The 288358-nt window shown below is 44.1% G+C and overlaps 2 protein-coding genes and 2 long non-coding RNA genes across 16 annotated transcripts; 2 read left to right on the top strand and 2 right to left on the bottom strand.

The window, feature by feature from the left end:
- Window positions 1–72202: 72202 nt before the first annotated feature.
- Window positions 72203–77129, bottom strand: LOC119004776. The gene is made up of 2 exons (XR_005070306.1): window positions 75889–77129; window positions 72203–73557 (listed from the first exon to the last, which is right to left on the bottom strand). It is a non-coding gene; the product is annotated as an uncharacterized LOC119004776 (long non-coding RNA).
- Window positions 77130–77518: 389 nt separating this feature from the next.
- Window positions 77519–159917, top strand: meis2a (Meis homeobox 2a). Of its 7 annotated transcripts, none has more exons than XM_037071971.1 (14): window positions 77525–78239; window positions 78443–78551; window positions 78768–78994; window positions 80715–80856; window positions 81109–81159; window positions 81565–81615; window positions 82119–82268; window positions 91927–92041; window positions 112493–112638; window positions 134166–134242; window positions 152278–152336; window positions 154000–154110; window positions 154629–154727; window positions 157947–158085. In XM_037071971.1, the coding sequence occupies exons 2-13, from the start codon at window positions 78543–78545 to the stop codon at window positions 154685–154687; spliced, it is 1197 nt and encodes a 398-aa protein (XP_036927866.1). In that variant the 5' UTR covers window positions 77525–78239; window positions 78443–78542; the 3' UTR covers window positions 154688–154727; window positions 157947–158085. The 7 variants fall into 7 exon arrangements, with proteins under 7 accessions (XP_036927870.1, XP_036927871.1, XP_036927866.1 ...); XM_037071974.1 differs by having other exon boundaries at window positions 77526–78239; window positions 154021–154110; XM_037071972.1 differs by lacking the exon at window positions 78443–78551 and having other exon boundaries at window positions 112496–112638.
- Window positions 159918–174262: 14345 nt separating this feature from the next.
- Window positions 174263–232957, bottom strand: cdin1 (CDAN1 interacting nuclease 1). 6 transcript variants are annotated; one of them, XM_037072604.1, is made up of 12 exons: window positions 232823–232957; window positions 232435–232562; window positions 221726–221771; window positions 220129–220193; window positions 219226–219286; window positions 215246–215318; window positions 206770–206849; window positions 206333–206382; window positions 204718–204785; window positions 203038–203103; window positions 202209–202314; window positions 174263–175711 (listed from the first exon to the last, which is right to left on the bottom strand). In XM_037072604.1, exons 1-12 carry the CDS (start codon window positions 232823–232825, stop codon window positions 175555–175557), a joined length of 903 nt encoding a protein of 300 aa, XP_036928499.1. In that variant the 5' UTR covers window positions 232826–232957; the 3' UTR covers window positions 174263–175554. The 6 variants fall into 6 exon arrangements, with proteins under 6 accessions (XP_036928499.1, XP_036928500.1, XP_036928501.1 ...); XM_037072605.1 differs by lacking the exons at window positions 221726–221771; window positions 232823–232957 and having other exon boundaries at window positions 232435–232555; XM_037072606.1 differs by lacking the exons at window positions 220129–220193; window positions 232823–232957 and having other exon boundaries at window positions 232435–232498.
- A 38-nt stretch (window positions 232958–232995) lies between these two features.
- On the top strand, window positions 232996–247026 carry LOC119005113. 2 transcript variants are annotated; one of them, XR_005070387.1, is made up of 2 exons: window positions 232996–233190; window positions 246036–247026. It is a non-coding gene; the product is annotated as an uncharacterized LOC119005113 (long non-coding RNA). The 2 variants fall into 2 exon arrangements; XR_005070386.1 differs by having other exon boundaries at window positions 233013–233208.
- Window positions 247027–288358: the final 41332 nt, after the last annotated feature.

Below are 288358 nucleotides of genomic sequence, written 5' to 3'. Positions count from 1 at the left end.
TCAGAACAGCTTGCGACCCAGTGTTAAAAATGTGAAAATGCACTATTAGGCTGAGCACCAGCGTCAAAGTTTGTTGCTGTGCAAAGTATCTGACTAATGCCTGGGGCTCATGTTTATGTCATGCTCCTCACCATTTTACTGCCTGTCAATGTCATTATATCTCCATGTGCAGTTCATTCATGGTGTTTGACATGCCTTAGTCTATCAATCCGGTGAAATACATACTCCACGCTCCCCTGAAAGCTCAAAGCAGCCTTTTAATAGCGACGATGCCTTCTTGTTAGCCAGAAGAAGAAGGGGGGGTAAAAAGAAAAAAAAGGTCATGCAATTGGATTTCCGTGCTCTGGAAATCCCTAGATATTTACCTCAAACGTTGGCGTGCGCCTTGTCCTCTCGGCTCACCTCTCATTTTCTCTAACTGCTCTCGTGCTGATTTGTCAACCATAGATAAAATCAATTAATCTATTGAGTCTGAACAGCATGGAGGATTTAAATTGTCCGTGCACACACCCATGTGGCCATCAAGCCTATTTTGTCTATTTATAGTCCTTGTCAGTTAGCGCCGCGAGTGCTATAGACAAAAGCCTGTCAATTAAAAATAAATCTCCGTGTGGAAATGTGTAGCATTTACCTTCAGTCTCGCTGTAGATGTTTTGTACTCGGCAATACAATGAATGTTTCCTCTCACAAAAAAACAGTGATGTATCTTTTTTTTTTTTTTTTTTTAATCTTTCAAAGAAGCTAATTTAACAAGGCTTGTCTTTCAAAATTCATCCCGTTGTTCAAATCAGCAACAAACAAAGTTACATTGTACACTGTGACTGCTTTGAATATTCAGCACTGTTTTTCTTACATATATAAAAAGGCAGACTGTAAGGCTATGTTGTTTCTTCCAATCTTTGGAGAGGGAAAAAAAAAAAAGAAATCTGTGGCTCTCAACGTGTTCCTTTCTTCCGCCTAGAAACAGGCAGGTACTGCAGCGCGAGCTTCATGTAGAAGTTTCCCCTGCAGCCAGTAAGTGCCAGGCCGTGTCAAAAAATGACATGCATCTCCTGTTTCCATGTCATGCCATGCATGTGATGTGATGGGCGAATGAAGGCAGTTCCTGCGGAGAATGGTAGGGGGTCATTATTAAGCCTCTTAAATTAGCGCCCCCCCCCCTCCCTCACACAGCCCTTGCAATTTTCCAAGACCCACAACCCACACACACACACCCCATCCCCCCACCACTGAACTCAACATATTAGACTCGACAAAGAAAATCATTTCTAAAGTTTACTTGCAGCAAACTCATTTCATATGTGATTGAATTGTACCTGCACGGTATGACGCATTTAAACTCGGAGTCACACGTGGACGCTCTGAGAGCCCATTTGAGCAGAACCATGCTGTTAGTAAGCTCTAGACTGTGCCAATTGCGTGTCCTATGCGATGCAATTTACATGTCTCTCCATCACAATCACTTATATGGTTCAACTCACAAGAGCTACTATTTAGATCACTTTGTGGGGGAGGGGAGGTACATCCGCCGGTGTAATACCATATATATGTATTGCGGTGGTATGGAGTGGGTGGCAACGGCAGCAGAAAAAGCTTAACCTCCGCTGCCCCTGAACTCCATCCTCGGTGAAACACAAATGACACCATGACAGACCCGGCTCGTGCCGCAGCCGTGGAAATGGACTGCTGCCGGTGCTTCTCCTCCCATTTTTTGATGGGCAGGTCCGACCACTCTAGCATCCGCCTGGACCATCTAAAGGCTCTTAATATCCCCAGATTAAAGAGACCCCAGGCCCAAGGTCAGCGTTTTGAGGGAATGACCGCCTCTCCTCGAGCGCTGCACCCTTTGTCTCACTTTTATTCCACTCCCTTTCACTCGTTTTCTCCCTCTTCTGATTCCGTCCTCCGATCCATGCATCACAGTTTTTTTTTTTATTTCTTCCCCCTCTTCCTCCTCTCTTGCTATCCTTTATATGTATATTTACAAGAGTGCACATAACTGGTGTCTGGGGAAGAGTAAGGAGCAGTGGGGAAGGGAAGCCATTAGGGGAATAAAGAGAGGTGCTGCCTCACAGCCAAGCTTCACAGGCCAGTGGAGCAAATCAAATTGGGTCTTGTTCTGCGGCAGGACACACGTGCGCACACACACATGCACACACAGACACTACAGCACACATATACACTCAGTGACAGTGGTGGAGGCACATTGCTGTCAGGAGGGCCTTTGGGACACAGCAGGGCTGGGCATGTCTTGGGCTCGCCCACCAAGGGATGCATTCATGACCCCCAACTCCCCTGAGAAAACGCATTTTAGGATGAGTTTATGATTAGTTAGCATCACTATTATGTGCAGAAGAACAATGCTTTACAATATCTTTTCACAGTCGCAGTCAATTGAAAATGTAAGTGTTACTCTCTCTCTTTGACATCCATTGTTTTCCAGAAAGTGCTAATAACATATCAGTCAGACACACGGTTGCAAACCTACAAAGACTACAGTGCCCATGTTCCATCGCAACATTAAGCACGGACAATGTTACATATGCTGTTCTGCTGCCATAAATACTCACAAGCTCATCAAATCCTTGACTAAAAATACTTACAAAGACACTAGTTACTCCTGTTTGAGTTGCTTTAATCTCCAGTGACCAATGGCTTTTGAAAAGCCTTTTAAGTAATGAAAGTAATTACTCAAAGCTTTACATATTAAATAGCAATTAATGGGCTGGGGATTCAGAGCTACTGAAGAGGCAGGCAAACTTGGCGTTTGTCTTTTCATGGGATTTGTTGACAATAATAGGAGAAAAATAGAATATCTCAGGTCTTTAGGGTTGTTTCTGGGATAAAGTTCAGAGAGACAGGTAAACAAATAGGCTCTCAAAAAAATACGAACTGATATATCAGGAAAAAAAACACTGTCATATATTGTTAATAACATCCTCTGTGACAGTTTTTATGGCAAGTAGCAATATCCATCCACCCTCTCTGCACTAATACCTCATTTATAACTGCTCAAATCCTCTATTCCCATAATGTTCTGAATGAGATTTAAGTTATTAGCAAGGCTCATAGCAAAGCTGAGGAATTGGCAGAGGACTCCAGGTAAAGGGCACTAAAGCTAATGAAAAATGAGACGGCGAGTCATTCTTAAGGCTTAGTTTTATTAGAAATACATGATAATGGCGCCAAAGCCTTAGTCAACATAATGTTCTCTGCCATCTATACGATACCAATGCCTATGGGGCACCATTCATCCGCCGAGAAATAAAGGGAGATGGGTAAAAAATACATGCAATGCTTACACTTCATTCAGCTTCTCTAAAGGATTACCACCACAAATCACTTTTGCTCAATTCATTACATGCCGGCAGAGTGGGGGCAGATGTCTGATGGATGGTTGTCTGCAAATGGACTTGTCGGTAACAGAAAAATGCGCACGCTTTAATTAAAGAGGGGTGGACAAGTGGATCCAGAGTGGATTTGGGTGTTCTCCGCACATCTGCACGGGCAGGGTCATGTATCAGAGGGTTCCCCAGGCATGTGGCGGTAAGCACATGCTATGCATCATGCTAAAGTTCAGCGGTCGCGAAGACGGAAAGATACGGAATATGTAGAACAGAATGACCAATATGATGTGCAAATGTGTGTTCCTGTTGCCTCTGACAGTCTCATGTGATTGCTTTATACTGTGGTTGTGCTGGTTGTATAGCTTTATTAATTTTTACCTTTTCATACAAATAAGAACTTGGGTGTTGTAGAATAGCCCAGACTTGGTTGGGTTTATAGTGTGGTCTAGCTTTTGTGTAATGTTAAGTGTTTTGATGTTCAGTAAATGTTTGCTTTAAGTTCCCCTGCAGAATTTTAGTTTTATGATTGCCCCCATGAAGCAATGTTTTAATGCAAGTGCCACATTTTGTTTGTTTCTCATCCATGTGCATGAGCTGCTTATGCACGTGCATGGGATACCGACACTGAAGGTCTTTGTTACAGCCCAAATGTTTGGAACTTCAAACTAAAACCATATGATTGCCCTTTATGTTCTCACCGTGCTCTCTATTTTTGACTGCAGTCTTTTGCATTTCACTTTCGACATAAATCCCATGAAGCTACTTTTGTTTAAAGCGGGCCTTTTAATGAAGAGCTCTTCAGCTAAATACATCTTTATTCTGCGATTAACGGCGGTCCTTGAAGAAAGCACTGGTGTGAAAGGAGGCTGAGGCCCTTCAGCATCCCAAGCCTTTACAGCCTCTCTGCCATCAATCAGGCCTTGTGTCCAGTAAGTGCTGCTAACATTTATGAAATATTCATCAGCCATTCACTTTTGCTTTCCACTCACCCTAATCATTGCATTTAGGCAGCATTGTGTCACCTCTCCTCTTAAAAGAAAAGGCTACAATCATCTTGCTGAGGGGAGGTGAATTAGGGAATGCGTTCTTGCTTTTACGCCGAGCGTGCGGCGGCTGGACATTTTCTTTCTGGTATAAAAGTGTCAGTCAAAGGTCTTCCCCTCCCTCCTGGGACCAACCAGCCGTGTTATACGTTTAACTGACTCAAAATGCAGGACTTCTATGAAAATATAACTTGTGTTTTAGTACAAATCAATAGAGCGTTTAGAATGAATGCACATTGCAGCTCCGAAAAGCTGTGGCACTTATTTGCAGTGGTTGGAAGAAGTGTTCAGATGCATTACTTGATTGAAACTTAGCAATTTACTCAAGTTAAAGTACAAAAGTGTTTAGTGAGTGTACCTAAAGTAAATGTACAATGTCTAAATAAAGTAACTAAAGCTATCAGATAAATGTAAAGTGTATCAAGTATAAAAAACTTAATGTATAAAAAGTACAATATTTGCTTCCAAGAACTAGTGAAGTAGCATAAAATGATGTACAAGTACCTCAAAATTGTGCTGCATTTGAGTAAATGTGCAGTTGTGGATGGAAGACACTGTATGTGTGCATGCAATGTATGCTGCTAATACTCGGCTTAGTACAGACTTAGTACAGCAAGTATTACATAAAAAAAAGTTGCACACGCAGGAAGCCAGCTGAAATATCTGCTTTGACTCTTTTGCGCCTTTTAATCAGGTTTTAATATGACCCGCTAACACAAACTAATTTCAGATTTTGCTGTTAACCTCTGTCTCTTTTTCTTTCTATCTCTGCGGCTCACTTACCTACGACTGTGATTAATGTCATTATAATACAATGAGTATGATATTCCCATCAGTCATGTTCAAGCAGTCCGGGACCCAGCCGATGAAAGGTTGTGATATTCATCACCATCCAGCGACTGCAGTCAAACACGCGTCTCGGGCTCACAATAGCAAAGGGGAAATTCCACCTTATTCTTTCACCCATTTGCAATTCTTATTGCGGCAGGAAAGTTAATCTATCCCCTGCAATAACTCATTGGATGTTACAGCTTAAGCGAAGATGTCCTCAGTTGCCCATCTTGCATTTTAAGCAGGGGGCAAAGAGCCTTGGTACAATTTTCCAAACACAACTGAGCTAACACTGATTTATTGCTCCAGTTTATATAACTCATATTAGGAATTCATGGACCTGGCAAAAGGGATTAGAGCGTTTATTTCAGGCAGGGAGATGATCCTGTCATTAATGGTCGATACTTTCATCATCGTTTAAACCAGAGGAATTTGCCCGGTGACGAATCGCGGCGGACACAGCTATCAGAGTTGTGCAGCTGTACTCGTTATCTCGCCGACGACCCGCTCTGCTCGGTGAACGTGGACCCGCGCCCATCAAACTTGGATTAGGCTGTCAATCAAGCGTCGGCCGCGTATATTGTGTTACAATTTCTCCCAAATGTCACCAAGATCAGAGTAATTTCTTGGCTAATTGCATTTCGTCTCCCTTTAATGCTGCACGTTTAATGGTTTTGTTACGTTGCGTGACAAGATGGTGTTTCTCTCACACTGGCACGGTGATGAGCATAAAGAGGGCCGCGCTTTTGTTTAGAGAGGGGGGGAATGAAAGAATAAATGACTGCTAAAGTTCAGAGGGCGTATTTTCTGAAATGGCAGCAAATAAAGAGAAGAAAAAAACTGAGAAATGATCCCAATCATGCCATAGCGTGACATCAATTACACCGAATTCTCATTAGAAAAAAGGGTGGCTCCGTAAGTCAGCTGGCTTTGCTCGGGTTGTTTTATTCTGGAGGTTGGCAGCATGTTACGCTGAAGATCTGTGTCAGTCGGCTCAGAGGCAATACTGAGGATTTTCTCTCCCCTGACACCTACTTTTTTACATGCCGCCGACTTCGTTTAAACATGACAAATACAATTTCAAGCGCTTTACTGTGTCCGTGTGCTCTGCTGCGGCTAACAATGGTAGCCACAATGCACCCATTAACTCCCTCCTCTCGGAAAATCTCCGGCATGGGGAAATACTATTAACCATGTTCGATAAAATACTGAAATACTAATTCCACCTCCCATCATCGGAAGGATTACATTCACAATACGTGTCAAGTTAGACCGCAGGAAACCACACAAATAATTACAGGAACTCTGTTTCTCAAATTCCTCAAAGGCCAAACATGCAGAAGGGGAGGGGATTCATTACTTTGCCATTGTGATGGGGGCTCTGTGTTGCAATATGATATAAATGTATGCAATATTAAGGTGCCATGCACTAAATAAAGGACAATGACACACATTTTAGAAAGTCTAGTATATAAGCCAGTTAGCCTAAGAATATTTTAACATTATAGTTTCAGATATTTTGCCTACATAGATGCTACACTGTACTACCGTTAACTTTCTTCCTGTGTAAACTTGAATAGTTTGACTTTGCCATCTCAACACCACTTAAATGCTGTATCATCACACTAAAACCAAAGCGCTGCCAAGGACAAGGTAGCCGACGAGACAATGATGTGCACTTAACTCCAACACGCCGTTTATTATTGGACGGATGAATTAAAGAATTGCCATTAAGGCACCCACCCATCCCCCCACCCAAAAGGGAAAAAAAAAAATTTACATCCAGGAATACAAACTATAAATACAGAAGAGAAAAGAAATAACGGAGCAACAATAACAAACACTTAACTGCTTTCCATTAGTGCACTTAACCTCCTCTTCATGGTGAGCAATCCCACTTTACATTTCCTGTGGCTAAATGCGTGTCTCTAATTCACAAATGAGGGGACGTTTTGAGTGGCCCTCTGTCTCCCCAATGAGCAAATGCTGCAATTAACTTTTCCTCCTCTTTTTCTAGGGGGTGGTGGTGGTGGTGGCGGGGAGAGAAGGTGTTTTAAAGACATTAGCCTACAGTCAACAGCATCTTCTGGCTATTGCTAAATCAAAGCTGTTTTTTTTTTTTCTTCTTCCCGCCGTTTCTCTGCAGTACTTAATATTACAGTTGAAGATAATAGTCCTATTGTGCTGTATTATTCAAGGATGACTGAAAAAATCCAGAGGAAGATAGTCATTAGACATTCAGTTGAAATGCATATGCAACTTTCAACAAGTTTCTATCAAGAAGACCTTTTTTTAAATTTTTTTATTTCACATGCGCCATTACTACTTTTCTTTTACACAGGAAGCTATTTTAAAACAACCGCACTATGCTAAGAGTTAGTATTAATGACTATGTGAATGGTGAGAATCCTTTTCAGGTGCACACAAGGTGTATAGGGGAAGACCTTGATGGGGAGTAGTGGTCAAAACAGCAATAATAAGCGACATCATATCTACTGGGTGTTACTGCTGACATGACACTTCTGGTAAATAATAAGCATATGTCAGGATTAAACCTGATTTAGTCCTGTAATGATCACATTGCATCCATATGTGCATCATGTGTATGTGAGTATCTCAGTGTATGTGTGTGCCCGCGGATTTGTGTGTGTGTGTGTGTGTGTGTGTGTCATTACTACAGGAGCCGGTTGCATCCATGAGCAAAATGGCTGCATAATTGGCGATGTCCATGACACTCTGCTCTCTGTAGGTGTTTTTTTTCCTTTTTTTTTTTTTCTTTTTTCTGCATGTTGCCCAGACTCTAATTACTGGGGTTTCAGCAGGGGAGGTAAGGCAAGGCGATGAGGAGAAGGCGCCTGTACCGCCTGATTCTGTCAACTGACGGGTTGTTCTGTCTGCGGCACAGCCAGGCAGCCCAGAATCCCTGGAGTGCGTTTGGGAGAGACCCAGGGACTGGTCATATCAACAAATCTTAATCAAAAGCCTGAAATTGTCAGCTGTCATACACTTTTTGTGATCTTTGATACCTTGCCCCTCCTCTGACCCAGACCGCCGCATAATACATACCTGCACGCACACACATTTTGTCACTCACGTACACACAAAGATTCACACTGCACATGTGTTTTCACAGTGATGGCACATTATCAAGCTTGTGCACACTCATACACACTCACACACAGAAGAGCAACAACCTGCACTATCCTTTTGAAAAATGCAGACAGGCAGTCAGGTTCAACACATTAATATATTATATATAATTGCACTCATGGCTCAACTTATAACTTTGTATGTCTGGGCGTAATTCTGGTAGAAATCCAAAATATTTTCAATGCGGAACCAAATAAAAATGAGCTTTCCTAATTGTGCGTGGCCCAGTAACGCCTGTGCTCGGTTCACTGCAGTGCGCTCTCTGACTTTCCAGTGCAACACAATTACACAGCAGAGTTTTGGATGAGGTCCAACACTTGAAAACTCGGACCTTTTAGTATAATGAATGAAACCAGCACTTTTTAAGTTCCAGCTTGATGTGCTTCGGCTTAAGAAACGGCACACATTTTGGTTTACTGACTCAGGCCGGTGGCAAACAATGCCATTTTATTTTGCCCCCCTCCACCCGAGTCGTCTTTCAGACAATCTTAAACTTGTGCTTCAGTTCAGGAGAGGATGGAAAAGCTGTGGTGGCTTTGATCGGCCGACTGTTACTAAGAAGCTTTGAGGGGGTTTAAAGGGACCTAAAATGTATAAAATGGCCGGATCAAGAGCGAGCAGAAATTTGACGGTTCAGAGGCAGGTTAAAAAAGTCGGAGCATTCCCATACAATATATATCCAGTTAGTGCATATTAGGGGACAGCAGATGACAAAAGTGGAATCTGAGAGCCGATTAGCGCCGCGGTTAAACCTTCATGTGAGCAGGGGCTAAATACAGTTCCATACTTCTCCGTCTTTAAAGGGTGAGACAGAGGCCTTTTCATGAGCGAGGTCAAGATAAAAGTTAAGAAAATGTAACTCGCCACTTTTAACTAGCTGATGGAAGAAAGAAAAAGCTTTGTGTGCGATTGCCTAAGTGCAACTGAGATCCTTAACTAAACCGTAAAACAGCATGCAGCGCTGTGAGGAGGGACGTGTGAACGTGTGAAAGAGAATCCAGTGTAATAAGTGGAACAAACAAAGTAAACCCAAATCAGCAGGATTTACAGGCTGGCCCAGTCCTGAATAAGTGCACTGTGGCTAACCAGGCTCGCTAACGTTTTAATTGCCTTCTTTTTTTGAGGATCTGTCACCACGCCATGGCATGATTGAAAAAATACATTATTTCTTCTTTGTTGCACACGTGTGATTAATTAAATGTTAAACAAATATCAGGGACAGAATGTTATTGGTGCTGTCAGAAATACTGTCATTACTTCATGATGGCAAATTCATCGATAACGAAAGAGAAAAAACATTTCTCTTTTCTTAATAAGGACACATCAACAGAGGCCCTGCCCTCCCTAATAAAACAGGCTTGGACTGCTAATGATAACTGTTATTTATTCCACTGCTACCCAGGTTTATTTGGGCCAATGTGGCACCATGAACCTCTCTCACTTTGGTAATTAAGCGTGTTGATACTGCAGGATGCTTACCTGCAATTATGCCATTTTAATGAGCAGCAGCGGATGGAATGAGGGCAAGTCGAGGTCAGCCAGAAGCAGCAAAGCATTGGTGTTTTAATAGATACTTAAATGCTGTTAATTTAGCTTCCCCCGGTAATGGAGAAAGCCCGCTTGTAGAAAAATATCTACGGTTGCAGGCGTGGTAAGTCACAGGCAAGAGGCTGGAGGGGGCTTTTTTTGGGTGGGGGGGGGGGTAAGATGAAAATCCTTAAACTATTCAGAGACTTTCTGTTACTGCCCAGAGGAGGATCCGCACGTCTCCTGCTTGTTATCGGCAGGCAGCCTTGGCATGTTTTCAGCTCTCAGGACTGCTGATGGGTTTAGGCAAAGGTTTGGCAGGCCCTCACCTGTTCTCGCCAGCAGAATGTGTCAGTGTCGAGCTGTGCGCCGGATTTTTATAGAGCAGATCCGAGGGTCTAAGGAAAGAAGAGGGAAAAAAAGGAAGTTAAGAATGTATAACATAGTGTATAGTATTGTGTGTATGTACAGGAAAAATACGCAAGATAAGCCTCCCTATGTGTCTTTTTAATGTCTGGATATTTTTATCCGCGCATTAAAACAAGTTAATTTGAGTCTGATGTCCATTAAAATTTTCATAGCTCCTCTGCCGGTGAAACACACGGATCCTACTGGCTTCCCCCTCACCCCTTGCCATGGATCATGTATCACCTGTGCCACTGTGTAAGCACACACACACACACACACGCACACACACACAGCGGCGCTACAGTACGCAGGTTATTATAATTCCTGCGCTGGTTTTTCTGCGAAGGTGGTGTGATAACAGTCATTAGGGTAGCCGTGGGAGGAAACTGAGTCTTATTAGAGGAGCATGGAGATTCTTTGGAAAAACAAGCACTTTCATTAACAGGTGTGAAGCTATGCAAATACACAAACACACCCCGGTAGCCCACCGTCCTCACACCTGCACGTGAAAAACGGCTGCTTATTAACACAACAACCCTGCAATTAGTTTAGAAAAATCTGATTCAATTAAACTGGACCAGAATGGATGTGTAAATGTCCAGATGCATGTGTGCGTGGATGGATGTGATGGAAGGGGGAAATAAAGATGATAAATTGACAAGGTTTAAGGAAAAGCCGCATGATAAATGTTGTAAACAAGCCTTGCAGTAATGTTAATTTCACTGTTTTGGAACTTTTCCCCTTAATGTTCCTCCTTATTTTACACTTGGTGTAATGTTCAGTAAAGCATTTATTGAACATTTGTATTAGTTTCAGCTTTGGCAATGACGGATAATGTGTTTTAATTACAGTCCTCTAAATATGATACAGAAAAATGCCTTAATTTGCGATTGTCCTTGCCAAATGAACTGCTGATTATGTTAATAAGCAACATTTAATAATATTTAATGCTCTGAGTCATGATACTGCCATTTTCCCATCTTTGTTTACGCCACTGTTTGTTCTTTTGCTCATCTTTTTTAATGAAACCAGTACAGTGTGCGGCGGCGGCGGCAGCTGCAGCAACAGTAGCGGTGCGGTTTGGAAATCAAATGGATCAGAAGACACTTTCCTGTGTGACACATTTAATGCATAACATGCTTCCAGTGAGAGCCCTCGAATGGATAGATTTTTGAAATGTGCCAGAGTGGCTCCCCACTGAGCGGTAAGCTAGGTCTTTGATGTATCGCGCTGTAATGTGGTTGTTATCCATAATCGGCTTGAATTCAGGAGGGCCACAGCTGAAAGAGCGGTACAACGGTAGCATGTTCTTGTGGTAAATCAAAAATGTGACTGTCGTCCCATTAAAAAAAATAAAAAAAATCCTCCACCCTTGCCCACTGTGACCAGAACTAAACGCGCTGAAACCCCCCTATCGCCCGAGTGCCCAGAAATATGCATTCACAAGAGATTTACCAAAAGCCAGAATTCTAATGTTTTTATAGTTTACGACAGGATAAAGTACTATATTAGTAACAGAACATTGTATGTGATTTAAATCCTGTGAACCCGTGAGATGCTGCTTAAATGCAGTTTCTTGATGCTTATGCAAATGTCCCATTTCTGCACGTTCGTGATAGTTTAAACAAGAAATAATCCCGACGCTATCACATTAAGCCGAGATGTGAAAGGTGGGAGGCAGACAAGAGTTTGTGATACGCATCGGCGTCGGGCTGGCGAGGAACACGGAGATTGGTATTTTTGTGCTGCATGAATAACAATCAACAGTTGAGGGGAACGAAGAAGTGTTTTTGAAATATGCATCCTATCAGCACTAAAACAAGACCCCTTAGTGATGGAGTTTTAATGTTGTGGATTCCCTAGAAAACAAAGAGAGAAGCGACTCGGGCTGCTGAAATCTTATAACCCGTAATAATCCCGGGAAAATCACAAGGTTGTTTGTCGTCATGTCGTTTTCTGCCGCTTCACATTTGTGCTCATCCGCACGGTTCGACAGATCCTACTCTGCATTACCTGCAATGTGTGTGCTGTAATAAAGACACTCTGATGATGCCGGTGGAGCTCCTAAAACCGTCTGATGAGCCTGCCTAGTAAAAATTAAATAAAGTTAAGCACCAGGGTTGTGATTGTTGCTCCTGAGATCTACAGTATTATTACCATCTAGCCCGTGCTTAGGGTTTTAATTTTAAGCGGCGAATAATTTGCTTATGCAGGCCTCCTCTGATTAGAGTTCCGAGTTGTGCCGACTATTTTTTAATATAGTGCGAATTACCCACTGCGCTTGTTTGTGCCACCTGAACGGGACTGAAAAATCAGCAGAGAGCCCGTTTTTGAAAATTAAAGATGGTGGTGAGATGGAGAGCGAGAGAGGTCTGGCAGAGACAGACAGAGAAGACGGCCAGACAGACAGACAGACAGACAGACGGAGGGGAAATGGATGAGATTGTGGGCGTGGTTGGTGGGGGTTGAATGTTTGTAAGGGAGAGTAATCAAACTGCAAAAAAGACCAAAATATAATATTGAATGCCGCTGACTCTCTGACATTAGCGGGGACTATAATAGTTAGGTTTGAGGGGCCATCCTCATTGAGGCTCGCGGGAGTGAATGGAAGTGTACCAGTTATGCATCATTACAGGGGGAAGAGCTGTCCACTTCCTGCTGGGAAGAGATGCCCTCTGCTTTCACACTAAGCGGAGTAGTTCACAAAATAACAGCATACCAAGTGTCGGTCCCCCTCTCTCTTTGATGGAGGGGCTTATATGAAGAGCCCGCGGAAAAGGATACGCCTCCATTTAAACTTAAAAGCAGCCATCTAATTCACGGCTTACAAGGGAGAAGTCATAATAGCGCGCGGTTAAAAAGATGGCAGAGGAGGAAAGGTGTCAACAGTACATAAAAATGCACAATTACGATGGTAAAACATGCAAATTGGTGTTTCTTCCAACTGAAAAATGGCACATATTGCTGGATTTAAACACACAGATTGTAAAAAAAAAAAAAAAAAAAAAAGGGGGGGGAAGAGAGAGAATTTGGTTCTCTTTTGACTCTGTGTGAGCCGGCACAAGGTTGCCCCTACGCATCATCAATCTGTATTGTGAAGAGCTCCTGAGGTTTTTTCATCAAGGTCTTATCCACTTCAGAGGTTCAACAGATTAGCGATCCGCTGGGGTGCAATGGCTTTTCAGCGCCGTGCTTTACGTCCAATTTGAAGTGTCTAAGAGCATTCTTGTCATTAGTGTTTACTCGAGACTGTTTTTTGGAGAGCCCAGACTGAGTGTGACATTAAAGACAAATAAAACCACATCAGCCGCGCTGATCTCTTTTCGAAGGGGCTCTGGAGAAGCAGGCCCAACATTTTATCTTGGCAGACAGCAGTTTCAGAGGTTATAGATAGGCCAGCCTGCCGATGCTATTATTTACCAATGGAGCAGAATGTCAGCCCTCCTATATACCTCTTTGCTTTTCTCTCTGTATTGTTTGCTCCCCTGCCTTTGTGAAAGGGGGGCACTTTATGGAGGTGAGCGGCGAGAGAAAATATTTCTATCTTGCCATCAATGGATCAATGGAGATGTGTTTACCTGTCTAGGGGCACAATGTTCACTCCATAATAATGGATATTAAACAGTTTGTTGACTGAGTGCTTTTGTCCCGGTCACTTGTCAACGCCGCCAGCCAGTGCAGGGACACACACTGGTGCTGCGGGGCTTACAGGGGACACCTCCACCAACCGGCGTCAGTCAAAACCATTTTGTGGATGCCCCTCCCTCCCCCTTTGCTGGCCAAAAAAAAAAAAAGGGGGACATTTCGGGTCAATGAGATTCTCAGTAATTAAACTGAGAGGGGTCATTTTCAGTGCAAACTCTGAAGGCCTTCAGGTTTTTAAATGGTAGATTGGAAGGCGCTGGCCTCTGCACACACGGCCTCATCAGTCTGCAGACTTGCTCAAGTTTCTGAAAGGGAGAGAGAGTGATCGCCGCAGAAATGTAAATTTAAAACAATATATAATCCTCACTAGAGAAGACGGCTCGTCTCTTTGGATTAGAACTTTTTGATGAATGGCGCTAAATGGTGATCAAACCATTAAGATTTCAGTAGCCACCAATTATACCTCACATAAACTCAACTTTACGGATGTTAAGCTGTAGGGAAAGTATTAATATGTTGCCAGAATCATGATCAATGACAGATACCTGCTGAATATTAGCACAGTCAGCTAAATCCTGGACCCCCCTCCAGTTAGACAGAGCTCAGAATGAACCATCCCTTTGTTTTTAATCTTGACTCCTCGCCTTCCTCATCGTCCGGACTGTTCTTCACCGTGTAATAACTGTCTCTCATGTGGAGCCGACTTTTGGCTCATACCTCAATAAAACAGAAACCCACGGTCATTTTGTGGCTGTTGGGCTACTTCGGGGAATGCAGAGTCTGACTTTCTAGCCGCTGCAAAGTGGTGCAATGGGAGCAGCCGAATGAAAAGGCCGGGTTTGTTTTACATAAAGGCTGCAGCCATCAGGACTCAGCAGGACAGGCGGAGAGTGGCTCTCTGGGCCCGATAAATCATGACCTGCATTCATTCATTCAGCACATTCAGACCCAGACACACATTTCTCTCCCAGCCAGCTCTGCTGACTCCTCATTTCTGCTCCTGTTTAATATGTGACCTTATGCTGGGATTTTAGTTTCGCTGTTCAGGGGGAGAAAAAAAAGTGAGATGGCTGACAATAGAGCTGTTTGTGGATTTGCAGTACTCTGACAACGTAAACTGAGGGAAGATCTCTGCTTTTACTTAAGAAAAAAAAACAACGAAAGCCACACATTTAAATTTATAGTGTATCACAAATGCTCGTCAAATATATGGTGTATAGTTTTCCTTTCTTTCAGGTGAATGCGCTGCGCCCTTTAGGTTTAATGGAATTCATAGTGGTGAGTGACAGCGTTTGAATAGGCTGGAGAAAATGGGGAGGTAAAAGGGGCATTAGGAGTAGCTAAAGAGGTGGGGGTTGGCTTAAGACTGACACCATCTTCAGCCTGTGACACGAGCAAGCAAACCCACACACACACACACCGATATTCAATAAAGGGTCAAGGTACAATAATTTGAATACGCTTGCGGTGTGTGTGTGTGCTTGCGCGTGCGTGCATATGCATGTAATTTGCAAAAAAACCCCTTTTCACTCTTTGTTTCTTTGGCTGAAAAGGGCTGCAAGACTAAAGACGCAAAGCTATTTTAGCCACTGGTTACTCATACGAGACATCACCACAATTCGGTGTGACTACCGGGAAAAGGAGAAGGGAAAAAGAAAGGGAAAAATGAGAAACACTGCACTTAGAAAAGATGATAGTCTGAGTGGCTCGAGTAACGGCTCCAGAGCTCACTGCTTTCCTATCTCTGTGCTGATGGGACGTGGATAAGAAGGTCAGGGCAGAGGTTGGTAACGGTAATTGTTTGTTGGTCTAATGCTCAGTGAGCTGTGCTTACTTACCGTACAACATCGGTTAATTATATCCTCAGACCGAAAGCAAGAGCTGATTACCACATGGCAGCAAGACTTATACTTCCTCACCTGTCATTTGCATGATTTGATGGCAGAGAACATGCGAAGGTGCCGGCCTTTGTCTGACTTTAGCCGGCGATAATTGTGCCTCGTGCTGCAGGTATACCTCGTCAGCACACTCCTGGCAAATTAATGATGCCTACGAGACAAACTGAGGTAGAAATAAGAAAAAAAATCTGCAGTCAATAACTCATGACAGAGGCAACTTTATTTTTTTATAAGTGCTTGGAAAGAAACCAACATCTCCGTGGATGGCGCTAGTCACCATGGTTAGATCTTAAATAAACATGTTACACTGAATGTGCGAGTGTTTAGGACCAGCAGACGTCTGGATACCTCACACACTAAACAGACAGCAGTCTGTGATAAGCAAAAGGCTTCCATTGTTATTAATTTGTTATTTCTCCTCTGTTTGGTTCCTGGCTGGATTATCGTGTTGAACACACAGTCCAAATTCCACTGTAAACATTGGCAATTAATCTTCCCACCGGCTCTACCCCCTCAAATGACTGCTTAACATAAAGCTGATCAAATTAAGTTGTTTGCAGTGGCCAAATTTTGTTGTCATTTCGTCTGGAAATGCTTCAGCGTGCATTTGCTCATAGACGGCAGCACATTTCTTTGTTACAGTAACTAACCGTCATCAGAATGAGTGTGTGTTTTTTTTTTTTTTTTTCATCTTCTTCTCTTCTTGCATGTCTCGTGTGCAGGCGACACTCTCAGTGGGAGCTCTGAACCAGAATGGGGCGCGCACAACAGAAAACAGCCACCGCGATTTCTGTTCGAGTAATCCTTTAATTGCTCCATGGCAAAAATGTCTATACCATATTAAGTAATTCAATACAGCCAGTTAATGGAAAGGCTGCGAAGAGATATCATGTTTTGCATAAAACCTTTAAAGTCACTGCTACCCAGCGTGGTCCGCCCCTCTCATTTTGATCACATTGACATATTCACATCCGAGGTAATCCCCAATCTATTTTGGGGCTTGGACTGAAGATAATCAGACTTCTTTTGGGAAGGCTAGTGCTTGCTACTATATAAAACCACTTTTACAATCACATCATGTTTCATCAGAAATACCACTTTTGTTGGACTGGGTAGATCGACACAAATCATAAAATAATTCCCTGTTTAGAACGATGTAAACAACTAGTAAGCAATATACGTCACGTGTTTCTCAGTTCAGAAAATGTTGCAGATATGTAAATGTTTGCCAGTGTGACAGTCAAGTTCACACTTGGATTCATAATCAAGCACCTTTTGACATGAATCAGGTCAAAATATGCAAATAAATGCAAGTACATTTTCAAATATGATTCATCAAGTCAACAATTGCAGCTAGTTTTTGGATTATTGTTTCACCGGGGCCGTATACCAAAACAAAATAATTATGTTTTTGAAAAATCTGTCAAATTGTCATCTGCAGGCCCCTTGTGATGGCCTGAGGGACATTTAGAATACATGAAGACGCCTACTGACACCTAATGCTTGGAGTAGTATCTTTATCCGGCAGCCATTTTCCGAGGATGACTGACAAAAACAAAGAATCTATGGGCGGAGCGTCTGAAAAAGCATCTTGACCTGCATCTGCATAGCAAACCCTGTCATAGCATAATGAAAGTTTTGACAACATTCAAAGAGGACATGATGGAAAGCAGTAAACCACGAATGCTGTTTGAAGATGTGCACTGCTCTCCTGGGAGAAGGCTGTCTTAGTGGTGGACCTTTCTTTGCCAACATCATTCGGAGGGACCGGTGGGCCTGAATGTTTTGGAATCATCAGCTTTTTGAATGCATGTGTGTGGTGCATAATGAGCGCCAATTAAATTGTTCTTTTTTTTTTTTCACTTAATATAGAAATCTCAGCTTCTCTTGTTATGTCGTGGGAGGACGGGTTAAGAGTTTTGGAACGTCTATCTAGCATGGAGTGTATTTATAAACGTGTGCGTGCATTTATATGCTAAAGTGTCTGTCGGTCATATCAGATTTCAGCTGGAAGACATGCCAGTATTGTCTGAATTTGGAGGCGATCAATCAAACACAAGACAATGGCATGTTTGATCAGGGCTTTAAAGGAAACTAAAACAGAAAAGGCTGACAATGGACACTGTGACAGCGATGGCTTGTTGACACCATTTGACTGTTGGCACATAAACCGTCCATTGTCAAGGCCAACAGGCAGCCATTGGCTGAGCCGATCACCATGTGAAACAAGCTTAGAGTGCAGGTTCTGCCAAGCTTTTTCATCAATGGAACTCCACTGGTCTCCGCAGGACCCGGGGTCTCAGGGGTCGAGGCTTGAGACACCCTGGTCCAAAGCTAAGGTCAGGAGGGCCGATTCAGGTTTATAGTCCAACAAAAGGGTGGGGACGCAGAGAGTGGGACTTATGGGTGAGAGGGATTACTAAAGAGAGCGGCGTCCATTTGTTGTTTGTCGTCTAATCCTCTGGGAAGAGAAAATGGTCAGTATTGCCCTCTATAGAGAAAAGAAACAAGTAAGTATGCAGTGAAACCGAGTTGGGAGTGATTTATATGGGAATCACACCTGTCAAACTGTTTGCAGGAGGCAAGATACTTAAAGTAAGGGGTTAACAGCAGTTTATTTTAGTTCAGAGTCAGGTTTCGACTATCAATAGCGCCACCAACACCAACACTGAACAGGCACTTGATCAATCTCTGTCTTGTACTTTTTGTGCTTTAATTTTAGTCCCCAGACTATGTTTACACTCCTTCATTCACTTACTCTAATTAAAGATATAGGGTGACGATGAGTTACGCAACTGCTTATAGAGCTGGAGCAACATCTGAATTAGTCTGACTGTGTTTTTGCCTTTTTAACCAGATATGAGACACTACGGCAGTGTTGTGGCTGTGTTTATTGTCTACTCTTTTCGGCTCCCTCGTCATCAGAAATGTGATCAGAAAAACACAAGCAGCAGTTTTTGCTGTATTTACTCTCCACATCGTATTTCTGTAACTGCCACAGCTAACCTGTTAGCACACAAGTTTGACCTCTGATTATGTCAGCCATGTTTCTGGATGCAGACAACAAGCTATGTGTTTGGAGTCCAAAGTACAACGTGTTTCCCCTCATAGCAACAGTACTAAATGCTTACCCGCCAGCTTTTGAACCTACAGATTCTTCTGGCATGCACTTTTTTTTTTGTTGCTTAAAGGGAAAAGATCTCAATCTGCAGTGGATGAGTAAGGACAGGGAAGGCCAAGAAGACAATGGATACAGGCCAGGGGACAGGGATCTCATATTTAGCTCGTGATTGCACTCAGGGTAGACAATAAGTAAGATTCATTAGGTCATTTTTTACTTGCGTCTGCCAAGATCTGGAATGAAATGTTAAATGTTTCATGGGCTAAGAAAAGGGCAGAATTTGTCTTTGTGTTTGCCATCAGAGAGCGAGGGGGAGAGAGGGATAGAGAGCGAGTGAGGAGGGGAAAAGCGAAGAGAGGGGGACGTGATGGACGTATATAAAACAATGAAAATAAGGAACGATGGAATGAGAGAGAATTTCGAGGGTGATACTGCGAGAGCGAGCGTTTGGGAAGGGAGCAGGGAATGGGAGGGAGGACAAGAAAGAAGGGATGGAGTAAAGGGGGGGGGAAGGAAAGTGGGTAAGGGGAGTCAGGGGGAGCAAAGGGAAAGGAGGGAGCGTGGCTGGGTGTTTTGGGCTGTCTGATGGATGAGGGTGTAGTGGGGTTGGTGGGGGCGGTGTCTCCTGAATGATGATGGCCTAATATCATCATCCCCCTGTCAGGCCTAATAGGCTTTCCTTGGTAGAAATCACTCACACAGAGCCGCCATAATGCCCAGGCCCCCTGACAGCATCATCCATCCACTCAAGCCAAGCGAATGTCTCCAAACTAATAAGGAAATATATGGTTCAAGGAGATCTGAAAAATTAAACAGGTAGCTTATGAACAATTTGTTTCACAGGGATGTTTATTATATTTATCGAATGTTGCAGTCGTTTGGCGTGTCTCTCTAGCTCCGGCTCCATGTTTGAGATGCTGGCTCGGAGCATGATGTGCTGACAAGGCAGGCCCGTAAAGTACGAAATAAACACCTCCTCTACCTCAGGGTGGTGGTGGTGGTGGTGGGGGGCCTGGCCTTGTCCTCCAGTTTTGCCCAGACTTACTTTTGTCACTCCTAAACACGACGGAACAGATCCTTCATCTCAGTAAAGCTATGTTTTTTTCCCCCGCTGTTGTTGAATTAACAGTATGTGCGAGCGGGGAAGGTCATTATCAGACGGAATAAAAATACTTTTTTTTTTTTTGAATCCTTAATCCCCTGATCTAACGGTCCATTGTTCACATCTTCTAAAATATTCTAATTTTAGTGGCAGAGCTTCGGAGGAGTCACCCATTCTTGTTTTTTTTTCCTCGCAGCGCAGCCTATCTACAGTACACCTGTCATTGCTTTCCCTCATGCAATGGCTGATCACAGCACACTTTAAACATGGTTACTCTCCTCTTATCTCTTCCCATACCCTACCGATCCTGCTATCTCCAATCGTCGCTTTAATCATGTGGCACCTTCTCAGCCCGTCCCCCCCTCCCCTCCTCCTTCTGCATCCGAGAGAGAAAACCGCCGGCATCAATAACGATGAGAACTTTTTCAAAGTCCGCTCTTTAAAGCCGCTGTCCCATCAGAATGGTCAGATTTCATTATCCGTTGCTTGCTATGAAAAAGAAGCTCTCTCTCGTGCGTGTTTTTGCTTCACTTTGAGAAGCTATACATACATCCCTAACACGGCGATAATGCATTTACATCCCAAGTCCCTCCACCATCTTTCTTATGCATATAAACTAATTACCCGAATACTCTTCACGCTTTCTGACAGTCAATATTTGAAGTTGGAGGGGGATGAAGCGGCCCTCGCACAAGCATACTGTACACATTTAAGGCTATACTTTGCATATAAGTGTACTCTGCAGTGCCACCACTTACTCAAAGAGCAGGAGGAGATTTTGTGAACAGCCGTGTCTGTATTGTTTGATTCTGTAATTCTTAGCTTTTTCTTCTGCCATTTTCAGAAGTCTGGTCCTGTACGTTGTGTTTGCAGTCAAACATGGCGACTGATGCTCATGCAAATACACGACCGTCGATTCATTAGCAGCCAGATCGCTCCTTTTTGGTTAACATCTCATTCTAAATGAACCTCTGTGTGTTCAGCTGCATCTCAATTGTGGTCGGCTTTAACGCTGGCATACACTCATCTGCAGCCCGTGTTATCATTGTGCACGTGCCATACAGGCCACCCTCCGTACGCCCCTCTCCACTTGTAGGTTGAACCTGCGGTGCGAAGGGTGTGTGTGTTAATAAGAGAGGGCTTGGTGAGGTGCGTTCTGAGGCCATTGTGGTCTCCACGCTCGCTGGTTTTCTTTGTGCCATGAAAGCCCGGTGATACAGTAACAGCCAGAGGCAGAAAGGAGCTGTCTGTCGTCGCGACGGCTGGTAACACTTGTTTCACCCACCCTTCCAGGGGGCCGTGGAGAATAGAGGAGAGGCAGCTGGTAGGCTTAACAGGAAATGCAATGGTAACAGTGTCAACAGCTGCCCCCATGGCCACGCAAGCCAAACGGCCGGCAACAACAGGCCATATGAAAAGCTACGTGTTTGGATAGCTGGGGGGATTTGGTTCGTACAGTATTCCTGTGTAACGCTGCGACGCCAAATGAGCGCCTTTGTGTGTTTTCTCATTAGAGCTTTATGCTCGGAGCTTAGTCATTTCACAGGTGATGACAGCGCGGACGCCGGTGAATGTTGAGTAAACAAGACAAAAACAACAGCTGAAGGGGAGCAGACCTGCGCTGAAGGGAGAGAGGCCGCTGCTTTGTCACCTTTTTTATACACGATTACCAGTTTAATCCATTGTTTACCCGCGTTTTTTAAAAACTGTAAAATCATAAGATGTAGTAGGTATAAGTATACTACATATAATTATAGGGCATGAGTTATATTTGCATAAGGCACGCTGTACTGTTTGTGCTAATGTGAAGATAAGGGCAGGAAAATTCCCATTAGCTGTGGCTCTTACAGTGACCTCAAAGTCAGGTCAAGATGACCCCCCGAGGAGTCAATAAATCACAATGTCACCTCTGCTGCCCAATCCCCTCTCGCTATCACTAACTTTGAGTGTCCTTAGCATTCTTTCACTTCCCCCTGCTCCTTGCTTGACCCCCCCCGTCCAAACAAACCGCCTGTCAGCGCCGCAGCGACAGGTACGACAGCTCCGGCTCAACGTGAGGAGTGATCCCCGCACCCCCGCCACCGCCACCACCCGAAAAAAAAAGAAAGAAGTAACACTCTCCCTGTCCTCGACTTTCCGGCTCCAGTGCCCTATCTCTTCTCCCCGTTCCGTTCCTCCTCTATCTCTCCGGAACAACTCAGGCCCTCACGTCTGATGTCTTCTCCTCTCTCTAAATCGTAGTTGAGCTGTGAAAATATGTAATTATCACATGTACACGGGGCTATTTGAAGATGGAATTTGTTTTTAGTCTATCCAAATTCCATGTGAGAGTTTTCAAATAATGAACTGACGGGGGAAGGGGCGGCTGGCGGTGGTATAAATTTTCCATCTACAATATCGAAGTCTTTACTTAAGTCTTAGTTACATCCATTTTTGTCAGCAGCTTTAATTCACCCTTACACGATCATTGTTGGACATACATCTCTGAATCTTGTGGTATTATCTACCATTTGCTAACTTTAATACCTCTGCCTGGATCGCTCTGCACTGGAGCTTATTCTGCGTCTGACTTGAAGATTTAGAGCTCCTTTTATGTACAATTCATTACTTTAATATGAAAGACTCATTGGGGTCATCTCGGAATGAATGCAGCCATCAGTTTACATTCTTAGTCATCATTAGACGAATAAATATCAATGAGATTACCTCATAAGCCTTGGGAAGTCCCCCCCCGTGCCTCACGACCCAACGACTACCAAGTCTTTTCAGACATGCAGGAAGTATTAAAGGGCTATTTCAGTTACCGTGTAAAATCTTAGCTGTGGAATAGCCTCCATGTTTTTTTTTTTTGAGCCTTGGCTGAATTATCCAAGATCTTTCTCATGTTGGAAGAGAGACCGAGGCGCTTTTTCTCATTTGAAGCGAAACATGGCTCTGATAATACTAAAGAGGAAGGCCGACAGACAGTGGAATCTGCTTTCAATGACCTTAAATACCTTATCTGCACCTTTGAAGCCCGGGCGAGGTGATTGGCAGGTCAATTTGTGATAGTATCGGTCGATGTACTTGGCGTCCTTAATGCTCTTTGCCACAGATAAGTCTGCTTAATATGAAAACTGTCATAATTCATCGGCTTTTTTTTTCCCCAGCAATATACATTTTCTCTTGGAATCATCAATCCGGTCACCTGTCAGAAAAGACGTGTCAGGATTCCCATTCCACCGTCCGCCCCTATGTGATTTCACTTTATGGAGCTTATCCCGCACTACAAGGCAGTTAGGATTATTCCTCTGGTATGTTGAATCAAAGTTAGGTTTTCCCCTCCCTGAACACAGCGTGTAACAGAGATAGTGAGAGGCGAGAGAGGCGCCCGGCCCCACGCTGCGTGGATGTTTTCACCGTGTCCGCCCTTTGTCCAGTCCCCTTGTCAAAGCCATCACAGCCTCATCCCCTCTCGGTCGGTAGTTTCCTGTGTAAATTAACAAACTCAGTGGCAAAGTACATTCCAATTTTGAAGCAAAGTGGAGTGTGTAAATTAGCCATGTTTTCTAATTAAGCCCAGTGCACAGTGCGAAAGGCAGCGGGGCCATTGTTTCCGGATGGACCAGGTGCAAATTTATTCTCTGGGGAAGCGCTGCGATGTCCGTCCTCCAGCCGAGTCCCATCCTCGGCCTAATCAGTCCCCAGCTTGAAAGATGTCCACATTTTGGCACCCTCGTGCTGAGAGTGGTCAGAAATTATTCATTATTTGAGGGCCTCATTTGTAACATTTCCATTAAATGTCGCCACCACGCAGACAGACTCGACGTCTGATTTTTGTTAATTATAGTTTTCGGGACAAATTTATCATTCAGTCTTTTCAAGTCAATTGCCTCTTTGGTGCGTTTCTCTGTGGAGGCCCTCGAGGTGCGGCATCTTTTTAGGATTCCTCCATCCTGCCAGTTTCACACAGTTCCCTCAGGAACGCCGTCCTAGGACGCTGTCAGGGTCTCCCGGTGGATGCTGGAAATGTAAAAGACTGTCATTTATTTTAGTGTTTTATTTTACCATGAATATTTTCACAGTAGAGCTGACAGGTAATGTATTAGTCCATCAGGTAAGGAATCACCAACTGTTTTGATTTTTGAGTTTATAGTTTATCGTTTCAGCCATTTTCTAAGCAAAATAGAGAAAACACATTCTCTAACTTCTTAAATGAGAGGGTATTATTAATAATTTGCTGCCCTAATTACTTGAAAAATGTGTTTGTTTTGGTCCTTCATTAGAAACGAAACCGCTCAGAGTGAAAAATTCATGATGTAATTTTTTGATTTTTTGATTTAAGCTCAGAAAAGACGATCTTTAAACTAAAACGAGCAACAAAATTCTACGTTCCATCTCTGGAGTGGGTGGGACCTGAGACATGAAAACGGCAGATCCTCTTTTGGGTGACAATTGCGTCTTCTCTTTGGGTTGCACACATTGCTCTGTGGGGGCTTGAATCAGACAGAGACTAGCCACGGATAATGAGCTGTCTTTAATCATGGGAGACAGTACTTTGAGATGCTTTGCATCGCATTTGCCGAGAAGAGAAAGGGGGGGTCTAATTACTGTACTGCAGGAAAAAAATCACACAGCTTCCTGTCCTTCGGAGCTGATGCTGAGTCCTAACCAACCTTGACAGGAAGTGACAACAAAGACCGTCTCTGTTCCGAAACATCGCAAAAACAAAGAAAAGTAAAAAGACAACAAAACTGAAGACATTTCTGATTGGACGACGTAGATTAATGAACCTTTTCCTGTTTCAGAGGCACAGCGGTTCTCATTTGAGCTTTTCTTTGGACATACAGATACATATGCTGATGATAAGATACAATATACCGCTCATGGTTGACAGCGCACTGTATACCATATACTTTATTGATGTTTCAAAAATGCAATTTTTTTGACAGCTTGGAGTGGACGTTTTCAACGCATATCAGTGATACGCCCCTTCCTGCTGACAGGAACAAGATGAAACGGTATACATGAAAATAGAAAACGCATCAGAACATGAGCTGAAGTTGAACCAGGTTCTGCATGAAATTGGCAGGAGAGTATTTCTTGTCAAAATGCTCAAACGCTACAAGCAGTGACTACATTCTTGGATTGGTGACATAAAGAAAGAGCACACGTCCTGCACTCGCTCAGTGTCTCAAGCCCTAATTGCAAATGACACCTTAAAGTGTTCAGAAAAAAGAAGAAGACAACCTGACTCATATCATTCCAGTGAGGTTTTTCAGTCAGTTCATGAAATCCAAATTTTAAACGGGCCACGCTGATATACACGTTCACATAAGATAGCACAGTCCACCTTTCTGCCTCACCACCATGTACATTACATTAAACCAAAATAGCTGCCTGAGATAAGTCCTCCAATCCCGCCACTATTTCATCTTTGTCCATATCCATGAGCGGCAAAAAGGAGATTTGTCCCATAACCCTGTGTGATCATTTGCATCTAAAACGATATTCGACATTTGTTATTCCATCAATCAATACCATCTCTCCCATTCTCTGTGTGCATAATCTCGGAGCCCGCATGCAAAACGCTTAACAATAACATGTATGTTATACAAGAAGCCATATATCATCCCTGGACGCATTTACATCCTGTTAACAATTTCTCAGGGCAGATTAGAGGGCGCTGAGACAGCAGCCCAGATCCCATGAGAGGTGGGCTTTGGGAGCTGATAAGGCCAGCCATAGGAAGGCAGGATTAATACGTATGACCAGGACACATGGAGGCCCTCTGATTATTCCGGCAGAAAAACGACCCCATCCCGTCGGCCCCCGCGTGATTAAATACAGCCCCGGTGCGGACAGGGAGGCAAAGGGATGGGGAGATAACCGATTTTATTTATGCAAGCCGGTTAGCCTGGCAGATCACGTCTGAGGATTGTTCACGCTACAGGGGTGAGGGATCGCACCGGGGGAGCTCACCCCTGATCACACACTGGGCTGCTTTAGCTGTCACTTTTCCACCTCACCTTGTTCCCTCTGTAGAATATAGATCAAGCATTCCCAAAATATTTCATGCCAAGGGTTTACAAATAAGAATGTGCAATGTCACAGACCTCCACTTGTTTGTTGTACTTTTGTTGCTGCTGCATAAACAAAAGTGAGAAAATTTTCATATGAAGTGTTATTTAAAGAATGATTAAGTCAAACTTAATTATTATTTCTTATCATTTTGTCTCATCATATCTCATCATATAGACTTCAGACTTAACATGTACCATACACAGAATCATCTCCCATGTTGAGAACTGTTCAGACTCCATCCTTCACAAGAACTTCAGCAAGTTTTAGCGGTAATTGTAGTTCACATTAGATCCTGTACACAAGACTTTGTGGGAGCAGGGATTAGCTAATTAACTTCTTCAAAAACATGTACTCATTATAGATTGAATTCCTTTTGGTAGTTAGAGGGTGCTTAATTAATTAATTGTGTTAATGACCCATTAATGGCGGCGCACAAGAAATTCTAATGAGCCACCTTAATTAAATATTATCTCACTGTTTAATCAATGCGCTTAATTATTCACATGATATTTTCTGCGGAATCAATTTGGTCCTGGGTCGCAGGAGCAAAATGCTGATTGTGTGCTCCCTCACTGATTCATCACTGAATTGGTCATTCGGTTCAAAATCCCCTTTTAATCATGGGGGAATATAAGCCATTTGGCTCAGATCCATATGTTTCTGTGTAAGAGAGTAATTCTGATCATTTTGATATCAATTTTAATTGACCCCGAGTCACATTTTACATCTGTTTGAGAGACACGTTTTAATTAGAGATATGAGATGTTGCAATTACATTGCCATGGGCGCGCTGCGTTCGAGCCATTAGGGAAGATAAATGGCAGGATTTCATATATTTTCATGTATTAATGGACAATCTACCTGCAATTTTCTCTTTGTACAGCATACAATGCATCGTTAATGACACATTTCCCTCGGACGTTAACACAGTATGGCTCCACAATCTTATGCTCCTTGATAGATAAGTTTAAGCATGTTGTCTCGCTGGCTGCATACATACTCAGAACAATGCGTCATTTTTTTTTTTTTTTTTTAAAGGTGGAAACACATTTGTGAGAGAGAATGCACGCTCTCTAAATTGGGACTTGCCGCCGTGTCATCACCAAGTTCTCTCTCCATCTCGAGTCCGTGAACCTCTGCTCTTCCTCTCTCCTCCCTCCTCCTCTCCCCGCTTCTCCAGAGCAAACTGGAAGACCTCAGTCATCATCCTCGTTTTAGCTCAAATTTGGTGGGATCAAAGGTGGCCAGCTGGGCGTGGGCGGGGAGCAGATGGTTGCATGCTCAGGGGGACCAGGCAAAGGCCCTTCAGGTTTTAACACCTCCTCTCCCCTGGGTGCCCGGGTGGGGGGGATCCGGCTCGGGGAACCTACCTGAGCTCAGTGGCATGACCAGCAGGCTTCCACTGCACCACCCCCTGCTTTGCTCACATATGGCGCCAGCCACGGGGGCCTTGAGCTGGGGTTCTGACCTGAGGAAAATAAACTGTGCGAGGGCAGGGGAAGGTAAGCCTCACTCATTAGGGATGAGTGCACCAGAATGAATTCTTTCATTAACAAACCAAGAACGAACTTTGAGTTCAGGGAATTGTAGATTTGTCTTTGACATAAAAAGTAAATACTGCGGGCCTATATATACTTGAAACTAAAAATGTGAAAAGGTATGCAATGTTATGAAACAATTTGAAAGGGGATTAGATGGTAATTTAAAAAAAAAAAAGAGATTTCAGTAGTTTTACCTCTGGTAACCCGCTGTCTGTGGGTCGGGCAATGGCTGGTTACAGAAACTGCAGGTGCTCTGGCAGATTAATCCCTTGCCAAATCAGCTCCGCCTCAGCAATCTCAAAGTTCCAGGAAAGGAGCCTGCTGGGAACGTGAAGTGGTACTTGTGGTCTGGGATTATGACTTTCAGACTTGTTGGCCTTGAGAACACAAATGTAGCCTCTTGAATCGAATTTGCAGAGGGAATAAGTTCCGTGGAGGGGGCAGCGGGGTGGGGGGGGCTTGGATTCGTCCACCCACCAATGTTTTTTTGGGGATAGCTATTTTTCCATAAATCCATCTTAAGTAGTCACATTCTCCCTGTGGCTAATAGGATCATGATGGGAATAATCTTTACAAATCTGACAGAAAAAAAGAATGTCCCGGCCTTCAACTTCTTCCTCTCGGTAAATGAACAATTTCAAGAGTCTTTCCTGTGGGACAGAGGGGGGGTGTGGGGGGGATTTAGATTGGCAACGAGACAAAAAAGTAAGAGAAAAACAACATAATTTTCTCAGGAGAGGGTTTGGCTACTATTGCTGAAGCTACATAGCTGCATACTAGCTTTATATGGACGGTTGGTATGCAATTACAAAGAAATAAATAACTAAAAGATAAATAAATCAAATCATTCCTGCATTTTCATGTTTCATGACTGTGAACAGTGATACCTTTTGCTGAATTTTCTAGATTCATAGGAAATTATTCTTAGAAAATACACGCGACCTGTAGCTGTCCAGTGAAGACGCCTTTTAGAAATAGAGCCGGCATCCTGTTCATAGTGGGCTGTAATTTGAAATGGTGCCCGATTCAGACGTTTGCTCCCCGTTCTCACCTCGTCACTCACGCCCCGGTTCTTCATAGCCCTACAACAGCTCCGGACGCACACAATATGACCAAGCAAACCTCTTATTGTCATATCAAACTCTGACAGCGCCGGGATACGGAGCCGCTCTGTATTTACCCACCTGCTCCAGCGTACAAACACATATCATTTTGAGGCTTCGCTATCACAATCAACAAAAATGACAGCAGGGGGAAAAATCTGTAATGTATTACTGATATGTGGCCTTTTTCCTTTTCACTTTTCTGTTCAAGAAGCTGAATCATGCTGGAGCTCAAACTAAAAGCCAGTTAAGCACATTTTATGTAATTTCTCTTAGTCAAAACAATGAAAACAAAAGAGAGGTAGCAGTGTGGGATCCTGGGAGTCTTTATCTGCGTGACTCAGGGAGAAATGTTCATAGACGGGGAATTTTATGAGAATTTTAAATCATTATGGTTACTCACATTTGCTGAGTATCTTCCTCACTCTCTCACTTATCACATGATACATTTTTTTTCTGAAAATTATAACAACAGGTGACCAAATGAGACACACTGTTACCTCGATTAGAATTACAGAACTCTTTAGGTTATATCAGTACACAGTTCAACAAAATATGAAACAAAGTTCTAGATGTTCTAGGTTTTTTACTGCAGAAAACTTTTCTCAGTTTCATATCATTTGAAATCTGGCGTCCAACTAATATATATATTTTTTCTAATCGAATTATCTGATTTTTCTTTTTGTCAATACGCTACCTGGTTCATGAAATGTCAAAAAATAGTAAGGGAAAAGGCTCATCACACTTTTACAGAACCAAGTGTGACATCTTCAAATGTCTTGTACTGTCCAATCAACAGAGAATCAGAGTCTATTTGGCTTTTGTGGCTTGAAAAATGTACCATATTAATCATAAACTGAATAATTGCTGCAACTCTTTGGTCCGCCTTTTTTGTTTTGGTCTCCTGGTTGGACAAAACAAGCAATCTGATGACACCTTGGCCTGAACTTATTAAGCTACTTTCTGTCACTTTATTGCCTTAACCATTTATATTTACTATATTAGATCAAACATATTCAAGATAGCATAATCTTTAGTGATGAATTAAAAAAAGTGAAAATATCCCTCAACGTTCACCTGGTGTTCACGATGCTTACAGTGAAGGTATTGGCTGTGCTTAACAAAGAGCTTCGTGTGGCCGAGCCCATTGCATCATGGGACAAAGGTGCCGTCCAGGACCCATCTATCTAACAGGATCCCAATGAAAGCTGGTAGTTGATTTAGCTGGCATGTGTGTTTTCACTCTGTGCCTTTTGTTTGTGTGTGTGTGTGTGTGTGTGTGTGTGTGTGTGTGTGTGTGTGTGTGTGTGTATCTGTGAGTGACCCATTGTGGCCAGACACCTGCCCACAGGCTCCTTGTCTGACTGATGAATCAGTGTCTTCAAGGTGTCTTTGAAGGAGTCTATTGTATGCCTTTGTTCTACAGTCTTAAGCATCCTGTCCTGCTTCTCCCCCTGCACACTAAAGCGAAAATAAATCCACTGCTGACACTGCCACAATGAATGGCCCGGGCCACTGTCCCATCAGCCATCTCTTCCAGCTCAGAACAGAAGGAGAGAAGGATAATGGATGTTGGATGAGAGAAAAGAGAAATAAAAAAACAAGACTGTGCAGAGAATCTGACAGTAGACCTCCATCTCTTATCCATCCAACCATCTTTCTTTCTTTTTTTTAAATAAAGAATTAAAGAAATAATAATAAAAAAAAAACTCCCTCAAAACTTTTTCTCATTTTTATTCTGTTTTCTTTTTTCCCCCTCTCACTTCAGTTGATTTCTCTGTTATTTGTGATGTCACACCTGCTATCATTCATGTGCTGCATGGTCTGTCAGGGCAGATTAGAAGCAGGGGCTTGTGCCTCGACAGCCATCGTACAGTATCAATATTGTGACGGCTGAGGAGCCGCCCATCCTCACATCTCCTCGGAGTGCAAAGACAATTGAAAAGAGGAAGCGTCACAAACCTGACACCCGAGTCACTTCAAGGAATCCCTTTCAAGAAGAAATAAAACCTCACCTGACAAAGCAAAGCTAGCCCAGGACAAGAGTAAATAGCATCAAACAGCAAGGGTATTTCCACTTTTAACAAAAGGAAATGCACCCGCTGGAATCAATTAAGATTCAGGAAGCGAAATTGATTATGTTCTTTAAAAAGTTTTGTTTTGCTTAAGGAATTTTGATTAAGTGGCATGTGGCCTATTTTTTTATTTATTTATTTTTTCCCATTTTCATTTTTTAAATAAATGACAATAGACAAAAGGAATTCTGCCCGGCTCCAAACAGATGGGGAAGGGAGACGCTCTCATTGAAAAGTTGAGGTGATTTCAAAGGCAAACACGGCCTCATTGAAACAAAAAAAAAAAAAAAAAAAAAAGCCTTTGCCATAGGGGCTAATGCATGAATGTACATTTTTCAGATCTTGTATCATTAGGGAACAATCGCCTTGGATTCTTTTTTTTGTGTGTAATGTCTGCCACTGAAATCTTTCATAGTTTGAACAAATGTAATAATTTCCTCTTGTGCAGTACCACTCATTAACCCCAATTACTCTTCCAGGAGGCTATCAAAATTACTCTTTCTTTTTTCCAGTGTTCTCATAACTCCAGCTGCTCTCCTCATCAACCAGTTTAATCTGGGCGAGTTGGACTGGGATGTAAGCCAAATGAAAAAATGTAACATGAGGTTAATCACCCCGAATCCATTCTCGGAGTAGTGTAATTTGTCAATTTTCTGCCTTTTCTCTTAGTTTGTGTGCGCTCCCACCCCGCTGAATGTGTCATTAAAAGTTGGCCATTGCTGTCTTTGAAGCAGATTAGTGGAGTATGTGACCCAGTGACCCCTGGGAGTTACATTTTACTGTGACTAATAACACAGAGCGAAAGAAGTGTCTCTGATTATTATGCCTTTTTTCTTAGCTTCCTGCTTGTGACGGCCTACTTTTAACCAAAGTCCCTACTTTTTTTTTTCTTCCTGAGATGTTTAATTAACGTTTGGTTAAGACCCACAGTAGTTTTGACCCCCAGTCTGCAGAGCCCGGTGAGTGTTTCGAGCAGAGGAGCATTTGTAGCCTCCCACTTAAGATCTCTGCAGAAAGCAATAAAGACCCAGATTTAAAAAATAAATAAATAAAAACACTATTAAATAAATAAAGATAGAACATGGTTGAGAAAAAAGAAAGAATACCAAGACAAAAAAAAGAAAAAAAGAAAAAGAAAATCCCAGGGTGATTACAAGATCAGCATGCCACGGTACAATTACCATCACTTTGAATTTGAAATGGCCATTTAAAGGGCAGTAGAGCATCCTGGAAAATTAAACTGGAGCCTAATTAGCACACTCCAACCTGACAACGGAGCAGCTTTCAGCCTGGCTGAGCAGAGCAGTCAAGCAAAAGGAAGTGACTGACTGAAGGACTGAACGACCACGGAGGCCCTGCCGCTCCTGCTCTGAACCCATCACACACCCAACTGTGAGACACACTTATGCACAGAAATGCATGTTCAAACACACACACACACACGTACGCCGCGGTAGCCATACGCAAGAGTTTCACCCGTGTCCGCAGTCATACAAAGAACATCAACTTTACCCATCTGCCGTGTGTCCGAAGGCTGCGCGTTTTTCATCCGTGGTGTATACATGACACACGTGTTCTTGTACTTGTAGAACTGCGTCTTTAGTGCACTTTATTTCTCTAACAGAACGGTGGCGCTCGAGCACGTCTTCTATCTTACAGCCTGCCAGCAGCACTCGGGTCAGGCCTGTGACCCCTGACCCCTCACTGTGAAATTAACTCTGCCCCCAGTTGGGTGTTGTGCCAAATGTCAGGAGCGGCCTCTAATCCTGTCTTGCTGTCTGGTTGGCCACTCAGCACCAGACTGCCTTTCCTGTCCAGACCAATGTAGCTACATTCTGAGGTCGGCTCGACTCCGCTGCGGGCTCTACTGCTTAGCTGAGAGAGAACCCCTTTACTTACTCCACCTGCATGCTTAATTTGTCCAACTGAGATTTTATTTTTAATCGCTGGGCCAGAATGATGCAGCTGAAGAATATTTTTTTTTAGATTTGAGCTAAAACTTTTCACCGTCAAAGTGGGTGAAAAGTGGAATTGCAAAATCCTGCCGGAGGGATGGAAAAATGCTGAGGGGAGGCGAAACTAGACACTGTCAAGACAGCTCTGTGTGTGTGTGTGTGTGTGTGTGTGTGTGTGTGTGTGTGTGTGTGTGTGTGTGCATGTTTTCACCTCTGTCTTTCTTGAGCCCTGGGGTCTTTACCGCAGTCTGGTCAAAGAGAAGGAGAGCCCCTTGGCTATATCTGTCAAGGAGCACAACAGGTCAACTTTAACTCCCCCTGAAAAGTTTTCACAGTGAGACTGAGTTTGATAGTTGGTTGTTACCTTGACAAAACTACAAACACAACATGAAACAACTTTAAGGACCACCATGAATTTGATTGAATGGGAACACCAAAGGCTGAACGACGATGCATGTTGCCGTTGTGATTTACCTTTCGCCGTATTGATTGTGGCTCGAGCGGGAGATAATTTCCTCCGGACAGATCAATCCAAACCTGTTCTGGAGACCCACGCGACCTCGCCCGCACCGCATGGAGCAGGAGACATTGTCTGGAGGCACGGCTAATTTGATTTGAGTCAAATGTGGGGCTCAATCACTGCCTATTAGCTTAGATTTAATTAACCCAAATCGCGTTATTGTGTTTGATGACAAAGAGGTTTTTATGCGGGAACCTCATTGTCAGATCATTGTTCCGTTGTCTCATTCAGCTCAGTCAAAGGTTGACAATGAAGGACCAGCTGCCAATATGGACTATAGAGGGAAACAAAGGCCTTACATTATTGTTAATGGAGGGCGGGCGCTGGATACCTGCACAGAGCATTAACCATCCGCGAAAAGATGAAGAGCTGCTCGGTTGCATGTTAGAGATATAATTTACTTAAAAAAGGCAAATAAGGCATGAATTTTTAAGGTGAATGGAAGATGCCGTCACATCAGTATGTGAAACGGAGGATAAGCAAAGGCTGGATTGCTTCAGATCACTTCACTTGACTTCACTCCTACTAATGATGCTGTACTAAGGAGTTGGACATTATATGCAGCATTAATGCAGTTTCAACTTGGTCTTTGCTGGCTTGTCACGGAAGCGTCCTGTATTTGAAATCAAGTTTCTGTCAAAGTCAAATTAATAGGGAAAAAAAATCCCAACACGTGAAGACTGAAAAGTGCAAATCAATCACTTTCAACCGAAAATGACATAAATACCATAAGATCTTATTTTGCCTCCCTCCACTCTTAATGCCTTTCTCTCATCTGGAGTGACATGATATTTTTTTTTTTTCCCGGTGACACGCGCTGTAATTGACAAAGCCTGGCTGCACTTTGCCAAAAGCGCATTGAGCTGCTATCTGGCTGAAGAATACAAATTCATCCTGAACCGGAGGTGCTCAACAAAACTGCTGCCAATTATCTGAAGCGCCCGTAAATGATAACTCTGCGGCCACTCGAGCGTAAAACAAGGAGATGAAGATGAATCTCACTCTTCCCCATCATCTCGGCCCCATTTAATTGACAAGCTCTCACTCCGCCGTTAAATTTAGAAGATTACAAATATGAGCTGAATCTCGAGCACCCAATCCAGCCGCTCTAATCACATGCAGAACCGGTCGCAAATTAATCTACATATTTTAATAAGGTGCCAGTAGCAGGGAAGGTGTGTGCAGACATTTAACGGATTATCATCCGCCGTCCCCAGAGTTCAGAAATTGAATAAATATCTTTCACATAAATACACGGGGAAACCTCGGCTCAGATAGCGAGGAGCTTTTCTCGTTCCAACTTGCTTGTGTTCTCGTTCTCTCCTTCTCCTCTCCCTCTCGCAGATGAACATGTGGACTAGGGCTTTCAGAGGCTTTCACTCCACTTGTGGTCCGTAGTCTCATGCTTGGGCCGATTAACAGTCCAAGCACTTATTGAACAAAGAAGATGTAATTTCCCGGCCTTGCTAATACCAACAGCTCCTGGGTTTCTTACTCCCTGTGTAATCTTTACAAGCACAGGAGTGAAATATGCTTTTTTTCCCCCTAAGAATTAAACCTGCTTTTGGAGATGAAGAAGCCTTTGGGTATAAAAAGAATGGCCACGTGTAAAAGAAAAAAAAACACTACTATAACTTGCAGTTTTAAAACTTAATAGGCAAACTAGAAGCTTATTGGGGTTGACTCAAGCCAGTGTCGAGCAGAAGTAACAGCCTGATTAAGCTGAATCCAGTTATCTCTTTCCCTTCCAACTTCTTCTTTGGTCCAGATTATCCTGTTGGGACTGTTCTGAATATATTTCTCACAGATTTTTACCGTATATATTTTGCTCCTCCTGAATTATAGCAAAAGCATGTGCAAGAAAGCATTTTGTTAAAGGATAAGGCTCTGCAATATGACTACAATCTCACGATATAGAACATTTCCTATCCAAATAACGATGCATATCAGAATATTATATAACCACATGGAAATCCCAATTTCTTATTATCAATTTGAATTAAACACATGGTTAATAATCAATCATTTGTAATATTAATTTATTCATGGTAAGTATCCGCGCCCTACCCATGGACAGGAATTGTGCTAGTGTGATTTGTGACACAATATATCATGACATCACGTTGGCCTAGCTGGTAATTTTCTGAATAGGTGTTACTCTCATGAACACACGTCTTTCCAGCTCTCCTACCCTGATGTAGCTTGAAGCCTCAAGTCTACTGGTTCCTACTGAAGAAAATACTGTATAGTGTAAATATTTAAAAATTGGTCACAAATATACTGTAAACCATCCCGGGTGGCAGCCTGCGAGTGCTGCAATCTGTCATCTTATGTTCTTAGTTTCCTCTTGTACTAACTTTCTTACTTATATTGTTATTATATGAGGCGCTGTTTTTTTGCATTTGCTCTTTAAACACTTCATATTTTGTACATTTCACTAATATTTGATACTCTGTCGTCTTTATTTACACACAACCCCGGGGAACCCGCTAGTTGTTACTGGTCATACTATAAATATGAAAACACTGTAGCTAACTGTTTTTTGCCGATGAATTCGACAGTATTTTTTTTATTGAAATATCAATATAAAGGATATCATGTAACATCTGCAGTTAACAATTCTGCTTCGCTGACCGCTGCAGGTCACACGTAGTCATAATGTTGTTGCATGTTTTCACGGTGCCCATCTTTATCCTGTCCCTACACAAACACAAAAACATGTGCTCAGGAGCCGGCAAAACACCAACTCTGAACCTGCAGCTTAACCTGCTATTCACCCTCTTAAACATACCTATTTTCCTTGAGAAACAGTGAAAATTACAAGCTTCCTCATTCGCTGCAAATAAACCGGTGACGGGAGTCCTTAAGTGGCAGTACAAAGAGTTATAAATTGTTTTTTTTTTCTTCACCTTTCTCACAATGCCAGGAGGAATATAGCCCCATTACACTCTTGAGGGTCACTTTTAGTGTCTGAAGGTAGTGCTTACACAGACTTTACAACGTGTATCATTATCGCTCGCCATATAAGGAAGCGGCTGGGATGTGAGAGGGAACGAAAAAAAAAAGAGGAGGTCACCAAGGCTGTCAGCTTCAGAGGGAGAGGAGGACCAAAGATCAGCACTCAATTATCACCACTTAACTGAAGTGAATCCCGCTTCTTATTCACGCCACCTGTTTGTGAAATCAGGTGTTTGAACCTCGTACAGTGGCTTGTAGGTTTCCCTTTGTTTTCTCTCTCCGCACGCTAAGTCGTGCTTTAAAGTTCCCTTCTGTGGAGGCATTTTTCGACCCGACTATCACATGAATATCACTCCAAACCAAACACATATTTATCCTCAATCAGCGATAGACATATCTCAGCGCAGAGACAAAACGGTGATAAACCACCCCCACGACAGTGATTTGTCATTTAGAAGTGATTCGTCTGGTGCTGTCCCATCTCCTGGTTGAGTAAGACGTCACATGTCAGCGGTGATTGACAGTTCCCAGTTCTGTCAGTTAGCTGCGGGGGAGCTGCAGGGAAAGATAAGGACATCTATCTGTGTAGTCCCTAATGGCAGGTTGGGGTCACGTGAAGGTCCTCTCCAACCATGATGATATCTGTATCTAGTAGGCCTGGGTTTACTCCTTCTACAACACCTGTCCCCGGCTGACCTTTGGACCCTAACTGACCCCTTCTATACACCTGGATCAATCTATATGATCACTTATTGTTAAAAATAGAATGTGGATAGAAATGTTTTTTAGATGATGCCTATATGGACATTTTTAAGACTAAGTGTAAACTCAAAATCCATATGCAGAATTAACATCCTCTATTGAAAGGAGCATTTGTAATTTTTTTAGCCACATGTTTAATGTAAATCAAATAACGTGTTCTTGCACAACATCTGGGTGATACTGCCATGATAAATGAATGTACCTGCATATTTCTGTGTCCGTACCACAGTGAGGCATCCCTTTATCTTCACTCGACTATTCTAGATGAAACACCACACTATAAATCTTTGCAATCTTTTAACATTTTTTGGGGGGTTTAGTTTGGTTCGTACCATTGGTTATTCCGGTCCTGTCCCTGAAAATGGTACGACAGGAGAAATCCACTGATTCTACGCATGAAGTTCAGTTTGTGTGTCAGAGGGAGCACTGTGGAAATGTTAAATGTCATCTGTGGCTCTCTGGGGATCCACATCAGGATTACCCACGCTAGCCTCACTGGGGACTAAAAGTCAGGATGCATCAGCCTCTGCTGCTTCATTTTTCAGCGTTCTTTTAGAAATATGTCTCCTTTTGTTTCCCTTTACTAAATGGAAGCGCAATGCTAAATTGCTGGAGTGCCCCTTTTGAATAGTTACATTATCATAGCCTAGAATAGGTGATGTCTGTGGGACCAGGCAGCAGCGTCTCTTGAACTAGGTCATGTTCCTCTCGTTAATCTTTCAAAGCAGCGACATATGACTGATTTGAAGCCCTTGTTGCGCTGGACTGTACCAGACTGCACAATACTTTAAGTGTGTTAGCAGATTTAAGTGCCCTTTACTTTTATCTCTTCAAATCTCCTTATTTGGGGTTTATACAAAAGCAAATGAAGAATCGGGCATTGCGGGGGGTACTGCAGAGGGGGAGGGGTAAACCCCCCGCCACTTAACCTTAACGTACCTTGTATTCAAATCCCTCAACATATGTAGTCTGGACCTAAGATCTGTGTCAGAGTTAGTTTAAATGTACTTAACTAGCTCTGTTGTAATGTTATTATCTCAGCATTACCATGTTGACTGTTACAGTAAAGAGGTTTGTGTGCCCCGCTGTGCCTGGGTGCTGCAGTGCATGTGCTTTGCAGATCCATCTGAGCCGTCTGGGGTCAGAAGCGTTTACCAAGGCATTAGAAGATGGATGGGCTTAGAGGAAAACAGGACAAACACTAAACGGGAACACATTTTAATTACAGTATAGATTTCACTGTGCATCTGTCACAACAATATCAAGAAAACCCTCTTTGATGAGCTAATGGAGGCAAGCGCGTGCAAGTGCGCATCCGTGGCCATGTGTTGGCATGTTCGACTGTAGAGGAAAAACCCTCTGAGGTCATCTAGGGACTTACCCCCCTGCTTCCATTCTTAAATATCCCAAGTAATAAGAGCCAAAAGACCACAACTTCACCGCGAAGACACAGGATATTACGTCTTTAAAGATGATGAATTTTTATGAAATAGAAAATCAAGATTAAAAACTCACAGGCATGGTTTTGATTCATAGCGAAAAGAATAAAAGTGGACTGATAAGGATCAGTGCACGGGGAGGAAAAAAAAAAAAAAAAAAACTAAAAACAGCCAGCGCCAAATCCATAAATGACCTTGTCTGAGAAAGAAGAGAAGGAAAAATGCAAATAGCAACGGGAAATGACAGAGTGGAACAACAGGACATTTAAAGGAGAAACGAGACAGAAAGAGTCGGGGTGGGTGGGTGGATTGGGGGGGTTTAAAGGGTAAGAGAGAAAAGCCTTGCTTATTATCTCAATCATCGAGCGGAATAATGGGACAACAAAAAGCCTGAGTGTGCCTGAACCTACCAGCCTGCCTGCCTGCCTTGCCTGCCAGTCGGGCCTGATGTGGTTAAAAAAAGAGTTTGGGCTAATCGACTATGCTCTTGCCGTCCCCACCCCAGTGACCCAGAACAGCCATCTTCCTCTCCCCCGCGAGACCCCTACAGAGCAAACACTGCAGGCACATTAAACACTCATACACATTTTTAACCATTAACCTAAATGGCAAGGACTGTTCTTTTCTCCTTCCATAAGGTTTGAGCCATTGAATAAACTCAAATGATAATCCATCAATTTATTTCTACTTAGGTGGGTGAATAATGGCGCAATATCAGTCCTGGAAGGAGCATTGGGGAGTACAGATAAGTTCATGAAAAATTGACATCATTTGTTTCAGAGGGGATCTGGATTTTCCCTTTAAACCTTTTGCAAAAAAAAAAAAAAAGATTCCTAAATATGGTCTGCCAGTCGCTTCTTCTCACCGCTTGTCCGCTATTTTTGCCCTCCTACTAAACACGCACACACGGCCATGTGGCAGCAACATGGGCAGCTTGCCAGACCCTATTGTTACTGTAAATACTCAAGGGCTGGTGGTTCCCCCGGAGGAATATCGCTTGAATTGTAGCTATATCTTAACCACCTGTAACATGTGAACTAAGTTTGATCCCTTGAACGTTTCCTGTCCCAGAAGAGAACATAAGGCTCTGCGGTGAAAGGAGGGTAAAATCCCCGTGTGTGGATTTCCTTTAATTACAATAACATTGTGCGTTAATTATGTACAAAGTATTTTAACAGCAGAGGTTGCCTGACCTTCTGTGTCGCAAACTATTTGAGGATAAGCAATAAGACAAGTAAAGTAAAAGAAGTAAATTGCAATACAACTACAACAATCATTAATATATATACCAAAAAATAATCAGTGTGAAATTCACCCTTGCTTTTACTGTACAATACAAGGTAGTTACATTTTTACATATTACACTTAAAATCCACAACATTCCATTTGTAAAAACTGTGCTTATCACTTCACTGCATTTATTCTATAGCTTTAATTCATAATATCTAGTTACTTTACTTTTTTAAGTATTTCATTTTATACAAACAGGTGAAACTTCCAAACTATGTATACAGTTATCAAAATTAACCTTGCTTCAACCTGTTACAACATTAAAATGCAATAAGATAATAATAATGAATATAACAATAACAGAGTAATATGACATATGTAGTACTAAGTAACAATGGACATTCATCTGCATAAAGATGTATTTTTACCATGTGATATTATTTGCTTCTTCATAAATGTGCCCCGTTGAGTTTTTTGACCAGAAGTGTTGCTGTGGAGCGATGTTTCTGCCAGTGGATCCCTGTTTCTTTGTACAAAGCATGTGCATGTGATACACATTCCTGTGCATGTTTAACACGGCGCCACTGTTTGACAATTGGAGTCAAGGAGGCATAGCGACGTGCTAATGAAGGCAAGAAAGTAGAAGACCGCAAGCTAGCAAACGTAGATGTGAAAAGAGTCATGTTTTGAGCATTTTGGTGCAAAATAATTAATTCAAAAGCAAGAAAACGAAAACCGACGACCCATCACTAGCCGTCCGGTTAAGCAATTAGCTCGTTCTATGTTAGCGCTAACTTAAAAGGTCTACCACACAGCTAAGAAAACAATGGCCCCACTTTTGTCAGATGCTCCTCTAATTCCCTATTGGCTTGACGGAGGGAACAAGTTGGCGTGCCGACTTCCTGTGTGTGGGTGTGTGAGCCTGTGCGCGCGCGTACAAGTTTTGTAATAGCGAGGTGATTGTTAATTTACATCCGTTCATTGCCATCCCCTGTTTTTAATTCTGCCATTAGAGCATTTAAGGCGCTGCTGGCAGAGGCCCCATTACTCTGTTACTGGGGGATGTTGGAATGAAACAGTGTTATTATATAAATACCATTGCACTTTTGACTCCAGGAAGCTACTTCCTGAGGTGTAACCCTTAGTCATTCAGGGACCTGATTTACAGTAACTAGCCAGGGGTGGACGTGCTTCTCTAACACTTTATTTCACCCCTCTGCGCTCCTTCCCTCCTCTCTCTCTCCTTCTCCTTCCCACCCTTCACAGACACCCAGGTTTCTCATCTAATTTTAGGACTGGAAATCTCACTCTTTGACATGTCCTGGGGTTGATTTTCACCTCGACCACCGGCACAGCTGTCCGTCCATGTGACGTCCAGAGGCGAGATGTTCAGCTTTATTAAAAAGTGTGAATATATAAAAAAAAAAAAAAAATGGAGAGAGGGAGGGAAAGAGTGAGACACGCACGCACAAAAAAAAAGAAGGTACAATGGCAGAGACCGTTAACATACATCTGTCCAATTTGTACGTGGGGAGACGCAGCCTTGCACGAGCCGGGGGCCGAGGTGTGTTTGTTTGAATTATAGCCGGCCATCCCATGCGTTGTGTGGTGTACAAGTCCACGGAAGAAAGGGTGCCGCTGCGGATCCATTCATCTGACAAACTTCTCAGGCAATTTGAGGTAAAAGACAATAACAATTTACATGACAGAGAGAGAGAGAGGGGAGAGGAAAAAAAAAAGAAAGATGCAAACTCCCTGCCAATCAAACTTGCTTTTGTGTACACCACGGCAGATAAAAAAGAAACCTGACTTTGGAATCAAAAGATTAAAACAAAAGCTCCCTTGTCGGGTGTCTGTAATAGCACCAACTCTCCGGCGACTGATTATATACTGTAGAAAAACAACTGCAATTACATTTCTGAGGCTCGCACGAGAGAGGCGAAGAGGCAAAACCGGGCCCAGGAGAGATGATTAATAATTTAATTTTTTATTCACTCGCAGCCAATGTACTGACAGCCACACCGCTGTCTCGCCGGATCCCTCATCAGCCGAATGCAAAGCATGGCCACCAGGAGGAAGGAAAAAAAAAAACAAAAAAACAAACAAACTGGCTGCGTTTCTCTGGCACCGAATCCCAACACATAGAGGTCCCCGCTCCCTTTCTTCTGCTCTCACATTTGATGAGAGAGCAACAGTGGAGTTTTAATTTAAACGTGAAAATCCCAGCTCTCTGAAAGAGAATGATGCTATTTCCCCCCTAGTGAGCCTTTGGAGAAATCCTCAGCTCCCCTGTGCCTCCGTAACTCCTAATTTATTTCAAGAGTGTGTGTGATTAGAAAAACCCTCCTAAATTACTGTATCACACAAAACGGTATAATTAAATTAATATTGGATGTAATAATTACTTTGTGGATTCTCATTTTTCATACACACAGCTGCTTTGTTGCCTGAACCATTAGCATTTGTCTGCTGCAATTAACAAAGGCTCTAATGAGATTTCGGCGTACGTATGCGTGTGTATGTGAAGCATGACTTTACGGCGGGCGCCCCGCTTGAGTGTGTGCACGGGAGCCCACGTGCGCGCAAGGGACTGCTTATGCATGCAGATTTGACTGTACAGCGTGGGTTAGCAGGCATGCACCTCGCACTTACAAATATATAACAGCCTTGCATTTCCTGACACGTTAAAAGGATTTTGTCATCGTCTGGTTTTTTACGAGTACCTTTTGGACAGAGTAATTTAGCTTCAATGAGAACGTGAACTTTAAGGAAAAGGTGGAAAAGTTCCCACTTCTTAATGACTAAAGGTTGAAGAATCTCTGTGGTGCCAAGAAAGGTACATTACTCTCAATCCCAACTGTAATGTATTCCACTACTCGTGAAAAATAGCTACATTTGTCTAATGCATGTCAATGGAACTGACTTAAGTCTGAATGATGATCCTGTCCAACGATTTCATTCACATTCTCACGTTTCCCAAGGACATGAGTCATTCGCTTTCAACTTCCGTAGTTAGAATTTTATAGAGTTTAACACAGATGTTTAGGCTCGGCCGGGGGGAATCCAATTCGGGTCGGCAACAAATAAATTCCTCTGCATTAATAACGTGGCTAAATATGGCAGTTAGTCAATAACTGTCACATGCTGTTGGCAGGCCCGGACCTGCTCACCCTCCTCCAGTGGTCTTTGAGATAACCCCGTCCATTTGTAATGACTACAGTGCGTGTCACAGTTGCCTCTGTGTATTCTGACTGGCAGGTGAGCCTGTCTTTTCTTCAAACAGGACAACAGTCTCCTTCTCTCTCTCCCTCTCCCTCTGTCTGTCTCCCTCGCTTCTTCTGTCTACAGCAGACACACTTCTGTGCCAGTACTGTCACTGCGGATGAAAATGTCCCCTAGTTATCTGCCTGTGTAATTGCTGTCTTGTTTGGTTAGGAGATTAGAGGGATGAAACTCTTTGTGTGGTCTTGCAGATTGAACAAACAGGCACCAGTAGGAACCCTTGTCCAAAACCCACAAGACAGACTCTTGTCTGTGCGGCGATAGCGAGCCAGATGGACTGCTGCAGGTGATAATTGTGGTGGTTGGCGCGTTGATGGGCCATGTTAGGATTTGACGACGTAGCCTCATTTGAAAGCCATGCCGCTCCGTGCTGTTGCGTTTTCCAGATACGAGAGCTGAAGTTTTCTCCTGCAGAGTGGAGGAGAGCCTTTGGACGGCTCTGCTCATGAATAACCGCACGTTACACCTAATGGTTTTTCAGCAGCTCGGAAGCGATTACTGTGTAGCTGATGTGGATGTCGCCATTGATGAATAAACCTGACATTTAAACAGAAGTTCAGACTTGCTGACGAGTCTAAAAGAAAGGAAAACACCCAGAAAACAGTCAAAATGTAATTGATACGTTGAGCAATGTCAAAAAGTATTATACATTTTTTTTTAAAGTGTGGCACTTTCTGCCTAACATTGCAACTTGTCCCACAAAACACAACAACTACTGTAAGAACAAAAAAGTTTATTAAACGAAAACGACATTCAACATTAGTAACAAATGCTCGTTTTTTTATAAAGGACATTTTTATATAGGAACATCTGCAACACAATGGCAACGTATTTCCATATGAAGTGGACAAATGAAATAATAAAAGGTTTAACCAACAGTAGTATTTCAGGTACCAACTAGTGATGGTAGCAACATTTAACCGACTAGTCGACTAATTGGCCACGTCGCTGCGAGCTGAACTCTTTTGAGTTCTCACAGGGCCTCATTCTGCCCCTATTATGTGGCCCGCTCTCTTCAGTGTACTGTATACAACTGCTGCACCTCTCCGAGTGGTGAAGTCTGGTTTGGTCCTATGTGTACTGTCGCTAGTCAGATGTGACAGCCTTTATTTCAGCAGCCTGCACTTTTCCTCCCTGTCTCTGAGGGTGGTATCCCATCAACGGCGCAGCCTCAGCCTCAGACGCGTACAATGCAACACTCAGGTCCTCACTATTAAGGCAAATTTCCATCCCAAGCCCCTCCAATCTCCTTTGGCCCGCATGCTTTTATTTCTCGCTCGCTTTTTTTTTTTTCTTTCCTATTCGCTTTTCCATTCTGCTGTCCTCCCTCCTGTGAAAAGCGTAGAGAACGTCAGGCTCCTCTTGTCACGGTGGTTCCAATCAGCGGGGCAAAGCTCAGGGATCATGTTTGATACTGTCAGATGGCCTGGAAAATTAAAAACCCAATTAAAGTGGCAGTCCAGAGGTCAGCTCCTCTGCATATCAAAAGCTCTCCTCTGGCTATTCTACACAAATTATATCCGTTAACAGCTCACTTTGCTTAGGCTCCACCAGTGCAGCACTTAGGGAGTAATAAGTGCTTTCCCCTCTCTCCGTTCCATTTCAAATGTAAACCTCCGCGCCCGCTCAGCCAGAGGAAACAGAGATGAACAAATCATTACCAAATAATTTTTCCTTGTTTCTTTCTTTGAGCAAGACACAAGGCTCTGTCATTGGTTTATTAATGTGGCGAGAGGAAGAGAAATACAACCAGGAGTTTATTTTTAGATATGTTGCCACCTAACTCTTTTTCTCCTCTTTCCTCCTTTGTCCGCATGCGACATGCGACGTTTCTGCTCGTATTTATCTCCTGCTTTTTGAGAAATAGCCGCCGACCGAGCCCCCCATTTCTCTCTCACTTTCTCTATCGCTCTTGTTCTTTTGTGTTCCCCTGTTTTTACCCACGATTCATTAATTCCTGTACAGTGGTGTGGGGGGGGAAGGACGGAGAGAAATGGCCGACCAAGCTTAATGGCATGCGTCTCGGGCCTGGCCATTAATATTCAGCTTAATGTTTCTGATAACAGGGCTGGGGGCCGCGAGGAGCCGCTGGCCCAGACAGCCTTATTAAGCAGCTGAAGTGGAATGATGCTCGCTCACGTCAGGGATCAAATGCAAGAGTAAACACATATGCACGCACACACTCACACACACATGCACGCACACCCACTCACAGTCAAGACAATTGTGTTTGGGACTTCAGACAGCATCAGGATCTTCCCACTAAATCGCTCCCTCCGTCCGCCCTCTATTTATCTGTGTGCCAGTAGCAGCCTCAACACATTCGGTAGGTTGCCGTAGCTGCTTGTAAATGTATCACACTTGCCAGTGCCTCCAGATAATTGTCATAGGTTGGTAATCTTATTAAATGTTTACATTCCCACAAATGAACATAGCATCTGTAGACTTGACATTTAGTTTAGTTTAGTTTTTTTTTTAATTTTTTATATATATATCCCAGATTTCCTCCCACCCTCCCCGTCTCTTTCTTCTTCTGCAGAAAGCCAAAAGTCCTCTGCGTTGGGTCTTTTAGCTCCATCTCATTTACATTTAATGACATGATAATACACATTAGCAGACTATTTCAAATAATTACAGCCTTTCAATCGCTTTTTACCCTCACCTCTCTCCCCCAAATGTTCTTCCACATCCTACATGCGCTGCTCCTTTTCTTTTTTTTTTCTTTCTAAACTTTCATATTTCTAATGGCAATAATAGAAAATGCTTTTCCTCAGAAACAATGTATAATAATATGTCACGGGGACAGGGGAAAAAGAAAAGATTGAGCAATTTTCGAAATGGTGCCGGGGCGGAGGGGTGAATAGGACATTAAGTTCTTTTCTCTGGTAGAGGTGGTGGGTATGTTTTTTTCCTGTCACGCTGACGGGTCCCGGCGTTCAAGCTAACAGCAGCCGGGCAGACGGGATGGTGACAGCTCTCCTGTCAGGTCAGCCGTGGCCGACGCCGAACAAGAGCTGCTGTAATTCTCAAGTCCAAAAATTTCCATTCAGAAAACAGGCTGTGGATCTGTTGTTGTCTTGTACTTTTTCCTTGTTATGTGAGGAAAGAGGGCGAGAGAAGAGGAGCTGAGAGATGTATCTGATTAGACGTTGAGTTCCAAAAACGAACATTGCTCAACAGATTTTATGAATAAACAGCAGAGTAATATATGTAGGAACAGTTTTGGGAACATCGTCGGGAATGATTGTGGTGTATTTGGTCTTATTTTTGTATAGTTTTGACCATCATTTCTATCAACTACAATAACATTCAACCCTTCACAATACATTACAGAGATCTGGTAACGTGGCAACGAGTCTGACGGGTGAAGGAACAAGTGCTCAGATGATCAGACAAGTTGTAAACACGCCAACGGTTTAGTCAGATTTTCTAAAAGACTCTTTGGGAGTAGTGAAAGTGAGCACACGGCAACAGTAATCACAGAAAAGTTGAGCTAGGAGGTTGTTTACAACAAAGCCAGAGTCTGTGGGATCATTTTACCAATCGCCTTGGTTTTCGCTTGCAAGAAAAGTGTGGCTACTTTCAGAGTTTGATTGAAGTTGTAGTTGGACGCCACTTTGTCTTCTGTAATCGCTTTGTCTTCTGTAGTCTGTAATATTTCTTAATATTTATTTATGTGAATTGGAAATGATCACCAAAACTACCAAAATGAGAGCCAAGTTGTAGCAAGCAATCTTCAACGCCATCTACTCTTCCAAAAACGTGTTTTCAAGGATAAAGGCTAAATATCGTCATCCTTGGCACTAGAAATCCCATTAATGTTGAAAGGTCTTTTTCATCCTGGTGTCCATGAGAGCGCTGGTGAATCTTTTGCCAGCCATGTGTGTGAGGGGCCGTGTCAATGAGAGAACGGTGTTGGCACCCGGCGGTCCCTCCGGTCCTGTAAACTGGCTTCAAATTCCTTTTTATGGCACCCTGCAGAGTGATCGTCGGAGCAATTAACTCTGAAAAGTTGGCCGACTGTACTGTTCCGGTCCTACACCTTGTTTAACAGACGACAACAGACATTGTGTGCTTAAGCCTGAACGCATTTGAATTTAGACAAAAAGACGACTCATCGTCGAGCCATACTACTTCTACCATTGCTCCAGGTATCCGTCAATGCATGTAACGTACCGGATAACGGTTCAGATGCAGATGGTTTCAGGCCTCACATTTTATTTCTGTTTCGCATGTAGTGCCGTGGTTTTCTGACGCTGCGCTCCCGTCACGGTTGACTCATTTTTCAGCTCTGCAAACTGACAGATCAGCGATTTTAGGCCTCGTCTGTGTTCACCCTCGCGTTGCTTTGAAAACTTGTATATCAGAGTGATGACTGGCAGGCGTCCTCTGGAGATGACACATCACTAGCTGACATTTAACTTAATACGGGACACCTGTGACGCTGATTTTCTTTTTGGGCACTGAGGCTCACAGTAGGGGTGGGCAAACTGGCCCAAAAAATAATATCACGATCTATTTAATCACAATCACGCGCCGCCAACTAAACCACAAAAATCAATTTTCTCCATTTTAACAATGCCCCATAGACTATAGCTTAACATAGAGCCCATCATTTTCTCCATTTGCAGCTCTGTGTAACAATTTATAGCAATCCATGTGTGTCATCACTTCTTTTTTTTTCCCGGCCATATGTAAGAGGATTGTAACGTGATGTAAAAAAATGAGACCTTTCCGCGTCTCTCTCTCTCGGTTGCCAAGTCACAAGAGGACATTAAATACTGCAATCTCTGCACTTCGCCTGAAAAGTAGATCGTGGATGCCTTGAAGATCGATCATGAAAAAAAGAAATTGTCAGATCCCCCCCCCACCCCGAGCGTGACGTTTAATTGTCTGGAATGATTTTGTTTGCTTTTAACAGTACCGGCTCCGTAAGCGTTCACACTCCCGATCAAGACGTTTCAATGCACCTGGGCCTGCACATGAAGCACACGAGCGTTCGTATTATGATGATGCTACTTCGGAGCTCCTGTTGTAGATGTAAAACTATTCAGCCAATGAGGGATTTCTAAACTATGAAAGCCAAACAAAGGGGAAAAACATTGTAATTCTCCATTATGTGCTGAAGTAGCCTAATATGTACATTGTCTTATTAGCATATGACAAACACGGTCAATGTTATCTTTGCGTTGGCACGTGCTTACGTATGATTACATTTGCATGCATGTGCACATGCAGTGCATGTGCGTGTATCCTCATCTTTAATGGGTCTCGGTCGGGGGGGGAACAGGACTTGTAAATGAAATCAAGGTTTCTATAGTGTCTCCATTTTTTTCCATAATATTGTTTGAAAGAATAAGCCATGTGGAAGAGTAAGCAGAGCTCCCTCGTGGTGCCCATGCGAATCTATTCCTCGCAGTTGCACCGCACCGGTCAAACAAATTAAATTACTACACCAGTATGTAAGTAATTTTATGTAAATTATGGTGTTAATGTTCTGCGTCGCGCTGTTGATGATGTGCTGGTGTGTTCTTCCTCTGGTGGCTCTCGTTCTGCGGGCCCAGTAGTCACCGCCTCGATATGAATGCATACATTTGCCAAGGAACAGTCGACAGTCTGCCCTGATTTTTTTTTTTCTCTTTTCTGTCTGTACATTCAAAAAGGATTTAACATATCTTAGTTGGCTTGAGGCTAGAACAGTAGTGGGACTCTGTAAGAACAGTGGAAAGGATGGTTGGGATGAACAGGGCTATTGCTGTCAGCACAGATAATTCTACACTTGGGAACTTGTGCAGAGGCTTAAAGCGGGATGGTATCCATTACATTTCAGATCTCCTCGATCAATACATATTACATGTTATGCATTATAATATAAGGCAATTTATCTTAATTGAACAGGTTTCTGAGGCATCGTTTAGTTCAACTTACAAGCCAGTGATGTCACATTTATAGACTTACAGGCTCAGATACACCTAAGCACATGTCAACCTCCATCTTTTTTCTTTTTTCTTTTTTTTTTTTTTAAATCTCCGCTGGCACCCTCCCTCCCTAACACTTCCTCCTCTGGTGGCTACAATTTATACAGCCACAGAGGAGTGCAGGATTTACGCTGGATTTCTGTTTCAGCCATCTATGGAATTAAGAAGTCTATCCTTGCATTTCATTAAATCCTGCCTAATGAGATGACTGTCTCTCCCCAAAGAGCAGATGATAAAGTACCCTATGCCATGGTGCATAAATTAGTATGGTGAGGTTAAATGCTGGAACTGACTCATGTTTCACAAGAGGACCCTATCCGGCAGTTAAATCAACTTGCATAAATACTGTCTGCTGCGGGCTGAATTCACCTGCCTGCTTACTGCTTAAAGCTTGCGTCCAAACCAATGGGTCACTTGCTGGATCGTAATGAATTCAAGGAGGCAAAAGATCGGAGTTAAGTAGAAATTGACAACTTTGTGCGCTGCTTTTCTAAACCTGCGCACAGATTCACATGTGGAGTTTTTATTAAGATGCTGCATAGCTCTAATAAGTTTTGTAGATTATCTGGATAATATGGTGAATTGCAACTGTGTTATGTAAGGAGTAGTAAATGGCACAAATACATTAAATCCATTACAAGTAAAACTCCACTTGAAATGTAGTTTTGTTACCATAATGATCAGTTAAATATGGCAAAAGTAAAATACCCACTATCCTCAAACTTCCGTCCTCAAACATAATGCAAGAAATGGTTGCAAATCTACATGTGGCTCTGAGTCTAAATGCACAGTGATGGGCAAATATCAGTTCCTGTGTGTGTTTCAGGCCAAACGATATTACTGTAATAATGTGCCCCACATGGCTCGTGCACTTTGAAGGAGGCATTTCGGATGTATTAGTATAATTACCAGTGATGAGAAAACGAACCAGATTTCCTTTCATGAGTTCATCTGAGCTGCGCACGCACACAACACACACACAACACACACACACACACACACACACACTGACGGGGGGGAAAGAGAGAGAAATCGAGAGAGAGGGAGCGAATCAAGAACTCAACAGTGGGGTTCATGGCTGATTTGATCATCACTTCTAATTGGACGATAATTTTCATGAAGCCTTTCAAATAGCTGACAGCTTCTGTCCTCCGTTTCTGTCTGTCTCTACAACTCTTTCACCATATTTTCCCCCACTGCTTTAAAAGATGCCCTCGGCAGAAGGGGAGCGATCGGAGGGGATGCTGGGAGTTTGCTGATATTCCAGGTATTTTAAGCTTTTGGGTCCACATGGGTGTAATGGACTTATTCTCAAGCAGTTCCTGTCTCTCTAATTAGTGGTCCCCCCTCGAGCCGTAACAAGGGCACTGACGAGAGAGGCTTTTTCCCAATGATAATGTGAATGGATACCTGCAGGGGGAGATTTCTGCACTGTTCCTCATCCTGTCAGCCACTCTGGGTAACACTGGGGCTTAATGAACCTGAAAACAAGACACTGTGTGCGGTGAGAGGAGGAGTGTGTGTGTGTTACTGTGTGTGTATGTGTGTGTGTGTGTGTGTGTGTGCGTGAATCCAGATGGGTACTGTACAGCACCTTAGAGCTGGCTGTGGTATATTTATAAAAAGAAATACAGTACATTTCTGGTGGGAAGTAGTCACTCTGTGTTGCGATGATGAAGTCAATTATTCGTCCGTGCGTTTAGGATTTCATCTGAGCACATCAGCTGTAAAAAAAAAAGAAGTGGGTGAAGCAGGCGTCGGCACCGCGCCACATTCACACAGGCACAGTTTACCTTGTGTGAAAGTGCAAGAGTCCGAGTCAAACCGCACACCGCTGGAACACAAGAGCCCCCTGAACATGTAATGTGATATGTGTGTCCTGCCTGCGAGATGGTTTGACTGATAAGTTGACACCATGGAGATGCATATCTAGGATGCATGCAATGTCACAAATGTCACATGTGATCGATCGAACGCTGAGCTCTCCGAGTGAGAGGTCATTGCTCTCCATATACAGCCGGAGGGAGGAGGGGGGAGATGGGACAGAACGCCTGGTCAGCACATGGTCACATTTTGGACGCATCATTTTCCCCTCCCCTCCTGAGCGGGTAATGAGCTGAGTTGTTGTTGTCGGAGCACACGTCACTCCTTGTGACATTAGACCCACTCAGTGCCGCCAGAGCCTTACCCCGCGCTTTATCTCGGACACTGGGCCCTTCCAGTGAGCGGCTGCAACTTCCCTTCTCAAGCTTGTTGACATTGAATGATGTGTTTGTTTATTACGGCTGATAGGTGTCATGTTAGACATGCATTAAGTCCTTGCAAAGTGAGCCATGGATTTTTTTTTTTTTTTTTTACTCTGGTAATAGTGCTCTGGACCAAAGCAGGGGGGGCACTTGCTTGAGGACGAGGCGACAGGGAAAGTCTATGACTGACTAAACAAAGTGGGCAAAAAACAAAATAGATAACCAGGAAGGAATATGGACAGGTTGTGTGTGTGTTTGTGTGTGTGTGAGGGATGCAGAAAGACAAAGAGACAGAAAAAAAGAGATTGAAAGAAGGGAAAGACCGAGATGGAGGAAGGGAGTCACAGATGCGGCGGGGCCTCGGGCGATACAAGTCATTATGGTGTAAACTGCTCCAGTGGTGATGTTGCGGGGGGGAGAGCCGAGAGGTCACCGGCTCGTGGGTGTGTCAAGCAATACATGCACGCATACGCATAGGCGCTCACACACACACACACACACACAAACAGGAAATCGAGAGAACATCTGGATATGTGCCACCTGCCTAGAGGAAATCATCTAGTTTACACGCAGTACAGGAGGGGGGTTTGTCCCTTCCTGGATGTGCAACCTTCATGCTAGCCTGCACCACCGGGAGAGGATGGAGTACGTGGAAGTGGAGAGTGAGGAGCGTGCAAAACCGAATGACACACTTTACAGGGATTAAGTGTTAAAGTAAACACGGATATCGTGAGTTAGGACAGGAAATGGGGAGAAATACACACCCGGCGGGGCCTATCATGTCACCACAGTTGCTTGTTTTACTCAACTGTGCGGCCCTGGTCCGAGGTGGCGGGTGGATGCTTACTGACAAGGGCTGTATCCGTGGCGAACCAGTTCAGAGTTGAGGAAATAAAGAGTTTGGGGAATTTAACAGAAAGTATTGGAAAGCAGGTAAAAATGCTGAATTACAATCAGAATATGGGTTTGTTTTTTACGCTCCATATTTCTTTTTGCTTTCTTGAGTGCAAAAAGAAAGCGGGGAGGAAAAGAAGAGAGACAGGAGCCACAAAACTCAACGCTAAGTATTGACCATCTGGCTCCAGCCCAAGCTAGCGTGCCACAAAACAATTGCATTCATTAGGTTAATTTATCATGGTGGTAAGCTCAATTTACTTTTGCCTGTGCGAGCGTGGCTCATTAAGATTCAGCCTGCCGTTTCCCCGGGCCGTCTTGTGATCATTCACACAGGGTTAACGCATTTTGGACCAGATAGGAAGCACTCCGGGGTTATCTGCCAGACCTAAACTGTTTAAATAAAGGCAGCAAAAGAAGAGGTGGAGAGAGGGATTACGGTGGCAAATGAGAGAATGAGAAAGGGATGGGGGGGGAGTGTCGGCGGAGGAGTGATCTGAAGAAGAATGCCGTTGGAGAGGAGTGGGGAGAAAAGAAAAAGAAAAGGCTCGGCTCTCAGTTGACAGAATGGATGTTGCGGGGCCGCGGTGGAAGAGGAATGGAGAAAGAGCGAGGGAAGGGAGGCACGTGACTAAATGTATTCTGATAACTGAACAGCAGATGTCTCGCATGGAGCTCCTTTGTTGCCTGAACAGCAGGACCCTGCACTTCAGTGGGCTCACTTCACACCGCATTCATTTGCCTGCCAGCTGCCAATTTAGGGTAGAGAGAGTGAAAAAGAAGGAGAAAGAGAGGGAGAGAGAGAGAGAGAGAGAAGGGAGGGAGGCTCACACCAGTCCGTCCCTCCCCTCCCTCGGCATGTCTTGCAGAGAGGCTGCCATTCCCTTCTCTCTTCCCCCGGTGGCCTGTACAATTAGTGATCTGCATAACCACCCACACCTCCACGCACTGCTCTCGCCGAGCGGAGGGGGAGCTGCCTTTGTCTTTTGGCTGCTGTACAATGAGTCGCTTTAGACTTGGCTGGAAGCCAGGAACTGTGGCACAAAACTGCGTGTTCTTGATGGATGACGAATACTCCCGGAGTCTTGTTTCCTCGCGCAGCTGATTTGGCAGGTCAGAGATGAACTGCACGAGCACCCGTCAACGGCCCCCCCACACCCACCCCCCCTTTTTTTTTCTTCCGCTAAAATGCTTCCAAAACTGTGGAGAGGTAGACGTTTCTGAATCGCGGGGAAAAACTCTTACTATCCTCCCAGGTACCTTTAGCTCAATAGAAGCACGCTCTCATTAAGCCCACAAAGCCTACAGTTCATTAACGCCTGGGTGAAAACAAATTCACACCCCACTGCTAAGTGATGCGGGCTGAGGGGTGAAGGCATCGAGGCTTCTTAGCGAGGCTGGCTGTGCGAGGCGAGACTCAGGTGACTGCAGCCACGACTTCGCGGCTCACCTGATGCTTGTGACCTCGCCGAGAACCAAATCACATCTCACTTCCCGCCACACGTCCTCCGCCTCATGAGCAAAAAGAGGGAGAAGTGCTAAGTTCCTCTTTAGTCGATGTAATTGGCTTTTTGAGTTCACCTCTTATGTAATATCAGAAGTAAACTTGCTGCAGGAGGCTTTATTTTCCTCCTCCGTCATTCCCCCTCGTTGCACGGCAGCACCACGAACTTCTGCTCTGTCTGACTTTCACCATGTTATTATCTTAATTGTGAAGGCCATTCAGTGATGCGGGTGCTGCGAGTGCTTGTAGGGACTGCTAACCCCATCATTAAGGCCTGTGTGGCGCATCGTATGGGAGATAATACGCGTATTGATCGACGACCACCGGCTCATCTAAATTGTGCTCCCTTGTTACAGTACAAAAGGCAGCGAGAGCAGATCCCTCTCATCCGCCCTCCCCAATGTCAATTCACCGGACGAGCAATGGAACGAGCATTATCCCCACTTCCTGAGTTGGAGGGGGGGGGATGATAAAAACTTTTTGATTAAGGGAAGGGAATGTTCTATTTCATTCTGATTCGGGAAGCAGGAAAAGAGCGGAGGATTAATCTTAAGGCCGTCGTTTTACTGCCTATCCCCACTCCTGTCTCAGAGCTGTAGAAGCGCGAGTGAATAATGGGGTGTCCATCAGCCGTGGGCTCAAGCCCAGATTGGGATTTTCTCTGGGGATAATACAAAGCAGGGCGACAATTGATGATTCATAATGTACAGTTTTAGCCCGGCGATACCGCCAGCTATTGTGGCGGCGTTGGCATTAGTATTACAGTATCTCCCAACGAGGTGTTCCCGCCTGACAGCAATCTTTTTCGGAGTGTTCTTCTGCTGAGGACGGGAGAATCGCAAGTGTATAAATATGGATACAGAAAATCGTACACTCTGTAATTCAGATATGTGACAAATTGCACTTTTTAAGTCCTCTGAAGACACATCCTCATTCAGTCATACATGCACAATATTTAAGAAGCCTCTGAAAGGAAGGGAGGTTCCAGCTTTGGCAGGAAACCAGGGAGGAATAATGGCGCCTTGCTGCGTTCACTTAGTCGACTCCCTCATTTTGTACACCGCAGCTTTACACTGAACCGAGAACAATCCCGCTAACAAAGTTGTCTGGCTCTCCAGTCATGTGAGCAGCACCTGTCGTGTCAGAGAGTGGAGGCAGAGGCGGCGCCGGGGATCCATGGAAGGGACGCTATCCATCAGTGGTTCCATTTGATATTTAATTTAGACTTTTATGAGCCTTAGAGGATGGGCCATGTCATTTTTCTCTCCCGGGCTCTCTCTATAGGGATTGAGGATAAATTCCTTCCATCCGTGCAGCAGCCTAACCGAGGCTCCCTCAGATTTATAACTGTATGTGATAGTGGTGATGCCCGTGGTAGGCGATGAGTGGGCCCCACACACGGGTCATACCTGCTCGAACTTGGGGAAAACCTGCTCTGCACTTGCTAAAAGTTTGATAAAAAACTAAAGGACGCACTGATTCATTGCTGATTTTTAGTAGTGGCCGTAAAAGTTGACCATGGACATTATTACCTTGGCATTAGACTGTATGAGTAAGAAAGAACTGTTATGATGATGTCATATCTGGCATCTTTAGATGAACAATACTCTCAGTTAAAAGCAGCAGAACAAAAATCAATTAATTTGACATTAATCAACAGAATGTGATATTATGCATACATGTTTTTTATCTCCATGAATTATGGATGGGCTAAAATAGGGCGATATTCTGAGAGGGTAATTTTAGGGAGCAGCAACGAGTTTTATAAACTAATCCTCTCCTAATGGTCTGTTTTAACATAATTTATAGCTTCATTCATTACCCCTTTTGTATCAGTAATTATTTTTAAAATACCAAAGAGCCATCTTTTCTTTCCTGGTTCTTCTCAGGCTCTGATTTATCACCCCGGCTCTGGCCTGATGCTGTCTTCCCAAGGTGTGACATTTCAAAATATTTATAGCTCTGGCACATTAAAGGCCTTCCTTTGAAGGTGACCGACCGCTCTTCCACACCAGTGTAATTAATGGAATCTCGGCTTGTTCGCCGTGCGTTATTTATCCGCTGCATTCTGTTGAAACACTATGGAAAACAGCAAGGTGTTGGCTTAGCTACTGCAGCTCATAAACAGGAATTTTATACCCGTCGGTCCTAGGATGCATTGCATTGGGGACGACAGGGAGACCATTCCACATCAAGAGACCCAAAAGTTTAATATTTTATTGATTAGATCTAAACCCTCTGTCCAAAGTGGCAATTAAAATTCAATTAAACTGACTGAAAGCATCATATTAAATTTCATCTCTTTATGAGCTCCAAGATAATGCTGGAGGACAAGACGTGAATATAATCACAGCCTTTTTAGACTATATTATCCTGTTCATTCACTATAAAAGTGACACTTTTAGGTATACTTTCAATATTTCTTAACTATAACCTTCTAATGACCACATTTTATGGTCATTAAATCAACTATCATTGGGCATTGTAATAAAGAGGCAGCTTTTTGTTCTCTACGCGGCACTGAAAAAGAATTGGTTGCGCCCAGTTTTGTTCTCACAGGTAAATGAACGTCAACCAGCCGGTCAGATATAAATACACTGATTCAGAATATTTTGTAAACCTCCATGATGAATACTAACATTACACTCCATGGAAATTAAGTATTTCAGTCTTCGAATGTTGAATAACTACTGGGGCAAATTAATTCTTGCACACATCGGTGTTACAAATAAGGTTATGTGGTGAAAATGTGTAAGAAAACAGGAAACTGGACTAGACTATTGTTTACAGCTATGCTAGCAGCTCTGCGAGGCTGTACTTTGGGCACAGCGTTGCTTTGAATGTCAGCATGCCAACGTGTGCACTGAATGACCACGTTAACATGCTGATGTTAAGCAGTTATAATGCTTATCATGTTCATCATCAAGTGTTGATTGTTAGCGTGATAGGATTTGCAAATAAGTTTAAAAAGTAGTAAGGTACCACTGAAAGGAATGTCATTAGTTTACGGAGCCTGGACAAAATGTCTGGTAATTTCCAACGTTATGACAAGACATGAATTTCTCGGCTGAACCACCAAAGTCAAACTCAAGGAGGTGTTAGACAAGGTGTCAGATGATCCTTAGATAGTCATTTAGCTTCAACCTCTGGGAACATATGAACATACGAATTGTACATTCTGTACTAATCATTCCAGTAGATGTTGAGATATTTTGTGGAATGGGCGAAAACTTTGACCTGGTGGTGCCGCTTCTCGTGGCACCACAGATATTAATCACAATCCAGTTGGTGATTTATTCCACTAAAGCCAAAAAATGCCAACCTTAGTGGTGCTAAAGGAAATGTCAAAGATCACCAAAGTCTTGTTTTTCTCCTTGGTAACACAAGTGTGTGTGTGTGTGTAAGGCAATACATGTAATAGTTAATGAGTTATTTCAGTGTGGACCAGCCACATCTAAATTCCAACAAAAACATTTGCACTTATGCTCTATTTGTTGATCAAAAATAGTCCCAGAACTCATGTCGTAGCTCCATCGTAGCCTTTCATTTTGTTCCTACTGGCTCATCAAAGGTCAAAGGTCAGCACTAAGCCACAGCAAGCCCATTGATCCCACAGCATCCACTGCAGTAAGCAGGCTATTTAGATGTACACAGAGAGCAGTGTGGGAGACTGAGAGAGGTTGTTATTACTGAGTGCCTCTCTGTTTCCCAGAGACTGTTTGCTCTGTGTGATTATTCTCTCCAGCTCCCTGAGCATCCCGGCTCCTGCCTCTGTGATAAAGATATTCATTTACCTGATATGAAAAATCTTGTTCGCGCCAATCCCAAATGACTCGAGATAGAAGAGAAAGAGTGTGGGGAGGCGAAAAGACGGCCAAGGAAGGTGATGCGTTGGAAGTGCACAAGGGAGAAGGAGAGAGGGTGGCTGGAGAGAATGACATGAAATATTAATGTAATCCGAGCCAAGTTGACACCTAAAGTTTGCATGATATCAAAATAAAAATTTGGTTCAAATGTGGATCCAGGATTTTTAATGATTTGTGGAGAAACCATTGCGAGATGTAGAAGCCATGCGAACACTACTCCTAGGTGGCGTTCGAAAGCCACCAAAGAGGCTTTCAGTTTAGCAAGCTAGCGAGCAGTTAACATAATTCAGGAAATGCAAAGGTCGCTGGGAATATCAGCGTTTTCCTGTGACATGAAATTCCGTAGAAAAGCTCTGCACCGCGCACTGAAAAAAAGAGCTTCCATGAACTCTGCCATTTCCCCAAATTATCAGCAAACAAGTCAAAAGCTTGTGAACTCTGAGCTTTCTGTAACTTCCTCTGAGGTTGAGGGTTGAATCCCCCAAAATGGAGGGGACATTCATATGGACTCATAAGCACTGTGAACTCGACCCCTGTTTGAAGACAGCAGCAGTGATTCTGGGAAATGAATGACTGCATGTTGGCTGTGAGTGACCGACTGTGCACGTGGCCAAGAGTATATTGTAGTTGAGAATGTGTGTTCCTCCAGTGTTTTTTTGTGTGTGCGTTCTTGTCAAGGAGTGTCCCTCAGTACACATCCTCCCCTCGCCGCTAACGATGAGATTCATTTCATTTTAACTGCTTCCGAATGAGGCTTTGCATGTAGCGCTGGCACCCATCCACTAACTCGTCCACAGATAGGAAGCAGAGGGAGATGGATATTATGGCGGGGGGGTGGGAAAAAAAAAAACAAATGTGTCCTCTCAAATGCATCCTTGTGGTTAAAAGGGTAAAAATGAGATGCAGGGACAGTCACTCCTCCTCATTGTGGAGCCAGCCCATCTTCCTTTCCTTTATTTTGTTTGAGTATATGGCTCACTCATCTCAGGTTTTATTGTCTCTATCTCGGGGAGCGCCGCGTTTTCCCTATAACACGGTTGCCATGCGCGGCACATCAGGCAAGTTCTTGATTCTGTACTCAGTAATTTAAAGCCTTTATGGAATTGCAATTTCAGGGCTCAGTGCTTGTTTTTCTAAAATGTACTCAAGGAATTAGCTACTCCAGCCACAAATCAGTTGAATTTATGCACAGTTGTAATACACTTTATGGGCTCATGGTACATTGCTTCAAAAACAGCAGATGTGAAATTATGATAAATATAATGAGGGTTTTTTTCCCCCCCTCCTTTGCTTGCCTCTCTCTGTCCCTCACCCGCCTTCCCACACTCTCTCCCTCTCGGCTGCGAGAGAGAGAGAGGGATGTGAAGCGTGTTTACTTACCCCATACAATACATTTAATGTCTTAGTAAGGGCCGCCAACAAAACCTGATTAATGTCCTCATCTCTTTTATTAAAGATAAGAGTGGCACTGCAGTCAGGAGATAGAGAGAGTGCCATAAATCTCAGGCAAAATGAGCAGTCAAATAATCACTCATCAGAAATGAAATCTACATACATTAACACTCGCAGACATTCTGCTGAGAATATAAACACGGGGCCACGGGCGATGAAGCCAGCGCCATTTATTCACGTATTCACGGTTAGGGGGAGGTAAAGGTGTCTGGAAAGGGTAAGCTCTCAGCTGGTGATGATGTTTAAGGGAGCCCTGTCCTGCTAAGCCACAGTCCACCAGACTAACCATGTGTCCAAGGGAGCAGACGCACAATCATTAGGGCAATGGATGAGCTGGATGGCGGAGGCAATTAAGCATCACCCTGAATGGGACATAATGTTGATCCATCCCTACGATTAATCAAGGCATGCATTAGACAGTGATGGGCGACCCCGTGCCTTTGTGACAAAATGATTCTTCATCCCGTGTTTGGGGGATTGGGATCCTGAGGTCCCTAATGCGCCTTAGAGGCGCCCCAATGAAACCCTGTCATTTATTCTGTTTCCGTCCCTGACAGCCATCAACCTGTCTTCTGCCAGCCAAGGAACATTATCTGAACTCCCAGGGCGGTTAGCGACAGGGACGAAGCGTACGAGTGGTGGTAGCAGACAGGCAGATATGTAAAGCAATGATAATGCTACCTTTCTTTTCCACTATCGCCATCACTGTCAGCTCAGGTACATGGACGCTCCGTTGCCAGTTTATTAGGTACACCTTGCTAAAACCAATGCGGTCATACAACAGATCCTACCCTCATAGTTGAAACAGTTTTATAGAGGTGTTGATTCAATCACATGGTTACAGAGGGGAGCTACCCTCACTAGGATACATGGGTTGGGCAAAATAATAGAAACACCTGTCAGTATAATACAGTACAGTTCAACCGCACCACAAATGGCAGCTTTGTCAAAATGACTACAGTCGAATAACACATCTCTAAAACAGCATCAACAAATACTGAATATTGAAACCTTCATATAAGCAATATTTACTAATGCGCTGTTGTATCAGTCTGCTTAGTTCTAGGGCTGTCATGACTATCATGGCCAAACAAATTCCAGATAATGATTTCAGTATCTATAGAATTTCTGTGACCATCACTTTAAAAGAAAATTGTACAAAAATAAGAATTACTCTTATTGGCGCAACATCGGCACCAAATCGGATGATTATATGTGCGTTACTGATATATTATCGTAAATATCGCGATATTGCGACACCCCTAATATGTTCCGATATTTACCGTAGACACAACAAAATTCATATAAAGCTTTCTACAAGCATACAAACAGTATGCATGTGCAAGCAGTCATGTATGCACACACTCAGGAAGCCATATACAGACAGAATGTTATGCAAACACCACAAATAGAGCCACATGTGCTTTTTTTCCCCCATCTCACTCCCAGCAGAGGCCTCGCAGCAACAGATGTCACATGTTGTGATTAAAAACCTGCGGAAAATTAAAAACAAATGCACAATGCGACCGTGACTGCTCTTTGTTTTGGTGTCAGTCATATCTCAATAATCATCAAATTATTGTTATTATTATTTTTTTTCTTCACTTGTTCGCCCCCACTGTGGCATCTGGCAGGGGACAGGCTGACGAGGTGTCTCTGCAGCGGAAATGACAAGAAGTGGGGATATTTTTTTTTTTTTTTTTTTTTTTTTTTTAATGCTTGATGAGAGTGTCAGTCTGCTTCATATAGAGTTGTGCAAAGTACTGCAGCTCCACTCAAAATATTGACAGGGATGCGTCAGTGGTCTCACTGTGATAATGACTCACTTGGGAGCTGATACTGTACATGTGCCTCATCGACACGATGTCAGAGCACATTTATGGTTGTTAATCTTTCAGCATCTGTCACTCGTGTTATAAATATCGTGCTTTTTTCTTAAACTTTGTCGTTTTTTCTGTGCATTGACCCGGTGAACTTTTAAAAAAGATTAAACGGGGGATCATTTACTGTGATTTAGGATTATATCACCCCCATTATTTCTAATCTCAAGGTGATTTTACACATTATTTAAATGTGTAAGATGTCCAGTCGCTCGGCTCCACGGTTTTTCTCCCTCTCTTTGGTCTCCCCTTCTGTCCATATGGTTACAGATTCACCTGTATTGCTGGATCATGAGAATGTCATTACCTCCCATCATTGAGCGCAGGCATCTGAGAGCCTGTTAACCTGGAACAGACCTGGCTGTGCAGCTCTGTGCTGATGGTCCAATATGCTCCTTGTTATTCCAGGATCATTGACGCTAAAGCCCTGGCAATCAAGCCAGTTTTGTTGAAGCTCATTGGCTCAGTGGGGTCTCATCTCATCTGCTTGGAATGAGGAGAGGAGTGTTCGGGTTAGTTGGGTCGTTAGGTAGAAAGTCTTTTGATAATGGTGCATGTTACATTAGAGCCTTACAAACCAAGGATAAGTGTTTCAGAGTCTGTGTAATGTAATTTACGGAATGGTTATAGTAGATAAGAAATTCTCTTGAGGTGTGAAGTATGGAGCTGAATCGTTCCTTATTAATCCGGACCCATCACATGCCACATCACAAGACACACTGGTTACAACGCAAACAGATTCATACATATCCAAGATGCTTTTATTGCAGATATAGCTAAATGTATTTTTTGAAACTGCACGCCCAGCCTCGCCAGGTGAAAGACGTGACTTTTAAAGGTGCTAACATTTGACTTGTTTCAAACAGTTGTCCAAACAACAGCTAATTTCATGTAGCAGTAGCAAGACATTCACAAACGTCCATTAGTTGTGGGACATCTCTCAGCATTAACAGGAGCCTGATGAAATGTACAATCATGATGAAATGGAAACAGCTGAACAGCTGAGGCCAGGAGATACTGCATGTACACGTTCACATTGGTCCCCATATGCGACTCGTGCTTTATATAATGCTATCACAATCTTGAATGGGCAGGGCTAATTTTAACAGCCAGATTTATATCTTCAGATGGGACATATGATACTGCGCACCTCTACATTTGGATAACTAGTAATGTTCACCCCGAATCGCCAAAATTAAATGCATTTCTGCAAATTGTGGATACGTTCCAATTGGTTTGTTATACACGTATCATATCAACAGTCCCACAACACGTCATACCATGTTCAGGTTACATGTAGGCCTATCTGTATTTTTGTTGTACAACTTGCAGCTGTGTTTGTGGTGACAGAACCAGGTAAGCCAAAACATGATCTTTTCCTAAGCCTAGCCAAGTGTTTTTTGTGCCTAAACCTAAACCAGACCATCGGCTTTGGTCACAACATAAAACTGAAAATTGAACATTCAGATATGTGAAGTTGCAACATAAGGAGATATAAACTCTTGACATATCTTAGGTTCTTTGCCAACATTCATTCAGGCAGTGGAGTTGGATATGTTGCATGCCACAGCATTTTGCACTTTCACACCCAGTTCTGCACATACTACATAGAGAGGAGCTACTGCTTCCAGATGTATTTCTTCCCTGTTCTGTTTCCCATTTGTTTTTTTTATTGACACCCTCAAGTGTTGCTACTCCCATATGATGCCACCATTTTTCATTAATCTAATTTTGTTTCTGAGAAATCATTTTTTCATGTTTTTATCAAGTTTGTCACGGTGAACGGCTCGGAAAACTGCCATACGGCAAACATGAGAATAAGCCAGTCAGAGGTGCGGATCAGAGTGGCGGTGAAATCTGATTGAAAACACACCCGATGTTGACTTTCTGAATAAAATGGAACCGTGAATTCATCCAAAGCCGACCCAGAGTTCACAAGTGAACAGATTTGAGATGCAGACTGTAAATTCTGGTCTCTCAACACCTCTATTGTAAGATTTCAGCCACAGTTGTAGTTAAGTTAACACACTGTTATACCTTCAAATACTTAACAAAGAAGTCAGTTTCTTTTTTGTTTCTTTTTTCTATCTTTTGTACTGATATATCAACCAGGAGACTATCAGAGCCATCTAAGCCACTCACAGGGGTTTTCCTAATGGAACTTCAAATGAACTTCAAATAAATTACATTTTATTAAACTTAAGGTATGTTAAATGACTCCCAGTTATAACCTTTAACTGGCAAATTAGATTTTTTTAGGGTTCAGCCTGCTCCGTGGTTCATACCCACATATCTCAATTTTCAGAAATTGAAGGTAAGGATAAAATTTGACCATTATGATGGTTTTCGGTGATGAGTTGAGGTACAGTAGCCTATTTAATGTCCTCAGCAGATCCTCTGTGGCATCTCCACTATATCCCGTCTCCCTGTGGGATGCCAGCCTCTCAGAGGGAGAGGGGGCATCTTTGAGGAGGTGGCGTCACACAGCTGCCATGGCCCGGCAAAGCTCCTCGAGGAAAGACATGTTGTCAGTGCGCATTAATCATCGAGCCCACCATCGGAAACAGATTCCCCTCATAAGCAATTTCACTCATTAGAGTTACGGTGCTGATCTGCTGATTGGAGTTGCGCTGAGGCTACTGCGCTGTGAGGGAAGGAGAGAGGAGAGGAGAGGCGAGGAGAGGAGAGGGGGGAGGGAAGGAGGGAGGAGAAGGGGGAGAGAGAGAGAGAGAGGGCCTGACACATTTACAGTGATGTGAAAGCTGAGATGTTGATTAATGTGCATTGTTCCTGTCACATAAACTGAATAAATAAATATCAAACAAAAGCAGAGGGAGAGACTCATTTACAGACCAGGAAATGAAAGTTCCATTTAGTTAGGGAGTAAGACAGACCGGGATGACAGTCTACAGACACGACTGTAAACAAGAAAAAAAACAAAAAAAAAAACGCTGCGGTGTATGTCGAGGCTGCGTGCACACATGCACAAAGCACCTGGCATGGCTGTTTTCAAGCATTCCCTTAAAGTGACTCAGTTCAATTCTTGTGGCATAGACAAAACACAGAGCGCCGCTGCCCCTGCCAGCTCCTCTGAAGTCCACCACCGTGATAAGTGGCCTTCCTGGTTAGCACGACACGCTGCAATCAGCTCTTGAAAGCCCCTCGGGCTGTGATTGGTTTCAAAACAACCGCGCCGCTTACACTTCAAGCGCCGCATAAAATAAATACTTGCTAAAAAAAAAAAAAAAACAATATTCAAACCCATCTTACAATGCTTCGAGTGATGCATGGTGATAACGGCACGTTCCCGTCCCCGTTGTAGGTCGCGTTTAGGCTCGGCTGTTTATATTGATCTTCCCATCCCATTCACAAACAGCCTTGTTTACATAAATAAACAATATTGTGTTTGCTGCCATGGAAACAGTTTACACAGGCCACAAGAATCACCATTTAATGGCGTGAGATGTTTACATGCCTGAGAATGCTGCCTAATAATGGCATATCTCAGCTGTCATGCTCCGGTTTCTCATAAGTGTGATATGTGCGGGCTGTTCGGGAGTGCATGGTGGGGTTTATAAACTGTTAAAACACTTGTGTACGCTGAGTCCATTCAGAATATTAATGTGTATATTATTATTCTAATATTAAGGTGCTCTCGTGATTATCCTGTGAATAGTAATAGGTTAAAGTTTGTCGATCATTATTTTGTATTCAATTTCAATTCTCGTGCTTTCCGACGTGACATCTAAGCGGTTGCAGAACTTTAAGAGCTGACGTTACTCCGCAACAGACTGAATCCATTGTTTAACAGTGCCAACTTTGCGGCATGTTTTGGTTTGATCCTATCCATTACATCCTCCCAGTCCCTGTGTGACCCCCCCCCCCACACACACACACACACACCACCACCACCACCAGTCATTAGATCATTACTCTGTTTCAGGGTGCAGCAAACATCCGAGGCCGTCTGAACTTTCCCTGTGGAGTGGAGCCAACAACCACACGCCTTAATAAATGGTGACACACATAAGCCAGCACTCACATCAGCAACATTACATGGCAACAAAGACATGGAGCGAGCTCAACCAAACAAATGGTCACTCAGGGTTTTGTGTGTTTCAAGTGCGTGTGTGCGTGTGTGTGCGTGTGTGTGCGTGTGTGCGTGCGTGTGTGTGCTCTCCTCTTCTGTCATGCCAGCGTCACTCCTGTACTTTGATCATTTTCAAATGATCCTTGGCATGTGATTCTTCTCTGACTATGTGCAGATACACAGCGGTGCGCTAATTAGCCGTTATCTTGTCAGGTGAACGATGGCTACCGATACACCCCTCTGTCATTTTCTTCAAGAGAAAATGCACTCGTGCAGGAATCCCTCCATCTGCTTCCCTCAGCTCCTTTTTTTTTCTCCCTGGTTTTGCAGATTCCTCCGTCCGCCCCGGTGCAGCCCGGGAGAAGTCGTTTTACAGTTCAATCAGGAATTCTAATAAACTGACCTGTGCTTTAATGACTAATTCATTGTCTCCTTTACTACCTTCATGGGTATAAAGCGGATTAATGACTTGAGCAAGGTTAAAAACAGTACCACTGTGCTTTTCCTTCATCCATTATCAATCATCCTTTAGATTCTTAGGAGAGCAACGGAAATTGAAGGAAAATTAGTAATCCCTTTGATGGATGATAGCATAGGAAGGAGTGTATGCGTAAGATACAAGTGCGGCCATAGCATTAAATGGAAATTGCCTGATAAGTAGCGTCACGTGAGGAGCTTGCATTTGAAGACCTGGCACATGTATGGAACAAACTATAGTGCTGCATGACAGGAGAATTATCATCCTGAGACAAACAAAGCCACCAAAGTTTGAGACGGGCCGAGCGAGGAAAATAAGTCCAATTTTTGATTATCCTCTGAACGGTGGGCTCGCGTAGATACCTTTATCAAAATGGTCCACAGACATAATCTCATATGTGGCACAGAACAGTTCTTTTCCAGTGCATTTGCAACAAAGAGCTTTTAGGAAAAAACTCAGAGGTAAAAGGAGAAACTCCACGGCAGTTAAGAGAATGGAGGTAAAGAATTTTGCGAGAGTTGTTAAACTTCTTTGACAGTTTCTTTACTTTTCCTCGCACTGTACTTCTTCTTTTCTTGTTGTTCACAAATCCCATGGAAGAGGAGAGAAGTAGAAAAAAAAAAAAACACAACTAGAAAACCAAAGGGGAGGCAAAGGGGAACGCCGAGGTAAAAGGGAGGATCGGGGATAAGGCTACGTCTCTTTGTTTACCATCCTATATTCCCATCATACGTACGTACGCCTCGGCTGCATCTCTGGGCTCTCCCCGTTCTTGGCCCCAGTCATTTCTGACAATGTTAATGATTTAGTGGAGAGCCCTCCACAACGGATGATTTGTGACATGTAGGAAGGCTGGAAACGGGGGAGGACTAGGCAGGTTTCTGTGGGGAGTGTTTGGGATCCAGGGATGCCTTGAAGATAGTGATTCATTATATTTAAGACAAGTGTGACATCCTACTTCAAGGAAGCAGCACACACATGTACGGAGGGAGGGATTTTTTTTTTTTTTTTTTCGGGTGGCCAAAGTGGGGAGGGGTAGGTAAGTACAAAGGAATGCCTCAGTGTTTTTTGAGATGACATAGGAATAGGAGGCAGGCATATGGAGACGGCAGACTGGAAAATAATGGGTAATGGAGGAATTTAGCCTCGGGCTATATGCCTGCTTTGCCTACTTCTGTATAACTAGTATATTTATAATTCAAATACATACCTTTAATAATTAACAACCCGTGAATATTAAAGGAGAATGCAGGATATCTCTCCTAAAGATGGAGCCAGGTGAAAAATAGTATTACATTTCAAATTTGACAACAACAAAGAACAAAGGACCGAAGAGCGACAACAACAACAACAAAAAAAAGTTGGCTGCCATTTTGGGGCCAGTTTCTCATCTAGGGCTCGTGCAATAAACAAAAAGCGATGTTGTATGAGTGTGACATTAACACCCGACAGTCTCTTTGCAATGAAAATGACTCAATGCGCCTGGATTTTTAAGAAGCTGGTTAGATCCTTGTTGTTTGTCAAACTCTAAATCAAATGTCATCCGATCACCGGCGTCTTTTACAGTAGAGCCATTGTTGGTGGGTCGTACTGGAAGTCAGTGAAGGGCACCTCCCTGGAAACTGAAGTGTGCAGTTACACAAGCAAACGTCTCACCGTTTTTTCTCCTGGAGTGACTCGTTCAAGTGTTTGATTGTCGTCTGGAGTGAACTTTTGCCGCTCCGCTTCAGCCAACAGTGAAACATTGCACATCGCATTTGCATGTGACGAGAGCGATGCTGATCAAAAGAACAAAATTCGCTCTACATCAAATTATGTAATTTCAGACACATTTAGGCTGCGGCAATTTGGAAAACAAGAACTGTGTCGCCAAATGCGAAGAATCTCTGTGTATTTATGCGGCGCTGCGAGTGTGCCTTTTTAAAATGAAACATCCCAGAGGACAGTGTGTTTTGTAGTCTGTACACAAGTGGCACAGAAAAGCTCTCATAGACTGTGTCAACCAAAGTTATGCAAACACCAGAGTTCAACAGAAACCAACACATTTGCATATTCTGGATCTGAAATGTGTTCTTGCTTTTTTTTTTTTTTTTTTTTTGGTGCAGGCCTCATTTTCCATCTCTGTGCTTTGATGTGGCTCATACATATTGACGACCCCGCTGAAGGAAACTCAACCACGCTAACTAAGGCACGAGCTCCATTTGTGCATCCCCTCCTTTTTTTAAAAAAAATCGTGCATTAGTTTGTCCCATTTATATTTCCGGGGGTTAATTAGCAAGTGAGAGATTGGACAATTAGTTCATCCGTGCTAATTGATTATAATATTACAACTTGGTAATGATAGGATGAACATAGACTCCTCGTTCCATATTCCTCCGAGGGATTCGATAATATATACAATGCTTCTGTGTAATGAGGGTTTTTAAAAAGACCAAATCAGCTGGGGAAATTGTTAATTCAATTCCACTCAGATGATGCCGAGTGTTTCAGGGGGCCACAAATGAATTGGATCTGGATTGGAGGGATCTTGCAGAATGGCAGTGTCCTTTTTGATTTTGACTCGTGTCAACATAGATGATGGAGATCACTGGCTCATTTCTGTCAGAGGCACAATAGGACGTGAGCTTCGCAAAGATCCGATCGTATCTAGGTCATTTTTTTCCCCCTTTTCTCTGCTCGTGATTGAAAAAAGCCAGTTGTCTCATATAAGCCACTTTCAGAAAATGGGTGCTGCAACATACGCAACGTGTTTTTCCTTTAAATGTCTTTTAAACACGATGCAGGTTTGGCACTGTCAGTCACCAAACTGTATCCTAAGTATAGAGTTACACTATTCGGCTTATCTAACTTAACAGTCTTTTTCTGTCCTCGGTTGTCAAACGTCTGGAGTGTGAAGCTCAGGTATGGACCTCTAACCACCTCTCGCTGGTGGCCCCACTCGAGCTCCATCACACTGTGACAGTCTGTCAGGCTGGGCAGAAGGAGAGAGCCTTGTATGAGCGTGGATACAGTTCACCTGGGAAGTTACACAGGAAGTGCCCAAAGTTCCACTTCACATGTGAAAAATCAAAGGAAAATGACGTTTCGCACCACTTTTTTTTTTTACAAGTAGAGGACGGTTTTGGGGCTGCAAGGAATGATTACAGATACATCTGTAAAATCTACATCTTTTTTTTAACTAACAACAATCCAAACCCCAGGTACTCTTCATTTACTTTCATATATGACCAAGAAAAACCACAAATCCAAAGCTACAAATTAAGAAAAAAAAAAAAAAAACTTTTAGTACTTTAGATCAACTACTCCATTCAACAGTTAACAGTTGCAGCTCTAGAAAATAAAGTATATACTTGATGAATGCATCCGTGCCCCGTTGTGATCAGTTTAACTTTGCCTCGTAGCCCAGGTGTTATTCATGTATATTCTCATGTTCCGTTTCAGAATTATTGCTCCTCAAAAAGTCGTCATTACATCCAACTTTTTTTTTTCTTCTTTATTTTCAGCCCCACGACAAGAAACCATTTCATGAAAAATGTCTTGTATCACCTCGAAATGTTCGTCCTCCGGTGCAGCACATAAAAAAAAAAAAAAAAAGATTCATGCGTTAAATGTCGAAGTATTGCACTTCTTTACTGTGCTTAATAATTAATATCCCATCCCATCACCCTATGAATATTTACATGCAAAGCGTCCCTGGGAGCCCTCCATATGCCAGAGGGAGGGAAGTCTGTGTGTTTATAGCGTTAAACACTCAAACATCGCCGCCGAACCCCATTTTGCCTCCAACCATGAAAAAACAGCCACTAAAGCATTGTGAGCATTTTATTTGTTGTTGCACAATGTAACCTATTCAACTTCCATTTAGACGTGGCAAGTCAAATTACAGGTACTCTCTCCGTGCTTGACTGAAATCCCAGGACGACGCTTGTCTAGTTTCGAAGCGCGAGGGGAGGTTTTTTGTTTGCACGGCGGTTGTTTCCAGCGCGGTGACACTGTTCATTGGGATCACCTTCCACTTACTGTGTCAACGTGTCAAAGGTCTTGTTGTCAGCCCTTCCCCCGAATCAAGGCGTCATTGCGGAGGCAGGAGGAATCACACAGCAATATTAGATTATGCGTTGTACAGGCAGAATCGAGGCAAAAAGTTCATCGGAGCCTCGTGCAACTTTCAGCAAGAGGGGGGGTAAAAATAAAACACAAACTCCTGCAAATTATCAGTGATTGCTGCGGTTATATGAGCTAATTGGAGCCAAGGACTTTGGACTTTTGGATGTTAATGCACCGCTCAGTTCCAATCTCGCCGACTAGCTTCCCTCTTCAGCCCTCCCTTTGTGCCTGATCCAAAAAAAAAAAACAAAAAACGTTGAATAAACGCTGCAGGGTTCAGAAATCATCGTGTGTATGCTCAGATTCTGACGGCTTCAGAGCGCAACCGTGAATTTTTCGACCTTTTGACCTTTTTTCCGAGAGAGACTCAGCGGGGAGGCACGTCGCGGGAGAGATCGAAGCGAAGAATCCCTCTTGTTGAAGCCGCACTGCCGGCCACCGTAGAGGACAACCATGAGCTATTAAACGGACAAGTAGGATGTGTAGTACAAATACATACGCTGATGTTACCAGTGAACCTGGGCATGTTGGGCTCTGTTGCTTCCGTCGGTGATATTTATGTAGGGAAGAAGGGAACGGCTGAGTGTTGTTGTTGCTGCCTCCCTGCAGGTCCCCGAGCTCTCAGATCTCCTCTCTGTCTCCTGTGTGGATAAGTAGTGGCTGCAAAGGCAACGCTGCTCTTTGATATTTCACTCCTCATTTGAATCAGTGGCCGCTTTATTTGACAATGCCAGGTAATTACCTGGGTACCATGCTTGATCATGTGAACTCCTGCAGAACCAGAGTTGAGGGAGGGAGGAAAAAAAAGGCGGGGCGGGGGAGTGAAGGAGAGAGAGCTGGGTATCTGAGAGGAGATGGAAATGGGAGCACATAAACAAAACGGGGAAGGGGGGTGGGGAGGGGGGGTGAGGGGGGACGACAACAAAACGCACAAACACAAACAAACCATCTGCATTTGTTTAGCCGCATTGTTTGGTGCAGAGTGTCCTCGAACGTGTGGAGTCACGACCAAGCAAGTTGTGTGTGTGTGTGTGTGTGTGTGTGTGTGTGTGTGTGTGTGTGAGAGAGAGAGAGAGAGAGCCAGGCCTGTCCCATGCTGCGAAGAGTTGGGGGGGGGTCGAGCACGAGGTCAGACACCGGGTGAGAAGTTTATTATAACTCAAATGAATAGTTTTTGTCTCTCGGGTTCACTCGTTCTGATCAGCTGGAAGTCTCTGAGGTGTGTGTGTGCTGCTCGTGAGCCGGAGTGTGTTTCACATGTGAGAGCAACAAAGTAAAAAAAAAAGGAAAAAAAACACAACACATTCTGAAAAAATATATAAAAGAGAATAAACCCAAAGACATTTTTTTGGAAGATATTTTAATGGTGTTGCATTAAAAGGCATCAGGACATTTACAGAGGAGTAAAGCAAACAGTTTTACAGTATTATGCATAAAAGATGAGGAGAGGAGGAAAAAAATAACTGCAAACATTCATTTACAAATTTTTAAAAAAATAATGATACTCTGTGGGGTTAAGCTCGGTGCTTTTGCCAAATAGCTGGATGTGCAACCTTGTCGATGATGTTTATTGAACAGGAGAGCAGTGTTTACTCTGTTGTGTGACTAGAATATCAAAACCCGTCACTCCATGTGAGCGCAGCTGCGTTCAGGCTGACTGACTGAGCTCTCCTTGGAGGAAACCAGCAAGACAACTTAGGCCCCGGCCCCGAAGTTTAACTGAAACACTGTGCCAGCAACAAAAAACAGAAATGCAAAAAAGAAGAAAGAAAAAGAAATACCACTCCTGTTACCTAAATAGGAAATACGGAGTAAAAAATAAAACACTTTAATTTAAACTATGGGGTTGAATGTGCACAGAGCCTTTTTTTTTTCTTTTTTTTTCTTCTTCACATAATGGTCTCACTGTAAAGGAGGTGTAATTCATTAAGGCTATAAATAAGGTGTGATGTGATGACGGACAAGGCTAAACATATCCCAACTTTTCTCAGAGACGTTTCCTCTTCGTCCTCCGTTTTTTTCTTCACCTTTTCAAATTCATTCTAAAGCTTTAGGGTTTAGATATCTTATTCTGAGTGTGTGATAATATGTGCAAAAAAAGGGGGGGGGGGGGGGTGGGGGGGATCTATATAGTTAAAAACGTGTCTGATAATTCCGAGGTTTTCCAAACGCTCCATTTTTTTTGTTCTCCCGGATCTTGGTAAGTTTGCAGGCAGCGTGCTTCAAAACTCTCTGCCATTCCTCCTTCTTCTTTCTAATCATATTGAAACCGTGAACGCATCCGCACTTCCATACCCCCCACCCCCCTCATCACTTCCCGCACCGGACAAACAACACAAGAGGATGAGGAGGGGGGGATTTGTATTCATTTCAAAGCGGAGAGGGGAATTAAGACAATTTAATAAAGGCTTAAAGCGGTGGGGTTGTCTGCGCAGCGCCTAAAGCCATATTTCCTCTGATCAGCGGAGGAGGGCGATTTTATTGGACATGTTTCTATTTCCAAATCCGCATAACAGGCAACGATGCATGCGTTCCCCATAATGTAGATAAGGGTAAGAGAGAGGGGTTTGATATGTAATAAAAGGTGGGTCTGTGCTGCCTGTTTAAGCCCCCTTAAGCCTGATAAATGATGAGCGACAGAGGCACAGCGAGAGGGTCACCACTATTAACTCCTCGGGTTTTTTTTTTTTTTTTTTTTTTCTTCTTCTTCTTTCCCGGCCTCCACTTAAACTTCTCTCAATTACATGCGGTAATGTGGCTGGATACGGGCCTTATAGGGCTTCGACCTGTTTCAATCTAAAAAACTCGGAGTTTAAAAGGAGAGAGGGAAAAAAAAAGGTGGGGAGAAAATCGTACACAGATCTCCCGCATGTGAAACCCGCAAGGTCCTAATGAGAACTGTCCCCTAAGCCACGTGTTTAGCAGGGTGGAGGTGGAGGTGGTGGGGAAACACGGGGATTACAGTGCGCGGCGCTGGACACATTGCGCACCAGGTATTCTGGGACAAACACCCGATGCAAGCTCATTAAATCAGCATTTGGTGTGTCCGCACAGGCGTTAACGACGGGCTCTAATCTCGGCGGTGACCCGCTCAAAGTGTGTCACCGCCGAGCGGAGGCGAGGCTGCAGACAGCTCCAGAGGAGAGCTCTGCGTCTTCACAGGCTGGAGGGAAAGGACAGGGAGGGAAAACGCGTGAAACGAATTAATTTCTGTGAAAGTTATTTTCCAATATTAACACTCAGTTTTGGTGGCGTTCAGGACTTTTACGCGCAGTTTTTAGAGAACAGAATATATGTTTATTTTATTCCTTTTTCCATGTTTATCCTGAGCTTCTGTTCAGCTCTTTTATTTTAATTTGGTATCATGATATCAAACATGCAATAACGCGTTTAGTATCAGATAATAAAAAGAATCACCCGAGCTGTGTGAGTATTAAAATGTTAATACGAATATCAGTGATTGGATATTAAAACTGCGTGTTAGTTACTTATTATTATTATTATTATTATTATTTAATCGATCTGATTTGGATTTACACGAAGGCCGAATTTGATCCAAAATTAAATTGAAGAAAATCACCCGAATTCGCAAATTTAGAAATAATTCTTGCACACGCAATTAAAAGAAAAACCAAAGGCAGTGAAGGCCACATTTTTCTTCTATTTTTAATTTTGCTAATTTGCGCGACACAAAGTCCAAACCGTGAGACAAGTTCAGCCGAATTAAAGGTCAGAGATCTGCCTACGAACAAATCCAATATCACACGAAACGACTCAGACAAACTCGTGGAGAAAAAAAACAAGAAAATCAACATTTTGATATTTTCAAAATGACGTCCGTCGTCAGGAAATAATAATTTGATCTCTGTGCTTTTTAAATTTTAACTCGAATTCACGACTTTCTCGCGTCGATTTCGTGTAAATTTACCGAATCTCTGAATCATTTTTTTTTTTTTGGATTTATTAATTTAATTTTTTTTCAGGGGCCTTCTCTCATTTGTTGCAGAGCTCTTCGGCAGCTCGGCGGCCGCCAGGTGTCGCTCCACGGCCGCATATTCTCTCCTGAGTCCATGAAGAGGGGGAGAAAAAAAAAAAAGCCACAGTTACATTTGCTGCTGGCCTCATCTCTCTCCCTCCACCACCACCTCCTCTCTCCCTCCCCCCTCTCTCTCCCTCTCCCTCCTCCCTTTACTAACCCTTCTGACACCAGACTCTGAGAATCGGTGGAGGGGAAAATGAGGCTTTGGAGCTGAAGAATTTACAGTTAGTCGCGAAACTTTTACAAGTATTTGAGTTGCTCACTCCACTTTTTTTTTTTTTTTTCTGAAACCCTATAGTCACATTTCACTGCGGGAGGTCAGGGAGAGTTCAGGCCGGAGAGATGAGCGAGGTGAGGCGAGGGGGTGAGAAAACAAGGGGAGGGGAGAGAGTGGAGATGTTATAAACAATAAGGAATCATTAATAAAAAAATAAAATAAAAAATAAAAAAAAATTGTGTGTTCAAGCAAATAAGTGAAAAATTAAGATTGTGAAAATTATTGATAGGAATAATCTGCTCAGAATGGGGACAGTGAGGAACTCCATTACGCTTGTCAGTGTGTAAAATCAACGTTTAAATTCAATTCTGACCCAAAAGCTGCTTTTATTTTATTTTTATATATTTTTTAACAGTTTTTTTTTTCTTCTTCTTTTTACCTCCCAAGCCTCTCCACTAGTCAGTCTATGATCCAAGTCTTATCTCGGCGCCTCTATACATTAGCCGAGGCCTGATTTACATAATCTCGAACGCTGAAGAAGAGGGCCAGAGAAGAACAAAGTTACAAACAAGATTAGGGGCGATTTTATTTGTTCCTGCGGTTGAGCGCCGATTGTTTCTCCAGGAGTGTTTAAGGTCACTAAGAGGATTTGAAGCCCCACACCACCACCACCACCACCACCACCACCCCACCCACCGTTTCATATCACTGATCTTTTTGAGGGAATTAAAATCAACAATGCATTTTCTCTCCATATTTAGCAACAGGCTCGAGTGTGTGTGTGTGTGTGTGTGTGTGTGTGTGTGTGTGTGTGTGTGTGTGAGAGAGAGAGAGAGAGAGAGAGAGAGAGAGAGAGAGAGCAACCGAGCCCTGCAGGGAGAAGGAGAGTGGGAGAGAGGGAGAGGGGGAGAAGAGAGGGGATTGTAAGTCCTGCACAAGAGTAAACAGAGGAGTGGGGAAGTTCAGTGCTCAGCCCCTCGGTCGCGTTGCGTTGCATTTTCACGGCTGGGTTTTCCTGGGTGCACCTTTTCGGATGTGACATGCGGCGGATCTCTCTCTCCCTCTACCCCCTTGGTGATTGTCCCAGTAGTGTTTTCCTTGAAATGGATCCTCTGCCCCCCTAATGAATCCAAACGCAGCTGGCCATGTCCCACACGGACACCGAGAGCTTTAACCCTAAACTGACCTCAATTTGACACCACCAGATGAAATTTTACCGCCTGTTAATGCCAACCACTGATTTCTCCTCTTTTCCACACTGCGCACCTGGAAAGGTGGTCGCGACGTGAAAAAGGCCACTTGTAAGAAATGTGTAAAAATAAAAACTACATTTAACTGTAATTGTCTGCGAGAGGTGTCCTCCTGGAATCATCTGGCTTGTAAAACGCGCTCGGGGTTAGACGCAGGGGAGTTTGAGTTGGCACAGGTCTTGTTTATGGGGAAAATTAATTTTAATTAGCTATTGAGTGAGCGATGATTAAAATAAAATTAGAAAACGAAGCACCGACTTGTGTAATGTCGCGTCACACGCTGTTATCAGGCGAAATGAACCTATTCCACAGCCTAAAATATTTGTTCGCGCCGATGTCTCCGTGTTTATTGCCCCCCCTTCCATTAATTAGTCAAATAAATAGTTCCGCGTAATAAGAGACAGGAGTTTGAATTTTTGGGGGCGTCGTTAGGGAAAGTCGTCGCTGTGAAGTTTTCTAGGGAAGGATGTGTTTTTTTTTTGTTTTTTTTGTTTTGTTTTTTGTGCGGAGCCGCGCGTTGGACACGCATAATTAGCCCCCGCTATTTTTCACACGCTCTTCGGGTGTTTGCATCACTCTCCTCGGGGGCAAATCACATATTTCCACAATGAAATGCGCAAGGAAAAGAGAGAGAGAGAGAGGAAAAAAAAGATGCGGTAAAAAAAAAATAAAAAAAAAAGTTGCGAGATTTAGGCGTGTTGTGTTTAAAAGAAAGAAAAAATCCGCTCCGTGCGCTCGGATTCTTCGGACACGTCGCGCGTTTTAACGCCTCGGTTAAACATCTGCATTTTTCTCCAGCTTCAAAACTTTGCCCTTCAGCTGCGCCGCGGACGGACGCACCTCCCCAACAAAGCGGTAGATACAGTATAAGGTTTAATGCTACTTACCGTAGTTGTCCAAAGGAGGAGGAGGAGGAGGAGGATGGAGGAGATTAACCAAAAAAAGAAAAAAAAAAAAGTCAAGCGTTAGAGCACAAATCAATGTGAACGATAGTATTTAGCTTATGAAAATATCAGTCTTCAATAGCAGAGTCTGCCGGGCTGGTTGTGTTTACAGAGTGCAAAGAGAGAAAGAAGTCGAGAGAGCGAGAGAGAGAGAGAGAGAGACTTGGAGACGGTGGCTGCCTTGGCTCTCTGCGCACCGCTCTGCAGCTCCTTCCCGGGGTATTGCACGTTGAAATGTCCACACAGCCGTTTGTCAAACCCTGCAGTCCTACACTTCCCACCCCCCCTTTATGCCAACAAACATAACTGTTGTCACGCTTTCATTTATTAAATCTTTCTTTACAAAAAAAAACAACAAAAACCCACAATCTCCTGCCATTTACTGTAATCGACCCCTGAGCAACTCTGCCTGGTCTATTTTGTTTGTTGGGAGAGTTTATTGACCCCTCCAACGGTAGCCACAGCCCCGTCTCCCCGAGAGCGCGTGTGTCTACCTTAATCCTAAACCTGTGAATAATTAATTTCCACCATCAAAAAAAAAAAAAAAAAAAATGTCACGGAGCCATAAATGGAGCCTTTACGTGAGAGCCCTTGTCAATACAGCCAAATGATGCCATATTAGCATTGATGGAGCTAAATATTAAAGGGGATAGACGGCCTGCTTCTGTTTTTAGTGCGTAAAAAAAAAGAAAAGAAAAGAAAAGAAAGTGCTCCGGACTCCAAAAAGGGCTTCACTGCAATCGATGGCCGGAGCGTTGCTCCTCCTCTAAACTTCAATCTCCTCACATGATTGATGATCTTGGGGAGCTTTGATAATTGACTACTCTGGGGTAAGGCACGGATTTCTATCAAGAGAGGGGATTGGACGAAAGAAACATACAAAATTACTTTCTCCACAAAAGCTTTTTTTTGTTGGTTGTTTTTTGTTTTTCTTTCACCCCCTCTTGGAAAAGTTCATTCTGGGCTTAGAGGGGTGCTGTGTGTCGTTTAATTTGCTAAGAAAAAAAAAAAGAAGCGATAATTAGCTGTAAGATTAGGACGCATTACTGAGATATTAGGCACACCGGCTTATAACCACAAAACAGATAACAAGTAAGCGTCATGCTCATATATTAAAGTCAGCATTCACAAGATTTCCCGATACATTTTTTAGCTTTATAATCCTTTGTTTAACTCCTGTCAGGATGCAACAGTTCACGTGTTTGTTGTGTCCGTGCGTAAAAACTTTGGGCACGCCGTGCGTAATTCTGCATTAAAAATGAACTTCTCTGCTCTAAATCACGATTCGCGTGGTTGAATTCAGTCAGTGGTGTGCTTTTTTTATTCAACTCAGAGGAGTTTTTGCAGCCGAAGTATCCGCGCTGCGAAAACCTTCCTCATTCAACCTTTTCTTATTCTTCTTCTTCTCCAGGTCTCTTCTCTGCGAGGGGAAAAAAAAGAAGAAGAAGGAATTGGGTGGGAGTTGGAGCTGTGTTGGTTTGCCTTTTACCCCCAGTGTGGAGTTGAAGCCGTCCCTGCGCCTCGCATACACTCTGCATAACACAAGATTTGGTCTCTCCTCTCTCTTTTCTGGAGCTGCTGTAGGACTGGCTATGGCCACCACTACTTCCGGGATCCGTCATTTCATTCGCCCACCGCTCAGCGCTGCGAACTGACTCTGTTTCTATAAGCAAGCTAGCAGCCAACCTGCCAACACTCGCTGACACTCACTCATCTCAGTTTCGCCAGATAGACGAAATACCTACGGGGGGAAAGAAAGGAAAGATCCGAATCGCAATCTCTTAATTTCTACTGCTTTTTTTCGCTGTTTTTTTTCTTCTTCTCTTTTTTTCTTACAGTGATAATAAAACAAGATAGCGATCTGGAGGCATTAAAGGAGACGCGGACTCGCGGGATGAAAACGGACTAAAAAGATTCGTCCTTCTCTTGAACATCATCACCGACCGTCATTCATTCATTACCTTGACAACCTCTGGCTTTGATTGACAGCTGGAGTGGCAAAAAGCCATGAGACACGACAGTTTAGTTACATGCAGGTTGTTGATGGGCCGATTGTAACCTTCACTTTGGCGCATTTTCTTTTCTTTTTTTTCCGTGGAAAGAGGGAAAACAAGAAAAATTCCAAAACTCCCCGATGCTACGGTTTCAACTGAACCACACTGGCGAATAGGAGAAGTCGCAAAGTTGGTTCAAACAAGGAATCTTGCCACTAAATCACTTTCTAACCGGGACTGGGATATTAAATATACGACAGATTCAGGAGTTTATTGGAGCGCAGCCTGATGGCGCAAAGGGTAGGTTTTAAATCTCCTACACTTACCTGTTTCAAATCCACTGTAGGGTGGCCCCTCGTATCGATAACCTCTTGTCGGGGTGGTTGGCAAATTTTTCGCAAAGTATTCATATCAAAGCGGCTAGATTTGACATTTTTGCAGCGCCCCTTCTCCTCAAGCGAAGTGACAGCCTCTGCCTTTTTTTTCTTTCCTCTTACCGACAGCCTCCACGACAGTCGTGGAGCCAGTTTTCGCAGGAGACTCCAAACTAATTCGCTCTTTTTCATCCACCAAACTCTCCTTCGCGGAGCACCGAGCTAAAAAATGTTTTTGGTAATGACCAACCCTTTAGCAGATTTCACATGTATTGGCACTTTTGCAGCGCATTTTTCACAGCAACAGCTTATTTCAGTTTTCTCTTGTTTCTCAGCGTGTTATTCACAGTGAGACGGGCATGCCTTGTTTGGTTTCTTTTAAAAGCACTTTGTTTAGGAAAAGTAAACCGGGCTGACTTATTTTTTTTTTTTTTTGCTCTGATTTCATTCCCAGTACGATGAGCTGGCCCATTACGGTGGGATGGACGGAGTCACGGCGTCGATGTACGGGGACCCGCATGCTCCCCGGCCGCTTCCCCAGGTCCACCATCTGAACCACGGACCGCCGCTGCACGCCAGCCAGCACTACGGAACCCACGCTCCCCATCCGAACGTTATGCCCACCAGCATGGGCTCCGCTGTCAACGACGTTTTAAAGAGGGATAAAGATCAAATATATGGGTAAGGTTTGCATGAAAAACGCGTATTTTTTTAATATATTTTTTTATTGCAATTTTTTAATTTGTTTTTTTTGACTGACTTTTCAGCTTTTTCTCCAAGTTAGTTTTGCTGCTGGGAGCTTTTCTTTCTCCCCAACCGCTAAATTTAAATAAGCGTTTTTGTGTGTGTGTGTGTGTGTGCAGGATTGACCGCAGTTTTCTGGAGCTCCATTGTTGGTCAGGGGAGTTTTGTTGATGTGTAATTTTAGACGCATTGTAGAAGAGGCATCGTCAAGCCTTGCAGTGAGCGAGAGGGAGCCTTGAGCTTGAAATACAAGCTATAAAATAATATGGAAGGCGAGCCTTGTGCGCGGAGTCTCTCTCTCTCTCACACACACACACACACACTGCGTTCAAACGCAATGAAAACAAAATTCAGCGTCACAACAATTGCTCCACGTTACAGGGGTCTCTTTGAGATGACTCCCCTTATCATTTCTCGGCGTTTAAAACAGTTTCTCCCTTCTCTCCGAGACTTCACAAAAAAACTTCTCTGACGCTTTCCAAATATTGTTTGCAAGCAACGCAGACACAAAGAGCGCCGCCTCAACGCACCCGTGTGTCTTCTGTAATTCTACTTTGGTCAGGGTTATTCTGGAATAAAGCAAGAAAACCGCATTCAGACTCACCGTTCAGTGCAAAACTTTAAAAAAAAAAAAAAAAGAAAAGGAGAAAAAAATGTTTTCAGAAATTGCTCGCTCACACACACTCACAGAAAGTGCCATAATCCACGGTGTATCATTATAATCTGGGATGTAGGCGTAGAGTAAATCCTCCCCGGCTCCTTTACTCACGTTTTTCATACGCGGAGCAGAGTTCAGCTGTAAGGTTTTCATACTGACACACATATGAACGACGTGAAAGACGAAGCTGGTGGCAGTTTTTGTGAAGTTAAAAAAAAATGACTCTTATTCTGAAACTGGAATTGGGCTCTTAAAAATGATCTGTGACTGTTAGTCTCGTGAGTCAGTGGAAGTTAGACTTTACTCATTTGTATCCACTCGTCCACCGTTTCAACGCTTTAGACATAATAAAGGAGAAATAACAAACTCGTCTGTGTCTCGGCACGTCTGCGCCGTGAATCTGCAGAAAAATATCTTCTAACTTTTTTTTTTCTCCTGCAGACTCCATAATTCCCCTAAAATCCCTCCGACCACTCTGGAGTGTGTCTGCCTTGTTTTTGTTGCACTTTTTTGTTGACTTCTCAGCCCGTTTTTCTGCTTCGCACTGCAAGAAATGTCAGCCCCAGCAAGTCGATTAACATCACATTGAGTTTGAGAAAAAAAAAAAAAAAATCCTCAGACGCCACAAAAACTACAGGAGCAAAATGTCCCAGATGCGCTTTTACGCATGCACCAAACTCAAAACGGCTTCCAAAACACAGCGACCCTGACTCCAGACCTATTGTTATAGTTGTTGCCTGCCTTATTATTTTTTTTTCAAACCAAGCAACCATTTGATATGAAGAAAAAAGTGTGGAAAGTATTCAGCGAGGGAGAAAGTAAAAGTAGACTCATCTCTGTGTTTTATTTTCCAGCTGTTGTGATAAAAGTGAGGGGTTTTTTGGGGGGGGCGGCAGGGAGCCGACAGATATACGCAGGTTGACGGGACATTTTTTGCAGTGGGCTTTGTGGAGCCGGTGTGCTGCTTGTTACTCAGGCTGTGTTTCCCCCCTCTTGCAGTCACCCTTTATTCCCACTGCTCGCACTGGTTTTTGAGAAGTGCGAGTTGGCGACGTGTACTCCGAGGGAGCCCGGCGTAGCAGGCGGCGATGTCTGCTCCTCAGACTCCTTCAATGAGGACATTGCAGTGTTTGCCAAACAGGTCAATTTCCAAAACAAAATGTTTTATATTTTTAAAATAATTGATTTGGGATTGCTGTGGCTTGCACAGTTGTCTGCTTTTATTTGCAATAAAAAAAAAAATAAATAACACAAAACTTTTTTTTTTTTCTCTCTTGACAGTGTGTGTGTTCTGTGCAGTGTTATCAGGCTTAACGTTTTCAGGATGAAAATAGACGCGCATTCCGCACGTTTCACGCCAAACTAACTCTGACATTTTGGTGTGTTATTTTAGGTCCGAGCAGAAAAACCTTTATTTTCATCAAATCCAGAGTTGGACAATTTGGTAAGCGCACACTCTGACCTCTCTTGTCTCTGAAGTAATTGCCCGCTTGGCTGCGGTTTCACTGTGCCTTTTTTTTTTTTTTTTACACTCAAACATCACACACAGTTGAATATGTGAACCTATGATTTAAACTTCCGCACATGTCAGATCAGGTTTTTTGATGTGTGACCACACTGGCCGCTGTCATTGTTCGGGGTCCACCCTCACTGAGCTGACCCAGCTGACCAGCGTGCGTGATCACACAGTCACATTGTGAAATGCAGATTTGTTTAAAAAAAGGAAATATTGAGTAGTTGTTACCTGCCAGGGCACTCCAGAGTTTTATCACACAAGCATAAAAAACACAAATATCTCACTATTAAATTGTGTTGTGATTGTGTTTATTTGCTCTTTTCTCCCCTCCAGATGATACAAGCCATACAAGTATTACGGTTTCACCTCTTGGAATTAGAAAAGGTAAATACTCTAATTCTCATATGTTGTGGACAACTGATATTATTAAAGGTTTAGTGCTGCAGAGGTTTTTTTTGTTTTAAAGTACACCCTGCGTTTTGGAGAAAAGTTTAATTTTCATAAAAAATAATAATAATCTGCTCTCGCATTTTACCCAGCTCCCTCCATGTGACTATTGATACAACATGCTGCAGCTTCTTTTGCTCACATTGTTATCGATCCGGAGATATAGTTTCAACTGCTCATTATCCCCCACCACCTCCACCCCACCGCCCCCCCTCTCGTCTACAGGCTCACGGCATGCTGTTTATTTTTTTGTCGTTCGACTTGTTGCTGCAGTCTCAGGAGAATAATAAGCACCGCAACAATTTCACTATTGTTTCCTTCGCCGCCGATAATGCCCCCCTTAATTGGAGTTATTCTTGGACCAATCCCATCCTGGAGAAAAAAAAAGGTGTTTTCCTTTCTGACCCCCCCTATTTTTTTTCCTCTTTTCTTTACACCAGGTGCACGAGCTCTGCGACAATTTTTGCCACCGGTACATCAGTTGTTTGAAAGGAAAAATGCCAATAGATCTAGTTATTGACGAGCGGGATGGCAGCTCGAAATCAGATCACGAAGAACTCTCGGGATCGTCGACTAACCTTGCAGATCACGTAAGTTACGCAGACCTTTTCTTCTTATAGTTGCGATAGTGTGTGTGTGTGTGTGTGTGTGTGTGTGTGTGTGTGTGTACGACAGCAAACACTCGAGCCTGTCTGATTTTTTTTTGTTGTTGTTGCTGAACCGTGCAAATGAATAATCGGCTGTTTTTGAAACAATCCCATGCGTCTGATGTTTTCCTCGTAATGCCAACTCTTGTGCTGCTTAGCCTCTGCTCGTGAGTGTGTGTGTGTGTGTGTGTGTGTGTGTGTGTGTGTGTGTGTGTGTGTGCGTGTGACCCCGCTGTGCCATCAGTAAATAGAGCATGCTCTGTTCTGCAAGGGGAAAAAAAAAAGAAAGAAAATCTGCCGATCGATGTTCTAAGGTCAAAAGCTAGATGTGATACAATGGACTGAGTTATTGTTTTAGTCTTTTGATTAGGGGCAGTCATGTGTGCATAATGCGTCCGTGCGTCCTTTTTTTTTTGCTGCGTGTGTGTGAGTGCTGGAGATCTGTGTGTGTGCGCATTAGAGGCTGCGCGTGCGTGAATCGCTGCCGTGCGTAATGGAGAGTTGGAGGAGAGAGAGAGAGAGAGAGAGAGAGAAAACGTGAGGCAATTATCTGTTACGCAGGTTTTAACGTTAAAGCAGGGTATCAGCGGTAAGCTGTAGCTTTAGGCCAATATTTAAAAAGAAAAGGGCTTTACATTTGGGGGCTGTGGGAGCTGGATATGGCCTGCGCGTAAAGCTGTGGATTCTTTCTCTCTCTCTCTTTTTTTCTTGCTTCCTTGCTCGCTGCAGAGGTGGAGAAAGTGGTAGCCTATTGAAATAGATCTCAGAAGCTAAAGGCTTACCATCAATGTCAAGTTCACAAGGCATATGATGGTTCGTCTGGAGGCCTTCCATGGCTGTTGATGTTAATGTGTTTAATTGTTTCGTATTGATTGCCGTGCGGTCTTTGCTCTGCAGCAGTGGCTCCCTCTGCCCCCCCGCCCCCCATTTTTTTTTCCTTATGGCTGGAGGCTCCATAATGCTGAATTCAATTATAAGCACCTGAAGTACAGTAGGTTTAAATTTGAGGATCGATTCCCTGAGTTTTAAATCGTGCATTTTCGGTGTCATAAACACACACCACCACCACCTACCTACCAACCTACATCCTCCCCCCTCCCCCCTGCAATATGGATCGAGCTGACAGTGTATTATTGAGTTGATACCTGTGAATTATTGCGTCTTGCATGCCCTGTGATAAAGCTAATGTTTTGCTGGAGAGAGAGACAGAGAGGGGGGCGCGGGGGGGGGGGCTATTGCAACAAAGTGACTAGTTAATATCTGCGCAGCACCAAGGCCAAGCCTATTAGGAATTAAAGCAGATTTAAGTGTTATGCAAAGTCACCGCGCTGCATCTGTTGGCTCTGGCTATAGGCCTAATAGCGGTGGATTTCCCTGCGAGAAGCCCCGTCGCGCTTTCCCAGGTTCCACGCAGGCTCCCGCACCGCACCGCACCGCACAAGGTGAATTAGAAACACAATTAGAAAGCCGAAGATGAGAAAAACGGTCAAAAAAAACAAAAAAAAAACACCCGGCAATATTGTGGTCCTCCAGCACAAGTGTAGAAATGAGGCATGCTGTTGTTTATATTGTAGAGATTAGATAAACTAGCCTGTTTAGTTTCATGGCAGATGGTTGATACTCAAGCCAATTTCCAATGGTGTGCCTCCAGTGACGCAGACACACCGGCTCTGTCACGAATCCCACTGGTGAGAAATATTTTGATAATTAGTTAAAAAAAGAAAAAAAAATAGATATGCCAATAAAGCAAATCAGGGGCAGCAGTAAACAAGAGCTGCTGTGACAAGCCATTCATCTCGGAGTCATTTGGGCCAGTCACCTCATTAGGTATTTAAAGTTTGAGGGATTTATATCACTGTTGTGGCACCAGTGAACTTTTTATTGCAGCTAACTGCTGGGCTGAATTTGACTAAAGTGTTTTTTTTTCCTTTTTGTCTGAGCTGAGTGCTGCATGTTGTGGAAATATATACAGGCTGCAGCTTATAGTTAAAGGACCACTCGTCTTTAGGAGGAAATCTGAATCCTTCACTGAGCGATTTTTATGTCTAGACCAAGTAAATAAACAACTGAATAAACAAACTGACGTTACAGGACAACACAATTGTTGTATTTTGTTTAGATGTGGCGGACCCTGCCACCTTTCCAGCTTCTAACAGTGTCCTGGGGAACTTATTTTCCCCTCTGAGAGCAGCTTGTTTATTCAGCTATGGAAAAAAAGTTTGTATTATCACCTCATTAATATTATGAATATCGCCTGTATGTGTATGAATTTTTTATCTAAAAGCTACACAGTGCCCCTTTAATTTTTGGATCATAAAAAATAAAATGCATTTGTTTTGCTCGTGACGCTTCGAGTGCAGCTATTGCGGTGAGACGGTGCAGCTGTGATCTCAAAGCACTGTGGCAAACAGTTAACTTCTTTATTAGTAATTTCCGTGTCTAATTGAAGGGACTCCAGCTTTTCATGCCTTTAAAAATGTGCTTTGAATATTGGAAACAATGCATACACTCACACACACAAAAAAAGAAAGCATTTGGCTGCAAATCTGTGCCGCTGGATGGGAAGCAATTTCTGTCCTACTTGTCTTGATTTTTATTTATTTTTATTTATTCATTTGTATTTGGCTCTGTTTTATTATTCATTTCTGTCCTCGCTTTCCCATTGAGGAGAGGAAAGGCGGCCCGATAGTTAGATATGCTAATTTATTTAGTTAGAATCTCTCACGTCCATTTTTCTTTGCTTTGATATGCATTTTTAATATATAGCCCTGGGCTACATCTCATTTGGTGAAAGTTGGTTTTTCTGGAGATGATGAGGCTGTTCACCATGGAGGAGGCAGCCCGTTGAGCTTGTTTTTATGTATATGTGTGTGCATACAGTGTGTGTATGTGTGTGTGTTTTTCCTTCCTTCCTTTTTTTTTCTTTTACCTCTTTCTGTTTCCCCTCCTCTCCCCCTCCTCATACCTGACAGCCGAGCATAATAAGCGCAGTTTTTATTTACACTTGAATGCAGCATTGTCTTAGAGATGATTGGATTATGGTATAGTGAGAGCGGGATGAGTCCTCGCTGACACTGTTGATTTCCTTTTTTTATTTTCTATTCGCTCGCGGTGACTACCTCCACGGTGTAGCCCACCCAAGGCTTTCCCAACTCATCGCCCCTCCTCAGATCAACCCCATCCCAATTAAAAGAAAGGAGGGGGAAAAAAAAAGATGTTGTATTACACGTGAAGGGTGATGAGAGAGAGAGAGAGAGAGAGAGAGAGAGAGAAAGGGGGAGAAGAAAAAAAACCCCACAGAGCTGTGTAGATTTGTCCAACGGTTCATATAGCGTGTGTGCGTGTGTGCTTGTCAATGGTTTGCTCTCTTGTCTTTTAATTAATGAATAAAATTTCTGTCTCTTCTGTGCTACATCCAATTAGGGAGGCAAATAGAATTAACAGTGTCTGAATATTATCTGTTCTAATGAATTAGCCTTTGTGTCTTCTCGTGCTATTGTGCCGCTTCTCCAGTCAAGCTTACATATTAGCAGAAGGCTTTTCATTTCCTCCATGCATATGCATTACGCTTTTGAGAACTGCCTTTGAATTTTCTCGCATAGTTTCAGATTTTGTTCGACAGGAAAAAAAAAAGTGTGTAGGATTTGCAGGTCCCGGCGCTTTGTTTTGGAGAGCTTTCCTCAGGGAGTGATAGTAGTTCCCATAGAGGTTACGGCGTAGCTTATCTCCACTGTGCATGGCTGGAAAAGGGGGAGAAAAAAAAAAAGAGGGGGGGAAAGCTTTCTCTGTTTACATTTTGATCCTCTGGTACAGGCTGCGAGCGCTGTAGGCCATTGGTCAGACATGGTGATGTCACAGGTTCAGCCGAGTAATGTAATAGTTCATCTTATGGCCGTGCAGTGATTTACTGTGTGTATCAGCGGGGGGGTGGGGGGGTGGGCGAGAGCTGTTTTCTGTATGTCACTATGCACGCTGCGGCGCATGCACACTCCACTCTCCACCTGTGGACGGCGAGCCCTCGGGCCGAGTCGGCCTGCTGAACCGCGGAATTCTCTCAGTTTTGGAGGCGTTCTAATTCAACTAGCTTTGTCCTCCTCTGGGACTGACTACAGTACGTTTGGATCTCGCTGCCCCCTCCCTTCCCCTCCCCTCCCCTCCCCTCCTCGTGAAAAAAGTGCATCGTCGACCGCTCTGTCTGTTCCGCACAATTGTTTTGTGATGGTGGGATGTCTGGCCTAATGTTTCCTATTTGATTAGTGTTCAGAGGCAGGGCCCTGTTGGCAGGCATATCTAATCAGCGCTACCGAAGGCTGGAGCGAGGCTAGGCTAACTTGTTGCATGTCCCACAATCCCCTCTCCTTTAACTGCATGTGAGCGCTAAATGACTGCAATAAAAGCAGCTGCTGCTCCATCATCTTGGGATCATGACATGCACATGCATGTTGAATTGTATGTTGATACCGCGTACAGTTAAAGTTAGTGCAGACATATTATCAGCTGCCTCTTTAATAGTTAAACTCCACAACCAAGTGCAAATTCATTACAACAGTTTTTAATGCTCCATTTCAGTTGATATTGTCAGAGAGTTCATAGTTAAAGTTGCTGTGGGACTACAATAATTTACAGTGAGGGTGTTTCTATTTTTTTTTTTGTCCCTCCCCTTTACAAATGTGACAGAATATAACTTTTAACTAAGACCTCGACATCTTACTTAATAAGCACATCTATGACAGTGTCAATAAAACTGCACATTAAAGGGGCAGTGTGTAGCTTTGGAGAATAAATTCAGAATTTTGGTAAATTTATCTTTTCCAAAACTGAATAAACAAGCTGTTCTTAGAGGGAAAATAAGCTCCCCAGAACACTGTTTGAGGCTAGAAAGGTGGCAGGGTCCGCCAGATATAAACAAAGTAAAGCGGTATGAAATTGTGTTGTCCTTTTAAGGTCGGTTAGTTTATTCAGTTTAGTAAGACATGAAAACAAAGAGTCTGTTTATTTAGTTTGGTGAGGCATAACAAAATCAGTCAACAAAGATCTTTACTTCTGAATAAAATGTCTTCCTTGAAACTACACAGTGCACCTTTAAATACATTATAATAATACACTTTATTGCAGAGCTCGAATCGGGTAGCATTAGTTTGGGCAGTGTACAAGTAAAGTGGCCTCTGAGCCCAAAATTTTGCTGCTTTTTTGTGTTTCGAGGAATAATTGAGAGTAGAATTCTCTGTAATGACTTGTGTGTTTTTAAAATGTATGCCTCGTTTTCATCTGCCCCAAAGCCCACGAATCACAACAGCAATCACATTTTTTTTCTGTTTTTTAATCTCCTCTTTCTGTAGACATATTTGTACGTGTAATCTGTCATTTACCACGGTGAAAAAAAAAGTTGTTTCTGCCCCGGAGAAAGTTTCAAAAGCATAAATCCGACCAGTCAATCCCCCCTCGCGTCTGTTAAAACACGCTCGGGTGAATTATTAGCGGCTAAATTAAGGAGTCTTTATATTCTGGATAATTGAGGGTGTTGTAAATGCTCGGTTGTTCAATGGAGGTGCACCTACTCTTTTCTAAAAGAGGCCGTATATAATTACCTGCTCAGCCCAACAAGAAACGTGCAAGGAGTGTTTCTCTGTTTACACCATGTGGCGAGATGTGTCTCGAAATGTCAGCTCGCCTTTATGATTTACGGTCCTGTATGTTTTCTGGCGTGTCAGCGATTCTGTACATGTTCGGCACAGGATCCCCGAAGCTGCATGCGCACACACACACACACACACACACACACACACTCACACACTCACACCCTCACTCACTCACACACAAGGCAAGTCGCTCTCACACTCCTACTACGCCAACAGATTTCTTCCCTTTTTCCTCCAGCTTCCAGGGGAATTTGAGGGAAATTCAATGATGCCGCTAAATCAATTTTATTTGAAATTCCTAGGGATGTAGGCAGAGTGTAAGGGAGGGAAGTGAGATTGTGCCAGGCAGGTGTTTGTAAATGAGAAACAGGGGACAGGAGCTGAGCTGAGCAGCATACTCCCGCTCTCCTGTGGCCTGGCTCTCACTACAAGCCTTCCTCCCCATATTGTCTCCTGCTTTTATATTAATTACAACTTGTATTATCAGCTGCCAGTTGCTAACCCCAGCAAACAGAAAAGGCTGCCCCCAGAGACCACGCTTCTTTTGTATCTTATTCTCTATCTAGTCCTATTGTGTTTGTGTGTGTGTGTGTGTGTGTGTGAGTGTGTGCATGTGTTCTCGCCCGCACATGTATGTGTGTTTGCTCGCTGCCGTTCTCCTCCTCCTCCTCCTCCTCCTGGTAACACTGCTCTTTAACACAATTAGTGAAGAGCATGGAGTGAACCATGTTTGACTCCTAATTATGCCCAGCTTTAGGGAATAGTCACATGGGCTAGAGGGCGTTTTTTTTTTTTTCCTCTTTTCGCTTCTTCCTCTTATTTCTTGTGTAGGATGAAGAGGAAGACTGTTTGGCTGACATGATTTTTTTCCCTCTCAACTTGTTTGAACTTCATCAGACCCACGAGGGTTTGTGACAAAATGGTTGTGTGTGTTTGTGTTTTCTTTTTTTTCTGCGCGGCGTGTCTGTTGATGATGCGCCCTCCGTAGCTCAGAGAGGCGCGCTAAATAATTCATGGAGGCGGAAAGGCTGTTGCTTTTGTCGCCTTGTTGAGCTTGGAAAGTTAACGCTTTTGTTGTGGTATTTGTTGTCTTGTGTTGCAGACGGGGGTGGGGTGGGGGGGGGTGGAGGAGGTTATGAATGAGAAGTGACTCGCAGGTATTAAAAGGGGAGAGACTGTGCGCTTCATCAAAGATAGCTGCCCGGGCTGAGTATCCACTGTGTTGTTATTATTACTAGGTCATATAAAGTGCTGCGTTCTGCCTTTTTGCCTTGTAAGAAACAAACGAACAAAGCTCCATCCATATCCCCTGCATACGGGCCCATTAAACCCACAGGGTAGCAAATCACAGCAAAATATCATTCCCTTTAACACCATTAGCTGAGGTGTCTTTGAATTTAATTTAGTGCCAGTGCCATTAAAAATGACACATTACTCTGCAATGATGGCTAAATTAAGTCCTATCGATTCGGCTGTTGCATTAAAACCATGCTGTGGCCATAGCTGGCAAGTGATAGAGAGAGAGAGAAAGAGAGAGAACAAGAGAGCGAGGCCGTGCGAGAGCAGCGAGCATAGTTTTTCAGGTCTGTCTCGCATCTTGCCGGCAGTGGGTGTCTCATTGTGAGGAAGTGGAACCCAGTCATTTTCTTCTCTGGGAACAACAACAAGCCCGTTCGGGAGAGCAGCGAGCCCCAGCTCAAGCCTAAATACATTATGCACTCTGGGAGTCTGGGACTTTTACCTCTCTTTCTCCCTTTCCACCACGCGACGGAATTAGACTGTTTTCAAAGGGTTGATTGCCACATTAGTGATTTTACTCAGCTGTGTTGAGAGTAACAGAAAATGATTGTACCCAGCATAAGAAGCACACCATGTGTTGATCAGCGGCCCGGCGAGGGGAACACATCACAATCACGCATCCCTCTCAGAGCAGGGACATTCTCCCTCGGCTGACTGTGGAGGGCTACAACCCACGCATGGGCTATTGTTCACCCTGTCTTCTTGCCCCTCTTCTGGGTAATTCTCCGAGCTCTTTATCTGATTGCCATCCGGTGAACAGCTGACGCTGAGAGGGCCTTGAGTGGAGCGGAGGGTCTGAAGGGCCTTGTGTGTTTCTGTCTGCTGTTTTCAGCTCGGAGCTGTTTGAGAAAACAGCCCTCCTTCCCCAAAAAACTTAGCAGATAAAAGGGCCCCGCTCACAGGCATAGCAGCAGCCTTCGCCTCCGCAGCAGAACAAGCAGCAGCACATCAGGACTGAGCACCCGGGGGAGTTCAGCAGCCGCTTGTCTTATAGCCTCCGTTTCCCTGCGAACCTCCACTAGTCTCCAGGCTCTATCCTGTCTGTCCTCCACCAGTACAGCTCACTCTGACTGGGGCACCAGAGCAGGCGGGCAGGCTCCTCTCTGGGCGGGAGCTGAGGGGAAAGAAGTTCATCAGGAACTTCAACTGAAGTTAGACAAAATGGTAAAAAAAACCAACAAAAATGGTCTCTTTCTTGGAATATTCTGTGGCGTTTACATTTTCCCACTGCTTTCGTATGTATGTATATGTGTTTATGTGTTTCTGAGGGAGAAAAAAAAGAAACCCCATAGCGGGAACTGAGAAGTGGGTTGAGGTTTGTGGGAAGCCTTGGTGCAGGCCTGTGTTTGTTTGGCTTGGGCTCCGCTCAAGGGGGCTGCTTCTCTCGGGGCCCCCCCCCACCAGACAACATCGGGCTCTCGTTCGCGAGCATTTTGTCATCATGCTCAGGTGGCAGGTTAAATCAGGGAAAGGACTAGCTCCGGGTTTTTCGCGTCAAGGATGTTTGGAGTGCGCATTCGATTCGGCCTGTGTGTAGTAAATGACGTGATCAGGCTGTCCCTCTATCGCCTGAATGGCAGAGGAAATTCCACCTCTAGCCTGCCTTCATGTGGCACTGATAAAGCCTTTCCTGTACAGTAGAAAAATCCTGTTTCCCCCGTCTGCAGCGGCAGGGGCAGCGGGAATGACCAGGAAGGAGAGGAGGAGGAGAAGGAGCGAAAATGAGCTTGGGTGGTGGAGGTGGGGAGGGAAGGAAAAAAAAAAGAAAGACGCCTTAAAAGCTATGAATTTGTTTATGGACTTTTCTTTGAAGTTGTCCAGCAAAGATTTAACACTTTTTTTTCCAGCATGTGTTTGTATATATAAAAGTGAGTGTGTGCGCATGTGTGTTTATACTTCTTGCTCTATTATGTCATTAGCATGTGTGCGTAAGTGTGTTTCTGCGAGGCCTCTGTGGGCGTGTGTGTGTGTGTGTGTGTGTGTCGGCGTGGGTGTGTGCACATTTTTGGCAGATTAGCAGGAGAATCACTGTCATATCTTATTTTCATTTCTGACAGTGGAGATGATTAATGGCGGCTGTGGTGTGTTTGGACTTTTTACCTCTATATTTCTCACTTGACACGGAAGTCTCAATTGGTTATGGTATAAACGAACTCCGCTGGGCTCCGCCATATGTGTTTAGACAATTACTCACAAGTGCTCCACTTGCGATGTTCAAAATCAAATGCCACATTAACGGGGCTGCGTTTTGCTCTCATGCATTAATGAAACACTTTGATTACGGTGTTTTGACTTATTGCCAGCTGCTTTAGTGCATTAGTTTCTTTCTCTTCATCTGTGATTTTTAGCGGCGTCGCTGATTGTCTGCTAGCTGGGAAATAGGCAGCGGGGCTCTTGGCCCTGCCAGGAGAATGTAAGCAGGCGAAGGACCCTCACAGCGCCTGTGCACTCTTACAGATGTCACTCTCACTTTTCCACCGAACTCATACGGTCTCTCTCTCTCTCTCTCTCTCTGTGTCTCTCCCTCTCTACCTTCCCCTCCCCTCTCTCCCCCCTTCCTGCTCTCGCCGCTCCTGGTTTGCGGTTTGGACGGGGGAATGTGGATGGATGCACGGATGGATGGATGGATCCCACGCTCGCTTTCTCTCCTTTTCAAACCTCAGAACCCAGCTTCCTGGAGAGACCATGATGACGCCACCTCCACACACTCAGCCGGCACACCGGGACCCTCCAGCGGGGGACACGCTTCACAGAGCGGTGACAACAGCAGCGAACAAGGTGAGCCAGCGCCGAAATGGGCATGCATACGCATCACACACACACACACACACACATACATACATTTGCGCACTCAAGCACTAACACATAAACATACATAGATACAGGCAGGACATATTAATCATCATGCATGGGTAGAGTTGCCAACACCTTCTTTAACCCTGTCTAATGTGAGATCTACAGTGAATAGATGGCAACATCTCTCTGCACACATCCATCCCAGTCCTTGCTCCTGCACACTGGATTATCCCGCTTTTTGACTGGCGTCCATGTAAACACATAGTCACACCTAAAAATGAACACGCTTATCCACTGTTACACTCGCGCTTGCAAAACGCGAGCAAGCAGCCACTGTAATGCACCAACCCCGGTGAAGGGCTTTCCAAAACGTTGCTATTTAGAGCGCCAAACAAAAGCCGGTGATTAATAGTATATTTCTGCCAGTTCTTGTTTGCATTTAAACCATATTAACTTTGCGCTCACAACAGCCCCTAATTATGTCTCAGTGAGCCTTGTGTTATCTGCTACGTGACCTGCCAAACGGCAATAATGCATTTCAAAACAAACGTATTTGAATTTCGTACAGACAGCGTGTGCAAATCACAGCTATCTGCCTTGTATTTTTGTCACGGTCCGCATCAAATTTGACATGTAAATCCCCCCCCCCCCCAACAAAAAAAAAATCGTGTGCTGTTGGTTGAATTTAGAGGTGAGGACGAGCATCACTACACGGCGTTGGTTGAAACTGTTTATTGAATTCAACTGATGCCTGTGTGAAGAGAAGGCACGATGAGCTCTTGGCCTCTCCTTTCTTGTCTTCTCCTTGTTTTGAATGTACCAAGATCCCCTTTCACTGGCGGCACAGTGTGTGTGTATGTGTGTGTGTTTTTGTGAATCTGTGTGTGCCCTCTGGCTCCATGGTTTTGCATGAAATTTCATCACACCGTCTACACACACACACACACACACACACACCAGCCCTTTCAGCAGCACACTTTGTAGCAGCACGCTCACAGAGTGAAGCCGCTCGCCGCGTCCTTTTCAAGGCTATCGTTTCGCCGATAAGCGATCAAATGTATCGATGGGATGCGTGTCTGTGGTGGGACTGTTTAAATCATCTTCCCCCCTCGTCAGACAGAAGCAGCAGTTGTAGCCGTCTGAACCATTACCGACCACAGACCGAGGGCCGCAGCAGACCTCTGTGGTCGGCTGTGTCAGGACTAGTTGGATCACTGGCTGTTGTCAGGCTAGTTGATGATAGCTAGGCCTTGGCTAGGCAACAGGATACGTCTGTTTGGCAGTACAAACATAATGGGGTACAATAATATGACACTTGAACCTGATAGGGGTAACTCTCCTCCAGCGTGGCACATTTAATCCGTGTACATGACATTTGCTTTTTAAAGGACGGGCTTTGAGAGTGAATAAGAATCTAATTTCTTCAGAAAAATATAGAGCAAAATCACAATAACGGAGGTGTTGGATTTTACGGCGTGAGTGTTGAAAACGCTGCGTGATGGCAGGTCAGAGCAGATGAGTTTTGGCACTCATCTCTGCAATTGCAAGTAGCATGGGAGATGCAGACAGCAGCAACAACAGAGGGAGGAGGGGGTGGGATGAGAGAGAGAAATGCACTGCCTATTGATTATCTTACACACATAAGTACAAGTGACCTGTAATCCACAGAGCACTTATCGACTCCTCTCCCCACCGTATCCAGTAACAGCGGATCAATACAGGCCAAAGACAGTTACGGTACAGCACCATTGCGTTGGGCCAAGACGGACCTGGACTAGATCAGAGCCTGACCTGCGTTGAAGAGTGCCAAATGCTAGATCCGCGAGCTCAAAAACCCTTTTTTTGTGGTAGAACAGCAGTGCAGAACAGAGGCAGAGATTTAAAAAAAAAAAAAAAAAGAAAGTCACAGAGAGAAGGTGAAAAAGTAGGCAGAGTGAGAGAAAAAAAAACTGAGAAAAGAGAGAGAGGGCAGCTGATTTAATGGTCTAATGAGGCCGTCCTCCAGCCAGTTGTTTTGTGTGAGGCATGCTCTGACCTTTCGCTCCGCTCGGGAGCCCCGCCGCCTCATTTTTCACATTCTTGCAATTACGTTAACGCTTGAAGCGCTCGCTGACTCCCGACTCTGGCCCTTCCATTCTGACAGAGCCTTCCCTCCACCAGCCTCTCCCTTCCACCTTTTCTTCCCTCCTCCACTCCGCTTCCACGCCACGCATGAACTCGCCTCCTATCTCAATACATTTCCACATAAAACATTTGCAGTCCACATTTTCAAGTCCAGAGAGGAAACGTGAAATGTGTGCTTCACTTCAGTAATGGGGTCTTTAACAGCTTGGCCCCTGTTAAAAGGGGTGACGACGTGGATCAGGTGAGGAAGACAGAATGGATGGGGGCGAGCGTGAGAGCAAGGAGTGAGACACCATAGTGCTTTTTGGACTCAGATGCCAAGAAAAACACCAACTTCCGTCTGTCCTGAAAGGTGTGTTGTGTGTGTGTCCGCGTGGCTTGAAAAACATTCACCTCGAAAGTCGATCCAAAAGCGTCCCCGTGTTAAATTCGTGAGACCATTTCTGGTTTTGAAGGGTAAAAAGTTCTCCCCCTTTGGATGATATTACGGGATGTGTCGAAGAATACAGATCCAGGGTCGCTCACGTGTTGGTTTTCTTTTAAAAATACTGTTCGCACAGTACGTACACGACTCAAGATGGTCGCTGTGAGCAAAATTCACTTCCTCAATCTCCGGGTTACATCTCAGCGTCAGCAAGCATTGCTCTGAACCCGTGCCAAAAAACAATTTAACAAGTGCGCAAATATGTATTGCCCCTCTTGTGGAATAATTTATTGTCAAGCAGTAAACCAAGGTGAAGCATGCTCATAGCTGTCAGTGAAGATTGCCAGTTAAGGTTCTGACACATGCGAAAAAAGGGTTTCGGTACAACACTCAGATCTGCAACCTCTCTCCAACCCCCTGTTCCTAACAGACGCTTTCTCAGAATTTCCCTCCAAAAAAACAGAAAAATATGAATTATCACCCTCAGGGCAAATTCTGCACTCTCACTTACTGACTCTTAGCAAGTGACTCCCTATGTTCTGGCTGGATAAACAAATATGAGCAGTTAACGGGAGACGGTTCAGGAGGTAACACACAATAACTTCATTGGCTCCGCTCACACATCATTTTGATTAACAGTCCTTTGGAAGTCCTCCAAGCTTATCTAGAAACATCAGAGACATCAGATGCAGGGAGTTAAACTTGATGAACGAGCGTGCCTTAAGATAGCGTTCATTCCCAAGCCGCTGTCCGTAATATGTGAAACACCCAAGGTGTGATGGAGCAGCGTGATGAAATACCCTGCACATTTGCCCACACCAAACACTGTCGAACGCGCTCGGTCACGAACTGTAAATCCCCAACACTTGATTCAGCACGGTGGGCAACGTTTTCCCCCTCTTGGTCTGTATATGTGGGGCGTCTCGCTCCGTGTGTGAGTGTGTGCGCGTTGCCTCAGCTCCAGTCCACACTTGTAATTATTAGCTATGCATGAAGACCAAAATCCACGTTGACATCTTGAGTGGTGAGCAAAGGGGCTTTCTGTACAATTCCCCGATTCTACGCTAGATGGAAAAAGGCTCAACAGAAGAGAGGAGAAAGCATTTTGTACATTTTCTCAGCAATTGAACAATCCCCACGCTCAGCGGATAGACAGACTCCCCAGAGAGACCGAGAGAGGCTGAGATGGAGAGAAAGGGAGGAAGAGAGGGAGAGCTTGAGTGTTCAGCTCCAAGGGAGCATGCTGCGCTTGATGGTATTGTGGTACATTTGTGTGCGAGTGTGTATGCATGGGGAGTGTGGTGAGCTCCCTTGGCCCTGGCCGGGGGCCCCACTCAGCGAGGTCTTTGTGGTTGAGCTCACCAGAGGGGGGTCATTCCTGGCTGGGGACACGACTCCCTGTGTCTGCCCAGACAGTCCCAGCGTGAACAAGGCCTGTTGAATGTGGCATTTTCTGGACCTCTGGCCTCACTTCTTTTTTTTTTTTAAAAAAAGAACACTTAAAAAATGAGGCGGGAGAAAGAACGAAAACAAAACCACGACGGAGAGAACAGCAGAATCCGTGCTAAACGCAAGATGGAAGCCTTGTTGCGTTTTTTAGTGGCCTTATACTCCAGCTCTGGAGTGATCAGCGAGGTGGGCCTGTGTATATAGAATATACAGTGTCTGCGTGTATGTGTGTGTGTGTTAGCTGGTTCCCTCTAAGTGCCTGTTAGAGTTTAATTTAGTGTAGTAATTAAAGCTGAACACTGGCCCATAAACAACAGATAAACAATAAAGCAGACCCAAGCCCTGCTGTTTCATGGCTCTCACTCCCAGCTGTTGGAGCACTGATAATTTTTTTACACAGTGCCCCCACCTCACCGCAACACAATGCTGAGGCAACAAGGGTGTGTGTGTGTGTATGTGTTGTAAATGTGTTGCTTGGGTATATTTTAGTGTGTGATGGCAAAAGCTGGACAAAAAAAAAAACCAACAAAAACACACATAAATACACAGGATATGTCCACTTCCCTTCTCACAGTGAAGCAATCAGAAAGTGTGAGAGGAGCGGTCTCGCCGCTTACAAAAACCAGCTCGGCGGCGCTCGCATTAAACATAAAGATAAACAAAGTGTGGCCATGATGTGCACTCAACCTATAACTTCTCGACATCTGAACTGCACGTAAACGAGAAAACGAGCCCGAGACGCTCAACGAGGGGGACGACACCGCCGGCGTTTCCCAATGAGCCTTCTGTGTGCAATTCTAGCCTTGTCACTACATGTCAGCCGCGTGTTAGTCAGGTGTCTGTTGTGAAAACAGCGCAGTGTGTCTGTCTGATGGTTTGTTGGGAAGGGGCAGGGCCACGTCGCTGAAAGCCGAGAAGGAGTTGCTGCGGAGGGGGAGAAAACACGGCACGGAGGGGATACTTTCATGATCCCATTAGCATAAGAGAGGCTAAATTATTCATGTGGAGTGCTTAATCTATGGGGAAAAGTATAGTTAATGCACATAGTTTCAAAATGGATCCCTCCCCGCCTCTCGCTCTAACACCAGATTCTTGCTGGATTCAGCATTCGCGGGCATTTACGGGAACGGGCTGTCACTCTTCACCCCCCACCACCGCCGCGCCCGTGCACACACACACGCAACATGTGAGGGCATACGTGCACTCTCGCCTAAGCGCCGCTTGCACTCGAAGCCGTTTCAAGGGGCTCTGCGCTCAGGCTCATCCCCTCCTCTACCCTCTCTCCATAAGTCCCTTTCTCATCCTCTCTCTCTCTCTCTCCATTTATTCCTCTACCTCTCTTCCTCCCACCACCCCTCCCTCCTCCCCCTTTTACTGTCTCCCTCACACTCCTCTCCTCACTCACCCCTCTCTGTCTCGCTCTCGGTACCGCAGACTACCTGGCCCTCGTCCAAAATGTGATTAAAGAGAATGATCAGCTCCCTCAGCTCCCTCCTTCCTTCCTCCCTTCCGCTCTCTCTCTCTCTCTCTCTCTCTTCCCTTTTTTTTTTTTTTTAAATGTCTCTCTGTCTTTCTTCTGACCCTGTGTTATGTTCTTGGAGTCTATAGATCATGAGAGGAAAAAAAAACAAAAAAAACACGCGAAAGCAGCAAAATCAAAGGAACTGTAAAAGGATGAGGACTGCCAGTAGAGTCGGCTCCACTTCCAGTAACAAAGTCCCCGTACCCACAACACCACCACCACTCTGCGTCCACGCTGCAGCCCGAGCCTTCTCCCCTTTCCCACTCTTCCTCTTCCCTTCCCTTCCCCTCCACTCCTCTTTCTCCCCTCTTTTGGGCCTGGTCCCTCTGGTCCATAATCATGAACAGGCCCCCGGCACGACCTGGCCCAGCCCAGCCTGGTCTCAGCTCGGCCAAGAACTGGGTCCTACACAGCAGGAAAGGCACATTAACTGGGTCAGCCTAATGTGCAAACTAATGTTTGGAGAACATAGGGAAAAAATTACCCAGATTATTCTGACAGCAGCTGAGGAGAATGTCTGTGTTGCACCATTAAGGGGAAAGCTTGGGGGGAGACGTTTTTTCTTTTCTTTCTTTCGTTCTTTCGTTCTTTCGTTCTTTCTTTCTTTCTTTCTTTCTTTTCTTTTCTGTCTGTCCTTGTCTGAGAATCAGACGAAAGTCAGCTTATCTTGGAGTGAGCCGAGCATAATTAAGAAGCAGAGAGGAAAAGGTGTTGCGGGGAAGTAATCATGATTGAACTACAGCTAAAGGAGGGGAGTGACTTTCTCTCTCCCCGGCCAAAAAACAAAGACAGAGTGCAGCATTGTTGTATCGGTTCATTATACAGTGGGTTTACACACCCATGTTCCATTGCTGATTACTCCAGCGCATGTGGTGATGATGAGGAGTGCACAGGGGTCTGATGTAATATGGCTAAAAGGGATTTGAGCGCGTGCCCCAAAGGGCATTTCCATGTCCATTAATGCTGCCGCCGCTGTATTTTCGCAGGGATGACAGTGCTTCGATTCTTTAAAGGGAGAGTGTTTTCCCAGGAAATTTTCCGTCTTGTTTCAGCAGGCTAGCCTGAAGGGGGTCAGCCAAGAAGTCACCCTTAAGAGGTGATAATCCAATTGCTCTAGTCCTCACCAGATTTGTTTCCCCCCCCCGCCCTCGTCTGGCAGTGTGTTTGTGTGTCTGTGTGTGTGTGTTTACAGAGAGTGTATGCATGCGTGTGTGAGCGTAATAGACAGAGAATGGGGAGGCAGAGGCGGCGAGATGCCACCGGTTCCTTCTGTGTCCGACCCCGGGCCCCATTCTAGATCAGAGAGAGGTTACGGAGGCCAAGTCTGTCAAAGGCACACCTGCAGGGGAACTCCAAAAACCCTGACTGCCAGCTTACACAGGCCCGTTTAAGGTGTGCTTATTTGGAGTTTAACCCTGACATCAAATGTCCTTTCCCTCTCTCCCCCTTTGTGTTTGACCAATGGGCCTTGTGCTCTTTTACTTTCTTTCCTTTCTTCTGCCTCCCTTGGCTCTTTAATCTCTTCCACCACCCCCACCCTCCCAATTCTCCTCCCCCTAATATCCGAACCCCACATCACAGCGAAAGGTCCCTCCCAAAAGGCAGCGAGCGGTTGAGCAGAGTGACTTAGCAAGGCCAGCCGTAGCTTGTTCACTTGCTGTGTGGTTCTTTTTTTTTCCTCTTGTGTAAACCGGGGTTTACACACTGAAGCATCTTTGGAAGCGAGCGGAGCAGCTATACCCTACAGGTAGCGCTTTAACCATGCTGCCACCATCCAAGAGAGTGGGAGGATGATAAAGGAAGTGTGTTACAATCCGAGTTCTTCCTCTCTGCCGCTGATTTTCACGCGCACATCTTTCACGTTTATGCAAAGCTTTTGAGGGCATTATGCACGATAAGCTCATTTTCTAGTCTGATTCCTACTCTAGTACATGCTTTAATGACTCTTAAAGCCGAGGGCTGCTTTTTTAGGCATAATAGCAGTCCCGCGGTCTCTCAGTTTCCACGTAGCCAGAGTGCTTTTTCCACACCTGATCACTTTTGTTCACCCATTTTATGGCTATTGGGGAGCAGGCGGAGGTGAGCGATTTGACAGCGGTTAGTGCCATGAGCCCTAATGTTTATTGGAAGCAAGCGTCTAATAATTTTTGATTACCCCAGAGGAGGTATTAGCCATGTTAGTCAGCAAGGATAATTTCTTATTTACATGCCCCAAGCAGTGAGCACTCCGAAGGAACACTGGGGCTAAATGCGCAACAAAACGAATCAAACATGCCAAACGAGATGCTCCATCCTGGCTGGCTGCGGGGCTGAAGCTGAGAAAACCTTCATTATGCATTTACCATAATTCATTTAGAGGGTTATCAATTTGCAGAATACAGAGGAGATGTTTGGAGGGGGAAGCAAGAAGCACCATATCAAACGCAGGAAGAGAGAAAAGGGAACAAGGGAAGGCGAGATGAAAAGAAGTAAGATATTCAAGGATAGCTCAGTGCCTGGATTCTTTTTTTTTTTTTTTTTAAATGTTGTTCCAATTACACACTTTTCCATGTACTGAGGCAGAACTTGCATGTTAAATGCCGCAATCTCTTCCCATTTTACCGCTGTCACGCTCCGCCCCCTAAAAAAAGCAGAAGCTGATTTCCCTTTAATGAAAGCCATTTGGCCCAGGAATTTGCGTCTACACAATTTTTGTTGAGATTGAGGCTGCACAGAAACGTTTTTTTTTTTTTTTTCAAGCTCAAATATTGTCTCTCTGTTCATTTTGGGGGTCGCTCTTTGTCTGCCTCCTGCCCCTGCTTACTCAAGGGTTTCTTGTGTCTGTCTCTTAGTGTGGATTTCAGGACAGTTACTACATGTTTTCATTTTTTCTCCCCCTGGCAACACACACCGAGCGAAAGAAAAAAGACCTTTTAAAAGCATCTTTCCCTCCGCCACCAGGCAAGGATGACTAAGGCCCCATTAGAACAATTGGAGGAAACTTAGGGAGACGGGGAGTGTTTAAAAGAATGAAAGCGGCCAGAAAACAACACTATCTTGTGATAACCAGTGCTTTCTTTCATTATCTAAACATGTGAAAAAAAACTCCACCTTGGAAAAAATTGCGCTCGCCCTATAGCTTCATTCAAAAATAAAACAATGAAAAGAGAGAGGTAGAAACAAGCAAGACAAGGGAAGAGAAAAAAACAAAACAAAACATTTAACATTTTCCAAAGTGAGGGGGAAAACCTGCATTGTTTAGTACGAATGCTGACTCCAAGGGATGCAGTCCTTAGACAACTGAGTGTCTGCAGGAGACATCTGTGAAGCCTGACCTTGTGACCCCGGAAAGAATGCTCTTAAGGTGGGGGGAAAACTGCCTTTACCACTGCACCATGGCCTACAGGATAGCCCAGGAGCCGCACAACAAACGCAACCTCTACAGAAAAATAACAACAGACCAACAGTCGATGGAAAAAAAAAACAAAAAAAACACAAAAACACAAGAACGAGGGTGAAAAAAAAATGTGGAAAAAGTGTGGAGAGAAACCGCAACAGAGATAGAGGAAAAAAAGGAAAGGCGGAAAACATGTACAGAATACGCAGACGGACTTGATCTGAATTGTGCCTCACAGACCTGGCCGTCTCCTTTTGGCTGCCCCCCCACCCCCCATGAGATCATTTTCATCCTTTATGAGTCAAAAGGAAGCCCGGTTGAAAATGAAAGGTTACGCAAGCCAGAGCCCAAGCCCTCGCAGTGGAGAGAGGAGAAGATCCCTGCTGCAAGGGCCCTGCTGCTATTCAAAAGCACCTGCCATTGTGTGGGCGCCTATCCAGGCCTATTGTTGTGCAGAAATTAGTCGTGCTCCCTTTGGCTCCCTTCGGCTCCAGAGGCATGCGGCAGACCCCCTTGTTGTTTCGGGTTCAGATACGTGGTTGGATAGATGCGTGGCCCCGGCTACCATCACCACTGGCTGTGGCCCTTTGCCCTCTCTCCCAGAGCACAGTATCATTCTGGTTTCTGTTGTTCACGTCTCAAGAACACTTTCAGGCCAACATTCCTATAGTTTTCTCTCTCCTCCTTTTGTACTCCTACTCTCCTTTCTCCTTTGGTGTATATGCTTATTGTTCTTTGGAGCACCCTCATTATACCCATAGTTATATTTTAAGGGCCTCTCTCTTTGATTTTGGTCTCATGGGGAGTGAGTGGTGGGCTGGTGGGAGCTGTAGGGCTGGCCCAGCTCTCAGGGCTCCCCAGCCAGCGTCTCGGAGAGTGGGCTTGGGGGTATTGTCGGGGCTGGGCACCACCGGTGCTACCGCTAGTGCAGGGGGGTGCATGTGAGCGGAAAATTGAAAAGTCAATAACGAAGGCCGCACAAAAAAAAAAAAAAAAAAGGGAAAAGAGAGGGTGAAACAAAAGGAGATGGAGAGCTTCAAAAAGCTGAGAGCTATGGAGCACCGCTAATTAATAGCATCAGAGGAAGACCTCTTTTTTTCTCCCTTCTGGAACTTTAATGCTGCATATTAACTTGCAAGGCGAGGCAATTAAGAGCTCACATTGTGAGTCAGGTCCATCTCTGCTGCCAGACCAACACACAGTAGCCATGTTATATGAGGCAGAACTGTTAATGTCTCTTTTAGAAAAAAGAAAACAAACAGAAAATAGCTTTGTGTGGCCAGGAAAAATACAATCCGCTGTATGATCAATCGTAAATCACCGTGTTAGAGAGGTGTTGATTCATGCCTGCGGTCATTTTCAAGCTAATATTTAATTTTTCTACATGTAAACCAGATGATTTAGATATTAGAGACTACTCTAAATGTTATGCACCAGCACAAAGTACAGTTTCCATGCACCATAGAAGGGACTTAAACCAAAAATAAGTGAACTGGTTTTCAAAAAACTTGTTTCTTTAGTGTAGAATTGCTTTATCTTATATCTACATTCATTTGTTTCTCTGCATTTGTCAGACTGTACCCTTAATCCAAAACATGTATCGCTACATATTCTCACTTTTGTTATGCTGCTAATCAAGAGGGTAAAGTGATGGAACATGAATTTTGGTGAGCCATCGAGGCAGAGTGGCAGTAATATGAACCAAGGCTTTGCAATTTGTATTTTTCACTGCGGTAATAGGCTTCCTCTCTCACTGTTCCCTGCCATGGCAATTTCCACTGCCAACAGCTGTCAAGCCCCTAAAATCAAAATTAGTGCCATGGAATTGGGCCGTAATGAAATGACCTGCTGGATTTACCTTAAGGAGCAGGGGAGGACAGTCAATACTAGCCACGTCAAAACCCCCTTCCTCTGCATGCCGCGGTCCCATTAACGAAAGGAAATAGTCTCAAGTAAATGTATTAAGCACTACTTCCACCTTCTAATTATATTTTTTCCTCCTCTCCCTTCATAATTCATTCACTCTTTCATTAGTTCTTAATATTGGAAAAGGCTTTTAACTGGCCCTTCTGGTCTCGTGGGGTCACCAATTATTTGTCACTATGCATTACAGGAGTGTCAGAGGAGTTCATGTGTTGTATATAGGGATTAAATCTAGTGTCCCACCACAGCTGGGTCTGTTCAGAACACATTCATAGCAGAAACACGAGATTATTTCTATAATTTCACACATGAAAACAGGGATTCCTGTGGCCTCCCCCTCCTCGCCTCTGCTTCCTATAGAAAGAGGTGAATGTGTGCCAGGGCCCAGTGGAGGACACCAGACCCTGGTTATTGACTTGTAAAGGAGCTGGTAGGTGAGGGGTCTTGACAAGACATGAGCGGCTGACTCTCTTGTAAAGCTGTATCTGATTTCTCTGCTAGTTGGCTCCCCGGAGAGACCCGCACTACCCTTCTGTTGATCAGACTCTCACTCACAGCTGTATAGGAAAAACGCGGCGATAAAAAGAATGAAAGGGTAGTTTTGTGAAAGAAGACGCTCCCGTTTTCTGCGCGCCCTGATTCCGCGGTTAAGGTGAGAATGAAGAATGTGAGTGAGGAGGCAAGCGAAATGGATCAGCTGCTGGGTGAAAGAGCTGCATCCTAGAGTACATTACAGTATATATATATATATATATATATATATATATATATATATATATATATATATATATATATATATAAACCTCTTTAAATTAACGTTTTTGCGAGTTGTGTAACACGGACTCCTCGATATCTGCGCCTGTGGAGGCGTGACGGTATAAAAATAACAGAATTGCATCAGCAAGAGGGCAGACAAAGCAAGTATCAACTAAGCGTAAGCCTCGCTTCTCACTGATCTGACTAATTTATGAGGGTAAACTGCGCTGACAGAGAGAGAGAGAGAGAGAGAGAGAGAGGGAGAGATGCAGGTGGAGGGAGGAAGTTTTCATTGACTCTCCAGAGCAGGCCAAGCCAAAGCCCCGGAGGGATCTCTCTCAGTTTGAACTTTATCAGGGGCTACGCTTAATCAATACACTATTGGAAAAAGAATTAATTACTAAAGCAGAATAAAACAGCTGCATTTTAAACCAAGGATTCATCAATTCTGTAATCTCTTGGTTACAGCTCAGGTGTCAGGAGGATCATTTCAACTCCATGTAATGAGGAACTGTGGGAGTTTACCCCCAGCCCTCTGCCGTCCTCCTCCTCTCTGACCCCCACCCTTCCAACCAACACCCAGTTCCTCTCCTATGCTACCTTGCTAAGATATTCTCCTTCCCCTCATTTTCCTTTTCCACCTTCTCAGCTGTTTGTCATCTACCTACAGTATTCTCCCTTTTTTTTTTTCGTTTTCTCTCCTCCCTTGCCACATCCTTAATAGACCAACTGTATCCCACTCCCCCCAACCCACCCCCCAAACCCACTACATTCCCTTCCCACCAAATTCCTGTCTTTGCGGGGATGGGACGAAGGGGTATTAAACTTGAAATCTCTGGTGCGAATGCTGACTGGAACGGGACGTTCCCGCTGCTGCAGCCATCAAGCCGGACATTCCTCCGCTCTGGCTGGGACACCGCTGGTGTTGCGAAAGAGGGGGGGCTGTAGGGATTGGGGAGGTTGGTGTAAAAAAAAAAAAACAATCGGCTGGGCTCGAATTGTAAAAAATAAATATATTTTTTGTGTATATAATCAGCGGAGTGTGACAATCAATGGTTGGCAGGCAGTGCATGGCGCATGGTGAGCACATTTAGACACTGGAGGACAGACGAGGCACACAGGAAAGTATCCCTTGTGTCAAAATAACCTTGGCCGCAGCCACTGCCATCCACCCCTCACAGCCCTTGACCCCAGCCCAAAGCCTGTAAACGGACTGTCCTTGACTGCCCATAATGAGGGATTTCAAGGCAGGTTGAGAAGGGGTTATGGGTGATGAATTGGGTTTTTAGTGAGCTCATTAGGAAGCCAAACAGAGTTTAGACTGGCGGAGCGGGGCAGCAGCGCAGTAATCAGTTCTGCTCGCTTTGTTCCCTGCCTCCAGGACATTTGTGTGAAAAAAAAAAAAAAAAAGAAAAAGAGAAGCAGGGAGGAAAAAAAAAACTTCATGGCATTTGGCTGATGAGAGGGCTGCTGAGCAGAGGCTACAATCTGATGGTTGACTTGTTGATTTATAAACCTTTTAATCCATTTACTCTACCAAACTCCCCCCTCAGCTCTATGGAGAAACCCCCCCCCCCACCCCCGTCTCTGTTATACTCTACTTTGATGCCACTGTCCATCAGGTGTGGCAGAGACGTCCGAGTCATCCTCTTCTCTCTGTGTGTTTGTTTGCTTGGTTTTAGATTGTAATTGAGGGTAGAGAATCACCGCTGATGCCGCTATCAGACATCGCCGCGAACAGTGTAAGCTGTTCTGAATCACCAAACCACACTCCGTTCAAGCTGGTGAACAGCACACAGCTGCCTTTCCTGGCAGTTTAGGTCGAAGACTTTGATATACAATAGTTCCTGGCGGGGATTGTAAAGCCATTTGCAGATGGATCCTTGCGATGCGTTTGCGTGCTCTCCACCGCTTTGTTTTTCTTTTGCTCTGCCTCGTCTCTTTATTCCCCGCTTTCGCCTCTTATCTTTTCAAAGTAGAGCAACTTAGTCATTTTTTTTTTTTTTTTCGAGAGCAAAAAGTGTGGAAGCAGCTTGTTTTACTAATGATCACCCTTGTTTCAATTCAACATAGCCCCACTTGCTTTTGGGAAATACCTATTCTTTAATATTTAATGCAGCATCAAACCTTAGGATTTGGGCATGATTCTCTGTGGGCTCCCCAGCTCTGTTTTTCCATCCTAATAATTATAAATTATAGAGGGAGTCGTGTCAATATGTGCAATTTGAACAGCTAAGAATGAGAGTAGCTCCGTTGTACCACATTTGGCGAGGCGATAAAGGAGGACAAAGTCTGGGCAGACCGAAGCACGGATTGGACAGGTGCATTGGCAGGTTTGTACATTTGTTTATTAAGAAACAAGGGGTGCACCCGAGATTACCTGCGAGACCAATTAGCCCGGTTCGATTTGGAATCTAAAGGAAGAGCGGCGGCGGTGGTGTTGGAGTGCAGGGGGAGCAGGGTGGAGTTGTCAGGGAGGCAGAGAGTGTGAAATGTCTGGTGGAGACCCAAAGCCCTTCATTAGCCACTGATCCCTGTCTGCTGAGTGAGGAGCAGTCATGGGCATCACAGCTCCCTTTTAGTTCCCCCCCAAAAAAAAGAGTGGGGTGAGGGGTGGTGGTGGAGGGTAGCTCCCCCATCCCCTGCAATTTAGCCCTTTGCCATTCATGCAAATTGGGTCCTGACATCTGCAACAGCCTGCCTCCTTTCTTTTATACATCTTTATTCCATCTCTTTTCTCCGGGTCTTTTTTCCTCCTCCTAAATAAAGCCTCCCCCCGCTTAGATGGCAGAGTCTCAACGGACATGCATCCTTTTTACACATATTCCACATCTGTGTGTTCATATTGCATACACATATACGTATGGAGCGAGGGGAAAAGTGAGATCTCAGGAGGCATAAAGAGGCTTTTTTGCAACCCTTAAAGCCCCAATTTTATGATGTCATAAGAAAATAGTTGTTGCAGGTAGAAGGTTAATTGCACCAAAAGTGTGCTCGCTCTAAAGCCTTGGCTAATGTGCACACTTTGTCCAACCAGTGCTAAATTTTAGGTTCTTGGCAGATGATAATCTTATGAAAAGATCAAGAGAGTTCTAGGCAGTGACTCTGGAGGAAAGGCAATAACCAGGCAGCTTGCCCCCCCCCCCCCCCCCCCACCTCCCCTTCCTCCCTCTACCTTCTGGACGAACCACTCTTCTTCGGCTCCAGGGGAGAAGCTGAAAGGGGAGGGTGGCTTTGCTCCAGCCCTTTATTTTGGGTTAAAAGGTAAAATAGCCTAACTGGCTGTTAAAAAACAAGTTTTACCTCCAACCCTCCACCCTCACCCCTCCCCTTGTCTTTCTCTGTGCTCTCTCCGCTTCAACCTCGCCCTCTATGGTAGGGATGTGCACGGTGGGGTCAACGCTGCGACTGTGAGAGGAGAGAGGCCTTGTATCGGCGGAGAGGCGATAGTTATCTCCAGCATTCCAGGGATGACAGAGAGATATCTGCCCGATGGCAGGGTTAGAGGGGGCTTAGAGAAGGGGCGGAGAAGGGAGGGAGGAGAGGAGGTACAGGAGTTGTTGAGCAACTACCCCCCCCCCCCCACCAACTCCGCCACCTCCCTCTTCCCTTCCCTCCCTGCCTTTCTTACTGCCTGACTGCCTCGCTTCCCCACACGTAGAAAAAAAAACCCATCTAATTAGAAGCTCTTATTCCACTTCATTTAAGGGAACACTTAATGATGTGTTTTTGGGGGGAGACAACTACACATTACTTCTCATGCAAAAGGAACCACTCAGTCGTAGCACTCAGGATGCAGATACAGCTGTGTTTGAGATGGAGGTTTGTCCTCGTTTCTCTCGGGTGTCACGGCCGTTGGAGGGGAGAGAGAGAGCGAGAGAAAAACATGGTCGCCTTCTCTCCTTCACCTTTCGCCAGTGTCCTGGTGGTAACGGAGGGGGCGGTGAGAAGGGAGCGGGGTAGTGACATCTGAGTTTGGCAGGGAGACTTGCTGAAGGAGAGAGTTTGTTGTAATTGCTCTGACAGGTTTTAGGGCTGTTAATGACTCCGGCCTGAGCACTACCAATTTGTCAGCATGCTTGCTGTTTACTAAGCTGTTGTTTTATGGTCCAGTGCAAGGGGCTGCTGCTTGTTTAAGCACAGATCAGGAAATAATCAGCGTAAAACACTGGCTGCAGTGGTACAGCCACACTAAAACAGCTCTGTTTAAAGCCCTTCATCTACTGTATGGATCTGAATGAGCGCAGTAAACCATATGGTGCGGTTGCACAAGACACACAAACACACTGATGGGCTACTTGCTGTTAGAAATTGGACTCTCAAGTGTGTGTTTTATCATTAAAGGGATTATGCTCTACTCGTTAGCACTTGTCTGCGTTCTGTGTTATGTGAGCGCGTAGCATATTGCTAGCATGCGGTTCTAGCCAGAAGACCTGTAATCCCCCAGTCGGCGCGGAGGAACGGGGGGCCGGCCATTCCACTAGTGTGAATAGAGCCGGTACGTGTTTGTGTATGTATGTGTGTGTGGGAGAGAGATTTTTTTTGTGTGTGTGTGTGTGTGTGTGTGTCAAGAGCATGTGGTCCCAGAGCCGGCAAAGACCCCTTCGTAAATCCAGAGTAAATAAAAGGGGTAACCAGACGGACAAAAGAGGAGCCCCCACTGCTTCTCTCAATCGCTGCCATTTGGGGGGACTGAATGTGCTAAACGCCGCTTATGTTGGCTGAAAAGTTGTGGAGAAAAAGAGGGAAAAGGGAGGCTCTAAATCCCCCTCTCCTTTTCTCTTCATTCTCCGCGGCCAAGCCTGCATGGCTAGAGGTGCTGTAAAAGGAGGGATGGTTGGAGGGCCCGGTCACTATGGTGTGCTAAAGGTAAAGAAGGGCCAAAGGAGCGCCTGGCACAACAAACCCTCTTAGCTTCTGTTCTCCGTCTAACTTTTTCCCCATGAGTTTTTTTTCCTCCTCATTTGGGTGAGCTCGGGTGAACATGCCTGACTAGTTTGGGCTGACAGGGGGCTCGGGGGGTCTGTTGTAATTAGTCACTTTAACCACAGCTTCCATAAGCCACTGCCTCTACACTCTTGCTTCATTACCCTGAAACAAACGCTGGGGCCTCCCAGTGCAAAATCACTGCACTGCCTTCAGAGTCATACACACACACACACACACACACACACACACACATACACAAACATCTAAAGCTTGTCTGGAGGCTTTTCAGTAGGTGTAATAATAGTATAGGGACCAATAAGTCTGGAGTGTTATTTGATAACTAACCATGACTGGGTCTGAATGTTTTCCAACTATTGACAAGCCATTATTCATTCATGCATGGGTATATCGGAATGGTAGGGAGGGGAGGGTGCTCTTGGTGCTGTGATAGAGTCGTAATATGTGCTACTCACGGCCATATCCATAATGCTTCCAGGGCTGGCTAGACCTTAGTGGCTCCCTGAGGGGCAGGGTGCCTCCCTAGACATGAGGCATGATCTCCAGCATCATTAGGACTCCTCTGAATTTCGGCTTAACTCTCAGCAGAGACTGCAGGACACTTTGTGCTCAACCAGTTCTTTGTGCAAGAAATCCTGAAGCGACCCTGAATGTGCCAACATTAGATAAGCAGAGTGTGTTTACAGTCCTTTCCCAACCCGTTAATGAGCTCAGCCCTGAGACCAATTTACTCACAGGGAGATATATCTGAATGCATTTTTAATAACCACCCACTGGTGATGAGAGAGGGGAATGTATGTGAGCGTAATGTGCTCTTGGACTCGTGCTTGTTTGTTTGCTGGCGTTTTCACTCACTCGCTCGCCCTCATTGCGTCTGGTCATTGTCTTCCATCTTGCCTGATTACACCGTCTCGCCTCCTGTGCATATGAAAATATGCACAAAGTTTCATTGCGAGCACTTTAAGTCAAGATATTGATAGGGCGGGTGAGGGAGAAAGAGGAGAGAGGAGCAAAGAGTGAAGGAAGACAGAAAGAGAGTGGGGAGAGTCGAGGGGAGGGGGGGCTGTCTTTTTTTCCGTCTCCAAGGGCGCTGCTTTTCCAAAAGTGCCTGGGGCTACACTCCAGCACCTCGGCTCCCCTAGGCCTTTCGGCTGCCTCCTAATAGCCAACCCCCATCTGTGTCACATGGCCAGATGATGGGACGCTTCCCCCTGCTCTGCCCTGCACTTTTTTTTTTCTTTTCCTTTCCCCATTTTTTTCAGAGTGCACATCCACACAGGTTAGAATGGCAGAGTTGCCAGGGAACAGTCAGAAGCCATTAGCGTTTGGGACAATTTGCCCTGCAGCGTTCCTTCTCTCGCTCATAAGAAAGGAGTGGGGGTGGATGCAAAGCACCAGCTCTCCCTTAGATGTAATGAGGTTGTGCAAGTTGGTTCTTCTTTATTCTTTTTCTACCCCTTCTTTTCTTCCTTCTGCCTCTTCTTGTTCCTCCTCTTTCTTCCTTTGTTTCCGTTCTTTGCACCTTCTGTCCAAACTTGACTTTCCCCTCGTTCTGTCTGAGCGCGCTTATGTCCACATGTATGCATTAAATCAAAAACTACCATCAAAATCTCACGCAGAATACATGACTCGGATGCCACACGTCTGATCTGTGTACACATGACAGCGTCCATGTGCAGGTGAGAGAAAGACAGAGGGAGAGAGGAGCTGAAAGGCCTTGGAGTCTTGTTTCACCCTTGCGGGCGAGGGCAGGAGGCAGCAAGCATGCTGGGTAATGAAGTGACAGGTCAGTCTGTAAATACGCACGGGTCGCTCTGGCCCTGGCCAGGGGGGAGGCTATCGCATTGCAGTGAAAATGGAAACGTCAATAAAATTAATCTGCCAGCCTTTTGGCCACTGTGTGGTTCCATTGGATGAGCCTGACTGCTCACAGCAGGAGAGGGATTTGGAGACTTGCTCGAAAATCAACACAAAACCTGGCGGCACACAAACAAACAACCAAACTGTGTATCAACATTATTCAGTGGAGCTCAAAAGCGGAGAAACAAGAGGAGGGTAGTTAAAATTCACAGCTCACTAGTCGTGTTGTTATTGAAGTTTTGGAAGCAAACTGGGGGAGTTAGACTTGACTTCCGTCTGGGTCGCATTTCTCAGGAAACCCCTCACAGTCAGGGTAGGGCTACGGCCAGACCAAAGTTTATTGTTTTAGGCTTTCCTGAACAAGGATTCCTACTTAGCCTGGGATTTACGGCATTTGCCACTAATGAATGCCCATTCTACAATTACAACACCCCCTAGTCTGTGTCCCCGTTCCCATATGTCCTTCACGGGGGCTGTTGCTTCTCAAACTTCACACAGGGAGCGCAAAGTCGGCACTTCTCTGTTTTCCTCTCTCGTGTGGCTCTGCGCTAATGATGTGGAAGGAAAACACTGTGCACCGAAAAGAAAAGAAAGACAGGGAGAGAACAAAAAAAGAGAGGGAAAAACAAGGGGGAGGAAAGAGAAAAAGAAAGTGGGGAAAGTAGTTAGAAGTGAGGGCCCCTGCTGTCCTTGTATTCTTCATTTATTTTGCATTTGATTACACCACCAGTCGGATCCTTTTTCTTTCCCCCCCTTTTTAATGTTATTAGTTCAAATATTTATGCAAGATTTAGGCTTGTATAGGTGGTTGTGATTGATGCCTCCCCAAAAACAGGAGGACAAGCGAGTCTGAATTTTGAGAACGTCGGGGTCCTTCTCTGCCTTAGTGGAGGAGTTTTTCAGATACATAATTTAGATGCCCTCAAGGAAGGCTTTCAAGGCATTTGTGCCCGGGGGCAAGAAAAAATAACTATGACTGTTAAAAGTAAATCATTTTTGCTAATGCACAATTAATGCCGGGGGAAGAGGAACAAGAAAAAAGGCAAGGGACAAAGATGGAAACTTCGATTTGAAGGAGAAATCGTGTCCGGGTATGCGCATGTTTTCCTCTGGAAATCAAACGCTGATGGACATTAATGCAGGCAAAGCCGCCGCTGGCCTGTCATGCTAATCTTGTGGCGGAATGGGGAGGGGTTGCTGCGAGGGGAAGGGAGTGGGGAGAGTCGGGTGTTTGGGGTGGGGGGAGGCAGACGAGTCCATTATGTGCATCGAAGTGCAACAATGAACCACCCCAAATCACATCCCTACTTTAATACTCATGCGCCTCAACTGGATGCTGTGAATTATCAACGCCTTTGAGTTTTGTTTGCATGCTGAATGGATGAATGTCTGTGTATGACTGTATATGTCTGCATAACTCTTTCATGTCCCCTTTGGCTCCCTTTTTTAAAGAATGAAAAAAACTACATTATGTCAAGCATGCAAATTTAATTGAATTAATGACATGAGTCCGAGTCTCTACTGTACATGAAGGCTCCTTGTCCTCTTTTTTTTTTTTTTTTTTGTCATTTCGCTCCAGTTTTTTTTTCCCTCTCCTCCACCTCTTACTGTAGAACCGGAACGAGGAACCTAGTGTTTCAGCGTCCAACCATAACATTAGAGTCATTAACCCCTATTCCCCTCTCCCGTGCTCTGGGGTTTACAACAACTCAGCTAGGCCTCTGTGTAAAACCCTTCACTCTCTGCACAGGCCTTCATCTAAGGCCATCTAAATCCCCCCCCCCCCCCCCAACTTTCATATCTCCGATACACAACACTGGCTTTGCTGCAGCGATTCTCTCGGCCTCAGCACAGCGCTTACAAATTCCTTCCTAGGTATCCGTGGTATTTGTCCATTTATCCGTATTTCATAACCCTTAAACTCAGCTTTGACTGTATTTCTGTTTCAGCTTTGAGACATTTTTAGATCAGGATATTTTTTTTCTCCCTTGTATTCTGAGTCAGTGTTGTGCTCTGGGATGTTATTTAACCCTGGGTTTGGTTTCCATCCAGGAGATGGCTTAGACAACAGCGTTGCATCGCCTGGCACAGGGGATGACGATGATCCAGACAAGGATAAGAAGAGGCAGAAAAAGCGTGGCATTTTCCCCAAGGTGGCCACGAACATCATGAGGGCGTGGCTCTTCCAGCATCTCACGGTAAGCGAAAAGCCCTTAACTTTTTTGAGAGGTAGAAACACGCACACACAAAGTAAAAAAAAAATCATGCACACACACACACACACGCACCTGTCACACTGTCATTACTGAAGGGGGGGAGTAAGTGACGGCAGTGCTGTGATGCTCACCTGTCAGCCACCTGTCAGACGGACACAGTGACCAGGTCAATCTAATCAGTTTGGAGTGTTTACCCGGCTCAGCACTATATGAGTAAGAGAGACAATCCATGTCATTTACTCCCAATGAGAGGTGCACTGTTTGTTTGGCCTGAAGAAGAGTGTTTTGGGTTTTATTTTATTAAGTGAAGGGGTGGTAGTTACTGGCGAAAGACTGTGAGCGTGAGTGTAACGATTTCAGTTGAGTACAGTGTCAAAATCTGTCATTTTTGTGGGTGTGTAGATGTTTTATGGGCTTCAGATATGTAACTTTCCGGCTATGTCATGCAGTTTTGAATTGGAGGGAGCACACATCTTGATCAGTGTCTCTTTTCGCTTTATTTTCTTCTCATTGCCATGTTTAAGGAATATATTTGTTTGCCAGACGACTCCTTCAGTGAGCACAGTGATGCTGCATGGCTTGGATTAAATATTCAAATGCCACAGTAGTTCAAACGTACTCGATAAAATGATGAAATACTCTCTTTGCTTGGCTGTTCTATCTGTCCGTCAACCTGCTTTTCTGTCTGTCTGTCGGTTGTGTGAAGTATTTGGGAACGCGCCACATGTCCCCCCCATCCCTTGCTAATGTCAGGACATTATCAGAACATCAGGCTGTATTGATTTTGCGAAGCAGATCAGATTTCAGGAGGAGATGGCCACGCCAGGACACGTAAGCTGCTCTCCAAGCACATGGCTAGCTGTCCCTGAGATGGAGGGACAATGCAGAGGGAAAGTACAAGAGACTTAGTTTGGAGCTCATCCATACATTTATTTAGGAGGGTCGGGTGCACCCCCCTCCCCCATGCACCCCTGTACCCAACAACCCCGCCTTTACCAGTGCCCTCACCCTGCCTAAAGCCCCTGTACCCTGATTACCTAACCAAAAGCCCAAGTAATGTGTGGCCAGCAAATACGGCCTAATTGAAAGGGCTGTAAATCCATTACATATTGGTCAGGGATAATCAGGAGTGCTTTAATCACTTTTATCTATTCAGGAGCAGTGAAGCTGCAACAGCAAAGCCCTGAGCCTCGCAGGCCTTAGCGGCTCCACCACGCCAGTCTGCATGCTTATTATTCTCATCATTATCAAAATGACTTCACAGCTGTTCACAGCTCCATCGCTCCCTGACTGGAGACCTCTCACCCAAAAAAAAAAAAAAAAAAACACCATACAGGCCGAGCTCCATTCAGAGGCAGAGGGCAGGAGGGAGGCTGAACTTTTTTTTTTAATTATTAGAGCGTGTTTCGGCTCCCTGAGCTTAGAGTAATGCCACTCGTCTGTAAACGAAGGGGGACAAACAGAAAAGGGGCAAATTGCTGAATTGAAAGTCAGACGTACTATCGCAAGACTGGACTTAAAGTTTTCTTCACCGTTCAGAATCCGTCCTCACGTGGCTTCTGCAAAAGGGCGCAGTGAGAGATGGCAGAACGAGGCGTACAGCGCTTTTTTCAGAGGAGTCGCCGGCAATTTTCTTTAGAATTGTTTTAAAATCGAATTGAAAGAGTGGAAAGGAAAAGGATGGGGGGGGAAAGGGCCCGGTGGCGGGCACAGGCGCATTTTTTCAGCGAGCTGGTTAATTCAGACGGAGCAGAGCTTTCAAGGCCCTCTTTTTCTCTGTACCTCTCCCCCTTTATCACATCCCCTGCTTGTAGATGTTCTCTCCAATCTTTATTTGTTTCTTTTGTGCAAGGCCCTGGCCAGTCTTGTACAAATAATAATCCCTCCCTTTTAACCTGCCTTCATTTCTCTACTGAGGAAGAGGACTAATTGAATTATCCCCCTTCTCTTCTCACCATCCAATTCTCCCACCCATAAACTCTCCCTCTCTCTCTCCCTCTCTCTCTCTCACACACACACACACTCACACCCATTAGCCATTCTCCTTTCTTTAAATTTGTTAAGCAAATGTATTTGCCATTGCTGGATGCGTTTGTGCCGGCTTGAATTCTTGGAGACTTTGGCCCCTGAATGGCCTATAGCGGCATTCTGCCATTCATGCATTCATTAACTGAGGGGTGAGGAGTGAAAGGAGCGGCCTTGTATTTTCTCAAACCGCGGGGCCAGCATGGAGCTCCTCGTCCGTGAGCCGCAGGGGTCTCTCTACATATGTTCTCAACATCCAGCCATTGTCACGTCTTCTTAAAAGCTCAAAAGGACAGGGACCCCCCTCCACACACAGAAAAACAACACAGGCCAATAGTAACAACTGTTGGCTTTTGGATTCAGTATAACAAAATTGCCCCCTCGCCCCTCTTCCCTCCCGCCCTCCCTCGCTTCGCTCTGACCTCACTCTCTTTCGGGAGGAAGATCGCTCTCTCGATGACAGTCGTGTATAGAAAGTTACCTCATTATCGACAGCGTTTTTTTTTTTTTTTTTTGGTGCCATAAAAGTCTGGCAAAATATGCAAAGATTCCACAGTTCCTCATTGGAGTAGCTGTGATAACCCTGACCTCTTTTTTTTGTGTCGAGCCCAAACACACATGTACCGGAGAGCACGTGAGCTGGCAACCTTAAATGCCCCATATGTAATTGGCAAATGGCTGGACAGATCAGCTGGTGTTATCTGGCAGAAGAGGGTCAGACCGTCTCTCTCCGCTCCCTCCTTCTATCCTCCCTCCCACTCTCTAATACCCCACCTCCCCTCCCCTTACCATGAGTTTCTGGATGTCTTCCAGCCACATTAGGGGGAAGGAAAATCCCAGACTGTTGGTATAAGCTTTTCAATACTACAGGGAGATTATGTTATCAGAAAGGTAAACTTCACTGTTAGGGGTAAAATGTTCTACTGCACTTCAAAAGCATGGACTGCAAAATCCACTAGAGGAAGCCGGAGCGAGGCGGAACGATGGCTGGATAGAGGGAAGGGGAAGTGGAGAGAGAAGGTGGAAGACATAAAGGAATCAGTGATGGGAGTTTTGTCTTATTGTTGCGCAGGGTGATGCCCTTTTGTTTGGCAAAAGCAAACTCTAAAAGCTACAATTAGCCCCTCAGCGCCCCTGGCCTTCCTTCCCTCTCACCCCCCCGCTAGCCCCTGCTAGCCTTTACTCACCCCTGTAAAGACAAGGGTCGGCCTCGCAATGAAAACAGGAAGCACTCAAATCCAAAGATACCACTCTGGGACTCTGAGGGTTTACACTAGTCAAAAGACAAGGCCAAACACCTATGAAAATAAAAAAGGGACCTCAGGAGCAAACTGGCCCACATGAGAGTTTGGCACACGTGTGTGTGTTAGTTAGAGGGTGGGGGGCAGCAGGATCGAGTGTGAGAGGGGAGAGTGGTCAGTCAGATGAGTAAGTAGGTAGCCCTCTCAAGCATCAAGCGTCTCAGGTTTTGTGCCGGGGCCACCCTTTGGCCTGGGTGTTTGGGGGAAATTCTGTTAAGCTGCTAAGCCAGGTGTATTGGTCCCCTGGGCTCCTTGAAAGGGAAGTGATATATCCCCTGGTCCTTGGACTATGAGCACTGGAACTGTGTGTTCAGACAAGACATGTCCAATGCATGCATTAACTTTTTATCATCCTTAAGTGTAACACATTTTTTTTTAAATATGTGTCCTTCATTTTAGTCTTATTGACATTAAAATCTATTTTTCAAGAGCGAACTCGCCAAGACAGTTTGACAACAAATACAAACAGACCAACATTTATGTGAAATGCCAATGTTGAAATTTTGGCTACTGGACGAAAAATCTACTTGCCCCTAGTCAATTTGACTTGCCCCTGCACATATTTATTTAATGTATTAGCCTATATCACATAACAACATGGATTAAAGTCAATTGTCACATTTAATCTTTATATTCTTGCACTCAAACTTGTTCCAAACACCACAGTACAGTTTTGCTCACATTCCTCTTGCACTTCGGTTCATAAATGTCTTTATCTGCTGCCATTTTGTTTTTGTTTCTGCAAGTGCTCGATAGTTTTTTGTGCACATGAGCAACCTCCAACAGAGCTGAGAAGTCAGCGAGGTGGCTCACTCCCTAATTGCTTCCATCATCAGTTATGGAAATTATTCCGGGTTTTTTACCACCTGCCCACCTGGACAAGTTAGTTGCTAGATTTCACTGCTGGACGTTGCATTTCACTTTCCCCCGGGTAATCCTTTCATTGACCAAGAGTACTGTCTTCTTGTTCCCTTAAATTCCCCTGTAGTATTCAGCTCTGACAATGTCAGGTCCTTCTGTACATTTTTCCAGGAAGAAGAGGCGACTTATTTAAAAGCTTTTTATGCCTAGTTCTCTAAGGGACCAGCATCAGAAGAAGATTGTAAGAGTGCAGGCCATATTGATTTTTGTTTGAACACATGTATGTCTGCAGATAAGAAGGAATCAGCCCAAGGTGAGATTTATATATATATAAGCCAAACATGCCAAGGTAGGCAGAGATCCAGTGATGGCCATTTACCAGCAGCATACATAGTGCAGTGGTATATGATTCTTTATATTTTTTTAACTGAACTGATTCTTCTTGTCTGCACTTCTTGTAACCAGGAAGAACTCACAGCAGAGCTCAAAAGATGCCCCGTTAATACACAGGCATTAATCAGAGTGAGGACAGATCACACTTTGCGAGGAGATGAGCGCATTGTGCTGCAAACATCATTAGACACTAGTGACAGTGGCCACCCCCGCCCAATCCAAGCCCAGCATAGCATTAGTCTCCATGACAACAGGGTGTCATCGCCAGGTCGAGCCCTCCTAGCTGCTCTCTCGACCGGCCTTTATAGATGCACATAAAAGAGCCAGCTAGGGTCATTCACAAGACATGGGTGCAGGCAAGGCCGAACCCTGGCAACGGATGTTTGTCCCATACGATAAACAAGTGTACGAGTCCATCCCTCAAAAAGAGAGGGCATGTTGTTTGAGTAGACTAAACAAGTCCGCTCTGTAGTGTCCCCAGTTTTGTTTAAGCTCCTCTAGTCCTTCTAATCCTCGTGTGTTGTTCCAGTACAAGCAGCATTTAACTGGTGGAGCCACACATCTGCAAACAGTTTGAAACACCCAAGCCCTTTCTCCTTTTACATTAAACTGCTGAAAGCTGTTTATTCCATATTTGCCGGTTCTCACTTTGTCTTTCCAATACACAGGGCACGACACGTTTTTTTTTTTTTTCATCCATGGTGGAGTTTATGTACTTATCTTTGTGATTCAAGTGATTTGTTTGAATTTTGAGTAGATTTCTTTTTGCTTTGTAGCCCTCTCATATGATATAAATTAACCTTTTCCTGACAGAAATATTATAAAGAAGCAACTTATTTGTCAGACGTCGACAAATCTGTTTGCTTTTCACCTCTTTAGGTTATTTAGATGAAGAGAGGGTGGAGACAATGGAGGAAAAGAAAAGGGGGGGGGGGTTTAGGAGTAAGAGCAAAGGGTGAGGAGTGGGGGTAAAGAGGGGGTTCCTAAGGGTCACAGAGGTGGAGGCCTGGAGGAGGCCCACACACTAATCTGTCATGTGCTCGTTTGCCTCGGAGCCCAGAAGTCAACTCTCCAGTCACCCGTAGAAGCCCAGGCGACAGTTTGGTTCACTGCCGCTGCTCAGATGTGTGACTATCAGCAGGAAAAAGAGTCATCACATTACTACTGTGACAATACCCATTGCTTTAAGTGTTTACAAAACAGCCGTTAGTGACAATATGACAGCATAGTTTGGCGGTGTTTAGCGCGGGAGCCATTGAAAGTCATTGATAATGACTGTGGAGGAGCTCTTTAGGGTCGGGGGCGGTGGAGGCTCGGTGCCTAGCCATTGTCTAGTTGCTGTGTTCCTACGTCGGCTGCTCAGCGACCCTGGAAAAACAGAGACCCAAGCCGCCTCAGTCTGCCATCTGTTCCTCCACAGCCGGGCCGCCACGCCACAGACAGACCTCACAGGAAAAAACCCAGACACTCCGACGCTGTAATGAAAAGATACTGAGGAAATTCTTTAATTCTCACCTTCATCAGCAAATTGGTGTCAACAAGATGTTGTTTTATTTGTAAGAGGGAGCAGAGAGAAAAACCAGAGTGAAAGTTTAGAAGGGGGGATCCGGTGACTTCCCCTTTTCGCAGGCTGTATAATTATATGACGGGCCGCATCAACTTTGCCATTTCACTGCACAGCGGCTTTGCGGTAATTTCCCAGTGTTAGTGTGTCACAGCGCTGTTTACAGTGTGCTTTGGCATAGCTGCTAGCCGTTCCAGAGGTTTAGTGCTGCATTAGAATGTAATAAGCCCTAATTCGTTTCATGCTCCGACATCAGACCTTTACACTTTGCCCCCTAATCCAGATCTGCCGTAGTTCCACTTCAAAGCCAACTCACCCCACGTGGAATCCACTGACGTATAAAGCACGGCGTATTAACCTTGCATACACTATGCGCCGTGTGAAGAGAAAGAGCAGACGTGTTTGCTGTGTTTTTTTTTTTTTTTTACTTTTCATTCAAATGGGGTTGCGAGTCCGCAGCATGAGCATCGCGTCATGGTGCATGTGGAAATGCAGCAATTCCTGCGTAATTCCAATGCTTCCTCCTCCCTTTTCCCTCCCTCCCTGTTAATTTTCACTCCTGCTGTTTGCATCTTAATGCAGGTTGTTTAATGAAGTAGCAGAAATGAGTGCCTTCGCTGAGGGACTGTTTACGACACGTTCACGGAGGTGATTAAGCTGTGTGAAACTCAACAGTGTTTTGTACCGAAGGAAGAAAAAAAACAGAAAAGATAAGAGCATCCTGCAACTTATCCTCCAGCCAGACAACGGTTGAATTTGATGTATTTCTTTAGATGAGGTCTTTACAACAGGGGCATCCTCATTGAGGTAGAGGGGCACAGCATGAGCTTGACCGGCCCTTGCAGAGGTGACTGCACATGCCCTGACCGCAGCAGAATGCAAACAGGGACAGGCCTGTGGAGGGTAGTCAGATTTATAAACTCACAGCTCTTGAGCGGCCAAAGACTGCTGCAAATGCACAAAGCTGAGGAGACATCTTCAAGGCCCTGTGCTCCTCTGAGAATAAACCCCGAGCCGGCAACGTTTCCCTGCCTTCAGCACGGCAGTGCAAACCACTGCTGCTGTAGTCATAACACTGATCCGTTGGCTGGGACCTGGCTGAGCTGACTCTGTAAGAAGCAGGGCTGAATGACGTCATGTGTAATATGGGATCCCGTAAGGAAGTCTGTGATAGCGTACATGCCCCTGGTGGAAAAAGCAGGGTTATTAAGATGGTGGTAGCTGATTTTCTGCCGCTTTCCCTTTTCTACACTTCTGGGGTTATCTTACTCATAACAAAATGTATAAGAGGATTTTGGTTTCACATCTTAGAGCAAGTTTCCTTAAATTACCCCTTACCCTTCCAGGGGTACCGCCCTGCAGGCTACAGCCTCATCCCCCCACGGTTGATTGCGGGGTTGTGGCAAGAGCTGCGAGAAAACGGTGGCTGCTGCATGCTGGGGGACCATGGAGGCCAATGAGATTCTGCTGCAGGCCTCCAAGCTGCCCCAGCAGTGCTTTGATATTCATCTCACACCAAGAGAAGAAAAAATGCAAAAGGGGAAAAAAGGAGCAGCACAAGTGCGGAAACGGCAAACCAGGCTAAAAGAAGGGAGGGAGGCGAGGAAAGAGGAAGAGGTTGAGGGATGGAGGCACGGAGTAGAAATCAAAAACAGACCTTGTGTTGCACTGTTTGGTTTGTCATGGGACCCTGGCTGCACCAAATCCCACTCCTGCCATTTTGTGTGATTTTTCTCCCCTCCCTCTCCTGCTCCTCTCAAATGCATGCTTTTGTTTTGCCCGGCGCTCAGTCCAGGGGCAGGCAGTGGGATTCCAGCACAGTGGGGTCCTTATAACTGGGAGCGATGCCTCTTGTTCTCACCTCTTCCCCCCACTTCCTCACCTTTTCATTTTTCTCCCCACTGATATCCTCTCGCTTTCCCCTTCTGAACATATGGACCATTTTCTTTTTTTTTTTTTTTTAAGAGTGAGCCCAGTCCACATCAAAGACCGAGGCTGAGCGGGTCAATTTGTTGCTCCCTTCCCCAACACTCCCCCCCCCCCCCCCCCCTTTCCACCAGCCTCAGTGGACCCTCCCTGCACCGCAGCCATTTACCCAGAATGCTCTCATGCTCCAGCAGCTCTGCCTCAGCATATACACTGAGCCATGTGTTGTTGGCGTCTGCTCTCCACGCAGCGCAGACCTCGTTCCCTTTTCTGGATTTCTCTGCGGCCACCGCCCCCTCCTCTCCCCAAAGATCATGTAAGGCAACACAAATGAGCATGTGTGATAGATAGCAAACCCCTGTATCAAAAAATAGCTGCAGCACACGCTGATAAGAAAAAGCAGATGGATAGAGGAAGAAGAGAACAAAAGGAAAAAAAATCAAATAAAAAGAAGAAATAAATATATATAAATCCAAATCCAGGCAGAGCAGGCCTTGGCTCCAGATGTGAATCTCTCTGAATATTGATCACGGGGAAAGCTAGTCCCCTCCTGTATCCCCGGGGCTGCAGCGAATGACACACAAAGCACCTCTCTAAAGCCCATAAACCAGCTTGTACAATTATTTAGATAAAGAGGGCGACAACAGCAGTGTATGCCTCCCAACCCCAGAACCTCCTCCTTGGCTCTCATCCTCCTACCACCGGCTCCTGCTCCTCCTTTTTCCTCTTTCTCATCCAGCATGAAGACGGAGAAATTAAAAAAAAAAAGAGGGGGCAAATGTGTAATTAGCCACACATTTCTGAATCCTCCTTAATGTTCATTACTGAAACCAGGGGCAATTACAAGTTCAAAGGCGTTTTAGGGCACCAGCAGCACGCATAATCAGTCGCAAATTAAGCACAGCTCATTTGTCACAGCACAGCACAGCACGCGCACTTGTATGTGCACAGGGGAAACACACATGCATGCATGCTGTCAGAGTTGAGTCATAGACGGGCTGACAGGCATCAATTTCCATACAGGCACCAATCTCAGCTACCCCAAGGCACCGGGTTAGGTCTCCCAATCCTCTTATGCTGTGGCGCTTTGTTTTCACCAGACAACGGCAAACACCGCTGACACCTTCACCTCAGCTCGCTTGTCATTATACTGTATCCTACTTGCATTCATCCTCTTATAGGTGTCCTGTTTGCTCCTACAATCCCCACTGCCATCTGTCCCCGTCCTGTCTCCATTTTACAGCCCTTTTTTTTTTTTCTTTAAACCCCTATCTTCCTCTATGTGTCCGTCTTGTGTCCTCCCACCTGGCTGCGTCTCTGCAACACGTGACAGTGTGTGTTTCATGTCTGTCCCCGGAGGTGTATCTCGGTTACCTCTGGGGCCGGGTCACAATGGCTAATCCTGTCTTCAGGTGGCTGTTTAGCACAACTGAGAGGAGAGCTCGCAGAACCGGAGGTGAGCTCCTGTTACAGGACTCCCTGACCAGGGGTCACCTCCGACACTGTCGGAACACACACACACGCATGCACATGCAGAAACGTGCACACACGTCCCGACAGATAAGTTGCACATGCGTGCACACGCAGAGCAACGTTTTTCACACACAAACACTGTCGCTCACACACATTGAGCCTGCTTATCTGTCCCAGGTGGCTCAGCCTTCATCTCTGTCCTCTCCTTGTTCTTCTTTATCTGCCTACTGTACTACTCCTCTTCTAGTCTTTCTCTGTCCTCTCTCATTCCCAGATCAGTCAGACTCTTGTTCACATTAGGATTCCCCGATATGATCTCCATGAAGGCCTTGCTCCAGTGGCCATGCGTTGCCTGTCCTGCCCCGCACCCTCATTGTTTAAGCCGCTCTCACGCGGGGGACACAGTCAGGTCTCCAGTGAATAGAATGGAGCCCTATCGTGTGTGGCTCAGCATAGTGGGAGAGAGCGAACTCATTTTTCACTGGAGGAACGACATCCATCTCAGCAGCCAAACGCTGGCTGTTTCATTAAGTAGCCCATCCAGGCAGACAGATGTGTTCACCACACAGCCATGTTTGCCTATGCAAGAGCGTGTATTAACCCACAATCCTTTGGGGGAGATTAATAGGCTACCAGCCCCTTTCCATTGATTATCTCCATGCTATTTTCCCCTCCTTTCCTTGGCTAGATATTAAAAACTAATGAAGCCTATTGAAAACGGGAACCGCGAGGCTCTTCACGGATCATTTTAGGTTATTTGGACTCAAACAGAGAGGGATCTCTTTAAGGCACAGTTTGAGTCGAATTAAGAAAATAAATGTGGAGAGCGGTGTTGAAGAAGTGGGCGTAAAAAAGGAGGAGAGCGAGGAGAAGAGTGTGACTGTAAAAAGATGTGTGTTTAAGAAAAGACAACTCTGCTCTGACACATGGAGCGGAGACGCGGCAGATGTTAGCAATTCCAGAGCATAGCAAAGCATTCCTAGTGTTGGAACCACGTCCTAATTGCCATAATGGAGGTGGTAAGCGCTGACAGTAATGGAGTCGCGGGGATCCATCCCCAGCAACCTGAATTAGGGGCCACTTGGCAGATCCACTTCAAGATGGGCCGTGTTTTTCGGTCAAGACACCCTTATTTTCTCTGTTGTGCAAAACATGCTTTTTTTCTGACAGAAGTGTTCTGTCGCGTCCCACTGCCATGGTGTCGGATGTAGGGGGCTCGAAGGGTGGCGGCTGGTGCAGGGAAGGAGAAGGTGGTGCGCCGGAGAGACCTGGGCGGAGAGTGAGCAAAGAGTTAAAAGCGTCCGTGTGATGGGCTCACCTCTGCACCAGGCCTGGTGAAAGGCGGCGGGGTGCTGTCGGGGAAAATGACTTCCTGAGACATTACCATCAATCACCAGACAGGTCAGGCCCCCCGATCCCGCCATCAGGATGGAGGAGAGGAGAAGGGGGATGGGGCAAGAGGATTAGACTAGAGGGGCCGAAAACAGAGTGGGAAGACTGAGTTAGGGCTTGTTGGGGAACCGACCATTAACAATCTCTTTTTCTCACTGTCTGACTGTTTTATGTCTCTCTCTTCCTCTGCCTATCCGTCTCCCGGTGTCTTTCTCTCCTCCTATTTTTCCAGCCTTCCATAAAACGGCTACGCGGGGCATTCAGGAACGGCTCCTGCTGGTCAGAGTCTTCTGCTCGGCTCAATTGCATCATTAATTATTCCGCAGGCAGTGGGCTAGAAGCAAATCTAAAAGAGAGGAAGAGAAATAGAGAGGGAGCAAGAGTTAGATGGGTAGATGGGGGACAGCACCCCCAGTTGGTCTTGCTTTCACTCTCTTTTCTCTCTCTTTCTCTTTCTGTAAATGAAGGATGGGAGAGGGGAGGGGCTTGGGTTACCTCAGCGAGCGGTTGTGTTACATTCCTGAGAAGGGAAGGGGTGGAGGGGGGTGGCGGTGGTGGTGGTTCAACGAGTTGTTGAAAAGAATACAGACGCTTGTCAACAGCCTCCGAGCCGGGGAGCCATCGTGCCTTGCTTCAGGCCTGGAGGTCAATGACCCTCTGTTGCACCCAAGATAGAGAGAGGTAGAGGGGAAATGGAGAGAGAGGGAGAACAACAAATCACCGTACGGTACGTGTCACTGCTTGCCTGTGGCAGAGGTCAGTCAAAAGCCTCAAAAAATCTCTAAATCCTCCTCTTTCTCTCCTCACCCATAAAACACTGTACGTGAGCGGTGACTGAGTGACTGTGGATTAGCTCGCTCCGAAGCGGGAGTGGAGGGGAGAGAGACGGAGGGGTGGGGGGGACGGCGGAAACGGCAAGCGCTGGCAGTCATGGCAAAATGGCCCATTAGATTTAAGGAGTAAAAGTTCATCAGCTTTATTAATGGGAAGGTATATAAATGAAGTATGAATTACCTGACTTTTATGGAGTGGCGAGAGTGAAACTGGAGTGTCTTATGATATAATGTTTTAGTGAGCTGCTCTGAGCGCTCCGATGAACAGGCTGCGGAGAGGAGGAGGAGGAGGAGAGAGGGAGAAGAGAGAGAAGAGAGAGAGAGAGACCGAAGTGTGCTGGGGTCCCCTGAGTCCAGTGGCTGGAAGGTTGCCTGATTGTTGCTAACATGCGTAGCTGATCGGGTTAGCTTGGAGACAGGGACGTTTGTAGCTTCCAGGCTTATTCTTTGCGTGTCATTAGCCAGCGTAGTAAAAAAAAAAAAAAAAAAGAAAGAAATTGCCGGCACGAAAAAAAAAAAAGGTCAGCCGCACTTCTGATTCTGTCGCTCCTCTACACACAAATACAAGTACGCGGCTGCACTCCAGCATGCCTCGCGGCCGCACGCACACTTTTGCAAACAGGCATGCACGCACGCATACAGTATACGCAAGCACAAGGCTGCACACACACACACACACACACACAGCGGCGCGCAGTCAGACAGACACACACACGCAGACACACACATGCTCCCCACCATCCTGTAATAAGCGGTAAGCTGAGCTAGCTGATGGTCATCCTCCCATGGGGCTGCTGGGTGGCTGCCAACTTCCTGCCTGCTTTGTCAGTGGATAAAGCCCCTAACAAACGAGAGGGCTGTAGCTAGGCAGGCCAGCCAGGTCAAAGGTCACCTCGGCCCCCGGGCAGGATTGAGCCTAAGAGCACTACAAGGAGAGAGAGGGAGAGGATGGAAGAATGCACTTAAAGATCGGCTGCTATTAACCAAGCCTAAAAGCTATATCCCTGCCTCACCACTCCTTCTCTTCTCTTCTCTTCTCTTCTCTTCTCTTCTCTTCTCTTCTCTTCTCTTCTCTTCTCTTCTGTCGGCGGCACTTCACAAAAACGCATTTTAACTCCCATCACATGTCGACTGCGCTTTGAGGAGCATTAAGAAAGTGGAAGGTCCTGAGGGCATTCGTCAGTCCACACAGCGCCGTGCAGCCAGCCGCCTCTGGGTGTTGAGCAACGACGGGAGATATCTCCTTGACTCATACACCCCCAGATGAAAGGAGAGCTCAGACGACGTGCATTTCTGAAAGGCAAAAAAAAAAACCGGTATTCAGTAAAAGAGAGGAGACACAACAGGTAGGGACGGGGTGGTGACTGATCAGGGCTTGCCTGGCTTTGTTCCATGGAAGTACTTGTGATCTCAGATGAATGCACCTATGGTTACCATCAGCCATGCTCCTCCGTCTCACTGACAGGGACATGATCTGAAGGGTCTGTCTGTCATGGGCCTAAGAGCTTCTCTCACTGGCCAGAGGAAAACGGAGACAGTGGAGGAAAGAAGAGAAAAAAAAAAAAGCTCTTTTTTTTTTTCCACCCCAGCTGTCCATTCAGTGGGAGAGAAAATTTGACATGGCTGACTTGAACGCATTTAGCATCATTAGCAAACAGGAAGTGTCCCCTGCAGCTGTTTTTCGGCGGGGGAGGGGGGGTGTTCCTGCCTGCACTGTAATGGACAAATGTTACCCACCATGTTTGCCTTTGATTTTTGACCTGAAAACAAAAATTGACATTACAAATGTCCTATGAAATCTTCCAAATTGGCTTGACATTCCAGCGCCGGCCCCGGGGGTTTCTTGTTTGTCCTCTGTAAGTGGTTGTGCTCTTGTTGTCGTGTCCCGAGGCTCACTATTAGAATGTACTGGCCTTTTTCTCTTGAGAATGTGGAGTCTTAAAGAGACAGAGGGAGAGACAAGAAAGAGAGAGGGAGCAAGCTAAAAGAGGTCCTGGTTGTGTATTTGAATACTTACGCTCATTAAGTTAATGCACAATGAAAGGGAGAACCGTCAAGTGGAAACTCTCAGAAGCTTCTATTTGAAGAGCGAACACGCCTGCTTTTCTCCTTCCCTCGGTCTGTCCATCTCTCGGCAAATTAATCTGTTTCTATTTCAATTGAAGATCGGCCCCACTTTACTTTGACTTAGGGAGTTAAACAAAGTCCTAAAGAACACAGTGGAGAAAAGAGGATAAACTTAAAGAGACCCTGTATGTTAATATTAAGTCCTTTTCCCTACAGACTCTATCAACAGGCTCTGGGTTGTAAGTGCTTGTCACCGGCCCCCTGTGCTTTCCCAACATTTCTTTTTAAAGTGGCCTGTAAGCTGCGCCAAGCCTGAATAGTGTCTAACAACCCCGGACCTATTTAATGCAGAAAAATGCCTAATTATTAGCCTGAGGGAAAAAAAACATTTGTCAAGAGGCATTTATTGTAATTTTTTCTTTCAGCCAACATTGGAAATGGTAGGAGTCTGAACAAGAATTTCGGTGGGGGGGCAAAATAATTAGCAAACAAAAGATAAAGGAAGTTTCCTTAGGACAAGTCTCTCAGTAAGTCAGTTTAGAAAATCATTGCTTTTTTACAATGTGTACATATGTCATTAAACCAGTGCAGATGTTTATTCAGAGGCTTAGCCCCATTCAGTACACTTTCTCCGTAGCGTGTGCTCCCGATGACTTTATGACTGGTAACGGTGACAAGTGGTGTGGATGTGAGGCTGTCCAACGCGGGCAGAGTGGGTGGGTCTTCTGCTTTGACAGGCCCACCAGGCCTCTAATGATCTGCTTATAGGCCCTAAAAGTCCCTCGCAAAGGAAAGGAGGCCAATTACCTCACAGTCCCAACAAGCAAAATCGTACAGAAGAGACAGGGAGATTCACTTTTTAGAGAATTCTAATGAAAAAAAAACAACAACAAAAAATCTATTCGAGCAATGTAAGAGGATGACGCTTTGGCTCAGCTGCAACCACTGCAACGAGATGTTTTTAAGGATTCTTGAGAGCGAGTAGCGAGCGTGGCTGTGTGTTGACATCAGGCGAGCTGGAGAGCGGAGCAGAACAGAGCCCCTGAGCAGGCAGTTACCACAACAAAGCCAACAGACTGGTCTGAAAAACCAGGCCAAATTCCTGCCCTCTAGGACCTGGCTTAAAGCTCGAGCGGAAACTTTGAAAGAGGGGGGACGAGACGAGATGAGAGGAGAGGAGAGGAGAGGATAGGAGAGGAGGAGAGGTGGAGTGAAGAGGATACAAGACGAGGCCAGGCGGGTTAGCATGTAGCGAGGAAAGGGATAGCTGCTGGGGCCTATGGAGTACGGCAGGAGAAGGAGCGATCGACAGTGAGAGAGAGAGAGAGAGAGAGAGAGAGAGAGAGAGAGAGAGAGAGAGAGACCTAGAGGAGACCAGGCCCCAACTGTAAAGATGGAGGGATCGTATTCCTTCCCTTGAAAGCGGAGGGGCAGCCGTGTGGTGGAAAAAGAAGCCATGAACTCGATCTGACGATTAAATAGGCACATCTCTATAGCTGCAGGCCGCAAACGAGATCAGGTCCACAGCACACACACGGTTTGTGTATATAACTGCTGGCAAACTCCAATAGATCCATGGGATGAGCTCAGTTGATCCCTGTTTGGGAGTATTTTGCAGATTTCTGCACAGAGAATAAATACGTTTTTATTTTTTCTCCCCCCCCCAGTTTTTATTTTCCTTATTGGATAAAAGTGATACCTTATTATCATTATGCATGATAGCGTTTAGAAAAACAGCTCTGTCTTTTCTCCGCTCGATCCGTTAAGTCTGGAGGTGCATTGGGATTGTGTGGGAGTGATTGCTATTTAGCCTCATGGAGCTTTGGTACAATCAGATGCCTATATCTTGCATATCCTCCAGGGCTCCTTCCTCACCCTCTCTCCTCGGTTCGTTCCTCGCTCTTTTTTCCCGACTCCCCTCTCGCCCGCTCTCGCTGTTACTGTAGCTTGGCAGGCGAGCAGCGCAGTTATGCCGTAGAGCTTCTCTACAACCTTGCACCATCTCCAGTGAACATAAATTAATGGTGTAGAGCAAACAGGCTGCTGGCTATGGGCCAGGAGCTGGCTTCAGGAGCCCAGCCAGCGATTGTTGTGGCGGGCCATGGCAGCAACAGCAGTAGTAGTACTGATGCACTGCCAACCAACCAGCCAGCCAGCCAGTCAGAGAGGCAGACAGACAGACTGGGGGCCCTTTCGCTCTATAATAGATGCCGCGGGCCTCGCCAGTGCGCCTTGTATTTGCAATCATCACCGTTTTACTGTCAGAGGGCAGTCCGCTGAGAGCCCTTATACTTATTGTGGAAGCTGTGTTAGAGACAGAAGTGTAGTGGTATGTTCTGAATGCAGATCGTGTGAGGTGTAGATATGGATGTACTTTCATTTGCTGTTATCAGAGGTTGGCATGCAGTGCGTGCGGTTTGTAGGTTGGCATCATGTGAGTTCTGTTTATAAGTGGGCTGTAACCGTGTGTGTGTGTTTGTGTGTGCGCGCAGAGAGAGAAAGGAAGAGCAGCAGGGTTGGATCATTGAGTCATGTGGCATTCTTGCCTGTTTTCAGACTGTTGTCAGGAAGCGGTGTAGTTCCCAGTAAAATAAAACAAACACCCAAAACTCCCTCCCACATCCAACCGCCCCAAAACACACAAAGAGAGGGAGTGAGCGGGCGGGAGGGAGGGAAAGAGTGAGCAGTGGAGATAGAGAAGTTGAGCACGGAGATAAAAAAAAAAAATGGACATGGTTGTAATGCAACTTTGGTTTGCGCAAACTGTTCAAAAGAAACTTCAGCTCAGGCAGTTTTACTCCGTTTCTGAACCTTACTTTTGGCTTTGAGAATAAGCCAGACATTAATTCATAATTGATGATATAAATCAAATTGATCTTTCAAACTCATCATTATTTTAATTTGCCACAAATAATTCTTTGTAGTTTTTAGCGATCAATTTCTTTTCGCTGTCACAGAAATATGACGGTGTTCTGTTTTTTTTTTTTTTGTTTTTTGTTTTTTTTTCTAATTGTCAATCTATTTGATGTTTACAGACAGAAGCAATTAACTATATCCTTCAATTTGAGCCACAGAGTCTGTCAGAAAAAAAAAGATATTGCTCTGTGCGGAGTAAACACTCGTGACGGATTCAAAAACTCCAACTGGATTTATTTGTCATATCTGTTTGATCTCCCAGTAATGCCGATATGCATTCAATCTCATTGTCATTTGTCAAAAGGAGCCGATTGCGAACGTTATTAGCGACTTGATATTTAAAATGTGCCAATCTCACCCGAACTCAATGCATGAATCCATATTAAAATGTCATCCCTATATTTGATTGCGCTTATTTCTGACAGTGAATATTATTATCGTCCTCCAGTCACTTTGATTAAAAACAAATAAGATTCCAATCAATGCAAAGAAGGCATATATGAAAGGAAGCAGCGGGATGCAATATCGCTGTAAAACTAAGACACAAACTCACTATAAAGCCCATCAAAAGCACAGACACACAAAAGCATTATCATGAAAAAGTTATTATATAGATTTATGTCTGTTTTAGCGTTCGGCAGTTTTTTATTTACTCCGGTTTTACAGAATTAAAATATATATATATGTGGGGATTATCTAATAAGCCCGTCCAAGTAGCTGGGGGCTCAAGCACACCAATCATCATCAGCAACTCCTTTGTGTTGCCATGGCACTGGGGTAAACAGCCAATGGCCTGTGATTTCCTGGGAATCATTAGCATGGAATAGGTTTGCAAGCCACTGCAACCTCGTGACCTCACTCTATAACTCATGTCACACGCTGATGATGTCATTCATCAATGGGGTCCACCAGCTTTCTCAGGCGAAGGGGCTGCAGGTTCTTGGGGGGGGGGGGGAAGCGAGGTGGGGGTTGAACGGAGCGGCCGGGGATAATGATCGGGCTGTGGGATTTGACGACGGCAGCAAATGGGTGTCAGGAGAGTATGAATGTGATATATAGCGAGGGGCGAGCGGGATGTTGAAGGAGTAGGTAGGAGGCGGCGTGGGATGAAAGGTGTGGTGGTCCAGCGGTAGATGTGGTTATTGTATACAGTGGAAACGCCAAGCTGGGCTCACGCGGGGGGGTTGAGGACTGAACACAGCGGATGATGGAGCTACCTTGGCTTGTAATGTTCAGCAACCACAGGGGCCATTACATACAGCACTATCAGAGAGCACAGAGCACATCACACCCTGTAATTTAGCCAGCAGTCGATCTCATACACACACACACACACACACACACACACACAGAGGCACAAGCACACACAGTTTGATTCTCAATGACTGGCAGAACGTGATCTACCTGCACCTACGTTTGTATTCACGTGTTTACGTCGATGTTTTCGGGTCATATTTTGGACAGCATCAGGATAGTGCACATTCCTGCACAGTAACAAGCTTTAGCGTAATTAACGGAGCCGCTTCGATCGCGGACCGGCACTGCCCTAACAAACAAATTGAAGCTGCTCATTTTCTGGCTTATTTATAGTCGGGGCTGTTTTACATTTTGCGGTCAATCCTCTTTTAAGGATATTGGCCTTGGTGTTTGTAATTGAACATATTGAGCGAATCCAAAGCTAGTGGGGAGATTATCAATACCATCTTTGATCTCGCCGTGTGTTTGTGTTTCATCCATTAAATAACCATGTCATGCGGTCTCCTGAGGCAAGAGAAGGACATCTCCAGGAAGAAACACATTAGACCAGATTCAGCACTCTGACTGTTTGGTTAATCAATTGCAGATTCTCCTCACGTTTACACTTTTTAATATCATATATTTTTTTTTCGCCCTCATTGGGTGATTTACTAACACTTTTTTTTTTTTTTTACAAAAGCAATTAACATTAAGAGGTTACTCAGAGGTCTAAACAGCCGTTCTCCAATTTCACGGCTGCTGCAGCCTTGTAACCACTAGGCCCACCGTGGCGGCTTGCTTCTCATGTCCATATGTGTGTGTGTGTGTGTGTGTCACCATTGCCACCGCACACCATTTTCTGTAGCTGAGATTTCAGAGCACCATGCTTTAAGCAAAGCTGCCATGGCGTAAAGTGTGGGTGGCCTGCAGTCGCAGCCATAAAAAGTGCATGTGTGTGTCGCAGAAGTAGGGGCAGCAATAGAGGCAGAGAGAGAGAGAGAGAGAGAGAGAGAGAGAGAGAGAGAGAGAGAGAGTTGAGGACAGATGAAGGGAGGATGAGGAAAGGTCGTATGGGCATGTTGTGTATGTATTTGGGAATTTTCTTCTGTGTGTGCTTGTGCAAGTGCACAAGCAAGTGTCAAGGAGTGGGGGAATGAGCACGGACGAAATAGGATTTTTTTTTTTTCAAGTGTCGTGTCTATGTGGTCAGAGTAAATCTCCTTACTCAGGGGTTTTCATGTGCGATGGGGGCTTTAACGTCCCCACTCTCCTTGATGAGACATCTTTCTTGTTTGTTCAAACCATTCATTACGCGGTGGGTGCTGGACGAGCTACGCCGCTGGCCGGCGTATTTATCACCGAGCTAAAGCGCGCTCTGGCTGACAGTAGGCGATTGATGACCGGGTCTGGGCCTGAGAGGCTGAGGAAGCCTTAATACAATGTAGATGACCCACTCCCATTTCCAATTTAGGCTGCTCTTCTCCCCACACCTCCATACCACATCATCTTTAGCGCCGTCTCAATTTCTGTATGCGTCTGCGCATGGAGTGTGTGTATGTTTGTGTAGTGTGCGTCCATACAGAAGAGTGGGAGGGGGAGTGTGTGTTGTGTTGTATTTTCGGGCTTGTTTTGATGGTGACCGAGGTCATCGCTAATGTGAAAACACAAAGAAAGCCCAGAAGTCTAAGGGGGAGGGAGAGAGAGGCTGTGCTCTTATTACATGTTGTTGTACAGAGGGAACACACACAAACACACACACACACACACACACACACACACACACACACACACACACAGATATAGATATGTATATCTGCTCTTTGGACATTGTGCACACATACATACTGTATGGCATGCACACACACACACACACACACACACAGTAACCAAGTGGAATTGCTCCGTCTTCCCTAGCCAAGGAAATGTCAGCACCTGGCAATCAAAAAATGTATTTCTATGCAAGCATTATCATCTTTCCTTTGTTAATGATTTTAGCATATTAAAAGGAACTACGTACACAAGTACAAATCAGATTAATCCCTCTCCGCAGCCGGGACTCATTATTTGTCCAATCTCAGCCTTGTTTGTTATTAATTGAGCACATTCCTCGAACCATTTTTTTTCCATCCCTCCTTTAATTAAAACAGACCACATTTAGACAAGGCAGTACTAGCAGAACGGAGAAATCCTCCTCTCCGCTGATATGAGACCTCACTTACATCAATTATTTTGGCAGTAAATGAGGAAATAGTTCTCGTGCAACTGTTATCATTTCATGTTAAAACTGAATTCAATTAACGTGGGCCGGCAGATATTATGAAATTTGCCTTTCCCTCTGAGTGTGGCGGAGGGAATGAGCTGAAACCAAAAAAAAGAAGTCATGAGGCTAAAGGTGATTTTCCTCGAGGGGGGAAGGATGTGCGTTAATGGGGCTTAAAACCCAGCCCGAAAATTGAGGAGGATTTAAGTGTCACTCCTTGTCATTTGCAGGTGTCATGTCTCTGGATGTTTGCTTGTGTCTGCGTGCGTTTTCTTTTTGCACATGCTTGTCCGCGCGTGCTACTCCATCTGCATTGGCTGAATGAAACACATAGTGTCTCATTTGTTTCGTTTGCGTGCGCTCCGACTCCTAATCTGGCCCTTAAAGACATCTGTCACCAGCGATCACTGTTGTTTTGTCATGCTTCATAGCAGGCCCAGGGGGAGCACGGCAGCCCAAGGTCTGCCATTTATATCAGCCCATGTTCTCTAGATTGGACCTGACACAAATAGTATCATTGCAGCCCTGGTCGCAGAATTACATTTTCAGGTAAAAAAATCTTGGCGAAGGCTGCGTAGGGAGATTTCACAGCAGTTTTTGTTTCTTTCGGCGTTAGTCCGCATTCAGCCGCTCTCCCTGAAAAGAGCCACCACCAGGATACATGTCAGACATTCAAGGAAAGATAAATGTATTCACTGCAAATCTGCACCCACTCATTCTGTTGCCTGCTATTATGAAGGGATTCTCAGACGCCGCAGTATCTGCGCTGGGCCTCTGTGTGTGTGCTCCTAAGTGTGTGTTTTTTTCTGTATGTGGTGCATATGCTTAGTGTGTACACTATAAGTAGTTGGTGTGTGGGCGTGGCGTGGATAGGGAAGGGGGTTATCACGGTTGACAGTTTTGACAAACTTGTTCGGCCAGCTCTGACAGGTTTAGGACTGACTTGTGTATCTGTGTGTGTGTGTGTGTGTGTGTGCATTGATGTGTGGGTGGACACGTGTATGCTCTGAATGTCTATACTGTGCAACGGGGTGGGGAGGGGTAGGGTTGGTTGGAGGTCACGACAAGGTGCAGTCTTAGGTTACACAATACAACAAACAAGGGAACATATTGAATACATACAGTCAGAGGCGACCTGGCTCGGAGCATGTTGTTTATCCTCTGCCCGGCATCCTCACTGTACACGTGTGAATATTTATGTTAATCTGTATGTCAAAAGAGCTCATGTGCATGTGTGTTTTCTCTCTCTCTCTCTCCCGCAGCACCCATACCCGTCTGAAGAGCAGAAGAAGCAGCTAGCCCAAGACACAGGCCTCACCATCTTACAAGTAAACAACTGGTGAGTCAAGATTTCCGCGCGCCCTATCTCCGCCACCAGCATCGCTCTGCTTTTCATTCTCAAAAGCCTTCGCCTCCCCTCTCCCCGGCGAAGTGTGAAAACCGTTTATGTGCAGCCCCTTCCACGTCACACACATACACACACATACACACACACACACGCTGACAACCTTTGTAACATTATTACATGTAAGCTACCGGGATGTTCCGGTGTTATCGGTGCAAAGTGTTCTGCGGCTAAGTCAGTGGTCTTTGTGGTTTGATATGTATTCAGTTGGATATATTTAAGGGTGAAAGGCAGAGATCATAAGCTACCCCCCATACCCACCGCACCCCTTCATCCAAAAAAACCCATACCTAGCACCGGCACTGGTGCCCCCACAAAAGGCAAAACTGCCTTCCACCCCCTCCCCGTTTTTTTTTTTTTTCTTTTTTTTTTTACACAAGCTATATGGTGGATTAAGGTTTTGGTGGCCTGGCCAGCAGGGCCTTTGTAGATGGCTTAGCACATAACTGGGGGTGGTGGATTAAATAAAATGATCACAGAAGCAAAGAAATGATACAGGAATTACTTATCAAAATACTAGCCCAGGTTTTATCTGCAGCTTAATTTTGTTCAGTACATTCTCAGGGTGATGTTCAGATTAATTGAACTGACAGCTTCCTTTCAAATTTCCGGCAAGGTATTTGCACGGATTTCAGGTCTTACACAAACTTAATTATATGGAACCCCATTTTATCATTCTAATTCCATGTAGCGGGGGTTCTATTTACAAATGACAAGTCTGTGCCTTTTATTCACAGCTTTTCTTAATATATTTATCAAAGCGGGTTCATTTACAAAGTGCTCTATCTGTTGGGTACAGGCAGGCCGACATTAACGAAGCTTTTAGGTTTATCAGGCTCGCAGCCCGACAAGCCACCCGAGGGTCAATTGATTTTTTGGTTCTGTGATACATTTTTTTTCCTCATTTTTTCTGGATCACAATGAGAAACATGCCTGGAGAATTAGCCTGGTTTGTCGGCCTTATCTATCAGCCCCCTCCCCTCGCCCTCGCCCTCGCCCTCCCCCCTCCATCCTGACATACTCTCTCTCTCTCTCTCTCTTTCTGTCTCTCTCACCCTTTTCTTTATTCCCTTCCAGCCAAAGGAAGTCAAGCTACTTAAATTGGCCACAGGAACCGCTGTTATCAGACTTTAATGCACCCTACAGTGTGGATAGCATTTCAATTACACCAGTAACCAAAGATTAGCCCCCGCTTGCCTGTTTCATGCCTCGTGCCACCGTTTCGGGATGCCACGCACCTTACCTACAGGAGCAGAAAATTGAGTTGCCTTGCCTGTGTCATGGTGATTAATGCAGAAATAGTCTGCAAACCTGCGAGGAGGGAGAGCGAGAGAAATAGACAGAGACAGAGATAGATATAGGAAGAGCTGCTGCCTTCTCGGAGGCCATGAAATCCAAGCCTGGCGCTGAAATGCCTCAGATCCATTTATAAAGAGGGCTGAAAGAATCTCGTGCTGGGTAACATCCTCACGAACCTTATTTTCTCTGCACGCACACACACACACACATAGGTGGTCATGGAGCTGTGTATTAACGTTACAGCTGCCGTGTGTTAACAAAAACACACCAGGAATCAATTTTCACAAATAAAGTCATTAGAGAGGCTTAGGCTGGTCCTATCTATCTGGTACATTCTGGTTGTTGTGAAACTCGCCCGGCGGATGTTGATGCATTATAGGAGGGGAGGGGTGACAAAGAGAGAGGATGCAGAAGTTTTCCTTGCCCTCGTGGTGCTTAACCAGGCAGGAAAGTAAATTATAGTTGATTTTTCTTGTCTAGTTTCTGCTGACACGGTCCACCCAGGATATGACAGAACTCCGCCATATGAAATTCCTGTTTTAAAAAAAAAAAAAAAAAAAAAGCTCTTCAAATTCCTGGCTGGCCCCTTGCATTGTTCTGCAGCTCCCTTTGATGCGTGGCCGCTGCCATGTTACTGGCCAAAGCGAGGGAGAGGGAGATAGAGACAGAGGGAGGGAGAGACAGGAGCAGAGGATGAGAGAGGAGTGGGGGGGAGGAAAGGGAGGGGATGGCCTCCGTCTTCGGTTTCCAGAGCTCTCCCTCGGGGAAAGGATGTGCTGAATCAGGGCTTTGTCCGCCGGCACAATCGCAGCCCGGCGAGGGCACAAGGGTGCTCTGTGTGATAGTCAATAGACAGTGCATCTCGCTCTCTCCCAACTTGCCCCACCGAATCTCCCCAAAGCGTACCCTCCAACCGACACCTCCCTTTACCTGAGGCTAACCTGTAAACCCATAGTGGACCCACTTCCAACCGTAAACCTTTTTGTGCCTGCACCTCGAGAGACACTCCAGCTGGTTCTGTATGGAGGTCTGTATCATTAGCCGGCAGCCTCACCTGTTTGTAGCCCACACCCCATTAGCTGTGTGATGTTAATAAGGAACAAAGGGAAAGGTTAAAGTCCACAATCTCTCCGCACAGATGAGGAGGAGGACTTCATTATCCAGCTAATAGTATCCTCTGTGCACAAAGTGTGTGTGTACGTGCACGGTATGCACATTATTACTAATGGTCAACTACCCTCTCTCAGTGTGTACAGTGTCAGGACGCCATTAGTTGACCATTAGGTAGCGTGTTTGCTCTGCTTGCGTCCGAGACAACTGGCGTCATGCTAGCGGAATCGGGGAGTGGTCTGACATGTAATTGCATTTGCTTAAGATTGCGGGGGAAAAAGGTGAGGGCCGTGTCACACGCGGCATTCTGGGATAATGAAGTAGGTGAAATGGCAGACTCAGGTGTCTACGCGCTGCAGAAGCGTTTACAGTTTACAGTATCTAGCGGCGTATTTGCCTGCCTCAGCAGCTCCTGGTGTCCTGCTATCAGTCTGGGCTAAATGGGGCCTGACCGAATCCTTTCATGTCTCAGCGTCAGACCCAGCACGATGTGCTCTCACTCACTGCCATAAACACACACACACACACACACACACACACACACACCGACTATCCTGCTGTCATTTACCACTGCAGCATCGCACGCACACACACACACACACACACGACACACACTGCGCGTGGGATTATTACATGGGCCCGAGAAATGACGCCGATGACAGATGACTGAGAGAAACAGCATCTAAAAAAAGGAAGGAAATCGTCCCCTCATTATTCCCTCATCTCACAGGCAGCCGGTTGGTCATTTCCATGGCAGAGGGAGAGAGAGGAGAGAGGCAAAGCCAGTCAGAGAGCGAATATGTCACTTCTTGGCATCTATGATGACTGACTGCTGTGCCACTGGAGCACTAATAACAATAAAGAGGGCACCGAGCCACACTCTATTTTTACATCTCTGCCTCCTCTCTACAAGCCCAGGGGGGAATACATGCATAGGCGCACACACACAGACACACACACACACACACACACACACACACACACACACACACACACAGGGGAGAGGCTCTAATTAGCGGCAGAAAGGAATACAATGAGTGAGTTATTAAGACATAGGGGCGGATCGCAGCCAACCTTTGCCCCCTGTCGGAGCACAGGTCACATGATAAGGGAAGGATATCCACCAGACGACGGCGCCAAGCAGCCTGTGCCCACTGAGGAGATGAAATAGGCTCAATCTCTGTGATTGTTTTTTCCTTTCTTGAGAATCACGGGAGGACAAACTCCACCATAGAATATCACTCGGCGTGTTTACATTGAGATTTAGATAATTTCACTGTTTTGATAAGCTTAGAAGACTAGACTCCCAAAACGCTGTTTAGTAAGTGGATGTGTAAGACAGGTGTGCAGGTGGAATAAATGAAAAAAAGGAGCAGTCGAAAGGATACTAGGGTATTTTTCAAAAGTCAAGCGCCTTCGCAACTTTTTGCCTACCTACGTAGAATCCCAGATTGCATCTTGCGCAAGCACAGCATGCAGATTAACTTAGTTTAGGTACCTCTAACCTGACTCCTCTGTTGCTCCCTTCACAGCATGTCCCTCATTTCCACGCAGATCTTCATTTTCCTCTCTCCTTCTCAGCCTCTTTCCCCCTCCCCTCCCCTCCCCTCCCCCTAAACCCGCCATGGTTCCCCTCCAGACTTCTTAGAGTCTCCCACATGGAAGCTGTGAAGCAGGTTCACATGCAAACTGTTATTACCGGTCAGGCACATTCATTTGTAGTATCTGAGAACAAGAAAAAGAGAAGAGCCGAAGCCAAATTTGTTCCTCCACTTAGCAGAGCATTTTCCAACCCCCCCTTCCCCAGTCCAATGAGACACTTAGGAACACTGGCTTTTATGATTTTTTTATGATTTTTTATGATCCTCTGGTTTGGCGGGAGATCCCATTATGAAATGCAAAATAATAACTAATATTTTCCAAATGTAACATAAAGCTATGAAACTAGCCCAGCCGCCTGTTTTTTTCCACAATCTTTATAAGTATTTAAGTCTCGCACAGAGGCTTTTGAGGTCCTTTTCCCCCTCTTTCCGCTCTTCTCCGTGTATCGCAGCCCACTCTTTGGCTTTCTGTCTCCTCAATCCTGCCACACTGGTGGGCTAGTTGACTGAAGTTGCTGGTTATCTATCTAACTTTGACCCAGATGGAAATGTCAGGCCTTTTTTTGGCTGCAACCAGGGACTCCCGGCAGTGGCCATCTTATGCCCCTAGCTTTCTAAATATACAGCTGGAGTGCAGAGAGGGTTGCGGCCGCGTGTCTGTTTGTGTGTGTGTGTGTGTGTGTGTGTGTGTGTGTGTGTGTATGTGTGTCCCTCTCGTGCTGGTATGAGTGTTTATGCGAGTCTGACTGAGAGAGGCGCTGCCAACACAGGCATCATGATCCCTCTCATTTAGGGACCGCTAATTGGCAGTTAATTAGCAGAATTGACTCTGTTGTCAGATCCCAAGTGCCAGCCCCCCTACCAACACCCCCTACCCGCTAAGTTCATTTGATCTGGCTGCTTTCTTGATGCCGTAATAATAATCCCATTTTATCTGCTTTGGAGGGAGAAACACATTTTGGAAAAAAAAAAAACATATTTTCATTATTGGCAGAGTAAAACAGAACAGACTCCCTGTTGTAAGCAGGTTTCATTTTGTTTTGTTTTTTTCGTTGTTTCGGCCGTGGTTGTTCCCGCTCCAAAATATCTTTTTCCGCGGCGCAATCTAGACACACGCTGTACTCACAGGGTAAGCCATGGGAGTTTCGAATAGCTGATGCTAACGTGCGCCACTGTGTTTATGTGTGACTACATGAGCACATGAGGCTGTCGAAGCGCTCGGTGTAATTAACAGGGCCCACTCCCGGTTTATCAGGCACTGGGGGCACATTGGGTCGTAGCATGGCATGGACACCCACCGTGGCTGCGGAGCGGCCCAGTGCCCACCTCTGTGTGAGTCTGGAGTTATGAAAAACAGGTGGTGCTTTAATAAGATTGGCAGTGTTGGGCGATCATGCACAAAAATGAACGCTTTTTTTTTTTTTTTTTAAAACTTGTTTTCCCCCATTACAAGCTCGAGACTCTCCAAGGCTGGTGGAATTCTCCCAGCAAAGACGGCATGCGAAGGAGAAAACGAAGCCAGACGAGGCAAAGATAGAGAGGCAAAGAGCTGAAAGAGGCATTACAGGGAAGGCATTAGAGAGAGATGGAGAGAGATGGGAGGAGGGAGGTCTTTGTACTTCTCTGCTCCTTTTGGCTCTTTTATTCCTCAACGGCTTGGTTTTATTGGTGGGTCGTTTAATAACAAGGGCTCCGCGTTTGAAATGAAGTCGAGCTGCCTTTGCGTGGGCGAGCCCCCCCCCCCCCCTTTTTTTATTTCTTTATTTTAAGATGGTAATTTCTGTACTAGGGGTGAGAACCGGAGAGAGATAGACAATGCACGAAAGAGAGAGAGAGGGAGAGAAAAAGAGAGGGGAGAGCAGGAGGGTGAGAGTGTGGGAGAGGGAGAATTCAAGGAGAATACAAGGGAGGAAAGTAGGTTAATTTATTTCATTTGCGGGGAAGAGAAAGAACTTAAAAAGACAAAAAAGGAGGTTGGTGATAGTGAGAAACGAAAGTGTAGGATGCTGTTTTTCATGAACAAGCAGCTTAATGCACACGGGCAGCCACAGTAAGCCTGCCAGAATCTCCCTGTGCCTGAGGCCATCTGTGAGCAGAATAGCAATTTTATTACTTTGTCATTAAACCAATTTCACAGCAGTATTGTTTGTTAATGAGCAGCCGCAAACGAGCGGAGATGTCACGTACTAGAATAGCAGCAAGATTTGTGACCCCGGTTTCTTCTCCTCTCTCCGTCTCATCCTCAGCGAAAAACCTGTGCCTCATTCTTATTCTTCCGCTCTTTTCCGCCATCATCTTCCTCCTTTAACGTCCTCGCCGCCATCCTCTCCCCGACCCACCCTCCCGCCGTGCTCATCCCTCCCTTCCTCCCCCTGTTATAAGGGCTCATAAAAGGGGAAACTGCTGAAAGATAAAATGCAAAGTCTATACAGTCAAGTCTCTGTTTATGAGCTTCCATTTGCCTTTAGAGCTCATTGGGACGAATGGTTTTCTCCATGGGCTTTCAGGGCATGCAGCTGGAAAGCCCGGGATGTTGGCCTGTTATTTAGCTCCAAAGCCTAACACGGGTGCCAACGGCAAGTGCCAACAGAGGGACTAGGCGTCTGAATAGGTGCATAAGTCCTTTGGATTGTATGCTCGATGATGTCATGCATTTTTTGTGATTTTTCAAAGTTGTTCGGGGTGCCAGGGCTTGATCGCTGCTTTTATTTGTAGTAGGTTTGATTGGCATCGCAGTCGTGCATGTAGAGAATCACACTCCTGCTCAGTTTTCTGGCATTTTCTCTTCAGCTGCTATGGGGGCTATATGTGTCTTTATGGCCAGTCACTCTGTTTATGTTTTCTTACTCTGGAGGTCAGCTGGCAGGCTGGTCTTGGTCATGTTGTGGCTTATGACCAGAGAGAGGGAGCGGCAGCGATACACACAGAGGGAGATTTAAACTGAGGCCCCAGAGGATCAGACAACCTGACAGAGTAGATTTGGAATAATTAGTTTTATCTGCTGAGGGAGATAGCCAGGAGGAGGCTGCGTGTTAGCCTTGGGGTGCTGCTGCTGAGCGTATCTCGGTGCTGATGTGTGTTTCGGGGCGGCTGAATGTTGTGTTTAGGCGGATGGTGTATGGAATGAGGGGTGAGGGCATGTGGGGGGGGGACTTTAAAGGATAAAGGTGACCAGGTGTAACAGAATGGCCTTGAGGGTGTGTGTATGTGTGTGTGTGTCTGTCTGTGTGTGCGTGTGTGTGTGTGTTGGAGCCAGAGAGGACAGGAGCTCCTTCTTTGGCTGAGCTCTTTAAACTCTGTGAACTTCCACAAGGTATTTTCTCTCTGTCCAGGCATGCTCGTTCTCTCACTCCTTCTCTCTGTTTTTCTTCACCTCCCTCGTTCACACTGCATTCCCTCTATCCCTCGTGTTGGCTTGTGCGGTAACTTCATGTAAATAAGTGCGCTGTGCCACCTCTGCTGACCCCCCCCCCCCCCCCGCCCCCTTCCTTTGCCACACAATTGAAGTGCTTTTGATATGAAGAAGAGAGGCGGTTGTAATCACATCGTTAACAACGCTCCAAAGTATTATTGTTACCTGTTGTGCGCATGTGTGTGTGTGTACTTTTTGTGGAGCTGTGATTCATGGCCCGGTGCCCTCTGTGGCTTTGAGGTGCAGGCCAATAAGCCCATCATGGAAGACCCTATAAATCAATATAGGCTTTTGTTTGTTTAAGCCACGCTCTGCCCCAGTTCAGGCCTGTTATGGATGAGATATCAGTGGAGTCAGTGCCAAGCAGAAAAGAGAAGGGTAGGAGGGAGGGAGAGAAATGAGGGAGGGAGAAAGGGCCTCTCCACAAAAACAATCCAATCTTAATTGGAACGCGGCCCAAAATCTTAGAGATATCAAACCCAGTGATTTGCAATTTGGAAGAGGTGAGAAATAAACGCCGCACCTCGCAGCCACAGCCACACGTGTGTGTGCACTTTTGATGAAGTTATCAGAGGTAGCTGAAGGAATTAGCTACTATTAGCTAACACTATTACATGCATAACAAGATGCAGAGATACAGAGGAAGGAGAATGAGAAGGGGAAGGGGGAGAACAATGAGGAGTATATTACCCTAATCTAGGGTTTCTGTCTTCCCAGACTTATGAATATTTATTCCTCCCATTACCGACGATGATGTTTCAATTGGGAGAATCTGTGAGCATGTGCGACGAGGAGGGGAGGGCAGCGGCAATGTGTTTTCCCCTAGTGGGGGGTGGCGGGCATCTGCCTGTACCTAGTCCCTCCCCAGACATATCTGCTTTGTCATCTTCTTGTTATACAGTATCAGAGACTTTGTTCAGGTTTCTCACAAAGTACAAGGTGAAGAAATAGCAAAAATGGTGCTCCTTGCCATTTGCCAAGTTACACTTTTTTTCTGAAATATCTGTAGATATATCTGGTTATCTGGATGTTTTATCCCACAGAATCAACCATTTTGAGCATAACATTTTGATAATTATTAGTTAATTTTAAAGGACAAGCACAGAAAAACAAACATTGCATAAACACTGTCTGATGTATTGTTTAAGTGCAAGCAATCCAAATGATATTCCATTTAATATGTGTGTTTATAATCATCAGAAACAAACAACACAAAAACAGACAAATAAAACCAACAGAACACATAACATGTATGGCAAATAATGGGGTCATTATTAGACCCTTTATGGGAAAAATCACTCATGACAGCTCACAGACTAGGATTCAAGGACGATATTCCTCTGTTTAGGCTCAATTGAATGTGTTTTCGTGCGACACAGAGATTGTTATACATGTTTCAGGCTGTCACATGTGAAGGAGGCCAGTCAAAGCAGCGCACAGTCAGTGGTCGAGTTGATCTGAGAGGCAGAGGGCTTTGCTTCAGGCCACCAGGCACATCAGAGTCCCTGTGGTCCCCTCCACAGTGTCAGTGCTGCTTCTGCCAGCAGTCCCCCTTCCACAAACAACAGCTATTTATATCACCAGCCTGCTGCTGGGCTTTTTAGCCCTAAACTTCTGAACCGTGCCTGCACATGTGTGTTTGTGTGTTCTCGCTTATGTATGTCAAAGCGATTATGTGCAATTGAAACTCAGATTAATTATTCAATAGGGAGGTCGGAGGCAAGCTGACAACATTTGACCGATGACTCTCGCGGTCACTAATACGTGCTAGACGCAAACACACTTACTGGGACACATCATGGAAACGTGTTTGGTGGAAACACTCGATCGCGCGCCAGAGACACAATGATGAGAAGATGATGACATCCCAGTGGGAGGGAGAATCCCTTTCCAGACACACACACTGAGTCCTGTACTCCCCAGTCGTCTGGATCTTCAAGTGCAACGGCACCTAAACCCCAGCCTCAGAGAATCCCGACCGTGAATCCACAAGGTTTAGGTGTCGTTTTTTAATTGCTCAAACTGCTTTGCCCTAAATTCGTGGTTCATAGTGCAGCAGTTTGAGGAGAGAGAAAAAAAAGTGCATGTGCATGGTTATATATGTTTGGGGGTGGGGTGGTAAAATGGGGGCACCTTCCCCTGCACAGCCTCCCATTGGCTCTGCTTTTCTCACTAATACATTTGAGATTCAAGAGTTCATGTCTGCAAGTGTGTGCATGCACATGTGCAGCACATGCATGCTTACAAGTGTGCCCAAGCATGTAAGGATGTTAACTGTTGAAGCCCCTCTTGGCAGGCCCCCTCTTCTTCCCTTTGAGCCCAACCCATTATAGTCGTATAAAGGAGGGAGAAGAGGAGTCGTTTGATATGAAGCAAAGGAAATAGATTGGCCTTATTTCCTTCCTGGCTGCTGCAACGCCGACACTTGTGTTGCCTAGACGATCCAGGCAATTGACACTCAATTTTGTTTGAAATATCACGCCTCTATCATGTCATTATCAGCTTCCCCTGGTAATCCACAAAGCCGCCCTGTTTGATATCTGACAATAAGGGGGGAGTCACAGAGTCGCGGAATCTCTCACTCGATTACCAGGCAGAGAGGGGAAAAAAGGGCTGCGAATGAAAGGGGAGCAGAAGACGATAGAGCGAGAGACAAAGGGAGGGTGAAAGAAATCGAGATGGAAAGATAGTGCAGGAGGGAGACAGAGGGGCTAAAAAAAAGTCACACATTTGTTTGATAGCGGGGAAGAAGTGGATGGAAACGGATATTATACCTGCTCTCCCCACAGAGACATACAAAAGGAGCCCAACAGTCCTGGCATTGTGGGAAAAAGAAGAAAAATCTGGGTAATAGGGGTGGCAGTCTTCACAACTGAGAAAATGGGGCGATCTTGTAAGCACACCCACTCATCTCAGGAGGGCTGATGGGTAGGCCGGGGTAATGATAGCTCTGGATTTATTCTTTCTTACTGTTCACCACCACCCCGCACCCCCACCCGTCTCCTCTTTGTGTGTGTGTGCCAGCCTGCCAGCATGTCTCTGTTCTATTTCTCGCTGGCCCTGCATGAAAGCAGGAAGCCCTCACCCACCCAAAAAGGTGAGACGCCGGCTTATGAGGAATGAACGCTTACCTTCCAGCGCTGACGACCCCTGTCACGCGCTATGTGCTGGAACCTTTGACGGGGGGCTAATATTGACGTACGCTGGATGTTTTTCGGATGCACTTCAGACAACGAAAACACAGCTGTTGGTCCCCTTCGGCTTCTAGGCACGCAAGACGATACCTTGTTGTGCACCTATGCACGTTAATAAGGTGTTGTCTTAAGGGAGGGAGCGCAAAAAAAGTAAGAGAAGAAGGGCCTCACTAACAAGGGAGATCAACTCTTTCCTTAATCTCCCTGTCTGGTGGTGATATTAAAAAAAAAGCAACAACAAAAAAAGCAGTGTTAGTATAAACATTCCGGGGCAGAGGTGCCAGCCTCTGAGAAGAGGGAGGTTAATAAGGGGAAATATAAAGGGACTGTCTGGCAGACAGAAAGAGAAAGAAAAACAGAGAAAAGAGAAAGGATTCCGCCCTCCCTCCTCACATCAGAAAACAGGTAGAGCTAGGCCAGGTTAGCCACGCTGGGTTGCTACAATAAGGCCTCTTTCATACAGGTGTGTTGACGCCTGGGGCAGGCTTGGCCTCGGTCCATTCCATTCACCCTGGCTGATTTGAACAATAACTATCATATCTCTTAAAAGAGAAGGGAGGGTGAAGCGTCAAGAAGGAGATGCCTGAGAGCTCTGTCGGGGCCAAGAAAAACCCCCGCTGCCGTTGTCAGAGCTTGTTGATGTTTTAGTGGAGGAAAAAACGGGCAAGTTTTTTTTAACCCCCACCCCTCCATAACCCCCACATTTCCCCCCCCCCCCCCATCTCCCTCCACTTCTGCACGGGATTCAGTGTTTTTGTGCCGTAGGACAGAGTGTGGTGAGGAGACAGAGGAACAAAGTGCTGCTGTGTGGAGCAGCAGCTGCTGCTCGCCGGATCAAAGGGGCAACAAGCGTGGTCTTCCTGGCCCAACGCTGCTCTGGAGGTGTTTGACGGACAGTCAGCAGCTGGGGCCGCCGCGCAGCCCGCCATGTAGGGGTCAGGCTGCTGGACTGCAAGGCCCAGGGGTGACATGCCCTCACTGGACAAGGGGAAGAAGGGGAGAAGGTGTTAGATGGGAGGGTAAATAGAGAGAGAGAGAGAGATGTCTATGTTTGTTTCTTTTGTTGTTTGTCTCACTGTTGCAGTTTAGAGAGCGACCTCTGGGATTGTAACTGTATATATTTCTATCATTCAAGTTGTCGGACTGTAAGACAAGATGTACGACCATCACTAAGGGTGGATCTTGTTATTGTTTTCATTAGACCAGTCAATCGTCCAGTCTGTAGTATGTCTCAGAATTGTGAAAGATGCTGATCACAATTTTACTGACCACAAGGTGAGGTCTTCAGATTGCTTCTTCAGTCCAACCAACAGTCCAAAACCCAGCAACTCTTCACTTGCTATCATAAACAACAACAAAAAAGCAGCATATCTTTATATTTAAGAGGCTGGAGCCACCAAATGTTGGAAATTTTAGCTCAAAATATGAATGGAAATCATCAATTTTCATATTGTTTGATTGACATAGCATCGACCGATCATTGCGGCTTCATTCATCATGCACCAGCCACTTGTTCATCATAATGCACAGACAGCACTTGGAGCCGTATTTTAGGGGATAAAACCACCACTAGAACAGCAGTGCACTCCACACTGCAGTCTTCCACCTCTTTGGTGCTGACAGAAAATCAGAGCAAGGGAAAAAGAGAGACAGACAGAGAGCGAGCATGCCGCAGTGCTATTGATTTATTTTAATTAGCTGCTCGTTAAATCGTGTCAGTTTGCAACACAAATATATAATTCTTTGTCTGATTTTCCACTTGAGTCTTAATGACTCGTGCTCCCCGGGTTTCGGAGAGGAATGACTTCTGCAGCTAGACTGACGGAGCAGTGCAAATGTTACTCATATAGGGCTGAGGGAGGGGGTGGTGGGGTGTGCTGGGGGTGATGCCACAAAAGGGCAATGAGTGGAGTAATAAAAAGGGAAAGAAAAACAGGTCAGTGAAAGTCCATGGAGGAGAGGTGAAACAGTCCCCCTTTGAGAGGCAGACAAAAGAGTGTGGAGGGGGTACGGAGCAGGCACTGTGGACGAGAGAGGGAGAAAGAGAGAGAGACAGAGGTAAAACTATGTAAACACAGTGGCTGCCCTAAACGTGGGCCCTCTCTGACGTTCCTAAAAAACGATCCCGCCTCGCTCCGCTTCACATCTGCACTAAATCAAACACGGGGGTGAGGTAATGTTCGCCCGGCTTATGTCTGTTGACTCCTGTTTTAACTTAAAGAAGGGGAAGAAGGGATCGAGAAAAGGGAAACTCTGCCTCTGATAGGATAAGCTCGAGGAAGGTTTTTCCTCGTTGCCAACCCCTTCTTGTCATATCTCTCTTTGTCCTTTATCTCCATCCTGGAGGAGTGGAGCCTGTGAAACGCTCCTTTGTGATAGTTTATGATAAATCCACAGATACTGGAGGTTCAGTCTGGTGGCAAGCTATGTATAAACTGTTACAGGGGGCCTGTTAGGACCATGTGAGCTGATTCAATCAGTGTTGTTGACACTACAGTAGATCAGTGTTGGAGGTTCAGTAGCCCCAGACTGCCCCACTGTCTGACCGGACCATAATTAGTGTTTGCTTATACTAAACACACCCTCCTCATGGGGTTAATTTGCATGCACTTCCTGGTCAAAGGACACTGAATGTTTTACTTCTTTCTTTTTCTGGGGAGGGGGGGGGAGAGGATCAAACTAAAGCCTTCCTCCTTTGATTCCAGTGAGTTGTGACTCAATCGCTGGAGGTTTGGAATCTTTATTTCTGTCTGAAGCAGAAATATGGAAGCAATGAGCTTTAATAGGAAACAGAGGACGGTCATGTTTGCGAGCAGCGATCGCGGATCGAGTTCAGCGCGTTCGAAATTCAGATTGTGTTGCATCTAATCTTCCTGCAAAGACGTACAGGGGCCCAGCGGTTTGACTGACAAACAGAAAACTTGCCCCCCCCGTCCCTGGCAAAATGGGCATGTGCAGGTCAGCCATGAAGGCAACAAACTGTCAACGATTTCTGTGTCACACGTTTCTGCGAGCGCTCTCTACAGGGCTACATTCGGAGCAGTCTGGCGCTCAGTCCTTGGAGAAGACATGTTTAGTCTTTCCCTGTTTCCCTCTCCGGTCTCACTCTGGCTCGGTTTCTTTCTTTCATCGCAAACTCGTCAAACGAGTGACCCTACTCCTGATTGGCTGCGTTCCTTCCGATCTCCGCAGCAATTGGCCAGCCAAGCAGCGAGTCTCTTTCTCTCTCTTCCTCTTCCTCCCTCTCGTCTCTCTCTCTCTCTCTCTCTCTCTCCCTCGCTCTTGTCTTGGCCGTGCTCCAGGGTAGGGTGGTTTGGCATGACGATTTCTCAGGGAAGGAATGCTGACAACAGGAGCGAGTTACCAGGTGTGGCTGCAAGTCAGTTAACCAGAAACAAGGCCTTTCTGACAGATTGAGATGAGGAAGCAAGAGGGGGAAGATAAAAAAAAACAAAAAAAAAAAACGAATAAGTACAAGCACTGAGTCAGACGGACTGGTTTTGCCGTGTTGGTGCTTTTGAAGATTGTGTCTTCAAACTTCCCGCAAGCAGTTGGCTTGTTGGACTTTTAGAGGCACATGGTATGTTTTAGGATTATGTAAGTTCCCTATTAGACCTCCTCTGTCTCTGACCAACCCTTACCCTCAATCCCCCTGCACTCGCACACACACCGGGTGTAGCATAACACTGTATGCTAGCCAGGGCATTTAACACCTAAGCAGACACTCTCTGAACCCCCCCCCCCCCCCTCCCCGTGTGTGTGAGCAGATATTACTAACCAGGGATGCTGTGTTGATCCAGCCTAGCGGAGACCCTGTGTCAAGTGGACTCCCGCTGCGCTGGCTCCATCATTCATATCTGTCTGTTATTTTCCTCTGCGACCTGCGCCAGCCACGGCACGCTAGTAAACTTAGCACCGCTCCAAGTCTTCCAGCGGAGATGCGGATCGTCCGTACACATGTGTTTGTACACACGTGTGGCTCATTTTCAGCTGGGAGTGCTACCGAAGGCCAATTGGCGGCCGCGTGGGAAGAATGCGCTGACATGCGCATGCACACGCATTGGACTGACGAGTGCGTATACATATTCACACGGGCTTTCCAAAGCATTCTTAGCACTGCGAGGACAGTTTTTGATACGCGACTTGAAAATGTGTTCAAGGCTTATTGGCTGGAGTGAACTGCTCGCCCGCATTAAAACAGCAGTGGGCCGCTGCCCCCACTGGCCCCACTTTCTCCAGGGGTAATGTACACATTCTGAGCTGTATCCCAAGGAATGACCTCCACACGACCCCCTAACCTTGCCTTTAATTATTTGTTTGAAGACAGCATGGAGTTCCCATGCTGAGAGGCACTCTGTGTACCGAGTGTGCATGTGTGTGTTGGCGTTTCTGCGCTCTAACACTGAGCAGAGGCAGGCCATAATAAGCTAGACCACCAGATGTAGATAATAAAACACGGGCTTCGGCTTGGAGGTTTTTTAGCCGGTGTCCCCTGTGAGCCTCCTGTGTTCTGGTTAGCCTACAGACACACTGGCGGTGGTTGTGGTCGTGTCCACGGTGTCGATGTGTGGATTTACAGCGCGCACGTACGTTTTTAGCGAGCGGTTGGGAATTCTCAGTCCCTGTGGTCAACCTCTGTGTCTCTCTCAGGGGCCTTTCGGGTCCCTCAGATTCATCCATCTATCCGTCCGTCCCGGTTTGACTGGCCTTCATCTCCGGAGGATTCCAGGTCGTGTTGTTCTAAGCACACACCATTAGCAGCTCACGGGTCGAGGGAAAACAGTGTTATCAGGCCTGGGTCTGATAATCTCAATTGGCTTTACTCAGACTGATAAAAGGTGCTCTAAGGCCACGAGAGGGGCCCATTGGTCACCCCCCACTCCCTCTAGTGCACCGCATCGCCTCCTGGTTACTGTGGCAACTTGTTTAGCGTACAAAAACAGAGCCTTTGTGAGTGTGTGTGTGTGTGGCTGAGTGTGTGATATGGTCGTGGTTAGCCAACAGGGAATGTTGACAAGAAGCAGGTCCTTCTCAGGGAAAATGTTTGAATATACATGTGTTTGTGTTCACAGTTGGGCTGCAACTAGTGATTGCTTTCTTTTGTCATTGTTTAGACAAACCCAAAGCCCAAGATGACGTCCTGAAATGTTTTGTTTCATCCACGACTGAAAAGTATTCACATTAAAGACGCTGAAAACTGAGAGTGTTGACCTTTTTTTCCTCAATGAATTGCTCAAACAAGTTGGTGATTAATTTAGTAGTTGACAACTATCAATTAATTCCTGTGCTCTTCATGTAACGCACTTCCTGTTAGAACATGAGAGGAAGGAACCTTTAGAAAAAATGAAAGACATCTGAAATGTTGATCATACAGCGGCGCAGAGAGTATTTCCTCTGCAGTCGCTGTAGACCAAGTGGGCAAATTTAGCACCTGGGAAGAACATTCCTAATATTATGTGTTTATGGTTATGTCCCAGAATAGGTAAGAATGCACATGGTTGTGATTTTGAGCCCCTTGGTGCGTCTAGTAAGAGAGAGAGCAGGACATATATTCTGGCAGGCCTTGCACGTTGAGCTTAAAGAGGGAGCGTTATACCAGGAATGTCTCACTGTTTACTTGCTCAGCTGGTTTTGATGCTGGAAGCGTCTTCCTCTTAGAAGCACTGCAGGCATTTCTGACAGCATAACTGTCAAAGAATGCTTTGTCCCCTTTGTTCTGTCAAAAAAAAAATAAAAATACTTTCGCAGTCAATAAAAATTAAGCCTCATTCCTCCCCTTAAATCACAAATCATGCATTACAATCATATCATTTCCAATCCAGCTCTTTCGCTCTCGCACTCCACTTCCCGTCCTCCTCCGTTCTCTCTCATTCTCATATGGATGCGTTTCATCTTTTTTTCTCTCAGGGGCCCGAGGCACCCCTGCGTGTACCTGCACTCTGGATGCCCCCTGGCAAATGAGCACCGCGTCTCTCTTTTCCCAACCGTGCATTTTGTACGTTTAACCATGTCACTTTGAGCCGGGCAGATTACAGGCGTTTAAGTTCATTGGAGAAGGTAAGGGCAGGTATCAGGGCTTCATGGGGGATTAGGAGCCCAAATTGGTTCCAGCTCTCCCTTCCTTCTAATGACCAGTTCTTTAGCTGTGCTGATGGTGCCACGGCCCGTGCGTTAGAGGAGGGCGGCGGGGCCTTTTATTTTTCTCTCTCTCTCTTTCTCTCTCTCTCTCTCTCTCTCTCTCTCTCTCTCTTCTGCTTTTTTGGAACTCCACGCTGGACAGCTCCAACGTGATTTGAAACCCCTCCTTAATATCAACCACATGGTGGTACCTGTAGTGCTACAGTCCAGGCTGCGTTTTTAGTAAGTGAAAGTGAGTGAGAGATGAACGGAGAGAGAAATTCGGTAGAAACAGAAAGAGAAACGTGGAGAGCTCGCTCGGCCAGAGTGGCCAGTTTGCATCGCCACGGCCCAGGGCGCCCCATTCCAAGTTAAAAAGGTTGCCCATGGCTGGCATTCACCTCCAGATGACCTCCGGCTCAGCGCTGCAAAAGCCACAGGAGCAAGGCCGGCTGGGGAGGCTTTGTGGAGCTGCACTTATTCGCTGCTGTGGTGGTGATAAAACTTCAGACAGCCTAATTGATGGGCTCGCTGACATAACAATACCTTGTGAAAGCACGGAGTGGCCCATGCCTGGTCCTCATTTCTAGACAGCTGGAAGGGGAGCAGAACCCCCTACAATGCAACCAGAGTGGGGGTCCCACAGAGGGGAAGGGTTGGAGGTGGGAGGTGTGGGGGTGGTGGAATGAAAGGAACCATTTGTATCCTGCACTTTGCTAACTTAAAGCTTACTTTTAAATACCAGTGGGTGATAACACCCGAGAGTAATGTTGTTTTGGGGAAAAGGAGTTGCAGACGGGATACTGTATGCTGCCGGAGCGACGGAGACAGACAGAGGAAGAGAGAGATGTGCCACGACGAGGGCTCTTCTGTGCCCGAGCTGCACTTAATACTTGAGGAATGTCTCCCCGGTGCCCACAGCAACCAAACGTAATCAAAAGCTTTATTAAAAGAGGGGGGAATAGATCATAAGGAACATTAAAAGTATCCCTCACTGGGTTCCCAAGTCAGCACACAATTGCCCTTTTGTTTGTCGCTGTTTTGTTGTGAGCGCCTCTCTCAAGGACTCGGTGGCTAATGTTGCCATTAAGTCATGCAAAACTGTTTTGTCTTTGTGGTGCCCTGTGATGAATCTTTCTCCGCGTGTGAATGCGGGGTTGATTTAACGTTTGTTTTTCTCCTCTCTCTCTGGTTTTTCTCCTCTCCTCTTCTCTTCCCTTCCCTTCTCTCTGCCAGGTTCATTAACGCCAGGAGAAGAATAGTACAGCCCATGATTGACCAGTCAAATCGAGCAGGTAAAAAAAAAAAAAAAAAAGGGCATCTCAGCTGATGTACAGCTGAGTGCTGCTTCTCTCTCTCTATCTCTCTCTCTCTCTCTCTCTCTCTCTCTCTCTCTCTCTCTCTCTTTCCCCAGCATGAAGACACCCTCTCTATAAATCCTTCACTGGCATGCATATCATGCCTGGAGCCCGGATTTTTTTTTTTTTTTTTTTTTAAAGGGGCATCCTACATCTACCCCCCACCCTCCTTTAAAAAAAAATCCCTTCTGCTCCCCCCTCTTCCTCTTCCCCATTTTCTCTATGAGTGGTGCGGGCCGTTTGCTGATTGACTCTAATTGGAGATTTCCCAGTCTAAGTGGAGAGAGAGGTATATTAGCACTCTCTCTGTGAATTACTAATTGGACACAAGAGGAGTGCCAGAAACGCTGGCAGCATTTTATGAGTTATCTCCTTTTTTTTTTAATGCTGTTTTTGTTTTTTATTTTTATTTTTTTTCCACCAGACTAGGATTAAGGGGGTGGGGGTTTCCCCTCACTTATTTCCTCCTGCGTTTTTTACATTTTATTCCCTCAAGGATCACGGTTCTGAATTTTGATCTTAAGTCGTCACTCAGGGCATTTTGAAACATCCAGACCGGAAGTTTACCAGCATCAGTTCATGTATTTTCAGCTCTGATCTGGGATTTCCATTTCTTTGAAAACAGATTAGGGAAGGCTTCATATTCTTAATTGATAATGCATTTATTGCGATCTATTGAGATCAGATTAGAAAAAAAAAGAGCACAAGCTGAGTAGTAAACACACCCCACTGTGTGATCCTGTGGAATGATTCAGTCTCTCTAAGCTTCATTGACTGTGGCATTACCAAAAAGAAGCCAAGTAATTTGTCTCAGGGAGGGAAAAGCTGTTTTTTTTTTTCGTTGATTAGTAAGCTCCACCGTCTTAAAAAATAAAAAAAAAAGAGGTCCCTACACACCGGGGCGGAGGTTGTTCAAATGAATTAAAATGAGATGTGGGTGACTCTTTTTTCCGCAATTACTGCGCCCGTGTGGAATCTTTGTCAGGGCGCAACAAATGTGCGCCGATCAACGATCTCTACAGAAAACGGCGTGACTAACAGCGCCACGCTAATCTTTACGAATTACAGATTATCCAAGATAATACCGCTATAGTCCTAGAATACATTTGTTTTGTGCAGTCTGCGAAGAGCATTAGGTCATTAGGGCTAATAATAGATGGAAACCAGGTAGACATTGATGTCTGTATCGTGACAGGTAAACCATGTTTAGAATGAAGAGCATATGACAGCTGAGTGACTCGCCTGCCAGAGCTTAAATTCTTCTCATCCCGTCAAACTGCATGTTTTCTTCTCTCGCTTAGAGAACAATGTATCTCCTGTATGTGTGGTTTTGAATGACACTGGCCGTTTGTGTGCGTGTGCGCGAGATTGCGAGCGTGCGTGTGCTTGCATGTATGCATGGGGGGGACCTACTGTATGCGTGTTTGCATGCCACGCGTCAGCCGAGGCGGTCCACAAACATGAGCACAATGTCTTACAGTATGTTTGGGCTGAAGCTGGGACAATTGCTGATTGTCTGGTGTGTTTTCTCTTCTTCTCCCCCTTCCACCCCCCTTCCCCCCCCTCCCTTTTTTCATGTCCACGTTTTGACTACAATCAGGTTTTCTTCTTGATCCTTCAGTGAGCCAAGGAGCGGCGTACAGTCCAGAGGGCCAGCCGATGGGCAGCTTCGTGCTGGACGGTCAGCAGCACATGGGGATCCGACCAGCCGGTAAGTGCGTCCGTCCCCCCCATTCTCTTCCCCCTCTTGCCCTAACGTAATGCCTGCCTTACCGGACACCGGTTTCACCCTTCGGTTTTTGTGTTGGGGGGGCTGATCGACACTGATCCCTCTTGTCTTGTAGCATGAGATTTAGTGACCTCAGCAAGGCGCAGGTCCCCGTGTCAGTAAACCTAATACTAACAAGTGCTACTCAACCACGATAACGCTTTATCTTCTAAAGTCTGTTGCCTGCCTTGCTTATTTCTTTTTCTGCTAATCTTAAGCATCTGGGGACAAAAATCCCTCACGACTGATTCTAAGAAACGGGACTTGTTGGATGCAATGCAAAATGAAAACACCTCTTTACATCCGTCACTCCCCCTTCCCACCCTCCCTCATCATCTTTCATCCTCAGCTAACCAGACCTCATCCTTTTTTTTTTTCTCTACCAATGGGTCTCCTCTGACCCTCCTTTGTGATTCAAACTCCTGCTGACCCTTCTTCTGGCGTTTATCTCCTCTTTCCAGGGCCTATGAGTGGAATGGGGATGAATATGGGCATGGATGGGCAATGGCACTACATGTAACCTCCATCTTGTAAAGCAAAACGCAAAGAAAAAGGGGGAAGTAAGTACTGGGCTCTTTTTCTTGTTTTTCTCACACTGTGGGGCTGTGGGTTTAAATTTTTTTTTTCCCTTCCTCCCACGACTCCCTTTCACCTCACCAGCATCTTACCCTGGCCGTAATTCTGCAGCGAGCTTCCGAGCATTGGCAGCTACGAGCTAGCATGCATGGGTGTTTTGAAGGGGTGGCGGGGGGAATGAATTGAAGACTTGGGGGGAAAAGGAGGGGGGGGACCGTCCTGGGACAGAGAGGACCCGACTTGTGGCGCCAGACAACGGGAACAACAACAGAAGAAGGAGGGGGAAGAAACCAACCTGGCATGGCGGTGCACAAATTTATTTATCACAACAGCGCCATCGCTCTCCGCATCCCGGACAGCCAATGCAAATGTTGGACATTTAGGGAAAAAATAACATCTCCAGGGGAAGGGGGCTGACGGGGAGAAATTAAGCAGGCTCCAGTGAAGCGATAAAGAAGGAGAAGTGAAACTGTCCTCCGAGTGACATAAATCTGTCCGGGGAAGGATTGATGCCCAAATTATCTTATATGCAAAGACGGGAACACCGCAGTACATTACGGTCCCAGAGCGAGATATACGGGCCGCGGGTGACATGGCCGATCCTTCACTGGGGGTTTGGTTTGAAGCTGTGTAAAGGGAGGAATGAGTGCGAGGGGGTGTATGGGTGGTGGGGGGATAGAGAAGCTGTGTGTTTTGATTATTTTTTACTGGAGGGAGACGATTTAAGGGGGGGGCGGGGGCCGGCGACGAGCCTGACCTGAGACTGGCAGACAAGAGCGGGGAGACATTGAGATAAATTTATAAGGTTGTAGACACAAGCATGACTGCATCTTAAAAAAAGGAAGGGGGGGCGATCTCCCGCACACATGCAGATGCACTCTTTCCCGGCCTCGGACACACACACACACACACACACACACACAACCCCTTATACAGCTAAATGGCGGCGGTCTGATTAAGCCGGCCATTCCGCCTCCCGCTAGTGCCACAGTGCTGACATTTGAAAAATCAAGACATATCACATCCCGAAGGCGGCAGGGCAGAAGAGATTTTATTTTAACACCTAAACTCCCTTTGCCCAATGAGGCACAATATAATAACACTTACCTTGATTAAAAGAACCCTTTATATGTAAATGGAGCCCGGATTTTCCGAAGGGTCACAGCGGCAATTCTTCCGACAGACATCATTTCACCCCTCTAGTCCTTGCTCTCTCTCTCTCTCTCTCTCTCTCTCTCTCTCTCTCTCTCTCTCTCTCTCTCCCTGTGTGTCTCTCTGTCTCTCGCTCGTTTTCCCTCGTCCCCCTCCTGTCTTTGCTAATGGCAGCGGGAGAGAGGAAAAAAAAAAAAAAAAGAAAAATCAGGAAGCAATGTTCCCTAAAACAGCCACACAGAGACAACATTTGCTCAGGTTGGCTAATTCTTAATATAGGGCCCATATAATTTTGAGACTATTTAATTACGTAACACACTTTATGCTTCATGACCAATTACATTAATAGCTTAATACAGAGGAATATTATCCTCTCTTGATTTGATTACACAGCCACACAATATGGTATATTTGGTACTTAATTATGGACAGCCATTGAGCAGGACCGCTGTGCCATAACAGAAGTGCAGCGAGGGAGGCGAGCATGCAGAGAGAGGGAGAGAGCCCCGGTCTGTCCATCCTCGGTTATTGTCTTCAGATGGTTTTACCACTCTTGTTAATAAAGGAGGGGGGTCTCAGATCTACTTAACGGAATGACTGCGGCTTACAAGGCTGGAGATTACCAGCTTACAGTGTCAAAAACATCTGCCGGGCCCTTTTAAACAGGAGCTGCTCCAGGTTATATGGAGGTGAGGGCACCCCATCATACCCCAACACCCCGGATGATTTATTTATTTTATGACCCCGGTAGTGAGGTTTTAAGAGACCTGCTCTGACAAACACGTGCATTTCGAATGAACTGACATGGAAGTGGGAGTATTAGAAAATGGCACAGCTTTCAACCAATGAGAATGGTCATTAATCTTGGCCTTTGCTGTCCTTTCTTTTTTTTTTTTTTCCTCCTCTCTCCTTTCTGTCCTCCTCCTCCTCTTCCCCTCACCGGGCCCTCCAGTGTAATTTCTTAATTGCAGTGTACTAAGGTGGAGGAATGCAGAGAGTGAGCATGCCTAGTGACCTTGCGGCGACCTCTCCCCTCCTATTACAGCTTCTAATCCCCCAGGGGTTCACATTACAAAGCAGGTCAGCCCAGACCCAATAGCAGACCCAGGCCCCCTGGCTCCAGCTAGGGACCCCCTGCTCTCTCGCTTGTCTCTCCCCAAGGTCCAGGCCCTGTAGACCAGCCGTGTTCCCATACTCCAGCCCCTGGCTCCAGGAGCAACCCCCCCTCCCTCCACACACACATCTTACTTTTTTCCCCTTCCTGATTACAACAAACAGCCCGTGTGAAAAGCCAAACAGTGGCACTGCTGAGCCAGCTCTGTGTCCCGGGTCCTGTCACAGTGTGAGAGATGCCAGCATGCTGAGGCCTCTACACATATGAAGCGGAGTCCATCTTAAGGGGGACGTCAACACACCCCACCTGCTCTTCCTCTTCGTTTATCTCCCTTTACTTCCAGCAGTTTTTTGTTTTTTTGTCAAAAAAAAAAGAAGAAATGCTTTCATTCGGAGGCGGAACCGAGCCTTTAATGCTCACTAACCCGGTCCTAAATTATTTAATAACTTCTTTAAGGGATTCTAAATCAAATATGTTCACAGAGGCGCGCTCCCCCGGGAAGAGCAGCGCCTGTTCGGTTTGTCACTAAAGCTGGCTGGGGAATTGACTGCTCCACTTGTAAAAGTATTAGCACTTCTCCACATCAATACGGCTGGTTGGATTTTTTTTTTCCTCACATCCTCCAGGACTGCAGTGTCTTGTGGATGACTGAGGGATCATTTTCCAACCTGAGAACCTGACCACAACGCTATTGGGCATTGTAAACCACTCACCATAGCCTAAAATAGCCCCGGCGCAATAATGTCTCTCTTTACTTGTCGGGGCTAAAAGCACCTCGGTCGCAGTGTCATAAAATCCGCTAAGCTCTTTGTTGTTGGGGTTGCTTTTTTTTTTTTATATATATAAATTGAATTAAGGGCCTGTTAACGGTGGTGGGGAAAATACTTTCATCGACTGCGCGAATTCATTCCTCTCTCTGTCTTGTCTTTCGTCTCAGGTCTGCCAGGCATGCCAGGGGAGTACGTACCTCAGAGCGGTCCTATGGGCATGAGCATGGCCCCGCATACATACACCAACCCCCATCAGATGACCTCCCACCCCTCCCAGCTCCGACACAGACCCCCTCTCCACGCGTACCTGCCCGACCACCCCCACCACCACCACCACCACCCTCACCCTCATCACCACCCACCCCACGCCATGCTGATGCATGGAGGACCCTCGTCGCACCCAGGAATGACCATGTCTGCACAGAGACCCCCTTTGCTCACTCCCATCGACCCCAGTACTGGAGGACAAGGCCTGGACATCCACGCCCAATAGTATAAGGGAACTTTGCTACCACGACAACAGCAGCTACTACAAGAAAACCGTTTTGAAAAAAAAAAGAAGAAGAAGCAGCAGCCCACAATAAATCCTATTTTGAGACTATTTTTAAGAATAAAACGCGAACCCTTTTGACCAGAATTTGACACTAAAGAAACAGAATTCCAGATGAGCTGTGATAATTCTTTTTTTTTTCTCTCTCTCTCTTTTTTTTTTTTTTTTTTTTTTAAAGACTTGTCAATTTTGTTACTTTCATCCAAATAACGGAGGACCAAGCTGACAAGAACACTTTGTAAAGTCTTGGGCTTTTGGTAAAGATCAACGGAGGATGTTCTGACGTACACGTGTGCAATGGACGGACAGACGCGCGTGCGCGCTTGGAAAAAAAAAAAAAGAAACACACACTTTTCTTTTTTGGCACACTCACTCACACACGCCATCATAAACATGTTGAGTACACTTTCATGTGACGCGCTCAAACGCTTCTCAAAATAAAAATCACTCTGGAAGATTAAAAAAAAAAGAAAAACAAACAGAAAGACTCCAAGAGTTATAACTACTGTAGTATAAAAAGTATAGATAAATAAGTTAAAACTTGTGCATTTTTTTCGTTGATCACATGGTTTATGTTTCCTGAGCTAGTTTTAGAATTAAAGGTTAACCTTTTCTCTCTCTCACACTGTGTGTGCTCCTTCCTGGAGGAGAAACTGTCTCGCAGCACAGCACTATAAAAGAAAAAAAAAGAAAAAAAAGAAAAAAAACAATAAGAAGATGGAACATCTCAAAAAGGCTCCAAACCACAGAGGGCAATCAGGTCCTGTCCCCCATAAGAACAGGGCATGATGGGAAAAGGCTGCTAAATGACACCGGATCTCTCCAGAAGATTCAGTTTGAACATTTGTCATGCCCCTCTTCTTTCTTTGGTTCATGAATGAATGTTGCCCTGTAGGTTTTAAAGGAAAAAAAAAGTTCTTTGTTTGAATTGCCCAAGCACTGGATTGTGTTGGTTTTATACATTTTTATTTTAATATTATTTTATTTTTTTGTACCCTGGACTCTCATTGGTCGGAGCCTATTGAAGGAAGCTTAAAAAGTTGGAAAAAGCAACATCCTACGGCGCTTCTTTTTACCCCGCGGATCAACACTCTTGCCATAAAAAGGACAATACTGACACAAACGTTGATTCTGTGGCACTGGAGAAGCATTTGATGGTTGATGCACCAAAAAACCTATAACTAAAAAGACAAAAAAACAAGAAAAAAAAGGAAAAAAAAAAAACTTAAATTATGAACTCAATGCTTTTTTGGGGGGGGGGGAGCGGGGAGAAAAAAAGCTGAGAGAATATTGTAACAAACTTCGTACAGAGTTCAGTCTATTAATTGTTTCATGTTAGATATTCTATGTGTTTACCTCAATTGAAAAAGAATGTTTTTGCTAGTTTCAGATCTGCTGTGGCATTGATATTGTATGTCCATGAATTCCTTCCTTTTTCAGCACGTGTTCCTCACTAGATGATAAGATGCCGTCTCCCTTAAGCTTTGTCAAAAATACATTAAATACTTGTATGAGGACTGTGACGTAATGTTTAAAAGGTGTTCAGTCACAAATGCTGTAATAAATATTTCATTTTTGATTTTTGTTAGATTTTTGTGTGATTAACTGTGTTATAAACAGAGTCTCCATCCACCTTTCCATTTGAATTCCAATGCGATCAACTGGTTCATTATTATTATCATCACTGTTATTGTTAACATTAAGAAAGACAAGCTACAAGGAGTTAATTTTAAATTTGACTTTTGCAAATCGTCAGCAGTCGGGTTCCCACTTTTCTTCCGGCACTAGCTTGTTCTGAGCTGCCTACTTGGTAACTGAATGTCCTCTTAAATACCACAAAATATCTCGCCCTGGCATTTTGATTTTAGGAGTGTAAACATGTCCTCAGAAATTATAAATAACTGTCAAATGTCACAGCAAATTCACTTCTGTTTTTTTAGACCAGATTATGAACTGTCAGCAGTGATGTGCTGCTAAATGAATGAAAAATAAGTTTAAAAAAAGCTCAACGATGGCCTCCAGATCTTAAATATAAGAGACAATAAAGACAGATAAATTACATTGTTTCTGCAGGAGATTAATGTTATACTTGATTTTCTTCAAAATATCCCAGTTTATGTGAATAAACACAGATGAATAAAATGTAGATTAAATAACATTTTACACACATGTGGGGGGAAAAAAGGCTTTTTAGGGGAAAAAAAGAAACAAACAAAACAAAAACAGAAGTTAATTTAGTTGAGATGGATTCACCCTTCACTCTCTCCCTGGCGTTCAAACAATAGAACCGAGGATGTGTCCCCTGTGTGATCGCTCCTGCAGTGAGCACCATGGATGGTCCTCCTCTCGGTGCGTTTCTGCCGTTTTGCAGCGCCGCCTGTCGGCCGAACGCGGCACCGCCACCCAGGAGAGAGACACACAGATGGGCTCTGATAGTCCATCTCCTCTCCTCTATCCTCTCTCCTCTCTTCTCTTCTCTCCTCTCCTCTCTCCTCTCCTCTCTCCTCTCTTCTCTCCTCTCTGCTCTCCTCTCCTCCTCCATCTCTCCGCCTTGTGTTTGCCCGCGGCCATCCGAGTCGTAGCCTCAAACCAGAAATGACAACATCGCTTCGGCTGAAATATTTTCTCTGTCCTTCACACGGAAAGTTTAAAACATCTGCTTGCTGCTGCTGCTGTGACGGACTCGAGGCCGAAGATGTTGTTTTTAATATTTTATTTGGTTTAGTTTTTCTTTCTTTCTTTTTTTTTTGTATCACGGACACTGCTGCTGCTCACTGACTCTCGCATGTGTGGATCAACAAATAGAATGTGTGGCCGAATTTACAACAACTGCAGGCTTATTTATAATATTAATTTAGTGTATTTATATTTTATATTCATTGTTCTAAAACAAACCGGCCTGATGGGATATTTCGTTCATAAATTCAGCAGTCTTATTCACGTGTAAAAGTTTTCTTTTTTTCGTACGTTCCTTTTTTTTCTAGTAATTGCTTTAAAACATATATACCACTGGCCCAAATACAACCTCATCATTTTAATTTTTAATTGTATTATTAATTTGCTCTGAATCTTTAATACAAACTGTCGTAAATTATTATCAACTCTAAAAGAAAATTCTGATTCGTTTATCCTTTATTAATGCGATTATTCAATATTATTATTATTATTATTATTTTTTTGTACAGTTCTGATTTGTTTTAAAAATGAGGAAAACACACAAACAAAAAAAAGCAGATAATAAAAACAAAACTGCACCCTTTTTCCGTAATTGAAATCACTTCTTATACACTGAACATTTTCGGCGATGCTCGAAAAAGGAACATTTAAATCTCCAAACTTCCGCCAGCAGTTTATTTAATATTCTGTTTTTACTTGCCCACATTATCGTTTCCTATTTGGTCTTTTCTTTTTTTCTTTTTTTTCCTTTTTCTTTTTTTTTTTTTGTTGCAGCGTTTGGTTTGAATGTCACGCAGCTTGTTTCTTTGGTTTTTTAACAGAAATTCCGGACATCATACCTGCAGTTCATCTTTAACAGCTTCTTTCCACACACACGCTCTCTCACACACACATACAAAGAGGCATGTTAGGCCTTAACCAGGCAGATTTTATTTTTTTTAAAAATGTAGTTATTTACTGGTTTTACCAGAGTCTGGTTAATAACGCGTCTCCTTCTCAACTATTTAAAAACGCCCCTCTTTCATTCTCTTTCTTTTTTTGTTTTTCTCGCTCTCTATTATTCCGTGGATAAAGCGGAAGGAAGAAGCCCTCCGTTTTGTGCGGAGATTATCAGATGAAAAAGAGGGAAAAACGTGAGGATTACTGTGGATGGAGAGGATTTTAATATTAATAGTTTTTTTTTTCTTTTTTCTCTCCCCCCCTTTTTCCTCACCCTCCTCCTCCTCCTCCTCCTTCCCTCCCTCCCTCCTCCTCCCCGATGAGACAGAAGGTAGATTGCCTCTGCTGCTTTCCTTTTGCCGATTCGGTGTGACAGGGATGATGGATGATCCAGCCGAGCTAAACAACTCCTCCCCTTCATCTCCTCCCTGTCAAAGCCAGTCCGGGCTGCTGCTGCAGGAATAAAATAAGGAATATATTCCCTCTTGCACTGCTGCACAATGCAGACCCCGGCTCCTCTGGAAGACGCTCGCATATCGCCCGTGCAACAATATTAAAAGTCCACACACACACACGCACACACACTAGAAAACACTATGTGTGTGTGTGTGTGTGTGTGTGTGTGTGTGTGTGTGTGTGTGTGTGTGTGGAGGCAACATGTTAATAATGCTTACGTTATTGGCTTCTCTCTGCAGAGCATCTGTGTGTGATCTAAAGGGGGGGGGTGGGGGTGTATTTTTAGATGCTCAAGCCAGAGAGGAACACATTAGCCTAAAAAAAAAGAAAGAAGAAGAAGAAAGTTTTGTTTGCGCCGTCCTTTCAAATCGCTGATTTTTTTTTTTTTTTTGGAGTGTGGTCATAAAAATGGACACGCAAAGAGGAGCTGAGTGTCCTTCGCTCTGCAGCTGGCTCTCCCCAAAATGGCTTGCTCTGGGGGGGACAGTTTTTTTTTTTCTATGTGTGTGTGTGTGTTGCCCTCCTTTTTCTTTCTTCTCTCCTCTCTCTCTCTCTCTCTCTCTCTCTCTCTCTCTCTCTCTCTCTCTCTCTCTCTCTCTCTCTCTTTTTAACATTTCAGCAGTTTTTCTCTCCTCCTGCCATAAGGTGTTTCTATGACTACGTTATGTGGGCCTGTGAGAGCGGGTCAGAGGCGGGGGTCCCTGGGAGGAGAAAAAAAAGGGCCGCATTTGGCTGATCATTTATCAATGTCAGCCGCATAATGATTCTCCCCGCAGTCCCCCTATTGATGAGGATAATTACATTAGCTCAGAGTGACTGATCAATAAAGCCCAGGGAAAATGGTTTATTATAGCACCACCGAAAAGGCTTTTCTTTGAGAGGGAGGGAGGGGGGGGGGGGCTGCCTCTTCTTCTTCATCTTCTTTTTCTTCTCTTAAAATTGTTTTAAAAAAGGTTACCGTGCACAATCCAAACTCCCTAGAAGCAAAACTTCACCCAACGTTGTGATTTTTTTTTTATTTCTGTGTTTCATGATTGTCTCTCTGCTCTCCTCACTTTCTTACAATGAGTGAATCGCAGTTTGCTTTTTGTGCATCAGTTTAGGAAAAAAAAAAACAAAAAAAAACAAAACTAAAGCAAATCAGCTCCTCCAGATAGAATTACACCCAGTCAAACGGACTTAGAGCCTCATAAATCCACGTCTTGTTTAATGTTTTCTAAAGTCACACGAAGAACCCCCCTCCGAGCTGCCCCAACCACCTCGGAGCGCAAGTTTAAGGAGCGATTTCACACGCAAATATTATTTTTCTAATTTATTTTGTTGGCCTCCCCAAAAAAAGGGAAAGAAGAAACTGTCTGCAACACCTGATGCAGTGTTCCCTCCCCAAAAAAACAGCACCCCGGCCTTGAAGAGAAATCCTTGAAATGTAGAGATAAACACAAATGAGTCTTTTTCTTCTTCTTCTTTTTTTTTTTTTTTTTGCAAAAATACAAACTAAATATCCCCAAAAGACGTGCTATAAACGCGTGTCTGACCTCTCTCTCCCTCCATATGTGTGTGTGTGTGTTTTCTTTAATTGTCAACAACTTATCCCCCCTGCAGGAATGTTGCAAAAACTCTTTCGCCTTTAATTCTCCGCGGTGCCTTCCCTGCGCGCCAGCTCCCATTTACCGCTGATGAACGTGTCTGCGGGAGACAGCTCCATTATCTATTTATCATTTATGATAGTATTTCCCTCAGACAATGGAGGGAGGAGGAGGATGGAGGAGGAGGAGGAGGAGGAGGAGGAGGATGGAGGGAGAAGACGCGCGCGCGGACCAGACAAGTCTTCCTCGCGCACCGCTGACGCTCCTCTCTCTCCAACTGCCCTTTCCACGGAGCGCGCGAGCTTCCCTTATTTATTCGATGGCATTTTGATAGAAAATAAAAATGAGGGTGTTTTTTGTTTATCTTCAAAAAATGGAGCCTCGGCGTATTGGAAATGTGCGTAATTACGCGTGCAATCACACCTGATGATAGGTGGAGGTTTTTTTTGTTTTTGTTTTTGTTTTTTTCTCTAATGCGCAAAACAAAACAAAACAAAAAATACAGCAAATGTTTTTAATGTGCATTCAAAACTGACTGGAAGACATTTGAATGTCTTTATAAGATGAAAAGCACTGGAGACCAATCGAACCAAACAGGTGATCTTCGGGGACTTATTTATTTATTTATTTATTTATTTATTTATCTATTTATTTATTTATTTTTGCTCGCATGGTGCGAGAGGGCGATTTTTCTTCTTCACACTTCAGCGCTGCTTGTCCTCTTAAAAAAAAAAAAAAAAATGAGTGACAGTCACCCCTACAACTAACCCCCCTCCACTTCCTCCTCCTCTGCTTCTTCCTCCCCTTCCTCAACACACACTCGCGGCCTCCCCGAGACAAAATAAATCTTAATGACGTGAGAATCATAATTAGTCAGATAATGTAGCTATAGGGGAAAAAGAGAGGCTGTGGAGATCGCTGTGGCCGGTGGTGAAGGAGCAGAGAGAGGGAGAGAGAGAGGGAGAGAGAGGGAGAGAGAGAGGGAGAGAGAGGGAGAGAGAGAGGGAGAGAGGGCGTGTGAGCGCAGAATAAATAAAGCGCAATAAAAAGGGAAAATAGCCGGAGTTTAGTCAAGCCTTGAGGTACTCAAACCTTTATTTCAATCAGTTAAGATTTAATTAGGCAAGCCTCAGGCCCGAGCGTCTCTCTCTCTCTCTCTCTCTCTCTCTCATTACGTTGCCTTGCCCCAGCGCTGTGCAGCGATGGCCCCAAGGTTGTCAACATTTGACCGGTTTTTCCACTGAAATAATCACGGTTTATGGCTTGGGAAGCCATAAGATTCGCAAATAAATCCGGCATTATGCCATTATGAAATCCTAACAGGAAAATCCTAACAGGAGAGCTGCGAAAGGATCGATTTGGTTAAATTTATGGCTTGTTGTGAGTTTGAGTTGATGTGGGGTTTTTTTTATCTTATCTTATCTTAATTTCCTTCAGTTATTTTTTGAGGTTTCTTTTTTTTTTTAAGGGTTAGAAATATCTTGCGGGTAGCCGAGGGCAGCAAAGTGAGACATTTCACAAGAACTGTAAATAACAGGAGAGAGAGAGAGAGAGAGAGAGAGAGAGAGAGAGAGAGAGAGAGAGAGAGAGAGAGAGAGAAGGGGAGGAAGGGGAGGCAGAGAGAGAGTATCTTATAAAATATGAATTTTTTCCGGATTATTGATCATTACGCACAGTTCTACGGGCGCAGTGCACGTTTTGAATCAATTAATGACTAACTCTGATATAATAGATGCTCGTTTGTTTTTGGAGAGAGAGAGACAGAGCGAAAGATAGATAGATAGATAGATAGATAGATAGATAGATAGATAGATAGATAGATAGATAGATAGAGAGAGAGAGAGAGAGAGACCCCCTCCCCACCACACCCTTGGGTGCACTGTTATTACATGATGGCGACCCCTTCTGGAGGCCAAAGTAAATGTGTTTATAGGAACAGACAAGAAGACGAGGAGAAAGAAGACTGGCTATCAAGAAGCTTTCATTCACATCTTCTGCCTCAAGCGTCACAAAGATTTCTCGTTAATCGCTTTAAAAATGACGTAGAAACAAAAACAACAGGCCTCCAGCCGGCTCCCACCAGCGTCCTCTCCTCCGAGATGTTAAGACCCTGACCCCGCTGCAGTAAACGTGACCTCCAAACACTCTCGTCTCATATTTACTCACAGGTATAAAGCCCCTTATGCATGTATTAGGCGGCCACGGTGATGGCAAAATCAATAAAGATGGATTGTAGGGTCAATATTATGCTTCGCACCTGGGGACTTGTTGCCCGGCTCCCATTCCTGAGTGTGTGACAGAGAGAGAGAGACGAGCAATTCATAATACAGCGACCGCAATGGCCGAGAGAGAGGACGTGTGTGTTTGACGGAGAGAGGAGAGAGCAGGAGAGAGGAGGAGAGAGGAGAGAGGAGGAGAGAGGAGAGAGCAGGAGAGAGGAGAGAGGAGGAGAGAGGAGGAGAGAGGAGAGAGCAGGAGAGAGGAGAGAGGAGAGAGCAGGAGAGAGGAGAGAGGAGAGAGCAGGAGAGAGGAGGAGAGAGGAGAGAGCAGGAGAGAGCAGGAGAGAGGAGAGAGGAGAGAGCAGGCCAGCAGGGCTGAAGTCATCCAGCCAGGGGCCTGAAGGACCCGGCGAACACTGACATCATTAATCACGGCCCACTTGAAGATTATGACTGAAAGTACAGAATCGGTAACCATTATCGTCTCGGATGGCAGTTAAAACCTCTACTTATTTTTCAAAACAATGTAATGGCATAGAGGTCCATGCAAGAAAGAGAAAGAAAGAAAAAAGAAAGAAAAAAAAAAAACAAGACGAGGAAAGGAGGAGGAGAGGGAGACCGGTGTCACTGGGATGGAGTTACACACTAACGTTTCCTCTGGAGGAAATATCAAGGAGACTCAGAGGTGGTCCTAGACTGCTTTATTAACAAATACACCAAAACAATCGGGATAATAATTCTATAAAACAAACAACAAGAAAAAACGGTTTTCATTTGATTTAATAATAACAACAACAACAACAATAACAACAATAATAACAATAATAATAATAATAATAATAATAATAATAATAATAATAATATGTGCTGGTTATTGTGGTTATCATTTGTTACTTCGAATTTATCATCCACGTTTTCATACCGTTCATATTAGAATGATCAAATATAGGTTATTAAAAATGAGACGGGAAAAAAAAGAATTACAATTATTCCGTCTGAAAAATAAATAAAAACGCGGTTCAGTTGGCATCGAAGCACAAAGAAAGGGGCTGTCAACATTTTAAAATCAACTAAAATAATAATTAAAAAAAACGACAACATTTTTCGTCCTGAAAGTGAAAACGGATTTGTTCATATTTCGACATATTTTAACAGCGACTTCAGGTGATCGTCACTTTTAAATGTTTTGACCGGAAATCAGAACGTACTCATCTGAAATTATTATTATTTATGAAAACGTAGATAACAACCGTGTTTTCTGTTTCATTTTTTGTTTTTTGGAAGAGGCTGATGTCGTGTCATTTCTGTAAACACATTTAGAGAAAACGTTCAAGATGCTAAAAAAAAAAAAGTGCGTCATCAACTAAATTTACATCAATTACGTCATGAAACAAATTACATTGTCTTCTTCTTCTTCTTCTTTTAGCAGTGTTTCCGGATTGATTTCACCTGTTACATGCAGGAAACCTAAATATACATATATACATTTTTAAAACCTGCCCTCCTTCTTTATCTCTGTGATAAATGTAATGTGTGTGTGTGTGTGTGTGTGTGTGTGTGTGTGTGCTTCTGCATGTCAGTATTTCCTCCTGTACACAGCGTGTGAGGGGAGCTAGCATGGGCCCCTGTTAGCAGTCGGAAGCTGCGGTGATGAGAAGCAATGGCTGGTGTCAAGAACTTTTTTAGCACATCACTGCAGCTGGTGGGAAATAAATAGTCGCCAACTGAAGAGGAGCAGCAGGGAGGTGGAGGAGGAGGAGGGAGGAGGAGGAGGAGCAGCAGGGAGGAGGAGGAGGCGGTGTGACATAAGGCTATTTGGGTGTGTGACCGCAGGGGAACCTGGGTTTTCATATCTCCTCCGCACAATAAAAGCCCTGTGTGCTGCCTGTCTCACAAGTCCAACTTTGTTTCTCAACAAGGAGCGTAAACTGTTGTCAATATTCCGATAGCCTTCATCTGCCAATAATGACAGGCAGCCGGCTTCCTATCTTATCTGCGGGCCAGGTAGCGCCGTACCTGGGGGGAATAACCGCTGCGATAAAGAGCGTCTGGGCCAATAGAAAGGCTCTTGTCTGTCTGTGAGGAGTTAATGGAGAACGCCACTGGAGACAGGAAGTCCTCAGAAAGTGAAAAGCACTTTATTGCGCACCTGAATGGCCCGGCGTAGGGTTTCGCCTCAAACCCAATGGGAAAACCACATTACAGGTCCTTACACAGGGTCATTACAACAGGGCAATGGAGTTCAAGTGATCCATTGCATTTGAATGACAACATCACATCGCCCCATTCATTCCTCCCTCTAGTGTGACCCGGCGATGATCCCTTCGGGACTGGGACGTTGTCAGCGGAGTGATGTGTTACAGTCGACAGCGAGCGAGATTTGGCTCATTCAAGTTTTCACTCAAAAAAACTCAGTGAAGCGCGCGTCCCGCCAACTGTCAGCGGGCTGACGGCTGTTGCTTTCTCGCAGCAACAGGTTTCATGGACCCATAACCCACAGCGCACTGCAACATGACATCATCAAGCCTCTAAAAATGAACTGCAACATCGATCCCTTGCAGGCTGACCTCCCATAAGTCAAATATAGACGATGTGGGACATGTGTTTGGATGGAAGTGTATATTTACCTGTCACCAGCAACTCAAGGACATGGGCCGCACTGAGGTTGTATCCAGCCCCGGAGAGTGGAGTGTTTTGGGGGTGAAAATGAGTTGTAAAAGTGATAAATGGCTCACATTTCTCTAGCTGAGGAGCACTGGAGCTGGCACTGTGCTTCCAGTCTAACAGTTAATTGCTCAGCACAGTGAAGGCCCCAACAAAGTACTCGTAAAGCATCACAAAAAAATAAGAAAAGAAAAGAGGTCCAATCCAGTCATCCTCTCTTCTCCCTCTCTTCTTCTTCTTCCCTCTCTCGTATCCTCCGGCTAAAGGGCTGCTCCCATCCCTTACCCTCCACAAGTTCCCCGGCACGAAAATATTATGTTGCCAGTGGCAACAATTCAATAAAATAACCAATCACATGTGCCCTTTCAAATATTTCCAAAATTAAGTCTGTACATAATGGAGGAGTCGTCTCATCTGTGCGGCAGGATCTCATGCCAGGGTTCATTGCGGTGTGATAATTGATCACAAGGCCTGTTTTGACAAATGCGAGGGGACTTCTGAACGAGCGTGGTCCGCTGTTATCAGCTGGATTAGTGGCTCCGGATTCAACCAATCAAAACCTGCGGTCAATGCATCCGATAATAGCCACGCTCATCTCCATGGCCACCACTACACAGTAGCCTCACCTCCCCTTCCCAAGCGCACTTACTTCATAATAACACGCCTGCGACGGCTCTCATCAGGCCATCATGCTCACAAATAGAGGACAAAGCAGAGGGGGAGCCAGGGTTTGTTTTGGCTGAATCAGATTTCGTCTCCAGCCTCTTGCAACTAACCTTTTTCCCCCTCCGGATTACCTCCACAGTCATATTTTAGAATGTCACCAGTGCTCATACATCTCTCGCTGCTGTCTCTTCCTCCTCTACCTCTCCTCTACCCTGCTGTTCCTCACCCCCAACCCTCCCCCATCCTCACGCTGGCCCTGGTACCTGTACCCGTGGATGTTACTGGGCCTCCTCTGGACCCCTCGCTGAGAACAGGAGATGACACAGTTTCTGGGTCACTTCTGTCACAGTCCAAATGCCACTCAGGGAGGGCTGACCTTTTCCGGTGGCCGATGCCGGGGCAGGCAGCCTCCGTGCACGGCTGTCACCCCCGTGGTTCCAACCGCAAACACGCGCTCCCTACGATTCACTGACAGACCTTTTTTTTTTTTTTGTAAACCCCTCTGCTGTATTCACCGCCTTCTTTTTTATCCATGACAATACAAGTTTAAAGAACGGGGACGAATCAAAGCTGACAAGCGAATAAAAAAGCCACTGTAAAATGTAGCTGATGTAATACATCTTTGCTAAAGTCAGGACCCTCACACAGGCCTGACAATGTCCCACCCTTTCTGGTTTGCCCCATGGGACCTTACTTTAGAAAAAAAAATGGTAGTCAATGGGCAAGAGACAAATACAGGTTGATCCTGTTCGAATTGTGCCTTGACTTTCACAGATGATGTTTGTCAATTTAAAAGAAAATCGGAAAATCAAAAACATCCCAGTTCGCTGTAAAGATAGAAAGACACCATTTAGTTTTGTATGATATATATGTCAACAACACCAACACTGCCATCGCCTCTCAACAAAAGGTAGAATCCCAATAAATCTGGCCATCTTGACAGCTTAAGTTATGTGAAGGTCAGTTCTGTGAGCTAGCTTATATCCAGGACTGGATCTACAAGGTTTCGGTCATGGGTCTCAGTATAGATAAATGAGACCATGAGAGGTGTCATGGTGGGCCACCAGAAGAGGCGTGACTTGACCTCTCCCTCATGTCTCACTGAAAGGAACTCTGAACATGCTTCCTGGATTTTTTTTGAGGGCAAAAATGGGAGCATGGCTCTTAATGAAATACCTCAATTAGCAAGAAGCCCCAGTCAACACGTTTCTCTTTAACAACTAGGACATTTAAGTTTCCATTGCCAAGCAGTTTCTTTTAACTGAAAGTGACTTGCGTTGCTCACTTACAGCTGTCAAAAACAGAACATTTCAGTGGCCAGGCCCTGGGTGCATGTGATCCCATGTCACATCAGTGTCAGGAGTGATTTTTGCAGGGTGTTCGGAGCCCTGAGTTTTTTTGCTTTTCGAAGCTCTTGGCCGTGTCTCTGCCTGTCCCGCGCCACTGGTGACTCATACATCACTAAACTAAACTAGCCCCCCGCATCTCTACACCCCTCACCCATCCGAGTGGATTAATGTGTCAGAGTTGTTCAGTTTCCCTCAAACATACCATCTGCCCTCCGTCCTGTCAATCAAACATCCATCGCTTTGCCATTCAAAATCCCCCAGACCATTTTTTCTCATGATCCATTGTTGTTTTTAAATAACAGCCTCTGATTAGCAGGCAGCGCTTCCTAAAAATAAAGATGAAATCTCCTCGTGTAGCTGCTTCAGCTCAGGGCAGCGAGGCTGCTTTTTTCCCAGTGCTGCTATTCAAGCCCCTTTGAAAAAAAAGAAAATAAAAAAATCCTTTTTTAATTTCAAACTGGCTGCTCTGACTCTTCCAGGAGAACTTTTATTTATTTCCACCATGTGATGTCTTGCTGGCTGAGGGAGGCTGAGAGGATCCCTACTAAAAGCACTAGGCTGCCTGGGGCAGAAACAGGCCAGAGCTCTCTTCACATAAATAACACAGGAGCGTGGAGGAAGTCCGTTTGGTGGTCTGCTGGAGGGATAGAACCTACCCATCAGTCTGACTCTGGTTCTGTCCTTCTTTCTCATCCTCTGCGTCTCAGTGGTCTATCTAGCAGCTTGGCGGAAGAGGCATAAAACAGCAGGATGTGGAAGAGATTGGGCCAAGATGTACATCTGAGTGGATAGTGGACTTCCAATAGCCTGCGGGCCCGGGCCAGACAGAGTGGATGATGCTGTGAACTGCATCAAACTAATCTGACACATGGGAGACACAGATTTAAGAATTGTAACCAATATTACAATGCTGAATAAAAATGTGTAACTAAATCGTTTAGCATGTAGTCTCTTGGCGGTTTCGTGACGGGAAAAACATGATTCATAATATGCTTTCAATTTTTTCTCCTTCATACAAAATTGATTATCGGTAATCCTCGTATATTTTATCGCGAGCCAAAAGATGTCCTTTGATGGAAAAAATACTGTATGATGACTGTTGTGTGTGCCGGACGCCTCTTGAGGATCAAGTTTCTCCAGAGCACCGGTGTTCCTGGCCCCGGGAAACGACCTCTCCAAAAACTGGCCTTATTTGGAGAGCACTCGAATGCCCCATTGTTGTGACAAGGACAATGAATCTAAAAAGGGGTGAGAGACAAGGGCAAGGAAAACACAAAATAAAGATGTCTGGCCCCTAAAAAAAATCATCAGATGGAAGCTTTCCTTCTATATTTGCACTCACATCATGGAAATACTGTCAGCTGACGCCGGTGTCAGCCCCCGCCTTTGAAGTTGATTTAAAAAAAGCTGTATTTAGTTTGCATTGTGTGCAGAACCTAATTTATAGGAGTTGACCCTGGCTCCTCTTTTGTGCGACAGCCATCTTGGAAAACAATGGCAGGAAGGCTTGAAACTTGAGAGGAACTGAATCTGCTGTTTTCCATTTTTTTTCCTGTTCTTATTCAACGGAGAATTTTTACCCCCCCCCCCCAGCCTGAGTAAAATGGCTCTGTTTTTGTGTCCAACAGGAGCCATAAACTGATGTCTAAGCATTCCATGGCCAGGCAATAGGGCTGAGTTTAACTGGACACATGGGGACAGTTGTTTTGTACCACATGGAGTGGGGGCGGGGGGGGCTGACAGAGGAAGCCATGGCCGCCTGGCGACCTCGCCGTGACCCACTGGCCTCCTCATGGAGGGATCAAGGCCTAGATGGGAGCCGGCTGAGGGTTAGAGGTTTAAGGGTAACAAATCAAGCAACACTTTAGTGGTATTTAACCCCCACATACCATATCTCTCTAACTGTGTGAGCAGCGCATAACTGTGCAGAACAAACATAGAAACGCTTATTTTTATTCTATACGGGGGAGCTCTCTCCAGCAACAGAACTGGACCGGGTCAAGTCTCACACAGATACATCTCTCACCGCCGGTCAGCAGGTAAGTAAAGATTGAGAAGAGCATCACATATTTAACAAAGCACCAACGATATTCAGTGAATTTTCTTGTCGGATTGCTGATAAAATAAATGAATTCAGAAATGCGCCGCTTCGGCTCTGATGCAGCTCCCTCTCTCTCTCTCTCTCTCTCTCTCTCTCTCTGTGTGGTGCCTTCAGTGTCCCACCCACAACTCCATCTGATTGGTTTCGCACAACATTGCATCTCTTGAATCTGCATCAGGGCAAATCTAAAGAGCAGGAGCGAAATCGCGATGATCATATGGTCGGCATCTTCACATTAAAAGTTCTGACATCTGGAAAAAACAGCACGACCGCTTTGACTGCGTGTGAGCACCGAGCATCAATGCTGTAAACACAGCTCCTGTGATCAGTCCACCTGTTGAGTAAAACAGCGCGATCGGCGATAACGTGGCGTAGACAGGCCTTTGTAAAGATGTCGAATATAACATAAGAACAGCATACGAGTAAATGTACTTAAGTACTCGCACTGTGTTTTTTTGCTTTTGTACAACTTTACACTTCTTCGCCACTACATCTCAGAGGCAGATATTGTAGCTTTAGTTACTTTTCAGAATAGAAGATTTCATACCATGTCTATCCAGTGAAAAAACCCCGGATCTACAAATGTGTTGATTTTTTTAATGTTTGTGAGAAACTGAAGGGTTAATGCGTGTAGCTCTCATGGTACAGCAACGCTACAAACATCTAATATACTTTAAACGCCTTGCTGTGGATGAATCGACCCAACAGCAAGAAGTTATAAGTATAAAGAAGTTAAAATGAGCTCAACCTTATTTTTTTTACAATGTCTTATTAGTACTCTTACTTAAGTAAAGGCTCCGAATCCTTTTCAACCACTGGTGCTGATGGTCAGCTACGAAGCCTCTGTACTAAAACCCTCTAACATGTGTAAAATGATTCCCATGTTATTATAGGAAGCATTTTCTGAGGTGATGGCAAGATCTCCATCCTTTCACTTTCTTTCCTCTTATCGTTTTTGGGTTTTTTTTGTGCCATAAAGAAGACACGACAAGGACCCCCTATAGGCACTGCATATCTGCCTCTAAAGGCATCACTCAACTTTATGTTCACTTCTGGTTCCCCTAGCCGAGCTGTGTTTCTTCCATTGGTGTCTGCTCATAAAAGGGTACCGGGGTTGTAAAGATGTGCAACAGACAACTGCCGGGCAGTCGCATAAGCTTTACATGGAAATCAGGTGTTTATACGTACCTGTAGGCAACTCACATAGTTAAAGAAGTCTATAATGCATAATTTAAGTTTGTGCTGTTAATATTCATGACTCAGGACCGTATTCAAAATCATTTCTCAAAACTTATTTATTAATGATAAACACGCACAAAGAAGTACACAGTGAAATGACCACAGCATAAAATGTGGGACAGAACATGACAAGGACTGAATGTTTTTTTTTTCCTTAACACACACTGAGGTGAAATATAAACATATAAACACTGTACCTTGAGGCCACTGGACTCGCCAGTTGAGCGAAAGTAAGCTTACACAGCTTATAACACACATTCAGTACGAACTTTGTAAACTATGATCAGCGTGTATGATTATTTTCATTGTTGATTTCACTGTCAATTTTGTTCCTGACTAATGGATTAGTTGTCTGGTCTAAAAAAATGTTTCCAGAATCCCAAATTGAGCTCCTAATGTCTTGCTAAGAGATGCCAAAAGATATTCAGTTTGTGTCCTTTTATGTTACATTCCAAAGTTTTGTAAATGTCATGACAAACCATTAATGGCCGAATACTTGGCTCATTGAGGCTGAACATTATTTAACCATACCTTTATTCAACACCATGAAAGTCAGAGGAGACACCTGTTGTGTAATATCATCAAACTTGTTGGCACTTAAGGTTAATGGTAGACAGTAAAAGCAGACAGAAAATATTGACAATCCTCCTGTGATGATATTTAGGTATGGTGTGACCCCGGCTTCAACCTCGATCCTCAACAGATCTGACAATGCAATGTGAAAAAGGTCAGCGTGAGAGCGGCTTTAATCAGAAATGATCCTGTTTACCCCCCAGTGGAGTGACTGAGAGGGCACCGAGTGACGCAGGTGAGAGTCAGGCGTCCACCCAGCCCCCGGACCGCACCTCTCTTATCTGCCGATGGAGCAGAGGAGGAAGGAGTGAGGAAGGAGTGACAAAGGCCAGGGCTTTGGGTGTGATAAGGAAGGGCCATATGTCCCGCTTTGGCCCCGGCTCTCAACCCGAGAGGCCATCCAAGGGCCAGGAGCTCCAACACAACCAGGAAAAGCCTCCAAGACGGTGTTTTCGCACTCAGGTATGAATCTGACCCTGCGCTGTCAGATATACAGAACGGTGGTGTGTGTTTACATGTGGTAGCTTTGGGGCAGTGGAAGAGAGGGAGGGAGGGAGGAAGACAGGGTAAGACAGACAGAGACGGAGGGGTCAGGTGGAGTTCAGGGCAGAGTCTCACACTGCAGGAAAGCATAATTGCTTCCGGATCTCAGTATCCACCCGAGTTCCTATCTTTCCTGCCTCCTCTTTCCTTCCATTCATCCCTCCATCTTTCATTTTTTTCTGCTCCGCTCCTCATCTCTTCGCACTCTTTGTCTTTATTCTGGCTCTTGCTGCAGTTTGTCCTGCTGGGCGGCGTGGCACAGGGTGACAATGTCTGTCGGGAAGCAGTCTTTGAGCAGGATACCTCTGTCTCTCTGGCAGTCGAGCTCTCCTATGAAACCGTACCAGTAGATCACAAGGCCTGGACCAAACCTGCAGAGCCAGACAAAAGAAACAAAGGCGGCCCTTTGTGAGAACATCACAGCTGTCACCTCGGAGAGTTCTGAGGTAGCTATGAATGAGTAACACTGCTGCTTTTTATACCCATATCTGCAAAATGCTCACGGCTGTTGACTTTGGATGAGGAAGGCATAACAAAAAACAGCAGGAACAAGCAAGTGAAGAGACAGAGAGATGGGACGTTGGAGAGATTGATCTACGAGAGATAAGGTTGCTTAGGTATATTCCTTTGATCACCATCCAGGAAACTTGCGCTTAATCAAACACACACACACACACACACACACACACACACACACACACACACACACACACAAAAAGCCACCAGGAAGATTAAGATCTCTCTGACAGGGTGATACACACTCGATCACATTACAATGGCGGTGAAATAACAATAATCTGTTCAATAACAAAGCTCTGCGCCGAGGCCTTCCGCATCCTGTCATCGGAAGCCTTTGGCACACAGCAGAGTTCAACACAAAGTCTGAGACTTAAACACGCTGCATCTGGGGGTTAATGTTAGCCAAACCAACTGTGTCCAGCTGTTTCATTCACTTTGAGAAGCCAGAGCAACTTTGCCTTAGTTGGCGAGCGCCGTTGTTACTATAAATAATGACTTGCCAGGCAACTGAGAAGTCAAGTTCAGACACTTTCAACGCGAGGTGTTTTTTTTATCTGTTAAACCTTTACTTCTATCTTTTGTTCTCTCTATAGACACTGCAGCTACTGTACACCTGAAGCTCTGTCGAAAGGTGCAGAAACAATTAAAATGGAGGAGTTCTTCTCCCTGGAAATGTGCAACGTTATTTCACTACTACCGCTCCTCACAAAGGCAATAAATCATCTTTCATGCTTTTTATTATGCCCCAAAGAGCCACCGGTGGCCCCTCTCTGCCTCATATAGATCATACCTATTCTTTGAACATTAGCTGCCATGCATAAAGACATGTCACAGTTGAACTCTGAGCGGAGAGCACGTCAGCCCCCACATGCAAGCCCAGATTCAGGGGGCTGACAGTGCTCCAGTCCCAGACACTCTATCCTCAGACAGTTAACAATGTTGTGGGGGCCTCTGGAGACCCAGACAGGAAGCTAGCCAAAGGGCCACGGAGAGCAACAGAAGTTCAGCTCCAAGGTAAAGTGCATAAAACCTTGAACCTGTGATCAATCACTTCATATTGAAATACGTTCTCAAACACCCGATGGTGTTGTTTTAATAATAATTATGGGAATCTTTCGTCTTCTGTACGGATAGAATTTATGAGCCAGGCAAAAGTGACCTTACAACTTCAACAAGGTATTTTAACACATAAATTCTAAACGCAACGTTCGCGGCTATGCGAGTGTACCGACTGTGCCGACTAGGCCTCGAGGCAGTGCATGTTCTACATACAGTACCTGCAAGTGGACAGATACATGCACGAAATAATATGTGACTGTACGCCCATCCCCTCCGAGAGGCCCTTGCAGCAGTACATGCTTCTGCACCCCATCCCTTGCATTCTACATTTTTACAGTGTGTGATTTACGGCGCTGTATCTATGAGCAAACAGGCCAAAGCTAACAGCCCCGGAGAAAGCCCACAGATGCACACCGAAAGTTCACAGCAATGTCACACACATAGCTCAGCCTCTCAGCGGCGCACAAAGCTCAAGCTCCTCCCTAAACTCTTCATCGTTTCCATGGTCCGCCGCTGCCGCCTCTGCTGCTGTTGCGTGGTCGCCAACTCTTAATATGGAAATGTTATGGAAACAAAACCTAAACATTTACATTAGATGACTTTGGAAAAGGGGTTACGCTCTTCTTTTCATTCAGCCGCCGTGCCGTATGCATTTCCTGTGCTCTGGATGGGGAGGTGAGGCTGAAAAGGGGAGAAAAGCGGTCTGCGCCGAGTGGAGAAAGGCAACCTTCTGGAAAGGTTAAACCTGTACATCAACAGATAAGGCAGCGGCGTACGATACATCATGTCCTGGGGTCTGTCAGGGGAGGCCGAGCACAAATTGAAACAAGCAAAATTATAAACACAGGGGAGCCATGTCACCAAGGCCTCTCCATACTGTAAAGAAAATAAATGGACTTTGAATCCTACTCAGAATTAATACAAGTTAATACTACAGGGACCTTGAGGTAAAAACCTGAGACTGGGAACACAAACAGTAACACAGTGAGGGAAAAGAACGGTCAGGGGGCCACGTCTGAGCGTTAGGGCTACAGTATAAGACTTAAACCACTTTTACACCAAAATTAGTATGTAAATGCAGGTTTTTTTAATGCCTATAAATGGAAGTCAATCCCAAATTGTACATATTCACATTAAAGACAAAGCCAAATGTTAGTGGACGCAGTGTGAAAGGGGCATTGAGAAAAAGTTCTAAGCATCACACCAAGACAGAGCAATTAAAAATAGAAGTTTGGTGTTATAGCGCCTGATGAGGCGAATGGAAGTTCAACTTTGTACGCAAATTATGGCTTATTATGTGGGCTGGCTCGTCTTGACCCGGCGTGTGCTTATTACAAACACCACCTCTAAGAGAGTGCGAGTCAGCCATCTTCCAATAAACACCTAACTGTGTAACGAGTTGGGGGAAATTGTTTGTGAAATGTAGCTAATTTCAGCAAAAGGGGGCCACTTGACGAGCCTGGGCGTGGAACCGCGGCTGCCAGCCATGCTTTCGTTAGTGTTAATGAGCGGGTGGTGGTCGCGTTTAAAGCAGGTGCCAAGCAGCTTACTACGGCAGCTTAATGAGAGCAAAGGCACTCAGGAACAAAAACGCTCGAATGGAGGAGAGGGGAGTGTTATTAGTGTCTGACTGCACATAAACACAGCGGAGTCAGTGGAGCTGAGCCTCACACAGAGCTGAGCACTGAATTAAATCCGGAAAATGCACAACCCATACGTGAGCAGAGCACTCGAAACAATATGAACCGCATGAGCTACATATGGCGAGTTACAAACTGTACCTTTAAAAGAATGTGCAAACTTGCTTCTCTTGATTTTATTTATGCACCTCTCATTTTTCTGAGAACCCCACCCCATGAGAAAAAAAAAACAAAAAAAAAAACGTGTCGTTTAACATTTCGACCAATCGGGTCTAATTTGATCCGCCACATTTGGTGAGAAAAAGCTTTGCTGAAACTTGGGCCGAGCACTTCTGCCAAAACACATTACACGACGTGATAAATTATCAATAAAATCAAGATGAATTTACTCTTTAAAGCGCTGTCACGTCATTTTACACGCCGCACAGACCCGCTCTAAAACAAACGTCCTGGCAGTGATTTAGACAGCGTAAGCCTCTACCTGAGGCTGAACTCTCTGTCTCTGAGGTCTCCCCACAAAGACCTCCTTTGTCTTCAGCATCCATACATCAGGTCATGAGGTAGGCTCGCTAAAGCGCTGCCAAACATTAGCTTTTACTCAGTCTTTTCTCTGCTCTCTGAAACGCAGGTATGGAACCTGCTCAGTGTCTCCTAAGACGGAACGCACTGAGAGTGATTGGTGTGAGATGTGTAGAGGGAATACAAGTCTCTGTGCTGCAGACAGAAGAACTATGTATATCGCAAAAGACAGAGATAAAATACGTGCTAATTGATGCGAGGGCTGTACCGAATAGTTGACATTCAACTGCTGTGCAGCCTCTCTTTTCTTTTTGCATGATAGCTGATTGTCGAGTCTCATTCCCTGGTCCTCAAATACCAACACCGGCTCTGGCAAACACACCGACCCAAAGCATCAATATTTTGCAAGCAGTTCTGGAGAAAGTCAGAACTGTAACATTCATGTAACAACATTAACAAAAAAATTATTATTGTATTGTTGTAAATTATCGTATTATGATGATGATGTCATAACATTAAATCGTCTTTTGAAAACCTAAACAGAAGCTACAAATGAAAAGAAATGACATTAAGTACATTCCTAGTCTGAGCTATAGGCAGCTGCCTACAGGAGATATTTACGGGGTCATATGATGGTTATATGATGTGTTTGTATGTGAGTTTTTCGAGGGTGGGGGGGCACTGACCCAGAGCCTGCACGCTAGGTGATATGGCCCAGCAGCTGATCACTGTACACCCAGCTTGTGTAATTGAATGGCCCCGCAGTCGCTGTTTGTAGCACGTCAGCCCGCCTGATGATGAAGGCGCGCTGATAACACGAGCTTCCACGCACACAAATGGGATATTTAAAGGCTGACACTACCTGGAGGGTCGTTCATGGACAGGGCGGTAAATAATCCCTATGCTACAAACTATACATCCACCTGTCCAGACATAACAGGAGCTGAACGGAAGAGTTAACCTCCCACAGACGAGTTATTAACACGGCTAGAGCTAAGAATAGAACGCCTCCTTTTTCCCTCTCTCAACCTCCCTCTTTGTCTACGCGGAAGAGGGAAAGTTCAATTCTGCTCAGGTATGTAGAACAAAAATACAAGGCGCTCAGTTGTATGTTAAACGAATAAGCCCGAACCTGCACAAGCATCATAATTAAGGTGGAACAGAGGGCAATAAAAAATAAAAACATCTTCCGCCTGGTGTAATTCTCCCCGACGTTTTTATGTTTTCTGTCGACGGGGTATGGAAATGGAACGTGACACGGATGTGGGTCGCGATTGTCACCATTGGAGGTAGAGAGGGTGTTTTATGTGTCTGCATGTTTGTGTAGTGCAGTTAGTGTTAGGTTTAACACAGAGGTGCGGAGGTGTAATGTGCGAGTACGGAGGGTGTGGGAGGTCAGGTCGAGTCAGTGTGCCGTGAGCTGTATGTTGCACTGGGAGCTAATTTACGCCCACTGATGCGAGATACCAGAACGGAGACCGGAGGATTCCAGTCCTCTATCTGGTAACCACGGCAACTGGTGTAACCTTCGCGGCAGGGCAAGTGCTCGGCTCTCGGACCTGATGCAAAATAAGTCAACATCACGAACACTGTGCCACGCTTTATCGTATGACGCATCACCTACATATGTGTGGGAGACCCTGCTCTCCGATATTTACTGTTCACACATGAAGCAGCAGCATGGGTAGTCGGCTCGTCTGATGGCAAGTTAGCAAATTGGAATGAAATGACCAACTTTTTATTCTTTGACTGAATCACCACAGCGGCGGGAACCTCATGCTGTGTTTAACAACAGAGTGTCGACTTTCATTGTTTTCGTACACATTCATTATTAAATGTGTGTGTTTGCTTTTGCGGCATCATGTGCAACTGGCCTGTGTGAAACTCTGCCGCCTGTGTGTTTGTTTCAATGGCATAACAAAACGTTGAAGACAAACAGTATCAGGCACACATCCTGTGACCTCACATATAAACATGATATCATCCCGACATACGCGCACATAACACTGCTCCTCTGCAGGTCTGCAGGCGCCCGGTCAGGCTGACGCTGCCCTCACAAGGGCAGATAGGGTTACAGTACAAACTGTTGTTGATTAAGGCCGTGCCTGTAGTGGGGGATCATCCTAAATTGAAAACACATTAGCCGCCAGGGTTAAGGGCAGGGCTTTGGACCAGGGCTTCGCGCGGCAGACACAAAATGGCTGTCCCTCTGCCTGCCTTTGACTGTGTTTCCCCCAGAGACAGGTGGCAATTATCGGCCAGGACTGCTGGGAGTTCACAATAACAGGTTAAAGGAGCATGTATCCCCCTGACACTGTAGTCCTCTCTGTCTGCACAGGCTCACAGCCCACAGCCTGCACGCCCGCCACCGCGGGGAGCTTCCTGTCTCAGAACAGAACTTGGAGACATGGGGACTCATCAAAGGCCAGAGGGACTCCCTGGACGGATCTCCAAATTAGCACTATGGCCAGTGTTTGGCTTTGGAGACTAATAGGCCTCATCTGAAAACAGTAAAAGCCTTCGAGACGTTTCTTTTTTTTTTTTTTTCCTCCTGTTATTTTTAAGTCCCACATCAGATATAATGAAGGTCATCTCCATTCTGCGCAGTGCACACGTTCACAGCGTATTTACACACTCGCAGACAAGATTATTGCCTACTCATGGTTTCAGTACAGTGCTTGCACAGGAGACATCATTCGCAGCCATTGCCATAATAGAATTTAATAAAATCGGCATCAAGTGTTAATGAATACCCACTCAGTGTGTCATAACTGAAGAGATCACGCCATTTTCATGATGTAGAGGGTCATTATGGAGGATGGGGAGTCGATATCCGAGAAAAGATCAGGTGAGCTCTGACCGTCTGAATGTTAACCCTCACACAGCCAGAGGATAACAGAGACAGAGCTTTCTCACTATTACATTCATGTTATATGGCTGGATTTAAAAGCAGGGCTGTTTGTAAAAAGAAGAACAATGCGCTGAAAGTTTTAGTCTGAAGTATAATTTGTTCCATGACTCAGCCTAACTTTAATACTGATTGTTCTGGTGCCATCACAGAGCTGTCATCAGTCGGTTGTTTCACTGCATCGCTGTGTCCTCGATGCTGTTTGGACCAACTTCTGAACACTAAACAGACAAAGCCGAAGCCAGACCACACCTTGTTTGGTTTCGCTCCACATCCAAAACAGACCAGAGTGTGTCCAAGCGCGTTGGACCGTAACGCCGCAGATCTGAGAGGGCACCAGCACACATTACACACACTCGTCCCTCAGATATGTGTTGCTAATGTGGTCGGCGACATGCTCAGTTAAGGGACTTAACGAGTTCCAAACACTGATTGAGACTCCTCCCGTTGGCTGGAGGATGTTTGGGAAGCATGATATGCTACAAACAGATCCTAACCAGGACCAAATGGCACGGCGAGGCAGTTGCTTTCAATGTCTCGCTTATGTGCTTGTCAAAATAACAATACGGCTGATGCTTATTAAGTGGTGTGCTCATTCACGTAATCATGTGTGAGCCAAGTTATCAATCAGTTGAGTCTGTCTGATTATGTGTGTGTGAGGTGATAAGATTTAGGTTAATGTGAGAAGGTGGCCAAGGTGATAGGAGGCTGTGAGGGGGACTGAGGTCAGGGAAAGTGATAATTCGTCAGTGGGAGATAAAGACTGCAGAGTCCCATAATGGTGGGGGAGCTTAAGGCTGTTGGGAGTTAAAAGCTCAGAGATGTAACAATAAGTGACCTAATCGATAAATCCATTGAGAGAAAATAACTGCAGAATATTCTGATTATCAATTAATCATTGAACAATAATAATAAAAAAAAACAAAACAACAACCTTTTTTGCCAAAATGACAGAAAATGCTTTTTTTTTATCATATCAAACTGAATATCTTTAGGTTTTGGGCTGACTAAACAACATTTAAAGATATCATCTTGGACATTTCTCTTCTCTAAATCTGCTGCCACTTCAGTGAGGACTGAGTCAAAAGTCAGCCATGGAAGGGCAGGTGTGAATGTTTGTTGTGTAAGGCCTCCTGGCCTCTGCATCCATGACTAGAACCCTGCCCCAAAATTAGAGTGTGGCCTCTAATGTCTCCCTGGGAGAAAGAGAGGCCTGGCTTTCGTCCAAGTCAGCACCTTTGGAAGTGCAGTCGTGTTACCGCCACTAAATCAACATGTCAGCACCCGGCCCAGTGAACTTCTTTACCCAGACTCCAGCGCTTACAGCTACCCCACACACCTAATGAATTGGTGTGAATGCCCATCTGTCTGCTACAATGAAAAGGAGAAATGAGGAGAAAGAGGAAAAATAAAGAGATTTTTTCTACAGCTGTTGCGTGGAACCATTTGCCGTTTTCCCAAATATGGTGATGACACAGAAACACCGTATTAGTCCTGAACAGAGAACAGCCGTGGCCAGGTTGAGGTATCCTCGCCATCAACCTTGGCCTCTGAGTCCAAAATGGAACTGTCCCAGATTTGGGGGTGGGGGGTGAGTTTGGAGACGGACGCAGGCGAAGGGCCACAGAAAGCCGTGTGCTTACTCGGCAGTCTGTTTACATTCCTGAGGGTAATTTTAGCCCTTGGGAGGGGAGCAGAGCAGGGGGGCCAACATGTCGTTTGGGCTTGTCAGTGGTCGACGGGCCAGCCGGCGCAGTGGCGGCACCTGGACATGTGGGTGGTACATAAAAACACACACAGACACAGACCTCCAGCAGACCAATCACTGAAACTTGTATCTGTATTTGTGCTTATCAATTATTTACCATCTTTAGTAATAACATATTTAATAAAAAGGGGCAACTAACATCTACATAACATCAATGGCTACTTGGTCTGTGACTGGACAATTAAATGAGGAGGAGGCCTCGTGGAAAACGGCAGCGGTGAGGGTGTAGCCTTGCTAACAGGCCCGCCACAGAGCCCCATTAGCTTTGGACAACAGAGGATATCCCCCAGTGTTTTCACTGATCATCTGGGGTGCAAATCTAATTTCATTGTAGTTTCTAAAAATTTGCTATGCAAACAAAACAATAATCCTGGTTCAAGAATCGCTGAGGGCTTCTGCGTGCGTGTTGGGATTTGTCTTTTTATTACTTCCAGCCCAGAATGTCCCTTCAAAGGGGCAAGAAAAGCAAAATGTCCATGTGTGTTTTGGGCCGCTTGTGTGCGTCTGTGCACGAGAGAGGGAGAGAGAGAGAGAGAGGGAGGGAGACTCAGAGCTTATCGAAACTAATTAGGCGAGGGATCAGGATGGAAGTTAAATACTGGGCTACATGTAATGAAAGAAGCAGAGTGGGGGACATCTAGGGGTCAGGCCCACACCAAACAGTGGTCCTCGGGCAATCTGGTATTGATTTTCACTCGTTTGGGGATGAAGGTGGACCAGGGGGGAGGGAGAGCGAGAGAGAGGGAGACGGGGAGAGGCAGCAGCGTGGAGTCTAAGGGTCTTGCGAGTTGTCAACTTGACAGTTTAACCCCTTTTGGAGGAGAACAAACAAACAGAGGGATCTCCTGGGCTGACAGCGTTGATCTGTCATAGCGATGACACTGCAAAGCCCCACACAATGCCCACACGGGAGAGGAGAGTCAGGGAGGAAAGAGGAGGAGGAGGGCGGCTGGATACAGATATGCAGAGGCACATTCCTTAAGCCTAAGAAGATAGGAACCAGGCTCTGCTTAAGATCTACGAAGCTATCTGCACCTTGAGAAAATGGGAAAAAAAAATGATGCAACTAGGAAACATTTGTCGGTGTTTGTGACATTTCTTATCAAATAGCCGTAGCTGTTGTGAATTGTGAGCCCGCACGTATGCAAAAAAAGGTTTTGACCAAATGTGTTTACAGTTTGGTTACATTTTGGTCATCTTCTCTTTAGTCTTTATTTCTTATAAACCAGCGTTGGGGACCGTCCACAACCGCGCGGACACACAGATGTCAGCGGTCCTCTCTTGTCACTCAATCCATGAAGGCCGTCACCCCCGAGCACCTTCCCCTCTCATGTCCTTAAACACTTGAAGACCCCTTTTCACTTTTCCCCTCAGACTGCCTCATCGCTTTGTCACATTGCCAAAGGGGACTCCATTAGCCTGGCCATGCACAGAGCCCCCCAACTCTCACTTATACTTAACACACACACACAACCAAGCACACACACACTCAGGGGGAGGGTGATACGCGTAGCTAAGGCTGTCCACATCAAATTAGAGTGGCCCCTATTGTCCCTATTACAGCCTGGGAATGCTCCATCATGACGGATGCTACGGGGTCCCTCACTTGTCAGGAGTTGTCAGACAGAAAGGGAGTCTGGATACACACAGCTGACAGGTAATCTTAATGTCTTCAATTAGCCCAATTAGGCCTGTCATAAACAATTCGATAAGTGCTCGACCAACACAAACAGATAAAACGCACGCACAAGCACACGCGGGCGCACACACTCACGCGGCGCGGTCTGCAGGGTATTAATGAGAAGGGTAATGGGTATATCAGCGGACGCTTGACTTGTCTTTTGTTTCAAGGAGGGGTGTGTCCCCATCCCTTTGCTCTCAGCTGTGCGCTGCTGGCTGCTACCTGGTCAGTTCAAATTGTACTATCTCCTTTCATTAGCACATCGCCGGCTGAGAATCTGAAAGGCCGTGACAAAATTCATTTGAGACGAGTGGGAGCAGATTGCCTGAAGCAGGTGCTATAAGGGAGATAAAACAAAAGCAGCACCTCTGAGGAGCTCCATGTGTGCACGCTTGTGTGTGTGTGTGTTTTTCGTGCGTGTGTGCGCGCATGCAAGCTTTTCCCTGGTCTTCACATTCTGTTCTTTTCCTTGCTATGGTAAATGGGTAATGACACAAAAGTGCTTTTGAAAAAAAAAGGAGAGAGAAAGAAAGAAAGAACAGGGACCAGAGAGGAATCGGCCCAGCGTTTACAAAGCTGTGGTGAAATCTAAATATTGTTCCTAGCGTGACTAAACAGGCCAACACCTTTTCAGAGCAGAGGATGTGCGATAGCTGAAATTGTTTGATTTGGTCTCTCCTTTACAATGTCTTATCGCCGAAGCAGCGGTGACACCCACTCTACATCCCTCGCCTTTGTCCTCTAACCGTTTCTTTAAATCCATTTATTTGCATTCACTATCAATTTCTTTCACTCGAGGTACGCAGGACACGTTTCGGGAACCGTGAGGCACAAGCTAATGTTTGAAACAGAGATTCCACAGTTTGCGAACACAAGACCCGAGCGAAGTCAGCATCAATATTTGAACAAGAACTTGGCCTTGATCTTATGTACGGAGGCCTTGAAATGCCCCACATTAAGCAGCAAAAGCTGACAATGCAGTGCTTATACGCTAGTTTCATTCAGGGCCGTGTTGAACAAAGGCAAGAAAGAGAATGCAGACAAAAATACAGGAAGACGCAGGCGAATTTCAGTCAAAACCAAGGATATATGCCGTATGGTGAAATCCCAAGGCACGATTTCATCCGGTCCAACCAGGACGGGAGAGACAAACCGACGACTATCAACAAGAACTGTGATGGACATCTAACTCTACTTCTGATCTTTACCTCAAGTGACAGCTGGAATGCCATCTGAGGAGAAGAAGAAAAAAAACAAAAAAAAAAGAAAGGGAGAGAAAAGCCGTCACCGGGAAGTTGTAATAGGAAATTGCTCTTGGCAACTATTTGTTCAAGCACCAGATTTTTTTCATCTTTATGCCAACCCAGCGAGCCCCCATTGGAAAACAGGGCAGGTCCCCCTAATGAGTAATCTATTTCAAAGCAGTCGTGTCTGGGCATGACAGTTTACTGAGAGGCTTGAAGAACTGGTAATTACCAGTGTTACGGGGCAATTAATGCATATTACACTGCGGCACTCATGGCGGTGACTGTCAGCTCCCCAATAAAAATGAGCACTCTTCAGCTAAAGGGTGACATTAATTGGGCCCTTAATGACTATGCAGAGGAACCAAGCCAAATAGGAACAAAACAGGGGACTCGCTCTGACTCCAGCAGAGGGCTGGAAATTGGACTAAAAATGAGATTAATTGCTGTTTAGAAAAAAAAAGAAGGGAAAAAATGTGGCGAGGGGAAGGGGGAGAAAGAGGTTGGAATTATAGGGTGCAGAGAGCAAGGGCTGCTCATACAAATGACAATTCAATTAATTATTTTATACAGTATTTTCTATACCTTAAGGAGCGCAGACGGGCCTCAAGCCCATTTCGAAAGGCTTTGTCTTGATATGTTGCTCATTGCATAAACGGCGACATGTACATTCAACAAAGCGCACACACACACACACACACGGCCTCGTGGTGCAAATGCTCAATATAATGAAGCTAAAATCCTCATTTAAGTGCAAAGAAGCTTTCCTGCATAACATGGAGAGGCTGTATGTATGTATCTGTGATGAATGTAAAGGAGATTAGGTGGCTAGTTATTCCATAATGTGCCCAGGAGAAAAAAAAAAAAAATCATGTCAAGAGGCATGTATGGAGAGTTTTCTGGGTTATACACATTCCTAGGAAGCCTAGGGCCTTACGTATGTCTTTCCACTTAAAGCAGTCATAAAAAAACATTAAGCAAAGCCTAAAAGTAAATCTGCCAAATTGCAGGCCTTCCACCCCCGGAAATGTTTGTTTAGGAGGAGATCAAGGATGTGGTGGAGACATGAAGTAATTCTGATTAATGTTGCTAAAGCTAAGCACGTACTGAGCACCACCTGAATATGCAAGCCCCGAATCATAAAAACATCAGCATGCAAAACATGCCATCATTTGCATACATTTTTGATTTTGGATTTCCTTGCTATTTAAATATGCAGTTAGAAATAGTCCAGCACTGCCTCTCGCGCTGTCACGCTGCACACTCACACTGTCATTGGTCCTGATAGAACTCTTCCGCTTCAAAGGGAGCTTTGCAATGGAGAGGAGAATGAGCAAATATTTGAATTGCAAAAACACATCATCGAGCGAGGGGAGAAAATTCAAGACAACTTTTTAGAGTTAAAGACACCCCCCCACCCACCCCCAACCCCCAGCAAGCGAACCCTGCTGCACACAGTACAGGAAAAAAAAGTCAACGTATTCCCAGCGTAAGCACTCTCCTCGCTAATTTACCATATCCAAATTTGTGTAATGGGATATGACACATTTTAGAGCGGATTGTGGAAAAAAAAAAAAAAAAACAACTTTAATTTGAGGAGAGAACCATAAAATGTTTTTAAGCTGCCCCTGTATTTAACTGAAATCCACCACACAAATCCAGGTTCTCAGACAACCTGACATGGATTTGATTACAGACTGAAGTGTAATTAGCTGCTTAAGTTATCCTCGGCTAGGTCGGAGTAAGCAGCAGCAGCACCACCGCAGCAGCTATTCCAGCAGAACTAAAGAGGACCTTCAGACACTACAGCAGTACCTTCGCCCTCAGGATTCAGCACAGCCAGTTTACAGTCATTTACATGTAATCACTCCAGGAGAGTCTCTGACGGCTTCCAACTTCTGCAGAAGTTAGCGGGGGAAAAAGTGCAATAAATAATCTTCATGACAAATCAATAATATGACTCATAGCATATTTGAAAGTATGAGCTTCCCCTAATTCGACGCCAGCATAAATAGAGGATTTGAGCCAAAAGTTACAAGTCTAGCCACGAAGGCCATGAACAACATCAACGGCAATAAATACCCATCTTCAGACATCTGAAAAAATACCTCTGCAAAGGGGGAAAACTGTGTTTATGATTGTAAATTTATTTACCACAGGCCGAGAAATACCTTGAATTTTAAATTGGGGGGAAAATGTGAGCGTCTCAAACACATCCTCAGAAAATGTCTGGGGCGCGTGGAGAATTACTGGGAGCTGCAAAATAAACTGTGGAAAGACGGGCAATCTGCTACTGGTGGAAAAATATCATGGCCGCATTTTTTTCATAAGCACGTCAAAGCGCTAAACGCTGAACAAATAGTTTGCGGGTTCCACGCGATAATTAAAGGATCATTACTTTTACACTGTTACTATGACTCTGAATTACATCTAAACATCATTCTCAACCTGTAATCACAGGCTTAAAATGTTTAATTCTCCTCATCTCTTAACACTAGTTACAAACGATTACTTTCATTATAGGTGAATCTTCCCATGATTTAGTCTATAAAATGCTGCTGAAGTGCCTTGAAACTGCTTCTTTTGTACAATCAATAGTCCAAATCACAAAGAATCTTCATTTACTGTACTTTCACAGATGGCAAAGAAAGGCAACAAAGCCTCACATTGAAGAGCTGGAACCAGAAAGTGTTTGAAGTATTTGCTTATAAAATGACTAACAACTAAATCATTATCAAAAGTTGCAGCTCCACACGCAGTTAGCATTACCCAGAGCTCCTCTACACGCCGTCTACATCTCGCCCCTCCTCTGGCCTCTACTCTTTGTGACTCGCCTACGTGTAGACAACTTGGAGACAGGTCTGAGCAGAAATCAAACCTAAATGATGGATAGCTTTACTGCACAATGACCTCTGTCACTGAGTTCTTGCCCTAAATCAATGCTGGCGATAAGGGCCCTGCGCCAGCGCTCACCTTGGTATGTTCACCAGCAAACCTTATCTATGGCAGGAGGAAGTGTGAGTAATAACTAAAGACAAGCCACGACAAAACCACTAACTCCACCTTGTCAAACATAATTTACAATGTATATCCCTGTTGCCCCCCCCGCCCCCCCGCACTGCTGCTGTTAAAACAGTAATTATGAGAACCAAAGATTTGGGACTGTGTGTTTGGAGGATTAACCTGTTGTAGGTCGGTGGGGGAGCTTTGGTCCAAGAAGGGAAACTGAAAGGTTGATCATATACTGAGGACTGACGCATGCTAATCTCCATATCACCGGCGTGCCCCTACACATTCATACACAAAATTCTGAATAAATTTCACCGTTGTCAGGTCTGCGCTCCAGTGATGCATACAGGGAGAGGTTGGAGGTTGAAGTTGAGAAGAAGGGCTGACAGGAAGTAGAAGCAAAGACTTTTTACGAAGATTACAGCATCGAGAACTCTAAGACCTTTCAGTAGTTTCTCATTTGAGTGTGCGTGATAAAGTGTGTGTGTGTGTGTGTGTGTGTGTGTGTGTGTGTGTGTGTGTGTGTGTGTGTGTGTGTGTGTGTGTGTGTGTGTGTGAGACGCAGTGTGGAGCGAGGGAGCGAGCATGCTTCCAGGCAGTCGCATCAAAACGGAGAGAGAGACCAAACATGACATCAAACGTCGCAATTAGCTGACCCCTTTCTCCTCGAGTCGCAGTTTGAGAAGCTCTGCCTTTAAAACCCTGATTAAAATATGTTTACTTTCTCATTCAAAATGACGTTTGACAAGGTTAGTAATATTTCAACTAACTGCAAAAACATTCCTGTGGCCGTAATGCTTTTTTTCCACCGCTTTGCAGGGGCGCAGGTAACCTCGGAGCGAGTTTCCCATGAACTCAGCGCTACAATTTGAAAACAAAGCGGCCGAGGGGGGGACAAAAAAGGAAGAGCAGTTCAAAGTCTCGCTGGAGCGTGTTTTGTTTCAGGCGGACAGCTGAAGCTAAAAGTTTTTGAGATCATTATTCAGAGAATTTATCCCTTTTCTTATCCAAACCACGGCTAATATTTAAGACAGGGCCTAGCTTTTTTCTCTAACCGCGAGCTACATCCTTAGCAGAGACTCAGGGGGGGTTGAGGACTGTCAGCAGTTCCTGAAACTGTTAAACCCCCTCATCACCAAATTAGGAGAGGTGTAGTGTGCATTTGAATGACCTCTCCAATGGAAAAGTAATACAAAAAGGAAAGTGAGATGTATTTAAATGGTGTATGACATGATAAATGTGTAATACGAGTTTATTACAGTCATTACTTTGTTTTAAAAGTGACATGAGCCCAAGTTTTTTTTTTTTAAAAATGGGCTTCAAGAAGTCTGCAAACTTAAATAAACAAAAATGTAAATGGTGTCAGAGTCTGTCTTTGTCAGTGTGCATTCCCAACAAAAGCAATATGAAGATCGGCAATGAATAAAGGGAAGGCATCAGAACTTGTAAGGCCAAAACTCTGTCTGAAAGTTAATAGTTTTCACATCCATTCCCGGTGGCGGGGAGAAGAGAATGTGACGTGTCGGGCCGGACAGTGAGCCAGCCCCGGCTCGGCTGCAGCTGCGCTCAAATTGAAGTGGCACTTTCTATCAGAGGCCTTTCGCCAGACGGCTCTATTCTGCCCTTTCACTTGTAACCTCCATGACACACAGACGCCCATTACAAAAAGCAAGAGTGGTCATTTTTAAAACACACAGCCGTCATTGAAGAGACAGATTCCGGGTTTTAATGTTGGGGGGGGGGGCGGATTCATGGTGCGAACGTGCCAGCTGATAGAGATATCCCTCAAAATGAGAAATAGATTTCCCGGACATCTCCGTGGCGGCCGTACAAAGGGGCCGGCTCAAAGTCCCAAACTCGGCACAGAGTTTATATTTCACTTGTTCAGAAATGTATACCTCTGTTATCTCGCATCAGTCCAGAGGAAAAGGATTGGGTATCGCTCTTTCAACTTCCAGCCTATGATGAAACGTTACATCGACAGCGGAGAGAGTTGGAATTTGGATCATATCGTTACCCCGTTAACTCCTTTAGCCCCTTGTCACAAAGGTTTGGTTTATGGCGCTCATTTAAAATACATAATAGAGAGAAGTGAAAAAAAAACAAAAAAACATTAGCATTATTAACACAAGAGAGTGGAAAGAACATATTAGCAGTCGTATTGAGTGCACATTTATTCTGAGAAGTTTTAATAGGGTTCAGTTTTTTTCCCCCCTAATCATTTACAGACTCGACAGAGCTCGCTGAGACAAATCTGTTGACCTGATAGATCTTGCACATTAACCCCCAGAATTGATGAGCAAAATCAGAAGGTCAGCACTTGGACACAGGCTCCTCATGTGTCTTTGATTACACACTCCCACTAAGGGATAGGCAGGCAGAGATGTTTAAGCTATCAGGCAATCAGACCGCCGCGAGACGTGAAACTCAAACCAGAGACGGGAGAACGCAGAGGGGCTGCCTGGGAACAGAGATTGGGGGGATGGGGGAGAGGGGTCCTGACGAAGCTCTTTAACAAATGCCAGGCCGGCGAGGAAAGACTCAGATGTGCTTGTATCTCTTTCAGCGTTTCTGGCAACAAGGCAACGAAGCGAATTCATGCCGGAAAAATAAAGCAAAGCCCACAAAAACAAATGCGTCCTCATCTGGTGGTTTTAAATTCGGTTATTTATGGCACATCAATCAAAAGTGATTGCCACAAGGTACAATCAGATATAGGTCTTACATAGTGAAACAAACAATTTGAACCATACATCGGCGTTGTTCGGGGGAGATGAATGAGGTCAGACGGTGAACGGAAAAAGAACTGAAGTCCCTTCTTAGCTAAATGGAGAATGATGGGTGGAAATTCAGAACAGCTTTTGACGTCATTTATTGTGGAACGGGTACAGAAGCTGATGCAGATTTGTTCAAAATCTCTCTGTTACTCTCTTAAAATGTCATCTTAGTTACTGCATCGCCCTCTTGGTTCGGGATATCAAAGGCTTTTCTTAGAGGCATGAATCACGAAAATGCTTTTTATTAGGATCTTTCTTTGGTCAGCACACACAGAGGTCAGAACCGAGCCAGGATAGCACTCAATACTGAAAACTACAGCACCGCAAACGCCAAAGTGTACGTGCTCCAAGTGTGTGTTGATCTTTTACAAGAGACTGTATTTCTGATGGTAATGTATTTGTCCGAGATTACCATTACCAAGACGATAAAAAAATAATCTAAATGTAAGGCAGAGAGGGTAAACAAGAAGGTGAAATCACGGGGAAGAAAAGCATGGGTGGTTAAAAAAAAAAAAAAAAAAGGGAAAAGAAAAACAACAAAAAACAAGGTTATGTGAGGGACAGTGGGCCTATAAAAAGAAGCCTACTGTCTAGATTATCTATAAGGAACCACTTATCACAAGCGACCAGCTCCACACAGTGACTGATGGGCCTCCGCAGACCACGAGTACCAGCACATTATCTGGTACACACAGAGCTGCTCTTTAAACACAAAGGCAGAAATATGAAGCATTGTTTCCTCGCCTGTCATTTGGTAAAAGAAATATTCTATTTATTCTCAGTTGTAAATAGAAAGAGTGTTTACCGTTTTTTGTGCACAGAAATACACGAGACAATGTGCAGAGATAGACCGGCTAAAATAAACGACTATTATGCAGGATGTTAAATACCACTGATTTAACCCCTGAGGAGTTCTTAAAAGGTTCTATTAAATCTTGAAGTATGTAACTATTAAGAATGAGTGACCTATACAACACATCGAGCTAGGGGTGAGGGGAAGAATTGACATAACATAGTATCTCAATATTTCGTGCGACAATACTGTAGTGACACCAAGCATCAAGTGTTCATTATGTAATATATTAGAGTGGCATTGTATAGTTTCGGAGAAGATATCCAAACTCAGATTTATAATAATTCCAATTGCTGTAACTAATGAAACTGTAACTGAACAAACAAGCTGTTCTCAGAAGAAAAGAATGTCCCAAAACACTGTTTGAAGCTAGAAAGGTGGCAGGGTCCGCCAAAAATAAACAGTAATTCCCAGGGATTTGGGGAGTTTTATTAAATATAAAAAATATATGCAATCTCTCATCATTTTTGACCAATACTATTACCATATCAGTGTACAAAAAGTTGGAAAAGCAGATAGTAAATGAGAAAAACTACATTTTTAATGATTAAACATGCAAAACAAATTCACTTCTGACTAACTACTCCTTTTTTTTTTTTACTGGCTGGAGGAATACATACATTAGGAAAAACAAATAAACAAGGAAATGGTAATCTGCCCAAAAAGCTGTTAAACACTTGCCATGTCATGAAATCGCATGTCCAGAGCTAAAATATGCATTCCTCCCCCATGTATGTGAACCATGGTGGAATAGGGTCCCCCCTTCCTCTCTACCTATTGCCATGCCTTAAAACAAAATGCCAGGATGATACTGGTTGATAGACTAAAGACCAAACTGTGTCCGTGCAATTGGGAATTTTGTAGCAGTAAAGAAAATGCTATTTTTCTTGGTCACATTTATTTCCTGTGACAGGCCACAGGACTGCGGTCCAGTGCTCCTCGCAGGCCTTGGGAGGACACTGGAGGAATCGTGTGATGACTCCTGGCTTCCCTCATCGTCCTTCTACAGAGAGGTTAAGACACAATTAAGCCCTTTAGCTGGGCAGCGTTAAGATGCTTTTGAAGCGGCTGTGGAGGTGCATGAAATGAAATACTTAAAAGGCCTCATGAAGCAAAGGTCCTTGAAAGCATTAAATATTTGTGCTCTAGCTTTATGTCTGCTGAGCTTAAAGGAGTACGTACGCGTGGAGAGAATGCCTTTATAAAAATCCTCTTAAACTACCTTCAGCCTTGTTGATAGGTTCAGCAAAATACGAGCACAGCCTTTGTATGATAACAGGATTTTTTTTATAATTATATTCATATTTCTCTCAGTAGCCTTTTTTTTAATATTACTGCAGTAATGTTGCTACAGCTTTACGTCACATTGGGTGCAATGTGGACTGGAATGTCTTTTGAGGGTCAGGCAGCCGTCGAAATTCTTCTTTTTAGATTGAGTTTTAAAAAGGAGCCACACTAATCCTTGCCCACTACTCTCTGTGCGTTTGACAAATGCTGCCGACTTCTTCCTGGAATGAAACCCAGAAGGTCACTTTAGAGGGGGAAAAAAAAAACAGAAGGGGAAAGAGGCAGCGAGACAGAGGAAATAAGGGGGGGAAAAAGAAAAAAGTGTGTCTTTATAAGTCTGATGACATACATCGTGAAGGCTGACAAAACATGTACGTTAATCTTTTAAAAAGTTCCGTGGCAAAAGAGGAATTCGCCGAGTAGACATGCATGCACCTCATTTCACTCGGGGCTCTCTTCTCCATCTCGCCGTGTCACGGGCGAGCAGAAAGACAGGAGGGAGGGATACGTATCGCCGGGGTGCCGCATGCTGTCCCGCTCCTCGTTTGTACACACAGCGCGGCCGTGTCAAAGCTGCTCTCACACTCAATGGCAAATGACAAATTTGGATAATGCACACATACAACCCCACAAAAATAAATAGCAGACATGGAGGCTTAACCAGAGCTAAATCCTGAGGCTGCTGCAGACCTGAGAGTGCGGATTACACTCCAGACGCCTTAAACAATGTGCCCAAATGTGCATCCTTAAAAGCATGAAATCCTTGAAGCATCAGAGCCGACCTGTCATTTGCCATTAATATTCCAAGTTGCTTGTGCTTCGGGGGGGCCGGCATTGCATTTCTGTGTGCTGATGTGCCCCTAAAACAAACACTTGCAAAGCCCTAAAGGAACCGCCATTATGGATAGCTATTTTTCTAGCTGTGGAATATTCTGCGAGAGGATGTCATAACAAAGGAAACAATAAAAGGGGCCACGTTCCTGCACTGCATGGGGTATCCATAACTATAAATAGGAGGAAGGCAATGTCAGAGGGGCTCTCGCCTTACCGGGAAAACAAGATATTTTGCGCTCTCGGAAAAACAGAGGGAATTAAGCTCTAACTAGAATTTTCCATGCATATTAAGTAAACAAAAAAACTCTGCAACATTAACACCCTGCAAAGACACCTCATCACCATCACAATAGAGAGGCTTTTATTAGAAACTAAACACACTGCTGGTAGCTGCGGTAATGCAACATACTGAATCGCTGGTAAATATCTTTTTTAAAAAGCTGCTATCGTAGGGGAGATTTCGTTGTTGCGCACATCGCTGACGAAAGTATGGCAGGGCACAGGTCTTGGAGGTGTCGTGTTGTCACCCCAGAAGTGCCAGTACCTGTCCTCAGGGATGGCCCTGTAATGTCCAGCCTCATTGGATCAGCAGCAGCCACGACCCTGTGGGCGCCCTCTCCCAGGTGACATCCCCTATCTGCTCCTGTTCTATGATGGCCCTGCTGCTGCTGCTCAGGCTTATATTACTCTTGTGCTACTATTACTTTAAATGGGACCACATAACCTTGCTGTTTGCAAGCACAAATACATACACCTTTTATGCACATGTAGGGCTAAGCAAAATATTGATATTTTATCATTTAGCATAAGTGTCGTCTTTTACTGGTCCTGAACTTACTACCATGTACTAATAACTGCCTTTACCCACTTGATGATGATTTATCAAAAATGTCATTGTGTTATATGATATTTTGTGAAAGTACCAATTGTCAGCCCTTTAATATTGCGGCAATATCCATATCCAGGAATTCCGTCTGAAAATATAATGTTTAATCTTGTTGTCCAGTACCAGCATTGTATTTGAGGAGGTGTACATCGTGTATCACTGTACAGCCTTAAAATACTGCAATCTTATGTTAAAGCTGTATTGGCCATCCTGCAACTATTTCTAAATGTCAGTGTTCCCACAACTTCTAAAAACATCAAATTCAACTGAGCAACTGCAGCTTATGTTAGTTCAAAAATGCAGTCCGCTAACCATGAATAACCAGCTTGCAGGACAACACAGAAGTTCCACAGAGCCTCTTTATGTAAAACAAATATCAAAATAAAGAAAATGCCTATGCTAGTACAAAATACATAAATTACTGCTCTTTTTTCAAACATTTTCAAAGCCTTGATTTTTCCCACAATTAAGGATTGAAAGGACCCATGGGAACCTTAAACTATAGCAAATTGCTTTCTTCATATTTAACCGGTCATATTTTTAAAAGCAAACTATCTTCACATCTAAGGTTGAAGTAATAAAACCTCGTTTAAAGATTAAGGTTTATCAGCTGGATCCAATAAGGATTGTCTAACACACATTTTGTCATTACACTCCACTTATTAAGCATTCCTGTCGTTACTGCTTTGGAAAGTTCAACAAAAAATGATGGACATGTCCATTAAAAAAGGACGGCAATCTTGAATCTTGAAAATTAATTTCGCGTCGCAGATGGATTGACGGTTCTGAGAATATAACAGAATTACCCTGCAATTTCAGCTGTATAAATCCACAGCATACAGTTCCACATATAATTGGAAAAAGTTCACAAAGACCTCAAGATGTCTAATTGCAGCTGTGTCAACTAATATAAAACATCCCATAAATCAGATTTTTGTCTATTCATTAGCCGGCGTGTCAGCGAGCAGATTAGTGATGTTGTAGGAACAGTCTGCTGAAAGTCTTCAGAGTTACCACTTCCTCATTAATTGTAGTTTTGCCTCCATTACGTGCATCAGGAAACTGATACAACAAAGGGCAGGCGCTAATCTCATGCACGCAAAAACAGATTTGAACGGAGATCGATTTGTACTTTCGGAGCATGAGAATTTTCCGCCGGCAATTATGGGAGGACACAAATTATCCACATTACAACAGGCCCTGACTTTGGAAATTACCGAAACAAAAGAGCCAGATGAAACGTAATGTCTGTGCGTGCTTTCGAGTCTCAACAAATTTCCAAGTGGTCAAACCAGATGATGTATAATGGCAAACCCAAAAGTCTTAACCCCCATTTCATATGGGGGAGAAATGAGGCATACTGTCCCATTATATTGCTATAAATCATTTTTTTTCTGGACGGCTGACAGCTTTTTATCAGATCTAACCTTTTCAAGTCTCCATTAAGAGAGCTAACATTTTCAACTCTGACACATTTTGCAGTTTACGAATCTCACAGCTGATTTACTTTGGGAGGGGGGCGCGCTGGCGTCCAAACTCATTTCCACACAATCTGTCCATTGTAGTGGATTAGGTGGAATGGGGGAGGGAGAAAAAAAAGGAAACAACAAAGGGGAAAAACTGGCCTTTGAATCCATTTCTTTAACTCTAATTTCCCCTCAATGTGCTTCACTGCAGTGTAAGGTAGTTGTGATGCTGAAAAGCTATTTTAGTATAGTATATTCTGATTTACTCTATTGATTCTTTCATGGCGCACAACTTGCTGCATGGAGGGCAATTTAGGGCCACAAAAATCCTTCATTATCTGACAAATTAATAATGAGTAGCCTCAGAGAAGACATGCAGTGAGACCATGAAACAAAGAAAGACTAGAAAAATAATTACATAGTTGCAGGTTAAGTCCAGTAGAAAAAAAGATAGTTCCTACATGAAACTGCTTACAACAGGGTCTGTGGATTATCTGTTCACCCTGCTGCTATCTGGCAAAAGATACAGAAGTATCCGCTGTAGTACCACCAGACTACGAGGCAGCTTCTTCTCTCGGGCCATGAGGCGCTTTAACTCATCCTCATCCAAGTTTTTCTTGTGTCGCATAAACCGATTACAACTTGCATTTTGTTTAACAGCCCTGTTTTGTAGAATAAATGCACCTTGGTACTTAAATTATGTTAGCAATTATGTTGTCATTTCTGAAAAGAGACACTGCTGTTGAACTTTTCAAAAGTATGTTTTATTGGAGCTTAGAGCATCACAAGCCAAGTGCCATCTTGTTCCATTCTATATCATAAAAAAGGTGTTCATCTCTGCCACTGATATCTCCAAAACTCAACATCTCACACCAGAACAAATAGAGATGGATAAATAGCATTGTAGCAGTGTATTTTGGATTTTGGGGTGAACTGTCCATTTAAGTACCTAATGCCCTAAGGGAACATTAAGTCAAACTTGGCAATAAGCAATGAAAACATGAGTGCACAAATATTCAGGAAGTCAGCAAATATTTGTCACTATCTGAATATAATGAAGTATTTGATAAGATAAAGTAATCAGACAAGCACAAAGGCAGAACTTTAGTTGCTGCCCTGAGAGTTATGGGAGGAACTTTGCCAACCATAATTGATTTAAGTACACCATAATCAAGGAGGGGCAGTTAAGGTGGCACCACACAAGGGTCCATATTTCATTACATGCTGTGTTTAACCTTACCCACTTCTCCTAAAACACACAAGAGGCTCATTATGTGTTTAATATTCACCAGCAGGTGAATAATTTTTATGCAACTCTGATAGTTGGGCGAGATGGATAACTCAATTATCTGAACATCCGTCAGTGCAGAGGGCTCGCTGGCTCTGGAACGCCACCAGCTAAGATTGATGGCTGTAAGACACCAATAGCTGCTGCTTCGCCATCTCATCCAGGCACTGGGCCTGAACACGCCGTTTGATTTTGCGGAAGACCGTTTTTCTCTCCATTTTTTCACCCCCTTTTATCTTTTTTCTTGGGAGCATTGTAGGTGAAGCGTCATTACCCCTCACTCCACTGAAGAGGGGTTCATTATGGGGTTAGTGTGTTGGCAAGACTATTGTTTGGATGATAAATGCAGTTGGTGAGGGCTTTGGAGGGAAAATTAGTTATGTTTTTTTCTTTCTGTCTGCAAAAAACATGTCCCCATAGCTCACTCTGCAATGCTTGAGGGCAAACCAAGAACAATTAACACAAGCAATGGGTGAAGCAGCTCAGTTAAAGCAAAGAGGGAATTCATGAAAAATAAGCAAATCACTGGAAATGTCAATCAGGGGCAATGAAGTAATTACAAACACTGCTGTACAATTCCAAGGGCAGTCAAAAAGAAAACCAAAAGGTTTGGAGTCGAGCACTGAAGTTTGAGGAATGAAGGAATGGACAAACATCCTAAACATCAGCCCTTCAGGGCTCGTCTCATAAACGGAGTCAAACTAACGAGATGTGAAAGGAAAATGATGTCACCCCTTCACTCTCGTGTCCCTCATTTCTCTACTGGTTTATGTTTTTTGTGACCACAAAGTACTGACCCCGAACTCACTTCCTTCTCTTTACACACAAACATGCATTGCGAGCCACGGTACGTGCGTGCGTGCACGGTGCACGAGGACAAACAATAAGAGAAAGATGAAGCGCATTTTCAAATGTCAGCAGTAAATGTCAATTAAAAATTACAAGGGTGCTGGAAAAGGTAGGGTCTGAAGGGACTGACATTTTTTTTTTCTTTTTTGACACAACAATGTTTATCTGACCAGGCTGATGGCTGACATGACGGGATCTACTTTGTCAGTTGCTTAATACACTCGGACAAGGCCGCCCCAGTGAATATCAATGAAAGGCACCCGTGGGCAAATATGTGAGGCTCAGACTAACCCTTACAGTCCAATCAGCCCATTAGTATTCTGACATTCTGGCCTACTGTAAAATCAACGCCACGAATACCAAAAGGGGGAGACCAAAGACAGATTAACGCCACTTTCCTCAATCCAAACTAAGAGAGAGGATTGACTTACACAGTGAAATATTTATGGGGACATCTGATCTTCATGTCACGCTGTCTGTGGTGTTAATCAAATCAGCTCTTTTCACAATATTTTAAGTTTGACTGGGACGGCAATCATTTAAGTACTTTCTCATCAAACATGGGTTAAGCAAAGCGTTTCACTGTCACCAACTATCTTGGCGAGATTCAATGAGGCCTACAAAAGATGGTAACCATCAAAAACTGGCCCTTTTTAAATCCACACCTCGGTGACTTTTACTTCCTGACGTCAACAATAGTAAAAAAAAATGAATGACTGCGCTTTTTCCTCTGGAAGGAGGCCATTTCCAAATAAAAAAACTATCATACACTGAGAAAATAAAACACACCATTGATTACGACCTTGACCTCATCTCCCGCACTTAACTGCTCAATGATATTGGATGAGTCATCTTCCATGAAAATCAAATGATGGCTCTGCTGGCAGCTTCAGAGTAAAGTCAGTCATCTAAAGGCGTAGCTTAAATGAAAGTACCTTTCATTTTAGGTACTTAAAAAGAAGAAGAAAATCACTCTTTACATGTTTAACAAACCTGTCTAAGTTATCACTTAAAATTCTGAATGATTCATTTTACAGTTTTTGTTTCTTGTAATCCAATAAAAAAGTATGAAGAGGTTATCATTAAGAAAGAGTATTTCCAATTTAGTTTGTATAAATTCTGAAATAGAGAATAACAGTAAGAAAGAAGTACAACAAGCTATGTTGGATTTATAAAGGTCATCTATGTCAGATAATAGAAGATTTATTTGAGGTTTGAGAACAATGTGTATGAAAACATACACAAAAATCCCTTCATGATAAACTGCTTCTTTTTCTGTGTTTAGATCTTGATAGATCCAGGAGTCTGATCCTGATTTGGTACTGTACGTGCACCGGGAAAACAAAAACAAAGAGAGAGTCTGGCTGTGCCTGCATGGGGTCTGGACCCTCCCGGCGTTCCAGCACCATGTCACAACATGTCAGCTGGCCGTCACGGCTGAGGGGGGCCGGGGCCTTAGCGAGGCGAATGGAGGCGGCGTGGGTGACGTTTAGACTTGGTGACTGGAACCTCGTGCCAAGGGAGGCAGGGATGCGAAGGCCATGTGTGAGCTAGCCCCTTCTCTTCTCTCAGTGTGTGACTCAACACAGAATTCGCTCTACCTGATTACCCCAGTTGGAAATTAAGCCTGTATAACACTCAGTATTGTGCTAAATGATGTGGATAATGGTTGAGGACACATCATGTGACATGGCCAATTTTGCAGGCATTTAGTGGGAAAAGACTGTCCTAACCAATATATTTAATGGCACACTTCAAGAGATGTTTAACAAAGTAGGTATTTTATGCATCTAATTCATTTCTAGCATTGAGACACACACACACACACACACACACACACACATACACACACATTTTCATGTGCATACACATACATAAACCTCTGTTGCCTCAGGGTCAGACCACAAGGGCCTGTTCCTGTCCAAAGGTTCTCATGACAACAGATGCGATGGATTAATCACCCATTTCCCAGCTTCCCTTCAAAAACAATATGGGTACTCTAGAAAACAATACAGCTCACAGGCTGTAAAAGGCTCCATTGGCAGGGGTGGATGTGGAAACTGTGTGATGTACAGATGTACCGTATGGAAGTGTGAGGTTAGTGTGGCCTGTGCCGGGGAGGAAGTGGTTGGTGTTGGTTGACAGAAATGTGAGTTATGATACTGAGAAAAGCTGATTGTAGTTTGTGGTCAAAAAGGAGAAGTCATAAAAAAATTTTTAAAAAGAAAATCAACAAAACATGAGCAGACAATACAAATACAGTGAGTATATGAGGACTCACCTGTTCCAGTAGCTCCAGAACTGCTCATTGAGATAAGTGCGATGGCTGTGGTCATCGCCGAATGAAGCTTTGCTCTCAATCCAGTGCACAATGTGTCCCTCCACAGCTTTTTCAGAAAAAGAAACACACAGCAACACTCAGGAGACCAGTAACAGGAAAACCACACAAGCGAGGGCCTGGAGGGACAGGTGACATTTACCTAATTTTCCGTCTCCCCCCCATGTCATTCACAAAAATCAACATTAATGTAAGAGTGTTGACAAGTAAATAATCCTCTTTGAAAGGCAAAGGTTAACAGGCAGCTATTTTGAAAGCTGCAAAGACTTTGCACTCAATTTGTTGTCGTCAGCTATTAAATCAATCACCAAATATGTTCATAATCGATTAATTTGTTTGAGTAAATTCCTGACAAACAAAGGTCAAGATTTCTGAATTTCTTTGGGTTTTGGACCAAACAAGACACAAGAGAACGTTATCTTGGACTTTAGGAAATATTGACTGACAGCTTTCACAATTTTCGGACATTTTGTCGACAAACAATTAATCAAATAATTAAAGGCTAATCTCACCTACATTACCCACAATGCAAATTGGCCACCGAGTGACATCATTTGAGGTTATTAATCAGATTGCATGCAGCTTCCTCTGGAGCCACAAATGGCTTTATATTACTTTTTTTCACATATGTAGTGGTGCTCCCAAAGATCCGTTACCTTATTTAAATATGCAAAATTGGTTGAGATACCCTTTAATAAAATAATCAACAGTTTAAACTACAGTGAAAATAATATTTGCAGAAAGTACTGACATCTGTATTGTAAATACTAACCAATGGGAACCTCCAGGATGATATCAGGCGTTTTGTCGTAGCCCATAGTTCTCAGTTGGTTTTCATCTACGGGAGATAAAGTGCAGAATTTCAACATCTGGCTGTTCATTTGCCATGATTTTACACTTTACTGAACAAGTTTTGGTACATCAATCAAAGGGTAGGTAACCTAACGGCCTCCACCAAGGTGTGGGTAACAAAACGCCTTAGTGTTAGCGAAGAAGAAATAACAGTAGAGGGCAGCGAGCACAGTAAAACCATTAACTACATGTGCCACGTATTCGCTGTCGTTGCACAAAAACCTGTAAAGCCCAGTTAAGGAGCCGCTCTCCAGTTTGCCAGAGCATTATAAAATATACAGCAAGGGGACAAGGTTGGCATTATAGACTCTGTAAGCCTGACCCCTGCCTGCACAGGCCGCAGCCATTGTCCTTGACTTCTGGTGCGCTTCGGCCATTATCCCTACAACACCTGATTTCTCCATTAAATCTCAGGCTGACCAGGTCATTCAGTTCCAAGGGCCTGCCTCTTTGTCTCCAGCCAAGCTCAACTAATGGGGCATGGAAGGGAATTGAGGAGAGATGGAGGGTGGCGGTGTCACTGGTGGAGAGGAGGTAGTATCAGCCAAGGGGGAAGAAAGAGAGCTGAGTGAGGTCAGTGAGGCTGCCAGAGGTCTGTGGTACAGAGGGGGCATCCTGGGTGTGGTAATGTGTGTGTAGATGTCTCCGTGATAGGGTGGGAGCCTCTATTCATATGGAGCAGGCTGCTGACATTGTCATGTGGCTCTGATCGCCTTTTTGCATCACCTTTGATTAAAATTAATGGGCCATCCCTGCTGTTGGGTAGCTTACTTCCAATCCATTTATCAGATGGGGTGAGGCTGCCTCAGTGGCCCTTGTGTCGCTCGAACTCTGACAGTTTTAGAACAGTCCTCCGCACAGCTCTGAGGAAAGGTCAGCACTCCAGGTCCAAATAAATGATATGGTCTTAATGGCAAAGGGAATGACTTTTACCCTTCATCACTCATCTGACCTAGGGGATGGTGATGGGATATGGGTGATGGTAAGAAGGGAGGGTTAAAAATTATGTTTCATAATTTCACAGCTGGACACTCTGCCTAGATTTAATATTGTTGGAAAAAGACAATGGTGCGAAGGAAGTATAAAATATAACTGGTTAAAGCAGCTACAAGGAGTGTTTAAGTGCTCATGAAACAGTCTCAGTTTAATACAGAAGCTTGTACATGACCAAACACGCACATCATTGAGAAGACTGGTTATTTCTATAAACTTTTTTTAAATGTCTGTCACTGGGAACAAATACCTGCAAAATTAGATGAAAGGAATCATCAACTAATATGTTTTATTCATTAAATACATTACAATATGTAATTTCAAACAATATATGAATATATGAATTTACATGGGTTAAGATCAGTGGTCAGAGGATATTACTGTAATACAACTGGCCAATCCATATCTTGCAGGTGCCATCTATCTATCTATCTATCTATCTATCTATCTATCTATCTATGGCATAGCATTAAAGGAAATGTTGATAACTTTAAAAATCTTACATAGTGACTACATTTGTTAGCTTACATGTAACCAAGGTGTATGAACATCACTAAAAGACATACTGACTTTAGAAAGGTGATGAGAAGGTTAAGAGGTGGCTTACCTAGAAAGGAAAGGTTCTTCTCCTTCAGTTTGTCACAGAGCAGCACCTCATGCTCTTGGCCAATAGCGCTGGGAATAGAGAGTCAAGGATTCCAACAAATAACAACAGCAGTATATATGTATACTGAAATATGAGAATGTTTGAGCAGTGAGGGTTTCAACGGGGGCAATAACGTGAAATTCATAATGACAACACATGAAGTTGCTCATAGTAGGTTGTTGTGGTTTCAACATGAGCGTGTAGATGTTAAGTGATTTTTAAGCTTGAGGAAACATGTAGGATTGACATCGGAAAAAGTTTAAAGTTCTCCACTATTGGCTTACGATGTAAAGTAAGAACCACTTCTCTTTTTGCCGACGTATAGTGCGAGCACAATCAGAGTTTTCAGGTCGACCTTAATCTGCTTTCACAACAAATCTCCAAAGTGCATTACCTAAATGAGGAAGATGAAACAAATGCCAATTTGGCAAAATGCATAGAGCGCCTGGACTGGCTCCTCCACTCATTCCTCTAAAATCCTTAAAGAAAAATGCTTTTAGAATTAATGTCAGTTTGCATCAGGATGCAAGCTCCTCGAAGGAATCCTGCATTTGCAAAAGGCCAGATGTCATACATGCTTTTCCAAGAAAAGTTCTTAAGGCATTATACTGCCCTCAACAAACACTAATCACTCAAAATGGATTCTAATTAATTAATACATATCGTGATTGGTACAAATGCACTAAGAGCTATTCCTCCTATGTGAGGATGGAGCTCTTAGTAGTGGGCGGTTATCATGAACTCTCTGTGGTGGAGTAACTGACTTCGAGTTGACACTGATGAGCGGACAGCCAAAGAAAGGTAAAGGGGGGGGATGTGGAAAGGGGGCAGGACGGGACAGGGTTGACTGGCTATGAACAGAATGACTCAGCCCCACAACGCACATGAAAGCTTGGACGGACACAATAACATACAGACGTACACATGTACGCTCATTCAGATAAGTCTCCTCCCCCAGGAAGGAGTTGGTCTGCTACCCAGCTGCTTGCCCCTAAATAGTCAGGACTCCAGTTCTGGCCCTATAGTCAAGGCTAGAGGAGGGGGGTATTTGTTAGGAAAGAAAGGGAAGGGGAGACACTGGAAACAGGAGGAGCACAACTGAATTACAAAAAAAAAAAAAAAAAATGTGGTGAAATTATCAGTTCAAGCTGGACTGATGTGCCCAGAGCTCTCCAAGGTGCTGAATGCCAAACTAAAGAAATTCTAATCAAAACTGATTTTTTTAATACTGCATTTTCTATAAAACAACACATCATCTGGGTTGAATAAAATACAAAACAATAAGAAACACATTAACCACCGCGAGGCTTATGAATGATTTGTCTTCCTGTATCACAGAACATTGGGTCTGATCCACCGTGTGCACATAGAGATGCATTCAGATCAGCCCATTCTCTCCTCCTCCTCTTCCCTCCATCACCTCTCAGCCCCTGTATTGGTGATAGTGGGATGGCAGGCGGGATGAAACACTTCCCCTGTGAAGCAGAACTTTTATGTCAGGTGAAGCCAGACACATCTCATCCCCTTCAATAGCTCCTCGTCAATTTCAGGCTTAAAATTTTATGGGATAGGATACTGTTTGATGCAGTCTACCAGCGGTCCATAACAGCAGTCATTTATTGTGCACTGAAAAGAGGGGGAAGAAATATTATGGCGTGTGAAAAAAAAAAAAAAGGAAAAAAAGCGGGGGGTGGGTTGAGAAGGGTTGGTGAGGTGAGGAAGCCGGTACAGTGCCGGGGAGGAAAAAGGAGAAAACACAGGAGATGCTGGCAGATTGGCAGGCATGACCGCCGGCTCTCACGTGACCTCATCAGCAAACATGAGAGGCTGATGCCGTCTGTCAGCCAGGTGGTACAACATCACTTAAAAACTCACTAAGCTAAAGATTTGTTACATGCAAAAAAAGAGGTAGGGTGAGAAAAAGCATATAAAAATTTAATTTTATAAGAATTGAAAAAAAAAAAAAACACTTGACATGATCTCCTATGAAAAAATCAGTTTGAATTTACTTACTTGGTAGATGTTTTTGGCCAGAATTTGGTCTGGAATTAGCGTCGGCTCCTTGAGCATGCTGTTGAGGACTGATTTGGAAGCTAAGAACAAGCCAGAGAAAACAAATCACATCAATATTAGTGTGCGTACTGCATTAAACACTGTAGCTTCTCTTACCTGCAAATGTGAAAAACACATATTCTGATTTCTGCGTTGAATTGAGAGCAAACAGTGACAATACGCAGACAAAAGACAGGCTTGACACGCTGTAATTCACCATGCCTCTGTTAGTGCAGTATTTCCACACGAGTCCATTAGATGGCTGCCTGGTGTCTATACAGATTTTCTATAGATAAATGTTTCAGTCCACAGCACAGGAGCCCCATGTAGTTTATCTATGTTATGAACGCCGACTATTCTGCATCTCTCATCGCCGTTCTTGCTCTACTAACATTATAAATCAGGGGAGGGAAAGCTCGCTGGATTGATGCGCTGGCACTGCAACAGCAAAAAATTCCTTAAATCATTTCTTAAAAAGATTTGGATTAAATGGATTGTATCATTGTGTGACGAAATGGTCGAGGCGCGCCATTTTAGTGATACATGGTCCTGACAGACTTGCAAGCATTACAGACAATACAAGGAATGTTTCTATTCACATTTCAGGCATGGATGGTGCCCGCGCCAACACTGTACAGATATTCACAAGCTCATCTCGCCAAAAAGAAAAAAATATGCGCAAACGAATATAACTGCTAAAAATGAGACAGCTTATTTGAGGATTTATAAATAAAAAAAACTAACTGCTATAACAAAAAGAGTGACTTGGGTGCACATTTACAAACATTGATTAGATCATTAAGCATCTGTTAAATGTATTTCATTAAAAAAGAACATTTTAAAGCCTTTTTTCCCTGTCCTGTCTTCCTCTTTGCGTTTCTTTCATATGTACGACTCCCTGAGAAAACTATCACAGAGGACAAACATCCCTCATCTACCTTATGATGAAATGAAAGAGGCGGGAGGGTGAAGAGGAACAAAACCCATTCAACGCTCCCTCCTCTCTTTCTGTTTCTCCTTCTTTGTCTCCATCCCTCTCTGCCATCTCTCTTTTTTTTCTTTTCCCCTCCCTACCTCCTTTCTCTGTTCCAGTCTCCCCCTGCCACTGTACTCTCCCAGCCCACCCCATAACCCTGCACTCCCTCTTTAGAGCTGCGAGGCACACGGCCGTGCTTTATTTCTTTACTCATTTTTCTCGGAGATTGGTACCCTCGCACGCAGATCCATACCATGCTCCTGTGCAGCGCGGGCGGCGGTGAAGAAAGAGGGTTATATTTTCCCCTTGAGTTAGGACACCTCATGACAAATGATAATGGATAATCAATAAAGCGGGAAATATGAGGCAGCAAACTTTATGAAGCCAGGAGACATATTACTCCCCAACAACACTGGTTTCCCTTAACAAAGTCACTACTCGACTGTGCCTAATAATCTGAAGGAAAATCAAAGGACCCGCAACCACATCAGCAATATTGGCAACTTATTCCACTTTAATGGCATTTTGATTGATTTTTTCCCTCTTCCTAATGGTCGTTTTATAGATTTGACGCTGCTTCTGCAAAACAGTAGTGTGTAATAAACCTCCCCGAAGGCAAACGGTAGCCATTAAAGCTCTTGTCTTACTAGCGCTCATAATTGGAGGTTGACCACCACCACATTTTGGTCTCTCACGTAACACAGAAACACACACTGCCAGGACTTGGGCTTCTCCCTCTCCCTCTCCCCTTCTCCTCTGTGATATTTTTGGTAGCTGGCCATTACAAGGCATAGGATTCCTTTTTCTTCTGCTCTTTTTGAGCGATGAGGTTAAAAATAGCCATAAAGAGGTGACCTTGGCGCTGACATTGTGGAATTTCAGCCAAGCATTGACCTGATGAAAATGGAAGGCCGGGCCGCTAATAAATCAGGATGCTTTTAAAATGAGTTTACCCTAATGCTCATTCATCACGGGCTGTAATGCCATTTGCAGGCCCAGGATCCGCTGCTGTGCACAAACACAGCAGTAAATAACAACAGGGCCCTTGCATCCCTCGCATCGTTGCAGCCTCCAACATCAGCATACATTTATTAAAGACGCCCCCGCCTTGCACGGCAGCACTCCTCTATGACACCCTGAGCTCCTCTCTCTGCCATGCACACACACGCGCGCGCGGTGCTCTTTAAATACACACACTCAAGGCGCACGCAGATGCACACATAAAACATGTGCAGGAAAATAAAAAGCATAATCTGAAGAACACCAGACACAGAGAACAAAGCCCTGCAGCGCGACTTTGCACCTTGTAAACAGTCGCCAAATTTACTGTAATTGTCCTATGTTGGTATAAATTCTGACTAAGGCACCGTATCACACCGTCAACATCTGAACAGAAAGAACAGAGAAGAGGAGAATAATAGATGTGAGACGCTACGCCTCCATTGGGATTTGCTAAAGAAAACAGCCAGTGTAAACAAATCACAAGCCTGTTTTCATATGCAGCTAAAAAAAACAAAATAAACTATATAAAAGGCGAGAGTAGGAGCGACATAACCTTGGCTTGATTTCTCGCTGCTTACTTGTGTCATTTGTAAGTACTCTTCCTTTCTCCACTAGGGTGAAAAAAGTCATTATCTCAAACACGAAAAAATGTTTGGAAACCTCATTAGATCGCAACATTTGTTGAGGGAGGACCGTAATAAACAATAACGGATGACGATTGTTATTGCCCCTGACACTGATGAGCTCCTCTGCAAGTTTGTTTATTAATTAAAAAACCCACTTTTTTTTTTTCCCTCCACGGATGGTGGCGGCGGTGGGGGCTGCTTACACATTTCCTCTATATGCCCACGCCCCCCCCTCCCTCCCCTCCCTCAATACTCCCCGTGCACCAGCCATTGAGCTGTGGAGGGGCACTCGTTCATCAAACTTCATGGAGCAAGGGAGAGACAGGTCCTGATAATGTGCGCCGCTAAAGCTGATTTTCCATGATGAATCTCGGAGCATATAAATTGGCTAATATCTGAAAACATTTACAGATACTAGAGGAATTGACTACTTGTGGGACATGATGGATGAGGCTCCGCGACGCTGGCCGACAGCTCTGCAAATCTCTGCGGCTGCCTAAAGCCCTCATTTGATTTTCCAATTTACTCCTTTTAAATTTATCCTCCCGTATTGAAAAAAAAAAAAAAAAAAAAAAAACAGAAGATGGGAAAGAGAGAGAGAGCATGAGAGAAAGAAAGAGAGAGGGGGAAAAAAAAAATGTGTCCGTGTTTTTTTTTTTTTTTTTTTTTTCTTTCTAAGCTATCTATGGTGGTGTGTAGGTGCTAGTTGATGATACGAGGTTGGTATCTCCTGTGCAGGAGGAGCCCGGTCCCTGAAGAGGTTACTGGGGCAGAACTGATCCGCTTCCACCTGATTCTCCCTGATAGCGGTGAGATGAGACTCTACATTTCTGTGTGTGTGTGTGTGGGTGTGTGTGTAGCGGTAGTAATAGTAGATCTGGGGAGGCTCTTGCTATGGAGAGAGGCTTCCTAGGTCAGGCCATTAGACTGTGGCAGAGGCTGACTGGAGCTTCTCTGCTGAAAAGGAGTAATTAGTATACTTGTCAAGTGAAGTGCCACGCTGCTGCTTACCTCCCTTGCACCCACCCCTCGCATGCATATACACACAGACACACACACGCACGGGGAAACACTCATCCTGCCTTTGCCTCCTTACTCCCCTCCTTCTTGCTAATGAAGTGCCCTTGCTCTCATTATATGAAAAAAAAAAAGGCTGCATATACACACCAGCTCCACCACGGCGGAGAGGGTGAGAGAGAGAGAGAGAGAGAGAGAGAAAAGAGGAGCACTTGAAGACAAGAGAGGAGGAACCGTAACAATACCGGTGGAAGTTGAGATTTTGCCTGATAGAACATAACACAATATTCAGTTATCAACACATCTGATCTGCAAAAACACTGAAGCCATTATGAATTCTGTCAAGGAACCAAAGGATCACAGTCGACGGGTAACATTCTCGTAGTGTTAACATCAAACGCGAGACGTTTATAACCTCGCGTACAAGGCTTCTGTAAAGGAATGTGACAATAAATCTTAAAGGCGGTCGAATCACATAGTTACAAAACATGGAGCAGCAATCTAATCTGGAGCTGGGCCTTGGGAAAATGGAAAAGGTCAAATAGCTAGCAAAATTGCCTCCTCAAAAAAGTATGTCTAAATCTAGAGGCCCATCAACCCCTGTCAAAGGAGGAATAGGAAGAAAGATGAAGAGATAGCAGGAGTGGGGAAAGAAAGAACTGGAGCTCCCCCAATGTGCCTGCTGGGGACTCCTAAGAGGTAGCACCTACAGACATAAAGCTGGAGTGACAACACAGCTGTTTACAATGCAGCTATGTCATTTACAGAACGTAAAAGTGGCCTGAGACACATTTCATGTACATATGTCCAGGTTTAATCCAGTTTATGATATGTGTCCCAATGGCTGCAATTAACAATTATTTTCATTTTCGATTAAACTGTTGGTTATATTCTTGATTGACCGATTTGTTGTTTGGGGTGTAAAATAACTAGATTTGGGGAACAGTGTTATTGAATGTTTCCTAAAGCCCATGACAACATCCTAAATTGGTGTCTTTTGTCCAGGAGATTTTTGGTTTACTGTCATAGAGGAGCAAAGAAAACAGAAATCATTCACTTTTAAAAAGCCGGAATCAGAGAATGTTTTATATATATTAAAAAAAACAAACATTAAAAAGATTGATTTTCAGACAATTTGCTGACTAATTTAATAGTTAAAAACTAATCAGTTATCTGCAAAAGCTCCATCTGTCCCTGCCAGCGAGAACATTGAAACAGAGTTTTTGTTGCAGTACAGGTAACACATCATTTACATCATTAACTTGATTCCAGACATAATTTTTTTCAAAAATCAATTTAAAGTAAGTTGTTTGGATCATCAGTAAAACACCACACATTAGCTTGCTCAAGTCGTTCAAATGTGAGCATTTTACAACTTTTTTCAGATGTTTTAAAAGAAATCACTTTAGTTTTTTGGCTGTAAGAAAAACATTTTTAATTCATTATTAAATTCAATTTTATTTTATTGTCACTATATCTATATATTATAAAACAGTAGTGATTAAATGTAATAGTAAATAAAAGAGAAAATATATAACATGCTAAATGTTTTATCAGAAATCCAAAACCAATAAAAATAAGCAATTTTATGACATCACTCAGATTTAACTGATGAAATAAATGTTTTGCAGTCTTAGTTTTTTTTTTTTTATTATTGCGATCCAAGTCAATATCTACAAAGAGTACCTATATGTCACATTCATATCTCATATTTAGGACAACTCCACATTAGTCCATAACAACACTGAAACTGTCTCAACTGGTTCAAAATTATGTATTTTTCCAAACAAATCATATCAAATTCAGCTTCTAGTGACCTTAAAATAGTGGATATAAACAGTGTAAAAGTGCACATGTGACCTTTCCTCCTCTACTGCCCGGTCCGTTTTCATGAGACAAGGAGCATTATGGATGTTGATATCATATTCAATACGTGATAAAACTGCTTTGAATGTATTGATTTATTTACAAGCGCCACCAGATAGTCTTTCATTCTGCTTGACTGATGCTCTCTCCAATACTTTTGCTGCAAGGAGAGAAGGGGGGCAGTTTGTTGGTGGTGTCGTCATGTTGAGATGCTGTGTGCAGCTAGTGGGAAGGAAGGAAGGAGGGAAGGGGATGGGAGGGGAGAGGAGGGATGGGGGGAGGGAGGGAGGGAGTGGGTGGGGGAGTGTTGGGGGGGGGGCACAACAACAAGCGAGCAAAACAAAACAAGGAAGGGACAGAAAACAATTTAAAACTCTGTATTGATCCAGCAATAGTGATTGTACATATATTCCACAGTCCCAAAGGCCCCATTCCTGTGTCTCTTAAATGCAAAGGGAAGGAGAAAGGGAATAAAAAAACGATGGTGCTAGGCAAAGGCAAGCCACTCACCCAGTTGGGGGTAATGTCCCTTATATAGAAGTCTATTGATCTTTGCAGCGCGCCTGCCCACCCGCCCGCCCGCCCTCCCTCTGGAGTCCAACAAAAAAACACACAAACACGCACACACATGCACACCAGAGCACAATCTGGTGCTGCAGGGGGCCATGACGGATATGCCTGACAATAGCAGTGAACCAACCTGTTAGCTAATTGCCAGCAAAGACAATTATCCTTGCATTGTTTCATAATGGCAGCACATTACTGGAGTCTAATATACACACAGGGAGATTGGAGGATTTGACCGCGCAGTCCATGTGGGCAGCAATTCATTTGCGGAGGCCACAAGGGTCACGAGGACACTGCGGGGAGGACTCTGTCAAAACAGAAGTCACCCCCGAAGCAAGTGACTTTACAGCTGGCAAAGGTACAATATAATGCCATCTAGGCCTGTCACAATAAATTATTTTATTGGATGATACATTGACCCACAAATAGTCTTGATAAACAACATTACTGTCATTTTAAGACCATTCTTTAACAATGACATAATGATAATAGCATACTAATGCAAGTACGCCCTTTCAAAGAGCAATTAACATTTTCTAATTCTTAACGATAAATGGAATTAAAACATAGAAAAATATAGAACCACACAACCAAAACAATAAATATCAAATGGATTCTCTGGCACCGTTAACACAAATTGGACTTCAGCTAATATTTAACGTTTGGCGAAGGGGTGTCTTTCATTAATAGGCAAAGTAGGGCCAATCCAACTTCCATGGCTCAGTATGTTGACTAGATATGTAGAAGTCGGTAATGGAATTATTGCGACAGGCCTAATGACATCATAATATGAGTGTGACTGTCGCAGATCACATTCAAATCATTTCAACGGAGATATTAAACATTTCTGCCTTGAAGCTGCTATAAGTGTTGTCATCGTGTTAGCTAAATTTCTGTCCGTTTTGCTGTTTGCTATCCCTTCTTCAGTCACAGAGATCGATTTCCATCGGAAATAGTGGTAGTTCAACACTGGAGACAACAACTCCATGATCTTGCCCTACTAACATCTTTTGTTTTGACTGAGAGACCCCTAGTGGAAGGAAATTACAAAATGTGTTTAATCTGATCTAAATCATAGCGTCTCGTCACAGCGTGAAGTCTTGAGTCGGGCTGATTTGGATCTATGATTATCGGGTAGAAGCCATCTAGCTTCTGTGAAATCACTCCCTACAAGAGGAACCACGACATTAGTCACTAGCCTGCGAACACTGAAACACGGCACGCTTACATCACTGTTTTGAAATTAAACAACCATCATCCAGGAAGTTTCATCCGCTTCAGATCTATTCTGAGCAATAATAAAGCATGTTTCCACTGTATGGAGATGGAGGGATGCAGCGTGCTATTATCCGAGACGGAGTGCTTCTCCTGGATGAATGCTCTGTTCTACAAGCTGCTCAGACTAGTATTTTGACAGGCAGTGGATAACGGTGGGTCCAAAGCAATCACATCTTTGACTTTGACAAATGGCTGCGCTGTGGCGAAGTTGAAAATAACACACATCCACTTTAATCTCTTTCTTGATTAAATTGGAAGCACGTCTTTTTGACATCATGCGATTCACTCTCCGAGCACTGACTACTGCACAGACACGCACACAATCCTCAAGATCGGCCTGTTGAAATGATATGGACCCGTGTGTGCATGCGATATCAGGAGTTGCCGAGTGAGGGGGTAAAAAAAAAAGGAGAGAAGGACGTTTTTTTTTTTTGTCTGAGTTAACAAATGACACATGTATAAAGGTAGAACTGCAATCGATGCCAGTATTTGGGCCAGAAAGATATTACAGGGGATGACATAAGAAGGGTCCAGAGAGGGGGAAAAAAGAAATGACACTAACCAGAATGTGCGTGGACAATTATTCACACCATTTCTGGACAATCTCTTTGACATGTTCAACAAAAATATTTGAGTCTGGAATTTGGTTCTCCCGCAGCGTGTCCATCAGCGTTACCTAGGAATGGTTTGCTTTTTCCTGCCAAGCTTTTCCTCACAGGACCCCAGTAGGGATTAAGAAATGAGGATGAGGGAGGAAGAAAAAAGGTAGGGGGTAGATGGATGCATTGGGGGATGAAGGAAGGTGAGGAAAGAAATCAGGGGTGTTATAAATAACACTGATGAGGTGAGCTAGCATTGATCCACGCTGCAGTTGAGAGGTGGGTGGTCCTCCCAGTGCTTAATTGCCAGTCATGTGCGCTGGGATGCGGCTTCTACTAAATGTGGTCTGTCTCTCATTAGGCTTGGACAGGCTGAAAATACAGCGGTGAGGGCTGGAATCGGGACTCAAACAGAAGGAGATTCAGAAGACAAAGTGCTACAATTAAGACTGATGGGAGGGATGATAGAAAGGAAAGAGTGGGGAATGGAAAAAAGTGTTACTCACGCATTCCCCCCTCCAGGTCCTGGAGGTACCTATCCAGGATGATACGAGCCATCAATGCAGGAGACAGATCCACCTTTACATAGATTGGACAACACAAAATAGAATTCGCCTTAATAATAAAAAAAGAAAAAAAAACAGACTATGGCGTCACCGGCAAGTTAATACTACTTCAAAACGTAGGTATAGTGGAGCTGTTATTCGTCTCTGGAGAATTACTCCATTTACAAACCGTCAGACTAAATCTCGCATATCCAGCTGGAAGTGCGAACATATTTCAAAGAACCAAAGAATTACAGCACTGAAATTGCACGGTCAACCTACCTTTCAGCTGATGTCACATAGATAATAATGATTGTAATGGCTCTAAATGATATTATTGCGTTTCCAAACCTTGACCTAACTTTCGACACTCCCTGTGCAAATTGGTCTTTGAAAGCCTTGCTTTGCAGTAACCTTTCCCACAGGAACAAGGGATCGCCTATTACGCAGCCAGGCTACCCGGCTGAATTGCCTTCGCCTCTGTCAAGCGGACAACCGTAGTCTCTCATCTCGTATGAGAAAGCATCGCACAGGCTAGAGACAATGGAAGGCTTTAATCATAGGATGATCACCAAGGCAAAACTGCACAAACCAACAGGACACACCGGAGGGACTGTGGGAATGCAGTCCTTAATAGGAAGGAGAGAACCTATGGCTGCAGCACTCTTTGAACACAAAAGACACCTTGAGAGGTGTGCAATGTTTTTGTTTCGAGGGCAGGGAGAAGCCCTGACAGGTAAGGGAGCACTAATGACTGATACTGAAGGTGTCTGTCTCGCCATATCGTTATCAGCACAATGCTTCTCCACTCATTCTAAACAAAATCACAATAAAAAGTTTTCAAATGGTATGCAATAAGAAAACAACAAGAGTTATTCTCAATTAAAAAGGTATCAACCACAAAAAGTCTCAAATGTTCTGAAGCAATGTAGCAAATGTATTTTCAAAAGTTTTATGTTTGCCTTTTAAACAATGCAGACGCCGCAAATAAGAAGACACATGAAGTCATTTACAACAGAACATTTCACAGCCTCTTCAGTAGGGAGGGAATTAAAACATTGCTTGAAGACTGCCATTCCTAGCCAGCTCGTTATGAAACACAACGTTCTCGCAGCGGAGGATAATTTTTTCTCTTGTTAGCATAATTGGGTACCAAAAAGTGAATTTGCCCTCAGCCTATAGTGAGAGTGGTGGGTTTCATCTTCTCTCTGATGCTTCCTAGAAACCCTTGGAGCAGAGCGGCTTCTCTCTAAACAATGTCTTTTTACCCGCAGTAGTATTTGTTAACATCTCCATAATATTGCACTAAGAAGGCAGCGTGTAAAAAAAGAAAAAAAAAAAAAAGGCCAAACGTGTCTATAATAATTAAAGGGTGAGAGCAGAGTTTATATCTTCATTAAGACTTCTGTGAGCTGTTTCTTAGCATTTGTAGCTTGCAGCTATGGGGGCTCTCTTTCCTCTCCCCCTACCCCTCCTCATTTCCTCTCCCTGTCTCCTCTGTTCTCAATCCTTTCCTCCATTCACACCTTCAGATAACGAGAGCGCTTCAGATTCCTGGTAACCTGCATCAGGGCTGACACATGAAAAATGGCAACATTACCAACGCTGGCCCAGTCTGAATAAGGACCACCTGATTAGTTCAGGTACTTGCATCTCCCTAATTTTCATATTAATCATGAGTCCATCTCCGTTCTCAAGTCAGATCGCAGCACTTCATGAGTTTAACATGTGACTAAGAGTCACACAGCCTTGAAATCCCGAAGAAATACAATTATTGTTCAGTAAAACTCTGGTTTTATCAGCCGCCAAAGCTAATGGGTGTCACAAACAGTACTGCATAACTGCACCTGCTCTAAACCCCGACTGTTTAAGTAACCTTTACATAAAGCTCCACATAAAGCATGCAAAAAACAGCAAATGTGGAGTTTAGACCCTTCATTCATAGAAGAATACTGGGGGCAAAAAAAAAAAAAAGAAATCCATGAATAGTTTTCATCATTGTTAATCATTTCCCTCTGTTGGAGATATATTGTCTCATAAAGGGATGAAACTACATCAATTAGCGGTCTGGGAGACCATGAGTGCTTGGTTTAAATGTTAAGTAGCATATTAAAATGACAGTTAAATGGTTCATAGACAGTTATCTCTGAGCTGAATTTAATCCTTTGGAGGAAAAAAAAATCATGTGTCAATTAAATGGAGAATGAATAATGGCAGTTAGCTTTGAGCTGCCACTGATGCGTATGAACTACTCTGATTTTAGATTAAGAAACCCTCAAATCTCGTTGCCCGGTGTAAGCACCAATAAAAATTTAAATGTGCATTTAAATATTTTAAAAGGTTATGCAGCCTATTTCAACAATAGAAATAAGAGGAAACCACAAGACAAACAATGTATTCAAATGACAAAAGATAAACAAATAAGAAATAAAAACAATATAGTACCATTTTGTTACTACATTAGCTGCCTTTACTCCATTTTGCTCACTGAGTAGTAACTGTTGGTTAACTATTTGGTACTACCCTAAAAGAAATGATAGTCTAATGAATAGGTGCAAAATGTAAGAAACACTAGTGGCCACTGAGTAGATTCATTTTCACTAATGTGAAATTCACAAACTTGATCATGTGAATAATTTAGGTGCTTAGGGCATGAGGCTATTTGAAGAAATCATAAATGTTCTCCACCTGAATAACTTGGATTGAAGTTCACATTCATGTGAAAATCAATTGGAATATCCTCAAAATCACAATATGAAGCTGCACTGTTGAAAGTAAAATGTGTTACAACAAACCATTAGATACAAACCACCGTGGTTCTACAGCCTACAAACGATATCTTCAAAAGGTAAAGGAACATGCTTGTTTGGTACAAACCCCAGCAAAAAAATCACATCATCATTTTAAAATTATTTCCCGTTCAAATGTAATGCAAATATTACCATTTCCATTACAATCATAATGGTTTGAGACCTGGTTGAAGGAACTGATGGACATTTTGCAGGTTGAGAGACTGAGAAACAAACTATCTGGCAACCCTCAGAGGTGTCTCAGAATATGAAACCGTGTGTTACAGCACATCAAGGACCAGCAGAACTGTCTCCTCTTCAAACAACTGCCCTGTACCTCTTTCTCAACGTGCAGTGAAATCTGTAAAATACTGAAGGTTGGCCAGATGCAGTTTGCACCATGTGTTTCTTGTTTGTTTTGTCGTTGTCGTCATTCTGGTAGGGGCTATACTCTTATTTATCCAATCACCTTCTCATTGAATATGAAAAACCACTACAAATAAAGTGTTTAAAATCATAATTCATAATCACAGTAACACAACATCTGTCTGAATAATTGCATATGATTTTTGGCATATCATTCAGCCCTATCTTAATAATTATATGTATGAATACCGCTCGCTACATCAACCAGAGGACGAATCCTACACTGACCTACCAAAGTAAACAAGACGACGTGATGAAGAGAAGAATCAACCAATGACCCTGCCCTCACCTGTCCGCAGTTTGCCGCAACTCCACTTGAAGTGCAATTTGGAAAATTATACAATCAAACACAAAAAAGTATTTTCACATCTGCTTAATGGAGGCGAGAGCTAATTACATTAAATAATTGATAATGGACCATTTTACCAATTTTGATAATGACTAACAGACAAAACTGCAGCCAATTTCTGCCTGACTAAAAAGTAGGCATCAGTGGAGGAGTTTTCTTCTTCAAAGACAAAAAAAGAGAAAGAGAGAGAGAGAGAGACAGAGAGAGACAGAGAGAGAGAGAGAGAGAGAGAGAGAGAGACAGACAGACAGACAGACAGACAGAGAGAGAGAGAGAGAGAGAGAGAGAGAGACAGACAGACAGACAGACAGAGAGAGAGAGAGAGACAGAGAGAGACAGAGAGAGAGAAGGAAAAACCTTAAAGGTTGAGTCATTACCTCATTGGCCAACTCCAGCAGAACAGGAGCAGTGGGCTGTGCCTCAGCTTTACTCAGGTACCTTTATTATAACAAAGAAGAAGAACAGCAGAAAAAAAAACATGACCCACAAAGGTAGACAGAAGGGGTAGAGGGGACTAGACTGGGCTAGCCAAGACATGCTAATGTCCCTGATGACTTTGCCCTAGGTGGCATATGGCAGGCTCAGTGCGGTTAAAACAGCACTGCTTGAAGGGCTTCAAATTTCCTTGAAGCCAGACAAGCATATGATAGTTAGTTAACCCCTGCCGCCCAAAAAGCCTTTTTTCCCTCGCCAGCTAAAACTGCAGCTCCCCTCAGATCTTACCCAGATCATCTCTGAGGTTTGTTGTTCTAAGTTGATTAGAAGTGCATTATCCAGCCTTGTTTTCCCCAGAACAATGGCCTAATAAGCTAGATAAAGGCTAATTGCAATATGCAAAGAGGCTTTCCCCCCTACAGCCTGTTTTTCTTTTTCTTTTTTTTCCCTAATTTATCCTTATTCATTGAATTACAGATAATCATCCAATCATAAGCCCGTGTAAGGCAAATGTCCAATCGCTGGTAATTTATTTATTTTTTTTCTGCTTTCAATTTGACATGGAGAACAGAGTCTTAACTTAGCAGGTGCAAGTGGAGGTCTGGAATGAATCCTGAGGGTGGTGATTTGTTTGGAGGAGATTATATCTGTCATGGTGGCCCACCTACTCTCCGACCGAGGAAGGGACTTGCCAAAGTCCCTTTCTCAGAACGGGGAAGACAAAGGGTGCACACATAGAGTGGGAGGCTGAAGGAAAAAGCAGCGATAGAGATGAGAGGAAGATAAACACAGAGTGCTCGACAGAAGAGGGAAGAGCAATAAAGTGATACAAACTAATACAGCACCTTTGGTAGTGGCTTTCAATAACATCTGGTGCATGGTGTCTGGAGATTGTTCTTTTGGTTCGTTTCTGTCACAAAGAGAACACAGATGTAATTAGGGGGTCTACCAAATTTCACTTAATTATGCAAACCTGTGTTGTGCATTGACAATTAAAATACCTTGTTACTTAAAGCTGCTGTTACTGATAGATTTTTAGTAAAATAAGTGTTAAATAGCTTTCAACGGTTATCAGTGTTACAGAGTGACTAACCAGTAACCAGTCAGTAACCTATGTCTCCTCTACCATCGCTCGAACGGTAAAAGAGAAAATACATTTTTTGGTATCCCTGCCCACTTTATCCAATCAGGACAGAGAACACCATCATGAGGTGGTCCTATCTGCTCAAGGAACAAGGACCCTCTTGTTTGCTGCTTGTCATGCAGTGACGTAGAGAGAAAGGAGGGGATGCCAACTCAAAAATGTGCACATATGTTTTTAATATTTCATTTTAATATTTCATTTTTAATATCACAGGTGTCGTGTATATCGCGATGTTGCAACGCCCCTAAATACAATATTGGGTTTTAATGATCTAAATGGATGGAATCGGCTTCTTTAAAATGGCCACCTCAAGATGTAGTAATAATAATAATAATAATAATAATAATAATAATAATAATAATAATAATAATAATAATAAAAGGCAGTTTATTTCCATTAAATTCATTCAAAGGCTAATGCTTTACATTTTTCACTCCACCTGAATGAATTGCAGCCTCAGCTCCTCCTTCAGGCTCTATTGTATATCAACCAGCACAAGAGATCTTGGGTCAGAGTAATTTAATTTCAATAAGTTTGCTGGGGGGTCAAAGTGTGCCAATGCAGCCTTGTTCAAATAGCCTATTCCCTCCTTCCCCCGCTCACTCAAACCTTGTATTCATTTCCCCCTTTTCGATCAAACAATGACCCTATTCCACATTCCAGACCTTGACATTTCCATGCAATTCAATTGCCATTTTTGCCGAGAAGGATGAGGACAGGGGATAAAAGAGGAAGAGCACTGGTTGAAAAACAACTTATTTAAAAACTACTACACACAAAAAAATGTAATTCCACAGAGACAGGCGGTGTGACTGACACCTGTCAGGGGGATGATAAATGACTCCATTTTCTGCCTGTGCTGCCTTCTGCCACTGGCGGCAGCGGCCATTTATCATCATCCGCTGTCAGCCGTGGAAAGCAGCAGTGACAGTGCGAGTCAGCAAACATTTAGCACACGCAGCCGCACTACACGGGGAAATTATTATTGTCAGAATAATAATGGTTTAGCATAATTTATTACAGGTCCACCAAATAAGCAGGGGCTAGATGTTATTAGACAGATGGATGGGAAGACTTGGCAGACATCCACCGAGGCTCAGGCAGGCAAGGGCCCTCAACGTGAACGTGAGGAGGAGGAGGCAGGAGGGGGGTGAAATAAACGGGGGTACGGTGGTGGTGGTGGGGGCGCATCCTCCAAACCAATCAGAGAGCTGGCAGTTCAATTACAAAGAAATAAAGGGACATTCATCATTCAATTAGGCACCTGTCAGGGCTCACAAAAGAAGAAAACTTCTAACCTGGTACTCCAGGGAGAAGATGCTCAGAAGAGTGGACTGCGAGTGACTGGAACAAATAAAAGAAGGACAAAGTTAATTACCAGAGTGCATTGCACAGAGACAAAGGGAGAGGGGGAGCTTCAAAGCTGGGGCCAGCTGCCCTGTAATCTAAAAGAACATGAAAACAAGTGTGGCAAAGTTGTTCCAGATGAACACCTCTGACAAAGGATTCCTGCCACGATGGCGTGGGGGGGGGGAGAACGGGGGAGGTTGTGTGTGTGGTATGAGAGATGAGAAAAATATAGCCTGTGTTTTTTTTTTTTCTTTCACTCATTCATACATACCATCTTCTTCCCTCCCTTTTCATTCCTGTGAGAATGCTGAAAGCTAAATTGTTCTTAATTGAAGTGCAGTAAAACTACACAAAAGGCACAAAACATGACAAAATTGGAGAGAAATTGAATGACATTCATGCAAATAACTGAGAGGCTTCAAGTCCAATCACCAAGTGGGAGAAGTCACAATAACTCCTTGGTTTTGGTAGATCTCTTTGCAAAGGGTCTGACCACTGCTGAGTGTGTGTATTTGTTTCGTGTGATACACAGATAGGAGAAAGTTTTTCCTGCTTCACTGTCAGTGCTGGCATATGGGCCGCTCTGTAGCCCTCCCACTGCAACTGATGGGCTTTGAAAATGGAAACTTTCACTGCAGGAAGCTGGGACTCCCAGGAGTCGGTCAATTCCATGGGTTGCCATAAGTTACATTCATCTCCAGCTCCAGTCAATGTCAAACACCTGGCAGAGAGGCAAACCTGGAAAACAGGCAGCTCCAACAGGGACTCGCAGCCCCTTCGATACCTCCTCCCCAACCCCCGCAGCATCTTTTGAGTTGAAGATATTTAAAGCTGTGACAGATATTATTCTAATTGGATGATACATGCATATTAATGAAAAAAAAAATGCGGTGGAAGCATGTACACATGGCCATACACAAACTGCTCCGCAATGGTCTCCAGTGGTTTGTGTCTCCATATAGCGCTCTCAGTACACTTGATTGTTAAATTTAATGGACTTTTCGTTACAAGTCACCTGAGAGTTGTATGTAAATACTGACGAGAAGCCGAAGCTTCCAATCAGCATTGAAATATTGAGTCCACGTAGGCCTTCAACATCAATCACCATAAACCATGAAACAACCATGTGACGTGTAAACAAAGCCAAAGGAATCTCAAACATTGATTTCTGTCTGGAGTCTCGGTCTGTGACCATCTCTTAATAAAACCATTTCAACCGCTGGAATATTTTATAATGAGTAACCCCACCAAAGACATCATCTTGGGTTCTCCAGATGCCACTTTTAAACAGTTTTACAGCTCTTGCTGGAGAACAGCTAATTCTCAACTATTCAAACTCTCGGGAGGCTCGACGCACCATGTGGATGAGTCTCATCAACCACAAAGTCATAGTGACAGAAGCAAAGGAACAAATGTTTAGAGTAAACAAGAAGAAGAGAAAACACCACCACCTCAGCCTTAATTTTCAATGATGCTCGGGGACAAAGGGGCTACTGCAATTAAGTGGGGCCATTAAATGGTCAACTGTCAACATGTGGGACACTTAAGGGAGGAAAAAAAAAAAATTCTTCCACACTTCAACCTTTGCACCTGAGCGTTTCAGCAACATTACAGCCTTATTGTTGGTGTGGGACCATCACAGTCCCCCTGTTGGAACAGACATCTGTTAGGTTTTAAATGTATTACTCTCTATAATGAGCATGATTATTGCCTAATTGCTAAATCTATACCCTGTTAACTTTAAAAAGGGACATAAACTGCTCCAAATATCTGGGAAAACATATGTGTTTGAAACACCAACTTTGGGGACTTTTTTTTTACCTCAATGTTTGCCAACATTTGAACTGGACGAAAACATCAGAGCTGCAGAAAATACAAAAAAAAAAATCATAAAAAGAATGTAATAAGTACAAAAACAAACATTTGAAAACACCGAAAACAAAATTAATGAGAGCAATGTAAAGCGATGGGGGCAGATACCTGGATTCATACCAAGAGTTGTGTGCGTTTTATAGAGTCTGTCAAATTTTACACGGCGCTCATATTGCATAATGCCCTTTTTCCATTTAATAGACATTAACAATAAATTACGGCGAACGTTACATTAATGTATATCCAACCTGTGCTCTCCTGGGCACAGTTTGCTCACTTCATGCTAAAATATGGAGACAAGTGCACTCTCACAATGGGGATCTGATCTGCCTTGCTGCACAGTAGTGCTACATTTTCACTGGAATATCCATATCATAGCCTCATAATACCATGTAATAATACTCCACTGCAGTGGTAATGAAAATAATTAAACTGATGCAAGAAAAATGTCTAAAACCAGATTCATTTCTTTTAATCATCTTGGCCTTTCCCTTTGGAATTGTGCAAATGACACAAGTAGAAAGAAGACAGGAAATGACAACAGTTTACCGCAATGTAGTCATTAAAACCAGGAAAAGACAACACATCACGATGAAAGAAAAAAAAAAAAAGCACAATATAGGTATAATATTAATCTACTTGCTAGTTATTTAGTTATACATTAAAGCACCAAATGAACATCTTCGAAAATTCATTTCAAAGAGAGTCTATGACACTACAGAGCATCCTTACATTGACCTTTATGAGAGAAGGGAGAAAAAAGAAAAAATCTCTCCCTCTTGGATATCATTAGAACATGGGGAAACAGAAGGTTGGGAGACAGAAGAGTGGTTTGGGAATCATTCACTCTCAACCTAATTACCCTTCCTTACAACATAAGACAGAGCATTAATATGCACTGGCACCCAAAATAGTAAAGCAGCAGATTAAATTAAAAACAATTAGGGACTTTCACTTTGTCACTGAGCTAGTATGCCTGTCTGGTCAGTGCTTTAGGCTCTATTAAGTTAGGCTATCCACTGCTTATGGATCTGACAAATCCCTGTTTGAGTGTTGAATCGCCTTATCTCCTCGCGCATTCAGAGTGTATCAGTGCCTTAAAGCAGCCGCGAAACGCTGAGAAATTCCCATCAAGCTAATTAATAGGAGAAGGGGGAAATTCGAGCTATCAATTATATTCAGAATCTTCCTATTTACAAATAATGAATTATAAACAATAGCTGTAATTTAGGTAATGAAAGCCACCTGGCTAATGGCATTGGTATCATATGCTGCGACAGTACTTAGCATTTGGTGGATCTGCATGCAGAGAGTGTTGCATGGTGCGACTCTTCAGGGCATGGATCTGGCTAATTGAGCCATAGCAGCACATACTTTTACTAATGGCGACAAAGCCATTTTGAAAACGGAATGAAATGATTCAAAGTCTTTGGAAATATTGCTCCATTTTAATACCCTGTTCTGCTGTTATCCACACCTTTGTTAGCATAAATATTAGCTAATGCTTTAGGATTTATATACTTAAGATTTAATTTAAGCAAAAGCGCTGACAGTAATATGTTAAGCATTTACTCTCCTATAGATCAATATTTTATAAAGTAAAAAAAAAAAGAATAAACAGCTGAATGTGGGTTAAACACTCTGGATATGCAAATGTTGCTAATTACACATGCTGATAGGCAAAATGCTAACATCTGTTTCTCAGCTAAGCCTACCGTCATCAGCAGCAAAACAAATGTGTGCCAGAACAATGTATAAATGTTAATGTTAATGTATAAATGTGATATATTTTGACAAGAGATGGAAACAAACACAACATCTCAGTGCGTCATGCAGCTTCAAACAAATACTTGCACGATGGTGTTTACAGTTCAAATTAGTTTTTACTTTGTTTCCGCAAAACAACTGTAAAGCCTTCTCCCTATTACAGTCAATGCAACAACAGGCATGGAGTTCATGTAGTTGAAGAAATATGACTATTTCTATCATTGTTAAAATGTTTTTCCATAACCGAAGAAAGCTTTACCAAAAGCCTGACTCAGAGTATATTCCACTACATTTACTGATTGTGACCCCCCAGTCTCTCTGCAGAAGGCCATACAAAACTACAAGCCTGCAGGGGACTGTGCACAGAAAATGGCTTCAGCAGAAGCACAACAGGGCATCTCACTGCCTACCATTGTCCTAATAGACGAAAAATATGACCCCTTCACAGGCCTCTTCGCTTTATTACAATCTTTAAAATTTCTGTCTGCTGAGGTGCCCTGAGATGTCAGAACTGTTATATAACGGTGGATTAAAGAGCAGGAAAGATCACGCAATCACCACCCTAATTGTGATTCCTGCTGAAAGCTGGGGATCTTCATGACTCTGTTGGTGACAAAACACGTTATAACTATTATGGTGTGTCGCCATTGTTATAGTGTAATTACTGTCATTTCTGCTTCTGCAAACTCTCGCGGAAATTGAAAACGAGGTCTGTGTTATCTGTCAAATGGCGAGCGTCCACTGGTCTGGCAAAGAAACACATTACGCTGACCAATTGCCTACTCCCCCCAAGCGTGGCTGGGGAACTTGTACCATTCTGGGCAATTTGTTTCATTCTTCTTTTGCAATTGATCCCAGTATGCAAAGAGAACCTGGGGCAAGACACTACCGACGCTGCCCAGCTGAACTGTGGTACTCTCTGAGCTGGAGGTTTCCCTCTGTGTGAAGAATGGCTTTGGGGTTGAGGGACAGCACTGGTGCTCCTGCCATGCACATGGCAAAATACATATGTCATACTCACAATAGCTCATACAAGGGCTGGGCAATATTGCCTTTAAATAATACTGTAATATTTTTTGTAGAACACAGACAATAAAACCTTTGGCCAAAATTATTGGCCAGTATTGGCACATCACAGATTTACTGAAAGTTGGTACAGTGCATAAATCAGTGTATATGTTCATATGTAAACTTTTTCTAGACATCATAATTCAGAAAAGGATGTTTGTTAATCACTGATGTAATTAAAGCCAATATATTGTATTGATAAATAGGAAGATATCCTGCATCTCTAACGTTTCTTGGTTTGATAACTACATTGGAGGGATCATTGCAAATAGATAGATACACAGATATTATAAGTGATTACTTCCTGCTATTGACATCAGTCAGCCCCAGAAATCGAGTATTGGTTGGAGTATAATTTTTTTACTATATCACGATACACAATATGTATCCCAATATTACAAAATCACTGTTTGAATGCAAGGGCTAGGTGACAAAATCAGATGTCTCGATATTTTTTACCACATTTTCTTGATATCAATATCAATAACTGTTGATGCTGTAAAATATTAGACAATGAGATTTTTGGTTAAAATCATCAGTAATGTGGATAAAGGCTACATGGGGAAGGGCAAGCATTAGAAAAAGTTGAACAGTATGGTGAGTTCAGAAAATGACATCGCTTTAACTTTATGCAGCCTTTAAAATCATGGAACGGCAGCACTTACAGTATCTAAAATCTAAGGTATATAATCTCATATCATGATAACAATAAAATCTTGATATATTGCCCAGTCCTGGCTCATGTTCCTGTGTCAATAATTTGCCAATACTAATATCTTCATCTCATTCTGTTTAGTAATCCAAGAAAGTGTCCCTTATAATTGCTGTACAATACTTAAGCAACAGGCTGCTTACCTCAGTGTTTTTAGCCCAATGAGCCGAAAAGCCTTAACAATGTAAAGTGTGTGCCTGGACAACATCCCTAAGATATCAGGAGGAAGTAGTCATTCCTGTGCTTCCTAATCAAGTAATTGATTGCATCTATTATTCATGAAGTCCTTAGCCTGACATGAAGTTGTAAACTCAGCATAGCTTCTCGTCTTTCCACTTCTCTCCTCTCTGCTTACACTTCATTCATCCCTTCACCCTTCCAACGCTCATCTAACCACATAAAGCTGCGGAATTAGTTTGCCAGCCTCTCAGCCTTCCAAGGGTTGCACCCTAAAGCCCCCAACTGCCAGTTTGTGTTTAGTTCAATATGGGCAGCCAGAAGTGTGAGGCCGTGTGCTGGATGCCGTCAGGGCTGCCCCCACAGGCTCTGCACCAGATCAGTCTCTGGGTAATGTCATTGCCACTTCCAGGCTACAACATAGCTGGAGAATTGTACCTTCAACAATAGCTACAACAGAGTAACTCAGTTGATTCCACGGAGACAATAGTGGAAATCACAGTTAGAAACACTCCAACTGGGACATTTAGCACCAATACCGTTGATACATTTTATAGATTTCAGACTTGGCCAGTTTGAGTAAGTAGTATTTATTTAGATCCCCACTCATCTTACAAAGAAGGGACTTGTGCTTGTACCGTGATAAGGATGAGCTTTGTGATGGGATTATGAACAGGAGATAAAAATGTGAATTTTCAGATTATGGACTGGGCCAAAATAAAAACAAATATAGTTGTCGTAGATAACTTGGAAGTCGGATGACGTAATATTTTTAGGATTTTCAACTGCAACAGCAATTTTGTTTCGACAACCTAATTAAGCTATATAACGAGATCCCAACTTCTTATACTGTGAAGTATGTTTTCTTACATGTGGACAGCAAGATTTGCAGGCCAGGGCATCTCTGCAGCACTACAGGACTTTATTATAAAGCTGTTTGGTGCACATTTTACATTTGTCATAAAATTGAAGTTTTCTTGCCATTTGGATATTGTAATTCTGATTCCATTGCCATTCATTGGCAACGTCTTCCAAGAGGGAATTGGGGAATCTTGGGCATACGCGACTGTCACAATGTTGGTCCTTAAAACGTAAACATTTTGGGAATTGGAATTTTGGATTTCCAGAACTATTCTCTACACTGTAATATGTGAGATGACATAGACAAATAAAAGCAGGTTTCCAGCAATACACAGATTTTAGTAAGGCCTAGCTACAGTAATGAATATTTTCATTATCAATCAAATTAGCAATTATTTTCATTATTAAAATCTTGCCTTAAATGCTCATCATCGCAGAACCAAAAGTGACGTCTTCAAAGAATCCAAAACCTTTTTTTTTTTTTGCTTGAAAAGTGACTAAAACAACCAATTATCAAAATAGTTGGCAATTCATTTTCTATAAATATACTAATCAATTAAAGATCTAATTGTTGCGACTCTACTGAGGAGCTGACAACAATAAAAACCTGTAAAGCCTTTTGTTGAGTTCTTGAGCAACAAAATAAACCTTGATGTACAAAGAGTTTATTTTTTTTTATTGCATCGCGCCTGTTACCAAACCCTCAGCTTTAACCAGCATGTTAAAAAAACGAGATAAACACTACAGCCCCAATAAATAATCAATGAGCCAGTCCCTAAGCTTCGTCCTGAGCCTAGATATTACCATCAAAAACAAAGTGTCTGTAGCCAAGAAATCACCATATCAATGGCACATGCCACAACAACCCTGTCCCACGCTTCCCCTCCAAAGATCATGCTAGATAAACCCCAAATAACAGAGAAATTAACAAATGCTTGACATTTGCTCAACATCCATTATTCTGACACTTCTTCAGAATTTCAAAAGGCTGAACGCATGCTTAATCAACATTCATATTCCCAGAGCGAGCCCCAGCACCATATTGCAGCCCGCCTCAGTGCTGATGAAAACGGCACATTAGGGCCCGATTCGAAAAACGTTCAGGGACTCCTCACCAGGGAGCTGTGTGTGTGTATGTGTGTGTGTGTGTGAGTAAAAGAAAGAGAGAGAGGAGGCAGAGACTAGGTTTAGAGGGGAGGGATGCTTCACACTTTACTTTTTAAGCATTTTCCAAAAAAACAAGGCATCTGCCCCTTTCGGCACACCCTCCTACTTCTATGACTGTGAAAGCCATATGAGGAGTGAGCTGAATGGCATTTTAAAGAGGGGGGCAATCATTACATCCAAATTCATTCATAATATAGCACAGAAGGACACAGAGGACTCTCACATACCCTCCCTCTTTTTCTCGCCGTTCTTACACAGACTCTCTCTGGGGACAAAGGGTGGAAGGACCGGGGTCCACTCTAGACCCAAGGGAAGCCAGGCAAGGCCTCAGAGAGCAGCCCATCATTTCCAATTCTAATATGAGGCAAGAGAGGGACGTGATGGGACTGATGTCACATTTCCCCCCGCACCGGCCTGCAACGAGCCCTCACACCCCCGCTCGCTGCCTAGCCGCGGTCCAGATACTAGGCAGGACACCACGGCTGGCTAAGAGGAGGGCGAAGAAGAGAGGGCAGGAATGGGGGTTGATATTTGCATGTCCCTCCATTGTGAGTGGGGGTAAAAAGTGACAGCACCGTGTCCAATTCTTTTCCCCCCAGAGCAGCTCGGGCCCGGCAAGAGAGGCCAGGCTGACAGATGACTCCCAACATCTGTGTTATGCAGCCGTTACAGATGAGGGACTCCACATCGCAATCTCTCTCTTTCTGTCTGTCTATGGGACACTCCCTCTCTCCTCCCACCACCCATGCTCATAGTACAACAGAGAGAATGACAGACCGTCCGTGGAAATTACCTTGAAATGGCCTATCGCACTCATTTTGTTCAAAGTTTAAATTTTCCTCCCTTTAAGTCCCCCATCAACAGCAATGATTATGAAACGGTTTTAAACTCAATGCAGCATTGAGAGAATTGAGAATAAAGGCTACTCACATTTACTTATATCATTACAACTCAAATCTAATTAGAGGCCAACAAATACAGGGTTTTTGGGGCCAATAATGATAGTTAGGAGTAGAAAGAATAATCAATAAATATTGGCCAATATTCTTTTATATACGGTATAAAATACACAGAGTCTCACAATCTCACACAAACACACTTGTTTTATGCTCTGTAAAAAAATGTTTTAATATTGCTTCTTATAGTATAAAATATATAACATATATCAATCTATAATTGATAGACCAGCAGCTGCAATATGGGGCTTTAAATCAAATAGACTGGGCAATATAGTTAAATCAATATCAGTATATATATTTTCTGATATCAACAGATATCAAGATATGGAAAACTGCACGGAAAATATTAAAATTGATGTTCAACTCAGTGATGTAATACATACATTTGTTATACTCTTCTGTATTACAGAATATTTAATGTTTAACAATTCCTTACACTTCCTAACCTTACTGTATTCTGTATCAATTATATAACATAATTCATTACAACTAATTACTAGCATTAGACAGATGTTAAAAAAGTGAGCATAAACAATATTCTACACATGATGAAATTAGCCCATAAAATAATAAGTGTGTCATCTGCAAAATATTGCACATGCCACAGAAGAAAAACAGCTTCCGCCATGAGACTTCAACACACGAGGCTCCAGTTTACTCATTTCTTGCATCATTTGGAAATCACCCTGTACGATGTGAAATGATTCGATATCCAGATACCTGTCTTTTCTACATCTCTCACTGTTATAACCCAACCAATCTTTTGCCCACCCCCCAGTGCAGACTTGTCCACAACAAACTGCTAATGCCCCCCCCCCCCCCCCCCGACCCCCTCCCTTCCCCTGCCAGCTTCAGCCTGGCCAATATTTACGCAGTGGCAGGGCTCCCACTCAGTCCAAGGGGACAGGAGGGGTGCGGGGTGGGGGTGGCTGACTGCCGTGCCTGAGCGCATGCTAAGAGATGATGGATGGCCTAGTCGATATGTTATGTCTTAAGAGCCTGATTTCCTGCCAGTCCAATCACTAACCCTCCAGAGCCCAGCTCAGCTGATTGGACAACCAGAATAATTTCGCAGGCTGTGAAAACACTGCTGCCGTGCCTGTCTGTCAGGCCCAGTGACGAGACTCAGGGATTTTAAAGAGCAAGGGCCTCCCCAAGATTGGTTATGGTGGACGAAATAATAACAATAACCAGCAAGACTAAACAAAAAAGCCAGCACCTCTGGGAGAGGGAGATCGTGCAGAATTATTGGAATGAAAACTGTCCAGTGTTTTCCTTTAATTATTACACCCACCAGTACTACTTTTTGAAGAAAAAAAAAAAAGAAACGGCATTTTGCTAAAGACAGTTTGGATTACGAAACCAACAGGAGAGAGGAAACTCAAAATAAACATGAGAAGGCCCTCCTGGTGTTGGTGCCTAAACATACAGGATATTGGATGAACTTTATACGCATGGCATATTCTGTAAAATGCTGACGGTAAGAACAAAGGCAAGATCAAGCTCCGCCATGTCCCCTTTGGGGACCTGATACCTTCTTCTAGATTGGTGATTAGGGCGCGATGGAAGTAGGAAGCTCCAAATACATACGACTTTGCAAGTGACCTCGACGGGATCAGCCATGGTGTCCTGGTGGCCTTGGGGGATTACACATGTTACGTTCAATAAAGTGAGGGCCCTCAGTGTCAAGGAGAAAGGCAAACACAACCATTAACCTCTCTCTTCGATCTCTGGATGTGCAGGAGCTGCATGGCAAAACATTGGCTAATGCTGTGGTGGAAGCCTATACAGAAACCTGTGTGGAATTAATTAGTGGTCATAAAGAGTGAATAAATTGGGGTTATAAATATCTGATTCTATGATGTTTATATATATGACCATAAAGTTACTTTAATGTCTCTCCTGTATGAAAATTATAATGCAAACATATTTTGTTTCTCATTAATCATTGATTCACAAAGTACAAAATGTCTTAGAAACAGCAGTATAGCGTGTTCACATGCATAAACAAACACATCTACATCTGTAAACAATACAATTGCACATGTGGGAAGTCCATTGTGTGACTACTTACTTTGGAAATCTTTCCTTTAGCATCTTCATACACTGCCGTGTAGGTCTCAGCTGTTCAGTCCATCTCACTATCTCTTTATATTCAGCTCGGGACAGTCTCATCTTCCTTTGATTAGTTGTTGTTTCTATCTGTGCAAACAGAAAGGGAGAGTTTGTGTAAGGGGACGCTGCTGCTGTCGCAATCTGATCTGTCAGCTGTCAAAATCAGCTGTACCCGCATTGCTGAGAAAACTTAGCTTGATGTTACCGCTAACGCGACACGCTGAACGTATATCACACAATAAAACATTTATCCTCATCCTCTAAGCATTGCTAAATTCACACATTGGGCAATACACTGTCAAATACGACTTAAAAGCGCCAAATTACCACGTTAAAGCGTTGTTTACCATTGATTCTTGCTGCCTGAGCAGGTCCCTGCAGCAGCTTCCCGCTAGGAAGTTGAAGAGCCGACTTTTGTGTGAGCAGCGCGCTGATTGGTCTATCCGTCCACTGAGCTGAGTATGCCGGCCGATGATTGGTTAATCTTGCAGCACGAAGGCGGTGACTTGCTACAACATGCTGCAGCTCACACTGCAGCGCGGAAGCATCACGGGATTGTTGTCAAACGCAGGCGTACGAAGGCAGGTACCAACAGACATGAATGGAGAGGAATTCTCTTAAGTCGGAGAGAGTAAAGAAAAAATTAAGATAATTACCTGTACGGACGACGAGAGGTGCATTTTAAAGAGGGAGAGACAGAGAAGGAGAAAGAAGGGTGCGAATTTCAGACTGCGTATGTATAATACAGAACAGCTAGACGACGATTAGTTTAATAAATTTAAAGAATTAATTGAGTTTAGTGTTTGCAATTTATCAGAAAGTAGCATTTAAAACTCAGTTTTAATCCTTACTTAAAACTGATTATTTTACACCAAAACGCTGCTGATAAATCTGATAAGTTTCCTTTTGGAGTGCTGAGTGCAGTGCTAATGGTCTTTTTAAAGAAGACATACAGTTTTCCAAATTCGACTGTAGTGACATGTTATATATGTGTGCCTATCTACTGTATTCTTTCACCTTGTCAGTGGTTCACTCAGGGTCGTAGACAGGAACTCCCCCCCCCCCCCACCTTCACCATCTAAAAGTATTGGCCTGGGCTTTTTCTTAATTATTTCACACAACCTGCAGGAAGTTCTGTGGGCCATCCCCCAGAATCATCAACACCTTTCACCTCACTCCAAGAAAGTAATGCTGAAATGCCCCATAGCAGAAATATGTAAATTAGACCAAGGATAATGATGTACTGTGGTCCAAAAAAAGACTTGAGAAATGTGCGAAACATGCCAAAAAAAAATTATATGTAATTTGAATGATGAATTGTTGCTCTGCCTATAGTCGTAATATTTCTAACTCCAAACTGCTTTCATTTGAATAGAAAATTGCTTTCTTACAGTTACAAACGGATATTTGAGGAAAAATAATCAATAATTAATTACTGATTTTTCTTTATTATTTTCCTCTGAACCATATGATTGCTTCTTGTTCTGGAGTGGTGATTTTAGACAACACGGAGATAGAACTAAAATCTTTAAGACCTAATTTGTCAAATACATCCCCTGAGATCAATATAATTTTACAATGGCATTGTTGTGTAATTAGTCTCTGAACAGTGCTAAACCTCCGTCTACCCTAATAGATTTTCTCTTTAACCCTCTCTCTTTATGCACAGATTAGTGGAAGTATCAGATATTTTATGGTGAGTTTAATATTTTCTGTTTTTCTCTTATTTAATTTATTTAGCAAAGATGATCTGAATCACAAATAATTAGCCTTAAAATGTGCAAAAAATACAAACTCGAATTGACATTATGATGACATCAAATAATTCTGTCGTCTTCCCTTTGGCTGGTTTCCTCCGTTGTGAGGGAACAATGCATCGGTGAGCAGAAAAGGCTCTATCTGACCTGTGGTGCATCAGAAAATAGAGCTCATTGTTGTTGGGCAGTGTAGTATGATGTCTGAGATGAGCTGAGGTCTCGGGCTGTGTGTTCACCGGCACAGTCCCTGGGTCTGAAAGGGCTCAGTGCTCTGTGGTGGCTACAAAAGGGAGCTGTGTAGTGGGATTGGTATGGCCAGATAAGATCAGGGCCTCTGAGGAAGTCTGGTCTGATTGCTACAAAGGGCTGAGGTCAGGGGCAGGAGGAGCAGTTTACTCATCTAGGTATCAGAGGATCAGGGGGTTTGGTGGGGAGCCGCGTGTGTAATAGGTATAAAAGGATCAGTGTAATGTGATGGTATAAAAAGATAAAAATCAGAGAAGGGGTTGGAAGCCGGTGTACTGTAATGGCCCCAAAAGCGAGGGGATCACAGATTTTGTTGTGTGTAGGTGTCTGATCGTGTGTGTATGTAGTCCACACAAATCGGTTTGTGTGCATCTTTGATGGCTACGAGAGCCACAGTGGGCTGTGATGAGAGCTGAAAGAGAGAGCAAGGTAATGGAGGGGATACAGGGGAAGGATGCAGGGGGAAAAGATGAGTGCTTTGGAGGCTGCGTGTAAACAGGGCAGTGGTACACACAGTGCCGTTAACCAGCTGTGAAGCCTGCTCACAGTGGGAGATGAATTTACAAAGGATGTCTCCCTCTGATATCCACGAGATGCTGCACTGATCTCTGCTCCACTGCTCTCGGCGCACCATTGTAGTGCTAAGCACTGTGCCACTAATGGCACTTATATACCTTAATGCCTGGAAAACATTTACATTTTGCTTGCAGCAGAGGGGAAGTGTGTAGCTGTGCAGGAGAGAAAATGCGTCTGTTTTTTTTTTGTTTTTTTTCTTTTTATCGACAGCATCTCCAGTCGATGAATCTAAGATTTGTGAGGCTGTGTAATTTCCTTTACTCATCACACAGTTTAAGGAAATTGCAAGTCCTCCCATGTCTTGCACATTAGTCCCTTCTTACCTTATCCAGTGATATTACTCACCATGCAGACAGAGCATTTTGTTACACTAGATTGTCAGCATTACTGTCATAATGTTTCTTTTTTTTTTTTTTTTTTTTTCCATTTGTGAAGTGACTTAACTCCTCTGCACCACAGAATTGCTCTCCAATCTTCAGGGAGTCTGGGATCTCCGCTTGAAAATTCACAGTTTAAACATGAGGCAAGCCATAACCAGGAAATGCCTGTAGTATTAGCAAGGTATCGGATTCGTGCGTTCCCCCCCTGAACAGCATGACTGCCCCTGAAAATCCCACATCCATATTTTACATCACAGCAGACAAGACACATGTGTTTCACCCTTGCTTCCAAAGCTGTTTCTTCCATTTATTTTATTATCCTTTAATGAATTTAATTAGGGGACATGTAATTAAATGCAATTGTGCTCACCCGCGTAACACACACAGGCATGCACGTGCAGACACACAAACACGCTTGGCTGTAAATTGGTCAAAACAACATGTGCGATGTGAACAAATTTACTGGATTAATAGGGGATTGATAATATTTTGGGATTGTATTTCACTCTAAACGGCTGCACGCGGAAACAAAGGCTGCAGCCCAGGCTCATTAATCATAGTCAACGGGTTGCCCGGGTGCAATTTGCATGTCCGAGGTGGCTGCACATGCTGCCGTTCGGACTAGGTTCCTGGATCTGCCTCGAGTTGGCCAGACCGTTAACGCTGCGTCAATCAAGGATAACCCAATGAGATGACAGAAGAAGAGGGAAAAAAAACATTTTCTCCTCATTACCCAACGCTCGTTCCCCCCTCCCTCTCCTCCCCTGTCTGTCCAACTTCTTATTTTAGTTAGCACTAATTACACCGCCCTGATGAAAAATGAAACCACCCTGTTACATTGATTACTGAAAGGAAAAATTAGAGTTATTTCTTTTAAAGAATTATGTGTGATATTTATGATATATTTTAATAAATACATTTTAATATTATGATATAATATATATTATTATCCAGTATATGCATACTCTTTTTAAGATATCATCCAAATGTGATATTTGTTTTGAGTGATACATCAAATAGAAATCTAGCCTTTTTCACCTTTCAGAAACATTTGCGGAAAATAGTCGCTTTTATCTATAAAGAAAACTTTTGGGGGGTTTTCGTCCATATTTTTCGTCAGTCACAGTTTGGAGCCTCACTAAGCCATTTTAACTGCAGATAATTGGGTTGAGGCGTGATGCAGTGAAGTTCAAAATGTAGCACAATTTCACAAAGCTGTAATCTCACCACCGGCTCCGTACACCGAATTCTAATTATCTCGTCATGAACTTAAAAAAAAAAAAAAAAAAAGGAGCCAGTGTTTTAATGGCTTTTTAACTCCATAAGAGGTGTGTGTGTGTGTGTGTTTGTGTGTGTACATGCATGCACGTGCGTATGTGCATGAGGTAGAAGTTGACGCATGTGTGCGTGCGTGCGTGGGTTTTATTTTTTATGTGCGTGTCAGACACACACTCGCACACAGACACGCGGACACCCACCGTCACCGCACACAGACATGTGAATGCGGCTTGTGTCTGGTCTGGCCTCTCTACCTTGCTCTGCTGCTGAGGCTCACGCTGTGCTCTCCCCCCATCCCCTAATATCCTGGAGGCATTTTTCTCATTATCAAATATTGTTTGATGTCTTTGTTTCTTGATGATTAACCATGGTCACCAAACACTGGTCTGGATTGTTTAAAATTTAATTTTGGGGCTCTGAAGTACCTGCAGAGGGGCTGACTGGTGGGGACACCCGTATTTTATGTGTGCTATTTTTCACGCTGAAATGCAAGAGGACACACGTTGAAAAACACAATAAATCCTGGAGGAGAATCATTAGTGGAATACTAGTGGTTTTTATGACCATTGTTATTCAATGCTGTATTGAGATGCAGTAAATTATTCTGTTTATTATGGGTTTATGGATTCATTCCCATTTCCAGAATAATTATGTTGCTCCTCATTCTGCATGAATAAAACCACTCTCCGTACACTTTTCTCTGTGTTTAACCATAAGTGTAAACGCCCCATATACATACTGTAAATATTTATTTTTTCAACCGTGGCAGTTTTTAGTTTTTAAAAAATGTTTTGTTTTTTTTTCTTTTTATTCGTGCATCTCTGTTTTTTGATTGCACTGATCGTCTATATATTTCTGTGGCAATTTGAACATCATAAAGACAAACATCTCGCTGAAGGAATCTAAGATTTATGACGGAATCGACATTGTAAGCAAACAAATAGGGAAACAACACTCTCCCCTAATGTCAGCATGTCAAAACTATATTGAATACTTGAAATATCTGTGTATCTTAGGCTGAATAGCAGCCATTGTATCGGTCTAATGATATTATCCTCTGAAATTTGGAGTGAAAGAAAAATGGCAGAAATGAGCAGAACCATTGTCTGCCCCATTTTATTTAAACAAATTGCAAGAGCAGGGAGACACAGGCTGAGGGAGAGAGCGAGCGGAGGGAGAGGGAGAGAGACAAAAAGAGAGAGAGAGCGCTCCGTAAATGAAAGGTTATGCGTCGTCCCATGTGTTTGTATTGTCAATAACTGGAGAAGGCTGTCAAGAAAGTGGGGAGATAAAGGTCAATAACTCAGGCAAATGTGTTTGTATTTGTACACTCCTGCTGATAGCATAGCAAACGTCAGGGCCTGTGTCTGACACCCCACAACAATAACACAAATACTGGGGCTAGCACTAGAATAGTCATTATTATTGTTGGCGCTGGAAATGAGAGGGAACCTCGGCACATGGCTGTGACAGCCGGCGCGGTGTCACTCAAACGTCACTCCATAATGAAACACGCCGGAGATCAGAAAAGGCGATGATAAAGTGTAAACACAAAGAGATTATGCTGCCGGATCGTTCTGATATTTGCCTTATTTTCTTGTCTCCGAATAAACATCATCGTTAGCGTGTTGTTTCGGAGGCACTTGAGACAAATGTAAATATTGCAATAATTAGGGCTGTTTATTTTCCTTGAAAACAATAAAATAATAAAGTTCCTGAAATTACATTTTACTACTTTTAAAAATGTATCTTTTCACCCCATTCTGCTCATCAGGCATCCAGACTGTTGATAACATTTTTTAGTCTAAAGCAAAACGTGTGAATGAATTTCTTTTTCCAAACAAATTGATTGGTTGAGAATTTTCCATTATCCTCTAAAACACAAAACAAAACAAGTAAATAAATTCCTCAGACTTACTTTTTGCCACACAAGGTTAAGCTGTAATGTAAAAGCTTAATTTATTTTTCATGATTCCTATATGTGTTCAAATGTTATTTTATTCCACAGCCATTTAGTGCATCTCTCTGAGGCCTTGAGTGTAATAAATGTGCAATTAACAGACTTAACTAATTCATGAGGAACATTGTGAAACTAACGAAGGGCATAACTACTGTACAGACGCCGCTGTCATTGGTGAATATTGTTATTGTTCTGCTTTTAATTGCCGAAGGAGGAGGAGGAGGAGGAGGAGGAGGCAGCAGCAGCGTGTTTTGAATATACATCCTCGGTTACCATAGCAAAAAAAAAAAAAAAAAGAAACACTGAGCTCCCTCCTGACAGTTATGTCTAACGTCAGAGGTACGTGGAGGTGTTAACTTCCCCGGTTTAACCAGTTACCAAACAAATGACCCCTTTTTTTAAACGCACGGCACAAAGAGAGCAGATATAAGTAGCCATGCCTCAAGTTACAGCGTGAAATCCTCCGGCCATTCGTCTTGGTCTTGCGGTCAGAGAAAAAGGTCCCTGTACTTTTGTGTCTCATTAACACACAGGCGTCCTCCTTTTAATACCAGATATACTTTCTGCTATTTTAACCAGTTGTCAGCGTGGAATCAGCATTAAATTGTGTGCTTCTTTCTTTAAGGAAACTGCAGTAATTAAAGCTATAAATCATTTTAAGTAAATTAATTTAAAAAAAAAAAACATGACACGATTCTGTGTTTGAAGTATATTTATACCTGAGAAGCTTATTTTCTGTTTGAATCGTCAGCATGCCGGCCGGCAGAATTTGCAAACGTCGCCCTATTGTTGTGAGCAGATGAGGCAAAATGTACTTTTAGTAAGTATATAAAGTCCATGGCGGGTGGTGGGGGGGGGTGTCCCTCTCCCACTGTCACCCTCTCTCCCCGCTCAGTTTGTTTGTTGGCTGTGGAGCCTCGTAGTGGTTTACATTACATATGATTATGTAAATCTGGAGCTGTTCCTGTGCATTACGGGCCAACGCATTGTCAAGATCTTTTCGAAAGCAGTCAAGTAGCTATTTCTGAATTCTTTTATTATCTGAGAGTGCAACAAAGAAAGTCTTTTGTTCACTGTCTGCCGCACACACACTCGCATGCATACACAAACACACAAACACACATACACGAGCGCCGCTCCCCGCTGCCGTTCGTGACTTACTACTGTCCCCTAGTGGCGCCTGGCACCATGGTCTCCCTCAACTCTCCATTTCCATCAACTTTCCACTCTCCCATTCACCTGACTCCCCCCCTCCCTGTCTTTGTCCCGCTTCCCCCCTCTGTGTGCCTTCTCTCTGCCTTATCATGCTCAAACATTTAAAGGGTTGATTTGTTGTATTGTATGACAGAGAGCTCCAATTATGCATTGCTGTGTCCACAGTGGCTTTGCCTTCAATGGCCGGCTCGAACAGTGTCAACAAAAACAGGAACCCTGATGTTTTGTGGCTATTGTGAGGCCAGGGCCCGTGTCAATAAGGCATTGTTTGGTCAGAGTGCCACACCGAAACTGCAGTGAGAATGTTATCAGACCTGTGGAAAAAAGGGTGTGCGCATAATAGTGCTAAAATGTAAGTATGATTGTTTGGACAAGCCTAATGCAAATGCACACAGGGAACAGCTCTGGAGCCTTGTCACCTTTCCACACGTTTTTGTTTTTTAGAGATACACAGCATGCACTTTCATGAAAGAGACATCTTTTTTATTTCCCTATTCTATAATTACTCCTCGATTATTCATTCCTCTTAGAATATTTTTAGTAAGAAAGGTCAAAAGACTACTCTCTTATTCTTGCTTTCACTGGGCTGATCCCCTGTTCCCTCAGCTAATAGTATGCATTTTTATACTTTCTTTTTGTTTGCCTTCCTTGATCACTGTTATTCCAGGCCTAATTGGTGTGATAACCTGGAACAGTGCTAATAAACAATAGGGTAAAAGGGTCAGTCTCCACCGGCGGTGCACGGACACACACAGTCAAGTCACTCATGTCAAGTGACCAATTATGCAGGTTATAGAAGATGGCACCTCCGTCTCCTGTGCCCCGTCCCTCCTGGGATAGCTCCCCTCTGACGAGAGGGCTATCACTCAAACCCAAACCACATTCATTCATTAGCCTGTTAAGATGGGCATCAATTATTCATTAAGAAGGTGGCCAGTGGATTATTTCTGTCAGCACTAGGCTTATTGTATCAAAGGTTGATTATGGCTTAGATGATTTAGTACGCAGTATTTTGTGTGTGTGTGTGTGTGTGTGTGTGTGTGTGTGTGTGTGTGTGTGTGTGTGTGTGTGTGTGAGATCAATCAAAAGAAAAAACATGTAATGAGACTTTCTTAAAACAACAAATTTTAAAACTGACTCTGCAGAAAACATTGTGAAAGTTTTAAACAAACTTTCACAATGTTACATATTAGTTATTTTTAGATAACACTGTTTATACCGTCTTACTGAGAGTGCATTGATCTGGATTTGGGCCATCATTTTATATGATTCAACAAACTTAAACCTAACATATCGCATGATACACTGCCTTCCTGATTTATGGGTAAAATATGCTCACCACCTTGCCTTTATTATTCCTGTCCTTCACTAACAATCTTGTGCTCACCTCCTTTTTTTTCTTTCCATAGCATCATCCCCCAAAATTCACACTCACACCACTCTGTAAAATCTTTTTATTAGAATGTTAAAAGGTCCTGTGGGGATTTTTTTTCTTCTTTTTTTTCAGAGAAACTCTCTGAGAGGGGAACTAGTAAAATAGTTGGGCTTAACTGGAGGACTGACAAAGTCTTGGCTAGAACTGCGAGCACAGATTAGTACGGTCCATTGTGTCCACTGTGTGGGACTTCAGCTGTAGACTTAAATACTAATTACATCATGCATAACATAATTAAACTAGTACTTAAAGGGGCATCAGGTACTTTTGGAAAAAAATACAGGGTCCCCTCCAACAGTCATGAAATCTAAGAGTGTGTTTGTTTAGGCATAAAACAGATCTTTCTATTCTGATGTGTTCCCCAAAACTACATAGTGCACCTTTAACTTGAACTTTTTTCTCTTATCTAATTGTTATAATGACACCACTAAGAAGTCAGTTTGAATGATAAGATGTTCTTTTGTCAAGTGAGAGGATTCTTTTTCCCATTATTAAGTTGTTCACAATTAATAGAAATAATAGTGTTTTTCTTGATTTGTACCATTTCCTCCCATTTTCACCTGACAACAGCCTCCTAATAAAGACACGTTTGTCAGTGCATTAAAACTCTATGAAATGCCTGCACATTAACCTACTTTTCCCCTTCCTTTTGACCCACAGAGTACCTTTTGAAACCGCGAGCGAGCTAAAGTGCCATTTAAGCAAACAGGCCCGTGAGTGAGGCAATGTTTTAGCAAATACAGATGGAGTGTTTAGGAGATTAGCATCCTGTTACAACACATAGCAGCGCACTTCAGTGTCATGTTTGCAGGGCTTTGCGATGACAAATTTGACCTCCGACTTCAGAAAAAGTTGTTCAAAGCAGCAGATAGCATTCGGCAGGGCAGATATGGCATGTAAATACACGCCATGTAAACACTTCTTCCTGCTTTATCAAGAAACATTTTTGTATTCTCTTGAGACTTTTTGATTTAATTTTTCCCTAATTGAACTCATCATTGAGTTACATGCAGTGCAAAAGTCTGTATGTATTTTTATCTGTGGAATTAACAAATGTGTGTTCGTCACAATATTTCATGTAATTATGTTGTTTCATATAGACTTTTTAGTCCTATTGCTTCATATAGAACAAAAATATTCTTGCTGAAGTCCAAATATTCTGTTCGGTAGGCAAACATGGCTATTCATAGGCGCACACGCAGGCAGTAAAAACTTCATGTGGTGAGAACTATAGATCACTCCTCTTGGTGTATTTTACCCCAACGTCTCCTCCCCTTCGCCAAACCCCTGCAAGTGTTAAAACAATATCCAAGTGTCATGCTGTCGCACAATGTCACCACTTTGTGGGTTAGAAAAATCCGTCGAGGGTTAAAAAACACGGGCGTGTCGCTGTTTTCAGAGTCGTAATGAAGGATAAACACCGCGACGAGGTGACAGAGCGCAGACCTTGGACTCAGCTCTCGGTTTTGAGCCACAGCAGGCACTTGCACATGATGCAATGACAGCCCGTGGAGATGGTGGGGGAAATTAATTCTTGCTCAGTGCAAAGAAACTATTCATAACAGCTTTGCGTAAAAAAAAAAAAACATTAACAATTTTTCACTGGGATCAAAGCGGCCATCTGGTTAAATTCACACAGGCTATACCTTATTCATGCACCTCCTTTACTACTCTCTGTGGATTCGCTTAATTTTCTGTCTTCCTTTTTCCCTCAGGTTTGTGCAGCATTCGCAGAGTGAGACTCTCTCAAGAATGTGTCTAATTTAGTGTCTAAGAGGCAGATTTATACCTGTGCTAGTTATGGAGAAGGTTGCTCCCTCGAGAAGCCCAATGACTGTTTACGGGCGGCCCGACAATGCCTTAGCAGATGATGAAGCACCTGCCAGAGTTCCCCCATGTCTGTTCCATCCCTTTCTGTCTGTCTGCTCGCCTCCCTTCCTCTCACTTTCTTTCTTCTTTCACTCTTCCTTCCTCCCTCTCTCCTTCGTCGCTCCTTCCTGTCTCCTGCCCTTTCTCTCGCTTTGTTTCGTTTTTCTCAGCAGAGCCACACATCTCCTTCAGTTACCATGGAGTTGTGCATTTTACAACCGTTCCCACCGCTCTCCCCAGAGTGAACCCATCTACTTACGTCGTCTTACCACTGAGAATAAGAGAGTTTTTTTTCGTCTCCATGTCCCTCCGCCGCTCTTCCTCCTCCTCTCGCCCTCCCCCTTCGCACACATACTGGACAGACAAGTCGACAGCGGCACACAAGCAGGCGAACAGAACTGTGGTCAGGTTTTGTTTATGACAGGGAAAGGCAATATCGAGATTGTTTCAGAGTAGTGTCATCACGTGAAATGTATCGCTGTCAGGAGTGTATTTTATACGTCTGGGCCCTTGGCGGAGGCCATTTTGGGAAACAGAAAATATCATATCATATGACCTCCTCTGGTATAAAAGTGAACTATCAGCTGTAAATCCGATACACAACTACAGTAGTGTGTGTGTGTGTGTGTGTGTGTGTGTGTGTGTGTGTGTGTGTGTGTGTGTGTGTGTGTGTGTGTGTGTGAAGGGGAAGGGGAAGGGAAGTGAGTTCTCTATGACATGGAGCTAACTCATGAAAATAAAGATCAGCTGTTTCGCACAGTAAATTCTAATGAACATGTTTGAAATTGGAGTTGCTGTTGTACTTACAGCTAGAAGCTGTAGGGATTTCTTAGAGGGAAAGATTTTTTGGGAAGGCTTCAGGTCTGTTTCTGACATGCTTACATTGATGTACGTAGCCTGCTGAACGTGAACATTATTATAGTCATATTTTAGGAGGCTTTTTTTAACACCTTGGCCTGGGGATTGCTGATGAGAAATATAGCCTGTTGGCTAATTCTGGCATTTTTACGGATGTATTACCATGTGTTTTAGTAATTTGCATGTCCTCACTTAAAAAAACTCTTAAATTCTTAAAACTTTTCTTTCCTTTAGTGTTTTATATAGGTTGTTGTACATGTAATTGAGTCAAATAAGGTCAAAGTCCACACCAACAGAAGCTCCTCTCTCCCACAGAAAACAGTGCTCCTAACATGCCTCGTCAGTAATCCCACCTTTAATTCTGTGATTTTACGACATCACGCTGCATCACCATGTCGCACAGTCGCATAATTTATGCCTTTGCGGCTAGTTTGGCATGTAACAGTTGATTGAAGCCCAGCTACCCTGTTGTTTGTTGGCCGTGCTTCATCAGGCATGTAAGAGCCGACCAATCAGAGAAGAGCAGGAGGGGCCTTAAAGAGAAAGGAACTAAAACAGAGAGAGTTTCAGACAGAGAGGGTGGTACAGAGATTAAGTACTGGACAGAATGAGAAAACTGATGTGTATTATGAGCAGTGATGTATGTAAACCCATTCTAACAGTAACCCAAAAATAATACGAACCGAAAAATTAGCATAACATGTCTCTTTCTGGTGCACACAGTACACATGTTAGCTTCTGGACTCAAGCTGAACAGCTGCAACTTGGGGGAATATGACAACAAACTAGTGGCCATGCATTTCATTTGTGATTTATGCTCTTTTACTGTTACTTTAATCCTTTTTAGGAGAATACTGATAAAAACGTTTTTTAAAAAGCCAACAGTAAACCATTTCATGGAGGATTCAAGAGAAATATCTGCATTTCCCACAACTGCAAATAAAAAGACTAAATACTGCCAGTTCCTGTATTTCAACTTTCAAAGGGGTTTCATTTTATTTATCTTATGCAAACAGGAACGACTTCTAATTTTGGCCACCTCCAATTTTATATTCCCTGCGATAAAACCTAATGAAGATTAAAAGCATAATTTATGTCTCTCCTTGAGTATTAAATTGTTGAGCATTGACCAACTCTTGGTCACGGTGCTGCAATCCCAGTTTTTTCTCGTAAGTATCCAGGCTGCACTACACTCAATGGGCTGTAACTCATTAATGTATGTGGTATGATGCTGCACCTGTAATTAAGTGTCAGTTTATAAACACACAAACACTAATAATACCCAGAGCTTTTCTGGGGAGAGCCCGGTGGTGGCAATAGCCCATCCATCAATGTCCCTAATGAGGCTCCATATAGGCAAGTCAGTGGAGGCTTCCTGGGCCGTTCAGTCTTATTTTTCATGCTCACTATGATAACCACCCAAATCCCTGGTAAGATGACATCAGCCAAGATAGGGAAAGATGTTAATGTGTGTGTGTTTGTGTGCTTCCAGAACGTGCGTGTTTATTAGGGGTCCCGTGCAAAGTTCCCATTAACCTCACTGTCATTTTAGCGTTGGTGACGTTAATCAAAACCAACACCATTAAGTGTGAGGTGGTTAATATGGCTTCTGTTTTCAATGTCGCCATTAATAATACGAAGCAGAGAGGCCAACGCAAGGAGCTAATGAGGTGTCACAGGTCATTTAGACCAATCAGGAGCCACCACAGGACATTAGCTAAACAAAGGCCTTGGCTCTGCCACAGTGTGCTACTGGGACGGCGCAGCGTGTGAGGGGGAACGCATTACAGCAACAATAACATACTTATTAAGCCAGGACAGGCGGACACCAAAAGTTTGTAAAGATTTAGGGTATTTATGGTCTCAGCAAAATCAACATTCTCCAGTGATGTTCTAATGCAGCCCATGAGTGATAATCCTCTTCCTGTTTATTTGAATTATAGATCTCTTTGTGTGTGTGTATGTGTGTGTGTCTATCTCTCTTAGGTGGTAGGGGCAAACAGCACAGAATGTGGTCGACATGTTAAGCTAAGAGATAGATCTACAGTTTCAGGAGCTGAGGCCCCGTGCACTGCAGGATGGATTTCATGCTCTGGATGGTCAACGCACAAGGGCCGGCCTTAGGATCTTGCAGAATATGGAAGGAGGTTTCTCGACACAACATCTGAGGTATCATCAGGAGTGCTGATGTCACATTTGAGGGACTTCGTATTGCAGAGTTCGGGATTTTGCCGAGCACGTATCTGGCATTTTGAAGCAAAGCGAGAAGGAGTTTATAATCTTTTCATAAAACTGCTGTCAAAGTCCACATTAACATCCGTCTGGAACCGGAGTCGTTGATTGCTTTTTCACTTTAGCCTTGCTGTTTCCTCACAGTGGTGTGCTGGTGTGCAGCTGCTGCCTTACAGCAACTCTGAGGAGACACAGTACCTCAGATTCAGAATCAAAGTAACCATCTCAACGAAAATGATGTCATCGTCCATCACAATGTTTAACAGTGGACATCGTAGCCATCGTGATATTCCAATTTGGCAGACACTGGCAAACCTTATCTTGATGTCTTGTGTGAATTACCTGGTCATGTTGCCACAAAAACACCTGGATGTTAACCTAATGTTTTGAAAAAATACCCGGTTTACCAGACACCTGGAAAAGGTCCAGGCGTCCTGCTAAACATAGCTGGTTTTGCCAATTGAAATGTGAAGCAAGCAGTGGTTTCGGATAGTGGTCTCTACCTTCGCAGCTGTTGAACCTTTATATTTCTTTGCATTTCTTTATGTTTTAGCTTAGAATTTCAAGGCCTGGTTAGATTTAGCCACAAAAGCCACTTGGTTAGGGTTAGGAAAAGAAAAAATATTTTACTAAAAACACACAATTTTGTACCCACAGTGATGCCTGGAAAATGTCACTCTGTTTTCCCCCCCCAAATACTTTTTTTTTTTTGCAATAAAGACATCTGAAAATTTCTCTCTAAAAATACTATGTTTTGTCAGTTGAAAAAATATTTTTTTGGTTACTATGATCATCTATTCAGTCAAGTAACTGATCCTGATCCAGAGCTTAACATGTAGTGTCTAACAAATAGTTAAGATGAAGCCAATTTTTGCAGGAGAAGTAATAAGAAAACTTAACGATGAAATGAGTGAAGGAAGCAGTCATTGAATATTTGACGATGAAGCCTTGAAGAATGACCTCTCTTGTTCCCTGTGTTGGGATTGTCTTCTCCCTTCAAAGACCACAACCATCTAACATCTGCACTGAGACTAACTGACGATTCCCAATGTTCACATCCGCCTAGTGATTAGTTCACATTAATGAAACAATAAGGAGAGACTTCTGTCGAAATACTTTCAGACTCCTTGATATTTCTTTTTCTGCGTGTCAGTGTGAAGGCAGTCAGCGTGTCAGCGGGTAATGACAGAGGAAGTGACGTCTGACAACTATGGCCTGCCACTGCGGTTGGTTCTGTAAGAGCAAAAGGAGGTGGCCACGTCTCCACGCTAATGGAGGAGGAGAAAATGGCCATGTCAGTCCTGTCAGCGTATTATGTTTTAAACCTAGACAGTTGTTGTCGCTCTTTCAGGCCCATAATTTTATGCCATTAAAAGTGCCAAGGGGAGGGCAAGAGTGAGGGGAGAAAGGACGGGAGGGAGGTGGGCTCTGAAGTGAAAGCGGTTGTAGACTTTCCTCTACCTCGTGTTCCCTTCATGCCACTTTTGCGCTGGAAACTTTTGGCATTTCTTGAAAGCATAAAGACTAGTTGGAGGCTTTAAAGTGATCATAAAGTCAATCATGTTGGCTCGAATTACCCGGCAATCTCTGTCAGTTAGTCCCCTCTCAGCCGCCACGCCATGAGATGTGCGTGGGAGTGGGGGTGTAGACGTGCGCGTGTGTGCACGTATGTGTGTGCGTGCATACATGTGTGATTAATGTAAATACTGTAAATGTGACAGAAGGGGAAGTCTGGAGACTCAAATTAAAAGTGAAGCTGATTTTTTCGCACCTAACCTCCGGTGAAGTCCGGCAAAAATTCTTGACAGCTTAGTCGCGTAAAAGAAATGAGAAAAATAAAAAAATAACTGAAAGAATACGTTCGATTTTTTTTTTTTAGAGGAAATTATATGTTTAAAAGCACAGATTTAAGACAAACTGCGGGGCCAAATTATAATGCCCTGCAGGTCTGAGCAACTCTGACACTTCTTTGTGAATTGCCACTAATCGAAAGAATGTTGGCGGGAATTACTGTCACTTGTTCTGATTTGTATGCATGACAACCTTTTTCATCTCGAATAATACCAGACCCCACAAGGTCTTTACATTATGGGCAAACATTTGCAATTATGATGAACTCCGCCAGCTTATCTCAAAAGGAACAGGTTCTTACTGATGGACAAGTAGACGTTTTAATGAAATAAACTGCTTTGAGCTGATGAAATAAAGATTGCTCCACCTCGGGGCACGCTCAAATTAAATTATCAAGATGACTGCATGCATGCCGCTCCCATTAACTCAGGTACGGTAACGGCCTAATCAGACGGCACTTGTTCTGTGTAGTATTTGTGAAGCAGCCACTTTGAGTGATGCTCGCTAAGAGTTGTCTTCTGCTCTCCCCTCTCAGATCCTCTCTTTACTCCATTCAGAGGGATGAGCTAACGCTAAAACCATGTGTCGTCCCCAGAGGCTGAGCGAGTGGACACTGTGATGCATGCAGTTTTATGCGCGCAGATAAACATGGGCCCGATGGCTTGTCAGGAGCCTGTGGAAGGAGCCCAGAGTCCTCTGCCTTAAAACAATGTTGGTGTTGGGGCGAGAGGGACTGTGACTGGCAATGGGAAACACCTGTGCTGGGGTGAGCAGCCGGGCAGTAGGCTGAGGAGGGGGAGCAGGGGTTTACCACTGTCAGAAGAGGAAGGGAAGGCAAGAGGGAGGCATAAAGCCGGTTTGAAAGGCCACTACATCCTCGCCATTTGCTGCCGAGCAGTCGAAGGAAATTAGTTACAGTAATGTCTCGACTGTTGCCTCCTTAAACACACGTGCTGGCAGTGTAGAGCCCTAAGCCCAGGGCTCAACCTGGGCATATACAGCAGAATTATAGCTTTTGTTATGGCGGAGAAAACACACTGGAAATTCAGAAATATGACTTCAATATTCAGCCGCGTCTCCCGACAGTGTTTCTGCGCCGATGCTATCTATCCTTCCTAAATTTTTTGATGTCAGAAATTTCAAACAAAGGCATTCTTTCCCCATATCCTAATACTTGAGAATTGAGATTTGGCTCCGCTGTGACAATTGTAGGAGCTATTTTTGGATGTCTCTGCGTGTAGCAGCAGGTTCCGCGAGTAACTACAGCCTCACAGAAAAAACTACATTGCTTCTGGCTTCCATAAGCCCATGGCAGCATTTCAGCATTTCAGACAGTCTCAACACTGAGGAATAATGTCAGAGGTTTTTTTTTTTTTTCCCTCTAGTTTGATAAAGCCAATGCAAGCCAACAAAAAGTCAGACTCTTTAAGATATTTTGATTAGAAACACGTAACCTTTTAGCAATCCCGGTAGCTTAAAATCCTTGTTTTTCTTAAGGTGGAAGGATCACTACTTTAACAACTTTCATGTAAAAATGTTTTTTTTTTTTAAAAAAAGCCTGTGCACTTTAGAAATACACCAATCAATGCAGAATGATTAATGAATTCACTTCTGTATTCTAACAAAAAAAGGTTCAAACTGCATACAGGCACGTCAGATTTATTGTATTTTAAATAACGCCTCGCCGTGAAAAAGTGTGCACACAGTATAAACATGCAAATCCCAAATGAAACAAAGAACACACAATGCAGCGCACATTTTTTTTTTTCTTTTGCAGCCAAACATCCTACCCTGCTGTACATCCATCAGCCTCTCCTCAGCGGCCCCAGCGCTCCACCCTCAAGTCAGGTTGATCATTCCATCTCCTGCCTCTCTATCCTGAGGTGCCTGCTGTCAATTTATCAGACTCTTTCCTTTTAATTTCATACTTTCCACAGTGTAAGCATCCATCTCCGCTGTCTGCAGCACCGTTAGAGGGTTCGGAGCAAAGCGGTGTGAAACAGGCTGATGTGTAGCCCGCGACTGACAGGGAAGAAACAGGGATTTGCGATGGAGTAATGATCCCGCAAAAAAAACCCCAGAATAAACAGCAGTGTACTGTACACACAGTTTGCAGCCATCACTGTTCGTTTTCCATATGGCGTTTTTTCTTGCGTTTGTGGTCATTAAATGTCCACAAACATGCTTTTCAGCAAACATGCTTTTAAGTCTGCTTTCCATCGTGGGTAACACACTGCAGGACGCTTCGCAAGTTGTGCTTCAGAGAGGGAGTGATAATATGCCGTGACGTGACACAAAATACTCCGGAATGATACAAATCAGTTGTTTAAAAAACCCGAAACCATGTGCAGGCGAGAATAATGCGCTGCAATTCAAACGGATACTTCTGACATTTTACAGCATCAGTGGTTGAATCTGTTAGTCATACAGTGTTATAATCTAAGGTATTCATATTGATGAATGAGAAATCAGATGTGTTTTAGGAATCTGACGTGCAATCAGCGCATTACATCCGCGTAAAAAGCTCCACTGGCCTCATTGCTTTTTCCTCTGACACATCTCGGAATCCGAAAATAAAGTGGATTCAGACGAGATTTGACACGTGAAATATCATTAGGTTTAATCATAATTTAGGACCCCCCGAACCATCTCTCAGCAGTCCCTTCCCCGTCTCCTCTTTCCTGATCTTTCCCCCTCTCTCTGCGTCGGGCAAAATTAATTACTGTATGTTTTATTTCATGAAGGTGTCAGGATGAAATGATGAATGGCTTGTAATATCAAAAGATTAAAGGCACAATGCAATGAAGGACGCAGTCTGCTTACACTGTGGTAGCGCTTACATGCAGACACGTGTACACACACACACACACGCACACACACAGACACATGGCCTGCATGCACAGTCTCTGGGGCCGCCGATATCGGGTTTCATATTTGATATTAACTTACTGGGGGAGCGAGCGCGGCCGCAATGTCATTACCAGTGGTAGAGGGGCATAATAGAAGTGAACTTTTCAAAAAGGTCCCTATAATTGCAGCCTGGGCCTTTCTTGATAAAATCCCATATTGATATGTACACTGGTCCCCTCATTACGGCCACAGATGAAAAAGAGCATTTCAGCGTTCTTTAATGAGCGCTGCACCAGTGAAGGTCATCTTAATGGGGTTCAACTTGCTGTTGGGAGCCAGAGGTAATATTCTAATGAGAAAGAGCCACTACACCACTCTAGTAATTCTGTAATTGCACCCACGGATCCCATTTTATTGTTGCCCGTGCAGTGCTATTGAAGTCCTTTGTTGTCATTTGCAACATTGCTCGTCCTCCCTGGTCTGGGTATGGCGGTCCGGCCGAATGCTCAGTGCACGCACGCGCTCTCATTACCATATTTCAGCTCCACTCCACACACCATCCAGTGTTTATTGGAAGCTACAGTTTATTCATTGCTTACTTATGGGTGGAGGGACATCAGAGCCACCTAGCAAAAGGAATGAATATTAACTCCAGTACACAGCGGCGTGGCAGAGCAAGGACACAAAGAATGATCGTGCACATGTGTGCGTGTGCTGGCAGTGTTGGTCCGTGCCGCAAGTGTTGATTCGACGTGTGCCTCGGTGTGCGCGTGTGTGTGTCCAAAAAGAAAAAAGGAGAATCTTTATGCCCGAGGTTGTTTCTCCTCTGAATCTCAGCCTTTTCTTTGGAATAACGGGATTTTTTGCATATTGCAGTTAGGAAACCTGTGTCTGTATTGATTTTTCTCTATTTTGTTCTTGCTGCGTAACATTTTCTGATTCTTAACACAGTCATATTAATGATAAGTAGGAGCGTGCCCTCTCATAACATCGTCAGACTCACAATGGATGAAAAACAGTTGATGCAGGACAAGAGGTGTCAGCTTTTTTATTTTATGCATACCTCTTCCTCGTCATTTGGTGGTTATGTTACCCAAAATGCAATATGATGGCCACAGTTCGATGGGAGATTCGGCTGTGTTATGCTAGTGGCTGCTAATGTAGCCTCAAGCCGAAATGAGGGGCAGTCTACAGAGGCCTATTAAGCTCAACTCCACAACCTCAGATTTTTCTTTTTCATTTTCAAACGTGCAGTGTTCCACCCCAACTGATGCCGACTCAAGCAGCATCAAATTTTGCACTTTTTGGACTGCGGTACATGTCGGCTTGTTTATATTTTGTGTTTATATGATATATTATATGTGGCATTTAACAAAGATGTTTATTTATGTTTCAGTGAGACTTAAAAATGTCAAGAGAGCCTGTGGAACTCACTGCTCACACATCTCCGAGCTTGCCAGCAGGAGCAACGCTGGTTGGCGTAGTCTGCTTTGGCAGATTTCTTTGGTTGGATACTTTCAAAATCTAACTTGCTGGATTTTCCATTTGACCAACCCCAGCTTTAAGCAACAACATTTATGGATCACTGATTATATCAAGTGTACAGAGAAGAAGTAGGCGTTCGGTATGTCTGTGTGTTTTCCTCCAGTAAAGTCTCTGAGTAACTGTCCCACTGAACCGCGCTGACAAGACAAATGGACAGACACGCGGCACGTGGCGACCATCTGCGGTTGCTAGGTGGCCTTTTCCTCCATAACAACCCTCTCACATTAGCTCAGCACTCAGATGAGAAACAGATCGGCGTGATCTGTACCTCTGGCACCACCCATGTTTTGACTTTACGGTAGCATTCGGTCCAGCGGGTTAACGGCTCGAGACAGTCGTCGTCTCTGAAACACTGAGCAAGGTAATCTCAAATGCAAAAAGCAGTAAATAGGCTCTATAATAGATGGATCATTTTGATGAACAATATAAGGGGACAGCTTCAGATTTTACAAGTAGCGGTTAAGTTCAAGAGTGATTTTGATAGAAAATTGGGTCAAAATTAGGGTAAAAATAGTCGAACATAAACTAAAACAGGCTTTCTCCCTCCCTCTTCCTCTCTGCACTATTATTCCCCTCTTTGTAGGTCATGTCAGTTTAAACAAATATTTTCACCATGACTTGTATGCACATGGGAGAAGCAGAACAGAACCGGAGGTCAGAGGTCGCACAGCTTTTTCCCTTTTTGGATGCAAAAATAATTTTCAAAGTCACGAATCATCAACATTTGACTTCCGATCTCAAACTCTTTCAATCCAAGATGATGATGAAAAAGATGTAACCTAAACTTTTCAGAGCGAAAGCTTAGGGGCATGTACTCTTTGGGGAATTAAAATGAGCAATTTGTCAAATTTCATTCAAAGCGCTGAAGTGTAGATGGATCTCAATCCGTCTGCTGTCTTTTGACTGAAACAGAAGAGTGCATGAGAGCGAACCTGCTCCATATGATTCAGGTGGCTGTTTCAAAGTATGAGGGGAGTTTTAAAGGTGATAAAAAAAAAAGGCAAGGCGGTGAATATCATCTTGTAGATAAGACAGCCATCCCACTTTCCACAGGCTACATCCGTTTTATCGCATCTGGCAGCGAATTAAGGAACGTGTGTGTATGTGTGTGTGTGTGTGTGTGGGGGGGGGGGGGGGGGGGGTTGAGGACGATTGAAAATGAAACCCGAGGCTAAGACCGCATTCAGCCTGACTGCTTTCTTCCCTCAACACTGACATTAGGCTTTGATTCTCACATGAGATCCTCTGATGATGATGATGAACCATAAAAAATGATATAGCTCAATAAAAGTACAAAAAGGCGCGAGTTCATAAAGAGGACCTGAGGGCCATGTTAGGTTTGGTCCGTGCCAATGCATTCCTTCTCCCTCTGCTGGCTTTTAGAGATGATTACCTTGGATATTTATGGCTGAAACATTTTTTTTGATTCGAGGGGAGTGAGTGTGGCTGGATGTTTGCGTCTGCTGGCTCTGACACATCCAATAAGTTTTTTTTTTTCTTTCCTTCTGCTGTTGCTAAAGATCTATGACCTGTTATCTGTTAAAAACTGGGATAATGTAGTATTGTTGTCATCGCCGCCATCGTGGAACCTACTGTTATATATGAGCGGTGACGGGGATTGGAAAACCGACTGATATCGACACGACGGTTTAAAGGACAAACGTTGTCCTGTCTCCTGTTGAGTTTTTCTTGGTAACCTTGAAAGTCCACATTGGAAGTCCAAAACATACAATATATCATAATGAGACCATGCCGATACATCGAGTTCCGTGTCAATACATTGCTATGTGCGGAGAGAAGCAACAGCAACGTATCGGACCTCTCCCCCTCCGCTCCTCATTGATCCTTTTATCCTCTCCTCTCTTCTGAAAGAGTGCAGACTGGAGAAGGCAAGGCTCCAGTGAGCACCGCTCTCCCTCCTCTTCAGGCGGCGTGTGATGTGACTTGAGCCGTGTGATCTCCGCGAGAGAAAAACCCTGATGCATACAGGAAATAATCAGGGCAACGCAGGCAGGGTTCAGAGGAATGCAAATATTTTCAGAGTGCTTAAAAAACAATACCACACACACGCACACCGCCACACCGCCAAATACTAAACCCCCCCACCCCCACCCAAATCACCCTCACACACACACACACACACACAGAGCATCGTGCACACATTCAACCACAATGCGTACCCACACATACATCACACAACAGAGGAACACACACAAAAAAACAACAACCAGCCCCCTGACAAAACTCTCCCCAAGTGCATTTGCATAAAACATTAAGCTTAACAAAATGATTACACCTGACAAGTTGAGTTGGAGGAAGAACATCGCCGGTGGCAGCCAGTTACTTGCAGATCCTGCATTCATTCTCTCGTCAAGCAACTGTTTCATGGCCGCCTTTGTAGGCACTGTCATCCCGCCGCATCGTGATTAATCCTTCCCTTTTGTTTTTCTTTTCTCCCTTCCACCCCTCTCAGTCCCTCCCACAAATCCAATAAGTTGCCCTTAAATCAGGTTACCCTGCACCTTGCAGATAGGAGTATTGTGATGGATATGCCAAAATGCATGCCAGGCAGCATGTTTTTGTGCGGAAGCACTGTGAAATTGTACCGCTGTGATTCTGCATTATGGTGCTAAGTGTTTGTCTTGTAATGCAATTAAATGTGCATGTAAGCCGCCCCCACACTCCCCAAACTATTGTGCGCCGTATTTAATAATTTTATATACGCTCTTTTGTGACATTGCCATTTAACCCGAGGTAAAATAGAATAATTTAGCGCAGTATTAAAAGAATAACTTTAGAGTGTTTGCCACTGAGAACACAAGCCGGATCATTTCGGGAAAAAAAAAAAAAAAAGATGACTATCAAAACATTAATATCCTTCTCACTCATATAAGCCTGCTGGAAATTTCCTAGCTCTGAATACTTTGCTGAAGGATAGCTCGCAGATAAAGAGAGAGAGAGATTATTGCCTCCTTTCATTTCTGCCCCCCTGGCAGCGGTAGGTATGGTAATATGGTTTTTGAATATTTGCAAGCATGAACTTAAGAAATGAGTGCTGATAAGGAGTGACAGCAACAGAGGCAGCAGAGATCTTCAGCATGACAGGCGATGTCAAAAACCCCGGTGACGCTGTCACTGTGACAAACTTTTCAAAAGAACAATGCACACACACACCGTTATTGAAGTGAGCTGCTGCAAGCCTCTGACAGTGTTGTCCCAGCAGTTAAAAAATGGAAACATCACCTAATTATGCACGCCATGTTATTTTTTTTTTTTTTCCCTCGGAATACTTAAGCGTACAAACTTTCAACGTATGTCAATATACTTTGCAGAGCGCCCGGGTGCTGCGGCGCATGGGTAGAATTAAAGATTTATAGCAAAGATTCAGGCTGTGTGATGACAGATTCAACTCTCAAAAATAATTCCAATAAAATATTGATGTTAATTTGAAAAAAATAGACAATTTTGACGCCGGCTTGCCCTGCGTGCGCCCTCGTCCTGACATCAGCCTCCACGAGAGCAGGTGTCTGTTTTACTCTTCCTTTAATATTAGCTATACTTTTATTAGCAACTCTGCAGACCCTGTCACGTCTGCGAGAAGCCGGGAGGATCATTACTTTCAAAAAGAACCAGCTGGCCTATTGTTTAGGCTCTGCCAGCTGTGTCTATTTTCATAACCCATTTTCCTTTTGTTCTGCTACACCTCCCTATAAAAGTACAGAGACAGGAAGACAGAGTTGTATTTCACCATTTTCATGAACTCTTACCCTTACGACAGCCTAACGCTTCGCCGTCGTTGTGTGAGCCGGCACGCATGTTACAAGTCAGCGCGCACTTGTGTGTGTGTGTGTGTGTGTGTCGGCGTGCATGTGTGAGTGACTGTGAGGAGGAAGGCGAGGTCTGTAATCACCTAATCCAAACATACGCTCGGGGAATCTCATTACTGGACCTAACAGTTCCATTTGAACCTTATCTGGTTTCAATCAGCAGCCTCTCGTTTGGAGCAAGGTGCAGAAACTTGATTCCTTTTGTCTAGAAGTCTCTGCTATCAGGGGTCTCCTGTTTGTCTTGTCTATCACCATCTTTTACAGCTAACGGTATTTCAAATCCCCTCCCACCCCCCGCCCCCATCAGCGGCAAGGAGAGCAACTTCACTGGCGGTAAAAAAAAAAAAAAACTGAGAAAAAAGCTGCTTCTCGTCATTCAGCTTGCAAGTAGCGGAGTGTGACACCAGGGGGGTTTGTATGTGCAAGGGTGGACGGGTGCCATGGGGAACTCCTGCTAACCCCACACCCTTCCACACTAACCCCGGTTCTTCCCCAGCCGCCCCACATCCACATGCACAATGGACATTAAAACGAAACCTGACCCTGGCCCTGGAATCTGTAAGGTACTGGGGTTTTTTTTCCTCCATCTTTTCATTTTTCCTAAACAGGGAATCCTGAAGCTCTCTCATGTGTGTGTGTGTGTGTGTGTGTGTGTGTGTGTGTGTGTGTGTGTGTGTGTGTGTGTGTGTGTGTGTGTGTGTGTGTGTGTGTGTGTTTGTATGTGTAGCGTTCGGGTAGTCAAGGGAGGGGTCAGCGAAAGGTGAGCGAGAAGCGACGTCAGCCGCCACGAGTGAACCGTCCCAGGAATCCCCAGATTAAAAAGCTCCAGAAGGTTGAGAGTCGGAGATAATCACAGGATCTGGAATTCACAATAACAAACTGGCCATATATCTACCTGTCTCCGGCCTTCCTCCCCGAGACGGCCACAGGGTCAACCAAATGGCTGCATTCCATCAACAGCTTTTTTTTTCTCCTCCCGCTGGGCTCCCAATGAAGTGTCTGGAAGGATCAAATATGGCCTCTGAAGCTAAACTTTTAACTCTTCTCTCTCTCTCTCTCTCTCTCTCTCTCTCTCTCTCTCTCTCTCTCTCTCTCTCTCTCTCTCACACTCCACCTACCCATCCAGTGTTCTTCTTTTTTTCACCCGTGTATTTACTCTTGTGCTTTTGAGTCAAAGTTAATACGACAGCGTCACTTTATCACACTCTGCTTTGACTTTTTTGAACTGAAACTGAGGGGGCTGGATCTCGTGCTCGTGATTAATGTGGGATTTCGAGGTCGGATGCTGCTAAGACCCCACCGCCGCGGCCCTCGCTCGCAAATGTGACTCGGGCTCAGGGCTCGGGGGTTGAGGTTAGAGGTTGAGAGCTTTGTGGCTGGGGTTAGAGAGCTTCCTCTGAGACCTCGGCTCCGCGGCTACAGCGATTTCTGGGTTGAATTAACAGTTTAGCAGGGGAGCTGTGAGCGGTGTCTGGAGGGGGGCTGTTGGGGTCTGGCGGAGGGTCTAGTAGGGGCAGGTATGATTTACATAGCAGTGAGAGAGTCCAGGATCCGAGTCTGCCCAGGCCTCTCCCCGGGGAATGTTGTTGAAGGAGGTGCTGCATTGTGATACTTGCGTGATTTATGTTCCCCGCGCACTCTCCCCCCTTCCATCGCCTGACAACTTCATTATTTATTTCTGTTTGTTGTGATTATTTGCTTTAGCGTTGTTACAGATACTGTATATTGCGTCGACTTTTGTGTAAACCTTGGGTTGCAGCCTAGAGATTTGACTGTGTGCCTGTCTCCTCCTCAGATCTGTTCTCTGCAGAGGTTAGTCTTTGTTGTTGCCCGTGTACCCGTCTAGACACTGAGGATAATTTGTCCCTTTGCTTCCTCCTCTGCTTGCTCCGTTCTCAGCAAGGGAAATTACCTTACAAAGAGGGCAAGGGTTGCCGATTGAAAGTAAGTTATTTCGTCAGTGTAAAGTGTAGTAAATAGCCCGAGGTTAGGAGGAAAATAATGATATACAGTCCTGTCCAGAGGGAGACTACGGCATGAGACACAATCAGACCCTCACAGAAAAACTTTCTGAAATGCTTTCAGAGGATGTATTTCATCATGGTAGATTACCACTGTGGATAGCACCACTGCTGGATGGTTATATCATATTCATATCCTGGTTTCGGAGACTCATTGTGCACCAGCGTTCCTCGAGGGTTGTGCACAGGGTTTAGGGCTGGAGGGTATATCTAAATTCAGCTATTGATTAACGCAGAAAAAAAACACAAAAAAAAACAAAACGCAAAGCCCCTGTAAAGACATCCCTGTCTGCAGTTACACAGCAGACTGTTTAATTCCCCCCTTGCTGCCGCATTCAAATTATTTGCTTTCGCAGTCGAAAATCGAAGGGTTGTAAAAATTGACTTCCTGTACGGCCGGAGAGAAATAAATTTCAGCAGTATTGACAGCAGCAAAACAGAAAAGCTATTGCCCAGCATTTAATTATTGAAGACATTGATCAACAAAGTGATTTATTTGCTGTGGTTCGGTTAAAAGGCCTAATTGAGTCGCAGTGCTCTGTAAAAAGGGCTTTTATTTGTTCATTTGGTCCGGATCAGATTGCACGATAGCCTGCAGTCAGAAAATAGAACTGTTTAGTTTAAATGAATGCATTTAATGAGGTCTTTTGAAAGCAGGATTTAATTTAGGTGCATTAACAAAAGAAATAAAAATGACAGGCTGGTTATTAATTACACGGGCAGAGATAGGAGGAGAGACAAAGCGCCTCAGAAATAGAATAGAAACATCGTGTGGATGATATTTACAATCTCAGCGCAAACATAGAATGTGGGTTGATCTTTCAACAGTGCAAAATATGCCCGCACAAACAGCTGTCACTCTCATCTGCACACAATACCCTCAGTGACGACAGCACAATGAATGTGAAGGTTGATTTTTACAGTGGAGAAAAGGACCTCCAGGTGGGTGTCCACCTCCCCTGTTTGATCGTTCCCTCTCATCAATAAGCAGGGATCAGATCGCTCAGACACTTGTGTTGCCTTGTATTGTGCGTGGTCTCCCTGTGGCAGCTGCAGTTATGTGACTTTTTCAGATGTGTTTCAAAAGATTTTGTATGCGCCAATGAGGTGGTTAGAGCCACAGTGAACATCTAACTCACAACCCTACTCATCAGGATAAATGTCGGTAATGCACATTTCAACAAAAATCACGTATATGTTGCAACTTCATGTTTCTTCAATCCACTTTTTTAATTGTGAAAACGGCGTGCTTCTGATCTGGTTGTATCTATGCACGGATACCACTTTGTTAGGGGTTAGGAAAAGATCGTGTTTTAGCTTAAAATACCTGTTTTGATCACCCAGAAAGCAGCTGGAGATTTCCCGACTTCTCTGTTTTTGTCACAAGAAGTGTGGCTGACAATTGTCCCATTAACTCTCTAAAAATATCCAGGGGTGTGACGCTTACAGATGTCAAAACTGCACGGCCCCTCGTCAGAACTATCCACTGGTTTCATGCTTAACAGACGTTGTAACATAGTCCTGAACAGTGGTCACTGGCTTGGCAGCTTTCTTGTCTGTTACTACACCACCATTACCCCCGCCCCCCCAATATAATGGTCAGATCATAAAAATGGAATGCGAACATGCTACAACATACTTGTACAAATGCATGCACAGGATATGACAGCTTTGTCCGAGTCAGCAGAAAGGCACCTAATTCCAACTTCTTTTTTTTCCTTCCAACATTTCCAAGTTCATCTCCTAGCAGCAGCTTCTGTTGATACATTTCCCTGGCTGCATTCTCGGTCAATCAAATGTTTTGCACCAAACACTGTAATTACTACACCCAGAGGGATTCTGAGGCGTCCATATTTTTGCAAACAGAATCATTTTGCTGCACTTTCATTGTCCATTTTTTATCCAACTTATGCCAACTTGTTATCGAGTTGCACGCTATGCAGAGAAAATCATTAGAAATGTTCATACTATAGTTTTCCCTTTTGGGGGTTTTCCATTTGTAGTGAGAGTTGCTCTCCCTGCAGATGGTGAAAATAAAGAGTGCAGGGCAGACTGCTCCTCTCTGTCCATCCTGAACCTCTGGCTCACACCAGCACCATTCACAGGGAGGAGAAAAGGAGGAGCAGGCCAGCAGGATGTTTTCATCAGAATATGTCTCTTAACTCCACAGCCGGTGAGCGGTCTAATGATCTCACTTTAGACGGAGATGGGAATGTCGGGATTAATGGCATTCCAAGAGGAGGGCTGGAGCTCCAGGTTGTGTCCCCGGCACAGTTTGAGACTGGAGGGAAGAGTCAGACAGCAGGACTGGAAGAAATTATGAGATAAAGAGAATTGAAAGAGAGAGAGAGAGAGAGGTGAAGGAGGGGTGGTGTCAAAGAGAGAGAGAGAGAGAGAGAGAGAGAGAGAGAGAAACCACAGGGGGAGAAAAAAGACGAAAAGTGGGTTGTTCATTTTCTGGATAGATAGATCAGATGGAATGGAACCATGCGTCAGAATGAAGGCAGCTGTGCTGTTGGCAAGGACTTTTCTCAGCGCACACATGCTTCTCATCCCCTCATACACAACATCCACACACACACACACACACACACACACTGCACATATGGAGGTAAAGGGATCTTCATGGACAGGTGAGGGTTAGCTTTAGTATTAGCTCTGTGCTGCAGGCGTGGATGAGCTCAGCCACTGATTGCTCCTTCATTCTCCCTCTCGGGGGGCTTTAGCCGAGGGAGCGGTGTTTAGCGGGCCCTCAAGGCATGGAGTCATCTAAGCAGCACTAAGTCCTGGAACTGCTTCAGATTACCTGCTGTGTTCTTCAGCAGATAGTGCTGTGTGCCTGCGCTGCGTGCAAGCTGTGTGTTTACTGCAGGTTTGCTAGAATATCAGAATGTGGAGGAATATCATTATCAGATTGAAACCAAATGCTTCCATTATGTCCATTAAATCTGTGTCTTTGTCAAGAAGTGTGTCTTATATAAAAGAGTCGAGCACAGGTTAAATCGGGTATGCAACATCAGTGTTCGCTATGTGCAGTAATCAGTCCCTTCAGGGTTTTGTAGGCTTTTTTGGAGATTGTTATGGCCTAAAATGCCTGATTTCATGGTAGCTTCAATAGAAAATTGTGAAGCATGTTGCACATTTTTAGGTATTTTTTTGCAATGAAATAGTGGAAACTGGTAGAAATTGCAAAAATAGTTGCAATTCCTATTTCTGCAATCACACACATGCTCTCCATCATTTTTTTCCTAAGCTATTTTCTTTATCACACACACAGTTTGTCACTCAAACAGGTGAGCACGCCGCGATCACTGGCTATGTGATTTATAACACCACTTACTATGCTTATTTAAAATTGTAGGATTAGTGAAGGTGTATTTTATTTTGTATACTTGTAGAATTCTCGTATTACTTCTAGTGGTATCAGGCCTTGCATATGTTTCGGCAAAGATACGTAACAGCTGAATGTTTAAATGATGGAGGGTTTGGGACAGAAATGTCAGAGACGAATGTTGCAAAAACTTGGAACGAACTAATCCAACATGAGAGCCTTAGTCTGTAGTTTTCTGTGAGCTAACCCTAAATAAACACTGAATTAGGAATTGGTATTAAATGGAAAATGATGTGCATGATTTGGCCTCGTCATACATATCATAAAACTGTGGGGTTTTTGTTCGGTGTTGCGGAGAGCGAAAAAAGGCGCAGTCCAGCCAGGTCCTGGAACAGAAATAAACTGTTATCCTTGGAAGTGTCTTTACTGTACTTAGTCACACACGCATTTATCATGAGGTCGTAAATCTTCGTGAGTGAAGGTTGTTAATGACTCCGAGAGACAGTGGTGGAAGTGCTCTGTCTCCTCCGTTAGGCGGGTTGTGATTCTAGTTGCAAAAGACAGAGCCGGGGCTGGGATAGTACTTTACCTGGCCCAGCACTCCCATGGGCTCACTATACTGGAGCGCTCTGCAGACTGGGGGCCCTGGCCTCATGCTGGGCCTGTCTGCATCCAGCAGTTTATGGAGACGCCGCATATACACTGACACTGACAGTTTGATGTCTACTCGTCGCCTCATGTAGCTTCCTGTTTGAGAGTGCAGCTATCTCTGTCTTTATTTGTTTAACTCTTTCCCTTTGCCGCTTCGCCTCTGTTTTCTTATCAGGTCCTATTTCTGTCTGTTATTTTGTTTGAACACAGGAGTGTAGAGCCGGCTGAGCACCTTTAGGCTATGGGGTGTTTCCTGGGTCTGCGTGATTTCAGTCAGGAAACACTCTGAACGCTGGTGGGCAGAAATATCAATGTGTAGTGGAGTTGTTTAATATTTCCTTTCCTCTGTAGATATGAACACGAGGGAAATATCCATCTCCTGGGATCCTGACCCCATAGGAACTATCTTTATTCCAGACGGAACTCAAACAATGACGTTTGGGCCGAGCAGGGGGCCTATTTGTAGTGCCGGGTCACTTCCAAGGCATCAGCCTCAACCTTTCAGGGCCTCAGTCCATTTTTAGTGGTGAGTGCAGTGAAAATAAGCATCAGCAGCAGTTTGTCTTTTTACAGCCTTGCATCATTTCCTGCCTCCCCCTCGCTTTTGATCATACTTTCTCCGACTCTCCCCGAAACACACACTCATAGGCAAACAAACTTGCACCATCCTCCGACTCCTCCGTCTTTCCTCTGTCCTCCTGGCGCTAATGAGTCTTTCGGCTGAGCGATGATAGACTTGTATTTATTCTCCGGGCCGATAATTTTTAGGGAGTGCATCTCTACTCTCGGTGCCTGGGGCCCATGCCAGGGACAGATCAGCCCCAGCCCCAGGCGCTGAGAGGAATGGGGAAAGAATATTTCGGCATCCACCTCCTCCCCTGCCCGATCTTTCTCTTTACAGTAAATACACACACTATACATGAGTATTACTTCACTCTCCCGCAGGCATTGTCACCGCTTGATTTTGTTCCAAAACAATTTACCCTCAAAATACAGTTACGCAAATACTCCCAGTGCAAGCACACACACAGCTAATCCTTTTAGCTCATAACACACCAACAATGGACTAACTCCGAGCAAAAAGCCCGGGGCTATGACTTTCTACCTCCCAGCTCAGTAAACAAGGAAAAAAAAAAAAACTGACAAAAAAAAAAGACAGCCTCATATAAATGTTTCCGCCTGTCACAAAGTCAGGTTCGAGTGCCCCAGCGGTTGTTTGCTTTTGCATATAAACTTCAAAGTTATCAGCGAGTGGCTGCACGTTGTTGGGAGAGAGACCCACGGCATGATGGAGAGCGCCGGGCCAGGGGAGACGGAGCAGCGCTGTGAGATAAATCTAACATGCCGCACATGAGCTCATTAATTCAACATTTCCAGTCCGTGTGGATGAGACAGGGAGGGCCTATCCAAACACTGTCCCTCCGCAGCAGGGCTCCGAGCACTCTCAAGCACTCTGTATTTACTGTAGGCCTGCGTTTGGGCTTGTGCCATGTAACACTTTGACCCAGCGAGAGGAGATTGTTGAGACTTGTATCCAAGGAGGGAAACAGGGAGGCTTGTTGTGAGCCTCAGCACAGCGGGGTTCGGTTTTGTTGAGCTTTATCATTTTCTCGACTTACTGACACATGTGATCGGTAGTCTCTGTAAATCTTTATGCCGTTCGCCTGCATGACCCTCCTCCATTATTTAAACGTACGACGAGGAGTTTTAAACTGGTTTTAAGACAGTCTAGGTGTAAAACTGTTCCACCACATAACTTGCATAAGCAAACGAGACCATCAGTATGATGTCTGTCTGGCTAGACCTGGCTCGTTCTATTATTGCGTTACATTGTAACTTCATGGGCTCATTCTTATCCCTGATAAAATGTAGTAATGATCCATCTAAACTCAAAAATGTGCAACTAATGTTTTCATTGATTTATTTAACCAGGAAAAAGTCTCATTGATGTCCTTTCTCAAGAGTGTCAGGGCCAAAACAGGCAGCAGTACAGCCACGCGGCTGCAGGGATAACACAAACATATAACAATTAGAATGAGGACGGATGTTAGATCGCTGAGACACAAGCCAGATGCCCTTTAGAATCGCTTTAAACGCATGCAGTGAGACGAGCTTCTGAAGATTCAGACCATTTTGTAACTGATTCTGAGCAGACAGAGCAGGGTGCTTAATGCACCTTTAGGGACAGTCGTTATGGAAATTGGTTAATTTTCAGATGTTGGAGGGTTTTTGTTTTTTTTGTTTTTTTTTTGTACTTGTCAAAATGGTTGAAACATCTTTTCAGTGATTGCAAAGAAAACCTATCCCAGGCTGGTCCACCCCTACCCTACCCTACCCTACCCAGACTCTTTTGCACACACGCCCATACCTCTAACTCAATACTTAAGATTCCACCATTGCTCCCAAACATCCCCTCGGTGTTGACATTAGATCCACAGGATCAGTATCTCCCCGGGGGCAGATGGTCTTTGTGGATGGGGTAGCACGGCTCCCTGGATGCCTGGATTTGTGCTGGAACACGCAGGACGAATCAGAGCACCTGTGTCCGTTTGGACATAGCTCTGCACATCACATGATCTGTCTGAGGCGGGACGGGGGAGCAGAGGGGGGCGCAGCCAGGGTTACACTGATGTCCAGAACTCAGTGCCTCCTCAAACTGACCTCATGAGGACCAAGACTCATCCATCTCTGCCTACACTTTAGATGACATCACCTACCATGTGTGATGTTTTTCTTTTTCAATACCTTGTCTGAAATTGTCAGTCTTTTGTTGAATTAACACCATAAAATTCCAGTTGTCCTCGCAGAATCTCGGTTAACAATTTAAAACTTTATTTATTCTAATGAACACATTCTCTGGGAGTTTCTCATTGTAATTCTGCACCATTCCTCTGCAGTCAGAAATAAGTTATAGATAATGCTTACTTTTGGCTGGCACTACAGTTCATCGAAGGTGAACAGGCACAACGTCATAGCCCAGACATCTTTCATACGTCCACAGGATGAGCTTCAGGTCACAGGGCTTGATGATATCAGCCTCTGCTACTCTTCCATCGGAGTGATACCACATGCTGTAGCTGGTCTTTAGGTCTGGGAAATATTATTTTCGAGGTGAGGCCTCGTGTGTACGCCAAAGAGAGTACCATACTGTCCCAAAAAAGCAGCTTAATGTGGAACAGAAGTGCAGTGATGTGCTGTTGTCCAGTGCATTAACCCCAATCAGCTTATGTGCGGTATCCTGGAGAGAATGGGGGAGTCTTCTTTTTTTTTCATTGTTTAGAGGTGCAACAATTATTAGTCAATTATGTTCCAAGCAAAAATTGCAAATATTTGGTGGTTCCAGATCGTTTTAGACTGTTGGTTGGACAGATGAAGCAATTTGGAGATGTTACTGATGATCATTTTTTGCTAAGTTTTACTTTTTTGACATTTTATAGTTGAACCCAGTGTTTTTTCAATCCTAGCCCCCTGCTCTGCATGTCCTTGAGGTTTCACTGCGCCAACACACCTGCATCAAATGATCAGCTCGTCATCAAGCTCTGCTGAAGCCTCATAACGACCTGATCATTAGAATCAGGTGTGTTGGAGCAGTGAACCATCTAAAACATGCAGGGCAGAGGGCCTCCAGGCCCTGGATTAAAAACTGGACTAAACAATTGATCAGTTAGTTTGGAAAATAGTAGAGGGTTTAACTGATAATGAATAATTCCGAATATTTTTTTTTTTTCACTTCTGATTTCTTGTTTTCTTAAGCTCACACTCTGCTCTTTCCTTCTTTCCTCTTTTCCATGAGTCTTACTTGATGTTTCTGTAACATTTCCTGACTTCTCCCTGGCCACTATATCTTAGTCACTCCTAAAAACCAACACATGTATTTGATGTGGTGTCGGAATATCGGGAAAATGTATTGTCCACTGGGAAAATCCACAATTCAACAACTTGTGAAGCCTGAGAGAAATTTTAACATCATATGCAGCTGAAACATGGAGGACAAAAGCAAACAACGTGCATGTTTGTGAAATATACCTCATGGCTTACATGATCCATTTCCTTTGTCACTCAAATGCCGGAAACGGCTGTCAATTTGTGTTTAAACGCTCTGTGCGATAAAATGCAAAACATTGTCAATGTTGCAATCACCCTTGACACAACATGAACACGCCAAAGTCGGAACACATGAATGCAGCATTAATCACTCTTAAACTGTAACATGCATTTGAGCCAACTGTTCTTCTCCAGAAGGAACTCACACAGGGGAGGTTTGGTGTTGTAAAAATAGCATTGCAGTCAAGTAGTAGTCCTGTACGTGTATGCATAATTGCATGAACTGTAGCTTTTCCTTTCATATTATCATCACTCCTCTCCTAAGAAAATCCGACAAATCCTAAAAAGTTACAGACAAAGTATTCATTGTATGTTGAACCCAAAAATTAAATTAGCAAAACTTAATTTCATTTGATCCCCCCGCCACTCAGAAGCCTTTAAAATCAACCTGTCTGACGGATGTGATGTGCGGATGTCCTCCGCCTTGTTCGTCCCCGCTGTCACACTGGATGACAGGTAAATGACCTCTGAAAGTGCAAATACTGTCACTCCACTGTCATAAACGCCCCTGCATGGCGAGAAGCCGCATGCATATTTATGATGTCGCATAAACACTGCCCTTACGTCACACTAGCAGGCAAATGTGTACCTCGCCACGCCACTCATCTCCCACCCTCCGGAGCCCCAATGGCACGGAGCGCCAAGTGAAGAGACGTCAAAGAGAATGCCAGCCTTTGTCAAAGTCAACGTGGTGAATTCCATCTAGGCTAAAACCAGAAAAAAAAACACCCTTTAATCTGCCCAGGGGGGCATTATTCCCAAACACACAAAAAAAGTGATAGGAGTGCAGCCATTTCATCCTGTTTTGATTTCGGAAGGCCTCTGATTGGATCTAAAGTGCATGTTAAGGCAGTGGGGCCTGCTGCTGTGAGGTATCAGCCATCCTAACCTGTCAGAGGTGAGAGACTTTTATAAACTCAGATGATTAGCAGATGATGAGTCCAGACATGTCGCTGACTGACAGCCTCACCGCCCTGCCAGAGCCTTAATCCAGAAGGAATGGCAGGAGGCGAGGCCGGGTATTAATCCTGCGAGGCGCTAGCTTCATAACAACAGAAACGCACAAAAGCATTCTTAGCAATTATGAATCGAGTTTAAGCTGCGCATTCACAAGTGCATGAAGTCGTTTTTTGTTTTTTGGGGGTTTTTTTGTGCTTTTTTTCATACCGGTGAGGCGCAGTTTTAATAACGAGGGATGAATTCTGGGACGAGCCGAAACAATTGGCCACAACTGGTGTGAAATCCTCTCTGCTCCCCTGTGAGGTGCTCCGGCTCCTCCGCCACACCTCGGCCCTCGTCTTTCCTCTCGGTGGGGTGCCCCCCGATGACACCTCCGGTTTCCCTTGGCAAGGCGGCCAGACTTCCTGTATTTCCCTGCCATGAGATATCGCATAAAGTACGTGCAGTTGTTGGCAAGGAAAGGCTGCAATAAATTCAGAACAGGCGTCTAGCTGTTAATTGGTTTATGTTCTTTTTTTTTTTGTTTTCCCTCTGGCTACTGTTGTTCGTCTGACTTTATGCATCCTATCTTGTTGGAAACAAAGAAGAGCAAAGTGTTTTTAAGAAAGAAAGTTTAGTAGTGTTTTTTAGTGTTCGTACACACTCATTCATGCACACATAGACACCACAGTTAAACCACAGCGTAAGTGGCGCAGGAGTGATTAAAGTCTTTTTTTTTTTCTTTTTTTTTTCATGAAAACGAATGCTCTCTGACCTTCGCCCTTCCTAATCGCCGCTATCCTACCTTGAACGCTGGGTGCAACTCATTCAACCCCTTCCCGGCAGGTCAGCTAATAACGGAGACATTTGTGAAAGATGCTTCCCGAGTATTAATGTATTGAAAAATGTGTTTCCTCCCTCCTGCACATTTCACATAACCTCTACTGTTAATGACGCTCTTGTTGCAGACGTGGAGCTGGCTTGCACGAGGATTCCACCTGAAAAAGACGGTCTAGCCAGAGAGTCTGGTGACCAGGAGACGGCCTGTGCCAACATCCGATGCAGCTGGCTGCAGCTTCTCAAGGTCCACGCTGAGAAAGTTAAGTGCTCAGGGGCGAAGAGTATTAGATATTTAATGCTTTATTCCTCCTCGGTATCCGTTAAAGTCAACCGCAATCCCCAAACTCGATCCCTGCAGACAACTGGGGGTCAATTTGTCAGCAGTGTTGACTTTAGCACGCCACAGTTTTGCAAGCAGCAGCAGCTACAGCCGCTGCTGCACTTCAAAACATGTTCCTGCTGTAACTAAAACAGCCACACAGAACTCATTGTAAGACGTCTCTCAAAAGCGCCGCCCCGGCAGATGGGTATTTATCCTTGTAGGTGTGAGTTGATTGACAGGTGCTTTGGAATGTTGCGTGAAGCCGTTTCACAGTTCAGTGTCGAGGTTACGGTGCATCACACAAATCCGTGCTAATCGTAGCCCCTAGTAAGCTCCACCTGACAGGGAGAAACTCCGCCGACGATGAATTGTTGACATGTTTTCCAAAAACCAGCATGCCCAGCACATTATTTCCCCCCCTTAAGCCTATTCACAGTAATGGGGAGCGCTGAAAGGATTTTTTTTTGATTGTCTGCTAAAAGTATTTAATGCACAGCAAATATTTTAGACACTGCTCATGGTGCGGAAACAATACATACAGTTTCCAGCATTCTTGGTTAATCAGGCGGAACAAAACAAACCAAGCCAGTGGGAAGAAAGGAGAAGAAAAATATTGGTCTTTTAGTGTGTGTGTGTGTGTGTGTGTGTGTGTGGATGATCTGATCCTAAAGGAACTTTCTTTTATTTTTTTTTTGCCCAATTGCTTTTCTTTCCAAAAGCGCACCATGTCGAGCGAGTGTCTGACTGCTCACCTTTTTTACCTCGCCGTCTAATTGTTAAACAAATGAACGATAAGATCGCGAGAAGAAGTCTTTTCTTTGATATGGAATTTAACAGCATTACTCTGAAATGAACTGTATGCCTCTGCCCTGCGGTGTTTAAAAGGATTACTGGAAAAACACAATATCTTCTTTGTCAGCACTTAAGGTCTATATAGCCGTGCCTCAGGATATCCCTTTCCCGAAAGGAAGGATTGCCCCATTTTTTTCTCTTTTTTTTCTTTCAACTCTCACGCTGCTCATCACATTAACACCTCAGCTACACTCCAAAGCAACAAAAAAAAACTCCCTCTCATAATGGGATTAGTCGGAGCAAAGTTGTCATTTCCTAACGTGGTGTAAAGCGCTACGGCCTTCAAGACGAGCCGAAAATGGACGTTTGTGTCTTTGTTGATCACGTCGAACGAGAGGGAAAAAGGATGTGAAAGGACACGTTCCGCTGCGCAAATTCCAAGTATTAGTCCCACAGAAAAAACTTCTACTTCCCTGACACAGATTTCGACAGGGTCGTGTCTTGTTCCTTACGCTGTCCTCCTGTATCGTCTAACACCCTTCACGAACCCGCTGCTCCCCTGTCTCCTTCCAGATGTTCCACTTTGACTTCCTCTCCATCTGCCATTCTCTCTCTCTCGCTCTCTCTCTCTCTCTCTCTCTCTACCTCTCTGACAAAATCAATAGCGAGTCCATTTGCCATATCATACTGTAGCGTCTCCCCAAACTCCGGATGGTAATGATGCGATGATAACCCAGGGGTGAGGCGCGCAGGGGAGAATTTTAGACTGATCAATACAGCTGGTGTACAGTATGACAAGGTTTGCATTCTTTTTCTACTTATTGCCTATTTTTAGATTCTCAATATAATACACAAATGGGAGCTAAAAGGACATTTTACATTTAATTATTTAAATTTTTTTTTACATGTAATATTTAGTTATAATTCTAGCGATTTCTGTCCATCATCGTTAGCTGGTTTGGGGTCACATTATGGGTCACAGACTTGAATTTTCTCCCCCCCTCCAACACCGTCCCTGGACAGCAGCAGTGATATGAGCCACCATGACATCACTCCATTAACGTGCGCCTCAGCCAAATAGAGCCAGAGAGCGGGCCCTTCCTTTGGGGGTGGTGGGGGGATTTTGAGCGTGGGTCTTTTTGCGTTAGGAGCTGCTCCAGCAAACCCCACTTAAAGCCAGCCTTCTGCTTCCTAAACATGGATTTAATACCCTCATTAATGATATATGACAGGGGAGATCAATGCAGACTGCGAGTTAGAGCCCTGGATCTCTGTGTGTGTGTGTGTGTGTGTGTGTGTATGTGTGTGAGAGAGAGAGAGCATCTGCACGTATCCATGTGTGTGTACATATGTGTGTGTGTGTGTGTGTGTGTGTGTGTGTGTGTGTGTGTGTGTGTGTGTGTGTGTGTGTGTGTGTGTGTGCGTGTGTGTGTGTGGAGTGCTCCATGCGCTGCCTTTAATGGGTACATGCTGTTGAACATCATAGGGACCGGACTGCCTCTGGATATGTTACACCTCGCAGAAGAGATGCCTTTGGAGGTCACGGCAGCTAATTCAACCAGTTCTAAAGTAAAATGAATGAAAGATTGGTTTATTATTATCCTTTTTTGTGGGTAGATGTCTGATGATTATTTGATTGGCCAGTCCAGAGAAAATGAACAAATATTATTATAATCAAAAAATGTAAAATGTATAAATATGTGGTTATTCATGGATAGCGACAAAACACTAATGCCGTCTTCAGTTTCTATATACAAATGCAATCGGTGCAGCCTTGTCCTGCCTTATGTATTGTATTTACAATGTGGTTTAGAGACATTGTCAGCATAGCATCCATGGCTGTGATATTATATTCCAGCTCATGTATACAAAATACAGTTCATCACAGAGGCCCACTGCCAGAGACTGCCAAATAATCTTCAACGGCGGGATTGAATTTTTACAGTTTACAGAGCATCAAGGTTAAAGCCCGAGTTTTAAACAGCAAAACTGAAGCACCAGCTACTTGACCCTGTGACACTCCAATCGAAGGGACCCATAGCTGAGAGGTGATAGCGTGTAATAAAGCCCCAAGATCAGAGTTTGGATTTTGATCTTCAGCCAGCAACGGCCCCGCTGAACAGGCCCCAACAAGCCCATCCAACAGCCGCGGCAGCCATTCAGCGCTTTATTTTCTTATTAGATTGCTCTCCCAGAATTCCATTTTTATCCACACAGATCTGGCCAGTGAATCACCATTAAAAGGCCCATCAAGCTGTCAGGCCATCCGGAGTGCAGGTGCAGCGGGCCCGCTCCACTGTAAACAAGCAGCACAGACCCCTGAATAATGGAAGCCTAGACTGTTTTATGTTGTTCAAGGGGACTTAAAGAGATTCATCTCCTGCTGCTTTTCACCAAGTTCGCTTCTCAACTCTCAGGCTGAGCTCGCCTCAGCGTTACAGTCTCATACGAGGAGTAGAGGAGGGGAGGGCCGGGGAGAAGGAAAAAAAAATGGATGTGTAAGGGGAACGGAGGGGGCTGGGAAGAAATGGAAATCTTTCCCCACATTCTCAGGACAATCACTGCGAGTCTGTGCCAGAAAGCTTTGTTTCTGGAAAAGGGGTCTAAATGGAGCGTTTTATGCCTGGCTGAGCACTGACACTAAAAAGCTGAGACTTCTTCATATCTGACAGATTTTCTTTCATTATCTTTTTCTCCATAATTTCTTCAGTAGTTAAGAGGGGCTGCAGTTCTTTGTAGAGCGGCGAAATGTCTGACTTAACTATTCGAGACACTAGATAATTGCCCGCCGGTCCTTGTTCCCCCAAGGTCAGAGAGAGAGAATGGAAGTGCCCAAGAAAAACAAATGCAGACCATAGTGTAGTTGTCACACGCTCCACTAACACATGTGAAGGCTGGCTCCTCTTTTGTTCAAATAAATTGCCCCGAAGAAGTGCTCGCACATAAATGTGTCCCGCATAAACCGGAGTAAGAGAGGCATTTTTCATGATTTGAGAAAATGGTCCTCAGAGTTTATCTTATGTCGTTGAGTTTGAGTGACATCACCCCTCCATTAGATTATTACACACCCGAGATGTGCAGTGTTTTCTAGAAATGGTCTGAAGGATTTTTTTTTTTTTTGCAAAGCCCAACACAGAAAGTGGTGCATGTTTACTTGCAGAAAAAAAAATAGAGGGGATTGAAAGTGTTACACTTATCTGAAAGTGGACTTTTTTTTCCCTCCCCGAGCGAGAAACTGCAGCTTAAAAATGATCTGAGAGAAATCTGCCCATTACTGTCCAATTGGAAAATGTTGAGCTAGCAAATGTGCGCTAGATATAGCTCTGTGGGGTAGTTAGCACCTTAGTGCCCTGTCTTTGAGGGTGTCTGGTTGTCATTAGGGGTGATGGGCAACAGTGCAGGCAGGTGGGGCTCGGCGCTTTAGGTTCGCTGACAGTTTTGCGAAACTGTAAAAGATATTATCCGAGGGGAATGAAAACAGCACTCAGCGGGTCTGTCAGGGAAGACAGACAAGTTAAAACAGATGATGCGCGTCCCGGTGACTGCCCCATCGCTTTAGTGCCCCCACTACACATGCAGCTGCGGCGAACCCCGGGTCGCCACATCTGGCCGGGCTTTCCTCGAGGCTGAAGGCTGAAGGGCCTGGGGGGACAGACAGGGAGACTTAAGGAGGCCTGTCAGAACAAGACCAAACAAAGGCTCGCTGGTTACCGACAAGGCTAAACGCAGAGAGGGCCCGAGACATGCCTTCCCCTTCTGTTTCGTCCTTTCAAAATGACACCTCACAGGGCGGTGGATGGCTTTTATTTCACTGTTTACAATATGTGGCGAGCTTCTGTTTACGGCAGCCGAGGGTGCTGATGGGATGCATCCGAGATACCGAGAGGAGAGCACGCAGTGTACCCAGCTCTCGCAGTTCGAGATGATGTCATATTTTGAAAGATGTAACGGCAACTTTGCTTCTTCCAGATAAGGTTTACCTTCAGTGACTGATTTTTTTGAATGTCTAAACAAACTAAATGAACAAGCTATCTTTGCTTTCATGACCAAATAAACTGAATAAACAAACTGACCTTAAAGGATTGTGGTGGAACCTGCCATCTTTCTTTTTTTAAGCTTTAAACAGAGTTCTGGAGACCTAATGTTCCACTGAGAACGGCTTGTTTATTGAGTCATGGAAAAAAATAAATATTTCTGAGTTGGGATAATCAATATAAAAATTCTAAATTTGAATTTCTTCTCCAAAAGTACATAGTGTCCCTCTAAATACTTGTCAGAGTAAACATTGCCTGACATGTCGTCTGGTAACTAAAATATACTCGAAATACTTTAAGTTTCCTCCGTCTCTAATTGCCTGCAACAAGACACAACTGCGATACTGCCGAGCGTCACGCATCATTGGGATTCCATAAACAGTAAATTTGTTAAAGGGCGATGTTTCTACTCCATCAAACAACTGGACTTCCCTCCTCACTCCATAGAAGTCCAGCCCTGTGGCCTCTGGCACTGAGGGGCTTCAGAAGAGAAGAGGCCCGGGCCAGAGAGGGCGCAGGGCAACATGGGGTGACCGAAGGACACAGTGTGGGGTCACACTGGGGCTCTTCCTGCTCTGCATGCTGCATGCCCCAGCGCTCTGGAGGCCAGAGCCTGATTACTGCGCTGGGATCCAGCCGCAGAGCGTTTTCATTAGGGAGAGGGCCAAGATCATCCAGGAAGGTTCCGGCCCATTAATACATTTGAAACGGCGTATGTGAAGGGGGGGGTGAAAGGGGGGCTGTGGGTTATTTTGAAAGGGGAGAAGCCTGCGGAACGACCATGAGAGCCTTAGTGAATAAATGCCCTGTGGATCATCTTAACTTCATTTTACTTTTTTCCCCCTCTCTCTCTGTCCTCTCTCTAAGATCTGCAGCCAATTTTCCTGCAATTTAGGATAAATTGTTTGTGAAATCCATGTCGATCCCTCCGCTGGGAATCCGTTCAGAAGAGATGTAGGAAAGGAGGACTCGGCCAAACTGGGAACAATGTATGGAGAATCTGGTTAATGACATCATCTGCTTCCTGTTTCAGACTTATGCTTTTCATACGGACAATCATAACATGCCGTAGACACAGATTCTGCATTCACACTTGAAGTAGCTTGTACTGATCAAAGTCGCTCGAATCACGCGTTACCATAGGATATGACACTGACAGATGTTTGCACCGAGCTGTGACACTTTTGATGTGTGTTTTGAGGTCTGGGGCTCGGGGTCAATACAAGCTCACAAATGCAGGAAGTGGATTTCCCAGGGTTTGTATTACCTAACGCGCTCTCCGCCCTCAGACACCTTCATCTGTCTGCACTGGATACAGGAAAGCAGGTTGGTCTGATTATACTGAAGGTTAACTGTGCATCCTCCCTCTCTTTGGTAAATATGATATTTCCCCAGCTGGCCGTTGCGCCACTGTTGGTGTTTATTACCAATAACCATATCAAGCCTTCACCGCTGCAGGAAAAGGAATCTCCTCAGGTCAGTTTCCGAACTAGTTAATATTTTATCCTGCGTGGTGCTGTAATGACTGCTATTGATTTTTCATCATCTCTTATTAATGCAGTCTGGTGCCACAGCAAAATGCTAATCATATATTAAGCCTCTCTACATTTTTCATGTTAACTTCCTCAATTACTGTAACTAAAAGTACATCTTAATTCAAGGTCTTCGCAACCCAACGGCGGTATGTCAGAAGTCTGCTGAGATGCGTCTCCCAGCTGGGTCTTTAATGTGAGCTGTTTCTGACTTGGAATAAAATGCTTACGGCCTTCACCAGCCAGCCAGGGAAATTAGTTTGGAACATGTTATGCAGTCTATGAATTTCCGCACTGATCCAGGCTTCTCTAATATATTAACATGGACAATAGAGACCTAAAATGACCTCCAGTGGCTCAGACAGTGACCCTGCCAGTATCACAAAAGCCGGCCTGGGCCCGCCAAGCCAGCGCAAAGTGAGCTGTTAAAGCCTGACGTGTGTTTTGTCATTGAAGCACGACAGGGAAGAGGCTGACGGTAAGCACTGAGCAGTGCTCAGGGAGCAGCGGGGGTAAAAAGGCTCTGTGACTTGGCAGCAGCGGCCACAGTCTGTGCCAGCACAGCTGTCCGGCAGGCGTCTCATTCAGAGCTGCTCCCAACGCGAAAGCGACGACCGATCTATCACTACGGCAGCCGGGCACACAAGGACACAAAGGTGCAAACCCAGCCTGTGGAGGAGACGGGCTCAGCAGCGCACTGACAGAGCTTTACACGTCATGATCTGTCCTCACAGACTTGCATGTGCTAAAGGGACTTCATTTGCTCATCTTCTTTTCCAGATAGGCCGCTGATAGAACACGTTGACGGCTTCATTATATTTGTAGGTCAGTTTTGCAATCACACTGTGATTTTTGGAAGGATTCCCAGCAGCACATTCATCGTATCCCCTCCACACAAAGTGCCCTCCTTGTTTACTTAGCCCGTGTACGGAAGTCTACACATCCAACAAAGTTCTGAAGTATGCGATTCAGTCAACTGTTAATAACCCAAAGGGCGCCAGGCTTGTGGATCCCCTTTTGTTAAAGAAGACAATAGTGCGAATGGAGATTTTATGAGCAGGCGTTTTCTCCGTTGTGCTGGGATTTTGTTTACACTTTCATTACAGCCCTACTATTTTATCTGATGCCTACATCCTGAGTCCAATCTCCTGGTTAGGTTTTAATCTCCTGACGCACTCGGCTCACTCCCCTCACTGTCCTGTGCCACACAGGGAATCGGAGAGGGGTTATATTACAGCACATGAATCAAGGCGAAATGAAACGCACTCCAGACGCTTTCAGATGGTTTTAATTTATGGCAGAGGCCTGCGGATACAAAAAAAAAAAAAAAATGCATTAAATGTAATCTGATCACTTTATTCGATGCGGAATTTATGAGCGATCGGGCTCTGTCTGGCTGAGTGACTGCTTTTAAAAATAGACTGTGTGATAGACTGCAGATCTTTAACCCCCGAAAATATGTTGATATTAACAAAAAGGAAGTCTGATTATATTTATTTGTACTTCAGTAAAAGGTAAAGTATTCCAACAACTTTTTTAAATTAAAGTAGGAGGAAACTTTACCCACCAAAGGGTCCAAATAAATGCTCTCGGTTTTGAATTATTGAATCTTTTTTTTTTTTGATTTATTGAATCTATTAAGCAAATCTAAAACATCAGAAAAATACAATAAAAGGGGTTCAGAGATATGCACAACCAGTCATCTGAGTAACACGTTTTATTTTTCCAGTGCCAGTTTAGTGGGGATTGACTCTCCCCCCATCTCCTGTGTTGTGGTCTATGTTCCATTGATGTCTCAATTGTAAAAATCATCTCTCATTCTGCGTCCTCAGAGATCAAATCAATTTATGAGAGCTGGATATCTGTCGTTGGACCAAATCCATTACGGTCAGTCCAACCCAGCAGGGCATTTGGCTTGCACATTAAGAGGTCCACAGGCATTTACAGCGGAGTGTGGAGACGCATCAAGTTTTAATGCTCAAAGCCACAGAAACCAATGAGGGATTAGTCTGACTCATTACTTGACAGTAAACCCTTGTGGCATTCATAGAGAAGTGCAAAATGCTGTTGAACAAATATTTTTTCTCTTCGGAACACAAGTGATCGGAGGTTGTTTTTAATCTTTTGCTCTGCTGAGCAGATAATGCGTGGCCACAAGCAAGAACATTAGCATACAATCACACCAATTGTTCCAGCCTGTGTGTGGATGCATAGACTTAGGAAGTGCATCCATCAGCAGTTTCGGGGCCCATGCTGAAAAACAAAATTGCCTCTTCCTTCCTTCAACTTTGACCCGACGCCCCCCCCTCAGTGCAGCCAGTGACACCTGGTAGGCGAGGATGTTCCAGTGAAGGCAGAAGGATGTCCCTCCTTCAAATGGACTGTATATTTGGAAAGAAAAAAACACAAGATGTGCTATCACAGTGTTCTCAGTCTTGGACAGAGTGTCTTCGTTAAGAGGAGATGTTGATGTCCCTCTGACAGCAGCTTGTGAACATCTGTGCGGGGAGGCTTTTCTCGCTCTCCCTCCACCACCACCACTGTGAAATCAACATCAACTTCAAACCGAGTGCTTGTGCCCATCTGCCTGCTCTCTCGCTCTGCTCCATGGGGTACATTCACCCCCCACCCCCTCATTACCAGAAGAATTCCTTCATGTAAAAATAACTTTGTCCAAACCTGTAAGCAGATTTCAGCCGTGCTTTGGTCCACACCCGAATAACCAACTTTTCGATGGGCTGCGATGAAACTTTGTACAGATATTCATGATCCCCAGAGGATGAATTCTGGTGACTTTGGTGGTATCAACTTTGCTTCTGGCCCCACCTGTAGGTTGTAATAACTATTGGACAGACTGCCATAAAATTTGGTTATTGATGCCTAGAGGATGAACTGTAATCATGTTGGTGATCCCCTGATTTTTCATCTAGCCTATGTGTGTATATAATGTAATATCTCCACAAATAGTGGATGCATTGCGAGGATTTTTGGTACAGAAATTCAACTCTGCTAACTTTGGTGATTCTTTACCTTTCACCTTTACCTTTTTGACATCGCCTTCACCTGCCAATTACATTCTAGTTGGTGTAAATCCACTTTTCTCGAGAGGAATTGCTTCCTTTTTCCAATCAGACAGATCATTTGATAACTGACACGCTGCTCCCATAAGTAGATTTTGAGCCGGTGCACTCAGCATGCACAATATACTGTAGTGTAGGAGATTAACCGCAAAAATTGTCATTTCAATTACCTTTATTTTGACAAGCTTTTTTCCCGCAAAGAAAAACATAGTTTTCTTTGCCCTAATCGTATCACATGAATGACACTTAGCTTTTAACAGCCTCCTTCGTCTTCAACATAGTGCTCAATCTAACACGATTATGGCAACGCAAACAAGTGAACACCTCGGCCCTCACATGTGAAACCGTTGTGGAAAAACCGTGGATATCTGCAAATCATTGCACAAAGATGATGCACAAAGACCGAACATAAAACCCAAGAATGAGGCAATAATTGTAAGGGATGCATGTGATAAATCCTTTCTTTGTGTTGTTTCTCCAGCTGTACGGCACCTAACTCGGCGTAATTGCCACAATTGTACTCTCAAACTGGGAAAAGAGAAAAGGCCTGTCTGAATGTAAACAAACTTTGGGCGAACAGCAGAACGTGCGGCAGAGCGAAATCACAGGCAGCCATGTTTTGACAAGTGCGTGATGAGTGTCCGCACACTCTCGCGCTCGTTTACAATTAGATAAGCCAACTCCTACCCACAATCCCTTTCAGAGTCCGCCTTCCCCTTTCATCCGCCTGACTGCTCACATAAGCTTTTCTTTTAATGTCAAGTTCTGAGCGCAGTTTTGCAAACTTTCCTCGGTAAAACAAAGACAGAGACTACTGCTGTATTCCATCTCTTTGCTTTCTCCACTGCTGTTGAAATAGTTACAAGGACTCGGCGGTTGGTTCTGCAAAGACTGTACGAAAAGAGAGAGAGAGAGAGAAAAAAAGAAAGACTTTTTGGATCTTGAAGAAAATTATTCACGGCTGTATTTCAGAGGAGCGCTCATGTGATGGGCTGTGACAAGTGTACCACTCGTAGCACGTCCCTGCCAGCCTGATACTCGGTGCTCGCACGCCTCTCCGCAGACACCATTAGCGCTCTGAACTTGGGAGAAGTGCTCGTCATCACACCCTCGCAGAGGAGCGCGGTAACATTTCTGAGATTTTGAGGTTTGTTTTGAAAGGCTCGCCAAAGTGCTGCGTGTGATCTGAAATTTTTAGCTTTTTTTTTTTTTCTTTTTCTTTTTAGTTTTTAGTCTATCGTGTCAAGATCTGCTCAATATTATTCTCCCATTTGTTGCCGAGGGAGCGAATGAACGCTTTGCTGGCTGTTTCCGCACAAAGATTTTGTCACCTTGTAATCGCATCTTTGTTTGATTTGAACAATTTGTTATGAATGCGTTTTACGAGTTACTTGTGTAAAAATTTTATACAAAGTCATCTTTCCACGCTCGATGCAATTCCAGCTCAATTCTGACAAATATTTTGGCGAGGAGCGGGGGGGAAAAATGAGCCGAAAATTCTTTGAAAATGACTTCAAGATGCTCTGTAATTGCCCCGTCCTCTATTTTGAGGTCCAGACAAGAGGGGTTTATGCATTCAGAGACAATAACAAAGGAGCCTCGCTTTAGGCCGAGAGTGGGGACAATGACATGTCACCCTTGTACATACACATCAGAGAAAGTAATGGGACTGGGGCTATTCCAGACGACCATAACGATCCCTGCACTTTCCTCTCATGCATGTATTGAGATATGTGCGCCTTTGTACCTTTGGTCTATTATCTGTCTGCGACTAGGCCTCCAGCCATCCGGATGAGTCGGGGAGCTGAAGTTGCACGCGGCCACAGACCTACAAGCCGTCTGATGGGGAGAAAAAGAGGGTTCAAACAAACCGAGGCCTGTGAATTATGGAGTACAGCTCGCTCACAGCGTTGTGTAAATTAGCCTGGTTACATATGCACAGGCCTCAGCATGCCCGGAGGTATTAACCAACCTAAAGACAATGGTGACACCCACTCAGACAGTCTGCGCTTCTGCTCGGACAACAGGATTTACACAGAAATACAACCAAAGAGGGCGTCTTTTGATTTATTCATGTATTCTTTATTTTCTACGCAGTGGAAATTCTCCGACAACTTCTTTGTCCGGCAAGTTTTTGTGCTTTTCCTCTCTCTCGTCTCTCTCCGCTCGCCGCTCCTCAAACACAGTTCACCTTTATCGCTTAAATGAGAGGGAATGGCTGCCTCCTCCTGACAGGTTATTATTGATCCTTTTCAGCGTGCTGTCAGAGTCAAAACTGCCAAATTGCGGGGTTGGTCTTAGCATGTTGTCCATCCATCCAGGAGCTGCGAGGCAGGTCACCAGCTGACCAGTCAAACAGCTGTCTTAAAAGGCATTTCAGTTCTGACAGTGACAGCATTAGGGGAGAGCAGCCGGGGTCAGAACCAAACAAGTCTGTCTGTCAGGACTGTAACAAGAGTGTGGAATCTTGTCTGCCCCTGATTGCTCCTTCAACAACACAGAAATGTTATGCTGGAAAAGAAAGAAGAAAAAAGGTTTCTGTGAAAATGATTGACTGCGCTTGTTGGTGTCAGTAGTTACTGTAAATGTCAGTCCTGCGTCTGAAACTTTGGATAGGAGTTTGGTTGGTGTGGCGTGTAAGCAGAGGCATTTCAACTTATTTGACAACATGCTAAACATACCTCACTGGTAATTATTTTGAAGGAATAGTTTGACATTTTTTTGGAAAGGCGTGTATTTGAGTTGGATGACAAGAATGATACCACTCTCATGTTGTTGGCAGATTTCCCTCTCTGTTGAAGTAATGCTTTATACAATGATAATGACACAGTAATTCTGATCACTTTTTATAAGATAGAAAGGAAGGTAAAGCTTAAACATATCAACTGTAGCAGTGCATAACATACCTAAACAACAGAGTTGGTTGTTGACCAATGACTCCCAAAACAACATGGCGTTAGATATGTACGTGCATTACACCTGTGACATAAATTATGTACATCATGTAGCTTTATGCTTTGTTTTGTTACGTTGTATTTCGTTACGTTGTATTTCGTTATGTTGTATTTCGATACGTTGTGTTTCATTGCGTTGTGTTTCGCTGCGTTGTATTTCAATACGTTGTGTTTCATTGTGTTGTGTTTCGTTGCGTTGTGTTTCGTTACGTTCTGTTTCGTTAAGTTCTGTTTATTTTTATTCTGTTACATTGTCTTTCTTTTATTTGTGTTTTGTAACGCTGTGTTACACTGTGTCCCATTGCAGTGGTTATGTTACGTTGTGTTCCATCGCATTGGGGTGCGCTACATTACATTGTTCCAAATCAGTACTCAAAGGAAGAAGATGCTACGACATTAAGGAAGCAAATTTGATACGAGTAGCGAAAATATTGAGGTCCTCTGTGGTGTTTCAACAGTTGCAATACCTGCACACGTGAAAATAGTTAGGAAGCATTCCTGCAAAATGTGAGCGTGAGCTTGTTCTCCCACACTTGCAACTGCTAAACACTCACACTCACTTGTCAAGTTGACTCTCGAGACTTTGGAACTGTGGTTGATATCTCCCCTCATTAGACTCATAATGACAATAACAGCAAAGTGCACACCCAACCTAAGTACTTTATGTAAGGAAATGGAATACAAAAGCTTCTATAAGTCAACGCTGACATTTGGTTTCACACAGAACATGAACAGCACCCTCCTAGGTCAGTGTCCTGTCTTTGACATCCATCCATCTCAACCACCTCTTCGCGTAGACTTTCTTGCTCTTTATATTTCATCACCTGACTTCCTCCTTTGCTGCAATCCCTGCCAAAGTAAGCATCAGCAACGTACATGGATTTCATGTAAGTTCATTCTAGGATTGAAAACATGTCATCAGTAAATGGTACTGCATGTTCATAAATAACAGATATAAGCATAACTCTCAGTGGCACAGGAACTTTATCTAGCATAACTAAAAAAGCACAACTATTACTTAAAAATAAAATATTGTTGGAGGTGTGTTTGTCAGCATCACTCAGTGCTCTGAGGTGACACTGCTTATGTATGTGTGACCCCTTGTTTATGAGAGGAACTCATCAGAGGACGACGGTTCAGACGCGCCGCCTGTGTTGTCTGCCCATGCAGAACCTTGTGAACCGGTGAACCTGCAAACCTTGAAATGCAGATCTGAGGCCTGCTGAGGAGTGATGACAGCTGTCATAGCTCTGTGATAAAGTCAAACAAAAGAGAGGGAGAGCGCGGCGAGAGCAGGGGAGACAAAAAAAAAAAAAAAAAAGGGAAGAAGCAGCAACTTCAACACTTTTGTGCTGAAGACACAAGAGGATTTTTTGGGGGGGTGGGGGAGGTTGCAGCGCGCTGAATTCTGCTACTCAGCATAAAATGTGTCGGATTGAGAAATAAATAAAGGCTGTGAGTGACCACTTGAAACGCTGCTGCGCTGCGGGGGATTCTGCCTCCTTTGTTTAGATGCTAATATGCTGCTGTGATAGCAATATGGAATGAAGGGGTCCTCCTCTGCCTTTGATACACATTATCCCTCTGCATCTCTTTTTTTTTTTTTTTACTAGCCTGGCACAACAAGAATAGTATCCCTTGGAGAGTAAATGAGGCCCTTTTGTTGCAGGCTGACCTGCAGGCACTGAGCAGCCATTAACATAAGCATATGGGTAATATCTAACATCGCTGCCTTCTGCTTTTGTGTACAAGAAATAATGATGCCTCAATAATATGGCTTTGTTGTGCGTACAGTATCGTGCGCTCCTCCGGGGGGGATAGCAGCACGGCCTTAAGATGGTCAGGGAATGTTTCCAATTCAGGTTTCAGCCCCTTCACATATTCATATTTAATGTAATGCAGAGATTACCCGAGACTATCTTCGGCGACCGGGTCGTGTCCTCCAGTTTTTTTGTTTTTTTTTTCCTTCATGTAAAATGAGCCCGCCCGCCACACACAGGGTCGTTACACTGGATCACTTTGCGAGCTTCGCTACGTTCGAGGGTGTGTGGGCAAAAAAACTTAAGTGAGACCCCGAGCAGGAAATGGACAGGAGGGGATCAAAATGAGTGATGGAGAGACAGAGTTCGACTGGGAAAAAAGGAAAAACACCAAACTAAGAGCGAGGACCTTCTCAAGTTTCATTTTAATAGCGCAGGGCCATTTTTCTCCCTTTACGCTAAGCACAGGCCCGGCCATTAGGGCCCCTCTGTAGAATGTGTAAACCTCCTGCTATTAAAACCACAATTTGCACTGTCAGCTCCTATGAGCCAAATCTATGACCACACTACAAGCCCCCCTCCCCCCCCTTGGTGCGACTCCGACCCCATTTTTTTTTCCTCCTTTTGTAACAACTTTCAGGCCACAATAACCATCATCAGTTAAAGGCGGCGGGTCCATTACACTTCCCCTGTTCACACAGCCCTGCATTAAGCTAATATTATCTATTCCCAGAGTGGCCCAGCCCTTCACACACCCCATCAATTATTAATCTCCTTGCTCACAGCTAATGTTTGTTCTGAATTATTTAAACCTATCTTCATTTATCAATAAACATAAATGTTAAACAAAGAATGCTGATGAGCGTGAATTACACTGTTAAAAAAAAAAAAAAAAAAGTTTATGAGATTATTTGGATGGGAGGTGATTTACGGGAGTGATATTCACCGGTAATGTTTCAACGGAGAGGATGGAGGATTGTAAAAGAGAGAGAGAGAGAGAGAGAGAGAGAGAGAGTTAAAGAAAGAGGGGGAAAGCATTTTCTCCACGCAGCTGGTCATTTTTGTTTATGGTCGCATTCGCCACATTTCAACACGCTACTTTCATCTCGTCCTCTTTTAACGACTGGATTATTTCGCAGCGCGAGTGGATCCAAAATCTGCGTCCCAGATATTTGCCGTTGTTGAAAGCCCTCACTTATTAGCCCGGCCCTCCCTAGGGTGCCATTACTGGTCAATACCCCTGCAGTGAGAACAAAATGAACCCCGCGCCTCTGAGATGTCCAACCTGTTAAAAGAGGAGAAACGAGCAGACACGAGCACAACCTCTCTGTCTGATCTCGCTCTGTAAAAGAGAGGCCCTATCCCGCCGCAGCCCTTCTTTGACTAATGAGGGAAAACAGGCGAACGTCACAGCTCTCCCAAAGAAAACACATTTACGGATGACCTATGGAGGCAGGAATAATACCGAGCCCTGAAGGGTTGTGAAGGAGCTCAAGACAGATGTCACCCAAGAAAAAAGTCTGTGCCACCTCCCGCCGCGGAATGCCGGGAATCCCCTCGCCATCTTGCCCCGTAGCGGAGAGGATGGCCCGCGAGATAAGGAGGAATGAATCCAGTCTTGACATATATATTGGTATAGAATTTACGTTAGACAAAGAGAGAGGTGTCTGGGTGTACATGTGCGCGGGGAGGATATCGGTGGAGTGGGTGGGATTGGTTCACCTCCAAAATACCCAAGACCCTCGTATCCAATCCACCTGTTATTATTCAAACAGTCTGAATCGACAGATTACGTTTCACACGGCACAAAGAATGTCAGTCTGCAATCACAGAGATAGGAGAAAGAGCAGCGGCGCATTTATAGTGACACCCAGGGGTATATTTCTTCATGTGGTTTTAGATCACTCGCTGACATTTTCCTTCCATCCTCGCGGTCCAAATTCGATGCCCCCCGCCGCCCCCCCACAACCCCCTGCGCGGTGCCTTGCCACACCACCTAAATCCCCACCTCCACCACCGCTGTCTCCTGTGTTGGGTAAACAAGGCGGAACCCTCGTCAGCGTGGTTAAGCTGGCGGCTCGTGACAGAACGCTGAATGAGTGATTTAAGGTTTCAAGTGAGCAGCTTTCACAGTTAATTAACCTGCTGATGGCTGTGCATGTGTGGAGAGGAGTGAAGGGGGGGGGGGATCCACAGGAGAGGAAACCCTGTTCAGTCGCTCCGCCATTTCAAGTTAAGACAGCCACGCGCATTACCGTGACACCGGGGCTAAAGTCTTTCCAGCGGGGCGATCACTCATTCCGGCGCTCTGGAAGCTGCTGGTGCTGCAGGTTCAGCCCCGTTCTTCTCTCTTCACCTGCAGACATGAGAGAGGCGTTTGGCAAGAGCGCGGCTCTCGGCGCCGACGGTGTGAATAGAAGAGAGGAATCAAAAGTGCACGGTTCTCAGACTTCTTCACATCTGGCCCGCTGGAATGATGGTCGTCGTGCCAAAGCGTCACACCGTTTCAAGCTAAAATCTGCACATGTTTCTTTCTGGATCTGATTCTTCTCACCTTGAAGTCTCACACAGGCCAGAAAGCGTTTTATTCTAAATCGATGATTACAGAAGCCCTTCAGCCAGTCACTCAGGGAGACTGGCTACCACACTGGGATGGCTAAACACCAGCGACTACTTCACCCCTGTGAAATTTTCAGGAAGTTGGCTGTTAAGCCGCATTTAAATATGAGCTAATCACTCCCGCTGTAAATTTCCAAAACACTTGCCATTCACACTGGGAGGTCAGGGACTCTGGGGGTAGATGTCTGCCCGAGTCGCTCTAGGCCGCCGCGAATGGAGAAAAACACGCGCTCCCACACTTTGAAAGTGCCACATTAACAGTCGTCAGTGCTCTCCCGCTCTCGCCAGGTCTCTTTAGAAACTTGATCTGTAGCGCGCTGAAAGCCGCTTCTTCACCTGTTAGCAGAACACCCACCAGTCTCCGGGGTCACACTGTGTGTTTTTCCTCTGGTTTTTGCCACCCAGGCAGGAATGCACGGCAATGGGAGGATAGTGTTTGTGATTCATGCCCTGATAATTACAGTGTGTGTCCTCTCATTTTTTTTTTTTTTTTTTTAGCAGCTGACTATTCAAACAGATGCTGTGGAGATATGCCCTGACAGGGATCCGTGCGTTTCCTCAGACGTGCTGAGCAATTTAACTGAGGCATGCGTTTTCCCTCGAAGACGAGTGTCATGTTTTAATTGCGTTTCATTGAAACAATACTTGGAAAGATAATCTTTATTTCCATCAACAATTCATTTTAAATTTTGCTATAACCAATTAATCCAAGTGTAAACGGGGTGCTGCGCTGACAATCTACATAAATGGCGTAATTGTCCTCCAAGATGGAGCTCCGGCGTATTCATCTGCGTGGCAGTAATGTAAGATCTTGGCTAATTTACATCCTCCTTGAGGCAGTGCAGCAAAACAATTTCCCAGTGAGGGCAAAAAGCATTGACAAAACCAAATAAGAACATGTAAGTCATTATTGACTCTTAGTCTTTTTTAACTACTCTCCTAAGGACACCATAATTGTCTATCCGTGTATATGAGTAGCTCCAGGTTGTTTCAGATTGCTCTTTGATGAGTTCATGTATGTCGTTTCAGTGGGTTGTACAACCGCGGTTTGTATTGATATGGATTGTGGGGTAATCAGGAGAGCGTTTAACAACCGGTTTCTCTGCTATATGTAAGTTTATGTTTTTTGTTTTTTTTTAATCAGTTAAGCCTGTGATGCCCAAAGCGTGGGCCCCTGCAGGTGGGCTGTGAGTGGTCATTTACAGTGAACACATGAAAAGAAGTTTTTACTTTTCAGTTTTGTTGTTAAATTATTCAACTGTGCTACAGACTTAAACAACATCAGAACAAACCGTATAGTGCCTTAATGACAGGAAATTATAACTGTTTGTTTGCATGTGTTGCGAGTTTACACGTTTGAGGTGGCTCCGGGTCTTTCCGTTATCGTTATTTATTTAGTTATTTTCTTGCCACTGCTCTCTGAGAAATAGAAATGTTGAGTATCCGCTAATGGCATATCAAGTTTTCCTCCAAGTTGATGTGAAAGTCTATAGTTAAGGTTGTTTGGTGAATTTATATGATCCAATTAAAAGATTGTGTAACGAAGTGCTCAGTGACAGTTCTGTTTTTTGTTTCTTTTATAAGGAACATAATTTTTTCTTTCACCGTCATGAAAGTGGAAATAAACAACAACAAAGCAAAATAAATATACTGTTATTAGCCCAGTACTGAAATGTGTCCAAGTTTACAAATTAATTGAACGTTAAATCTGGGATTCATTGTAATAATGTCTGTAAAACAATCTTTTTTAAGCTTTGAAACATTATGCATATGGTATTCTGTGTTCTGGAGCCATGCGTGAGAAAAATGCAGCACACACTTTCACTTCTAAACTCAGAATAACATACTTGTTACAGTGCCGAAATGTCGAGTGAATAATATGTGTGTGCACACGCGTCCTGCCTTTTCTTCCTCTAAAGGGAAATGGGAATGTAGAATAGAATGCCGCACCACTGATCTATGGCACTCAGTGATGCAGCCCTCTCCCAAGGCACTCTGGGATGCATTTAGGACATGCATGGAGAAAACAATGGCGGGTGTATTACCAGAAAAGATAAATCTATCTCATTAATCCCTTATTCTCCCAGGCTGGGAGGCACATCTAAGGGAACATGCAGAAGCAGTATTGTACGCGAGGATCTTTCACACAGATGGGCAGAGAAGAGGAAAGGAAAAGGAGGAGGGGCCACAGTGTCAATCTGTGCATCATTAGACAGTGCAGCGACAGCGAGAGGAAGAGAGGGATTACCAAGATGTGGCTTTCACAACAAAATGATCAATGATGTCTTTGTCTTGTCATATAAAAGATGCTGTATCCGTTTTTTTCTTTCAAGGCACGCATTGAAATTTATTCACATGATGCTGAAGAATGCGAAAGCTGTTGAATAAAAAAAAAATCTTAATGGTTGTTTGATTTGATTATTTTAATATTCCTGCCAATTCCCACATAGGCGAGATCCACCATAGCATTTGTTGACAAGGCTGATGTCAATGTAGACGGGATGATGTCCTCCCTGTCGGTGGTTTTTGCGGCCCACAATTCCCTGAGTAGCCGCGTTCCACCGCGCGTTCAAATTATCGCCAGTAAATTCAATTGATTTCAGTCAAAAATGACATTGATTTTTGCCCATCCGAAATGGCCGGGGAGTCCATAAAACAGATAAATAGGTCATAACCGTTTTAGCAGCCTGTAGAATCCCACAGAAAGATTTAAGGGGTCATGAAAGTCTGAAAGTCTGTTAAAAATTGAGCTTGTGGAGCATCCTGCGAAAAAAAAAAAAAGGCCAACGAAATGCACCAAGAATGTCGCTTTTACAAAGAGCTGCGTCTGTATATTTAAAAGTGCTGACCGCTTGAAAACAGATGTTTGGAGAAAAAAAAACTTCTCTTACGATTGTACCAATTAAGAGTCTGTCTATAAAGTTTTATTCTGAGACGAACGCGGGCACATTTATTTATTTTGATAGAGCTACAAAGGGCCGATAAATGGAAGTCGACTTAGAGTCGACTGAAACCGAAGTTGATT

This window comes from Acanthopagrus latus, chromosome 16 (assembly GCF_904848185.1).
Source record: "Acanthopagrus latus isolate v.2019 chromosome 16, fAcaLat1.1, whole genome shotgun sequence".
NCBI classification, from domain to species: domain Eukaryota; kingdom Metazoa; phylum Chordata; class Actinopteri; order Spariformes; family Sparidae; genus Acanthopagrus; species Acanthopagrus latus.
This window is presented reverse-complemented; position numbering and strand designations above follow the sequence as displayed.

Coding starts and splice junctions, on each gene's coding strand:
- meis2a (XM_037071975.1), top strand. Junction 80,857..81,108: donor TTGCAGTGTTTGCCAAACAG/GTCAATTTCCAA, acceptor GTGTTATTTTAG/GTCCGAGCAGAAAAACCTTT. Junction 152,337..153,999: donor TGACCAGTCAAATCGAGCAG/GTAAAAAAAAAA, acceptor GACTACAATCAG/GTTTTCTTCTTGATCCTTCA.
- cdin1 (XM_037072604.1), bottom strand. Junction 206,383..206,769: donor TGGCCAAAAACATCTACCAA/GTAAGTAAATTC, acceptor CCCTCTTTTCAG/TGCACAATAAATGACTGCTG. Junction 203,104..204,717: donor GAAGAACCTTTCCTTTCTAG/GTAAGCCACCTC, acceptor TATCTCCCGTAG/ATGAAAACCAACTGAGAACT.